The 288358-nt window shown below is 45.7% G+C and overlaps 3 protein-coding genes and 1 long non-coding RNA gene across 6 annotated transcripts; 2 read left to right on the top strand and 2 right to left on the bottom strand.

Moving 5' to 3' along the window:
• Positions 1–57160: 57160 nt before the first annotated feature.
• Positions 57161–110968, bottom strand: AHCY (adenosylhomocysteinase). Its single transcript, XM_074970292.1, has 10 exons — positions 110813–110968; positions 103372–103562; positions 100606–100681; positions 94874–95026; positions 84144–84256; positions 79642–79849; positions 78689–78776; positions 77610–77727; positions 73624–73818; positions 57161–58112 (listed from the first exon to the last, which is right to left on the bottom strand). Exons 1-10 carry the CDS (start codon positions 110838–110840, stop codon positions 57981–57983), a joined length of 1302 nt encoding a protein of 433 aa, XP_074826393.1. The 5' UTR covers positions 110841–110968; the 3' UTR covers positions 57161–57980.
• A 13465-nt stretch (positions 110969–124433) lies between these two features.
• Positions 124434–247234, top strand: ITCH (itchy E3 ubiquitin protein ligase). Of its 2 annotated transcripts, XM_074970291.1 has the most exons (25): positions 124434–124541; positions 153250–153340; positions 170854–170995; positions 177660–177784; positions 179122–179259; positions 190310–190352; positions 194602–194771; positions 196497–196731; positions 202560–202655; positions 204692–204866; positions 205950–206016; positions 208458–208542; positions 219370–219498; positions 220349–220421; positions 222962–223033; positions 227484–227572; positions 228778–228937; positions 229238–229371; positions 231603–231743; positions 233484–233604; positions 234207–234311; positions 239536–239632; positions 240078–240150; positions 243351–243495; positions 245975–246509. In XM_074970291.1, the coding sequence occupies exons 2-24, from the start codon at positions 153271–153273 to the stop codon at positions 243448–243450; spliced, it is 2640 nt and encodes an 879-aa protein (XP_074826392.1). In that variant the 5' UTR covers positions 124434–124541; positions 153250–153270; the 3' UTR covers positions 243451–243495; positions 245975–246509. The 2 variants fall into 2 exon arrangements, with proteins under 2 accessions (XP_074826392.1, XP_074826390.1); XM_074970289.1 differs by having other exon boundaries at positions 243351–247234.
• Positions 247235–264788: 17554 nt separating this feature from the next.
• LOC141997401 (uncharacterized) lies at positions 264789–266603 on the bottom strand. 2 transcript variants are annotated; one of them, XR_012641726.1, is made up of 3 exons: positions 266551–266603; positions 266025–266127; positions 264789–265220 (listed from the first exon to the last, which is right to left on the bottom strand). It is a non-coding gene; the product is annotated as an uncharacterized LOC141997401 (long non-coding RNA). The 2 variants fall into 2 exon arrangements; XR_012641725.1 differs by having other exon boundaries at positions 266025–266208; positions 266551–266590.
• Positions 266604–266630: 27 nt separating this feature from the next.
• On the top strand, positions 266631–274416 carry DYNLRB1 (dynein light chain roadblock-type 1). The gene is made up of 4 exons (XM_074969761.1): positions 266631–266780; positions 270840–270915; positions 272191–272358; positions 273908–274416. Exons 1-4 carry the CDS (start codon positions 266778–266780, stop codon positions 273949–273951), a joined length of 291 nt encoding a protein of 96 aa, XP_074825862.1. The 5' UTR covers positions 266631–266777; the 3' UTR covers positions 273952–274416.
• Positions 274417–288358: the final 13942 nt, after the last annotated feature.

The following is a 288358-nucleotide window of genomic DNA, read 5'->3' as shown; positions in this document are numbered from 1 at the left end:
TGCACCACTGTGCCGTGAGGGGCCGGGGGGACCATTGCTGCATACAGGCAAGCTGCATATGGGCCATGGCGGAAGCCGCATTGCAGTAGAATACCCTCCCTTGCTTCCCAGGTCACCCTCAGCAGTGAGATATCTTCCAGGACTAACTCCTGTGGAAAATGTGGGGACAGTGTTCAGTATAGGGGGCCCCTGCCTCTGTTGGCTCTCCCCAAGGCACAGAAATCCAGAGGACAGTACAGCCGTGAAACAATCAGTCACGCTTGACCCTGTGCTTACTCACCATTTTGGGGCTCCCATGGGTTATGTGCGCTTGCTTTGGCACGGGCAAATTGTGCTATTGTGTAGACTGTGCTTGCCCTTAAGTACAGGGGAATCATTGCGCTGTCTGGTGTGAACAATGCTGCCTCTGTTAAGTGTTGCATTTTGCCTTTACAGATGCAACCTTGAGATCTCAGTCATCCATGTTATCACTGGCCGAAAGACTCCAAAGAATCAGAAAGAGGCAACGTAGTATCCAAGGTCTTGGAAAAAAATGTTGAAGGAGAAAGTAGCTAAGGACATTGAGGTCAGTGGTAATTGGGACAAAATACAACATGGTTTTACAAAAGGTAGATCGTGTCAAACCAACCTGATCTCCTTCTTTGAGAAGGTAACAGATTTTTTAGACAAAGGAAACGCAGTGGATCTAATTTACCTCAATTTCAGTAAGGTATTTGATACTGTTCCACATGGATCTGCTTTGAGACCTTTAACAACGCAAAACAGCACAAGAGTGCAGATGAAGCATCAGGCCAGTCCAAACCTCATATACGTCAAACCCAAGGACAAAACAAAACACTCTGGTAAAAAACATCCATGCAAACACAACTCCAGTTCTTTGGTGATTCTCGGGGAGGTGTACTTGTAGCTCCCACTGCAGCCTTGTCAGAAGGGCTGCACATGCCTGATTGGGGCAGGGGGGAAAAAAAGCATTTTACAAAAATGTAACTTTGCAAGCTTTCTCACCCACACCTAAGTATTTACTAAAATAAAAAACCTCATAAATTAACCAGACTAATAAGCAAAATATATTTACCCAGCTTCATCCATCCATCCGTCACTGATACTGGTGAATTTTTCTTTTCAGTTGTCTCTTTCCTTTTTCTTTTGAGCATTTTTACCCCCTCATGTTTTGACCATACTGTAAAGCAAACAACATTCTAATAAAACACATGAAACTGTCTCGTAAATTTTAAAATAAAAAAAAAATATTCATTAGGGTGTTTTTTCTATTTAAAAAAGTCATAGCTTTAAAACAAAATAATCCATTTCAGGCTGTACAACAAACAGAGGTTTTGAGTTTATTTCTACCACTTTAAAAACAACCCCCACAAATATTTTTTTAAAAAAATACATCTCATTTTGCAAAGTAAAACCAAAAGAAACACACCATTATCATCAGTTTGTAGACATATACTTTTTAAAAACCACCTATGTTTTACACACACACACACACCCCAGCAGTTTAAAACACTGTTTGCACCAAAATACTTTTCAATAAACCCACATGCTTTTAAAAAGACCCCCGGTTGTTCTGTCCCCCGCCCTGCCCCAGCCATGTATGCTTGGGGCCTTTGGGTTAACAAAACAAGCCAAAATGTTAGTTAGTATTACCCCCTAAATCCTATTCAACCTATGTAATACCTGAAGTTATTAAGCACAACTACAGTTAAAAATGGTTTTTTCCTTGGCCTGGTGATGAACTGCAACTTAAAGTTACTGGCTCCATGCTAAACAGATCACACTGCAATAAAGATAGGCACCATTATTTACTAAGACAGCATGGCCAAAGAATGGCATTATATAATATATATATATTTTCAGAGTTAAAAACAGGGAGCATACCTCCCCTTGCAGTCCAGCGGCAATTCAAGAGAGTTTCTGTTGAAAGAGACAGTCTCCAAGCTACCTGTGGTTTTTATACCATCCTAACTCTTTTGTTTCAAAATAGTTAGCAGGTTGATTGGATCACCCCTCCCTAGCATTCCCTTTTGTGATCTGGGGAGGGGGGAATAAGTTTTCTGCACAATTGGGCTGCTTTTCTTTTTTTCTTTTTTAAGTTCAAATACATTTTCCCCCCCTCCCCCCCAGTAGTGCCTTCTTACAGTAACTATTTCAAGTGAGGGGCCCTTTGCAGATATCAATGAATGTCTAGGGGCTTGGGGGTTTTTTGTTTGTTTTTTTTTGTTTGTTTTTAAAAACATGTTTCTTTCATGCTTAAAGTTTGGTGGGGTGGGGCTGCTTTCTAGAAAAAGTGCCCCATGGCCTTCAACCAACTCCTGGGTCATATTTAAACTGTCCAATAGAGTTCTGCCAACTCCAGGGGTTATATTTAAACTGTCCAATAGCATCTGCGAACTCCTGAGGTTTTATTTCATTTCATATTAATCAGAACTCATCATCCTCAGCCACCCACCTCCCTTACTATGGGTGCACCCCCATCAAAATTAACCCTGTGGCAACAAGGGTGAGTAATCACAGTCACCCTGGCTATTCAGTGAGGGGGGTGGTTAAACCCATTCAGTTCAACAGAGTAAGTCAGCTCTATTGTACTCAACCACATGTCTGAACCATCCCTGTTTGTTTTATTGTAAACACATTTTTAGGATATTTTTCCCCCCCCACAACATACATTTCAGCTTTTTTTGCTGTAAATGGGTCTCTCTTACACAAAAGACACAAGAGCTAGGTTCTCACAAACAATTTTTTTTTATTTAAAAGACATACAGCTCCTTGAAAACAAACCAAGATGCTCCATTAAAAAAAAAAGAAAAAAAAAATTTTAAGCTCCCTTAAGGGCCAGAGACCTTTTAACAGAAATACAGACAGTCACAAAGCCCTTTTCAATAGATTTTTTTTTTTTAATTTACAGCTACCAAGTTTTATATCGCATGTTTGGCCCCTCACCATTTTGTAACTTAATCCTTTTAGATTTCTTACAAATAGCCTTTTCCTTAAGCAGGGTTCTGTAACTTTTTGTGCGGACCAGACGGTCAATATAACGCTCTAAGTGGGCATCTTCCGGTTTGGTCATTTTCTTAAAAACATGGTCAGGTTCTCCACTGAATTGCACAGCATTTATCAAGGTCACCCCTTGTGCTAAATGTTCTTGGGTTAGGCACAGACATTGCATAGCATAACCTATGGCAATAACAGTGTTTAATAAGCTTTCCAAACACAGCTCAGCACACAGGCCCCAGAGCTTGCAGTTTATATCCACTGAAGTCCAAGTCACACAGTCATGGTGCAGCTGGCCTGGTGCATCTATGACACAGCCCTCACAATCTTCAAAAAGCTTTTCCCTAAGACAGTGATTAAGAATAGCATAAACAGCAACGCGTACAATAGTCCGCATGACTTTTTTACGCTCACGACGTGGCACTGGCTCAGTCAGTTCCATGCCAAGCCTCCTCCTAAACTCCTCATTGCCGTCATCCTCGGAGTCCTCTTCAACATTTTGTGTCGGCGTTGAGCAAAAACAAGGTGGGCCCGGTTCATCTTCGCTGCTTGATGCAACGCTGTCCAGGGTCTCCGGGTCCTCTAGAAAGGCATCGTCGAGCTGTCGAGAATTTTTTTTTTTTCAGAAAAGAAACAGTGTAATCATCCCACTGCTTGGTTTTTGATTTACACAATCCCTGGTTCCTAGTCCCATTACACCCCCAACCCTCGACCGTCACTTCTTAAACATTCATTTACCTGAGCGTTGTCTTTTCCGTTCAGCTTGTCCACTAGTGACTCCCCGGAGCTGCGATTGCCTTCTTCCTCCAGGGGGATGGACAAGAGGCCATCATGCTCATTGCGGTGCCTCACAAGCAGCTGGGTTTCGGGTTCCAGTGTATCCATCAATGGCTGGGCCAAAGGGCTCCCCTCAGTCGCCCCCTCCTCCTCCTCGGAACTCTCGCTGATGTAGCGCTTTCTCTGCGGTTTGTCGAAGACCCTTGGGGCTAAAACAAAGTCCGAAGTTCTCAGGGGGTGGTGAAGGAGTCCATGTTTCCACGATTTCTAAAACGCACACTCTTGGTAAAAGATGGCCTCTTCTGCCCAACGCTGGGACTTATGGGGTGATGGTGCTGCGCTCTGATTGGCAGAGGGATCACACGTCCCTCTTCTGGGCGGTTCACCCCATCCCAGAACCTGCCCGATTTTGGTCAAATCTGCTCTCAGTGTGGCCTGATTGGTAGAGGTTGGTGGAAGGAGTTGTTAGAGGGGTCACACGAATCATTTCCGGACGGGTCACCCCACCCCAGAACTCATCTTGATTGGTCAAATCTCCTCTCTGGGTGGTCCTACAGGGGCAAAACCTATCCTGATTGGTAGAGGGTGGGGGAGGAGTTGTTAGAGGGGTCACACGACCCACTTCTGGAGAGGACACCCCGCCCCGGAACTTGCCCTGATTGGTCAAATCTCCTCTCGGGGCAGTCCTAGAGGGGTGAAACCCCTCCTGATTGGTAGAGGGAAGTTGGAGGAGTTGTTAGAGGGGTCACATGACACACCTTGCTTCCGGTCATGTGGCAGCCTTGGCCCCAGAAGTAATACCCCCATGGGGTGGGACTTCCGGTGAAGCGGTAGGGGTCAAGGGGTGGGGTTAGGGTTTGGTTGACAGTAGGGCCCTTATACTACCTAGCAAAGAAGCAAAGTTAGTATAAGTTAGGCTCTGCCCGCTTGCAAGCTCACAGAATCTGGTAAGAACAGGGCTGATATTGCAAAAACATATATTCCTAGGAAGTACTAGGCACAGGACACTCATGCAAACACATTCCTGAAAGATGGTACTGGAACACCCCAATAGCAAGTGGGTACAAACACATTCCTCGGAGATAACAGGACCATGTTGACCCTTATTAAAGATAAAGTCAGGATGACAGTGTGATGGATAGAGATGTTTGATGGAACCAACATGTACAAGGTAGAGGGTGGTAAATGACCATGTCAGAGAGGCAATACGTAACTTGTTTGTACTGCTATATAAAATGGAGTCTCATAGGAAGTGTCCTTGGCCAGCCTAGGGAGCAGTGGAATGTCCTGCCACTGACTGAGCTGGTCCATTGTGACGAGCATACATGTGTTAATGGTCCTGTAGAGTCTATGGGATACTAGGACCATGCTTCGTTAACAATAAACCTGACCAAGTTCCTTCACTACAACTGAGTCTGTGGTTATTGGGCAGTTTGAGCAAGGTCTGCGCAGAGCTGGGACAGCACAAAGAGAGAACACACACATGCAGACCATCTGATGGCACATGGCACATTGGAGGTCGCATGGCCGGTCTCATTGGGAGGTGGCAGTCAGATGCCAGTGAGGCTAAATACGTTCACAGCACAATAACTCCATAGTTAAATTAGTGGAGTCTCTGCAGAAGCATAAGTTTCTTTGGCTGCTCTAACTGTGCATTTCATTACATGTATTTCTAATAAATTCAGCATTAACTCTGAATTCCCTCAGTTTGTACCACTTGTCTTGGGCATAATTACAACACCTTTGTAATATATTCTACCCTAAATTACTGCTATGGCTCTCAGCCTTAAATCCATTTTAATTTAGCAGTCTGACTGGAAATAGAAACAAAAATAAAGTGTCGACCAAGAAATGTGTCATTGTGGCCTTATTTCTTGCAGGGGTGGTGGCAGAAGCAGCTCTTCCAGAGAGATATGAAATGAGATGAGGTTAGTGGCCCCGGGACCCTGAGCCTACAAAAGGCATCCCACCCAGAGACAGCGGTGTGGCAATCTTTGCATCCACCATTGCACGGACCAATGAGCTCCACAAAACAAAGGAGAGATTCCAGGAAACCACAGGTGCCACCAGGGTAATCTACTGCACAGGAAGGGATGTGAAAGAGAACAGAGGCAGGAACTGATTCAGGGAATTCCTATGGCTTGTGTTATGCAGGAGGCTAGACTATATTATCACAAGGTGGGTCCCTTCTGGCTTTAATATCTAGGAATCTCTCTGTTAGAGTCTGAGCCACATGATTATGCTGGAGCGACAGGAGGATGGATCCAGCAAAGGGAGAATGGGGGGGTTACAATTTATTTCCTGCTAGATAACGTGTTACCTCAAAGCAGAATGAAGAGGTTCAAGGTGATTTAGGAATTACTGAAAACTCAGATGACACTTAAGAGTCATTAAGGGACAATGCCAGATCTGTTAGCTCTGATGATTCTCTCTCTGGCTCCAGCCAATCTGCAAAGGCTGGTTGTGACTAGGAACGACCAAGGACTCACCAATCACAGAAGAATAAAATGAAGCCAGATTCTTCCCTTGTCATCCAAGGCCAGCTATATTAAGTAGATGGCAGTTATTTTTGGCACGACCCACCACCTCTTCATTGGCATGGGTATGAGAAAACACAACTGTCTGATCATAACATTATTTGCAGCCCAATCCTCTAAACTAAGATGAAGGCTTTATTCAAAAAGCGCAGAGGCTGCCTTCTACTCCCTAAAGCCCCTGGCCAGTGCTGCTTCCCATCAGCACCACTGGCTGATAGCTTTTTTTTCCTTCCGTTTCATTTCAGTTTGACTCTTTATTCTGGAGCCGTCACTTCAATGCAGCTATTTCAGCCTGCAATTTTAGTGCCATGGGTAGATGAGAAGTCGCCTCATTGCAGATCTAGATATACAGGTAAATTAACATTCCTCTGTCTGGGAAAAACTTGTTTATCAACCGTGCTTGGTTACATGGTTTAAACATATTTTTAATACATACTTACAACTTCTTGCCTGACATGCATGTATACATCTCACAAGGCTTATGATGAGGAGTGTGATATCTTTTATTTGATACCTTACATGACATTCTTTGTAGATAATGTGTTAGGTGTAGTGAGTTTGTCTGGCCTCAGGAGTTGCCATGTGGCACAAGGCCCAGAGCACCCTAAAGTAGATGAGTTTTGCGGCATTCCCTGTGGGTGAATGGATTTGGCTATTCTGAACCAAGGGGAGATTGGGGGCAGGGGTTGGAATTACAGAGACCAGGATCCCCCCCAGGAAACATTCTGCAAGCAGACCCCTTCCCTTCTGAACTGAGGGATCTCCAGCTAAAGTGTTTCCACTGATCACAAACTGTGGCAGAGGTCCTGCCCCAAGAATGGCTCTCCCTCCCCTGCCCTGCCCCAAGCACCCCCCACCCACGAAGTGCAGCTCTCCCTCCCCCATCTTGCCCCAGTTACTCACCCGAGGAGCACGGCTCTCTCTCCAACATCCTGCTCCAGTCACCCCTCCACCCCTAGAGCCCTGCTTGGCTGGCAGGGTGAGGGTGGTGGAGAGAGCAGCAAGTGACAGTGGGGGGAAAAGAGGAGCAGGGACAGGGCCCCAAGGGAAAGTGGTGGAGCAAGGGGCAGGGCCTTGGAGGGAAGAGGTGGAGCAGGGGGTGGGGGAGGTTCCGGCACTCAGTGTCCGGTTTTCACAAATTAGAAAGTTGGCCACCCTAGGTAGTGCCCTAGCTATAATGTGCTGAGAATGTGGTCAGTGCTTTACAGCACACGCAACAAAGTCACTCCCTGCCCCAAAGAGCTTCCAACCTAAGATCCTGAGGTCTTCAGAACCTCTCTGTTGAGCACCCCGTGACACACCGAGGACCCCCAATGCCCATTGATTTCAAGGGGAGTTTAGGGTACTGTGCACCCTGAAGTTAGTAGGAATGAAAATTGCTCAGCCTGTTGGCTCCTAACCAGTATTTCCAGTACAATAAAGGGGCAGGACAGGTAACTTTCAGTCATGCACTGGGGCGGGTTTAAGGTCTCCCTGCAGAAAGCATACAGGGAGTGGAAGATGGGAGGGATCAGCAAGGAAAGCTACCTTATTGAGGTCAGAACTGTAGGGATAAAGTGAGACAGGCTAAAGGTCAAGTAGAGTTGGACCTTACAAAGGGAATTAAAACCAATAGTAAAAGGTTCTATAGTCATATAAATAAGAAGAAAACAAAGAAAGAAGAAGTGGGACCACTAAACACTGAGGATGGAGTGGAGGTCAAGGATAATCTAGGCATGGCCCAATATCTAAACAAATACTTTGCCTCAGTCTTTAATGAGGCTAATGAGAATCTTAGGGATAATGGTAGCATGACAAATGGGAATGAGGCTATGGAGGTAGATATTACCATATCTGAGGTAGAAGCAAAACTCAAACAGCTTAATGGGACTAAGTCGGGGGGCCCAGATAATCTTCATCCAAGAATATTAAAAGGAATTGGCACATGAAATTGCAAGCCCATTAGCAAGAATTTTTAATGAATCTGTAAATTCAGGGGTTGTACCGTATGACTGGAGAATTGCTAACATAGTTCCTATCTTTAAGAAAGGGAAAAAAAAGTGATCCAGGTAACTACAGGCCTGTTAGTTTGACATCTGTAGTAGGCAAGGTCTTGGAAAAAATTTTGAAGGAGAAAGTAGTTAAGGCCATTGAGGTCAATGGTAAATGGGACAAAATACAACATGGTTTTACAAAAAGTAGATCATGCCAAACCAACCTGATCTCCTTCTTTGAGAAAGTAACAGATTTTTTAGACAAAGGAAACGCAGTGAATCTAATTTACCTAGATTTCAGTAAGGCGTTTGATACTGTGCCACATGTGGAATTATTAGTTAAATTGGAAAAGATGGGGATCAATATGAAAATTGAAAGGTAGATAAGGAATTGGTTAACAGGCAGACTACAGCAGGTCATACAGAAAGGTGAACTGTCAGGCTGGAGGGAGGTTACCAGTGGAGTTCCTCAGGGATCAGTTTTGGAACCAATCTTATTTAATCTTTTTATTACTAACCTCGGCACAAAAAGTCGGAGTGTGCAAATAAAGTTTGCGGATGATACAAAGCTGGGAGGTATTGCCAATTTAGAGAGAGACGGGGATATCATACAGAAAGATCTGGATGACCTTGTAAACTGGAGTAATAATAATAGGATGAAATTTAATAGTGAGAAGTGTAAGGTCATACATTTAGGGATTAATAACAAGAATTTTAGTTATAAGCTGGGGACGCATCAATTAGAAGTAACAGAGGAGGAGAAGGACCTTGGAGTATGGATTGATCACAGGATGACTGTGAGCCACCAATGTGATATGGCCATGGAAAAAGATAATGCGATCTTGGGATGCATTAGGCAAGGTATTTCCAGTAGAGATAAGGAGGTGTTAGTACCGTTATACAAGGCACTGGTGAGACCTCACCTGGAATACTGTGTACAGTTCTGGTCTCCCATGTTTAAGAAGGATGAATTCAAACTGGAACAGGTACAGAGAAGGGCTACTAGGATGATCTGAGGAACGGAAAACCTGTCTTATGAAAGGAGACTCAAGGAGCTTGGCTTGTTTAGCCTAACCAAAAGAAGGTTGAGGGGAGATATGATTGCTCTCTATAAATATATCAGAGGAATAAATACCGGAGAGGGAGAGGAATTATTTAAGCTCAGTACCAATGTGGACACAAGAACAAATGGATATAAACTGGTCATCAGGAAGTTTAGACTTGAAATTAGACGAAGGTTTCTAACCATCAGAGGAGTAAAGTTTTGGAATAGCCTTCCAAGGGAAGCAGTGGGGGCAAAAGATCTATCTGGCTTTAAGATTAAACTCAATAAGTTTATGGAGGAGATGGTATGATGGGATAACATGATTTTGGCAATTAATTGATCTTTAAATATTCATTGTAAATAGGCCCAATGGCCTGTGATGGGATGTTAGATGGGGTGGGATCTGAGTTACTACAGAGAATTCTTTCCTGGGTATCTGGCTGGTGAATCTTGCCCATATGCTCAGGGTTCAGCTGATCGCCATATTTGGGGTCGGGAAGGAATTTTCCTCCAGGGCAGATTGGAAGAGGCCCTGGAGGTTTTTTGCCTTCCTCTGTAGCATGGGGCACGGGTCACTTGCTGGAGGATTCTCTGCTCCTTGAAGTCTTTAAACCATGATTTGAGGACTTCAATAGCTCAGACATCAGTGAGAGGCTTTTCGCAGGAGTGGGTGGGTGAGATTCTGTGGCCTGCATTGTGCAGGAGGTCAGACTAGATGATCATAATGGTCCCTTCTGACTTTAGTATCTATGACTCCCCAGAGCCAGAAATGGGAGCTTTCTGCCTCTTCTGTTAAGGCTTGTGCAGCTGCATTCCAGGTGCTGACTGAACCTGGCTTTCTAAGATCAGGGATATGAAAACCAATCATGTATTTTGTAACTAAAATGTTCACAAAAAGATGTCATATACAGATTACACAACATGGTGGTATAAAGGCCTTTTTGGCATTCTGCATAATGGGGCCACACCACCATGAATTATTCATTTAATGTACATAAAGACAGAGAAAAACAAATATGTATTCACTAATGGCTCAATTCAACTCCCCCTGAAGACAGTGGAAAAACTTCCATTGATTTAATGAGCATTGGATCAGAGCCTAACGGACAGCTGTATTGGATGGACTTAGCCAACAACGTTGGCTCCTAGACAGCACTCGCTTATCTTTAACAATGTTCATGGGTAAAATCTGATGAAAAGCATTGGTGATCTCAGACCTTAATTTCTCCAAACTGACAGTGCAGTTTGCCATCCTCTGGGAATTTCACAAGTAAACAATCAGTTGTGGGAATCCGGATTTGAGGGTGCTAGGGATCTTGCACACATGAATTCTCCATCTCCTCCTACATCCAACTTAAGGCAGCTCCACAATTCTCAACCACAGAGGAGGAAATACACTGTTTGCTTTAACCGCAAAACATTCCAATGGTGACAACGCAAGATACTTACAGGCTATTTTAAAACCAAGAGAGAAAGACAATAAAATCAACTCATTTTGGTCCATTAAAAAAAAAAAGTGTAGCACAGAAAACAATAGTGCCTGTAATGTGGCGTATGACATTCACATTTGACAAAACTTCATGCAGTCACGGAATTTGCACTGACTCACACATGGCTTGTAAGGGTTTACTATTTAGTCCACTATACATAATAGTAACTATGGGCTAAATTTTGCCTTGACTTGCACTCAGAGACTACGTCTACACTGCAATATGGCTACACTGTGGCTGGCCCAGGTCAGCTGACTCAGACTTGTGGGGCTTTGGCTGCAGGGCTAAAAATTGCAATGTAGATATTTGGGCTCAGGCTGGAACCTGGGCTCTGAAACCCCACGAGGGGGCTGGGTCTCAGAGCCTGGGCTCCAGCCTGATCCCCAGCCCAAGCATCTACACTGATATTTTTAGCCCTGCAGCCTGAGTTCCACAAGCCTGAGTTGATTGACCTGAGCTCGGAGAGATTGTTTTGTATTGCAATGTAGACGTACCTTCAGCAGCCACACTGATGTCAGCGCACTGTGTGTACGTCCTTTGACACCCGACATGAGCCGTATATAAATCTGGTCATGATAGAGACATGTTTAGTCATTGTTTCAGCAGCAAAACGACATTGCCTTCAGAATGCGAGCCCCAAATTTATTAAGACTCACTCTGTGCTGTGTGCTTTGGCAGAGGTTTTGGGGGTCTGGGAACAAAATCGGAAATGGACCCCCACCCCCCAAACTCTTCCAAACAAAAATACAGGGGAGACAGGGGATGGAGAGCAAATTCCCACAGCACTCACCACCTGGTGGTGACTCCTGTCCCATGGTTCTGGGCCCAGGTCCCCACTTCAGGTATTGCATGAGGTCACAGCGTCACTCAGTTTTGGCCTGGTTGCCTCTCTGACATGACGGAGGGCTGCCAGCCAAATTTCAGAGAGTGACATTGTGACCCAGCACACAACAGGTTGCAGGGCTCCTCAGGTGTGTGGGACGTCTCCCCTGGGCGGCCACGGCAAACTGCCTGTCACTGGCTGGCTAGTTCTTGGAGGCAAGCTCAGGGTTCAGCCCTGCCCAGATGTTAGCAGCTGTCCCTCCGCCTCACTGATGAGCTGACAATAGAAGGGCTAATTAGTTACTCCAACTGGGCATAATGGGTTTTAATTAGAAAGACTGACCCAGCTGTGGTGGTGAAGCAAGGTAAGCACCACTTAAATAGAGCTGGGAACTCAGAGATGGGGAAGGACCTGGAGGGAGGAACAAGGGGAGTTCCCCTCTGGGGACAGAACTGCAGGGTTGCCAACTCCACATCGCGGGCAGTCACCAGACAAACCTTGAGAAGTTGCTAGATGTAGCTGTTCAAGCACTCAAAAGGAGTCAAAAAATATCACTAAACAAAATGTCCAGCGAATTCAACAGGGAATTCTGGGGGGTTGCTTAATATCAACTGAGCCTCCCTTCCTTGACAGCCTAGATTTGAGCCAACAGGTTAGTGAAAGGGAGAGCCCAGAGCCAGGAGGAAGAGGGCATTCACCTGACCTGAGCTTGGTGCTGCAGGGAGCCAAGAAAGTAGATTTAAAAACAATAATCCGTCAGCCGGACCCCTTTCCAATCTCCCCGCAGCTGGGCAGTTAACCCCAGGCCAGCCAGGGGAAGGAGTAAAGGGGAGCCAAAACCAAGCTAGCTCCACCTTTGATCCTGTAGTAAGGGCTTCATCCCAGGAGATACGGTGCCCACTGCCCCATTGAGGCACATGGCCCTGTCTTATCCCACCTCACTTTCCAGCCGTGCGGCTTGCCTCACCAACTAACCTACCGCCCCCGCCCTGCCCACTTCATTAGCTATCTTCCCCTGCATGACAGGGTGTGCTACCTACTACTACATTTGGCTAAAAACAAGCTCTGGCTAATGTGCTGCTCTCTCCAAAGTGTGCCTGGCTTTAGCAAAGTTTTTAATTAGCCTCCACAAACTTCTTTTCCTTGATAGGAGATTATAGTGAGCACAGCCCAAGACGCTCTGGAATGCAGTTCCTTCCAAGTATACACTCAATTGGGACATAACTTGGCGTTCAACTAAGGGTATGTCTACACTACGAAATTAGGTCGAATTTATAGAAGTCATTTTTTTAGAAATCGGTTTTATATATTCGAGTGTGTGTGTCCCCACAGAAAATGCTCTAAGTGCATTAAGTGCATTAACTCAGCGGAGTGCTTCCACAGTACCGAGTCAAGCGTCGACTTCTGGAGTGTTGCACTGTGGGTAGCTATCCCACAGTTCCCACAGTCTCCGCTGCCCATTGGAATTCTGGGTTGAGATCCCAATGCCTGATGGGGCTAAAACATTGTCGTGGGTGGTTCTGGGTACATGTCGTCAGGCCCCCCTTCCCTCCCTCCCTCTGTGAAAGAAAGAGCAGACAATTGTTTTGTGCCTTTTTTCCTGAGTTACCCGTGCAGACGCCATACCACGGCAAGCATGGAGCCCGCTCAGCTCACTGTCACCGTATGTCTCCTGGGTGCTGGCAGACGTGGTACTGCATTGCGACACAGCAGCAGCAACCCCTTGCCTTGTGGCAGCAGATGGTACAATAGGACTGGTAGCCATCATTGTCATGTCCGAGGTGCTCCTGGTCGCCTCTGTGAGGTCGATCAGGAGCGCCTGGGCAGACATGGGCGCAGGGACTAAATTTGGAGTGACTTGATCAGGTCATTCTCTTTAGTCCTGCAGTCAGTCCTATTGAACCGTCTTATGGTGAGCAGGCAGGCGATACGGATTGCTAGCAGTCCTCTTGTACCATCTTCTGCCGAGCAGCCATGAGATGTGGATGGCATGCAGTCCTTCTGCACCGTCTGCTGCCAGCCAAAGATGTAAAAGATAGATGGAGTGGATCAAAACAAGAAATAGACCAGATTTGTTTTGTACTCATTTGCAACCCCCCCGCCCCCCGTCTAGGGGCTCATTCGTCTAGGTCACACTGCAGTCACTCACAGAGAAGGTGCAGCGAGGTAAATCTAGCCATGTATCAATCAGAGGCCAGACCAACCTGCTTGTTCCAATAAGAACAATAACTTAGGTGCACCATTTCTTATTGGAACCCTCCGTGAAGTCCTGCTTGAAATACTCCTTGATGTAAAGCTACCCCCTTTGTTGATTTTAACTCCCTGTAAGCCAACCCGGTAAGCCATGTCGTCAGTCGCCCCTCCCTGTGTCAGAGCAATGGCAGACAATCGTGCATCTGAGTTGAGAGTGCTGTCCAGAGCAGTCACAATGGAGCACTCTGGGATAGCTCCCGGAGGCCAATACCATCAAATTGTGTCTACAGTACCCCAAATTCGACCCGGCAAGGCCGATTTAAGCACTTATCCACTTGTCAGGGGTGGAGTAAGGAAATCGATTTTAAGAGCCCTTTAAGTCGAAATAAAGGGCTTCATTGTGTGGACGGGTGCAGGTTTACATCGATTTAACGCTGCTAAATTCGACCTAAAGTCCTAGTGTAGACCAGGGCTAAATGTAGTAAGAAGAGCATGGAATGGATTTTATTAACACTATTGGTGACTTCTTTTTCTGAATATCACTGTAAGTGGCAGTGAAAGTCACTAGATTTGTCACTGGTCACTTTGACACTTATTTTCTCGCTAGGGAAACCAAAAAGTCGCTACATCGAGTGACAAAGTAGCTAAGTTGAAATGCGCCGCATTTCAGAAAGCATTACACATAGTTCAACCTCAGGGCTATTGTATATAGAACCTTGATAAGTAGGTGTTAGTAGTTCCCAGGGAACTTCAAAGAGAGAGTACCTACAGGATTCTTTAGTAAAGCAAACGTTTCCTGCCTACAGAAAACATTTTAAATAGTATTCGGAATACTAGGAACAACTTTTAAACAAAAAGTATTAGATAGTAAATCTTCTGGTGTTCCTCATACATCCTCCCCCGCCCCTCTTTGTTGCTGTCACACACTTCAGTTTTCATTGGAAGGGTTCCATGTAACATTGACACTTCTGTGCTTTAGCATACACAAACACATTCCCCTCCGATCTTCCCTCCGAGATGATTTCTCAGGCTTCAGCGTGACCATAAGGTTTAGTAAAAAGAAAAGGAGGACTTGTGGCACCTTAGAGACTAACCAATTTATTTGAGCATAAGCTTTCGTGAGCTAAAGCTCACTTCGCGAAAGCTCATGCTCAAATAAATTGGTTAGTCTCTAAGGTGCCACAAGTCCTCCTTTTCTTTTTGCAAATACAGACTAACACGGCTGCTACTCTGAAACCTGTCATAAGACTTAGTGTGTGTCACCTGGACGCTTCAGAGCTTGAGGAAAAAAACGGCATCTCAGGGCAGCCTTTCAGAGCCCTGTCAGCAAACAAATGCTACAGTGAGTAGCATTCCAGCCTCCGGGTGAATAGCTGACTGGTAACTCAGTTGCCAGTGAAACAGGAACCTGTAGCCTGTATCCAAAGTGGTACAGGGATTGGGCTCAGCATATAAAATACTTGTTCCCTGGATCTCTATAAGACTCTTGCTCTATAGGATGTTATCTTCATCCCATAAGGGTATTTTTACCCAGCATGGGTAGACAACACAAGCCAGCTGGGCTCAAGCTAGTGTGCTAAAGATAGCAGTGTGGCTATGGAGGCCTGATACCCTGGGTAGGTATTCAGGCCTTCGCCGTGCTGCTATTTTAAGCATGCTAGCTCAAGCAGAGCCAGCACATGTACATCTACCTGAGCTGGGAATCACTCAGGTAGACGTACATAGACATCTAGTTCTGAGTAGACATATCCTGAGACCAGGTAAGGATGTACACGCCCTTCCTTGTTCAGCTCTGCCTGGTCGCTTTAAGACCGAATCCTGGTTTCAAGCTGTTGGCAAAGAGCTAAATGTACGTTCCACAAGCTCTGTAGCTCCCAGAGCTACATTTACACCACAGCTGGGAGGTGTCATTCCCAGCGTGGGGAGACATACGCTCACTAGCTCTGCATTAGTTAGCACCTCAAAACTGCCATGTGCCCATGGTAGCACAGGCTAGCTTGCCCGAGTACGTATCCAGGGAGTCAGGCAGGATTATGCTTGTGCGGCAAGCCCGGGGCTGCTGCTTGTGTTGCTGTGGCCATGCGGTTATTGTAGCATACTCGGAGAACTAGTGTGTTTGTCTTCCCCACTGGGAATTATACCTCCCCGCACTGCTGTGTAGACGTAACCTAGGGCTGACATATGCTCCCCTCCCAACTCTCCCTCTAGGTCCACAAACTAAACCACAGTGGACCAAACATTATCCTAAAGGAGTGCTTCCCTAAGGAAAGCTGGCATGACACTCACCTGAACTCAGAGAAGTACGGGCACTGGGAGCCACCCCTCACAGCAGACTCATTTCTTGGTCCTGGGTGGACCAGTCACTGAACCCACAGAATGGTCTGTAACGCCTATATTTATAACCTTTCCCTCATCCACCACTAGCCCTGTGCTCTCTGACTGGCTCAGCTCTCGGAGAGTGATTGGGTGTGACCTGCCACGTGGATTGTCCACAATGCAAACTTTCTATGGTGCTTCAGAAACCACTACTGAACACATCCAGTAACTGTCATGCCCGACTTCTAGATGTTTCTGGGACCTTCTAGCTCTGTTGTTCTGTCCTCTGCACATGTGCCAAGATGCAAGGATTTTAGCTTGGAAAATTCTGTCTCCGCCCCACTGCTTCTTTCCCTTTCCTTGAGGGGGAAAAGAATGAATCAAATGCTGCAGTACAAGACATGTGGGTTACATGTGGAACTTCAAGCACTGAGGGCGTTTACTTCACTTTTAAGATCTCAAACATCCTGGATGCTGAGCTCAAAAGAACCCTTGTCAGTTGGAAGCAGTAACAGCTGAAGCTGGTTGAAGACTGAACCCATAAATTAAGTGAGACTGGATGTAGCGTGTAAATGACCAATTCTCTCAGACGATAACCATCTATTTTTGTAGCGTGGCTTTATTTTATTATTGTTGTTATCCTGATCCAATTAAAGTCACTGTAGTTCAATTAAAAGGCACAATTAGATTTTTTGGAGCAACCCTTGACTATAATTTTCAGGATTTATGCACTTCCCCACTCTCAGCCCGAGGTGGCTTCCTAAAGATATATTTCCTGTGGCTCCTTGTATACCTGGCTCATCCCCAGGTCATAAACCAGTATCAGTGTGTCTTCAGCATCTGGGTTTAAAATGAAGCCATATTCCTTGTGCTTCCCCTCTGAACTACCTTTCTGTTTCTGACTTGGTCCTCATTTCTCTGGGTCCATGGGGAGACATGTTCCTCTCATTTCCTCCTTTTGAAATGAACCTACATGGTCTCAGCAGTTGCATGAAAGAACATTTTCACAAGCCTGTCTCCAGTGACTGGTTTTACTGTATGTACTCGCAGCTGGCTGCTCTGTTTCTCCACAGCATAAATCTGGCACTCTCAGGAACGTGTTTCCTTCCCCCGGCTATATTTTGAATCAGCGCTGCCCGCTCTTCCCAGTGAGGTGCAATCACTTTTGCATCCCTGTAAATTTTGGTAGCCAACTGCTGTGTCTCTGCTTCTTAGTGACTTTAGTTTCCAACTCATTTTCATCCTGGCCATAGAGGGTGTGACAAAGTTCCTGCTCTACGTTGGTGGGTCTTGAGCTTATTGGCAGATTTGCTCGCCTTGGAGCTTCACGGCAGCTCTCAGCTTGGCCGTTTTTCTGAACCCACAGTCCAGGTCGACTTCTCCTGTGTCTGACCAGGAGTTGGGGGGAGGATTTGGGGGGAACCTGGGCCCGCCCTCTACTCCGGGTTCCAGCCCCGGGCCCTGTGGAAAGCAGCTGTCTAGAATGCCTCCTGGAACAGCTGTGCAACAGCTACAACTCCCTGGGCTACTTCCCCATGGCCTCCTCCCAACACCTTCTTTATCCTCGCCATAGGACCTTCCTCCTGGTGTCTGATAATGTTGGTACTCCTCAGTCCTCCAACAGTCCGCGTTCTCACTCTCAGCTCCTAGTGCCTCTTGCTCCCAGCTCCTCACACGCACGCCACAAACTGAAGTGAGCTCCTTTTTAAAACCCAGATGCCCTGATTAGCCTGCCTTAACTGACTCTAGCAGCTTCTTGATTGGCTTCAGGTGTTCTAATTAGCCTGTCTTAATTGTCTCCAGAAGGTTCCCGATTGTTCTGGAACCTTCCCTGTTGGAGGACGGGACCGTCCCTCGCTTGCTCCTCAGCTATCTGCTTTCTATTCTTTCCTAAAGCCCCCTGGCCCGGATTTTTCTTACTTTTGGACCCTGCCTTAGTCCCCCCCCCGGACCGGGCTGGACGCTTTGCTGATTTAGTTTGATTTTTTGCCGCTTTTGGTTTTTTTTGGATTGCTGACAAGTCGCCATCTTGCAGTCAACACTACCCCCCCCTCGCCTGCTTTCGGGCGCAGCTATTTGTTTCAGCTGAACCCCCGGAGGAGGGGGGGGAAGATTGCCGATTTTGCTGTTTGGAGGGGGAGTGAAAGCCCCCAGACCCAGCCGCTTTGCTGGCAGCTCGGACTATCTTTACAACATTCTTAGCATGCCGGAAGCCTTGGAACACAGCCAACACGGCCGGAGAAGAAGGACTTCAGAAGACAGGAGACATAATTTAAACAGCTACGAATCATCGTGAAGGGGTCGTAAGACTGAGTTTTTTTTTTTTCGAATTCTACTCTCGTGGGGGGGAGTTTGACTGTGTTTTAATTGCATTTGTGGCGGCACAGGGGGTGTGGCAATAAGCTGCCCCCCTGATCCATCGGTGCCCGCTCCACCCCCCCCACCATTACTACAACTGTCACGACCCCCCCGCCGCTTCGTCCCTGCTGGCAATTTGCCATCCGCCTTCGGATCCAGCTGTTTGCTTTGAACTTTGCCTTTCGGACCGGACATAACAGCTGACCAAACGAGACTCTTTGGACAAATGTGCGTGGGTTTACACACACCCCCCGGATTGCTTAGCTTATAGCTTGCCCCTATTATTGGATTTTCCCTCCCCCCCTTGATCACCCCATTTGGTATTCCTCTCCCCTCCTGTAGCTTAGTAGGGAGGAGTGGTTATTTTGTTTCCCCCCTCCCCCTTTTTCCTTCCGGTGTTTCTCCGTCCCTCCCTGCTTACAATGGCGGGGAATGAGAGAGGCGAGGCCCCTTTCAAAAATTTAGTGGTTTTTCCCTCACCCCCCCCCTGCCCAACCCCCAATCTTGCCCCCCCCATCACGATTGCCAAAAAACCTGCCACCGCCCCTGCTGGGGCACCGGCAGCAGGAGGCACCGGAGCGATTACTGCTGCTGCTATGCCCCCTTCCACCTCAGGTTCTAGGAACTCTCTGCCAGCTGGCCGCAAAAGCCAGGACGGGCAGAAAAGAAAGGGCCCCGCCAAAACATCTGGGCCCTCCATGGCAGAGGCGGCCCCCACAGCCGTGGCCTCGTCATCGACCGCGGCGCCCCTCCCTGCAATTCCCTCCACCAGCGCTACATATGTCCCCCCCCCGGCCCCCAGGACGTATGCCCGGGCGGTGGCAGGCTCCCCCCTGCCTGCCGCCTCGTCATCTCGCCCACCCACTGCCTCCGCTACAATCACCAGCAGTCGGGGCCCTTTTTCCGCCCTGACCAGGAAGCACGGTGTCCGTTGCCTCCTGGTGCCCGCCTCGCCCCACGTGGAGACATACGTGCAGGCGTTGGCGAAGGTGGTAGGACCCACGGCTATTGTGGCGGCCTCCAAGATGTATGGGAAGGTCGTTTTTTTCTTAGCTACGGAGGCTACCGCCCAAGAGGCGGTGGAGAGGGGCCTGGTGGTAGGGGGGGTGTTTGTCCCCCTAGAGCCGCTAGAAGACCTGGGTGTTCGCCTTGTCCTTACCTCCGTTCCCCCCTTTTTACCCAATGCTGCCCTGTTACCCGCTCTCTCCGCCCTGGGGAAGCTTACCTCTGTCATCAGCCCTCTCCCGTTGGGCTGCAGGGACCCCACCCTCCGTCACGTCCTTTCTTTCCGCCGGCAAGTGCAGCTTTTACCGCCGGCGGGGGTGCGTGACGGGGAGGCGCTCGAGGGGTCCTTCTTAGTCCCCTACCAGGGAGCCCGCTATCGGGTCTTCTACTCCACCGGAGAGGCCCGGTGCTACCTCTGCCGCTCGGCCAGGCATGTCCGCAGAGACTGCCCTTTGGCCCGGAGGGGGGGGGCACCTGAAACCCCCGAGACCCGGCAGGATATCGGCCCCGTTGTTGCCGACGCCCCTGGCTGCCCAGCACCTGAAACCAACCCTCCTCCTACTCAATCCACTGCTGCTCCCGCCCGGGCACAGGAGACTCCCTCCCTACTACGCCCGGGCGAGCAAGGGAGTCCCACCCTTGCTACTACCACCTCAGTAGAGCCTATGGAGGAGGGCGCGACAAAGATATTATCGGGCATAGGAGAGGGCCCACCCCAAGGAGAACCCCCCCCTCCTCATGCTGCCTCACCGCTGCCCCCCCGAACCCCTGAACCATCACCTCCGCCCCCTGACACGACCCCTGCTAACCAGCCCCCGGACGACGCTATGGAGGACTGGAACTTAGTCCAGGGGAAACGGAGCAAGCGGAAGGCTCGAGCTCCGCTGCATCCATCCGACGCGGAAGCCCCCCGGAAGACCAGGAAGGGACGCACTGACATCGAGCCCTCCGCTACGACCACGAGTGAGGTCCATCCGCTGGTGTCGGGAGGAGAAGACAGACTGGCTTTGGAGGGCAGAACTCCCCCTCCACGGGAGACCCTTCCCTCCGAGACCCCTGAGGACGCCCTTTCTGCTCGGATACCATCCGAACCCCCCGCGAACCCCGAGGCGACCGCTGAGGCGGGCCCTAGAGGAGAGGCCCCCGGGGTAGCAGGCGTTGGCCTCTCCTCCGTGTACGCGGAGATTGAGGCCCTAGATTTGACCCCGGTCACCCAGGGAGAGGATGATCTACTCCCGGCAGGCCTCAGACTGGGCAACCTCACCCCAGCCCCTTTTTCCCCATACTCCCTCCCCCTGATTGCCTTCCCGGGCGAGCACCCTGCAGAAGGTGGTCCACCACCAGATGCCACGGCCGCCAAGACCAACGCGGGGCCAGCGCCTAGCATTACTGGGAGCCCCCTCCCTTACCCCTTAACCCTCGACTCTGCTCAGGAGGCACCTTTCTTCAGTTGCTTGCCTCCTGAATCTCAGAGCCTTACCTTTGCCCCTGCCCCCTCCCCTAGCCCCACCCAGTTTATCCCCTCCTGCGATGCTCCTGCTGCCCCTGGGGTCGTTTCTTTTCCGCCTTCTGCAGATTCCCCCCAAGGAGCAGTTTTTGCACTTTCTAGTCGCGACCCATTAGGAGTTGCAATTTTTTCCCCGCCATTCCCTTCCACCTCAAGGCATGAAATGGATTTCATAACCCCAGCCTGTCGGACCCCCCGTCGGTGGTCCGCACCCTGCCTACCCGCCTTAGCGGACCTCGAGGCTGTATTAAGAGTCCCACCGGGGAATACCCCGGGAACCGTAACCCCATCCCCCCATGAGCTGCGGCATGCACTACGGAAGTTCTTAGAACACACCCGTGGTGCCCGCAATAAGGTACAGCTAGCTCTTCAGCTCTGGGGGGACTTTGAGCAACTTTTTCGGACCACAAGGGCCCTTATAAAGGAGGGCAAAGGGCAAGGCAGGCGCGGTGCTGCGGCCTACGAGCAGGCCCGCAACTTTCAAAACGATCTACTCATCTATGAGATGGGTCACGGGTTGGTGCGCAACCCGCCGGGGGCCAGAAACACCCCCGCCACCGGGAAACCTCCACCCCACCAGCCCTCCGCATGATGCCTACTCTTATTGCAACCTTGAATACCAGGGGCTGTAGGATGGCTCTCCGCAGGTCCCAGGTGCTCTCTTACCTTCGGGAAGGAGGGTACTCTGTAGTTTTCCTGCAGGAGACCCATACGGACCCGACCTTTGAAGACAGGTGGCGGCTGGAGTGGGGGGACGGGGTCTACTTTAGCCACTTCACGACTTGGCAAGCTGGAGTGGCGACCCTGTTCTCCCCCACCCTACGGCCCGAGGTGCTAGGGGTCACTGAGATCGTGCCGGGCCACCTGCTCCACCTTCGAGTCCGTATGGAGGGGCTCGTGGTAAATCTTGTTAATATTTATGCCCCACAAATGAGCCCAAAGCGGCCACAATTTTACCAGCGGGTGTCCGACTTTCTCGGCACCCTAGATTCGCACGAGTGCCTGGTCCTGGGAGGAGACTTTAACACCACCCTCGAGGAACAGGATCGCTCAGGCGCCGAGCCGAGCCCGGCTGCCGCGAATATTCTTCGGGGAATAGTTGAATATCACTCCCAAGTGGACGTCTGGCGTGACCATCACCCAGATGACACCTCCACGTTCACTTTTGTCCGGGTGGAGGCCAATCGGTCACACCACTCTCGGTTGGACCGTATTTATTTATCCCGTTTCCATCTTTCACAGGCCCACTCCTCTACCATTCGGCCGGCCCCTTTTTCCGACCATCATTTAGTTACTATAACGGTCTCCCTCCGTGCAGAGAGACCGGGGCCGGCCTATTGGCACTTTAATAATAGCCTGTTGGAGGACGAGAGCTTCGTGACGTCCTTCCGGGAGTTTTGGCTCGCCTGGCGAGAGCAATGGCGTGCCTTTCCCTCGGTGCGGCGATGGTGGGATTTAGGGAAGGTCCGCGCCAAGCTCTTCTGCCGTGACTACACTCGGGGCACCAGCCGACGGAGAAATGCGGCGATAGAGCAGTTGGAACGGGAGGTCTTGGAGCTGGAGAGGCGCCTGGCCGCCGACCCCGAGGACCCGTCCCTCTGCGGAGCGTGCCGGGAGAAGCGGGAGGAGCTTCGGGCCCTCGAGGACCACCGGGCCCGAGGTGCCTTCGTCCGGTCCCGCATCCGCCTCCTTCGGGAGATGGACCGCGGCTCCCGCTTCTTCTATGCCCTGGAAAAAACGAGGGGGGCCAAGAAGCACGTCACCTGCCTTCTAGCAGAAGACGGCACCCCCCTCACGGATCCGGAGGAGATGTGTGGGAGAGCCCGCGACTTCTACACAAGCCTTTTCTCCCCGGATCCGACCGATCCTGGCGCCTGCGGGGTGCTCTGGGAGGACCTCCCCACGGTCAGCGTGGGCGACCGAGAGCGGCTAGAGCTGCCTCTCACCCTGGCCGAGTTCTCGGAAGCCCTCCGCCGCATGCCCACCAATAAATCTCCTGGCATGGACGGGCTGACCGTGGAGTTTTACCGCGCGTTCTGGTACATCCTCGGCCCAGACCTAGTTACTGTCTGGGCTGAGTCCTTGCAGGGCGGGATCCTCCCTCTGTCGTGCAGGCGAGCGGTGCTCGCCTTGCTGCCGAAGAAGGGGGACCTCCGCGATTTACGAAACTGGCGTCCCGTCTCACTCCTTAGCACGGATTACAAAATCGTAGCGAAAGCAATTTCGCTGCGGCTAGGGTCCGTGATGGCGGACGTGATCCACCCAGACCAGACCTATACTGTCCCGGGTCGCAGCATTTTTGACAACCTATTTCTAGTCCGAGACCTTTTGGAACTCGGGCGGAGAGACGGTCTGTCGTTCGCCCTCCTGTCCCTTGATCAGGAGAAGGCGTTCGACAGAGTAGACCATGGGTACCTCCTGAGCACTCTGCAGGCGTTTGGATTCGGACCTCAGTTTGTGAGTTTTCTCCGGGTGCTGTACGCCTCCGCGGAGTGTTTGGTTAGGCTCAACTGGACCCTGACCGAACTGGTCAGCTTCGGGCGAGGAGTGCGACAAGGGTGCCCCCTCTCGGGCCAGCTGTACGCTCTTGCGATCGAGCCTTTCCTCTGTCTCCTCCGCAGGAGGTTGACAGGGTTGGTGCTGCGGGAGCCGGAGCTGCGGCTGGTCCTGTCGGCGTACGCCGATGACGTACTTCTCGTGGTCCAGGACCCGGGCGACCTGGCGCGAGTGGAGGCATGCCAAGCCATCTATTCGGCAGCCTCCTCCGCCCGAGTCAACTGGGTCAAGAGCTCTGGCTTGGCGGTGGGGGACTGGCGGCGGGTAAGCTCCCTCCCACCCGCGCTTCAGACCATCCGGTGGAGCGCGGGTCCTCTGCTCTATCTCGGCGTTTACCTTTCCGCCACGCACCCTTCCCCGCCGGAGAACTGGCAAAATGTGGAGGGCGGGGTGATAGAGCGGATCCGGAAATGGACAGGGCTACTCCGATGTCTCTCCCTCCGAGGGAGAGCACTGGTGCTTAACCAACTAGTCCTGTCCACGCTCTGGTACCGGCTCAACACCCTGGCCCCGGCCCCGGGTTTCCTGACCCACCTCCGGAGATTGATTCTAGAGTTCTTTTGGTCGGGAATGCACTGGGCTCCTGTTGGAGTTCTTCATTTACCCCTGAAGGAAGGAGGACAGGGCCTGAAGTGTCTGTACACTCAGGTCCGCGTTTTCCGCCTCCAGGCCCTGCAGAGGCTCCTATACAGTGCAGGTAGTTCGACGTGGAGCATACTGGCGCACGCCTTCCTGCGCCGCTTCCAGGGGTTCCGATACGACCGGCAGCTCTTTTACCTTTGTTCGAGAGGTTTTCCGCGAGACCTCTCCGGGCTGCCGGTCTTCTACCAGGACCTCCTCCGGACCTGGAAACTGTTTCTAACGACCAGGTCCGTGGCGGCCACCGCGGGAGCAGATCTCCTCACGGAGCCCCTGCTACACAACCCCCAACTCCGTGTGCAGGTGGCGGAGTCCCGCTCGGTGCGCCAGAGGTTGGTCTTGGCGGAAGTCACGAAGGTCGGAGACCTCCTGGACTATGACCGGAGAGACTGGCTGGATCCCCTGACGCTCGCTCGGCGCATGGGGCTCTCCAGCCCCCGTACTCCCCGGCGCGTACTTCAGGAGGTGAAGGCCGCCTTGACCCCTGCAGCTCGGGATTATGTCAACCGAGCTTTGCGCGAGGGCGCACCACGCCCATCCTCTACCCCAGGCCCGCCGGACCTTTCCATTGGGCCCCTACCCTGCCGATCCCGACAAACCCCTCACCCTTTCACTGCGAGCCGGCTGCATGAACTGCAACCGGTCAGTTTTCAACTTGCATCACGGAAATATTTGTATACACTCACGCTTCACACCCTTCACGCCCACACCCTGGTGTCCCGCCCCGACACAAAGTGGCGGGACCTCCTGCCACCTTTGGAGGGTGAGCAACCTCGATGGGCCAGCTTGTATTCCACCTTGGTCCCGAGGCCCGTCGGAGACATCAGTTGGCGGCTCCTTCACGGAGCTGTGAGCACGGGCATGTTTTTGACACGGTTCACTTCCATTCCGGATACTTGCCCTTTTTGTAATGTGAGGGAAACCCTGGCACACGTCTATTTAGAGTGTACCAGATTGCAGCCCCTTTTTCGGCTCCTCACAAATATTTTGTTGCGCTTTTGGCTTCATTTTTCTCCCCACCTCTTTATCTATACACTCCCCATCCACGGCCCCACAAAGTCGCGGGATCTCCTGGTTAACCTCCTCCTAGCTTTGGCAAAAACAGCCATTTATAAAACCAGAGAGAGGAGGTTGGCCCATGAAACGTCCTGCGATTGTAGGGCCTTTTTCCTATCCTCAGTACATTCACGTATCCGGGCGGAGTTTCTTTGGGCGGCGACCACCGACTCCCTTGACACCTTTGAAGAGCGGTGGGCGCTTTCCGGGGTTCTTTGCTCGGTGACCCCATCCGGTTCCCTCCGTCTAACCCTTTGCTAGGAGGGCCCTATAATACGTGGGTGTCAACCCCCCACCCCCAAACTGCCCACCCCGCAGCCATGCCCATCTTGCCGGGCACTCTCAGGGGGGGGATAATTGGTGACACTGGGCGCGGCCCTAGGTAACTCGAGGGGGTGGAAGACCACGAGTGTCGAGGAAGCCCCCCGCTCTAGGCCACCAGGTAACTCAGGAGGGTGGAAGACCAAGCCCCCCGCTCTGGGCCCAGGCTAGCCTGAACAGTTCTCCCTCCTGAAAGCTGCTGTGTGATACCTTCTGTTTGCGTTGTTTTGTTGCATACTTTGATTTGGTTCTTGATAATTCTTGTAATTGTCACAATAAAATTTTTTTTCTGTTTCAATAAAAAAAACAACAAAAAAAAAAAAAACCTTCCCTGTTGGAGGACGGGACCGTCCCTCGCTTGCTCCTCAGCTATCTGCTTTCTATTCTTTCCTAAAGCCCCCTGGCCTGGATTTTTCTTACTTTTGGACCCTGCCTTAGTCCCGCCTCCCCCGACCGGGCCGGACGCTTTTTTGTTTTTTTTTTGTTTTGGTTTGATTTCCACCACTTCTTGCTGAGTGCTGGTCGGTTACCAGCTTGCAGCCAGCACCCGCCCCCCCCCTCGCCTGCTTTCGGACGCAGCTATTTGTTTTAGCTGAAACCCCCGGAGGAGGGGGGGAAGATTGCCGATTTTGCCATCCGGAGGGGGGAGTGGAAGCCTCCAGACCCAGCTGTTTTGCTGGCAGCTCGGACTTTATTTCTTATCTTTAACATTCTTAGCATGCCGGAAGCCTTGGAACACGGCCGGAGAAGAAGGATTTCAGAAGACAGGAGAAATAATTCAAGAAGCTACGAATCATCGTGAAGGGGGCCGTAAGATTGAGTAATTTTTCGAATTCTACTCTCGTGGGGGGGAGTTTGACTGTGTTTTAATTGCATTTGTGGCGGCACAGTGGGTGTGGCAATAAGCTGCCCCCTGGTCCATCGGTGCCCGCTCCACCCCCCCACCATTACTACAGCTGTCACGGCCCCCCGCCACTTTGTCCCTGCTGGCAATCTGCCATCCGCCTTCGGATCCAGCTGTTTGCTTTGAACTTTGCCTTTCAGACCGGACATAACAGCCGACCAAACGAGACTCTTTGGACAAACATGCGTGGGTTTACACCGCCCCCCCCCCCGTACTGCTTAGTTTACAGCCTGCCCCTATTATTGGATTTCCCCCCCCTCCTTGTCCACCCCATTTGGTATTCCCCTCCCTCCCCCCCTCCTGCAGCCTAGTAGGGAGGAGTGGTTAATTCGCTTCCCCCCCCCTTTCTTCTTCCGGTGTCTCCCCGTCCCTCCCTGCTTACAATGGCGGGGAATGAGAGAGGCGAGGCCCCTTTCAAAAATTTAACTGTTTCTCCCCCACCCCGCCCCTGCCCAACCCCCAACCTTGCCCCCCCCCCCACGATTGTTAAAATACTTGCCACCGCCCCTGCTGGGGCACCGGCAGCAGGAGGTACCGGAGTGATTACTGCTGCTGCTACGCCCCCTGCCCCCTCAGGTTCTAGGAATCCCCTGCCAGCTGGCCGCAAAAGCCAGGGCGGGCAGAGAGGAAAGGGCCCCGCCAAAACATCTGGGCCCTCCATGGCAGAGGCAGCCCCCACAACCGTGGCCTCGTCATCGACTGCGGCGCCCCTCCCCGCAACTCCCTCCACCAGCTCTGCATATGTCCCCCCCCCGGCCCCCAGGACGTATGCTTGGGCGGTGGCAGGCTCCCCCCTGCCTGCCACCTCGTCATCTCACCCACCCACTGCCTCCGCTATCATCACCAGCAGTCAGGGCCCTTTTCCCACCTTGACCAGGAAGCACGGTGTCCATTGCCTCCTGGTGCCCGCCTCGCCCCACGTGGAGGCATACGTGCAGGCGTTGGCGAAGGTGGTGGGACCCACGGCTATTGTGGCGGCCTCCAAGATGTATGGGAAGGTCGTTTTTTTCTTAGCTACGGAGACTGCCGCCCAAGAGGCGGTGGAGAGGGGCCTGGCGGTGGGGGGGGTGTTTGTCCCCCTAGAGCCGCTAGAAGACCTGGGTGTTCGCCTCGTCCTCACCTCCGTTCCCCCCTTTTTACCCAATGCTGCCCTGTTACCCGCTCTCTCCGCCCTGGGGAAACTTACCTCTGTCATCAGCCCTCTCCCGTTGGGCTGCAAGGACCCCACCCTCCGTCACGTCCTTTCTTTCCGCCAGCAAGTGCAGCTTCTACCGCCGGCGAGGGTGCGTGACGGGGAGGTGCTCGAGGGGTCCTTCCTAATCCCCTACCAGGGAGCCCGCTATCGGGTCTTTTACTCCACCGGAGAGGCCCGGTGCTACCTCTGCCGCTCGGCCGGGCATGTCCGCAGAGACTGCCCTTTGGCCCGGAGGGGAGGGGCACCTGAGACCCCCGAGACCCGGCAGGATATCGGCCCCGTTGTTGCCGACGCCCCTGGCTGCCCAGCACCTGAAACCAACCCTCCTCCTACTCAATCCATCGCTGCTCCCGCCCGGGCCCAGGAGACTCCTTCCCTACTACGCCCGGGCGAGCAAGGGAGTCCCACCCTTGCTACTACCACGTCAGTAGAGCATATGGAGGAGGGTGCGACAAAGATATTATCGGGCATAGGAGAGGGCCCACCCCAAGGAGAACCCCCCCCTCCTCATGCTGCCTCACCGCTGCCCCCCCGAACCCCTGAACCATCACCTCCGCCCCCTGACACGACCCCTGCTAACCAGCCCCCGGACGACGCTATGGAGGACTGGAACTTAGTCCAGGGGAAACGGAGCAAGCGGAAGGCTCGAGCTCCGCTGCATCCATCCGATGCGGAAGCCCCCCGGAAGACCAGGAAGGGACGCACTGACATCGAGCCCTCCGCTACGACCACGAGTGAGGTCCATCCGCTGGTGTCGGGAGGAGAAGACAGACTGGCTTTGGAGGGCAGAACTCCCCCTCCACGGGAGACCCTTCCCTCCGAGACCCCTGAGGATGCCCTTTCTGCTCGGATACCATCCGAACCCCCCGCGAACCCCGAAGCGACCGCTGAGGCGGGCCCTAGAGGAGAGGCCCCCGGGGTAGCAGGCGTTGGCCTCTCCTCCGTGTACGCGGAGATTGAGGCCCTAGATTTGACCCCGGTCACCCAGGGAGAGGATGATCTACTCCCGGCTGGCCTCGGACTGGGCAACCTCACCCCAGCCCCTTTTTCCCCATACTCCCTCCCCCTGATTGCCTTCCCGGGCGAGCACCCTGCAGAAGGTGGTCCACCACCTGACGCCACGGCCACCAAGACCAACGCGGGGCCAGTGCCTAGCATTACTGGGAGCCCCCTCCCTTACCCCTTAACCCTTGACTCTGCTCAGGAGGCACCTTCCTTTAGTTGTTTGCCTCCTGAATCTCAGAGCCTTACCTCTGCCCCTGCCCCCTCCCCTAGCCCCACCCAGTTTATCCCCTCCTGCGATGCTCCTGCCGCCCCTGGGGTCATTTCTTTTCCGCCTTCTGCAGATTCCCCCCAAGGAGCAGTCTTTGCACTTTCTAGTCGCGACCCATTAGGAGTTGCAATTTTTCCCCCGCCATTCCCTTCCACCCCAAGGCATGAAATGGATTTCATAACCCCAGCCTGTCAGACCCCCCGTCGGTGGTCCGCATCCTGCCTACCCGCCTTAGCGGACCTCGAGGCTGTATTAAGAGTCCCACCGGGGAATACCCCAGGAACCGTAACCCCATCCCCCCATGAGCTGCGGCATGCACTACGGAAGTTCTTAGAACACACCCGTGGTGCCCGCAATAAGGTACAGCTAGCTCTTCAGCTCTGGGGGGACTTTGAGCAACTTTTTCGGACCACAAGGGCCCTTATAAAGGAGGGCAAAGGGCAAGGCAGGCGTATTGCTGCGGCCTACGAGCGGGCCCGCAACTTCCAAAGCGATCTACTCATCTATGAGATGGGTCACGGGTTGGTGCGCAACCCGCCGGGGGCCACAAACACCCCCACCACCGAGAAACCTCCACCCCACCAGCCCTCCGCATGATGCCTACTCTTATTGCAACCTTGAATACCAGGGGCTGTAGGATGGCTCTCCGCAGGTCCCAGGTGCTCTCTTACCTTCGGGAAGGAGGGTACTCTGTAGTTTTCCTGCAGGAGACCCATACGGACCCGACCTTTGAAGACAGGTGGTGGCTGGAGTGGGGGGACGGGGTCTACTTTAGCCACTTCACGACTTGGCAAGCTGGAGTGGCGACCCTGTTCTCCCCCACCCTACGGCCCGAGGTGCTAGGGGTCACTGAGGTCGTGCCGGGCCACCTGCTGCACCTTCGAGTCCGTATGGAGGGGCTCGTGGTTAATCTTGTTAATATCTATGCCCCACAACTGAGCCCAAAGCGGCCACAATTTTACCAGCGGGTGTCCGACTTTCTCGGCACCCTAGATTCGCACGAGTGCCTGGTCCTGGGAGGGGACTTTAACACCACCCTCGAGGAACAGGACCGCTCAGGCGCCGAGCCGAGCCCGGCTGCCGCGAATATTCTCCGGGGAATAGTTGAATATCACTCCCTAGTGGACGTCTGGCGTGACCATCACCCAGATGACACCTCCACGTTCACTTTTGTTCGGGTAGAGGCCCATCGGTCACACCACTCTCGGTTGGACCGTATTTATTTATCCCGTTTCCATCTTTCACAGGCCCACTCCTCCACCGTTCGGCCGGCCCCTTTTTCCGACCATCATTTAGTTACTATAACGGTCTCCCTCCGTGCAGAGGGACCGGGGCCGGCCTATTGGCACTTTAATAATAGCCTGTTGGAGGACGAGAGCTTCGTGACGTCCTTCCGGGAGTTCTGGCTCGCCTGGCGAGAGCAGTGGCGTGCCTTTCCCTCGGTGCGGCGATGGTGGGATCTAGGGAAGGTCCGCGCCAAGCTCTTCTGCCGTGACTACACTCGGGGCACCAGCCGACGGGGAAATGCGGCGATAGAGCAGTTGGAATGGGAGGTCTTGGAGCTGGAGAGGCGCCTGGCCGCCGACCCCGAGGACCCGTCCCTCTGCGGAGCGTGCCGGGAGAAGCGGGAGGAGCATCGGGCCCTCGAGGACCACCGGGCCCGAGGTGCCTTCGTCCGGTCCCACATCCGCCTCCTTCGGGAGATGGACCGCGGCTCCCGCTTCTTCTATGCCCTGGAGAAAACGAGGGGGGCCAAGAAGCACGCCACCTGCCTTCTAGCGGAAGACGGCACCCCCCTCACGGATCCGGAGGAGATGTGTGGGAGGGCCCGCGACTTCTACACAAGCCTTTTCTCCCCGGATCCGACCGATCCTGGCGCTTGCGGGGTGCTCTGGGAGGACCTCCCCACGGTCAGCGTGGGCGACCGAGAGCGGCTAGAGCTGCCTCTCACCCTGGCCGAGTTCTCGGAAGCCCTCCGCTGCATGCCCACCAATAAATCTCCGGGCATTGACGGGCTGACCGTGGAGTTTTACCGCGCGTTCTGGGACATCCTCGGCCCAGACCTAGTCACTGTCTGGGCTGAGTCCTTGCAGGGCGGGATCCTCCCTCTGTCGTGCAGGCGAGCGGTGCTCGCCTTGCTGCCGAAGAAGGGGGACCTCCGCGATTTACGAAATTGGTGTCCCATCTCACTCCTTAGCACGGATTACAAAATCGTAGGGAAAGCAATTTCGCTGCGGCTAGGGTCCGTGATGGCAGACGTGATCCACCCAGACCAGACCTATACTGTCCCAGGTCGCAGCATTTTTGACAACCTATTTCTAGTCCGAGACCTTTTGGAACTCGGGCGGAGAGATGGTCTGTCGTTCGCCCTCCTGTCTCTTGATCAGGAGAAGGCGTTCGATAGAGTAGACCATGGGTACCTCCTGAGCACTCTGCAGGCGTTTGGATTCGGACCTCAGTTTGTGAGTTTTCTCCGGGTGCTGTATGCCTCCGCGGAGTGTTTGGTTAGGCTCAACTGGACCCTGACCGAACCGGTCAGCTTCGGGCGAGGAGTGCGACAAGGGTGCCCCCTCTCGGGCCAGCTGTACGCTCTTGCGATCGAGCCTTTCCTCTGTCTCCTCCGCAGGAGGTTGACGGGGTTGGTGCTGCGGGAGCCGGAGCTGCGGCTGGTCCTGTCGGCGTACGCCGATGACGTACTTCTCGTGGTCCAGGACCCGGGCGACCTGGCGCGAGTGGAGGCATGCCAGGCCATGTATTCGGCAGCCTCCTCCGCCCGAGTCAACTGGGTCAAGAGCTCTGGCTTGGCGGTGGGGGACTGGCGGCAGGTAAGCTCCCTCCCACCCGCGCTTCAGACCATCCGGTGGAGCGCGGGTCCTCTGTTCTATCTCGGCGTTTACTTTTCCGCCACGCACCCTTCCCCGCCGGAGAACTGGCAAAATTTGGAGGGCGGGGTGATAGAGCGGATCCGGAAATGGACGAGGCTACTCCGATGTCTCTCCCTCCGAGGGAGAGCACTGGTGCTTAACCAACTAGTCCTGTCCACGCTCTGGTACCGGCTCAACACCCTGGCCCCGGCCCCGGGTTTCCTGACCCACCTCCGGAGATTGATTCTAGAGTTCTTTTAGTCGGGAATGCACTGGGCCCCTGTTGGAGTTCTTCATTTACCCCTGAAGGAAGGAGGACAGGGCCTGAAGTGTCTGTACACTCAGGTCCGCGTTTTCCGCCTCCAGGCCCTGCAGAGGCTCCTTTACAGTGCAGGTAGTTCGACATGGAGCATACTGGCGCACGCCTTCCTGCGCCGCTTCCAAGGGCTCCGATACGACCGGCAGCTCTTTTACCTTTGTCCGAGAGGTTTTCCGCGAGACCTCTCCGGGCTGCCGGTCTTCTACCAGGACCTCCTCCGGACCTGGAAACTGTTTCTAACGACCAGGTCCGTGGCGGCCACCGCGGGAGCAGATCTCCTCACGGAGCCCCTGCTACACAACCCCCAACTCCGTGTGCAGGTGGCGGAGTCCCGCTCGGTGCGCCAGAGGTTGGTCTTGGTGGAAGTCACGAGGGTCGGAGACCTCCTGGACTACGACCGGAGAGACTGGCTGGATCCCCTGACGCTCGCTCGGCGCATGGGGCTCTCCAGCCCCCGTACTCCCCGGCGCGTACTTCAGGAGGTGAAGGCCGCCTTGACCCCCGCTGCTCGGGCTTATGTCAACCGAGCCTTGCACGATGGCGCACCACGCCCATCCTCTACCCCAGGCCCGCCGGACCTTTCCATTGGGTCCCTACCCTGCCGATCCCGACAAACCCCTCACCCTTTCACTGCGAGCCGGCTGCATGAACTGCAGCCGGTCAGTTTTCAACTTGCATCACGGAAATATTTGTATACACTCACGCTTCGCACCCTTCACGCCCACACCCTGGTGTCCCGCCCCGACACAAAGTGGCGGGACCTCCTGCCACCTTTGGAGGGTGAGCAACCTCAGTGGGCCAGCCTGTATTCCACCTTGGTCCCGAGGCCCGTCGGAGACATCAGTTGGCGGCTCCTTCACAGAGCTGTGAGCACGGGCGTGTTTTTGACACGGTTTACTTCCATCCCGGATACTTGCCCTTTTTGTAATGTGAGGGAAACCCTGGCACACGTCTATTTAGAGTGTGCCAGATTGCAGCCCCTTTTTCGGCTCCTCACAAATATTCTATTGCGCTTCTGGCTTCATTTTTCCCCCCACCTCTTTATCTATACACTCCCCATCCGTGGCCCCACAAAATCGCGGGATCTCCTGGTTAACCTCCTCCTAGCTTTGGCAAAAACAGCCATTTATAAAACCAGAGAGAGGAGGTTGGCCCATGAAACGTCCTGCAATTGTAGGGCCTTTTTCCTATCCTCAGTACATTCACGTATCCGGGCGGAGTTCCTCTGGGCGGCGTCCACCGACTTCCTTGATGCCTTCGAGGAGCAGTGGGCGCTGTCCGAGATTCTCTGCTCGGTGACCCCATCCGGTTCCCTCCGTCTGACCCTTTGATTGAGGGGAAGAGCAAGAGACCCCAGCCCCAGATGTTGCCACTGTGGATACCATCATCACTGTCACCTAGGAGGGGTCCTATCATACGTGGGTGTACGTCCCTCCACCCCCAAACCGCCCACCCCACAGCCGTGCCCATCTTGTCGGGCACTCTCAGGAGAGGAATAATTGGTGACACTAGGCATGACACTAGGTAACTCGAGGGGGTGGAAGACCACGAATATCGAGGAAGCCCCCCCGCTCTGGGCCCAGGCTAGCCTGAACACTTCTCCCTCCTGAAGGCTGCTGTGTTATACCTTGCATTTGCTTTTGTTTTGTTGCATAGTTTTGCTTTATCCTTTTTGGTGATTCTTTGTAAGTGTTATGCAATAAAATTCTTCCTGCTTAAAAAAAAAAAAATTACTCTCCTATAGCCATCTGGCACGACCCTGTCACAAAGGTTATTGCTGAAGTACAGGATTGTAATTTTTCATCTTTCATGTGGGCTCTTCAGTGCTCTGGCACATCTTCCTTTGACAGTCTCTGGTGGCAGGCCAGCTGCACCACAACTGAGGCAAATGCTGTAAATCCCAACATTCATCCCACCAACTGCCTTCCACACCACACTCCTCCTAGGGTCCCAGACACTCTGCCTCACCCCACATGACCCCCTAACTGGTGCAGAACATTCCCCTGCTGATGACCCATCATCCTCCTGAGCAGGAGGGAAAGAGCAGCAGATTCACCACACTGGCCTCTGCTGGCCCCTCACCATTTAATGGCTTCATCATAGGATGATAAGGAGTCAGCTCTGATCCAAGCTTCATTTTCATCTGGCTTCTAGCCCTGGGATTTCCAACTTTAAGGCAATCTGTCTAGTGGGCTACTGAGGAGCCAGGCAGGCATGCTAGCAGGAAACCAGGCAGGTTTCCCATGGAATCCTAGCAGGCAGGGCTTTGTCAGAACTTTGGCAAAATCAAACCCTTCTAAAAAATGACAGGTTTCAGAGTAACAGCCGTGTTAGTCTGTATTTGCAAAAAGAAAAGGAGTACTTGTGGCACCTTAGAGACTAACCAATTTATTTGAGCATAAGCTTTTGTGAGCTACAGCTCACTTCATCGGATGCATACTGTGGAAAGTACAGAAGACGTTTTTATACGCACAAACCATGAAAAAATGGGTGATTATCACTACAAAAGGTTTTCTCTCCCCCCACCCCACTCTCCTGCTGGTAATAGCTTATGTAAAGTGATCACTCTCCTTACAATGTGTATGATAATCAAGGTGGGCCACTTCCAGCACAAATCCAGGGTTTAACAAGAACATCGGGGGGGGGGGGGTAGGAAAAAACAAGGGGAAATAGGCTTGAATAGAGACTGGGAGTGGCTAAGTCATTATGCAAGGTAACCTAAGTTAATTGTATCCAATTTGCAAATGAATTCCAATTCAGCAGTCTCTCGCTGGAGTCTGGATTTGAAGTTTTTCTGTTGTAATATCACAACTTTCATGGCTGTAATCGCGTGACCAGAGAGATTGAAGTGTTCTCCAACTGGTTTATGAATGTTATAATTCTTGACATCTGATTTGTGTCCATTTATTCTTTTACGTAGAGACTGTCCAGTTTGACCAATGTACATGGCAGAGGGGCATTGCTGGCACATCATGGCATAGATCATATTGGTAGATGTGCAGCTGAACGAGCCTCTGATAGTGTGGCTGATGTTATTAGGCCCTGTGATGGTGTCCCCTGAATAGATATGTGGGCACAGTTGGCAACGGGCTTTGTTACAAGGATAGGTTCCTGGGTTAGTGGTTCTGTTGTGTGGTATGTGGTTGCTGGTGAGTATTCGCTTCAGGTTGGGGGGCTGTCTGTAGGCAAGGACTGGCCTGTCTCCCAAGATTTGTGAGGGTGTTGGGTCATCCTTCAGGATAGGTTGTAGATAATGCGTTGGAGGGGTTTTAGTTGGGGGCTGAAGGTGACGGCTAGTGGCGTTCTGTTATTTTCTTTGTTAGGCCTGTCCTGTAGTAGGTGACTTCTGGGAACTCTTCTGGCTCTATCAGTCTGTTTCTTCACTTCTGCAGGTAGGTATTGTAGTTGTAAGAATGCTTGATAGAGATCTTGTAGGTGTTTGTCTCTGTCTGAGGGGTTGGAGCAAATGCGGTTGTATCGTAGTGCTTGGCTGTAGACAATGGATCGTGTGGTGTGGTCAGGGTGAAAGCTGGAGGCATGTAGGTAGGAATAGCGGTCAGTAGGTTTCCGGTATAGGGTGGTGTTTATGTGACCATCGTTTATTAGCACTGTAGTGTCCAGGAAGTGGATCTCTTGTGTGGACTGGACCAGGCTGAGGTTGATGGTGGGATGAAAATTGTTGAAATCCTCAAGGGCTTCTTTTCCATGGGTCCAGATGAGGAAGATGTCATCAATATAGCGCAAGTAGAGTAGGGGCGTTAGAACAACGCTTCCTCAGCTCTCGTCCCCTAAGTCAGCCATAAAAATGTTGGCATACTGTGGGGCCATGCAGGTACCCATAGCAGTGCCGCTGATTTGAAGGTATACATTGTCCCCAAATATAAAATAGTTATGGATAAGTACAAAGTCACAAAGTTCAGTCACCAGGTTAGCCGTGGCATTGTCAGGGATAGTGTTCTTGACGGCTTGTAGTCCATCTTTGGGTGCAATGTTGGTGTAGAGGGCTTCTACATCCATAGTGGCCAGGATGGTGTTATCAGGAAGATCACCGACGGATTGTAGTTTCCTCAGGAAGTCAGTGGTGTCTCGAAGGTAGCTGGGAGTGCTTGTAGCGTAGGGCCTGAGGAGGGAGTCTACATAGCCAGACAATCCTGCTGTCAGGGTGCCAATGCCTGAGATGATGGGGCGCCCAGGATTTCCAGGTTTATGGATCTTGGGTAGTAGATAGAATATCCCAGGTCGGGGTTCCAGGGGTGTGTCTGTGCGGATTTGATCTTGTGCTTTTTCAGGTAGTTTCTTGAGCAAATGCTGTAGTTTCTTTTGGTAACTCTCAGTGGGATCAGAGGGTAATGGCTTGTAGAAAGTGGTGTTGGAGAGCTGCCGAGCAGCCTTTTGTTCATATTCCGACCTATTCATGATGACAACAGCACCTCCTTTGTCAGCCTTTTTGATTATGATGTCAGAGTTGTTTCTGAGGCCGTGGATGGCATTGTGTTCTGCACGGCCGAGGTTGTGGGGCAAGTGATGCTGCTTTTCCACAATTTCAGCCAGTGCACGTCGGCGGAAGCACTCTATGTAGAAGTCCAGTCTGCTGTCTCGACCTTCCGGAGGAGTCCACCTAGAATCCTTCTTTTTGTAGTGTTGGTATGGAGGTCTCTGTGGATTAGTATGTTGTTCAGAGGTGTGTTGGAAATATTCCTTGAGTCAGAGACGTCGAAAATAGGATTCTAGGTCACCACAGAACTGTATCATGTTCGTGGGGGTGGAGGGGCAGAAGGAGAGGCCCTGAGATAGGACAGCTGCTTCTGCTGGGCTGAGAGTACAGTTGGATAGGTTAATAATATTGCTGGGTGGGCTGAGGGAACCATTGCTGTGGCCCCTTGTGGCATGTAGTAGTTTAGAAAGTTTAGTGTCCTTTTTCTTTTGTAGAGAAGCAAAGTGTGCGTTGTAAATGGCTTGTCTAGTTTTAGTAAAGTCCAGCCACGAGGAAGTTTGTGTGGAAGGTTGGTTTTTTATGAGAGTATCCAGATTTGAGAGCTCATTCTTTATCTTTCCCTGTTTGCTGTAGAGGATGTTGATCAGGTGGTTCCGCAGTTTCTTTGAGAGCGTGTGGCACAAGCTGTCAGCATAGTCTGTGTGGTATGTAGATTGTAATGGATTTTTTACCTTCAGTCCTTTTGGTACGATGTCCATCTGTTTGCAAACCTGGATTTGTGCTGGAAATGGCCCATCTTGATTATCATACACATTGTAAGGAGAGTGATCACTTTACATAAGCTATTACCAGCAGGAGAGTGGGGTGGGGGGAGAGAAAACCTTTTGTAGTGATAATCACCCATTTTTTCATGGTTTGTGTGTATAAAAATGTCTTCTGTACTTTTCACAGTATGCATCTGATGAAGTGAGCTGTAGCTCACGAAAGCTTATGCTCAAATAAATTGGTTAGTCTCTAAGGTGCCACAAGTACTCCTTTTCTTTTTTCTAAAAAATGGTTTCAATTTCAATGAATCTGAAAAATCTGATGAAAAAACTTGTCGGAAGTTTTCTGACCAGCTTTAGTTTACTGCCTAATTGTTTTGTTTAAGAAGTCATTTGAAAGTATTCCAAATACTGTTTGTCAAGGTTTGTGTATGTATTAAATGTTTGTTCACTAAGGAATTGTATGGAACTCTCTCCTTGAGGCTGACTGGCCATTGTTATTAACACGTACGTTCAGGGTTTGGCATCCCACGGCTTTCAGATTTAACTCCATGTAATACTGTTCTCAAAAGACAGAACTCTAAGCTGGGCTTCAGCAGAGAGGTGAGCTGAAGGGGAAGAAAAAGGGGAGACACAGAGGTATCGGCATCCCTCTTGCCTGTTACATCCTTGCAAGCTCGGTTGCCATCCAATTGGAAGGGTAGGCCAAATGGTTCCCGTTAGATCTGAGAAGGGATGACAAATGCACGGAGCAGAAGCAGAAAGGCTTTTGGTTGGAGCAATGGGTATAAGTTTGACCAAACTCCAATATAAGCCTGTAATCAATTTGCTAGTGAAAAACATGTTCAAGGAAAACAGAGAATGGGTGTTAATCTCTGTTTCAAAGCATAGTCTCCAGATAGCTACAAGAATTTTTAGCAGGTCTTTAAACCAGCAGATTCTCTTTAGTGGCCTTGGAGTGCACAAGTTTCCTGCAGATTTTCCTACCCATCTGGACTGAGATAAAACATTGTCAAGCTGGTTAGCCACACCCCAAAATCTGACTCCCTGAAATGCAACCAACCAAACCTCCCCCAAAAATTGAGAGAATTTTGCAGAGTTATTGCCTGAGATATATAGCAACAAAATCAGGACTAGCCTGGGCCGTAGACAACTGGGCATTTGCCTGGTCCCTAGAATGGCCAGTGCTGATCCCTGCTGAATAAATGTGATTCTAGGCCTTCCACACCAAAAGCACAGACCTGTGCCATTTTTGCTAAAGACAAACTCCTTTATCTCTACAAAGGATAGCAAGCTGCATAGCTGCTGGGGTCAGCCCCTAGACTAGGAAGCCAGCCTCACACACACTAGGCCAATGCATTATTACTACAAATATGACTTTACTACCAATAAGTCCCTATATATTAGTTGCTCTAGTTAGTATAGTTAAAAATACAAACGTACGTCTATGTATACTTACACAAATCTATGGTGTACCCAACACACTTTGTAACACCAAACACACCAATTCAATTCATAAAAATATTCTTCTCCACCACGAGAAACCCTACAGAACTCAGGTGTAACCTAATACACCCTGCAGCTCCCCTGCTTGTAAAATCTACATACTGAATAAACAAAATATAAACCCAACGGTATCTGGCTTCTTGTATTTATTACTGATGGAAAAAATCGACTCAGGGAAAAGAACGCTCCTCCACACAAACACACATTTGCCAAAAGCTTAAAACAAACCAGAAACTGTTTTTCTTTGTCAAACCACTGAGTTACACAACCATTGAGTTAATTCTTTTCTAACTCCCCTTATTTTTAAATTCTTGTATCTCTGTGCTTCTAGATTCCAGCCGGGAGAGGAAGCAGAAGTGTTAGAAGATGAAGATTTCTATCTAATCCACTGGTTTTAAACCCCAGGGGTCCACAGACTACGTCTAAGATTTCCAAAGGGGTCCGCACCTCCCTTTGAAATGTTTTAGGGGTCCGCAAATGAAAAAAGGTTGAAAACTACTGATCTAATCAATTTCTATCACACCCTCATTATAGCAACCAAGCACTGAACAGATACGTTACATCGGCATAGTGAAAACCCCTGTTCTCGTAGACACTCCAACTCAGTATTGATGACCCCACAAAGGCTCAGATAGGTAGTCATAATTTTTTGTTTTGGCCCATCCTGTTCTTTTGATGTTCCCTAATCGCTAATATTTAATTGCTAAAATGATTTAAGGCTCAGTTTTCAACCAATAATCAAAAGTCTTTAAAACCTCTAATTTCCAGGTGTTATTCATAGGGGTCAGGTATTTTTTCTTGCCATTTAAATATGCACTCACCATGAGCAATGATTTTTTCTGCCTGTATTGTTCAGCTGGCCCTGGCTACATTGTATTCGCCTCACAATAGTGCTCACTTCTCAGTGTGAAACTAGCTGGGAGCAGCATAAACCTGACAGAAAAGCTGTGGGGATCATTGGATTGTGACATTTTCTGTGAACTGCACCTTTAAAATGTGGAAAAATCTGCGAGAGGCAGCTGCCATTTTGAGGTCAGTTCAAATACAGCTTCTTACAGAGGAGATACACATACTGTGCTCTCTCCTGGAGACTTTGCTTTTGTTCTTTTACCTTAAGCTATTTTAAAAGTCACAAATACTGACTGGTTTCTCTTTGTGTATGGGAACACACTACAGTTCACACCATTTGTTTGCAGGATGGGGAAGGGAAGTATTTGACTTAAATTAGGACTGAACAGTGAATCTATGGGGGCAGGATGGTGAAAGCTGGTAAGGATTTGCCATTGAATGTTGGTTACAAATTACTAATGGAACTCTTAATGAGGACAGGTACACTTGTGACAATAAATGCAAGTCAAGTGTCAAGATTTGTGGACAACCCATTACTATGGGCTGGAATGCCAATTAAGATGTTAGCTGGGATTCAGGACATGGTGAGAGAGAACAATTGTCTTTTCAACAGGATAACAGCTGCTGTTCCAAAGACTGTATTTCAAAGTTCTCTCTGCTCTGTAAAGCTTCTGGAACTCAACTGGGGTCAGCGAGGTGGTGTCAGTGTGAAAATAATTCAAAATAACCCAGGAAGAGATAGCAAGCAGCACGTAACAGTCGAGTTAAGAAACTGAACCGTGCTGCTTCTGATTTATGGTGGCATGATACTGGCCAGAGTGCAGAGCATGCCTGCATTAATTCATACAGGCAACAATGAGTGGGAGGGAGGGAATTAGCTCTCAGGGGGAGAGGTGGCTGGACCTGAAACACAGCTGGAAGCTGGCGTGTGTGAGGACAATTTAGCCTAAAGACTTTGTTAGGCAACACAGGCTTCAGCAGTTGCCATCACTGAAGTCCCTTGAGCTACAGTATGACCTGAGGAGAGAGGCATCTCCTAAGTAAGCAAGTCCCCTAAGCCATTTAGGGTTTTATGGGTCAAACCCAACCATTTACATGAACAGAATTTGAAGATGTAGGATAAAATTATGAAAAAGGCAAATTTAGGCTAAATAACAATCCCGAGTCAGATCCAGTGGCTAGATACTATAATTAGGGCCCTAGACTAGACTGTTAAACTCTGAGATGGTTTGCCAAGAGAAGAGGTAGAAATTTCATCCTCAAGACATTTGTAACTAGACAAAGCACTAGAAAAAAACTAGATAAACCACTGAATATTCTACAGGCTGATCAAATATACTAGAGGCTATCAATGTACACCATACTAGGTTACTACAATAGTTACTCCAGACAGAGACAGTACATTAGCTGGTCTTTCCCTCTTTAACTAGTAAGATTCTTAAATTCTGTGATACTTTAAATAATTGTTTCTATGCAGGCTAAGGAGCAGGGTTTGACAGAAGTGAGGGATGAGGAGTTCCCTCACTATGTTTCCAGACTCTGCCAAGGACCTGGTAGAAAGAGGTTTAGACTGATGAAAGGAGACTTCTCCTGTGGTAAGAAGGACAGTGATTTTTCCTGCGCAGCTCTGGTGGGAGGAATTAAACTGACTGGGATAATGCAAAGAAATATCTTGATGCTAATTAATTACTTATGAAAAGAAGCTGTTTATGTTTGGCTCCGTACTTGACCCTCCTGGCCTTTAGTGTTTAGCCATTGGCTGTTTGGGAGAACTATCCTGAAAGCCCTCAAGGTATGAAAGAGACCATCTTGTTCAAGAGCATATGTTCAGAAATCAGGGCAATGTGGAGAGGAAACATGGATTCTTTCACCCCATGAGAACTGCAAGATTAGTTTTAGCGCTAATGGTGCGTGGGCACCTGCAAAGGAAGAACAACCTTGGCAACAATTCTGAGGTGGAGAAGTGGGAGGTCAAGGGGAGTCCTCTGGTCCAGCTGCTGCTGGAGACTTCAGATCCTGATCAGGAGACCCAAGCAATCGTGAGGCTATCTGGCAAATGTGATGCCCACCCTTTATCTGATCCCATAAAGTGGGAGACCTCATATGAGGTTGGGGGCTCTCCATTGAATAATTTGAGCTGTGGAGCCAAGCTTCGGGTAAATAGGGTATAAAATACTGAGAGGACGAGAATGTTGGCATTAGAAAACATCCAGGTTTCTAAAACTGTGCTTACTGGTGTTTCTTTTCTGAAAATCTCTCAATAGCTGGATGATGCCTTTCTGGACACCCCAGAGAACCAGGACGGCATTAGATCAATAGACACTAATGAAAGAGGACCAAGTTGTTTTTGCCCATTGCCTAGACAGGGTGTTACAGAGGTCACTGAGAGCAAAGCGGAGGCGGGGAAATCTCTCTCTCTAAGGAGGGTGCTAGCCATAGAGCTATCTGAATCTGAATCATGCAATAAGCATAAGAGTTAGACAGTCTATCATGTGTGTTTCTTACCCTTTGTAAGGGTATCCATGGTATTCTTAAGCATTGTCTTACAGAGAAGCTTTTTGACGACTATGAGGGGTGTATTAGACATGGCAGGACAGCAGCATCATGACTGCAGTTTATATTCTCTGAAGTGCAGTTCACACAAACGCCAGTGTCTTTGTGCTGAACTGTGCCTGGAAAGCTTATTAAATGCTTGTGCCCCTCAGAGCCCCTCCCCCCATACTATAGCTCACTACCCCAACAGGCTGTCATAGTCCATATCAAAAGGTAAAGGTCATGTAAGGTACACTGGTGTCATGCGGGTCCTGAAAATCATTGTATGATGCATGTACGGGTTGTTTACAAAGAGTTACATATGTGGGCTGGAAATATGTTCTTAAAATGCATTTGGGAGGCAGTGCATAAACCCAGCCTGCCCGAGACAAAGGAATGTGGATTCACCTGTGTGACTGGCTTGATTACAGGCTGAGGACAACGAAAGTACAGTTACATAGAAGGTAAACAAAGCAGTTACCACAAATGTAGATCTTGATGCTGAGCTCACTAGTAGAATTGGCAAAGCAGCCAGGAACTATGGTCCTTTGCAAGACAGAGTACGGAACAATAACAAATTGCCAACTAAATTGAAAATCCGTATTTATGAGACGTGTTATCCACTTTTCTACATGGCTCAGAAACATAGGCAGCTTACATCAAACATATCAAAAGACTAAACAGCTTTCACATTAGATGCTCATGTAAAATTCTTCAAATAAGATGGCAAATCAGAGTGACAAATGTGGTAGTGTTAAATCGTGCTGCTGTGTCATTCATGGGAATGTTGATGAGTAAGAAGAGACTCTGCTGGCTTGGAGATGTCAAGTGAATGCCAAATTACAGGATCCAAAGAATGTGCTGTACTCTGAAGCTCGTAAAAGATCTAGAAAGAGAGGCAGACCACTGCAAAGATTTCAGGATGCTTGCAATGATGACTTAGGCTATGTCTATACTACCGCGATACATCGTCCTACACTACGCAACTCCAGCAATGTGAATAACGTAGCTGGAGTTGACGTACCTTAGGTCAAGTTACCGCGGGGTCTACACCATGGGGGGGGGGGGTCGACAGGAAAAACTCTCTCGTCAACTTACTGGTACCTTACTCTTCTCATTGGGGGTAGAGTACGGGGGTCGACTGGAGAGCGATCTGCTGTCGATTTGGTGGGTCTTCACTAGACCCGCTAAATCGACTGCCGGTGGATCAATCTCAGAGCATTGATCACGGCTGTAGTGTAGACCTGCCCTTAGTATCCTTTGGAATCGCTGTGGATGATTGGGAAAGGAGTGCAGAATGCTCCTCTGGTTGGTGGAGTCAGCTTGTAGATGGGGTGAGGTTTTGCGAGGTGGACTGGACCAAGCTTTGTGATGACCAGCATCAGAGGAGAAAATAATCTGCGACTCAGATTCAGAGCACTGCTAGTACGTGGGTGTGGATAGGACTGTCACTCACACAGCAGACTCAGCAGCCATCAAAGAACTCAAAGAAAGAGCAAAGGTGCCATTGACTGAAACACAGCAATCAAGCTAACATGCAACAAAGGAAGGAGTTCAGTGAGCTCAGTTAGGTCTAAGTCTGCATCCCCAGGAAGTCTTCCTGGCTCTTGAGACAAAGACAAAGGACTTTAACTATGGCAGGTGTTTAATACTGTTTTGAAAAATCATGTTTTAAACAGGCTGTGTCAAAAATATTCAGATAAGCATTTGGGGGAATAATGCTAAAATTTTGCTTGCTCATTAAGCTAAAGACAGTTGGGGGAACCAAAAGAAACATATACTGTCTTTTTCCTGTGGTAAATTTCAGAAATGTTATTTTTTGTGCATACATTTGTGTGTTTTTAAGAGGGTAAGTTGGTTTATTGCCTTATTTATGTAATGCCTCTGTGTGTGTGTGTGTGTGTGTGTGTGTGTGTGTGCATGCATCCATTTGTGTCTCAAAAGGATGGGTATATGAGTATGTGTTGTTTTTTCAGGGGCTAGTACAGTGTATTAATATTACGTTTGCTTTGCTTTTTTCTCTAGTACAAAACTCTAGGGCTTCATCTCATTTTAGGGTAAAAGTGTGTAAAGCAAGGGAGCTTCTTTGGTTGGTTGGTTGTTTCTTTCCCCACTCACTGTGTGGGTAAAATGGGGGGAGGGGGAATTGTTTGCATGTTTTTGATAATGGGTGCATGGGGAAACATGTCAGCATTAAGTGCCTGTCTGTGTCTTGGAGAAGCATTGTTGGCTGGGGAAAAAAAAAAAAAAAAAAGACGGTTACCTACCTTTCATAACTGTTGTTCTTCGAGATGTGTTGCTCATGTCCAATCCATAAGGAAAAAAAAAAAACAATGAGGAGTCCAGTGGCACTTTAAAGGCTAACAGCTTTATTTGGGCATAAACTTTCGTGGGGAAAAAACCCACTTCTTCAGATGCAAGAAGTGAAAATTACAAATATAGGCATAAATATATATTGGCACATGAAGAGAAGGGAGTTACCTTACAAGTGGAGAACCAGTGTTGAAGGTCAGTTCAGTCAGGGTGGATGTGGTCCACTCCCAATAAATCCAATAAGTGTGTCTACAGGTGTGGACCTGTGCAAGGAATGCGGCGGATGATGCCTGCACTCTTGTGGAGTGTGCCATTAACAGCGGGGCTGGAATTTTAGCTAGGTTGTAGCAGGTTCTGATGCAGGACGTGATCCATGTCGAAATACACTGGGTCAAGATGGGGAGCCCTTTAATCCTCTCGGCGATTACAAAAAAGAGCTGTGGTGACATACAAAACGGCCTAGTGCATTCAATATAGAAGGCTAGGGCATGCCTGACGTCAAGGGAATGGAGTGCTCGCTCTTTGTTGCTGGCATGAGGCTTAGGAAAGAATACCGGTAGAAATATGTCCTGATTCACATGAAAATGCAAGATTCGTTTAGGTAGGAACATTGGGTGTGGGCGTAGCTGCACCTTGTCTTTGTAAAAGACAATGTAGGGGGGCTCGGAAGTAAGTGCTCTGAGCTCGGAGACCCTTCTGGCCAAGCTTATGGCCTGCAGAAAAGCCATTTTCCAGGAGAGGTAGGATAAGGGGCAGGTCACCAGTAGCTCAAAAGGGGGGGCCCATAAATCTGTAAAGAACCGGGTTAAGGTCCCACCTGGGAACAGGCTGCCTCACCTGGGGATAAAGCCTATCTAAACCCTTAAGGAACCGGCCCACCATGGGATTGCCAAAGACTGACCTGCCCCCCATGCCCAGGTGGAAGGTAAAGATGGCCGCCAGGTGCACCTTAATAGAAGATATAGCCAGCCCCAGTAGCTTCGGGTACAAGAGGTCATCTAGCACAAGGGGAATAGAGACTTGTTGCGGTGGAAGCGGGGTGTTACCTTTCTGTCGGGACCAAATGCAGAAACTCTTCCACTTTGCCAGGTACGGTGTGCGAGTTGAGGGTTTCCTGCTTCCCAACAGAACTTCCCTAACAGAGTCTGAACACTGGAGTTTGGTTGGGGCCAAAGAGCAGACTCCATTAAGAGGAGCTTGAGACAATAGTGTCTCTCTCTCTCTCTCTCTCTCTCTCAATTCTGGGCTTGAATCCTCTGCAAATGGTGCACTTAGGGTGACCAGATAGAAAGAGTGAAAAGGACGGGATGGGCTGCTAATAGGTGTCAATATAAGAAAAAGCCCCGAATATCAGGACTCTCCCTATAAAAATCGGGACATCTGGTCACCCTAGATGCACTTGTCTTGCCAATGGCCCTCTCCTAAGCACTTCAGACAAGCAGCATGCGGATCCCCTTTGGGTATAGGTTTACTGCACCTCTCGCACGGCTTGAATCCCTGGGGCTGTGGCATGCCCCGGTGCCTGGGGAAAATATTGAGGGGGAACCCCCCCAACTTAAACATACTAACTAATAAAACTGACTAACTAACAATCTAGTGAAAAGTAACAACTATATACACGGAAAAATGCTAGAAAACACTTGCAAAGCAAGAGACCAGTTGCTCCAATGACTGTCACTGGTGGTAAGAAGGAAATGGGCAGGCAGTGGGTTGGCAGGGACCTATATACACCGCCATAAAGGCGCCACTCCAGGGGGCTCCACAGCCGAAGTGACGGGTACTGCTAGGGTAAAACCTTCTGATGATCATGCACGCAGCACACGCACACACCTATCATGAAGGTTTAGGGCCACTTTGTGTTATTTAGAAGTTTTGCTTTGTTAACTTGGACCAGACTGAGTCATTCATGCAGGCTCTGAAGGCTATTCATAGGAGGTACAACCAGTGCTTGGTGGTGTAAAAGCCTGGGTAGAACCAGATGATTTTATACAGCTGTGTTTGAACAGGGGCAGATCAAGCAATCTTTTATTTTCAGTGGTTGTCTATACAGCATGCAACAGTGAGCCTCTCTACCCCGGTCAACAGACTTGGGCTTGTGCTAGCACTCTAAAAATAACGGTGTAGCTTGAATCCTGGTTTCTTACTCCAGTTTCTGGCCCTGACTCTGGCTCCAACATCTAGGCCTGGCTGTCCACATCCCAGACGTGACATTTTCACCATGGCCTACATGTGTCTACAGCTGCATGACCTGTGAGACAAGTTGCAGAAGCGCTGTCCGTAGCACGCCACAGGCTCTGTGATAGCGGAGAGGCATGAGCGGGAGCAGAACCTGCCTCCGGGTTATTAGTTAGGGGAGCTCACAAAGGAGGTTCCACCAGATTGGCGCACCATGGTGTTTGTGTCAGCAGGGCTAAAGACCTCTAGGTAGAAGTTGCCAGGGAGAAAAGCCTCTATGAAAATTAAAGGGGATGAACTGAACGTGTGGACCCATGAAAAGATTAACTTTGTATGTTTGAAAAATCTAGTCCAGGGGCAGGCAAACTTTGTGGCCCTTGGGCCACATCTGGGTATGGAAATTGTATGGTGGGCCATGAATGTTCACAAAATTCGGGTTGGGGGGCAGGAGGGGATGAGGGCTCTGGCTGGGGGTGCGGGCTCTGGGGTGGGACTAGAATGAGGAGTTCAGGGTGCGGGGGGGGGGGTTTGGGTAGGGGGGCGGGAGAGGGATCAGGGCTGGGGGTCAGGGGTGCAGGCTCTGGGTGGTGCTTACCTCAAGCAGCTCCTGGAACGTCCCCGCTCTGGCTCCTATGTGGAGGTTCGGCTAGGCGGCTCTGTGCGCTGCCCCGTCCGCAGTCGCCACTCCTGCGGCTCCCATTAGACGCAGTTCCCAACCAATGGGAGCTCCGGGGGTGGTGCTTGGGGCGGGGGCAGTGCGCGGAGCCCCCTCTCTGCCCATAAACATAGGAGCCAGAGGAGGGACATGCTGCTGCTGCTGCTTCCGGGAGCCTCAGCACACGCGTGTAGAGCAGCCTCCGACCCCGGTCCCCGGCTGGAGCAGGGCAAGCCCCAGACCCTGCTCCCCAGCAGGAGCTCAAGGGCTGGGTTAAACCAGCGGGAGGGCTGTAGTTTGCCCACCCCTGATCTAGTCCCTCTTGCCTGGACCCCACACAGGCCACTCCTAGAGAAATAGTAATGCAACAACAATCTATTGTCTAGAACAAAAGGCAGTGGTTGATAGAAACAAAAACACTTTAAAAAAAATCCCAGAAAAAGTCAATTACGACAAGAGAGTCACCACCGAGGGTTATACTCTACAGGATTTTAAAAGGGACAGCTGTTGGAAACACCCTTTTCCAGTTATTCTTATGGGGCCCAGTAACCATGGGAGGAAAGTTTCTTTATAAAAACTTACTGAAAAATTCCAGATGAATGTATTCAGTTGGGCCTGAGAAGGACAGCTATCAGCTGCCTTTGTATAAAGAATTTCTTTGTAAGTATTCTTTTACCAACTGTGTGGAGAGTTTACCTGGTACTTTAATGATGATCAGCTGTTTCACTGTGAGCTGGGAAGTTAACAGGTGAGCCAGCCTTCTGATCACTTAGGCACCAATTATATTCCCTGGAGAAGGCTGACTAGGGACTATGTAGCTAATTAGCTGATCATTCTGGTGGTGGATGAACCAATTAGCCATCAGCTGATGGCTATAAAAGAAGAAACTAGGTGATCATGGCTTAGACTAGATCAGCAGTTCTCCAACTGTGGGTCGGGACCTCCGAGTAGGTCATGACCCCATTTTAATGGGGTTGCCAGGGCTGGCCTTAGTCTTGCTGGGGCTCAGGGCTGAAACCTGAGTCCCACTGCCCAGGGCCAAAGCCCTAGGGCATCAGCTCTGAGTGGCAGGGCTCAGGGTACAGGCCCTCTGTTTGGCACTGAACCCCTTGGGCTTCGGCTTCCCCGCCCAGGCTGGTATGGCTTTGGCTTTGCTGCCCTGCCGGCCCGGGGTGGCAGGACTCAAGCTTTGGACCTCCCCTCCTGGGGTCATGTAGTAATTTTTGTTGTCAGAAGGGGGACATGGCGCAATGAAGTTTGAGAACCCCTGTACTAGATGATCATGATAGACTTCAAAGTCAGAAGAGGCCATGAGGTGCGGGTGGAGAGGAGTGGGTTAGCGGAGCCCAGTATACTTTGAGATCCCAGGGGAGAAAGAGCTCTGTTCCTCTCTGGCCCTGTGGGAAAGGGCAAGAAACCACTGAAATACTTTGCTGTACAGGACTGTATTGGGGTTCATGAAAATAATGTAAATAAATAATGTGGAGGTAATGTGGCCTCCCTAGAGATATTTCTTGGCCCCAGAGCATGGGGACAGTCCATTACACTGACCAGCAAAGTCAAGAAGATTATTGTGGTTGATCTGATGGACTTTGCTTGTGACAGTAATGAAGTTGAGGAAAGCATCCACTAAGTATGTGTCACAGTTTATGGCTCCTGCACCTATACTTCCCCTCAGTAGGCGAGCAGAAGCACCTGCTTTCGGCTACTCCATTGTTCTTTTTCTTCAGTGGAGACATGCATCTTTCTCCTGCTTAACCAAGGTATTTCCAGGGTGACCAGTAGTCTACCCTCACTGTGTTATTCCCAGCAAGAGACAGTCTAGCTAAACACGCCTGTTTGCTTTCTCTTTGGAGACTAACCAACAGTTGTAAGTTACCCCACAGCTCTTTCTAAGCAAGCAGAATTTATTCTTAAGGTGAAAGCATTACAGAGAAAACAGCAAAAAAAGTACAAGAACTGGAACACAATAAACTTGCTAGAGAACACCCCCTCTAACAGGCAGGAGCAGTCCCTCACAGGGTTTTCCTTGGGTTTCGAGTTCATCACACCCTTTGCTCAGAATGAGAAAACAGTCTTATAGGGCTTCAGTAGGCTGAAGTCCTTCCAGCCCTTCTCTAAGCTTGGGGCCCACTGTGGACTGGAGGTCTGATCCATTTGCTGGACCAGAAAAAAAGCCAGGAGTCAGTTTAAACTCAGGTTATTTATCCCAGCATCCTCTCTTTGTCTGCTCATCTCTGGAAACGCCAGTTTCAACTTTTGAAGGGAGCATGAGTAGGTAATCAGCCAGACAGAGGGTTTCCTCCCCAGGGCCGAGCATCAAACAGCTGATAACCAGAGGAAAGACATTAGCATACCCACTCTGCCTAGCGAATTTACATACAATCACACAGTAACAAACACAATTGCATTTTTAATACAATGAACCCCAAAGGTATTAAAGTGAATTCAATACAGTTTAACTTAATTCAGTAAGGTTTATTCTGGATATTGCATACCTGTCAAAATCTGCACCACCAGAGCTGGAGTTGAATGTATATCGTTCAGACTGTATTCTGTCAGGGAAAAAACAAGCCACACAATTGACCTAAACACAAAAGTACACAGTTCTTTTTAAAAAAACCCTAGAGATAAGTTACAGATCACAACCCTGGCACAGTAAATGTATCCTGGTAAGGCCCAAGTCCTTCTAAAAGCTGAGGGTGCCAAGCAAAAAAGCCTTACAGATACCTTGTGGTAGATTTAAATGCTTCTATGCAAGAGGTTTACAGATGAAGAACAGAGCTTTCCCCTCCAGCATTCTATAGTTGGGGGAGAAGGGGAAACAACAGGGTATAAAAAAAAAAAAAAAAGGATTTAATTGGCAAGCCCCCTTTTAATAGCCAACCAAAAATATGTCTAGCTGTGTGAAAAGAAACCTGAGCCTTCTAAAGCTACTTATGAAATCATCCTCACAGCAGAAGAAGGCTATCCTGTGTTCAGCCTTTGATGATTTATTACCAGTCATCTCAGAAATAGTACCCGCTACTTTAAAAGGAAACATCCCTTTGACACAGAACCAAGGGCAAGTACTGAAAAAAAAAAAAAAAGAAAGAAAGAAATTTATAAAAACTCTCTGTAATAAAATGGTCTCTCTTAAAAGAAAGTAACATCTGGTGAAACAGTCTGGGGCGGGGAGGGTTATCGGTAAGTCCTCTGTTAAGTTTTGTTATCCAATAATGGGGTTTTTAGACTAATTGATAATGGAGTATGCAGAAAAAAAGTGTACCAGATGTCTGACCACCAGCTGTAGCAGTAAATGGCTCCCCCTCCAATGGAGAAAAATATCAGAACTATAGCAACTTACTGGATGCTGAAAAGAAGAATATTCTCCAAAGGACTGATTTAATCAACAGTGAAAAGGCTAAATTTTACGCTGCTGTGCTTGAAAGGTACTTAACGTATGTAATCCAGTGTGATGTGAATAAAGGGAAAATAAGTCTGTTTCTTCCAGAACAGGAGCAGAGTATGACTACCAAACCCCAAGAAACACTCAAATTCTGACACTGTTGCTCAGGAGGTGTTGAACCCCGTGAATGGATGTTATAAGAAAAATGCTGAAGTATGGTTAAATAAACTGGGCCATTATAAAAGCATTACTCAGAATGAGAAAGGAACTTTTGTGTACAAAGGATCCGTTGTTGTTAATGGTTCTAACATGCTAGATTTAATCAGGGGTGTCACACAGGCTCATTCCCTTCCTAACAAGGGCATACCTAAAAGGCTGGGATATTTTTATGAAAGCCATGGCTGAACTGAACATACTATCTTCTCTCATGGGCAGCACAACTAACAGAGATGCTTTGGGATGCCTGCAATCTTCTACCGCAGGGCTGGATCAAGAAACACCACTGTCATCACCTCTTTTACCTCCTAAAAAGGGGAAATTAGCTAAAAACAGCTTGGCTGAGGGTGTAATCTTCTTCATGTTTGAAAAACGTAATTTTAACAGATGTTACTGTTTTTGCTTTAAATACATTATTTTCTGTACTTTTCAAAAATGTTCCTATGTTTGGTTTCTTTGAGCTGCTCCATGTAAAAACCAAAAACCACCAGTCACTTTTCTGTAAACTCAGTAGGAGCTACTTTACTGAGAAAAGCGGTCATGAAAATCATTGCAAGAAACACTTGTCTGGGCTTGCTGAAACATTTTGAGGGGATTTAGACATGCCTGAGATTTTATGGGTTTTTATCTTATTATTTGCATTGTATTTATTTTTACAAGACTCACCACACCTTCTGGTCATTTCATACTAAATCTCTGGAATACATTTTTTCAATCTGTTCAAAAACTAAACCCTTGCTATGATGGGGTAAGAACCACATAGTGATTGCTGCAGTCAACAGAGAGAGGGGCTTGAAATTGTCCGGTGTGAACTCCTGCTGAGATAGCGCTTTCTTTGTCAGCATCCAAGCAACATCTGAGCTAAATTATTGTGTAGTTCTTACGGGGGTGGTGAAGGAATCTGTGTTTCCCTTCCATGTTTTCCCGATTTCTAAAAATGTGCTCTTTAACAAAATGGTCTCTTTCTTACCTCAAGGGCTTGAGGGCTTCTGGGGCGATGCTATCAAACAGCCGATGACTAAGCACTGGAAGCCAGATTTCTGGCCTAGATACATTCTCTGGTTGGTCTGGGGTTTGAAGGTCCTAGTCACACAAAGCCACCTTGATTGGCTCATGCTTCTGATCGGGCCTATGAGGAGACCTAGACTGAGAACAGCTGGTGTAGGGAAGCATAAGCAGGTCTCCGAAGGGACCCAGGGGTTGTCTAACCCGCACAAGTAAAAACACACACCTGTGTTGCATACCCTCTGTGGCAGGGTCTCAGGATACAGCCCTGGGTGTGATTTCCAGACCCAGTCCAGCATTTTCTTTCCTGGGAGAATTGTAAAAACTGACTGACAGCTCTACAGCAAGCAGTAAATAAAGCAGCAACAAACTGAATCCACTTTAGGCCAGTGTAAAGATTCTGGTTATCAACCCCAACCCATAAATCCACACAAGAAACCTCCAGCCATTTCACTAGGGATGGGGCAAACCTCAACCCTTCGGAATGCTTCTCCGAATCAGTCTGGACCGGGCGCTGCCTACGAACTGACTCCCTGTGGGATTTCCCACACTGGCTTGAAACCCCAGCAACAGGAAAGTGAATGATTATGTCGGCACTCTCTCTAGGTTATTCTGGGGCTAGAAGGTTTCATTTGGAGGGTGGTCCAAACATTTTAGTTTTTGAAAGCTAAAATGACTGGTAGAAGTCAAAGAAAAAAGCTTTGAAAACACCCTACAAAAAAAAACCACCCAGCAGTAAACAAAACTCTTATGGGACTTTGTTTGCAGTGTTGGTCCCAGGACACTAGAGACAAAGTGGATGAAGTGGTATCTTTTATTGGACCACCTTTCGTGGAGCTCAAAAGCGTGTTTATTTCACGAACAGAAGCTGGTCCAATAAAAGATATTCCCTCACCCACCTTGTCTCGCTATTTTGAAACAGGCAATTAACACCCTAACACTAAGTATACCACAAAACCATGGCATTTTGTTCCCAAATAGCTGCATCATTAACCCAGGGCGGCCTGTCTGAGTAGCAGTAGTATTGCTTTTTATGCGGACGTTGGGGGTTCCCAGAAGGAGCACAGGATTTCAGAAGGGGTCATTCAAACTTTCCTATTCCTGGAAGTTTGAGAGGCTGTTCCATGGGAAAGTGCTGTGGAGTGCCATTGATCAGAAAGTGCGGACATCCATTTCCTGGGGGTTGCTTAGTGGTTCTCCGACCTCCATATTCAAACACGGGCAAGGAGGCCAGGCCAAAGCATCGGTTAATGATTTAACAACAAAAAGACCACCTGCTTCTTCCATGATTCAGTTACATTTGAGGGTCTTTCCCCAATGGGCTCAAAATATCCCAGCTGCCAAACCCCATGACTCTCTGAGTCCTCTGTGGTTGATGTAATGAAGTAGTTTTAGCATGAAAGGTCTTTCCTCACCCTGCACTGCTGATGCTCCAGCTCTCCTGCAAAGGAGAAGTCGGGCTGCAGTGCAAGGGCTCTGTGTTGTGAGCCTCTTGGAGGCAGCCTGCAGGAAGGGAGGATGGCCACCTTTGCATCTTCCCCATTCTGGGATGTGCCAGGGGCTGAAACAGTGCTCTGCTAGCATAACTCAGAGCATCTTCCTAAGTTACAGCAGCCCACCAGGAGTATGGCAGCACTCTAGTGCCTTCCCTGGGCCCAGCCCCTGCACTAGTGACTGTGAGGGGGCTTGCATAGGGCCCCTGATACGTGTGTGTGTGTGTATAGAGCCATTGAAACCGCTTCAAGCCAGCACCCCTCGTTCTAGCACCTATGCCTACCTCAGAAGCATACAGGGCTGTGCCAATCTGCTCTGGATTCAAACCAGAGGTTCCTTTGCCATGTCCAGATATTTCCCACCTGATGCTTGCTTTACTACTTCAAAAGATTCCAGTTATTAGCCCTAGAGGTGGAAGGGAGAGTGGGAAGAGGGAATCAGATTGCTCTCCCCGCCTGCAGAGGCCCAGACTCTGCCTTTCTGCTCAGTAAGCCTGAAATGAACCACCACAGAATGGTCAGGAATGCCAAGTGCAGCCCCAGGCAGAGACAGCCGTGGTGCAGAAGAGGATAGCAGCCACCTTGTTGCAGGGCAGGTATACCCTGTCACTCCTATGGGCATTATGGCCCTGTGGCCAAGTCCAGCAAACTGCTCTTCCTTTCAGGCCAGTATAGCCTAATGGTCTGAGTCAGACAGACTGTCCTTAGATTCAGGTCAGCACAGCCTAGTAGCCTACATCTATAAGGTGGCCCTATAGCCCATGGCAGCATGGCACAATGACTAGAGGCTGGGGGGGCTGTCCTAAGAATCAGGGCAGGTAGGACCACCCTTACATGCTGGACAGTATGGCCTAGTGACCAAAGGAGGGTGGGCTACCACCCAGGGGTGGGTTGGCAGCTAGGATAGGGGACCCAGGCCCTCCCTACACCACTGGGTCCCAACCCAGGACCCTATCAGCAGCAATCATATCTGCCACTGAGTCAGTGGAGATATCTCTGAAACACACTGAGACTGTTTCTGGTACCACAACCAGATCAATATCTGGTCTCCCTGGGCTACTTCCTACCTGGTTTTCCTCCCCCATAGCCCACAGATTCTCCAAGGTAGTTGGAAGGCAAAGCTCCCAACAACTCTTTCCCCTTGTGGGCTTCTGTGGACAGCTGGATATTCGCCTGGGTCTCGGTGAGCCTGGCCTCTGAGGTCTGGGATTCCAACAGCTTCCAGACAGAAGTCTACAACACACATTTTCTCTCCACCCCAGTCAGGCCAGGCCAAGCTGCTCCCTTTTATACTGTGGTTTCAGTTGGAGCATGCCCAGGATGGGAGAGAGGGCGTGACTTCCTCCCCCCATAGTATGGGGTTAACCCCTTCCAGCCCAGTGCAGGGCAGGTGTACCCCATCGCACACCTCTATCAGGACTTTGCCACCTTCTGAGGCAACATCAGTGCCATTAGTGTCAGCACCAGCCCTGAGGTACCTACATCCAGGCATTCATGCTTTGATCAGTTTCAGGTGATATGTTAATTAATTTAACATGGATCCAGCCTGCCTCCCTCCCTGGATCAATGTGCTTTTGCCTTCTCTCAGACATTTCAAGCAGCGAATTGCTTAGAATAGGGGCCCTGGGCGCTGTCCTTGTATGTAACAATGCATGAATACCAAAGAATTTCCTATTGCATCACCTTTCCAGTGCAATTTCCTCTCTGCAGGTTTTCAGCCTGGCTATCAGCAGGGGCCAACACAGCATTTTTTTATTGAGAGGTCTGAAAACCATTGTACTACCCTCACCTTCCAAAAAAAATATCACTGACCTGCAGGAAAAAGGGCTAGAAACAATGTAAAAAATAAAGGACAGTTGATTTCTCCTTCACCCTTCTATGTTCCTTGAATACACAGGGAGGCAAAGGCAAGTTCCAAGTAGCACATCAGCCTGTGATCTCATTAGCTCTCCTAACCGAAGGGACAGGCCTGGCCAGTGCTTGGGACAGAGCCTGCAGAGTGGAAGTGGTATTGACAGCTCAGTGTTCAGTATTTCACACTGTACTGACACAGCAGGAGTTGCCTTCTTCTAGCAGAGAGAAGACTTGGGCCACTTCTGCTACAATCAGCGCCAGCTGGACTCAGCACTTTATGGCTGCAAGCAGTAGGAATTCAGGAAAAAGGAGTGCTGATTTGTTTAGGCATGGTGACGATCAGGACTTGTTTCTCGCCCATTACACATACACCATGACCCCTTTAGAAGCCATGAGTTAGTAGCTATCATGCTGGGAAATTAAACCCAGACAATCGAGACACGAACAACAGGGAACACCTCTATCAGGTTTTTTGTTATTGCCTTCTGAAGCCCTAATACACCAGAACAATAAGTTTGAGTCTCTACCGGTGAGTTTCCAGCTGCAAAATAGGGGTACATGATGTAACCAAGGTCACAGAGAAACCTCCAAGCTAAGAGTAAAACTCAGCAGGCCCTGGATGCTGCAACAGACAGTCCAGACCGCTAAATCATACCACTCACCTGGAAGTTAAGGCCCTGAACCAGCAAAGCACTTGAGCAAAGTAGTACTCCTGCACTTTAAGTTAAGCCTCTACTTAAGGGCTTTGTTGAACAAAGGTCTATGTTTTTAAGTGGGAGTAATTAAGACCCTACTCATTTGAGATTTGTCAAACTCACACAGGCACAGGCTTCCTCCAGGCCCCGGGGATGCTCAACCCACTGTTCTACCCCCACACAACCCTTCCCACCCAGTTCCGCCCCCTCCCCCAAGCATGCCCCATCCCTGTTCCTCCCCCTCCTGCCCAGTACCTCCTGTATGCTGTGGATCAGCTGACTGTGGTGGGTGGGAGGCACTGGGAGGGGTAGGAGTTGATTGGTGGGGCTGCCAGCAGGTGGGAGGTGCAAGGAGGGAGGGAGCTAGCTGCCAGTGGGCGCTAAGCACCCGCAAATTTTTTTCTGTGGGTGCTCCAGCCCTATTCTATTCCATACAAGCCTTCTGGTCTTGTTTCCTACTACTGTAACTTGCAGATTCACAAAGTTGCAGAACCTCATGCAAGAAATGAATCCTGCCCATGGCGATCTTGGTTTTGAGGCTCTGTTCCACATTTGGCCCCTAAGCAGAATAGGAGTTGAGATTACGCATAGGAATCCAACCTCTCCACGTTTGTTTGGTGGATATTCCTTCCCCAGGAAGGCACTGTGCTGTAGGGCTGATGTAGGTTTCTCTCTCCAGCACCTTCGTGAGCTAGGAGTTAGTGATTTTAAGAGTAGATAACCCTAGCATTTTGAGCTTGGTTTGTTACAGTTTATTTAGGCTCTACCTTCCTTTCCTTGGATTTAGGGAAGGAATATGTTATATATACACACTGTGTAGGAATATAAATGTGGAACAATCACAATGAAGCACTCGTAATGAGAAGATTAAAAGTTATTTATTATCCTCTCAGCTCCAGCTGCCCTTCTAGCAAGCAGCTTTCCCGCTGTGAATCAGCGGAGCCAGCTGCAGGAGCAGACAGCCTTTCCTACAACAGGACGAGGTGTCAGCTCCTGGAGCCAAACCGCGAGTGTTCTACAGAAAGAGTGGTTTGTGAGGGCTGTGTGAGGCAGTGCAAACGGACAAAACAGACGCAGCCACGGCCCAGAAACAGAGACCTCTCCCTCCCGCGACACATGGACCAGAACGATATCAGACCACAGTTGTGGGTTTTTAATAAAAGCGCTTTAAGACACCATGAGCGGCACAAGATGCAGCAGACCTCACCACTTAACAAAACCAAATCAGGGCAGGAGCACACTGCTGGGGGTTTCAGAGAACCAAATATCCTCCCCTCCACCCACCCCTTTGACAGCCAATCACATCAGAAATGAACAGGCTGCTGAGTTACCCATGCCCCTCTAGAATTATGAGGAAGGCTGAATGTAGAGGGATGGAAGCAGCTGGACTAGACCCAGGAAATCAACTCCCGGACTAACATCTTTGATTAAGTAGGTAGGCTGCTCCTAGGGTAAGCGAACCAAGAAGCGGCATGCTAACCTCAGTGGACACAGCGTGCTGTGGAATGCCCCAGGACTCACAGGATATTTGTCTCCGCCATCCAACTTTCATGAACTACTGCACAGAATGAGGGGACTGTCTCTGGTACAAGTCACCACTTAACCCTCGCTATTATTGGTTAAGCCTGTTCCCATATCCAGACTGCAGGGTACTAGCAGTGCATATTTGAAGGACCAGGAGCCCTGTTTTAGAACTCCTGACCCAGCCCCCCTCACATTACAAGGCAATAAGGGTGTGTATGGGATCTGCTAGACGAATGCATTAGCTAAATAGCTGGTTCAAAGAGAGAGAGGATGATGCCTGTACTAGAGAGTCTCCATGTCTGTTTAAGAGCATGGGTGTGTGGTGAGAGGGGGAAGGGGAACGGCTTGTTCTCAGAATCCCAGCACACAGGCAAGAGCTTTGGAAGATTTTTATCCCTGCACACTGTTCTTTGGGTAGCGCCGGCGGCTCAGTATCTGTAGTGGTCTGGCTTGAAGGGCCCTTCTTTCGGCAATCCCAGGTACTTGGCCTGCTTGTCACTCAGTTTTGTCAGCTTCACGCACAGTTTATCCAGATGAGCGGCCGCCACGGCTTCATCCAGCTGAAAGACAACAAGAAAATGTTAAGCTCGGAGGTTCAGTCCAGTGCTGAAGGCTGGTGGAGTCCATGAAGTGGTGCCCACTGGTGGCCATCACACCAGGGAGGCCCAACCGCCAACCCCAAGGGTTAAATGTAACAGGATCTACAGAGGAGTGAGAATGAGATGGTCCTGCTCTTCCCAGGTCCCCCCCTTTGTCCTGAGTACAGTGATCTCTTTACACCTGAGCAGTCAGTAACGAAATCATTCAGCTACAGCTTCCCCCACATCACCTGGCTCAGTCAATCTAAAGTCCAAGGATGAGGCAAGAGATTAACTTGTGGCAGCCTTTCCTGGACTGTACATTTTTGTACCCAATGTAATCTCCATGCATTAGCTCAAGAGCAGGGAGCAAGCTAGTCAGCTAAAAGCAAAAACAAAAAAAGTATCCGGCCTCGTTGTGGTGGACAGAAGAAAAGTTAGGCTGGTAAAGTCAACCATGCTGCCAGCCTCTCTTCCCCTGGCCCTAACAGTATCTCAACAGGGTACTATATTGTCCAACAGGGAGATTTTAGATAAGCCATAAGACTTACAGAAGAGTTCCCCAAAGAAAAGACTGTTACCTGCCTTTCATAACGGTTGTTCTTAGAGATGCGTTGCTCATGTCCAATCCAATAGGTGCGTGCGTGCCGCATGCATGATCGTTGGAAGGTTTTTACCCTAGCAGTACCCGTTGGATCAGCTGCGGAGCCCCCTGGAGTGGCGCCTTTATGGTGGTGTATATAGGTCCCTTCTGACCTGCGGCCTGCTCAGTTCCTTCTTACCCGAATACTCCGACAGAGGGGAGGCGGGTGGGATTTGGACTGGATATGCGCAACACATCTCGAAGAACAGCCGTTACGAAAGGTAGGTAACCGTCTTTTCTTTGAGTGATTGCTCATGTCCATTCCAATAGGTGACTCCCAAGCAATTTCAACGGAGAAGGGGTCGGAGTTCACCGAGTTGCTGATTGCAATACTGCCCTGCCAAAGGCCGCATTGTCCCTCGCCTGTTGGGTGATGGCATAGTGCAATGTAAAGGTGTGGATGGAAGACCACGTTGCTGCCTTGCATATGTCTTGGATAGGGACCTGTGCAAGGAATGCAGCAGATGACGCCTGGGCTCTTGTGGAATGCGCTGTTAATGGCGGGGCTGGAATTTTAGCTCGGTTGTAGCAGGTTCTGATGCAGGACGTGATCCATGACGAAATACACTGCGTCAAGATGGGGAGCCCTTTAATCCTCTTGGCAATTACAAAAAAGAGCTGTGGTGACATACAAAACAGCTTAGTGCATTCAATATAGAAGGCTAGGGCATGCCTGACGTCAAGGGAATGGAGTGCTTGCTCTTTGTTGCTGGCATGAGGCTTAGGAAAGAATACTGGTAGAAATATGTCCTGATCCACATGAAAATGCGAAACTAGCTTAGGTAGGAATCCCGGGTGTGGGCGTAGCTGCACCGTATCTTTGTAAAAGACCACGTAGGGGGGCTCGGAAGTAAGTGCTCTGAGCTCGGAGACCCTTTTGGCCAAGGTTATGGCCACCAGAAAAGCCATCTTCCAGGAGAGGTAGGATAAGGGGCAGGTCACCAGTGTCTCAAAAGGGGGGGCCCATAAATCTGTAAAGAACCAGGTTAAGATCCCACTGGGGAACAGACTGTCTCACCTGGGGATAAAGCCTATCTAAACCCTTAAGGAACCAGCCCACCATGGGATTGCCAAAGACTGACCTGCCCCCACGCCCGGGTTGAAGGCCAAGATTGCCGTCAGGTGCACCTTAATAGAAGATATAGCCAGCCCTGGTTGCTTCAGGTAAAAGAGGTTGTCTAGCACAAGGGAAAAAGAAACTTGCTGCTGGGGGTGGGGGTGGGGTTGTACCTTTCTGTGGGGACCAAAAGGAGAAGCACTTCCACTTCGCCAGGTACGTTGTGCAAGTGGAGGGTTTCCTGCTTCCCAAGAGAACTTTCCTAACAGAGTCCGAACACTGCAGTTCAAGCAGGTTTAGCCATGGAGTTTCCATGCCATGAGGTGGAGACACTCCAGGTTGGGGTGCTGTAGTCTGCCGTGATCCTACGTGATGAGGTCCGGGAGCATGGGGAGGGCCACGTGGGATGCACCACGCTGGAGTCCTGCCTACTATTCTTGGCAGGGAAGCAGCCCTGCTCTGCCTTCTTCTTTTTGTGCCGCACTGGGGATTGTGAACAGTACTGCACCGATGAGCCGGCCTTCCGCGCAGGGGAGCGGTGTCGATGCTCCTTATGCGAGTCCTTCCTTGGTGCCAAAGTGTCCCGCACCGAGGCCGGTGCGTTATGCACTGAGGCTGCCGGTGCAGACTCTTGAGCCGGTTGGGGTCGAAGCACAGACTCCATTAAAAGGAGCTTGAGGCGATAGTTCTGGGCTTGAATCCTCTGCAAGTGGTGCACTTGTCTCGCAAATGGCCTCTCCTAAGCACTCCAGACAAGCAACATGCGGCTCCCGTTTGGGCATAGGCTTACCGCACCTCTCGCATGGCTTAAATCCCTGGGGCTGCGGCATGCCCCAGTGACGGGGGAAAATATCGCAGGGGGAACCCCCCAACTTAAATGTACTAACTAATAAAACTGTCTAATGATCTAGTGAAAAGTAATAACTATATACACAGAAAAATGCTAGAAAACACTTGCAAAGCAAGAGACCGGTTGCTCCGATGACCATCACTGGCAGGAAGAAGGAAATGAGCAGGCAGCGGGTTGGCAAGGACCTATACACACCGCCATAAAGGTGCCAGTCCCGGGGGCTCCACAGCCGACCCAACAGGTACCGCTAGAGTAAAACCGTCCGACGACTGTGCACACGGTGCATGCGCACACCTATTGGAATGGACATGAGCAATCACTTGAAGACGAACGGAGACTTAACAGGCAATCCAGTTTGGGTACGTGTAGATTAGGAACATACATGAAGGTTAGGCAACTTGATGTAGACCCTGGAAGGTATAAAACTGTGCCTTCACTAGGGAAAAGAGAGCTAAGCTACTGCAAGGAAGCTAAGCTCAATATGCGTTCTTAGTGAAGTAAGCCCTTGGTGCATTTTATTCCAGAGGTGGTTCCAATGCAGGGTGTCAAACACACCCAAGTGGTTCAGTATTTATCCCCAAATCTCCAGCACAAAAAGGGCTACAGTAATGAGCCGCCCTTTTAGAAAAATGCTATTTTCATAAAGCATTTGAAAAAAAAAAAAAAAGAAAAGAAAGAAAATGAAGAAGCCCACTCCACAAAAAAAAGTCTTTTGCAATCTATTTGTGCAACACCCATATTTGGGCTATATATTTGTGCTCTGGGGTTCCTTCGACTGGTTAGGCCATATATCGTCTCCTGTAATGAATGCTACTAACAACATCTGTTCAAGGAAGATTTAAAATACCTGCATTCCTGTTAGAAAAATGGAGGAGAAAAATATATAGGAAGTGGAAGAGGGCTTGAAAAGTAGAGATGAACAGATCACCAAAGAATGTAAGGGAGCCAAGGGCGCGAAGTGACAATGCTGTGTAAGAGGGTCACAGGAAATAAAGATCTAAAAAACTGCAAAAGGAAAGTTAGTGAAGAAGACAGGAATGCTAAAAGATTTAGAAGGTGAGAAGGTAATGGCACCAGTGCTGCAGATGGCTTCAGAATTTGCACTGAAGAAAAAACCTTCTGTAGAGATGCTTGTGGCTGTAATCAGGGAGATGAGGAACAAATGGCAATATCAAAGATGAAAGAAAACAAAAAAAACCAAAAACAAAAAAAATCCATAGCAAGTTACAGTCTGGATAAAATGCACCTGAATATCAGAGGAACGCACAGACTGAAAATAAATCATGGGCGACGAGAGCTATTTGATCAATGTATAAAGAAGTCCTGTTTTGAAGGAAGAACAAGGAATCATCGTGCTAATCAGCCAGATGTATAACCTGTGCAAAGCACCAAGCCATAAAGTAAGGGGTTTATCAGAACATATGGAAGAAATGCATCCGAGCACCAATTGTTAGTTTTGAAAAACAGATTTGCTTGGCATGTTCCTGGAAGCAATTACCCTATTTTAGTCTAAAAAGGAACAGAGTGATACAGACTAACACACTTCGTGAACTCAGCCACAGTGAAACTCCACTTGTAACGAAGCTGGATGTGACATCAACATTGTTTCATGCACTGCCATGTGCAAACTGTAATACCAACCACTGAGAGCCCCAGCTGATGAGGAAAGTGTCCATTGTAAGATAACCATATTTCCATTTCCATGAGACGGTTAATATCACATAACAAAGGAATTCTGAATTCAGGAATAATAGATGAAAACTATGTGGCGACTATCGAAGTAGTGAACAAACAAGGAACAGAGTGATCAATAAAAGCAGGGATAGGCAATGGAGAAAAAGATCAAGTGGTACATTTTATGGACCTTCATTCAGATCTAGATTTTCCCCAGAGAAAGGAGTCCGTATACACCCCCCCCCCCCCCCAGAACCAAGATGAAGCACGATCCTTGAGTGAGGAGCATAGTAGGCTATAGGTAGTCAAATAAAAATCAATACCAATTAAAGGAGAAGTAAGCAGCCCAGACACGAAACAGAGACCTCTGCTTGATAAGCAGCAGATTTAGAAGAAACTAGTTTGCAGCATGAATCTATTACAAAAAGCAAACGCTGCTATCAGTGTTCACATGCATAGCTGGAGAGGTAGCGATGCCATTGTGCATAGCTCTGGTGCGATTACTCATGGAACTGTGTTCTGGTCCCTGCAGTTAGGAAGAATACAGCAAAGCTGGAGCAAACCCAAATAATGATAAGAACTGGCAGATAAAGCATCCGGAGAGACTGAAGTAGATAACTTCGTAGCTAGGGCGGCATTAAATCATAAGCACAGGCCCATGCCTCGGGCCCCAGCTCCTGGAAGAGTCCTGCAATGAGGCCTGAATCTAAGCTTCCACTATAAAAAGGAAGTTTCTATCTTACAGGCTGTGGAGAACAGCATGAAAACATGACCTGCCTGCCTGGGCCTGTGAAGAGCCTGAAAAAGTAGCTCTGAAAGGGGTGAAATGTCCTGTGCCTCTCAGTGGGGTGTTAGCTCCATGACCCACTGTTCTAAGGACCTCACCCACCCTATCACAGCAAAGAGCTGTGTGTATGGCAGAAGGTAAAACAGTGCAGAGGACCCAGCCTGCCCTACACACCAAATACACCCCCTCTAGAGACTCTCTCTTTCCCCCTTGCTGCCACCACCCCAGCTTGTCCACAGAGGGAAAGGGAAACCCTTCTGCCACCCTTGCTATTCATGAGGGGAGGGTGCCCCTTCTGCTGCTCCTGGGGGGCATCAAAGGGCCCCATGTCACCACCCCTGCCTCTCTGGGAGGGAAAGGAGTCCTGGACAGAAGGGGTCCTTTCTGCTGAGGCTATTCCAGGCAGGCGCAAAGCCAGGGCATGGGGGTGGGGCCACAAAGTGGAGTCCTAGGGGACCCCCTGTTGTGGCACGCCTGGGGCCCTGAATTGCCTTGATCCTGACGTGCATATAATGTAGAAGAGTAAGGCAGCAGTTTGTAAGTCCCTACGTTCCCATCTGAAGACGAGAGAACCAGAAGCAAATCACTTGGATTATACTTAGCTCTTCTTTGAGAGACCAGTATCCTCTCCACATTTTACAAATGGGGAGGTGAAGTGACTTGCCCTCGGCTGTCACCCCACAGGTCAGTTGCAGAGCCAGGAATAGGACCCCAGTCTCTGGCGCCCTACCCACCAGACCATGCTGCCCTCCTCCTCTAATCAAGAGTTCAGCTAGGGTATTCAGGAAGCATTTTTCCACAGTAAGAGCACCTGGGCAGTGGAAGGAGACAGTCACTGCAGAGACACAGGAACAGGTTCGATAAGCAGTGAACAGGCTTGGAAGTGACAGCAGGCGAGGGGGCCGTTGTATCAGCTGAGTGGCTTTCCCTGGCCCATTTGAAAACAATTTTCAGTTTATTTATTAGAAGCATTTGCTGAAACAAAAAAACTGGCCAAATCTATGCAGAAGAACACTTCAGTTTACGTTTTCAAAAATGCTAAAAAAAAAGAATAAAAAAATGTAACCTCCCCACTTTCTCTCCAGTGGTGAATAAACAACATGCCCTGTGCACCAAGGGGGTCAGGAGTCACAGGTTTCCCAGGGTAAAAGACGAATCACTGCCACAAAACCCAGAGAGAAGGGGATCCACTTGTAGAGGAGGCGGAACAGAGCCGAGTTTGCTTCCCGTGTCCCCAGTGCTATAAACAAAACTCAACAGAAAAGGCCGCTTTCCTCAGGGCTCGGGAAGATGCCCAGAGGAGGCAGCATGCGTGCTAGGGAGGGAGAGCTGCTCAGTGCCGCAGACTCCAGCTTCCTGGCCAAGAGGTTCGGCTGGCGGCCCTGTCGGGGAGAGACAGCCCTGTTCAATTTGCACCCCAGCAGAAAGATGCGAATTGCTGACCGGAAGAGCCACCCCTGACAGGAGCTGCCTTTAAGCTAATTCACAGCTGCTCCGGTTGCTGGTGCAACAGGTTATAAAAACAGAAAAGCAATTTATCCACTGAGTTCTCACTTTAAACACAAACCGCCTTTGGCTGAGTGAAGACTGCTGTCAGAGCCATTCCAGTCGCTCCTCTGGCTGGACCCTTTCTCAATAGTCTTGTCACAGCACCAACAGACGTGCCAAAACTTCAGGTGACAACAGGGGAACGAAGAGTGTTCACACGGGCAGAGTGAGAACGCACGGGGTTTCCTTTACTATATACAGTATCCCAACTGGCTGCTTGACCTAGGCACTCTCCCTCCTCTCCTAGCACCTGGGAGAAAGGAGATGGTTACTCACCGTGTGCAGTAACTGAGGTTCTTTGAGATGGTTGTCCCTGTGGGTGCTCCACTGTAGGTGTTTTGCACCCCTGCACTTCTAGTCAGAGATCTGCACTAGCGGTGCCCCGGTTGGCTGCTCCAAGCGGCTACCCAGCACATGCAGCCCCCCGCCCCCCAGTTTCTCTTCAATCCTCTGGGGTAGAGAAGGAACTCTGAAGCAGAGGGGAGATAGTGGAGCACCCACAGGGACAACCACCTCAAAGAACCTCAGTTACTGCACAAGGTGAGTAACCTTCTCTTCTTCTTCGAGGAGTATCCCTGTGGGTGCTCCACTTTAGGTGACTGTGGAGCAGTGCTCTTTGGAGGGGAGGGGCTTCTGAGTTACTGAATGCATGGTGGATAGCACCGAACATCCAAAGCGAGCATCAGCAGCTGAATGTTGCTCTAAGGCGTAATGTTTGGTGAATGTGTGGGCTGATGCCCAGGTAGCTGCTTTACAAATGTCAATGATAGGTACGTCTTTGAGAAAAGCTATTGATGTGGATATAGCTCTGGTAGAGTGCGTGCAAAGTCCGGAAGGAGGTTCTAGATCGTGTTTTTAATAGAATAATCGGATACAGTCAGAGATCCATTTCGAGAGTCACTGTTTGGAAATGGTTTGGCCTTGGAAATGTTCTGTTGTGGATACAAGTAATTGGGATGATTTTCTGGATGTCTTTGTTCTTTCTATATAGAACGCAAGCGCTCTACGAACATCCAGCGTGTGAAGGGACACTTCCCTGCTGTCAGCATGCGGCTTTGGGAAGAATACAGGTAAGTAGATGGGTTGGTTGAGATGAAAGAAGGAGGCAACCTTGGGTATAAATTTTGGATGTGGACGTAAGATTACCTTGTCCATGAGGAATATGGTATAGGGTGGGTTTACCATTAGGGCACCCAGCTCTCCCACCCTCCTTGCTAACGTGATTGCCACTAGGAAGGCGACCTTCATGGATAAGTGTAACAGTGAGCAGGTAGCTAGTGGCTTGAAGCGTTTGCCCACAGGAGTACAGAGAACAAGGCTGAGGTCCCACATAGGGGTTGGGTCTCTCAGTGTGGGATAAGTATGCTGTATGCCTTTGAGAAAGCGTTTAGTTAGAGGAGGGTGGGCGAAGACAGTGAGTCCATCTACCTTAGAGTGGTAAGTGGTATATACAGATAAGGGCACTCTGAGTGAACTAATGGAAAGGCCAGATATTTTGAGCATCAGCATGTATTTGAGTATTGTGGGTAGTGGTGCTGATTGTGGGGTAACTTGTATGTCTCTGCACCATATAGAAAAGTGTTTCCACTTATGCATGTATGTTTTTCATGTAGTGAGTCGTCGGCTGTTCAGTAAAATATCCTGTACTTCCCTGGAACAGCATGACTCTAGGTTAGTCATCCATGGATTAGCCACGCCTTGAGATGGAGAATTGGAATGTTGGAGTGGCGGAGGCATCCTGGGTCAGCAAGTTAGGCACAAGGGGAAGGGTCTGTGGCAGTCTTGCAGCCATCTCATTCAGGTATGGAGACCACGTTTCTTTGGGCCATGTTGGTGCAATTAGAATTACTCTGGATTTGTCCTTTATCTTGAGTATGCAGCTCAATAGTGGAGTTGGGGGGAAAGGCGTACATCAAGGGGGCTTCCCATTTCATGAGGAAGGCGTCCCCCAGGGAATTGTGTCCAAGTCCTGCCCGGGAGCAAAACTGTAGGCATTTGGCATTGTGATAGGTTGCAGAAAGGTCTACTGAGGGAAAACCCCATTGGAGGAATATAGTTTTCAGGATTCCTGGGTCCAGTTCCCATTCGTGCATTTGCGAGAAGTTCCTGCTTAGGTCATCTGCTGAGACATTCTGGCTTCCCGGTAGGTAGGCTGCAATGAGATTTATGTTGTTGGAGATGCACTATTTCCAGAGGTGAACTGCTTCTGCGCAGAGCAGGTAAGATCGGGCCCCGCCTTGGCAATGTATGTAGAACATAGTGGCCAAGTTGTCTGTGGGGATCTGGACAGCCTTGTTGCGTATCAGTGGCAGAAAGCGGTGGCATGCATTGCGAACCACCCTGAGTTCCAATAGATTTATGTGTAGGGTGGATCCTGCAAGGGACCACTGGCCCTGGATGCTATTCTCGGACAAGTGTGCTCCCCATCCCATGAGGGAGGCATCTGTGGTGATAGTTACCGATGGGGTATGTTGTGCTGATGTTCCGCTCCAACAAACGTTGGTTTGTTTTGTCCACCATGTGAGTGAGTCTTTCACCCCGCTGGGCACTGTCAGTCGTCTGTGGATGGAATGCTTGTGGGGAGTATAGCCAGTACGAAGCCAGGTTTGTCGACACCTCATACAAAGCCTCGCATGCTTCACAATAAACATGGTGGCTGACATGAGCACTATGAGTTGTAAGCACATTCTGGCGGATGTTTGTGGTATGTTTTTTACCGTTGTAATGAAGTTCATTAGGGTAACAAAGCGTTGTTGAGGGAGTCGTAACGATGCCGTGATGCAGTCTAGGTGTGCCCCTATAAAGTCCAACTGTTGGGTTGGAATTAGGGTGGATTTCTGAAAGTTGATGTGTAGCCCTAGTTTTCAGAGTAACAGCCGTGTTAGTCTGTATTCGCAAAAAGAAAAGGAGTACTTGTGGCACCTTAGAGACTAACCAACCAATTTATTTGAGCATAAGCTTTCGTGAGCTACAGCTCACTTCATCGGATGCATACTGCGGAAAGCGTAGAAGATCTTTTTATACACACAAAGCATGAAAAAATACCTCCCCTCACCCTACTCTCCTGCTGGTAATGATCACTTTAGATAAGCTATTACCAGCAGGAGAGTGGGGTGAGGGGAGGTATTTTTTCATGCTTTGTGTTTAGCTTGCGCAAGTCCAAGATGGGCCTCCATCCGCCTGTTTTCTTCTGGGTGAGAAAGTAGTGTGAATAAAATCTGCTCCCCCTGTGTTTGGCAGGTACAGGTTCTACAGCACCTAATTGCAGGAGGTGGTTTACTTCCTGCTGTAACAGACGGTTGTGAGATGGGTCCCTGAAGAGGGACGGGGAAGGGGGGTGGGTAGGCGGGATAGAGGTAAAAGGGATAGAATAGCCCTTGCCTATAAATTTCCAGAACCCACTTGTCTGACGTAATCGTTGCCCAGACCGGGTAGAAGGGTGTCGGGTGGTCCCTAAATGGGCAGGAGGTTATGAGGGACTGTAGCAGTGGTGGGGCTCTCGTGCCCTCGACCAACACTTCAAAATGCTTGTCTGGAAGTGGATGGCTGAGACGTCGCTGACTGCTCTGGGGCTTGTCGGCATCTTGTCTGATGTTGTTTGTGGCGCTGGTTATAATGGCTCTGAGGCTGGGTATACAGAGTAGTGCGGAAGCATTGGGTATAAAATCTGCCCTGTTTCTTTTTGTTCCCAGGGGCATATATTCCTAGGGTTTTCAATGTGGCACGGGAATCCTTGAGAGCGTGTAAAGTTGCATCTCTGCCTTTTGCGAACAGGTTTTGACCTTCAAAAGGTAAGTCCCCCGACTGTCACCTGAAATTCCTTGGGGAAGCCTGAAAGGTGGAGCCAGGACACCCTTCGCATGACTACACATGTGGCAATGGAGTGGGCTGCCATGTCAGCGGAGTCCAGGGAAGGAGGGAGCCCTTCTGTTAGGTTAGCTTTATACTGTTCTTTATTTGTTGGAAGATGTTCAATAAAAGTGGTCATTTGTGCAAAAATGTTGTGTGTTCTTGGACAGTAATGCAAAATAGTTTGCTATGCGAAACTGGAGGGTTGCCAAGGAACAGGCCTTCCTGCCAAAGAGGGCTAGGCGCTTCCAATCTTTATCATTGGGGTGGTCTTAGCCAGCTGTTGCTTTCCCCTTTGATTAACTGCCTCCACCACCAATGAATTAGGGGTGGGGTGAGTGAACAAAACTTGGCTCCCTTAGCTGGGACATAGTCAGTGGTGAGCTGCAGCCAGTTTGCACGAACCGGTTGTTAAATGTTGAAGCCGGTTTAGAACCGGTTGTTAAAGGGGTGGGCAAACTCCAGCCTGCCTGAGCTCTCAGCTGGGGAGGCTCCCCTGAGAATCCCTGTTTAATTTTTACTCACCCGGCGGTGCCCTGGGTCTTCGGTGGCACTGAAAGGCCCGCCGCCAAAGTGCCACCGAAGACCCGGAGCAAGTGAAGGAACCGGTTCTTCAGCTTTTGGCAGCTCATCACTGGACATAGTACTTCTTGTCTAATCTTTTACAAGAAGCTGCAGCTGGCATCTGCCAGACAGTTTTTGCTGGGTCCATGATGGCCGCATCGATGAACAGTGCAATCTTGGCAGCAGATGCATGGAAAATATCCATCAGCATATGTAAGTCTCCAGCAGCTCTGCCAAGGAAACGTCGAGGGAGTCAGCCACTCGTTTAAATAATTCCTGGAAGGATTTGAAGTCATCGCCTGATGTGGGAGGAGGCATTATTGTTTCGTCAGGAGACGAAGAGGAGATGTGGGTTGGTGGGGAATGGTGCCACCGTGGTGGCTCTTCAATTGCTTCTGCTTCCTCTACGAGAGCTTCTGGGGAGGTTAGGGCAGAAGGGGAAGGTGATTGTTGTGATCTGGGTGTTCTGGACCTGGATGGGTTGGAGGGCTGTTGCATGTTCTGGGTTCTGTATAATGCCCATGAGTCCCAATATGGCGGGAGGACTATAGGAGAGGGCATCCACTGCAGAGGTTGCCACGCTATTGGCTGCTGTTGTGAGGGTCTAGGTTTGGGCGAGGAATGGCAAGGGGTGCACATTCCTGCTCCCACTTCCTCCTCCTCGTAGCTGGAGAGAGGAGGGGCTGAGCCAGCAGGGGTATTAGTCACGCTTGGCCCTGGTCTGGCTGGGGTACTGTCAATACCAAAGAGAAGCATTCCTGGAGTGGATGTGAGGAAGAGGTCTGCTTGGCTAACAAACTGCTGCGGCACAGGGAAGCTCAGCGCCGACGGAGGAAGCAGGCTCTGATTAGAAATCGTTGTGATTGCTGCCGGTGCCATAGATCTGCTGCAATGTATTGGTGCAGCAGGTGACGCCATTGCACTGCTCAGTGCCGAGGTAGCCTGCCTTCGAGCTAGACCGCAGGGGGTCTTTTCCTCCTCGGGCAATCCCGATGCCGGACGGTCCCCATGCCTCTCGGTCCGTGGCTCTAAGTGCCGATGGTACCCGGGCAGATTTGGCAGTCGGAGATTGCCTTTTCTGAGGCTATTCTCGCTGAGGTAATGAGTGAGACCACTTTTTTGTGGTTTTCTATGGGACTGGGTCCTTTGCAGTGGTTTTTGAAGAGGATCCCATGTCTGATGCAGCTGCGGGTGAGTGCTGGCGGGGAGAGGTCCTGCGCTCAGGATCAGAAGCAGGTCGAAGGGATTTCTCCAGCATCATAAAAGTTTTAATTGCAGATCCCTAGCTTTTCTAGTCCTTGCTGTCAGCTCTTTGCAGTGGTGGCACTTTTGTGCCATGTGTCTCTCTCCCCCAAACAACGGACGCACTGCAAGTGACCATCTGAGACTGGGATTCACGGTCTACAGGTCAGACAGTGTTTAAAACCTGGAGAATCAGGCATGCCAGAGAGGCTGTTCACAAAGAAGGAATGGGAATAGTCCCTTCCGAGTGCCTCTGGGCTGTGAGGTGGATAGCCACCTCAGGAGGGAAAAAAGAAAAAAGGTTGTGGTTTTTTTTGGTTGGTTTCAAGAGAAAAAACAAAGGAAGAAGTAAATGAAGGATAAAACTAGGAGGGTTGAACTAAAGGAATAGCAAGGTTTTGATGGCACTGCTGTTGTTCTGACCAAAGCCAATGGCAGCAGAGAATGAACTGGGGGGCGGTTGGCTGTGCGCGCTCGTTGGCCATTCGGAGCGGCGTGAGATGGCTGCCATGCGTGCGCGGCCAACCAGGGCACTGCTACTGCAAATCTCCAACTAGAAGCGCAGAGCTGCACAATCAGTTAAAGTGGAGCACCCACAGGGACACTCCTCGAAGAACAACAATTGGTACACAGCCCTTGTTAGAGCAGACTCCTTGCCCGATTGCAAGCAGACAGTTTAAGGTTCACATTCAAGGTTAGCTTTGAAAGTGTTGATTTCAAGTTATTCTAGGGGAACTGATGCACCCCCACTAGATAAGGACACACACTTGCAAAAAATCATCACGCTACCAACCAAGATCTAAAAAGTCTGTCTTCTCTTGCCATGATCACAAAAGGGATTTTTTAAAATGCCTGAACAAGCTAACAGAAAAGTTCTTTCTGGATGGGAGAGTAGTTTTCTTGATTACACACAGAAATTCAAAAACATGCACTAGATCGTCTGTACAAATCTATCCAATGTTTCTATTGGTAATACTTTAATTTTACCTACATCTTTCTTTTGTTCCAGCACATTAATGCCAACTCCCATTAACCTCCTTGAAAACCTTCCCCTACCGAGTGCCACGTTTTTTAACTGGGGTTTCTGGTACTAGGCACTTCCCTAAATCAAACATTGATGCAAATTAGTCCTATCTGAGATACATAGAATGAAGTGTGTGTGGCTTAGTAAGTGGTTAGATCGCAGATCATCTCCCTTATTCAGTTGGTTTTACTGGGTTTTATTACTAGGAATAGCATTACAGGGGGCTTGAAGCTGTGTGTTGAGGGGCAGCATTAAAGTAGCATAGACACTGAATGACTTCATATAAAGGTTTTTTCCTCCCAGGAGAACGGCAGAGGTGCATTCCCCCACTCTTTGTGGGGATCAATCACGCCAAGTCTCCTCCGAAAACACCTTGCTGGCTCATTATTTTAAACAGGTGGCAGTGGGAGCTTAGAAGTCCTTCAGCAAACCCTTCATAAACAATTCCACATCTGTCTAATCTATTGACCAAAGGAAAACCCTTTTTGCATTATCACTTCTGGATCTGGCCATATTTCAAAGGTCCGGGGACTTAACAGCAGAATCTTTCTCAAACAACGACCATCTCGTCTAATTCGCAGGCTTGTTTTCGAAAATTGCAACCAGATGACAGTTTCTTTTGTAAACTTATGACAGTTGTGAAACGATCCAGATTCCTCCCCCCATCAAGAACAAAGAATCCACTGATCATTTTAAGCTGAAAAGAGAAAACCCAGGAGAATTTGTAGCAAATCCATGTCAGACAGAGATTTTGCAGAGACGTGGTGGACATTTAGGCAATTAAGACCAGATTGTGGCTAGCTCTGCTCAGGTGAGCAAGGGGGATGGGAGGGTTGGAAGCTTTCCCTCTCCCTTCTCCATCCTGCTCCTCATAGGAGCCAGCTGCAGTTAGAGACTCGCACCACTAGCCATCAAAGGGATAGGGGAGAGCTGGGATGAAGCCAGAGACCTAACCCTGATCCACTAGCCACCAAAGCTGGGCAGGCACAGAAAGAACATGCTACGAACACCTTGACGTGTACAGCATGAACAATTCTACATGAGCCAAAATACAGGTCATGGATTTAAACCACAGCGTGACCCACAGCGTTCCTGTCACAAGTTCCAGTCCAAATCTGTTGTGAGCAACATTCTGGCTACAAGAGCAGCCCTACTTCAAAGACTGTCAGTGGTGTATGTTTAGCACCCTTAAAACCAAACACACCCTGATGCAATGAAGCTCCTTTAAGCAAATACCTGATAAAAGAATTAGCTTGTTCACAGGTAAGATGCCATATGTAAACGAGATGTCTGCCTCCTGATGGATCCATTTTATCAGATTGTTCACTGCTTCAGGTAATAGAAACACTGACCTCACCAGGCAACTTGTTTCTAAGGATCCCAATCAACATTAACCTAGCCTCAATACCTGTGAGAGGGGGTTGCATTGCTCCCATTTAACTGCTGGGGAAATGGAGGCAGAGGATACCCAAGGACACATGGCAAAACTAGGTCAGAGCAGAGAGTTCAAATTTTTCTTTTTCTTTGCAAAAATGTCACAAATATATAAAAAAATGTTTTCAAGTTTCCAAAGCTGTACAAATCAGAGAGACACAGCTAGAGTGAGCATATCCTATCCAACAGTCAGGATACCACATGACAACATCACAGCCTGCTCCCAATCAAAAGTTAAATTGAAAAATTATTTGCCGCTGTGTTTTTAAAAAAATCCCAAACCCACCATTGTGAAAGTGTTTGCAAAAAGCAAAGCACCAGAAATGTAGAAACACTGCAACTAAAGTTTCATACAACTGAAAAATTTGTGAAAATTTTTGTTTTCAAATGTGTGGTTTTGGTGCCAAAAGGTTTGAAAAATGTCAACTAGCTCTAGTTGTAGTTAGGGCTAACTGGATAATATTAGAGAGAGGAAAAGGAGGCAAGCTTTAGGGAGGGGAAATTTCCCTAACAGCGAGCTGGTAGATTGTGCAATGGCCTCTCAAGGAGTGTGCAAACCCTACAGGTTTGGTGATTTCACTGAAAATTACCCAAGACTGGAAGATGTACTATGGAACAACCTTGCACTAGCCAGCCCTGGGGTAGGTCTCATCCACCTTCTGCTTTGTACGGCCATTTTGTCAGCTCCTGAATGAACACATGCCGAAGTTGGACTTTAGCTCTCTAAACTTAGGTTACTTACAAGTCTATTTGAAGGATTGGGTTGGGTTCACCTGTGCAAGTATATAGAAATAATATTAAAACACTGCACCCTAACCCACCTTCTTTGGCAGGATATGGACTCCCACGGGATACTTGTCAGGATTGGTCCACAGCTCAATCTGCGCCAACACCTGATTGGTGAAGGAGTTGCTCATAACAAAGCTGGGGTGACCCATGGCACAGCCCAAGTTGACGAGTCGGCCTTCTGCTAGAAGTATGATGTGGTGGCCATTCTTCAATGTATACCGGTCCACCTTCACAGGAAACAAAACAAACACCAATGAGACAAGAGCACAGAGGCAGTGTATTCCACCCAAAGTCTGGCAGTCCCCATCCATCCTGCACAGATGACCAGCAGTTAATATGCAACTTAGACTTTGACTGTAATTGAGCTTGACACCACACACCATCCAAGTCAAAAATATTTGTCTACCCTCTGTAGTCTGGTCTCACCCAGCATGGATCTTAGCAGCTGCTGCTCATTAAGATTGACTTTGAGTCTATCGTTTATCCAGGCCTAGGGTTTCTGCATGTCTACTGCCATTGGAGGGGGACTACTCTGGGCTACCTAACAGCACACATCTGACATATGCAGAGCCAGAGTGGTTCTCTGCATACAGCCGAACAGGTGCATCTATGCAGTGTGTCAAGACCACCTGCATACACCTACAGTCTGCCCTCCCTCCCCATCACAATCGTCTCACTACATAGACAAGAAGGCAGTTCCACTTTAGATTGCAAACGCAATTAGTTTTGCTTTCCGGCCCCCCCACCCCACCCAGGGGCAGCTTTCAACTAGATGATGTGGTCTGCCACAAGTCTCTCCCCAGAAACAAGTGATCTTGCAAGTTCATCTGCCGAGAGGAGTGGACAGCAATATAAGATTAGATTATATAGATTGTCATCTCAGTCAATCTATGACAAGTTATATTGGTGTCATCTCTGGTCACTGCTCAGGCCTTCTGCTGAGTTAGTATGGAATAGACTGGATCTTTGGTATTTATCTCTCATTGTTTGGAGGGACGCTGTCACGTTATAGGTCTTTGCCTATGCTATTGATATCTTAAGTTTTTGAAAAGTGAAAGACAAAAACAGTTTCTTGATATTTACACTTTTTAAAATCTTAGCATTTCACTCAGTTTGCACATAAAACACTTTCCGTTTTGATCCGAGTGCTACCATATTTAAGTTTCAAGTCTTCTAAGGCGAAGAGTTAATTTAAATACCACTGTTCTCAGGGGGATTTTTAAAGTTTGAAGAAATATTTCTATTCAGATTTTAAAAAAGCTTGTTTGTACAAAATATAAACTTTTGCACCAAATTTAAACTAACGTGGTCTCTCCCTTTTCATACAAAGGAATTCCATAGGTCGCACTAAAAACCTTACTGGAGAATAGTGATGTAGCTAGGGCATTCTCTCCCTGTGCTTAAATACTAGAGATAGTCTCACTTCAATGCTTTTGTGCAATTTATTTTTAGCACGGTTTGTGTGCAAAGTAAATGTAACTCCCTCAAACAGAAGCCCTAAACAGACTGGCCATAAATCTACCTTCCTACTCCAGTTAGGCTAGGTGGAATTAGCAAGACAGTTCTTTAATGCAGCGGTTCTCAAACTGCGGGTCAGGACCCCAAAGTGGGTCACGCCCCATTTTAATGGGGTCGCCAGGGCTGTCATTAAATTTGCTGGGGCCCAGGGCTGAAGCCCTCAAGCTTGGGCACCTCCCAGGGGAGGGGAGAGAGAGAGGGGCTCAGGCTTCGGTCCCCCTTCCTGGAGTCTTGTAGTCATTTTTATTGTCGGAAGGGGGTCATGGTGCAATGTTTGAGAAACCCTGATATAATGCGTAGTTGCAATGTTCCTTCTGGGACAGTAGTTCTCCAGGTGTAATTTGTGGACCCTCACTGGTCTGCAGAGCCCTTCCTGGAGCGAAATATGGAAGTGAGAAGGGAGAAGAGGTGATCTATGAAACACTCATCTGGAGTGGCCAACAGAAGGGAACCGTTTACAAACTGCTGTAATGCAGGGAAAAGGATCTCTCTTGGCACTTCTCATCCTGGTGCCAGGCAGAAGCTACAGGAAACTGGTAAGTACAAAGATGGATGTAGCCCCGTGGCTGTACATTCCTCTGGCTTTAACAGGGCCAGCATGTCAGAGGAACCTGGCAAAGAGGCAAAGTGATTGATCTCAGGCACTAAAGGTCACGTTTTCAGAGGAGCTGAGCATTTGTAAAGATCTTGCTCTAAAGCATTCCAAGTTAGCTAATTGAAAACAGATTTATCACACTCTTAATCACCCTCTCCTAGCGGCCAGTCTACTCTCCTATGGCACTGCAGCAAGAATGGTCAGCCAAGCAATCAGTCACTGGCCTGCAGGCTCCTATAGTGCCTAGCACAGGGTTCAGACCACAGCCTTGGGGAACTGCAGCAACAGTAGGGTGGAGCCTGCAACAGTTACTGCCATATTGCTACTGGGCTCCGTTCATGAGTCCTCAGCTCTGGCTGTTTGAGTCCCTTTCCTTAGAGGCCTAACCAAGCTCTCCTAAGCAAAACATTCCGTGAAGGAGCTTCACTCTGGATTTTCTGGATTTTAAATTGCTTTTCTCCATCTGAAAATAGATTGGACACATGATGACAACTCTCCTCTGCGTGTCCCTCCCAATTCCTCTGGATTTTATTTCTCAACACTGAAAAGGTTTCAGTTACTTTTGTGGAACAGGCTTTCACTCCTAGTTGCTCTGCTCAATCTCCAGGATGTCAGCCAGAGTCTGCCCACACCCGAGTGCTCCGCCAGGGCGCTCAGCCACGGCAGGGATGGAACATGGGCAGCATCTGACTCGGATGTTTCAACACAGGAAGGGGATATGGAAGTGGCAAAGACAGCTCAATCGGCTAGGGAGCCAGAGCTCTGGGACCAATAGGGGGCTTCTAGAATCACTGGCACTCTCCAGCTGAATTTTCCTCACTGGTCTGGATGGAAAAGGAAAGACACTGAGGAGACCGGTTGGCTGTGACTGACAGGAAGCTCAAGCCTCCCTCTTCTTGATCCCAGTGCCTTGGGAAAGAGGCAACTCTGTATTTGGCTTGTTGGCAAAGAGGCCCCCTGCTGGTTCCAGTCTATCTGGAGAATCCACCCGAGTGCACTGACACCACGTTCCTTTTAGCCTTCCATTTTGCCAATTCACTCTCTATTCGGGGGTTACTGGGGACCCTGATAGATGCTGAGTCACATTTTCCTTTCTCCTCTATTCTCCTGCCTCCTCTTAGCACCGAGCTCAGTCATTACAGAGTCCAACCACAAAGGGCCGGTCCCTGCCAGGTGCTGCTGACCCCTAGCTGCTTACTCTGGAGACGGCCCTCCGAAGAATCAGAACGGATGCTCTCAGTATGTCTCAGGCTCTGCATGTCAGCTGGGCAGGCGATGACCTGGCTGGATCTTCCCAAGCAAACCGTTAGATTAGCCTCAAGACAACCTCAGAGGCCTCATCCACAGGAGCCCAGAGGAAGGTTAAATGCCGTTTGTCCTAGCCTCTGAACAGCCAGCTCTATTGGAGGACCCAGCCTGCTTTCGAGAAGTGAGCCAGGTCAGAAGCCAGAGACCATGCTCCATGATGGCACTGCAAACAAACACCCTTCCAAGCTCATCTTCTCCAGACATTATTGAAGCTGTCTCCTGTAAAGAATGGTCTTTATCCAGTTCACAGCCTACACTAGCACCATTGTAAGTTCTGGGTCTCTTTCCCAAGGTGGTCACAATACAAACAACAAGCCAAACCCTGGCTTCCTAGCCAAAGATGGCCCTGGCCTAACGCGTACCCATGGTTCCAAATGCCAGGCAATACAACTGTGCATCATTTCTTCTTCCTATTGATCCGATACAGAAGAAAGGAGAACCTGTTCATGTTTCCAACAGCCAGGAGGAAGGCTGGGGGTCTCCAGTTATGGAAAAGATAGTGTCTGAGGGAGAATCAGCCCTCCTATGCATGGGGAAGACACTGATTCTGATTAGTTGCCTCTTCCTCACGCTAGATCCTACTGAGGGCCAACTCACCTGGGGCTTAACGTTCACCGTCTCCACTGCATTATCATTTAGCCACTTCGCATCAACTTCCACGTCAAAGTGGCCGATGTTACATACAATGGAATCGTCCTTCATCTGCTCGAAGTGTCTGCAACGAGAAACCAGGCTCTGTCACAGAGCAGGGCATCGGAGGGTGATGTTCCACTCCACCCGTGCTGGCTGGCAGCAAAGCGTCATGCAGGGAGAAAGAGGGAACCCAAGGTGAATCCTGAGAAAATGGGCTGGCGGCATCCTGTGGGGACCCAGAGTGTAACCTTGAAAGAGGTTTGGGTGGGGGAGTCACCTCATCAACCACCCCTTGTTAATTTCACCTTATGATATCAATATTCACAGGCACAAGAGCAGCAAGAGGGCAGTCGGACTGCTCCGGATGGAGAGACTGCAAGCTGGGGCTTGAGGGGAGGGGCCAACAGGGTATTTGTCAGGCACGACAGGGGCGATGAGCTTGTTTCATTCCTGCCCCATTAGCTCACAAATGGAATCTCTCTCCTGAGAGCCATGGCAAGATCCTGCAACAGGCAGAACGTTCCCCTGGGCCATCACTATAGCAACATCTTCGAATCGCAAACCTTCAACAGAATCAGTCATGTCTCTCCTAATGTTGGGGGCAAGAGTAGCAGCAAGAGTAAGACGCAGGCCAGAGATTCTGGCCCAGCTTCCTCCCGCAGCTCTGCCTGTGTGCCTCAGTCTTGACGTACATACCCCCCCCTATTACTCTGGTCCTGGATTCCCCCTCCCCCCAACATCTCTGCCAGTGTCCCTCACCACCAACCACCAGCACGCCCTGCTATTCCATTCCAGTGTTCCCTACGGCTCCACCAAAGCCCCTCAGCCCAGATCACAGCACCCCTCTACTCCTCTTGCCTTGCGCCCCCAAAGAAACCATGATTGGGATGTACAAAAATCTCCACTGGAGACTGAAATCCTGACCACCTGTGAACAACACCCAACCCCGCAGAGCTGAACAGCCAGCCACTGTGCTGCCAAGCAGAGTCATGTCCATATCTGAACACCAGTCAGTTTCCATTCAGCCAGAGAATGGACAGTACCTGCCCTGCACGATATCACTGCATCCAGTGGTGGTGACAAAAATGTTCCCTTCTTTGCAAGCCTCTTCCATGGTCGTAACCTCATAACCTGAAGGTCAAAAGAAAATGGTCACTCTCTGTCCTGGCAAGAGCCTCCTCTCCCAGCCAACGCCAGCACATGAAGGTAAGAAGCCCAGTTCTGACACTAAACAGGAACTCCAGCACAAGAGGTTATCATTCCCCACCTGTTACTCCTTCATCCTGAGTGTCCATGCGATGCAATTATTGACATAATGCCACATTCTCAAAGGAAGATGCATCTGCAATATTTGCAAGCTCCACGTCTGAGGGAGCACAAAGCCCTACGTGTGTGTGCATGGACTCATGCACAGAAGTGGGGTGACTGCACGTGGAACAGCCAGGGGGTCCAGGGATCATTGAGTCTGATTTGCTTCCTTGTCACTCTATGAAGCAGGGGCTTCACAAAGGGCTTCACCTTCCTTAAGCAGCCTAGAGTATAATGGAGGTGAATGCTTGGTATTTTCAAGCAGAGAGAGTCCCTTGAAGTCTTAACCCAGGATGGAGGTTAGAGCTGTCTGAGCAGAAGGAGCCCACTCAACACCTGTTCAGAAACTGGGCTACAGCACCATGAAGCACAGAGGGCCTAACCCAAATGTTTCAACTATGGTGCAACCTCAAATCCAGGTAGCTATTTGGAGAGGAGAACATCAAGCATCCCAACAGGAGCGTGTAGTTTAACCCATTAATGACTCCTCTCCCAACAATCAGAAGGGAACAGACCATTATGGACACCATCACACTAGAGGAGTTGCCTCTGTCAGAGGACTAGGGCTATTCATCCTCCTAGTGACTATTGGCCAAACATCACTTAGTACTCTACAACAGACTACAGAACCCACCAATGGGTGCACCAAGTTCTGAATCCCCCACCCCAACAATCCGCAGCTGCTCACCTTCCATGGCTGCCTGCAGCGCGTTGATTGGATCAATTTCCGTGATGATGACTCTGGCTCCAAAGTTTCTCAAGGCTTGAGCACAACCTTTGCCAACGTCACCGTAGCCTGCCACGACGGCCACTTTCCCAGCAATCATGACATCCGTGGCACGTTTAATGCCATCGATAAGGGACTCTCGGCAACCATAAAGGTTATCAAATTTACTCTGGGGAGGAAAGCAGCTGTTTCAGAAGAGCTGAAGCAAACGCTAGGAGACACACGTGCTTCCTATTTACAGAGAAGCTAGACAAACTTATCAAATACCATGAGGCTGATAGTCAGCTAACTGCGTTTAACCACATCAGTGCAACTGAATATGGGTTTGCTTGAATTCCTTTCACTGGCTTTTAAACCCGGCCCAGATGTCTATAGCAGACATCTGCTGTCAGAACCCTCCTCATCCAGGAGTACTCTAATAAGAGGCATTTCATGTGTGCCTTGCGCCTGTTGGCTAGTTCTTGGGCTCCTGAAAACAGCCTCCCTGGGATTACTAAAAGTGACGACAACAGAATAAAGCATGAGAGCTTGTCGCATACAGGGGCATGGATAGCAAGAGGCGTGTCTCATACGTATACAGCAGGGAGCTGTTGTTCACTCAGATTCCATGTTAAACATTTGCTACAGAAGCCTACAGACTGTTCCAAATGTCAAGGTGGGACACTGAACAGGCTAACTGTCTTGTTACAGCTGCATCAGGGGTACTGGAACAATTTTTATAGTGGGGGTGCTGAGAGCCCTTGAACCAAACTGTAAAGCCTGTACTATAATGGAAACCACTTCAAGCCAGGGGGTGCTGCAGCCCGCCACCTGTAGGTCCAGCACCTATGGTGAGCATGCATGCAGATACTTATAACTCTGCTATCTTTGCAGCACCATCTTTAAGGAACGCGCGTGTGTGCTCTAGAAGTGACAAGCAGCCAACTGCCTGCGTGCATAACTCCAGGATTCCAAGCCACCAGGTCCCAAAGCACATTCCAGACGCTGCTCCCACACCATCTGCAATGAGCTGAAGTTCCACAGAGTCACGTCAGAGGATACTCAGCCAAGGACAATCAGAGTAAAACTGCTACAAGGTACCATGCAGTCAAAGCAAGGAACCCTGGATTTCATTTATCTCACTCCTGGCCTTACAAATCAGTGACACGGGTATCTTGGCTGTGAGCAGCCCAACCCTTAATTTAAAACTCAGCTTAGAAACAGAAGCCAAACATAGAGTCATTTCATGTTTTTATCCTCCTGAGCCTAGTGAGCATTTCTTGCTGAAATGTCTTTCCCTCTTTATGCTCTTTACCTTTTCCTCCCCACCCTGTGGTTCTGTTTTGGCAGGGGAGATGTGAAACTCAATCTGGGCCCTAGATCTCAGTTTGAGAAATTACAGGATGCCAGGAAAGACTCTGGCTGCCCAAGTTTTGCTTTTCTTTACAGGACATGAATAACGAGATCACAGACGAGAAGACAGAGCCAATGAGAACAAGACAACTCCAGTCTCCAAGCCTGTCCTCAAAATGCAGTGGTAAGGTTGAATGGCTAGAAGAACCCAAAAGAGGAGATGCATCTTTTACAACTGAATACACACCTCTAGCCTGGCCCCTTGATGTGTGCACATCACTTGCGGGATCACGAACTGTGTACCAAATACTGCACTATTACTGTGCCTTCTGTCATCTTAGATCTCAACTTACCTTCAACATACAAACTCTGATCTCAATTTAATGTATACGGATTATAAACCACAGGGAACAGACCTGACATTGTACATTTGGGAGCACAGAACAGGTGGCTGTTAGTGGAATAAAATCAAGAGATAAATCTAAAGAAGCGTAGCATTTTAGGATGGGAACTATCTTGCCACCCTAGATATGGCCGACACTACCAGCTACTCACTACGTAAGAGGAACATTATGCTGAAAGGCAAATGCCACGTTTCAGTCCTATTCCAGACAAAAATAAAACTAAGTGAAAGTTAAGGATTGTCTGCAACTTACTGCTGCAAGATGCTCCTACTCAGAATGTTACAGTTAATAGCTGTGAACAAAAGGCGTGGAACTGAGCAATTCAGATGACTAACCCACTATGGCAGAGTGTGGCTCTTTGTCTCCCTCTCGTAGCTTCTCACAGCCAGCTAGGGATGTAAATATTGTTTACAAACGTTAACCGGTTAAAAGATTAACGTTATATCGTTTATCCGGTTAACCACTGGGGCTGGAGTCGCTCCGGCCAATCCTTTGTGGTCACCAAGCTGATGGAGCCTGTTCTTCAGTTGGGAGAGTGGAGAGAAAGTGGGCCAAGTAATAGTTAAGGGAAGAGGGAACTAATACCCCATAAGACAGCAAGTTTAGGTCCCTGTTCAGCCACCTTAGAGGGCAGCAATACAGTCTGGACAGTGGGACAATAAACTCCCTAGGGGAACCAAATCTATGTAGCTAGTACAAAACCCTGTTCTTCAAACTCTCCTGTGCCCAATGAGAAGCTTCTCCCTTCCCAAGGGCAGAGGCACAGATGGGGACCCAGCGACACAACCCAAAGGGTAGAGCAGTGCTGACATGCAGCATGGCACTGGGCAGCGCCATTTCTCATGGACAAGCTACAAGTCAAAGATTCTCTGCCCTGCAAACACCCACATTGGGACAGAAAATCAGTAAGGGCAAGATTTTCAAAGGTATTCAGGTGCCTAATGCACCTCACTCCTGATTTCAGTGGGAGTTCGACACCTAGGCGCTTTTGAAAACCCCACTAGATGCCTACCTGCATCTTTAGGCACTTAAATACCTTTTGAAAAACTGGTCCCAAGTTCCCCGCCTCCCTCTAGAGCAGGGGCAGGCAAACTTTTTGGCCTGAGAGCCACATCAGGTTTCCAAAATTGTATGGAGGGCCAGTTAGGGGAGGCTGTCCTCCCCAAACAGCCAGGTGTGGCCCAGCCCCCACTGCTTCTTGCCCCCTGCAAGACTCCTGCCCCATCCAGCACCCCCTGTCTCCTGACTGCCCCTGGACCCCCCACCCCTGACTGCCCCCCACCGCCCCATCCCACCCCTCCTCTCCTCTCATTCCTGACTGCCCCCCCGGGAACCCCTGCCCCATCCAACCACCCCTTCTCCCTGTCCCCTGACTGCCCCCTGCCGCCCCATCCAACCCCCACTCCTTCCTGACTGCCCCCCTGAGACCCCTGCCCCCACTCAACCCCCGTTTCCCGCCCTCTGACCACCCCGACACCTATCCACAACCCCGACCCCTGACCACCCCCTTGAACTCTCCTGCCCTCTATCCAACCCTCCCTGCCCCGTTACCGTGCTGCCTGGAGCACCGGTGGCTGGCAGCGCTACAGTCACACACCGCGCAGCACAGAGCACCGGGTCAGGCCGAGCTCTGCAGCTGCGCTGCCGCCCAGAGCATTGCGCCGGCGGTGCAGTGAGCTGAGGCTGCGGGGGAGAGGGGACAGCAGGGGAGGGCCCAGGGGCTAGCCTCCCGGGCCAGGAGCTCAGGGGCCGGGCAGGAGGGTCCCGCGGGCCATAGTTTGCCCACCTCTGCTCTAGAGTCACCGCCACAATTCAGCAAGAAGCGAAGCAACACGCACTCACCCCCTGCCCCCCAACCCAACATCACTTCCAGGAATGGCAGGACAGCTTAACTCCCTTGCCCAACCCTGAGCTTGGGCAAGTGACTCTCCTTTGAGAGGCCAGTGGCAGTAGGCAGGAGAGAGACAGCAAGGTGGTCTAGTAGAGCTGGCACTGGACTGGGAGTAGGAAGACCTGGGTTTTAACCTGAGCTCCTCCACTGTCCTACGGTGACACCTTAGGTAAGTCTCTTGACTTCCACGTCTCTGTTTTCCCTCCCGCCCTTTATCTGTCCTGTCTGTTTAGACCAGTGGTTCTCAACCTGTTTACGACTGTGGGCCGCATATGTAGCTCCCTCTGTGTTACGTGAGCCACATCCACAATATATATATACACTACCTGTATGGCCCTAAGGATGTCACATGGGCCGCAAGCAGCCTGCGGGCTGAGAACCACTGGTTTAGACTGTAAGCTCTTCAGGGCAAGGACGGTCTCTCACTGTGGGTTGGCACAAGGACTAGCATAATGGAGGCCTGATCGCCACTGACAACTTTGCGTGCTGCTGTAACACAAATAAATAAGGGGGAATGTGAATTCTTGGACACAGGCAAGACACTGGTGATTTATTCTACATCACAATTCTTTTGAAGTTGCAAAAAAACACAGAAAGGTTCATTAAGATGCCACACTGCATTAACTCCTTCCACAGCCTCAGCCCACCCACTCCGTGTCAAGATTTATGAGCCACCAGGCCTGAGAACAGTCAGCCCCATTCTGCAAGCAGTCTAGCGTAGCACACACACGCCCAGATGCGGTGCAGAGCAGCGGCCTGCGTGGCACTAGCAGATTGCATATCAATGGAACGGGGGGGGGGGGGGAAGAAGAGCAGCAGAGCGCTGGCTGCGTTACCTTGGTGACAGAATCATTGACGTTGATGGCTGGCACTTTCAGGCTCCCACTGGCTTTCATCTTATACAGGTTGTGAACCCCGGTAGTCGTCTCCTCCGAGATGCCTTTAATTCCTGCAGGTGAGACCAGAAAAGCCATGTTGCAAACTGAAATGTCCAGACTCTGTGGTGGGGCCCAGAGTAGCCTCTGGAAGAATTGTGCCAGTGGGGAGGGGTAAGAGACAAGAACCCCTCTCATATGGGACTGTTTGGGTCTTTAAAGTCCAGGTTTACATCCCTGTGTTTACCTGATCCTCTCCCAGTATAAACAGACTAAGTACGGTCTTCAGGGGGCAGCAGTACTTTCAGCACATAAAGAAGTTACCAAGAAAATAGCTTGAGAAAGTCACAGCTCCCCCAAAATAACTTTGCAGATGGCAGCCAGGGATCTTAAGCAGCTGCAGAAGCATTTATGACTTCAGTCTCAACCCCCCTCTGAAGGCATTATCAACTGTTTACAGATACGGAAACGGAGATGCAGCAATTACATGACTTACCCAAGGCATCACAGAGAGGTTGCGGCAGAGCTAAGAATAGAACCCAGTTTTCCAGCCTCCCAGTCCTGTGCTTCAACCACCAGACCAGGCTCCCCATTGCCAATATCATACATTTCATATAATTCATCCCACAGTATATTACAAACTCTACACGCTCAAATCCCTTTACCCACCACTGAAATGGAACCACCTCTGGGTTGGAACATGGCAGCTGTTTAACTTATCACAGCAACACTGGACCCTTTAAGGCAGAAAGCGAAGAAGAGTACCATACCCAACTAAAACAGCAGACAGGAGTTTTAGGGGAAAAGAAAAGGATTTCACATATTGGACAGCCCTACGTTGTGAAAAAGGACTAACACATACATGAAGTATCAGGAGGAGCAAGTTAACTAGAAGCTGGTGGAAAATTTTCTTTGGAAACTTTTTTCCAGCCAACAGATAAGTTTACAAGAAAAGAAACCAACCAACGACACCACCTTGCATTTAGCTATCTGAAACATTTTGAAACCTTTTTGCAAAGTTTCATTTATAAGGTGTCATAAAAACAGTTTCACAAAAACATTTCAAGTGAAAACTTTATTGTTTCTTTAAAAGTTTCTTTGCAAAATAATCTTTCCTGTTTTGGCCAGATCTACATTAACCTGACTGTCAGTATCCCAGGTAAGCTCCTAAGTACCTGGAATAATCGATAGCCTGCACTAAGAAAGCTGCTCAAGACACTTCCCCCTTTAGAGTTGCCCCTGCCATCTCTCCAAACACAATTACCTTCATGTCTCTGGAGCCTCATCTTCCTGCAGTGGAGTTGGGGCAGATCAGTGGTGTAACGGAGACAGGCACTATGTACTGAAGGTACTTCTACACCATCACCATGGTATCTGAGCACCCTACAGGCTTCGTGTATTTATCCTCACAACACCCACGTGACGTGGGGAAGTGCTATGATCCCCAGCTGACAGACTGGGAACTGAGGACCAGAAAGACTAAGACTATGTCCACACTATGCAGCTTCTAGTGACATGACTGTGCCACTAAAAGGCGCGCAGGGTAGCCGCTGTCTGTCGGCAGGAGAGAGCTCTCCTGCCAATAAAGTGCTATTCACACCGGCACTTCTCGTTGGCAAAACTTGTGTCTTTCGGGGGGGGGTGGTGGTGGTGGTGGTGGTGTTTTTTTAAAGCACTTCTGAATGACAAAAGTTTTGTCTTTCACTTGCCAGTGTAGACAAAGCCTAAGTGACTTGGCCAAGGTCACACAAGAAGTCTGGGGCAGAAAAGGGAACTGAACCCAGGTCTTGGGAGTCCCAGACTAGCTCTCAAACCACCCTTCCTTTTGGCCACCGAGTGGCCAATAATCTGATTCAGGACATGAGTGGCACTGTCGGCAGGCCCAGGTGACGAAAATGTACTATGGGTAGGTCTCCATGTTTGTCATGCAGGTCACGGAAGTCACGGATTCCGCGACTTGCCACGACCTCCGTGATTTCTGTGGAGGCCAGTGTGGCTGAGCCCAGGGCTACCCAAACAGCTGGTTCTGGGACAACCGCTCAGGTGGCCCTGGGACCAGCCCCACCGGCCACTGTTGGAACAGCCCCGCAGCCAGCCGCTGCTGGAGTGACCCCGGGGCCAGTCACGCTGTCCGCTGCTCAGGCGGCCCTGGGCACAGCTAGCCCCTTGGACCGTCAGAGCAGCAGTTCCTGGGCAGCCAGTGCAGCCACTTCCCCAGGCAGCCCCCAGCTGGTGCTGCGGCTGCCCCCCCCCGCCCCCACAGCAGCCCCTCCAGATGCCCTCCACCCCCAGCAGCCGCCCCCTTAAGATTTAGTCATGGGTATTTTTAGTATAAGTCATGAACAGGTCATGGGCCCGTGAATTTATTGTATCGCCCATGACCTGTCCATGGCTTATACTAAAAATACCCATGACTATAACGTAGCCTTAACTGTGGGACAATAAGGAACAGCTTTATTTTGCTCCTTTACGTTTTCCATATGGGAGGGGACCAAAAACTGAAGTCTACAGGGCAACTGACACCTCATGCCCCCAAAAGACAGATTCCCCAGGTGACCTGTAACAGAGAAATACAGCAGTCAGGCCATATGATTCCATCAGGATGGGCCTTGCATTGCTAGGTGGTAGCTCTCCATTCAGTGACCTATGCTAACTAGAGCAAAACTAGGCAGATTTCAGACTGGTGCTCTCTGAAGCTCAGGAAGCCATGCAGAGATGCTAATCCCACAAGCTCACCAGCCACCTGCACCTCCAGCCAAGAGAACGTTCACATGTAGCATTCACAGAAACGGATTTAAAGAGCACAATTCTTGAGGGAATGAAGCCTGGAGTCAGATTGAGTTATTTTGAAAGGCTGAAGGATGGGACTTGTTTTCCTAGCTGAAGGTCACTCTGGGACAGAAATCTGGATTCACTTAACTCACTGGGATTAAATTTCAACACCTTGATCTCAAATTGCTCCCCAGGGCAGCAAACACCACGTTTGCCTGCTGTGGGACCGTGCTCAGGCTTTAGCAGTAAGAGGGTCATGCTGGCAAGGGCAGTCCAGAAAACATCTCAATTATACAGGAAAATAACCTGGCCCCTCTTAAGCAATTAAACAAACCACTGGCTGGCTGGCAAGAGGGATAGTCTCACGGTGCAATGCTCCTTTCCCAGGCAGCATTCTGACGGAGGTCATATGGTCTTTGAGGTTTTTGTTGTCCCTCCTCCCCCATTTAGTGATTCATGGCCTATGTGCATCCCCGTTCCAAGTGAGTGTGACAAAATCCTTCTGGGGGTGGGGAGGGTAACAATTGAACAGCAAGTCCACCCAAGCCTGCTGAAGAGAGGTCCTGGAGGGTAGTGGGAGCTGGAGAATGAGCCCACCCTGCACTCACTCTCAGACAACAGCTCCCGCGTCCTAGGGGCTGGGCTTGGCTTCCCACTCCAGGCATACAGGGGCGCAGCATGGCTCAGATTTGGCCTGGCTACCCCAAAATCATGATGGCGGAGGGGCAGCCAGTCCAAACCCAAGAAGCACCGTGACCCGGCAGATCGGGGATTTGTTGTTTTATTTTGGTGGGTTTTTTTAGCACAGGGATCTACCCAGCACCAGTCAGGTCCTTGTGCCCCTCAGATACCCTCCTCATAGACCACTGTTTGAAAACTCTGCTCGACTTGACTGAGCAGGGGCCTGGGAATCAGGAACATCCAGGTTCAAACTTGTTTCGTCACCAATTCAGTGGCCGTGCTCTAGACACCTAACCTCAGTTTTCACCTGTGCAAAGAAGAAGACATACCTCATAGTGATGTTTCTAAGGACTGGTGCAAGGTCTTGGATGGTGATTTGAAGGGATAAAGTGCTATTCCACCACATCCTTAACACATGATTCAAATCAATGAATGGGTCACTACTCAGGTTTCCTCAGTAGAAATAACTGAGTTCACACGTGCCAGAACCAGAGTGGCCTTTTCTTTCCCTACAGACTTTAGCTATTTCACTAAACATCAGATCCATGGGAACTATACCCAAAGGCACAAGGCCAGATGAAAGATCAACATCAGCAGGCTCTATGAGCCACACAGGGGAACATTTTCAAATGCACCCAAGTCACTTAGGAGCCTAAATTTCATTGAAAGTCAATAAGACTTGGGCTCTTAAGACACAGAGGCACTTTTGAAAGTTTTACCCACAAGGCTTAGGTTTTAATTCGAAATTTCAAGACCGTGGAATTTTTTTTTTTTTTTAATTGTGATGTTCTAAAACCCTGGGGAAAAGGAATTCTGTGAAGTGAGACTGACAAGCCACTAGTGCCTGGGAAAAGGACAGTGACTTGGTTAGGTTTGGCACATTTATTCCATTTAAATGACTGCATTGCCCAAGCAGAGCATGGAGCTGGAGACAGTCAATAGGACTGCTGCTGACCCAGGAAAGAAGCTGTGCTTTGACCATTGCTTAATCCTGAGGCCCAGGGACCAGCCATGGCAGATTTCAAAGGTAAGTGTCTGTGCTGCTCTGTCAAAGACAGCTTCTTCCATCCCCTCGGATGGCAAGTAGAGCAAGGTCCTGGCAATTAGGAGCAGTGGTGTAAATGTAACACCAGGAGTGGGGATAAAGCTAATGAGCTGCCAGGCCCCCCAGGATGGAGCAATGGGCTTTGCTCACTCTCAGCTGCCCACAGAAGCTGTGAGTGTGGGAGGTTCATGGGATTAGTGACAGCACAGAGTATTCCAGGCAGAGGTCACACTGTGAGGGAGGAACTGGTAGGAGGAGCAGAAGTGGTGAGATAGGCCAGGGACACTTCTCCGGCTCCTGGAAGAAACGGCCTGGAGTGGCTCCAACAGCATCAGCTGCAGCCAGCCTGCCAGGCTCCTGGAAGGAAGGTTGTAGCCCAGGGTCAGACTGGGGGGAAAAGAGGAAGTGGTACTCTTCCCAGCTTCGCGCACACGGAACTCCATTCAAACAGTCCATCGTGGAGATGCTCTCAATACGGCCACATATGTTCTCTGGACTTCCCCTCACTGGGGTCCAAATACATCCATGGGCTTTGCTGGGCTCCTCAGGCGAAGCCCTGTTGGGCTTTCAGGGCATGGCTCCCCTGTGAAGGGGCTCAGATATCCGACCGGCATGGGCGGTGGGTGAATGCGCTCTTGGGGGAGGCTAGCCCTCGACCCCACCCTCTCTGCCCAAGGCCCCACCCCTTCTGTTCCCCCACTGGAGCTCGGAGCACACCGCTCTCCCCTGTGGCTGCTGGCCCCCCTGCACGCCCCCAGCGGGTGGCGCGGCCGGAGCACTCCCAGCCCTGGGAGGGGTGGGTGGCATGGCCGGAGCATCCCCGGCCCTAGCATGGTCTTGCATACCATGGCCCCCTGCCTGCCTGCCCCAGCCTCTCAGCCACAGAAAGGAGCAGCAGGCAGAAGGGGGCCTGGTGGAGCATGGGAGGGGTATGCTAGGCTGTTTGGGGAGGCATGGCCTCCCCCTGCCTATGATACCCACTGCTCATGCCCACTGGGCTCTGCTAGGATCCTTGAGCTTGGCTGTTTCTTCACTCAGGCTGAAAACAACAACTGTCCCACCAAGTCCACTCCCTGGCAGTGCCACAATGAGCATTCACTCTCAGAAGATCATGCAGATCTGCCTTTGCCACTCAGACATGCTCTGATGAAAAGAGGGGCCAGTCACACATGACCAGCTGAACCAGAGAGGGGATGAGAGAGCAGGGATGTGGCAGGAAAAGGAAGTAAAGAAGAATCCTAGAGAATTCCCAACAGAATTGAGTTAAATGAGGCACCCTTCATGTAGAAGAACCCAGTGTTCATATGCAAGATCTCCCTGAGGTTCTCTTTAAGGGGGGGATGAAGTCAATGATACATAGACCAATTGCCAGCACTGTAGTTTAGACCAGAAGCAATAGGTCTTCTCCTTGCCCCAACATCTGTGGAACACCTGTTACAAAAACAGAGGTCAGCTATTGCCTGGAGTATTCCCCCACTTCAAAAGAAGGAAAGACAGCAGCTTAATATGCATGTATCTTATGAAGTGGAAAATTCTGCCAACAAATCAAATTTTTCACAGCTCTCGTTTCTGCCTCACATGGAAGTGAAATTGCACAAAATCAAAATGCACTGCAGATTTCCCTCTCACTGCAATCACAAGGGATTCATAAATCAAGACTCGGAGCAGCCCTACCTGAACCTTAGTCTGAGCCATAGCTCGACAGACACAGCAATGGGCAGTGCAATGCTGCCTTCTAGGGATCCTTTGCAGAGGGACTTTTCTCTTTTTTTTTTTTCCTTTTCTTTTTTTTCTTGGGGCAGGGGGGGTCCCACTGCCAAAAACACACAAAAGTTTGTGCAAAAAAGTTCAAGACTTTGCCAAACGGCTTCAGGACCCCACTTGCACATATGATGGAACAAGAGCTCTAACACCCAAGTGCCTCCAGGGATGCAACCTTGCATTTACGAGGTTGGAGACGCTAATGCAAAGACACATCTGTCATAACTTCACTGGAAGATCATGGAAAGAGAACATGCAAATATGGGGAACTCCTGCTTAAACTCAGATTTGGGTAAGAAAGAGCGAGCAGGAAAGAAGGAAGTGAGCAACAAAGAATTCATGATGCAGAGATGGGTTTCAATGCTTTCCCCAGTGAGAAAGGGCCAAACTCGGAGGAGTCCAAACAAGTCTAAATCAAGGAAGAACCTAAAACAGTATCCACTAAACACTGATGGGACCAGAAGAAAGTAAATTTATACCACTGTGGGGCTCATTTACATCAGCAAGTTTCAACAGTTTAACTTCAGGTGTTCTTTTCAACCCATTTAGTTGAACCGGAGCAAAGGGCTGCATGGACACTTGTTTTGGTTTAAACTAGACTTATTTCTAGTAAGTTGAAACAGATCAGGAATCACGACAAGCTAAACCAAAATAAGCCACTCTAACCACAATCAGAGCATCTGCACAGCAATTCGCACCAGTTTCGCTAAACCTGTTTGGAAAACGACACAAGTTAAACTGGTGTATGCAGAGGATGCCTTGGACTCTCCCAGGGTCAAATTCAGAGATGATGAGCAAGTTAGATCCCCTGGCATTAAACCAGAGCCAACTAAAGCTGAAGTGGAATGAGTAACTCCCACTCTTCCTATGGGCTTCTAGGCTCCCCTCAGATGTACACCTCATCTGAAAGAGGCCATCTCACTTCATATCTACACCTGCACCAACGCCAGTTATGATGTCCTTACACCTTAATCCTAGCATTTCTGTTCCCGCACTAGCAAGGCGATCAGAATCCTGGCTTCTTTCTGTGCTACCCTTATCCTTTCATGTTCCCAGAGGGCACTTTGATTTAATTGTGGTGTCAGGGAGTTGAAGCATGTGGTGCAGCCTGGAGAGGAAATGGATGGGGAGCCACCTAGTGGCTGAGCTCACGAAAGCTCATGCTCAAATAAATTGGTTAGTCTCTAAGGTGCCACAGGTACTCCTTTTCTTTGAGCTTCTGTAGAAGCACTCTACATCAGTGTTTTTCAAAGTACAGGTCGCGGTCCAGTACTGGGTCACAGAATGTCAGGCACTGGGTTGCCTTGCTGATTCAAATTACTGTATAACGATCGTTGCCTAAAGGGCCACGCAGCAGGGACCTGGAGAGGAGAGAGGTAGGGGGTGGGCGGGAACTGGGGAGAGGGGCAAGTTAGGGCTTGCAGGGCTGCTGCACGCCTCTCCCCCGGCCCCGGGCTTGTTGCTGCCAACAGGGAGAGAGGGACCCTTCCCCCAGAGCTAGCTGCTTCAGGCGGGGAGAGGGTTGAGTGGAGTCCTCTGGCCCCAGCCCTGAGGCAGCCTGCCTGCACCCCAAACTCCTCATCCCTGGCCCCACCCCAGAGCCCACACCCCCAGCCAGAGCCCTCACCTGCCCCGCATCCCAACCCTCTGCCCCAGCCGTGAGTCCCCTCCTGCACCCTGAACCCCTCATCCCCAGCTCCACCCTAGAGCCCTCACCCATGCACCCCATGCTCTGCCCTACCTTAACTACACTGCCTTTTTAAGTAGATCAGCAAGGTGAGACAGCAGCTGCTGCCGGCAAGCTCCCTCTGTCCTGAGCCCTGTCGTGTCCCCCCAGCTCTATGGAGATGGGGTAAGCGGTGGGCAGGAGCAGGGGGGATGGGGACATCCGGACATTAGCACCCCTCTTCCCCCCCCACCTACACACACAGCAAGCAGGAGGCTCCCAGGAGCAGCTCCAAGGCAGAGGGCAGGAGCAGCACACGGCAGTGGGGGGAGGGACAGCTGAAGTGCCCAGCAATTGGTAGCCTGCTGGGCGGCACAAGGAACTTAGGGGAGCTGATGGGGGGGCTGCCGGCCCTCCCTGGTTCCAAGCCCCCCCAGCTCGCTCCAATGGGCTGCTCTTTCCGCAAACAGTGGACAAAGCAGGCGCCTGCCAAACAACGTTATAAGGAAGCATTGCGCAACTTGAAACGAGCATGTTCCCTAATAGATCAGCGATGTAACAATGAACCAACGTTAACCGGGACGACTTTAAGAGAGGAGTTACTGTACCAATGCATGACCTGAACAGGTAGTGCCTTGCTCTGTCTTGTGGTGACCTCAGAACCGCAGCATAAGCCTCTGTTGTTTTCACGATGGGGGGGAAAAAAATAAAAGGAACGTTTCATGCAGCTCCCACTGAATGTCCTACAGCAGTAAAGGGTTCTGTTACAGAAAGCGAATTCAAGGCACCTCACTCTGATTCAATGTACGCCTTCCAGGAAAGCTCTCCTACTGTTTAGTCCAATGCTCCCTGGAAGCACAATGGCCACAGACCAACCCCATTAGAGTTTCCACAGAGACCAATCTTTGATTAGTGAGCACTGACGCACTACAAGGAGCAGAGCTGGTGCAGCAGGTTACTGCAGAAGTCTCACCTCTGAGGCCCATGACAAAGGGCAATGAGTTGAATGGTCTCAGTTTAGCCCCCAAGGAACACTTCTCCACAACCCAAAGGCACCCGAGCATTTGGCACAATGGGCAGGTTTCTAAGAGGCGGAGGATGGAACGGCAGGGGTGCTTCAGCTCAGGATGTGGTGCATTAGCAGAACTGTCTGAGGGGCTCTCTGGATGGAGATAGCACCGGGTGTTGCAGGTAAAGAGGTGTGTTTGCATAACTGCAGAGAAGAAGCTGACATTCTTCTTCCCTGGTGCAGTGCTGCCAGTCTGTCACTTCGATGAGCACTAAATTGACTTGTGAGATAAGCCTCGTTCGGTGGTTATGTGTCATTAGCTACCCCCCACATTAACGCCACCCATGCTAATCTATCGTTTCTATGGTATAAACAAGATGACCTGCTCTGTCAGTTTCACTCTTCACTACATGATCCCGATCACTACTGATTTCACCAGTCCTTTCGACTGCTGACATTAATAGGGTAAGAGCATGTCCCCTGTATGTTACATCCTGCAGAAAACTGATCTCAGCTCCTTTCTCTGAAGAAAAGCTGCAGGTGGCCACAGCTTCATCCAGTGACCCCAAACAGAGGCAGCAGAGACAATGTATTAAGGTGAAAAAAGCCCACAACTGCAGGCAGCAACTGCTAGATTGGGGGGGGGGGGGGGGGGAACAGACCCGAACAGCGACCTATGCGATGGGGGGTACTGCCCACACTGGTTCGAAGAGGGCAGAATTGGGCCAGGTGGGCCAAGTCAGCTGATTAAGCAGCAAACAAGGACAATATAAGCTGTGTGGAGGGAGTTTATTGGGAGGTAGCTCAGCTGTGAAGGAAGAGGAGGGGCCTGTATAAAGCCCAGGAGCTCAGAGCAGAAAGGGGCTGGAAAAGTCTGCAGTCACTCCCTGGGAGAAGAGAGGAGTGTCTGGAGACTGTAGAGACAGCCACTCGCAAGAAGGAGGGAGTTGAGAGGCTGGCAACCCTGGGCAGGGAGTGCTAGATGGTAAGGAAAGGTCTCAGGGAAAAGCAGTAAGGTCTAGAAGGGAACAGACCTCAGCTGCCAACTAGAGGGTCCCTGAGCCAGAACCTGTAGTAGAGGGTGGGCCCAGGCTCCCCTGCCAGTCACTGAGGACATAGCACCATGGGGCAGTGAGTGGGAAGACTGCCTAGGACCGAGGAAGTGGCAATGAGGCAGTGAACGGGAACACTGCTCAAGATTGCTGAAGAATGACTGATAACCCAGAAGGGGAAAACGCATACAGTGACCTGGCCAGAGGGCCAAGTCACAAAGAGGCAGCAGCAGCTCATGGAGCGAGAGAGGGGCTGGAGCCAGAGTGAGAAGGACTCAGAGATGGTGTGCAACCATGAGAAGGGGCGTTGACCTCGCAAAGCTAATCCCCAGAACGGCTAGAAGGGGGTACCATCCTACCAGTGAGTTGAGCAACCTGTCACAAGCTAGAGGTCAGCACCACCAAAAGCTCCTGTGACAGGTACCCAGGTCATTTCCCACTCCCAGTGTAGGGGCACAGGGAAGGGGGGACAATACAGAGCTGAGCTGAAAACAGAAGTTTGTGTCAATAAGAGGCTAAGTCCTGAATAACCTTTAACAATTTAACAGGCTAGATCAGAGCCTATTGGCACATATCTGTCCTGCCCAACTTGGAGGCAAAGATTCCCACTGAAATGGAAACAGTCTTATTGTCTGGGTGGGATAGAGTCAAATGTGAATGTCTTTCTCCTTTACAACATCTAATCATAACACAGGGCACAGTTACCTTTCAGGAGCTGTGGGTGTTTGGTATGAACCAGGTTGGTGAGGTCCCCACCGTCATCTAAAATCATGTTCAATGGCTGCCCATCCTTGAAATAGAGGGTCTGCTCGATGCACCACAAGTACTCCTCGTCGGTCTCCCCTTTCCAGGCAAACACTACACCACAAGAAACAGAAGGCATAATTAGTTGGGTCGCTTTCACAAGCATGTGTGTCCATACAAGAGTATAAATCAGAGCTCCATCAGTAGCACTCAGTACCAGAGCCAAATGGTACGGGCTGCCCTAGTAGTCAGGAGTAATCCAGCCTGGAGGCAGTGATAAGAAATTACTCTGCCTTTGCAGCTGAAAATTGAAGGATCTCTTAGAGCGAGCAGGATAGAACTAGCTTTGCCTCAGGTTCCAGGCCACAAAATTATGCAACCTTGGTCAGAGCTTGCCAGACACTACTTCCCTCAAAAGCAAATAAGATGACAGAAAAACAAACCTGTACAGACACACTACCATTCCCCACTTTCTCCCGATTTCAGAGCCACTAACAGCTCTCTCCTCTCCCCAGGCATTTGTGCACTTGGCCTCATGCCTTACTAGGCACCCCAGGCATTCAGCTATTGCAGAGGCGCATCCAGTAATGTTTACGTCTCCTGCCACAGGACACATAATACATTGCAAACTCATGCACTCTTCTTTGTTCAGTACAGGCAGGCAGTCCATCTTGCTACTGCTCCTTCCGCAGATGCACTCAGCGAAGCCACAAGTGAGTTGCCATGTATCTATACACCTTGGGGTCTGGTAGGTTCAATACGCAAAGCAAAAGCTAGAAAACCAAAAGAAGGACTTGAACCCACAGAGAAAGGAAATTCAAGGCAGAGACTGAGCAGCAAGGCCAACACCCCATCTTTAACTTGCTCTCTGGCAATGGGATTCAACTTCCTGAGATGGAACCGGAGGAGGAGGGGCCATTCCAACCTTGGAGACTCTGACCAGCGCATGAGTGACATCATATGCCAGAAAACCGGACCTTGCCTCCCGATTGGTGCACCACCTGTCCGAGTTCCTTGGCATACAAGGACAGGACAAATTAACGAGAAGGACTAGACAGTTTTAAATTACCACAAACAAAAAAAAAAATCCTACCTGGGGAGCCTGACCCCTAATGGCCCATGGGAGTTTAATGGTAACAAGCATTACAGCAGGAATGAAAGAGAATCCCTTCACAAAGGGAGGTAGAAAATGAATTTGGCCATTAATACAGCCTGGTCTCATGCCATGGAATTACTGGCATGCACAGCCATGAGTTTGTACAATTTTTGGCTGACAACGAACTCCAGATTTCCGTAACTTCCCTGTCACACACGAGAATGCCGGCGTTATGAAAAACACAGACATTTGAGATGGACAGTCAAACTGCTTTTGTTTAGTTCATTTCTCAGGTCCGGGCTCTACTACAGACCTGTATTGGCATAACTATGTCACTCGGGGGTGTGAAAAATCCACATTCCTGAGCAGCGACATTATACCAACCTAACCCCCCGTGTAGACAGCGCTGTGTCAGCGGGAGAGCTTCTCAGGGAGGTGGATTAACTACACCAATGGAAGAGCTCTCTACTGTCAGCTTAGAGAGTCTTCATTAAAAGCACTTCAGTGGCGGTGCAGCTGTGCCGACGCAGTGTTTTAGGTGTAGATGCCCTCATTCTCAGTTTGGGGATTTAAATCTGGCCCTTAAACATCATTTCCCCTGGGGACAAAGCAACCATAAAGGCAGATGATCAAACGTCCTCTGCACGTTTTCAGCAAGCCTTTGAGGCAAGGTGCCAACATATTCAGAGGATCCGAAAGACTTTACAAAGGTGAATATCACCCCTGCTTTAGAGGTAGGAAACAGGCACAGGGCACTTACGTGACTTGTCTTACATGCTAGAGCAAGTCATTGGTGGAGCTGGGACGAGACCCCAGTAACCCTGCTTCCCACTGCTCTGCTCTAGCCACTGGAAAATGCTGCTCTGTTTGATCAACAGCATTGGCTCCATTGCCCTTTTCATCACCATCACACAGACTGTGTGAAGAGCTGCTGATAAATCACATTTCTGAAAAACACTGAATTGAAACTATTCTGCTTATATGGCACTTTCTCTTCTCAAATTTTACTACTAGAGGCAGGTGCCTGAGCATAGGAGCCATGTTCCTCAAGAGCTCACGACCTGTTGCTTCTCCTCCTTAGCAAAGCCTTAATCAGCTGCCTATGAGCCACACTCACTTCAGCAAGAACCTACTGTGATCTCAACAGATTAGGTTCACAGGCAGGAAATAAGCATCAGGAGTGGATGAATGTTTAATGAGCAGCTTTCTTATGCCATTGTCTCTGGTAGTACAAGAGAAGGAGAAGAAACGGAGGCAGCCACTCCCAACAGATCACTCAGTTTCCCACTAGACATCTGCACTAGGGTGGAGGACAATCCAAGAGGCCAGGGGTGGGCAATAATTTTCGCAGGGGGGCCACTCCACGAATTTTGGTAAGTTGTCATGGGCTGCACATTTCTAATATATTAATGGAGGGGGTGTGGGGTCTCGGAGGGAGTTTGGGTGCAGGAGGGGGTTCTGACCTGGGGCAGGGGTGCAAGAGAGGGTGAGAGGTCTGGGAGGGCGTTTGCACCAGCCCGGAGCTCCCTCCAGCACCCAGCATTGGGGTGCGGGCTTTCAGACGGAGTTTGGTGCAGGAGGGGGCACTGGGCTGGGGTAGGGAGTTGGGGTGCGGGAGGGTGTGCGAGGTGCAGGTTTTGGCAGGGAGGTACTTACCACAGGCGGTTCCCGGCCAGCAGCGCAGCAGGGCTCAGGCAGGCTGCCTGCATGCCATGGCCCCATGCTGCTCCCAGAAGCGGCTGTGGCCAGCTGGTGCTGGCACATTTCTGTGTGCCTCTTAGGGGAAGGGGGGCAGCGGGTCTCTGCGCGCTGCCTGCGCCCACAAGCACTGCCCCTGCTGCTCCCATTGGCTGGTTTCTGGCCAATGGGAGCTGTGAGGACAGTGCTGGGGGCGGGGGCAGAGCGCAGAGACATCCCAGCAGCAGCCAGCTGCTTCCAGGAGCGGCGTCAGGCCACAGCAGGCAGGCAGCCTGCGAGTGCCACGGGACTTTTAGCAGCCCAGAGATTGTGAGGGGGCAGCCAAAGAGCCTGGCAGGCTGGACAGAAATGTTAGATGGGCCGGATCCGGCCTGCATTTTGCCCACCCCTGTAACAGGCCCTACAAATCTGCAAATATCTGCGAACCATGTTTACAGACCATCAATTGGAAAAGGATACACATTTTGCATCCCCACAGGGCTCTAAGTATCACTCTACATGGTTCTTCACCAGCCATTATTTGGTTCTGACCCTTAGAGGGGACTGGGACCCTTAAGTGTCACTCAGTTCTGAGTTGAAAGGAACCCAGATACTTTGAGGGAAATATGGCTGAAACAGTCAACTTTGGGGGTTGATACCCCAAAGAAATTGCCCAGTTTCACATGACTTCCAAATTAAACCACAACCTGGCCGCAGGCCCTGCCTGAAACAGAGCCTCAGACTTGCTCTCACCTGGGTCATGTTTCAAATTTGTAACAAAACTCACCTGAAGTGGGTTGCATTGAGCGATTTGCCAACAGGGCTTTAAACATAGAACTGCATGATCCCCGAAACCTACATTTCAATGCAAAGTGCCAACTGTGCTAGCTGCAAAATGCAACAACACTGGGAAACCCCTAACTACTCAGGGCAAATGGCAGCCACACCAAAAGGGACAGAAATAGACAACAGAAACCCCCAATCTTCACATCAGTCAGCAGCAAGACCAGGCATAAATGTAGAAAGTACAAAAAGCAACCAGGAAACTGGGACTGGCCTTCCTTGCCTCCTCTTTTTGTTATGCAAATGATCCCTCGCAAGGTTAGTGAGGTTCTGATGGAGCCTTTGTGAAGTGGATTCAAGCATTTGGAGTTACTGCATGCAAAATGCCTGGGATCGTCAACTGCTGCTCTTCCACTAAAGAAGAAAAGTTACTTAAAGCAGGGACTACTCCCAAGCCTGATGAGCCTTGGTCACACTAAGGCGTCTTCAGAGCACGTGTTTACATTGATACCATGGCTTTCAGCTTCTATCACCTTCCAACCTACAGCAGCAGCAAAAGAGCAGAGTTTAGCTGCTAAAGAGTTTCGGGGATGATAGTCTACACAGCAGGCATAGCTTTGGCCTCAACACATCTCAAATGCTTCCACTGTAGCCAACCAGAAAGGCCACTTCATTGAATATTTTGGGGTCAGCATGTTCTCTTTAGCCAGTTAGCCCTGGGTCTGCTGAAAAGCCCCAGGCACCCCACTCCATAAACACCATATGCAGCCGTCACTTTTATCATCTCTGCCAGTTTAATGACCTTAGGGTTTGTCTACACTGCAGATGGGAGTGAGCCTCCAGCCCGGACAGACAGGCTCACCCGAGCTCCGCTTGAGCTAGCACTAGCGGTGTGGATGTTGCAGCTCTGGGTGGGCTTCAGAGCCCAACCTGTTGTCTGAGCCACAACGTCCGTGCTACTATTTTTAGTCCACTAGCTTCAGCTGAGCTACCGGAGGTTGTCTACCCAAGCTTGCTCTCAGCTGTGGTATAGACAACCTCAGTGAACAGAATTAAGAAAGCTGCTAACCTAGCTCCTTTAGCTTGTATTGCAGCATTAGTCATTCTCAAGGTAGCTGGATGGCTGTTGGACGTAACCCAGCTTGGATTAAACTCCCTGTGGTGTAACAGACACTACTTCAGAAGGTAATTTCTATCCTGGAGTTTATTATCAGAGCTTGATTTGCACATACTTTGATTAGCTAAAACAGGCAGCCTAAACCACTTAGGGCATGGCTACACTTGCAGATGTAGAGCGCTTTGAGTTAAACCGACGAAGTGAGCTGTAGCTCACGAAAGCTTATGCTCAAATAAATTTGTTAGTCTCTAAGGTGCCACAAGTCCTCCTTTTCTTTTTGAGTTAAACCAACCTTCGTAGAGCACAGTAGGGAAAGTGCTGCAGTCTGTCCACACCGACAGCTTCAAGCACACTGGCGTGGCCACATTTGCGGCCCTTGCAGCAGCATTGGGAGCGGTGCATTATGGGCAGCTATCCCAGCATGCAAGTGGCTGCAACGTGCTTTTCAAATGGGGGGGGGGGGAGTGTGACAGGGAGTGTGTTGTGTGTATGTCGTGGGAGAGAGAGGGTGTTTTTGGGGGGCTGAGAGCATGTCAGCATGCTGTCTTGTAAGTTCAGACAGCAGCAGACCCCCCCTCCTCACCCCCCCACCTCTCTCTATCTCACACACACAGCACTCCACACTAATGGCTTGCTTTGTCTCGAACAGATAAGCAGATGGCTGTCAGAAATGGAGCTTTCAAAGGGCATTTCCGCATTCCTACAGCCGATTCCAAACAATGACAAGAGTGGCCACTTGACTTAAGGGGATTATGGGATGTTTCCGGAGGCTGATCAGAGCGCAGTAAAGCAACACCTCGTTCACACTGGCGCTGTGGCGCTCCAGCGAGGGCACAGGAAACGTTATTCCACTTGCGGAGGTGGAGTACCAGCAGCCCTGTAGCTGCAGTCAGAGCGCTCTACGTGCCTTGCCAGTGTGGATGGGCAGTGAGCTAGTGTGCCCAGGGCTCCTTTATTGTGCTGAAACTTGCAAGTGTAGCCAAGTGTGGTCAGAGTCAAATGAGACCACAGAGGACTTACCAGGAACACCGGCTTTAGCAACGGCAGCAGCAGCATGGTCCTGAGTGGAGAAAATGTTGCAGCTTGACCATTGTACCTGGAACATAACCCAAGAGTAGTTTTACTTGTTGAGCAAACTCCCTAAACAACAGGCAAAATAAAAGTGGTCTTTGTTCTAGTTTTAGCAGCTAAATGAAGAGGAGCTGGGAGCAGGGAGGAGAGTAAGTCAGCCCAAATTCCTGCCTCATTCACAACATCTGCAGAGGTTACTGGAGAGACTAGGCACTGAACTAGGACCACTAGAAAAATCACTCAGGGTAGGAGAGCCAGGCTGTTCTAATGTAGGTTCCTCTTCTTAGTGATCAAAACCCACAGTGCATCACATGATCAAACCTCACAACATGTGAGAGATTCCACTGGACACACATTCCACTGCAGATACTAAGTTTAGATAGGGCCCTACCAAATTCACAGAGGTGAAAAATGTGTCACGGACAGTGAAATCCGGCCTCCCCCGTGAAATCTGAACTTTGGTTTACTTTTACCCTATAGTATGCTCTAGGGTAAAAGTATACAGAAGTACACTGTTTCTCAAACTGGGGATCCTGACCCAAAAGGGACTGCAAGGCTATTATGAGGGGGGTCATGGTATTGCCACCCTTACTTCTGCGCTGCCTTCAGAGCTGGGCAGCCGGAGAGTGGCAGCTGCTGGCTAGATGCCCAGCTCTCTGAAGGCAGTGCCACCACCAACAGCAATGCAGAAGTAAGGGTGGCATGGTATGGTGTATTGCCACCCTTACTTCTGTGTTGCTGCTGCTGGTGGTGCTGCTTTCAGAGCTGGGCGTCCGGACAGCTGCTCTCCAGCCACACAGCTCTGAAGGCAGCGCAGAAGGAAAGGTGACAATACTGTGACGCCCTCTTTGGTCGGGACTCCCAGTTTGAGAAATGCTGATGTAAGGGCTTTACATGTTTATATTTTGCTGTTTTTAAATACATAATTTTCACGCTTTGTTACAACACCGTGAAATTTAAGATTTAAATACCTGAAACAATGAAATTCAACATTTTTTAAAAATTCTATAACCATGAAATTTTCAAAAATGGACCGTGAGTTTGGTAGGGACCTAGTTATAGATGTTCACAGAATGCAGAATATGGCAGGGTATTAAAAGTTTAGGTAAAGTATGAAGTGGATACATCTGGAATAGATTTTCAAGGAGCGCCTGTTGTGTTGAGCACAAAACAAGGCACATGCAGAAACTTGGAAAAGCCAGAAATGCAGCTGAAATGCCACGTGCAGTAGAAGAGTTTAAGATTTTGCTCACCCAGCTCTTCTCTGCTTTTCCTGCTGGCCTAATTGCTTTCCACAAACAAATCTCATTATAACTAGATCAGGCAACTAGAAGAGTACCATAACGTAGCTGGGCTGCACTGAACAGAGTGTTTGTGTGCTTATGTTCATGCACCAACCTATTCTAGAATCTCCTATGCATAATGGAGACACACAAGTCATTGCTGAACAGACTGTTTGCTTTTATTCTTACTGCCCTCTCTAACGAGCACAGTGGTGAGTTTCTGCATGCTTACTCAAACTAATTAGCTCACTAAGGGAGGCAATCCTTCAATTCTTATACAGGTAGTCCCATTAAAGTCACTGGAATGACCCACGCAAGTATAGGCTGCAGTATCAACCCTTAAGTGTCTCCGTATTTGTGCCTACACAGCAGCTATCTGCCCTTGAAAACAAGCACTCAGATGCACATGTGTAGGTGGTATGTATGCACCACTTTTATGTGCATAATTGGAAGCATCTTGGAAAATCTGACCCGTTTTCTTTCATCAAAGAGTCAGTTCACCCAGCCTCCTCCTCAATGCTTTTCTCTGAACTCATTCCAATTTGTCACCATGTTCCTGGTAATGAGGGACCCACAACCCAAGAATGATATTCCACGTGTCTCCAACGGGTATGTTAACACTTGGAAGAAAACTCTTACAAACAGTCTACAGGTCACTTTCCAATTACGCACCCTTTGCAACCTGAAAAAAAAAAAAAAAATCACAACACACTTCTCTGTTGGAGGTTCTTGTATGGTCCCTGTTACCATGGCATCAGCTGCTCAGAATCAAGAATGTATCTTCAGCACCGCATTGATGGAAGGGGAAGTGCTCTTATCTCCATTTTACAGATGGGAAACTGAGGCACACAGAAACCAAGTGACCTGCTCAAGGTCAAACACAGAATTCAACCTAGGCTTCCAGAATCCCAGCCTAGCACTATATTCACTGGACTCTCCTTTCCTCCCTAACACTGTCATGCCCAGTTTGAAAGCCAGATGCTGCACTCAGATGGATTCAGAAACTTGTTTGTTGATCTTCAGGTGACAAGGATTAGTTTTTAATGCAGATTCATCTGCTTTGGAGGCAGCCACTTGAGGTTCGGTGTTACCAGCAGCCTGATAATAGTGCTGGATGTCATGGCTCAGGACCCTGATCTGACAGCGGCCTTTAGCCATGGTGGGTACATGATGGCTCTCATGCCAGAACAGGTTACGGAGATCACGAGCACCCCTTCCTGGCTGAAATGGGCACTGGCATTAGGATTCTAGAGAAGAAAGGCAAAGCTTCTGAAGGGAAACAGAAGATGCACCTCATCTGTTTGCAAACAGTCTCTTCAGTAGTCTTTTCAGAAGGGACTGCAGCTGTTTGCTAAGATTTCCTGGTGTAATGACATAAAACAAAACCAATATTCATGCCACCGTGAAGAGGAAACCCGAGATAATACTTTACCTCAGCACCCAGAGCCACCAGAGTATCTATCAGAACTGCAGTCTGCACAGTCATGTGAAGGCAGCCTGCGATACGCGCTCCCTTCAGTGGCTTCGATGCTGCGTACATCTCCCGCATCTTCATCAGCCCTGGCATCTCATTCTCCGCAATCTCGATGGCCTTGCGACCCCATTCTGCTAGGCTGATGTCAGCTGCAACAGAGGGATGACATGTGGTTGGATTGGGGCTCAAATGCATAAAACCACAGTATCCACTCACGTGCAGGTTGGCATTGGCTGCAACTGCTATGGATCCATGAAGGGACATCCAAGCGCGACATGAAGAAGCAGCTGAGAGAGAGGAGGCCCAGCCCCCCCTTCAGCTCCTAAAGTCTTTGCCTAGCGTTGTGTAGGTCTTTATGCAAGGAAGCCTCTTCAGCAAAGTTTTAGAACACGCGCTTTCAAATGTACCTAAAGCCAAGCATTTAAGGCCCTTCTCTATGTATGTAAATTAGAAGTGACACAATTTTCAATATTACCAACCCTTTTCACTTACAAGCTTTCCTGTAAGCATTTGCATTCACAAATTTTAGCCCACGGGTCTAAAACTGAGTGCGCGGATTTATTTTCAGAGCATACGGATGTGTGTGTGTAAGAATACCTCATGCAAGAGGCCTAACGAGTTGAAAAGGGCCCAGTTCCACATCCCTTGCGGCTGTTATGACCAACTTCCCCACCCAAGAAAAAAAATAACAAGATCAAGCCTAGGTAGGATTACTAGACCCTGTGATTCAAAAGTGTCATTTTCCAAGTCCTACAACTAAAAAAAATTAGTAATTTACTCAACTGTGCAAATAAATTTTACACTAGAGAGAGAATTCATAGAAGTTGTCAAGAGTTCTTCTACCCTAAATCCACGGGGTAGAGAACAGGGCTCAAAAATCAGAGCTCTGGTGCCAATCTTGCCTACGGAGGCAATTCTCTCCATAACAAATCACATCAACAGGTTATTCCTAAGTACCTTGCATTGTTGGCCTATGCTGAGTGTCACCTGCCGCCTTGTTATCCAGTTACCTGGCTTAGTCAGGCTCTTAAGGAGCCCTTCACAATACTCTTTAGGTCTGGTCTACACTGGGGTGGAGGGGGGATCGATCTAAGTTACGCAACTTCAGCTACGTGAAAATAACGTAGCTGAAGTCAACGTACTTAGATCTACTTACTGCGGTGAGTCAACTGCTGACACTCCCCCGTCGACTCCGCCTCTCGCTCTGATGGAGTACCGGAGATGACGGGAGAGCGCTCGGCGGTTGATTTATCGTTTCTAGACTAGACACGATAAATGGACCCCCGCTGGATCGATCGCTGCCCGTAGATCTAGCGGGTAACGTAGACAAGCCCTTAGTCTCACATCTTGATTAACTTAAAGAATTTTGTGTCATCAGCAACTTGTCACTTCTCTTCCTCCTTCGGTTAGTAAAATATACACAGATTCCTAGATTAAGGCCAGAAGGTACCGTTGTGATCACCTAATCCAGAGGTTCTCTCAACAGGTTTTTTGATGGCCTCAGAATTCAGCCACCAACTCTTGCTGGTGGCTGCACTGTCACTTTTTCCTAAAATACTTAACTTTAGGAAAAACAAATAAATATGCACATATACACATCCAAATAACTGTAATTTATTTATGTAGGGTGGGTTTTTTGTGTGTGCAGATTCAATAATAAAAATAATGCTGTGAAAACTTATATTTGTATGTTTGTTAATGTCACTTTTCACAGCACACTTAGTAGCGAGCGGAGAGGCTGTGATACATGATACAGTACTTGTATGTTTGTTAATATCACTTATCACAGCCTCCCAGCTAGCTAAGTGTACTGTGAAAAGTGATACTTTCAGGTTCGTTAATATCACTTTTCTTAGCAAGCTCCAGGACAAATTAAGCCCTGGATGGGGGGAGGGTTTGAACGGGAAGGCAGCAGGGGCCAGCGGTGAGGGGGGGATGGAGGTGGGGCCTGGGGGAGCCAGGGGGCCACATGGCTGCAGCTGGGGGTCAGCGCCTGCTACAGCATGCTCAGAGCCCAGGGCCGGAGCCGGGCCGCTGAGGCCAGGGGTCAGCACCAGAGGCCAGCTCCTGCCGCTGTGCTGCTGGAGCCCGGTACTGGAGCTGGGGGCCAGAGCCTGCTGCCACACAGCTGGAGCCAGGAGTCTGCGCCCAAACCCCCTCAACCAGGCTCCTGAATTCCCGTCGCTGGAACCTGCCGCCCAACTACCCCAGGGCTGAAGCCCGAGCCGCACTGCCCACTTCACCCAAGGTGGGTCAAGAACTCACCTTGCTCCTGCAGCGTTGTGCCCCACCTGTCTCCAGAGGCGGTATAGGGCGGCACACCGAGGAGCAACAGGGAGGGAGGGGGAGAGGTCGATGTTCTCCCCCGTTCCCCAATCTCAGCCCAGGAAGTTGTCATGGCCACATCTGAGAAATGCTAACTACTCTGAGTTCTTGTATTAACACAGGCCAAAGAGAATTTTACCCAATAATTCCTGAATTAAGTCCGTAACTTCTGTTTGTGCTAAAGCCTATATTGTATGTTGTGGACCTCTGACCGTGGCCATTACTGACTGCTTGGGAGTGGGGAAACGCCAGGGGAATTGAGCCCAGGTGATTAATGCCAGTTGAGGTCCTGTTTCATGGGGACTCTGACCAGACAGTAAGAGCTCAAGAGAGATTTCTGAACAAGTGTGGCAGATAATGAGAGACTGGCAGCTTGACGGTCAGTCACCATCCTTTGGTTCTGTTTGTACAGGGTCTAGCACAATGGGGTCCTTGTCCATGATTAGGGCTTGCAGGTGCTATGATAACACAAGTAACAGTGGATTTAAATTGGGCTGAGATGCAAAACTGCTGACAGAAACAGCACTTCAGTTGGCTTCCACTAAACCACCACAGCAGGGTGGAAAGGCTGGTTTGTTCTTTTTAATAGTCATAGATCCCAAAGCTAGAAGCAACCATTGTGATCATCCGACATCCTATATCACACAGGTCAGAGAATTTACCCACATCATTCCTAGAGACTATCTTTTAGAAAAACATCCAAACCTGATTTTAAAATTGCCAGTGATGGAAAATTTGCCACATCCCTTGGTAAATTGTTCCAATGGTTAATTACTCTTACTGTTAAAAATTTACACCTTATTTCCAGTCTCAATTTAACTAGCTTGAAATTCCACCCATTGGATTGTGTTATACCAGCGGCTTTCAACCTGTGGTCCATTGACCCCTGGGGGTCCACAAAAGGTTGTCATTACCACAGAACTGTGGTTTTCAACCTGTGCTCCATGGACCCTGAGGACTATTTATAAGATTTACAAAAGGGTCCGCACCGCCATTCGAAATTTTGTAGGGGTCTGCAAATGAAAAATTTTAAAACTACTGTGTTATACCTTTCTTGTCTACGATGAAGAGCCCATTATTAAATATTTGCTCCCCATGTAGCTACGTACAGATTGTAATCAAGTCACTCAATCTTCTATTTGTTAAGCTAAATAGAATCCTAGGACTAGAAGGGATCTCGCAAGGTCATCTAGTCCAGTCCCCTGCACTTAAGAGAGGACTAAGTATTATCTAGATCAGTGGTCTCCCACCTTTTTATGCCCAAGATCACTTTTTGAATCTAAGGGCAACCCAGGATCTACCCTACCCCTTCCCCAAGGCCCCGCCGCTTCCCCAAAGTCCCACCCCACTCACTCCATTCCCCCATCTCTCCATCACTCGCTCTCCCCCACCCTCACTCACTTTCGCCAGGCTGAAGTAGGGCGTTGAGGTTCAGGAGGGGGTGCAGGCTCTGGGCTAGGGGTTTGCAGTGTGGGAGGGGGCTCTGGGCTGAGCATGGGGAAGAGGGTTGGGGTGCAGGAGGGGGTGAAGGGTGCAAGCTGTAGGAGGGAGTTTGGGTGCAGGAGGGGGCTCCGGGCTGAGGCAGTGTTGAAGTGCAGAGTGCAGGCTCTGGAAGGGAGTTTGGGTGCAGGAGGGGGTACAGGGTGCTGGCTCTGGGAGGTGGGTCAGGGCTGGGGCTTCGGGTGCAGGTTCAGGGTGCAGAAGGGGGCATGTGGCTCCGTGCGCTGCTCCTGCCTGCAAGCACCACCCCCACCAATGGGAGCTGCGGGGGCGATGCTTGCAGGCAGGAGCAGCGCACAGAGGGAAACCCCTGCCCTCCCGCCCCTGGGGCCACGCTGGCTGCTTCTGGGAGTGGCATGGGGCCGGGATAGGCAGGGATTCTGCATTAGCCTCAGCCACACAGCACCACCGGAGACTGCGATCAACTGGGAGATCCTCTAGGATCGACCAGTCGATCACTATCAACTGGTTGGTGACCACTGATCTAGATCATCCGTGACAGGTGTTTGTCTAACCTGCTCTTAAAAATCTCCAATGATGGAGATTCCACAACCTCCCTGGGGCACTTTATTCCGGTGCTTAACCACCCTGACAGTTACAAAGTTTTTCCTAACTTCCAATGTAAACCTCCCTTGCTGCAATTTAAGCCCATTGCTTCTTGTCCTGTCCTCAGAGGTTAAGGAAAACAATTTTTCTCCCTCTTCGTTGTAACTATCTTTTATGTACCTGAAAACAGTTATCATGTCCCCTCTCTGTCTTCTCTTTTCCAGACAAAACAAACCCAATTTTTTCCATCTTCCCTCACAGGTCATGTTTTCTAGACCTTTAATAATTTTTGTTGCTCTTCTCTGGACTTTCTCCAAGTTGTCCACAGAACTGGACACAATATTTCAGTTGAGGCCCTATCAGCCTGGATTAGAGTGGAAGAATTACTTCTTGTGTTTTGACAGGTTTCAGAGTGGTAGCCGTGTTAGTCTGTATCAGCAAAAACAAGGAGGAGTCCTTGTGAAACTCATCCTATTTACTTCAGACCATTTCTCCAGTTTGTCCAGATCATTTTGGGTTTTAATTGTATCCTCTAGAGCACGGGTGGGCAAACTTTTTGGCCTGAGGGCCACATCTGAGTATAGAAACTGTATGGCGGGCCATGAATGCTCCCAAAATTGGTGTTTGGGCGTGGGAGGGGGTGAAGGCTCTGGGCTCTGTGGTGGGGCCAGAAGTGAAGGTGTCCAGGGTGCAGGAGCAGGCTTCAGGCTGGGGCAAGAGGGTTGGGGTGAGGGCTTTGGCTGGGAGTGCAGGCTCTGGGGTGGGGCTGGGGATGAGAGGCTGGAGGTGCAGCAGGGTGCTCCAGGCTGGGACCAAGGGTTTCGGACGGCGGGAGAAGGATCAGGGCTGGGACAGGGATACAGGGGGAGACTCAGGGATGCAGTCTCCAGGTGGCATTTACCTCAAGCGGCTCCCAGAAGCAGCGGCACGTCCCCCCCTCCGGCTCCTACACAGATGCATGGCCAGGCGGCTCTGCTGCGTGCTGCCCCATTCGCAGGCACCACCCTTGCAGCTCCCACTGGCCGTGGTTCCTGGCCAATGGGAACTGCAATGGGCAGTGCTTGGGGTGGGGGCAGCGTGCAGAGCAAAGCCCCCTGACGGTCCCTACACATAGGAACTGGAGGGGGGCCATGCCGTTGCTTCCGGGAGCCGCGTGGAGCGACCCCCAACGCTGCTTCCCGGCTGGAGTGGGGCAAGCCCCAGACCACACTCCCCAGCAGGCACTTGAGGGCTGTAGTTTGCCCACCCCTGCTTTAGAGCATTTGTAACCTCTCCCAAATAGATTGAGCTCCTTGAGTCTATCATGGTAAGGTATGTGTTCCAGTCCTTTAATCACTCTTGTGGCTCTTCTCCGATTCCTCTGATTTATCAACATCCTTCTTGAATTGTGGACACCCAAATTGGTCACAGTATTTCAGCAGCGGTTGCACCAGTGCCAAATAATATACCTCAAGGTACTTAATTATTTTCTCACTCTTCCTGGTATTTATATCATTTCTACCCCTTTGCCCATTTCTAAAAGATGCAAAAGTTAGCACACGTTTCTCCTGTGGTGTATCAACAATTTAAAAACAAAAACAAACAAAAAAACCTTCAATTCCAGTTCAGAACATTACATTCTGTCTTGTTAAAACTGCCCCTTCACTTTCAACCGTGGATGCTTTACTTCACGTCCCATCCTTTAAACTGCTGCTGTCTTCCACCCCAGAGTGACTGCTGTGCAAAGCCGATACAACAGTATGCTGGGTTTATAAAGCCATCTGGCCTCCTTCAGGATGAAAGGCACTTAGGACTTGTAGAGAATCTCATTCTTCACAGAGGAATCCCAAAGCCAGATCATTTACCTAACGTTTGGATCCAAGGCTGGGAGGTCAGGCATAGCTCTGACCGTACAAACTGGGAGCACAGCTGCTGCCATTCTTCAGTTCCTTCTGAGCTACCACACAACCCCCTTCCTCTCCTGCTGATTTCACGCAATCCGCAGCGCTGGAACAATTTGTATAGTGGGGCGCTGAGAGCCATTGAACCAAAGTGTAAACCCTGTATATGACGGAAACCACTTTCAGGCAGGGGGTGCAGGAGCACCCCTAGTTCCAGCACCTATGCATGCAACTCAGCAACTTATGGGCGAATCTCCTATCCCCGACTTTTTTTTACCCTCCCTAGCTGTCCTGTCCCAGCCTCTCTAGGAAGCGAGCAAGACACTCACGCAAAAAGAAACCCGCCAACGCGCCGGGCAAGTCAGTCGCCTGTGTGTCCCGAGCGCGCGGCCAGGGGCACGCTGGGAAGTGTAGTCTTTTCGGGGCCAGCCGGGCACCAGGCAGCGCGGGGTAGAACTGCAAATCCCACGAGCCGCCCGGCCCGACAGGAGGCACGTGGAGCCTGCTCAGCAGCTCCACGCGGATCGCTCTGAAGTCCGGCCACTGCCAGCCCAGGCGGCGCGCGCTCCGAGACAGCAGGCGGGCCGGGGGCTGGCTGGGGAGCGCTGTGATGTACGTGAAACGGCCCCACCCCACAGCTACAGGGGGTCCGGTGGCGTGTGTGTGCAAAGCGAGGGGCCTGCCCTTGCTGCAGGGGGCCAATGGGGGGGTGCAAAGCGGCAGCCAGTGGAGGGAAGGGTGCAAAGCGAGGGGCCTCCGCTGCAGGGGGCTAATGAGGGGGTTACAAAGCGAGGGGCCTCCCCTATCTGCAAGGGGCCAATGCGGGATGCAAAGCGGGAGCCAGGGAAGGGGAGGGTGCAAAGGGAGGGGCCTCCCCTATCTGCAAGGGGCGAAGGGGGGTGGGTGCAAAGCGAGGGGCTTCTCCAAGCCGCAAGGGAGGTCGGTGCAAAGCGCGGCGCCCTTTGCAGAGCGAGCGCCACGTTTCCCCCGGGTGCAAGGAACTGACACGGGAGAAATTGCTCTGTCCTTTCCCTTGCCACTGAACCGCCCCTATGCAGCGCGGGGCTCTGCCCACAGCGGCACCGGTTTTCACGGCCCCGCGGGGCGCGGATCGGGCCTAGCACAGGCTCAGGGAAACCCCCACTTACCGACTTTGTAAGGAAGCTTGTCGGACATGCTGGGGCTCCGACTTTGCAGACAGCGAGTGTAGGTCAAGGCCTGGGGGAAGGAGCAGGACAGGAGGAGGCGGTGGCGCCGCCAACACTGGCTTTAAATAGACTCGCCTCCTGCTGCATATGCATGAGGCTGCCGATGCCCATGTAGGGCAGGGGGTGCCCGCCCCGCGCCCTGCCCGCTCAGGTTGTGTAACGGAGGGGAAGACGTACAGGCGTCAGGTGTCTCGTGTAGCGGGGGCTGAAAGTCCCTGACCCCGCAACTGAGCGCCGTGTGGCCGGACCGTGAAATCACTGGGTCTCCACCCAGCTGTACGGGCCGTGCTCGAATTACCGGGGGCCCTTACTACGTGTAGGGGCCGCCTCCCTTGCCTCTGGTGGCCCCCTTACTTCTCACGACTGTTTATATTAAAGCAACCCACTTGATATTCAGGACATCGCTCCTCTGCTCCACCCCCCACAATTTTCCCCCATAAGTTGAGCATTGTTGCCAAATTTGGCTCCCTTTGCAGGAGCGGGGCCCTATGGGAGATAGGAATAAATTAAGCACCTGCGAGCAGGGCCCTACAGCCAGATTTTTAGTTCTAGCTAGACATCTAGGGATGCAAAGAGGGGCCAGGTGCCTAACTCCTATTGAAATTTAAAAAAACAAAAACAAAAAAACCTGCAAAAACTTAGGCACTGAATGAATGTAGGTAGTTACAGGGTTAGGCAGCAACCAAGCAGGAGTTTTGTGTCTCACAGTGATGCCTAAAAACAGGATTTAGGTGCCTAAAATCCTTTGTGGATTAACACTCAAGGTACCTATCCTGAATAGGTGCTTTTGAAAACCCCTAGGTGCCTATCTGCATCTTTATGCACCAAAATACCTTTGCAAATCTGGCCCTTAGACTGTAAGTTTTTTAGGGCAGGGAACATGTCTGCCTCTATGTGCAGCACCTAGCAAAATAGAGCCAGGATCCTGATAGGGGCCACTGTAATACAAATAATAATATTTAAAACAATTACAGATGATTAAGGCCGCAAAGTCAACCACCCAAAAGTTGTGAAATGATAGACTATGAAAACAACCTGGACAACCTTTGGTCTTTCATTGTAAGATCACATGCTGTTTTTTTCCCAACAAGATCCTGTCTCCTTAATCACAAGATCACCTACTTTTAAGGGCCAGGAATGATTATAAATTTAAAAACCGAGGGGTAAAAGGAAACACAAAATAACCATAAAACAAAGAAAAAAAGCCCATGCACCATACATCATATTATTAATAATAGAGTAGGCAAAGGTTAAAGGCTTAAAGTACAAAATGCCTCCTCCAGATGAAACAGAGTTTAAGTTAAAATATTTTAAACAAAACAAACAGTCCAGAAGAGGCCATTTGATTAGTTCCCGGTTCTGCAAAGATTAGGTAACAAACTTTATCCACTGTGAGCCACCCCATTTAACTGCACTCAACTGCACTATTACACATATGCTGAACTTTACGCATTGTGAAGGCTTTACAGTCCGAGGGCCTTCATTTACATTCCAATGTCCACTCAATATTTAAAAATAGTAAAAAAACAAACAAACAAACAAAAACCACAAATAAAACATTCAATCAAAATTGTGAGGCCAACAAGATGTATGCCAGACTGTGTCACTTTTAGGTTTTGCGTTTATATTGCATCTGTTCCCCCACCATTCAGCTGTTTATATTGTCTAATTTTGGGTATGGTTACACAGCAAAAGCTGTGCACAGGTTACTCTACCTGAGCTAGCTTCAGTCCAGCAAACACGGGTAACAGCACAACATGGACTCAGAGCAGCCTAGGGAGCCAAACACATACCTAGGGCCTGTTCCAGGCTTGGGCTACTGAAACCCCTGCTGTGCTGTCTTCACTGCTATTATTACCCAACCTAGCTAAATCAAAGCTTGCTCGCAAATAGCTTTTGCTCTGCAGACATTTAGGGACTGATCCTGCAGCCTTTACCAGAGTGGTCCCAATGAAGTCAGTTGAACCATTGCCATGAGCAGAGGCTATACGATTGAGTCTTTAAGCTCTGATCTTCAGAGAGATTCATAGATTTTAAAGGCAGCGGGGGCCATTATAATCATCTAGTCTGACCTCCTGCAGAACACAGGCAAAATCTTGCAAAGACCTTTGCACACGCTTCACTTTTTTTACATTCTGAGCAGTCCCACTGAAATCAACAGGAATACTCACATACGTAAAGCAGCAGTGTAGCCAGCGTGGGATATTTGGGTGGGCCCCCGACTCAGGGTGGGTGGGCAATTATGGGGGTGGCAATTATGGGGTAGGGCTGGGAGTACAGGAGGGATTGGGGGGGCCGCCTCCTACCACGCCCTGCAGCTGGCCTTGCGGGGGGCGATGGATGGACCCTCTGGCCATGGGCTCCCCGGAGCCCCAGGTGGTGCACCCAGCTCTTGGAGGAGATGCTGCTCTCTAGTGCACATGGCTCATGGCTCCCTTCCAGGTCCCACTGCCCCACGCCGGGCCTGGCTCCCCCAGGTGGTGGGCCTGCCTTTTTTGAAGATCTCCTCTGCCGCCGCTGGCCGCCCGCTCACCCTCCTCCCAGTAGCGGATTAGCCACTGGGCCAACCCAGGGCCCCAGGAAAATGGGCGCTTCCGTGTCCCCACCCGCTCTACCCACCTGGCGGGGAGCGGGTTTTGAGCGAGGAGGTTTGCTCCACTCCACTCGCCCCAACAGCTTACATAAAGTTAAACAAATGCAAAAATATTTGCAGGATCAGGACATTAGATTGTAAGCTCTTGAGAACAGAGGCTTTGCATGTCTATAAAGTACCTAGCATGCTATCAGTACTATATAGGGCCTTGTCTGCACCAGGAGGTGTTTTGCTGGTATAATTATACCAGTATAGTTAACTGGCAAACCCTGCCTAGTGTGACACAGTTACACCAGTAAAACTGTGCTTATACCGATATACCTTACAGTGGTTCCCTGAGCAGGCATAAGATATATTAGTATAATAAGCACAGTTATGCTGTATAACTATATCCACAGTAGGGCTTCTACCCCCATATCTATGTCAGTTAAAAAACTAACACACCTAACAAACATAACTATACCAGATGAAGTGAGCTGTAGCTCACGAAAGCTTATGCTCAAATAAATTTGTTAGTCTCTAAGGTGCCACAAGTCCTCCTTTTCTTTTTGCGAATACAGACTAACACGGCTGCTACTCTTATACCAGTATAATATTTAAGTGTATGCCAGGCCTAAGTAATACATAATATTATTATATAATTCCTACAGATCCAATGGGGTCAAGTGGTTCAAACAAAGCAAATCTGATTTGCTTTTTTCAGAAACTCCTGCCTCTGAGGAGAAAGAACAACAGCTACCTTCCCCATCTCTTGATTTTATTAGTCTGTCTAACTAGCTCATCTATCATACATTTATACCATACTGGTCACCGTGATGGATCACCCATGGATCAAAGTGGTCAATAATTAAAAAGCCAGAGACCCTAAGAATGCTATTCCGGCAAGTGGTGAAAGTGCAGATTCAACAATTGCTAATGGCTGATCTGAAGGCATGCAGATTAAGTCAGTGGTCTGTTTTGAACTTTAGACTTGGTCGTTATGTATTTTAATTGGCTAACCTGTTATGAATGAGTGTGTTTGCAGCGGAGGTTCAGGGGACAGTCAGACCAGACCAGATCATTGGTCCTCCTAGCCTAGGTTCCTACATTCATTAACAGCCAATGCCTGCAGCTCTATGGGGGACAAAATGCCCTGTAATGAACCAGGCCAATTAGGCAATACTGTGCACGTTTACATTGGCTTTGCTTTTGTTCCCTTTACCTTGCTCTGTGAAATGCGCTTTTCACAAGCATCAGAGGTAAAGCCTAGAGAATAGATTGCAACTAATATTTTATCTGATAGATTTAGCCTCTTTTTTTGTTTGTGAAATAGCTGCAAGCAGAGGGTATTTCCTCAGATGTGTTCATTTTTCAAAAGCTTTTGCTACATTATGTTGCTATTTTTTTTTAATTCTGTTAATGGATCATAGTCAGTTCCCTATGAGAATTTTGGATTCAGTATTTGCTGTCAGAGCTGCAGTGGATACTCCATGACTGGTCGTTTAAGTCACAGGGTTCAGTTTCAGTTCCCTGATTGGGTGAGCATGCCAGTATCTCTAGCACAAATCCTCTGAGACACAAATCCCAGCCCTTGCTCCCTGCTGCCTCAATGGAGAATAAACTGGTCTGTATCTGTAGCAAATTAGAACATCCCTGTGCTGGTTCAGCTATACACAGGGGTGCTGGAACAATTTTTATAGTGGGGGTGCTGAGAGCCATTAAACCACACTGTAAACCCCATATATAATGGAAACCACTTCAAGCCAGGGGGTGCTGCGGCACCCCCCACATCCCAAGTTCCAGCACCTATGGCTATATAGGCTAGCACAAAGGGAGCAGAGCCAAGGCTGTGATAATTCCCCATCCACTCCCTGCCTACCTACTCTGGGAGTGGGACAAATAGCAGCATACAGCATCTACTTCTGTATGCCTGGATCCAAGGTCTGGTAGCCTGTGCAGGGGCATAAGAGACTCCCTTATGTGTGGGCACATAATCTGTAAACTTCATAGTGCACATAGGTCTAGGATTTGCCTTGCAAGTCTTCTAGTCCACAGCCTCCCCAGCAAATATGCAGTCAGTCAATTATTGTTTAACAAGTGTCTTTGTGAATTCTCCCACGGTGACCCTTATGCATGGAATGCTCTCCATGAACTAATCGGCAAGGCCAGCAAACTGACATGATTTAATGCATCTTTGTTCCTTCAAATTCCAGCACAAGACTCATTTCTTCCATGAGGACTATGAGAGATTACCCAACTGATTAAGGGTAGGCTGAGGAGCAGACAGGTACATCTGATGAAGCTACCAGGCCCATCTATTAGAAAGGTTATCTAACACATTCCATTATAAGACCCTGTTTTCAGTAGCTTAAAGTTGCTTATAAGGGGCAGGAGTTGGGGGTGGGAATTGGAACAGAGGGGGACAAGAACAGGTTCCAGGTGGGTTTGATAAGGGGGGGGGGAGGGATAACCATCATGGAGAGATGGACAGGAGCAGAGAAGGTCTGGGGCAGGAGCCATTGTACTGTAGATAGGAGCAGATAGGGACTGGGACAAGAGTCCAAGAGACAGGAGCAGAAAGGTCTATAACCACTCTAGAGCATACTCCTCTCCAGAACCTGAAACCAAACTCAGGATTTCTATGCCTCAATATTCTTGTGCTCTGTGGCAAATAGTTGTGACACTCATTGGCAGAGTGTGTCTCATTCTGCTCTAGTGGCTGAGCCACATATAGGATAACAGCCTACTACTCTTATCAGTTACGCCATTGGCTCAAATGGCAGAGGCCTGTACTGTGAATCTAAAGATCCCAACCCTACTAATGACTGTGAAGATCAGTAGAGTTCCACATGATGAACTTTCTGGGTTTTTTAGTTTGCTTTTTTAACAATTTAGGAAATTACGTTTTTTTTAAAACCTATGTTAAAAGAACACGATGGTTGCAAAGTCAAGCACTCAGCGCTTAGAAAATGCTAAAATTAAGGTTACCCTGCCAACCCTAATTTGGCTTCCTTGTGATTCATTCATACCTAACTAGATTTTAAAGCCAGAAGGGACCATTAGATCATATAGCCTGACCTCCTGTATACCACAGGCCAGAGAATTTCACCCAGTTACCCCTGTGCTGAGTGCAACGACTTATTTGACAAAAGCATATGGTGCATGATGTGCATTATAAGAAACATATTGTGCATTATGATAGTCTTTAATTCCATAACCATACACTATTTTTTCCACAGGGCCCCCGCCACATTCAGTGCACAGGATTGGATTGTGCTCTGGGAGCAAATCAGGGTTGTGCAGTGAATGAAGCAGGGACTACTGCAGTAATATAGACAGGATGTTCTCATGACTAAGGCAATTAAATGCCCCCCCATGAGAGCTACCACAGAGTTCCTGTGTGATGCTGGGGAAGTCACTTAAACCAGAATCTGCACTAGGGGTCACTAATTGGGTGTTCCTCGTTTTCTGGGTGCTTGTGTTGAGACATCTGGGGCACCCAATATTAGTGGACACATTTGACCTCACACTCTGTGCCTCAGTTCCCCCTCAATAAAATGGTGATATTAATACCCCCTCATCTCATGAAGATAAATTCATTTATTTGTGTGGTACTCAGATATTATAGTGAGAGCAGTACAGAAACGCACATGAGAAAATTAACAGTTCTGTACCCAGTGCAGGGTTTGGATGAGATGCAGTAAATAAGGTACCTATGCAACATTTCCTTTTATTCAGTGGACACACACTAAATAATGAGGATAAAAGGAAATATTGAATAGCTACCCATTCAGTGAGAACTGTCCATCCTTTGCACTGAATGAGGCAGGGGTTCTCTGGGAATACTAGTGTCTGATCAGCTGATTAAAGACTATTATAATGCATACACACAAAGGAGCCGAATTTGTATTGCACAAGCACCTTAGTTCTGGCATTTCCTAACTTATAAGTACTTGACTTTGCAATCTTAATGTTCTTTTAACACAGTGCTTTGGTATGTAATGTATTATGTGCACACGATACTGTATTCACAAAAGTATTTAATGTAACAGTTGTTCATATTTTGAATATAACCATCTCCAATATCCTTCATATGTTGCTTATCTTGAGGAACTGGAGCTTGTATGAGTTTGCACAGCATCCTCACAATGGGGCTCCAGTCCTGACTGGGTCTTTTAGGTTTTTCAATATAAATAACATAAGTAACCAAACTCTGCTCCCAGATACACTGACGCTAATCTGCAGCACTTTCATCAGTTTCATTGGTGTCAGTCTACATTTACAATGGTGTAACTAAAAGTAACAGTTGTCCCTCCATGTTAAATTAGGTACAAACCTGTTGCCAAATGTAATTGAAGCTGGATTTCACCACAGCCCACCTAATCAGGACTTCTCTATACCACAGATCCTCATTCCACCGGATTCTGATTCTGTGTGTGTGTTTCTGAGTAGCTGCTGCTTCCCATTAGTAACTCCCCAACAGAGGGCAGAGGTAACCTTTGTTTCAAAGACCTTGTAAGAGAGGAACTGTCTCCAATTTAGATAAGAGCCTCTATGCTCAAAACACTTGTCACTTTCTCTTTTATGCCACTGCCTGATACAAGTAGCAGAGGTGATCCAAGGATTAAAAAATGGCTGGCTTTTTGTTGCATATCCTCAAGTGATTCATTCTCATGTCTAGGGACTTCCAGCTAGTGAAACAAGCATCCAATGAAGTGAGCTGTAGCTCACGAAAGCTTATGCTCAAATAAATTGGTTAGTCTCTAAGGTGCCACAAGTCCTCCTTTTCTTTTTGCGGATACAGACTAACACGGCTGCTACTCTGAAAAAAGAACCAGAAGAGAATTCTCTGCTGGAGTCAATGGAACTGGTATAAGGGCTCATTCAAACCAATGTGGGATCCTCAGCAAAGGCATTCAACTAGGCTCTGGTTTAACCTCTGTAAATTAGAGCAGCCCTCTTGCACCAGGGGCTGGTTTGGTTCCTAGCCAGCCCCAGGTTCTGGGGAAGTTTAAAGGTGGCTTAGAACCATCTCTGCTCACAGCTGTGCTAAGCTCAATGAAGATGAGGATTGAACCTGGGGTCGCAAGTTTAGCTTAATATGGGTTTTTCCCTAATCCAATCTGGTAAACTGTGAGCACCGCATCTGGTACGTTAAGGGCAGGTGCTGGGACAAATATAACAGCTCACTGTTTCCTGGCATCAGTACTGTCTTAACTCTGTGATTCAGTATCCAAGGTATTTGCTGTAGAACCAATTGCTGCCCCAGAATGAAGTTAAGGTTGGATACGGAGAGCAAATTGTGCAGGGTTTTAAGGCTTTCGGAATGGTTGGATCCCTGAAGTGTTCATTTCCAGACAGTCTAATATTTCAGGTTTTTAAAAGGTGAAGAATATTTGTTCAGAATTTGAAATTATTATTTATTAATTGTGTTACCATAGCTCACGGGTGGGCAAACTACGGCCCAAAGGATTGCCAGGGAACTGCAGCCAATGGGAGCTTCAGGGGAGGTATCCACAGGCAAGGGCAGCGCGCGGAGCCCTCTGCCGCCTCCCCCCCACCCCCAAGAGCCGCAGGGATGTGGTGCCGGCCACTTCCAGGAGCGGCACGGGGCCAGGGCAGGCAGGCAGGGAGCCTGGCCTGGTCCCGGTGCACGCCACTGCACACCCCGGAGCCACTGCAGGTAAGCAGCGCCAGGCCGGAGCCCGCACCCCAACTCCCTGCCCTGAGCCCCCTGCCTGCACCCCAACCCCCTGCCACACCCCGCAACCTTGCTGGACCCCAGCCCCCTGCCCCAAGCTCCCTGCCACACCCCAACCCCCTGCCCTGAGCCCCCTCATACACCCTGCACCCCTCCTCTGCCCCAACCCCATGCCCTGAGCCCCTTCCTGCACTCCGCACCCCAGCCCCCTGCCCCAGCCCTACAGTCATGGCCCTGCATGCAATTTCCCCCCCCCAGATGTAGCCCTCGGGCCAAAAAGTTTGCCCACCTCTGCCGTAGCTCATAGGAGGCCTGATCTATATTGAGAGTTTAGGTGTTAGCTGGACTCCAGTGAAACACACTTTCAACCTTAATTTTTTTTTTAAATCAAAGTTGATATATTTTGCATCATTTCCCTGAACTTAACTGGATGATTTAGCCTTTTGGATGTAGATCATTTACAGCAAAACAAACCAGGGAACTGCAGGCTTGCCTAGGGCAGAAATCAATAGAGGTCTAAAATGAGATAGATTTCAGCAGCTGTGTTAGTCTGTATTCACAAAAAGAAAAGGAGTACTTGTGGCACCTTAGAAACTAACCAATTTATTTGAACATAAGCTTTCGTGAGCTACAGCTGCATCCGATGAAGTGAGCTGTAGCTCACGAAAGCTTATGCTCAAATAAATTGGTTAGTCTCTAAGGTGCCACAAGTACTCCTTTTCTTTTTTTAAAATGAGATAAAGTCTCCCTCCTTCCACACCATCTGCATTTCTAAAGCACGTCTCACTGTTTGCTGAAATTTTCAAAGGGGCCTAATGGAGATAGGCAAATGATCCTGAATTGAAGTTCAAGGGGATTTGGGTGCTCCAGTCCCTTAGGCTTCTTTGACAGTCCCAACTCGTCTGTCTATGTCCTTTTAAGCAATATAAAGAGTAAATGTATTGGTGGATAAAGGTGCTGGATTCACAGCCTTGTAGTGTGAAGCCCTCTGACCACACAGACAGACTGGAAGCTCCTTCACACCAATTTGCCTCCAGTTTGACCAGAAAGAAGCATCTCCAAAGTGGGAACGAGTTGTTTCATCTCCTTTGCTCATTCAGCCCTCAATTTCTTTGCTCAGGATGCCAGCAACCTTATCAATTAGCCAGAGATGCTGATGGTTTCCATGCTATGACCATGTCTTGTGGCCTGAGACTCATCTCCCATAAGCCTCCACAGTTATCAGGCAGCAAAGCTTTCACAGATTTAGTTTGTGTAACATTTGTGATCACTGTGCTGTGAGATTCAATTACTTACCATTCTTCAGCAATGCCCCATCACCCTGGCTTTCCATTTGCCTTGCAAGTCAGTGATTCTCAAACTTCTTGAGCCTAGAGCTCATTTGTCATCTGCTCCCCCTCCTCCTTACCAAATTCAGGCAGAGCAGGTTGAAAATAAAAAAAATATTTATTTTTTAAATCAGTTATTTTCATTCGACAAATTTAGAAGAGGAAAAGTTTTCCATTTTGCAAAGTTTTTATAAACATTTTTATCAAACATGTTGAGTTTTTTCTCCTGCCCTTCCCTTATTTCTCCCCTGAAAAGGGGGTCAGAAGAGGGGACAGAGGGAGAAAGTGGGAGGGAAAGAAACCAAAAAACTGACAATTTTTTATTTGCCACTTTTGTCAACAAAATTGAAAAAATTTGGAAAATTTTTTTTGGCAAAAATTTCTAATTCCAGAAAAGGTCATTTTTCTGCCAAAAAAACCCAACAATAACAACAACAAAAAAACCCTGAAAAATGTGAACTAGCTCTATGCACAGCCTGATGCTTTCATAAATGTCAGTAAAGGTACCCTCTTCCCCTTCTAGCTAGCTGGTGCTGCTGCAGTTGCTCAGGCTCTGGCTTGACATCTCTCCCTGCTCCTGATCCTACAATTCACTACCTCTCTAAGGTTAAAATGCATATATTTAGACATGCAGGTTTGAGAATTCTGGCCATGCTGTACTGCTAAGGTTCCTAAGAGAATCTACTGTACAAATGCTCAGCTACAGAACAGAGAACCATGTCTCAGCAGATCACTGTAACTGCATGCACTCTCTTTCTGACCTAATTTGTCTCTAAAGAGGCCTCAGCAGAGCAGTGATGATGTTTTTAGGTCCCATTTCGTATGGAGAAAAATAATGCTCAACTTCCTGTGCAGGGAGGTGAGAAACAATATTCCCAAAATACAGTGTCTTTCTGTTTAAAATACATACCTTTCTTGATGGTGTCATTTCCTTCCCCACATTCTGATTATGCATTGGGGAGCAGTTCAACAACACAGTAGTGCTCAATTGCCATACAAAATAATTACTCATGTGTTAGGTTTCAGAGTAGCAGCCGTGTTAGTCTGTATTTTTTAGTCTCTAAGGTGCCACAAGTACTCCTTTTCTTTTTACTCATGTGTTAGTTTCGCCCCCATTGATTCTCCTGGAAATGATAGTCTCTCATGTCCCTTGAAGTCTTCGTTAGTATTTTCCAACCATTCGGAAGCCAAGTATCTGTGCCTACTGATATCTGAGTAGCCAAAGAGGATTTCAAATGATAATTAACAATTAGCATTCACCCACTTCCTTGTGGGACAGCATTATTCCATCTTCAGGGACAAATTGAGTGTGTTCGGACACAGAAAGAATGGCACGTAAGAAATTGTGTTATTACAAATGCAAAATTCAAAATCACAAGGGCAATAGTAAAATGTTAATCAGTTGCCATAATAATTATCTACCTAACAGAGAAGCTGTAAGACTTACTTAATAAATGTTAATAAAGTGCTTTGAAATCCTCAGATGAAAAATGTAGTGGAAATACAAATATTACTATTCCTATTCATCAGCAACTTTCCAAAGTCTGAAAGCACGTGAAAGCGCTAAGTTGCTATTTCATATTTAGACTAGATCAGCAGTAACTGAAAATAGGTAAGATCTGATGACTACTCAGGAGCTTATGTGATATTTGGTTGGGGTTCCTAGTCCAATGCCCAAGTAGACAACTGTCCCTATTAGGAAAACTGCTTCCATAACCGGACGTCTGCAGTGGTCTCTTTGGAGCAGGGACCATCTTTTTGTTCTGTGTTTGTACAGCAGCTAGCACAATAGGGTCTTGGTTAATGATTGGCCCTCTCAGGGCTGGTCTACACTACCATGGTAAATCAATCTAATTTACGCAACTTCAGTTATGTGAATAACATAACTGAAGTTGACATAGTTAGATCCACTTACTGCAGTGGCTACGCTCTCCCATCTACTTCCCTTATGCTTCTCGGGGAGGTGGAGTACACAAATCGATGGGAGAGTATTCTCCCATCCATTTAGCATGTCTTCACCAGACCTACTAAATCGACACTCTCTGCATTGACTGCAGCAGTGCCAATCTACCCGTAAGCGTAGACAAGCCCTTACGGTCTATGCTAGTACACATAACAAACAACAAAAATACCTTAACACAGGTTGAGGAGTCAGGAGACCAGGATGCTGTTTCCAACTCTGCCAATGACTTGCTGTGTGATCTTGAATATGTTATTTAACCTCTCCATGCATCGGTTAAAATGGGGCTGATCCTTACCCACTTTTGTGAAGTGCTTGGAGATCAGTGGATGAACATGCAATATATTACAGTAGAACCTCAATTTTACAAACACCGATATTATGAATGACCAGTTATACAAACCATTTTTCCTCATGGGGGGGGCAGGAAGGGGGAGGAAATCACATAATGAAAGTGATGTTGATGAAGAAAAAGTCAACATCCCTTCATGTTCTGATACCTTCAGTGCATTGGAAATTGCTTTGTAGTGGTTTGAAGGACAAGAAGAAAGCAATGATGTCACCATACTGCAACTTATGCACAGTACTTACTGTAATTTTGAGATGTTCAGTTTTATGAACTGTTTGATTTTATGAATTCCTCAGTCTCCAATTAGTTCATAAAAAAGGATTCTACTGTACTTTTAGTTGACAGTCTCGTTGGTGCTCTCAGCAGAAGCCCAGGATTGATCATACCATGGAGACTGAACTATCCTCTCACTCTTATGCCTTGTTTACACTCTCAGCTGTCTTAAAATTTTCCATGATTGCACTACCAATGGTGCATCTCCATGGGTGGCAGTAATGCAGTTAGTCCATCGGTGTTTTAACTACTGTGCTCCAAACAGAATTAGACAACACAGTCTAAACGTCAGCAATGCTCCCGCTGGATCTAATGCAGTGGGGGGAATGTGAGTGTAGACATAGCCATAGAGACAACTCACTTCTCCAGGGGAAGGTTGTGGTACAGTAGGCAGTGTTTGGGAAGGCTGCCCTGCTTCCCTCCTTCTGTAACAGATCTGTGGATGAAAAGGACTTCAGTCTTCAGGGCTCTAAAGGCATTTTATTAATTCTTTCTAATGAGGTACACAGATCCATGCAGAACAGAAATCTCTTTTTGAAACTGTATCATTGTGTTTCTAGCTCCATTCTAAGGTGCCCAGTGCTGCTATATTTTTATACTGGAGCTGGTTGGAGCAGCACACTTGAAATCTCTAATGCAATCTTACTGTTTTTATTATTGTTTACAGCAGCATCTAGAAGCCCCAATTCAAGCTAGATTCTGCACATATACTGTTATAGAGACCACCTTAAGTACCTTGCCAAAAATCAAACCAGATGGCACTTGATTTGCAAGAAGGCCACGTTCCTTTGAGATTTGCCATTATGACGACGGATTGGGCCTTCAGAGATAAAAAATGGAATCCTTCAATGCCACTTTTCACAGAATAACCGTACTCTAGCTTCTCCGTACGAAAAGTGTTCAAAGCACTTCTGAACATGCCCATAGCCCCCTCCCACCAGATCCCTGTGTCTCAAGACCCCACTGCCCACACAGAGCCCCCCCAAAATCGCTATCCGGGGGTTCCCACTACCCACACAGAGCCCCCCATAATCGCTGCCTGGGGGTCCCCACCCACACAGAGCCCCCCATAATCGCTGCCCGGGGGTCCCCACTGCCCACACAGAGCCCCTCCTCCAGGATCCCTCACAGCTCAAACAGAGGCCCCCAGGATCCCTGTCTGGGGGTGCCCATGGCTCAGCCCCTTCCCGCCCCCTGAGGGAGCCAAGTCAACGCCCAAATCCCCATAGAGGCGAAACACCCGCACCCCTACGACGGGCCCAGGCCGCGGCCCAGGAGCCGCCCCGCCCCCTCCACGCGCATGCGTAGGGCCCGCGGGGCACGCTGGGAGTTATAGTTTTCGCCCGCCTCCACCTTCCGCCGCCGTCGCTGACTCTGCGCATGCGGATTGTCCGCCCGACTTTGCGAAGTCGCTGCCTGAGGTTGGGCTCGGACAGGCTGCCATCTTGGCGGAAGGCTTGGGGAGCTGGCACCGCCGCCCTGACCGGTAAGGAGCCCACCGCGGCGGGAGGTGGCAGCGGAGAAGGGGCTGTATCCCTCCCGGTCTCCCCTCGAAGTGGCGCGTCGGCTCCGCCGTCGGAGAGGGGCTCGGGGGTGGGGCAGGCCTGGCCCGGGGGAGCCGCCGCCGCCCCCTCTCCGGGGGTCACAACATGTGCAGTCGGGGAGGAGGGAGGCATTTCGCTCCTTGCCGCGTGCGGTGGGGGCAGCCCCCAGACCGGCTTCCCGCAGGACGTCTGGCCAGAACCCCTCCCCCCTCCTGACCAGCCCCCTTTGGCTGCCAGAGCCCTGATCGCTGGCCGCAGCCCTCTCCCTGTCCACCCACCAGCCCCCTCTGGCTGCCAGAGCCTGATCGCTGGCCACAGCCCCCTCTGGCTACCAGAGCCAGTGCTCTGACCACCGCCCTCTCCCTGTCCACCCACCAGCCCCCTCTGGCTGCCAGACCCCAGAGCCCTGATCGCTGGCCACAGGCCCGCCCCCAACCAGCCCCCTCTGGCTACCAGATCCAGTGCTTGGACTACAGCCCTCTCCCTGTCTTGCCACTCCTGTGACCAGCCCCCTCTGGTGCTAGACCGCAGTGCTCTGATCTCTGGCCACAGCCCCGTCCCCAACCAGCCACTCCGGCTGCTAAACCCCAGTGCCCTGACCTCTGGCCACAGCCCCACCCACAACCAGCCCTCTCTGGCTCTGACCACAGCCCTCTCCCTGTCCACCCACCAGCCCACTCTGGCTGCTAGACCCCAGTGCCCTGACCTGTGGCCACACAGCACAGTCCTGTCCTGGGGGTGTTCATAGACTGCTGAGTGGTTCTGCATGATTTGCCAGCCCTGGGGGGTTTCCCTCCTCTTCTAGGTTCCTCTCCCCCACAGGATGCCCATTTTATTGAGACCCTCTGCCCCCCAAATGACCCTCCAGGTGTTTGGCTTGTGTGAACTGATAATTTATTCCCTCCAACTCATTCCTCTCAATTCAGTAATCCTCTAGCTCAGTCCCTTCCCCAGACCTTTGACTACTAGTGCCTCCACTCTATCCTGGTGAGTCTTGCTAGAGCCTCTTTTGCTGCAGCAATCTAACCCGCTTTTACTTGCTTTGTCCTATTAAAAAAAATGTAGTGTCGTAAAGTAATGGTCCAAAACATTAAAGCATAAGTGAGTGTAACTGCAATGTGTATGGTTATTACTATACAGTATTGTAGTAATCTTTAATAAGTAAAGTCATTCTAGAATGGCAGCATCGGTGCCCTCACTTTTAGTCTGGAAACATGGATGGGTCTTAGTTACTTAACCCTCCAGTATCTAAATGTGCACCACTGATCTTGTGTGACAACAAAACCCAAAATGTAGGTAGAGGAAGGTTGCAATGATGTGGGAGTCATTATTTAACTGGGTCTGAAATTTTCTGCCACCTCTCTTTCAGGATTTAGCTTGTTTTGATAGCTATAATTTAAAATAGGAAAGACAACACCAGATTGTGAGAGGCAGAAGTAGCATAGGTGTAGAATAAGGGGCCTACCTTGTAATTTGGTATAGTTAGAGACATCCGTTACTCTTTGAATTGGCAAAAGTCTCTCAGCAGAAACGAACTTTTATTGAATCCAAGAAATTAGAGATGGGAAAGGTCTTTTAGGTCATCTTTTCCATTCCTTTGGCTAATACTGGATTGTTCATTAGAGTGTTTCCCATTATTTTGTCCAGTCTTTATTACTCCGTATCTTCCTCCTTTCCCTTTTACTGGGGCTAATCTTACCTAATAAATGTAAAGGGCAGACTAGAAGTAATGAAGGAATAAGGGCAGATTGAACCACTGCTGGTTTGCACTACTTGAAAAACAGGCTTAGAAATTTAGGAATAAAGTCCCACCTTGGCTCCATCTTCCTGTTCAGATCTCATGAGGGTGAGACTAAAAAATTGCTTGAAAGCAGTCGATCAAGTTATGCTCTCTCTTCCAGCTGTGAAAGTTGAGAGCTGTTCTACTGACTTAATTGTGGTTACATTGGTTTGTGCTGCTGTAAAAGAGCCAAACACATTCTAGTTTGTGTTCTTAGTTGCAGTTTGACAGTTTTAACCGTCTCTGTGAATAAGTTCACTTCCAAGTTATCATCAGAATAATATCTGCTTTATGATTCAAAGTGAATTTTTTCTTACATCTTTTAAACAAAGATATGGTATAGTAGTTATGAAAGAAGTTGAACTGATGGAGTGGAAAATAACTGAGGCTTCTGAATACTAAGTTTGAAAGCTCCTTACAGATTAAACAGTTATCACAGTGTTTAAAGGTGGAGGGAGAGTGGGGGGAGATTATTTATATGAATAAAACTGTTAAGCAATATAGTTTCTGTTTTCTTCTCTCCTGTTTAGGTATTTATATTCTAATTGTTCATGGTGAAGCAGCCATGGGAATTGAGATTTATTTCCTTATTTTAGAGATTAGACATGTTTCCCAACGTTTTAAAAGAAGAGATGGGATAACAGGCATTACCGAATGTAGTTTAAGAATTACATGCTTTAAAATATGTCAGGAGTCTGCTTTAGGTTTTAAATCTACCATTCCATTTTCTAGGAAAGTTTAAACTAAAATAATTCCAAAAATAAATGATCCATTTCTCATGAGGCCTACAAAATCCATTTGTTTTTTTCCATCTTCTGACTCATCCAGTGGGTTAATCGACAAACGCTTTACAGAGATGTGTTGATATCAATTAGCAATGTTAGTGCCCAGACAAATATATTTTATATGAATGGATTATAATGCAGTGAATTTGTTAAATAACACTATTCATGTTAACTTAAACCATCTGTTAAAATGTATCACATGCTGGTGGTATACAAACAATAAATAATTCCACTTTCATTCAAAACAAATAAGGAAAACAATGTGTATAAAAGAATAAACTGAAAAGGATAATAATCTAGCGTATATATGTGCTATAAACTACACTATGGACATTGTGCTTCTAAGTTTGCCTCTCCAGTTCTGTGCTTTTTTCATGCTAGATTTGTCAGTCTGCTGGTATGATTTACTTTGTGATAGATGATTGTAGTTTGTGTGCCCTCACACTTCAAAAGGGAGTGACATTTAGCACAGCACATGTACGTGTAGCTGGGAGAAGAACATTTACAGCTGCTTACTGTAAACGAGCTTTGCCCACATACCGAAGGATTATGATGTGCATGCTTGCTCCAGAAGGCAAAATAGGATGTAATCACAGTTTGCCTATCTATCTTGGAAGTGTTTTTTCTGTTTTTCCAATGTCTGCCACAGAATCAAGCAAATGTGTTGGGGTTGTTTTTTTGTTTTTTTTTTAAAGGTTCCAGACAGTCCATCTGTTTGGCATCGTTCATTTGGCTGTGTTTTGTTAGGCATCTGAACTAATTTGGTGCCCACTTTTGGGGGGAAAAAAGGGTAGTCTGTATCCCACTTTTCTTCCTTCTAGAGAAGAAAGTAAATAATAATCTTGCTTCTTTGTGTAGTGTTTAGAACTTGGGTTGCAGAGGAGAGTTCTTGCCATGTCAAAGGCCTCCAAAGGGATTGTTCAATATAGATTTAAAGGAAATAAAACAATCTGTGATTTTTTTTTCAGAAAGACTCACTGTAAACTGGAAAAGAAACCTTTGAAAACCTGCAAATGAGGTTCCCATTCTTGGAAAATTTCTTATTACCAGCTCTATGCAAACTTTTAAAAACCTCTGACATTTTTCCATTAAACTCTTAAATTATAAATGGAATTTCTGCACTAACTATAGTTAGTTCACAGAACACAGTAATAAAAATATTGAGGACATAGATTTTCTCTGAGGAAACATGATATGGGGACATTGACATTGGTTATTCTAACTATTTAAACAAGCAGACAATGCTAATATGGAATTTTGGAATGTTCACAAGTAGGGTATTTTCTTCCAGTTCTTTTGTGTAGAAACACTACTAGCTTCTTCCTCACACTTATTTGAGCTGTTCCAAAATGTATAACTAGGATGTGTCTGTTGCCTTGTACATGAATAGAGTTGCTAATGTTTGCATTTAAATAGTTGGTCCTGAAACAAGCATCTTTAATACATGTGCTCCAGTCAAGCAGAGGTAGGGCTTGAAAAATTCACCCACCATATACCATTGTGAAGTGGGGGAAAAGAGTAAATGTGCCTTTTCTTTTCCATTGGTTGAGCAGAACTAGGAAGTGGGGCATCAAATTTGAAGCCTGACCCATTAGCCAGAACATTATATGAAAGCAGACGCTTCTGAGCAGGATCCATTGATGCCATCCTGTTAAATTTTTTTTTACTGCTCTCCTCTTTGTCAGCGGTTAGAAGTTGAAGGGAAGTCTGAGCATCTCACCAAGAGGTTCCACTTGCGTCTCACTGTTTTTCATTTCTCATTTGTATTGGTTTCTGGCTAATGGATGTCTAGTAAATTTTTAAGCCCTGGACTAAGGAAAGATAGCCTGCCCTGTGTTTCAAAAGGCCTTGAATGTGGAGGGCATAGGGAAAATGAGCATTCCCGCTCAAATTCCTTAATCTGGTTATCATCTATTCTATGAATTTGATTAAACTGATAGCTATACAAAATGAACCTTTATCATCAAGAATATTTAGAATTTGTGAATATCTCAGAATTAGCAATTTATTTTAAATAAACTGAAGTATTGAGACAGGCTGCTTGTGATTGCTCCTGGGTCAAAAGTCTGTCACAGGACTTGTATCCTGGCTATTATGGTTACTGAGTGACTTTGGGGCAAGTCACTTACAGCTTCTGCATGGTTGTATCTCAGAACTGAGAATGTGGCTTTGAGCTGCTAACGGAGCAACTAAGGTTTGAGCTTTGTTCCTTCAGCTTCTTTCACTTTATTAGATAGAAAGTGAGCTGCAGACTGGTAAATCAGCATAAACAGCACACATGAGATGTTGGTGAACTTCCTTTGAGAGAGTTCATTTCATTAACACCCTTGGGTGTATTTGTGTCTGTGTCCAGCCCTTGTGGCAGTTCTTGTTCTCAGTTTTTTCAAAGAAAAACTTCTTAAGTATGTTCTGGTAACCATTTCTCCTGGTTGGTAGTTGGGGTAACTGAGAATCCAAAAATTGGGCATGCTGGTTTGGTCATTTTTAAACATGTAAAGCTTTAAACCAGCTAGACCATGGTGCCTCAGACTCTGCTTCTCTGCCTTGGTAATATTACTGCAACAGTTGAGATCTGAGGAACATGAGCTAGCAATCCCCTGGTTTATTCACAAGGGGCCTTGACAGATTTTTCTTGGTGAGGAGTCCTCAACTGTGAAATCTGTTTCTCACCTTGGTTAGTCAGGGCCTTAATCTGTTGACCTCAGGTCCCATTGGAAGTTTCTCTCTTTCTCACAGGGTTTTTCTGTACAGTCTGTACTGCTATAACTATATTGGTTTGGAAACTGACATAGTTGAAGTGGTATAACCCCCTCATGTGGACACAGTTATTCTGGTATAAAGGTGCTTTATATTGATCTAGTTTAGTTATACCAATATAGCTTTGCCCACACTAGGGGCGTGTACTGCTTTAATGTTTTAGAAACCAGCAGTTAAAGTGGTACAAAAACTATGTGTAAATAAGTCTTCAGGTTTATCTTTGGGCTGGATAGTATGAATAAGTGGCTGGCTTGGGTGTGTGAGCCTTGTGAGGGGAATCAGATCGGATTGGAAGAGATGTTTTTTTCCATAGGTCCAAATTGTTTTTGTTTTTGTGTATGCATCCAGGGTACTGGATGACGCATTTTTAAACAACCAAAATAAAATAACATGATTTATTTGTATTCATTGGAATGTACATAGGGTATGCCTTGTGTATATATATCCTGTAACCATTATCTCTCTGATCACAGGGTCCACTTCCTCCTACTTAGTACTCAGGCACTGTTCATGTTGCTGAGCATTTTTCACACACTTCTCCATGGTATAAAGAACCCTTTCTGAACAGGTGCTTAGTAAACCCTGTGTGCTGAGCATTTTGGCCCACTGCACTTTCCCTGAACCCTCTCTGTCTGTTTCCACACCTAAGAGTGTTGCAAATTTATTAGTTAATCTGTGCTTTGAAGACAGAAAATGCTAAATAGTATTAATATGTACAGTTGGCTGTTAGCTGACTTTTAAATGTAATAAAACTTTGACTTTTTTTAAAGTTGTACTTATTGCATTTTATTTTTTAAAAGTTCCATTGGTGTATCTTGCCTTTGAATTTAAAAAAAAAAAAAGTGTAAAAGGGGTTAACCAGACCCTTTTTATATCCCCCAAAAGCATATTCCATAAATGTCACTCAAAACACAAGCTTTTTATCTAGATAATCTTCCCTTAATATGTTTTCAAGTCTACCTTCTGTTTAGGGAAGGAGGAAGCAAATATTCTTATCTGTAGATATGTGTACTCCAGATATTAAGAGCATAGTGTTTAGTGTAACCTGTATGTGGTTAGCTAATCCATACTATGTGCTAACCTCACCTTTTTAAGCCAGTAAGATGGAGTGTTTATTTTTCTGTTTTTATATATCATACCACACAGCATCAAATTCATATATAAGTGAATTCCTTAGAGAGAAATCATTCTAAATAGTTAAGGAAGTGTAAGCATTTAAAACTGTTGCTTCATACGCTATTTAGAATGATTTCTCTCTAAGATATTTTTATTTGTACCTCTGTCTGTATTCTGAGATGCAGTAACACAAGGAACACAATCTGAAAATACTCATCTTGTTAACTTCTTAATTTTAAAAATTGTCCCATTTATACTTGATGTTTATTATGATTAAATGGAGTTTTTTGAACATTTGACCAAATGTAATGACCGCTATTTATGAAGTTTTTCTTTGTAAGTCTATGAAAGGCAGAGCAGAACAGCTTCACAAAATTAGTTTAAAAACAAGTTTTTTCTCTTTATATGTCAAGATTTATGTTTAGATTTACTAGCACTTGTTAGCTGGGAATCCATGTAAATCATTTAATCAAGTATAATGTTAAATTCTTATATAGGTATTTTGGTTTTAAGGTAGTTTCAAAAGAAGTCTTCAGTGCAAAAACACTCTTTTTTTTTTTTTTTAGAAGCATCTTTTGATTTAGAGGATTTTTACAAATTCTCACAGAACGAAATGAGTATCTTATAAACTGGAAAACCCAGAGGAATGGACAAACTTACTCTTGTCTCATGAAAATAATAGAGTGGCGTCTCCAAATAAGTCTTTAAGAAGTAAAAAGTCTGATCTTTTTCTAATTTTGACTTTTCCCTATTTTATGAGTGTGGGGCTTAGATTTATTTGCTGTCAGTAAGTGTTCATATTAAAAATCTTGATTGTAAATTTTAGTGCTCTTGAAATGTTGGATTTGTAACAATGAAGACTGAAGGCGACTATTCATAGAGCAGGTCCAGCTTGGCAGGAGTGGCACAAGTTTTCACACAGTACCCTGCCAGTATTCTTCAACTCTGGTCTGGAGGGAACACTCTTAGGGATTAGGGGTTATTGTCCCATGTTTGCTCAATCCTTTCTCCTCTTCTGAGACTACGAAAGGATGCCAGTTGCGGTGAAGGGATTTGTAAACACGTGTCCACTGGGAGCTTAACTGAGATTGTCAAAATCATAGCTAAGGCTGTATTATTATGGTTGTCACAAATTGAACAGAAAGCATGCATCTTACTTTGATTTCTATCTACAAAATGTACCTGTCCATAACAGCAATATGTGCCTACATTTGCTGTGGAAAAATATGCAATTTAAAAAATGAGATTCAACTTTCTGCCACATTTTCACTTACTGTACGCAAAGAGTACCTTTAGGTGCATATGTGATTAGATGACCAATTTCACTGAAGCAGGAGTGCAGGTGCCTGTAGCTGGAGACAGCTGACTTGCTCTTGGACTCTTTGGCTCTGTCTTCATTAGGAAAAAAGATGTGTTTGCTAACTCAAGGTAAAAGTTCTTATGCAGACAAGGCAGTTCATAGTTTTTCCCCGAGTTAGCAGATTGATTTAGACTTTAACTGGCCCTGCAAACTTGTGTGAAAACTGCAAGCTATTTTCACTAGGATTTTACCTTGTATTCAGAACACACTTTTTCCCCCTAGTGAAGATGTGTGTCTTAGGCTATATCTACACTGGCACTTTTGTCAGTAAAACTTTTGTTGGTCAGGAGGTGTGAAAAAACACACCCCTGACCGACATAAGCTTCACCAACAAGTGCTGGTGTGGACAGTGCTATGTCCGTGGGAAACGTTCACCTCTCGTCATAGCTACCGCTGCTTGGTGGTGGTGGTGGTTTAATTAAGCTGATAGAAAAGCCCCCCCCCCCCCCCCCATTGGAATAGAGTGGCTACATGGGGGACCTTACAGTGGTACAGCAGCAGCCCTACAGCTGTGCCACTGTAAGATCTGTAGTGTAGACATAGCCTTAGGCTGCTCTTCAGAGCAGATCATTCAGAGCAGTAGGGAGAGAAGGCAAAAGAAAATAAAGGAGTTTGGGAGATAGAAGGCCAACAAAACTGGGCTGTGTTTTGGGAGGAGGGCCAGTCTGCGTTCCTCTTGTGTACATCTCCCTTCCCCATGTATTACTCTTAGTAGTTTAGTCTTTAGTGCAGATTCCTTATTTCAGCTGTCTGAATGGGGCTAAAGCACTCACTAATAGGAAAAAGGGGAGAAAACATCAAACTGAGGAAGATGATCTGGCCCTCCAATTCACTAGTGAAAACAGTGCCATTAAGACAAAAAACTCCCAATATGCTAAAAAGTGAATGGAAATTCTCTGGGTTTTCGTTTACTAATTTACAATGCATGGTTTAGTCAATATGGACCATTTATCATCTTTCTCCTCTACTCAAAAATGGATGAAGTTTTCATAATCTAAATATGTAGAAAAACTTATCCTGGTAGACAGACAGTTGGTGCATTCTTTTAATTAATTGCCAAATAGAATTGTTAGCAAGAAGTTAATATTCATTTTTTCTGAACCTGTTATGGATCTTTATTTCTGCAGTAATTAAAATTTGAACAGTTAATATCCCATTTTCTAATTTCCTGCTAGTACAAAAAATGGAGTACATACAAATTAAAACATACTTGGAATTAAACAAATCTGTTAATTAATGAAAAACTTCAAATGCTTCCTACCTTCATGAAATAAGTGAGACTGTTTTCTTTGGCAATAAGTGCCATTTTTATGGATCAGAATGGCAAACTTCCAGAGCAACATTACATTTAACATTTTAAAGTAGCGGTTCTCAACCCTAGGATGCTTGTGGCCCAATCAGCGCACAGCTAAGGTGACCACAAACTGTCTGCCTATCATTATATAGGCAAAAAATATTTATAAATATATCCCCAAGTTCGTGGGTTTTGCATAGGTGGAGAGAGACGCTCCAATTTAACGGAATTTCTTTGCTTTTTTGACATTTCACATCCTATCCTTAACATAATTTATTCTGTACTTTCTCTTGTATAACTCTAATCCTCCTGCCCTGCAATCAGATAGAGCAAATTCCTGGTTATTTACAAGTTAAATTAAAAACAGCAGCAAGCAAATAAAGTTTACAGCTAACATTTTCAAAAGTCCCCAAGTGATTTAGCAGACTCAAGGTTTGTCTACGCAGGAAAGTTTTACAAATTATAGTGATATGGTTATGGCCATATAACCTCTTGGGTAGCCAAGTATTATGGTATGAACACCATTTTTCAGTTTAGTGTATGTAAAAAGACACTCATACTGGAATAAGACTGTCAACAAAGGGAGTTATACCGGTATAACTGGTAAAACTTTCCCATGTAGACAAGGCTCAAGTCAGGTGCTTTTGTAAACTTTACCCTAGGACTTGTTTTGAAATGGTCAGGGATCTGTGAGTGCCTAATATACCATAGAAAGAACTTTGCAAAGTTATCAAAACAAATCATCACTACATTTTGGAAAGTTCCTCCAATAGGACCCAGTCCTGCAGATAGCTTTGTCCTATGTTGGTACTGGCTCTGTAGACCAATAGTGCAAATCCTGTGGCAATTAGTGGACTTAAGCAAAAATGAGCTGATGATTTAATCTTTTAAAGCTAATTTAATATATTTAATTTGTCTCATTTTAGCCAAGTGATGCAATTATTTTATTAAATAAAAAAATAGATGGAATAGCAAAAATGCAAAGGGAAGATTGGTCATTCTTCAAAGCAATTAAAGATACTATACTTAGTGATGAGTGACTGAATATCATGGCTGACTGGTGGGCAGGGTGTAGCTATGGCCTTGTGTGGGTGAGGCTGGGTTTCTTTTGAGAGCTCTGTGTAGAGCTGGGTGAACAGAGGTGTGTATGAACAATTACTGATGATGAAAGGGTAGAGCAGAGGCAAGTATAAAGGCATGTGTCTAACCAAACTTTGAGCAGTAAATAGGAAGAGAAGATAATAGTGCTTTGGAGGGATAACAGAATCAAACACGCATACCGTACTACACTTACCATAATTTATGAAGGAATATGTTTCTTGTTTTAAGGGTTTTTGCTTGAAAGCTGTGTCTGAAGGGTGTGTGAAAGCAGAGGTGGTTGACCTGTGTATTTTTCTGTGTGTGTGTGTGTAATATATATATATATATATATATATATATATATATATATATATATATATATATAAAAATAACATTCTCTAAATTGGTAAGTATTTTTGTAGTAAATTAAACGGTCACACAAAATACAAACCCAGCAGCTTTTCCTCACCCAAATACACAAATTAACAAGTCAGATTTATTCAGACTCAAGCAGTACCCCCCATCTCATGTGCAAGTGCCAGCCTTTATTATGCTCCTCCCTCACCAAAAGCCTGGGTAAACAAAGAGGCCTTACAGTGTCATGCAAGTTAATGAACTCAAGCTGTTTGAAGTAGAAAACTCAATGCAACCTTAATTATGGAGCCATTCGTGCACCTCCATAATAACTGATTGGTTGAGCTGAAGCATGCATCAAGACCTGTGAATGAATGCACTCTGAGTATGTTTTCAGTGTAGAGTTAACATGGGTGATCAGCACCTGGATCTGAGCATCCAGGGTAACCTAGCCTGGGTGTGAGTAGCTATACTGTAAAAGCCACGTTTGAATTACTGCGTCCTCACTGGTGCTGCATTCACCTGTGTGGGCTGCTAGGACTTTTGGGGGCATATCTCTTGCTTCTTCATGCTGCAGTAAATTGAGCTACTCTGCTTATTTCTCAGTGACTTGTCGGAGAGCTTGTCTGTCCTTATGAGCACATGGGAGAAATTTTGTGAAGCCATTGGATGATGGTTATCGGCACTCAAATGGTCTAGCCTGTGCCCTCACTGCAAAGTAGGCAGGGATTACAAGCCTGAACCCCAGAATGGGCCAACTAGCTCAGATTGAAAGCACCACTAAACTCTCATTGGAGGCTTTTGGGGGTAGGAGAGAGCTGGATTAGGGGCAACACACAAGTAAGAGATTGGGTTGACTATACAGTGGAGACCTACCCTGTGTGTGAGAAACAATTGGAGCAGTTCCAAGAGGTAGAAGCACCTAGACACTGACAAGTAATAAAAGGTTTCAGAGTAATAGCTGAGTTAGTCTGTATTCGCAAAAAGAAAAGGAGTACTTGTGGCACCTTAGAGACTAACCATTTATTTGAGCATAAGCTTTCGTGAGCTACAGCTCACTTCATCGGATGCATACTTCACAGTATGCATCCGATGAAGTGAGCTGTAGCTCACGAAAGCTTATGCTCAAATAAATGGTTAGTCTCTAAGGTGCCACAAGTACTCCTTTTCTTTTTAAGTAATAAAAGGTGAAGACATCTTTTTGAGTAAAAAACATCAACCATGACACCAAAGGACTCTTCAGAGAACAGATTGTGCAGCTTGTCTGTAATCTTAAGGAGTATTATATAAAAGTTGTATATGGTTCATTTTTAAGTACAGGCGTGCAACATGTGCATGGTGACTTCTTTTTTTTTAGAGGGACTTGCAGCTGTTGAAGTCACTGGGCTTGTCCATTGGGGACAGTATGTATAATGATACTGATCTCCTATGTTAAAGCACTTTTGAGATCTGTGGATGAAAACCACTATATAAGAACTAGATGCTATTAGTGTGTTCTAGAGATTTTTACTTCAGGTTAATTGATAGTTAACTTGAGATTGTAAACACCTCTGGGAAGGCTAGTTTGGACGCTACACATTTGATTGACGCTACAAATGTTTGCTGATCCTTATGGTAAAAAACAATCCATTAACTTGGGATAAAAAAGCATAGTGTAGATGTGCCCATTGGAATTGAATGCAAGCCCTGGGACAAACCGAAGAAGCAGAAGAGAAGACACCATCTGGGACCTATTGAGATAACACCTGACATAATTATGGAGCAAGAAGAAATATAGTGGAAGAATAAATAAAATGAGCAGAGAGATCTCTGGAACCTTTAACCTTATCTTCTTGTATTCTGCTGCTGTGAAGGAGCAGACTGAAGCAACCAAACTCTAATAGTAGCTCAGTTGTGAAAATTAAATTGGAGTCGCTACTTTCCTCCTCTGTTATTTTGATTAGTAACTTCATAGAAGAAATCTGGCACAAGATATAGTGACCCAGATAGACAGCAGGATGCCTGAATAATTGTGACAAGAAGGGTAGATTGTTTCTTAAGAAGTCTCACTAACTGTAGTGGACATGGAAGCAAACGACACTACAGGGGATTCAGTGATCTCAAGGATGACTTCAAGAATCTGTTGAGAAATAGATATTAGTGTGACACAATCTTAGCCAGTGTTGTTCTAGTGCCTAGTATGAGCAAAGAAAGAAGCCTGATCTCAATGGATGCACCAGGCTGCTGCTGAGAGGATTGGTTTATTAATGAAACAACTGTTCGGATTAAATGATATCCCAGCCAGTTAAGAGATAAGTGGTACTTGGACTACTGTGCTTCTTTTCTTCCTACTCTTTCCGTACAGAACCAGTGGTTCTCTGGTCCCATTCAGCCCACTTGCTCAGTTTAGATGTGTATAAAATGGGAACATGTTAAGGGTTGGCACAGTATGTCAGGTTGGGGAAGGGGGGGAGTACAATCTGAAAATTCGCAAGTGTGGAACAGGGCTCGGGGAGGGATTCCAAAACACACATAATGAAGGCACAACAGATTCACGCAAGTAGTAAGACGTGCTCATTGTGGTTTGTGTGGTTTCTAAGAGATCTGAATGTAAAAAGAATCCTGTTCTGGAAATGAAAAATGGTGAGGTAGCTAAACAAGAATATCCAGTTAGGCAAGGCTTCCCATGAAAGAGGAGGGCAGCAAGAAAACAAAATGAGTTAATGCAAGCTGAAGGGCTTTCACAAGTATATTTTTTGGGAAAATTTCTAATAGTAGAAACTAAGCTTGTTAATTCCTGTTTAAAAATCTGCCCAACATGAAAAATGGGGGCAATTTGAAAATAATGGACAAAGTCTTTGTAACAATAGCTATTGTAAAGCAGGTAAAGAAATACTTGAACAATCTGAATATATACAGATAAAATGTCTGGAGGACAGTATATCCTGCTGTGCCAAAAGAATTGGCCAATAAATTTACTAAACCTCAAGTTAATTTTGAAGAAGCATAATGAGCTGGAGACGTACCAGAAAGAGTAATCTTGGCAATGACACTCTAATTTTAACTTCAAAACCTGATATAAATATTCATACCATTTTAAAAAAATCACTAAACATATAAAGAATAATGGAACAATGAGTAACAAGGAGCAGGGGATTGCAAATTTTGTCAGACAAAGTGCTTTCTTAGATAGAACTACAGAATTAGGGGAAGGAGACTTGGTAGATGATATTTGGAATTTCAGTAAAGCTTTTGTTTGTGTTCCATGAAATCGTATTCACAGAATTCATTCTGATTGGCTTGGATATAAGCACTGTCCTGTAGATTGAAAAATGACCAAGTCACTACAAAAAAGGTAATAATAAACAGCAGTGGAGCTAGTTTTGGATGAGGGCTTGTCTACACTTAAAATGTTACACTTCAGCGTAGACACTATCTACACCAATCGGAGGGATTTTCCCCATGGTATTGGCAATCCATCTCCCCAAGAGGCGGTAGCTAGTTATCGACCTAGCGCTGTCTACATGAGGACTTAGGTTGACTTAATTATGCCACTCTGGGATGTGGATTTTTCAAACCTCTGAGCGGTGTAGTTATCCTTCAAGTGCAGAAAAGGCTTCAATCTATGAGGTGTCACAAGGGAGAATCTTATCTATGTGGGAAAAGTGACCGGAATAGCTGTCATTGACCTAATGCTGTAGTGTAGACCATGCCTCAGAGCTATTGTTTTAGGCTGTATTAATCTCCATTGGGTATTCTCTTTGAGTTGAGAACACCTCATTGAGATGAATGGAGACCGCTTAATACCTCTCTGAATCTGCAACTTGGATGTTTGAAGCCCGCCTTGGGCAGCAATCTGAGAATGAATTGTAAGCCTTCGGGGAAAATGTCAATCAAGGTTGTATTTGTTCTGCTGTACTCTGATTACATTTCTCCAAACTAAGAACAGTCAGAAGGTCTTAATAACTATTTTTGAAAAGAGAATAAATTACCCCGGGAATTCTCAGTGAGAGGGGAGGGATGATTAGGGGTGCAAGAGTAGGTGGTAATAGGGGAAGAGGGGGTTGGGCCTGCAGAAAGGGATGAAGATGTTATGGGGAGGGGATAAATGGGAATGGATAGTAGGGGCTCAGGTAACGTGGGAGGGGGTGCAGAGGAGAGGAAGGGTTGGAGAATACGAGGGGCAGCCGAGGAAGTGTGATGTCCTGTCAGCCCTGAATTCTGCCTTCTGTGTGTGTGCTAGGATCTAGAAGAGCTTTCTCTCTCTCTGCAGGGGTATGAGCCCCTTTCCTCGTCTGTTCCATGTTCTGGGATTTGAATGACCCCGCTCTTCTTGAGATTGAGTCCCCCTCCCTGCCCCTCCATTTGCACAGGAATCTGTGTTGGGAGGGACTGAAGGTAATGCAAACTTAAACATCTGAAACCCAGAAAACAAGTAATATTCACATAACTCCTCTTTGAGGTGGGGGGCCTGGCCAGAGTGCCTGGGGGAGGGGTCCGGTTAGCCGCAGGAGGAGGAGCAGACTTAGTGAACCTGGGGCATAGTCGGGGAAGCTTGGCTCAATTCCCTATCAGTAAAATAAGGATAATAGCAATTCCCTGCCTTACAGGGTTGAGGATAAATACCTTAAAAATTGTGTGGTGCTCAGATTCTGTGGTAATTGGGGCCATATAAGTACTTAAGATAGATACATAGGTGTGGAATGAATTCTAGGGAAATTGAGAAGGGACCATGCAGGGAAAGTTGGCTGCACAGGATGTATTGACCACCAACCCGTTGCTGCTTTCATTTGTATCTGAACAAAACTCAATGTGGAAGATAGAATATTTGGATAAAAAGGGCTGGGAGGGAGAGCCACACCTCATTTCTTACAGTATGTGCTGAGGAGCATAATACAAATGGCCAGGTTTATATATTTTTTTGTCCATTACCACAATAGAGATCATTAACAAGAGTCCAGAGCTGTCTGTCTTCCATGTCCAGGTCTTAATACCAAATTGTGCGAGGAGAAGGAAATCTGAGGATTCCTGGAGGTGCCAGAGTTGCTTTAACATCTTCCCAGAAAAGACAAGTGGAGGGACATTGATGACTGCATAAATTGTTAACGTCAAGGGTGATTTCTTGAGTGTACATTGAACAGTCTCCATTGAGAGACTTTGGCATTTTGACCTCTTGAAAGGAAAATTGACAACATCTCATTATTAATCCCAGTGTCCTCTCCAGCTAGATTTAACTAATCCTAAGGGTCATGAGTTTAATTTATAGGTTGCAGCCCCAGTCCTGCCTAGAGCATCTGAGAGTAAATTTGCTGAAACTCAACAAGAGAAGACTTCACAGTTGTCTCTCTGTCCCCAAAATGGATCCGCTTTCATGGAGCCAGGTTTTGTGTAAATCCAATGAGTATTGTCTGCAAAAGTAGGTAGAAAACTTCTTGTACTAAGAAATGCTTAACTTGCTTCTGCATGAAGACAGGCCAAATTCCTTCTATTAGCAACTGACCTTGATTAATAGAATGAACTGTATGTAGGCTCCCTGTCATTGTTCCTTGGAAAATGGTTTCCTCCTTTGCCCTTCATGAGACGGATTGAAGAACCCAAATCCTCACAGACCACCCCCATACTTACCTGCATATTGCCAGACTATGGCAACAACACAGCACTTTCAGCCATCATACAGCAACTACCTGAGAGTACGTCTAGACTGCAAAACAACCCCCCAAATCCAGAAAACCCCCAGCAGCAAGTCTGAGCCCAGGTCTACAGACTTGGGCTTGCACGGCAGCACTAAAAGTAGCAGCGTAGGCTTTATCATTCAGGCTGGAGCTCAGGTCTGAGTCCTAGCCCCCTCACTGTGTTTCATAGCCTGAGCTCCAGCCATACCGGGAGTCCTGCGAGCCCGAGTCTGTGCAAAGATAGTTTGACCTGTTGTGGGAGGAGTGAGGTGCCAACTTTCAAGTGTTCTTTCCACCCCAGAATTGATGTTAGTACTGTCACTGCAGTTGTGCTGAAAATGTAAGTACCTTCATGGAAGCTTTGAATTTAAGTGTTTTAAAATTGGTCTCCTCTTTGATTGAATACGATCATTGTGTTGCAGTCTTATTAAAATCATATATTTTTAAGGCTGGAAGGGACCAATATGATCTAGTCTAACCTGCTGAAAAGCAAAAGCCATAGAATTTTGTCCCAATAATTTCTTCATGACTGCAAACATTTTTAATTGGTTGTAGCTGCACAGGGTGCAGTTTAGTTATTCCTCCACCCGTTCCCTGCAATGAATTTGACCCTGTGCGGCACTTCAGCATTTGGGCCTGGATTGACAAAATTTGTTTTTCAGTTGTCCTTTCAGAACTAGTCATTTTGAGTATTGTCCTGGTGAATCAGTTATAACTAGGCTATTCGTGTATGCAGTATTCTGTTTCTTTCTAAATTACTTGCATCATGACGAGGAAACAACTGAAATAAAAATATACATGCAGTAGTCTGTATGTACCCATATGTTCATCCTTTTTACAAAACTATGATAAATTTTGTATAAAGTATGCCTTGTGAGTATCATTGGAAAACTCATCATATGCTGAACATTATTGTCCTGGTAAAATATATGTGGCAACATTGTGTGTGATGTTATAAAATTCTATTCTATAAGACATATTCCAGATTTAGAAAAGAAGGCACAAACCAGTTCCTCAGAGGCAGAAGGCAAACTGATGTCTTAGCTAGGGGTCAACATAAGCAAATGGACTATCACCTGGGTAAGTGGCCATTCTTTGGCAGAAAGAAGGGCGTGAGCAATAAATTTACATCTTGGCAATAGAACAGCTGGAGGTTCCTGTGCAAACAGACTGTGCTGCCTGAACCCCAGCTGAAGATGATTCTCAAAGAAGAGGGAGAGAGAGGAAAAATGAGGAACAGAGGCCCCAGATTACCCCTCTCCCCTCATCTGTACTACACTGGAAAGACAAAGGAAGCATCATTGAAGCGGGGGAGGAAGGGTACTGACTGAAATCCAGCCAGACTGCTGTAAATATATGATGAGAGGAACCTTTTTGCTTTAAATTCAATTAGCTTGTTAAGTTAGGTATTAGTTTGCATTTTAACTTTTATTTCTTTGTAACCAATTCTGACTTTTATGCCTGATTACTTGTAATCACTTAATCTATCTGTCAGTACTTAATAAACTTGTTGTTTTATCTAAATCCATTTTGCGATAAGGTTTGTGCATATAATTTTCTATTAATAAAATGATGGATTATGTATGAGCTTGTATTGTCCAGAAGAAAAGAGCTGGGCAGTACAAGGTGCACATTTCTGGGGACATGTCTGGGACAGGGAATTTGCTGGTATCACTCTGTAATATAATTCAGGAGCAGCTGGTTAGACCACTCATATCTCAGCTGGGAGTAATGGACATGCTAGAGGCTGTGTGACAGTAGTGGTTCTCATGGCAAAGTAGTGCAAAAAGCACCCCAGGAGAAATTGAGGGTACACAGCTGTTCAGCAGTCCAGATTGTACTCTGGGGAATGTCACAATACAATTTTTGTTTTCAGAAATGGCTTTAATTATTTTGTGCAGTGCTTTTGGGGGGCTCTACTTTGCTAGGCTTCAAGAAGCCAACTGTCTTAATGCTATACCTGAAAATTGTACCTTTTTTCTGTATGTATATGTGTGAAAATCTAATCGGAACTGCTTTCAGAGTAGCAGCTGTGTTAGTCTAATCAGAACGATCACCCTTTTAACTCTTTCATTCATTCGCTGTGATTTTCGAGGTACAGAAAATAAATTATAGGCTCCAAATTAGTTTTTTATCTCAGAGTGTGTGTGTAATAAGTGATGCGCTGCCCCTTCCTTCCTCCCCTAATTTATCCACTTTGTCTCCCCATGAGCAGTTCACTGCTGGGTGATAGTATTATGCTACCAAGAGGATATCGTCTAGTCATCATTTTCCCCTTATTTCTCTTCTGTTCCTTTCTTTCCTCTTTCTTCCTCTTTTAATTTTATATGCTGCAGTTCTAATGGTTAAAATGCCTTACTTCTAAATTTTTACTCAGACAAATCATGCATATCTATAGAAGATGTAATTCATGTCATGTGACCTTGTACTAATTGCATGCAAGCTACAGAATTAGTTTTCTGTGCATAGAAATGTAAATTAATGAATATTACATAAGCTGTTTAATTCAGGAAACTTGTAGTCATCATAATGCAGTTTGGAGTTCAACAAGTCTCTTATTAGGGTATCTTTCTCCAGGCGCATAGAGTTGGTTGACCAGTTTTACTAATCTGTATAATCTGTAGAGAGAACATGTCTGATCACTAGGAATTTAGATCAAAAGTTGCAAGTTGGGCCAATTCTGAGTATCTGGTTACAATGTCACTGAAGTATTTTCTCTTTATGTTTCGTAAAGAAGGGCATTCTTTTCCCCCTTTTGGTAATCAGGACATGCATTTTCCCTCCCCCTTTTCCTTATCTAACCCGTCAGCTTGTGCTGGGTTCAGAAAGGTTTTCCTGTTCTCACATCCTTCTCTTCAGGTGGGTGTGAGTGTGGAAATTCAGAAAAGCAAAGAAACTCTGGATGATGACAATCTTGCCAGGAATTGACACTTTTTAGGAAAAGTTGTGGAGAAGGTGAGTATGGACCCGCAGTCTTCACTGGAGTCCATAAACTTCCTTGATCTTTATCAGTGTAGTTTTACATCTGGGTATTACACAGACAATACTGCTGCTTTTGGATGATCTATTGCTAGTGATGGATGCCGGAAAGGTGTCAGGCTGATGATTTGATTTGTTGCATGTATTGCTTGCTTGCTTGCTTGCTTGCTGGTGGAAGAAATGGGAACAGAGATTCAGCAGGTGTATAAAGAACCAGAGTGTCATCAGTCTCATCCACCACATACAGTTGGGGCAACTGGCTTAAAGGAAAAGTTGCTGTGGTGTGTAACGTGACATTACACATTGGAAAGGTGGGCTGGGGGGAAGCCAGGCCTGTAGGTAGGCTGATCAAGGTGAAGGGACCGCCACCTGTCTCAAAACAGTAGGGTAGTTTTGTGTGTGTGTCTCAAAATCTCTATATATATCTGTATATGTGAGAGAGAGGTAGAAACGCTGCTACTCTTGAAGTAGCAACCTCTTTTCAATACACATTCTTAAGAGTTTTTAAGATCTATTTTAAAACATTCCATAGGCAGTATACAGTTGGGGAAAATATGGGAGGAGTTGGGCAGGTTTTCACCATTTTCTTCTGCTTTATACTCTTTCCTTTTCTCCATGTTACAGCCACTGTCATCCTGAATGTCAGTGCCTTTTTATTTAAGCACAGGAGAGCAACTCAAAATGTTCCTCTTTTTGTACCTCTCACTGGTACTTTATTATGGCTCTGAAATTACCAGTGTTGTCTTTGAAGCTGCACCTGACTGATTATACCAGAAGAGTAACTTACACATTGACTCAGTAAGCAGAGTTAAACTATGATACTGCTTTTCTGTATTGGTTTAAAAAAATTCAAGTATTTGAGACATGTTTTGGTTTCTTTAATAATCAATGCTGAGTTGTACCTGAATCTAGACACTGTAATAGCTGGTTTTATTTGTGCCTATTTCTGAAATGTGATGTTTTCTTCTAAATTACCTGATATAAATAAGTCTTAATTTTAAATTCAGGGGCCAACTGTTGTGTAATAAAACACCAATTATCTTACTTCTGATGCCTCTAATAATGTTTTAAAATTCCATTTGGCTTGAAAGTGTTCTGGCTTCATCTCAGATGAGCATTATTTTTGAAAAGTTTGAAAAATTTAGAACACTGTTGTTGAATTACAGGGCTGTCTCCTTTCTTTCTTGCACTCAAATCACACTAAGCTCTTTTTAACCACTTACACTGACCTCTTTTTGGGTACTCGTAACTTAAGCATCTGGATTTTAGGTTTTAACTTGTAGTCCTTGAGTACTAGGGCACAGGCTACTTTGAACAAAATAGATCTGTTTAGAAATTAAAACTGATTAACTGGCTGACTGTTGTGGCAGTGTATTGGTTAAGTGAAGTACATATGAAGGCGTGGGTGGGGAAACTGGACAGGCCGCATTTTGCTGTAAAAGCCCTCCTTGATCCTTTCACTGATCCCAGTTACAACCTGATGCAGAAACTCTCATGAATCCTATTTCTTTCCAAGCATTTTTTTAACTCTTTTTTTTTTTACGCTAAAAGATTGTAAAAGGCACTCAACTACTATGGGAATTGATAGGTAGAAGACATAATGTCAAATCTGTTTTGTTTTTCTTAGTATTCTGGTAGTGCCAATAAATTGCTAGATCAGGGATTTAAATTTTATTTACAGTCCCCTATGGACTTCCCCTTCTGTTCTTTATGATGTAGGCTACCTCCTGTTTTTGTTATTGTATTGTGTTTTAACATCTGGAAACATAGAACAGAGCCAGAATCATATGGCTTACCAGCTCTCCCTGGACTTCAGTTTGGTAACCTCTGTGCTAAACACTTTCTATACACAAGGTAGACAAACTCTGTCGGATAGCTTTTTATCTTTTCAGAAATACTTCAAATCAATGGTGTCATACAAATCTCAAGGAGAGGGGGAAAGACATAAATGAGACTTTTTAAGGCAGTCCACAACCTATCAACCTAAAATTGGGGTTACATACAATATTGAAACTATTGATACATGGGGCTTGAAAAATTTCCACGATACCTCAGCCTACTCAGCAAGGTGTAATGAACATGTGCCACCACTCTCCGAAGACGAGCATACTTGATTTCCATTGGCACGTTTTCACTCCCACTCAACAAATCAGTTCTTTCAGTCCCCCCAAAATATTAATTTTTTCTTTCTCTCCAAAATAAATCCGTTCTGTCCCCAGTCAGTCTTTCCCCCTCCCAAATTAATTCTGCCCCTAGATAAAATGAGTTAATGCTGTGCCCAGAGTAAATCCACACTGCTCTCTCCACCACTCCAAAATAGCCTTTTGCAGGGCCTTTCAGCTGCTTGTGCCCTTGTTCCTGCACATGTAAGAGGCCCTCGGCTTTCCAGCTCCACTTTCCACCTGGACTCTCTGCTTCTCACTTCCCACTTTTTCCTCTTAAATGAGAAGTGGCTCAGAAGCTGCTCTTCTCATTTCCTGCCAACTATGTGAAAAGAGGAGTAGCTAAGAAGTCACTCTTCTCCCTGCCTCCTTCCCCTCCTGAAAAAGAGCTAGTGGTGGCTGCTCTGCTGTGTTCCCTCTTGGCCCTCTCTCTTCCTGTCAAATTAGAATCAGTACGTGAGATGATCTGGTTCCTGCCTCCTTGCTCCTCTCCGGAGAAGGAGCCAGTGGTTCAAGGCCAAAAGTTCAACTCACCCTGCCTGAGTTGGTTTTTCAAGCCCCAATAGCAGTTCTGTTATGGAACTTTCATCTTCAAGCACTTCAAACATCAATCCTCCCAATTCCTATTGCTCAAGTAAGTATTGGCTCCATTTTACAGATGGGGGGAAAAGTTAAGCAATGAGGTTAAATGACTTGCCCAAGGCCACCGAAGGAGCCAAGTTCAGAGCTGGAATTAAAACAATTCTTGATTGTGTATGTGTGTGGACCAAGTTCCTTACCCCTTTGAAGTTATGGCATTTTGCACACCAGATTGAGGAGGGGTGATATGATAGATTGTATTTGATATGCACAGGATCACATGGAATTTATGGAGCATAATTAGCCACAATTTGCCTTTTTGTCCAGATATTGCATACATCTGTTACAATGCTGCTGCTGCTTTGTGCACCTGAGTTTCATTGACTACCATTTTGCTTGTCCTGCCCTCTTCTATTCTTCTGTCTTTTCCCTAAGCTAGAGAGTTTAATGAATTCCCTGTGTCTGCTCCAGCATTCTGCCCTCAAAAGGCAGCAATTTGATAAGAGAAGGGGGAGTCTTTTCAGACTGAACAGCAGCAAGGACAGGAGAGTAGCAATATCAAGCAATCACTCGCCTGCGTAAAATTTCTGTAGTAGGAGTTCTTCCTTGCATTTTATCGTTTGGTTTGGTTTAGAGGAGGCATGAGGTCCCACTTTACACTGCTCTACACAAGTGGGGCTGAGGAGTTCTGCAGATGGGGAAACTGGCCATTTAAAGGAGTGAAGCAGCAGGGCCAGCTAGCAGTAGAAGATGCTCCAATACTTGTGCCAAAGACAGGCGTACAGGAGTTTTATATAGAGCTTTTGAGTCTCTCTGGATCTGCTAGCCTCTTGTTCTGTTGCTCCCCAGCTTTGCGTGACAGAACACTGTCTTCAAATAACTCCCATCCTACGTACTTGAATGAGTGCGAACTTCTGAAGGTGAACTGTTCACTTAATGTAGTTTTATCTTCTAAAGTTAATCTTGAATAATGAATCTACTGCCATTACTTTCTTTTCACAAACCTCTTACCTAGAGTCTAACAATTCCTGATTCATTATGTGTGTGAATTTAAAGGATAAAATTCACAAAGGATAAAAAATGAAAGCTATCTGTGAACTCCGGAAGTTCCAGAAAATGTTAGGCTGCATACCATTAAAGGTTGTCAAATGGTTTAAAATCATTTAGCATTCCTTCAGAATTCAGTGCGTCCTATCTGCCTCTAAATTAGGGAGCACTGCAGCATAGTTTATCTAAATTCCACATACTACAAGGGGCGTGGGTCATGAAGGTGAACTTCCTGGAGAAAATCCTTAACTGTGAGAGGTCAAAAGCAACCATTGATATTACCCAGTCAAGCACTGAATTATTAATTCTGCTGGATGTCTAAAAGCACTGATTCCCTGGTTGTCCTAATGTATCCTTCTCTATGCCAAACAAGACTTTGTGCAATATTCTTCATTTTCAGTTTTTAAGAAATATATTTAATTACTCAGCTGACTTACAATGAAAAGTTTCCTAAATGGGTACCTTTTATATCATGGAGTCATAGTATATAACAGTGTTTCAAAGCAAACTGGTTTCTGCTTCTAGCTATCACAGACCCTGGAAAATGTTAATATTTTTATAAAAAATAAATACAAAAATGGAGTCATTATTAGTTGCATTATAATAGCAAACATGAGGGCCTAGTCACATTCAGTTTACTCAGGGAATTGTTAGTTATTGATTTAAGATTTTTTTCTTTTATTACAATATTAACAATTAGCATATTTTAAATATTCTAAGCTTTGGTAATTAAGCATTGGAGACAGCAAGAAGACACCCCAGATACCCTGGAATGCCTAATTGTGATAGTAAAATAGCTCTATGCAATCATTACAAAATAAATATATATTTTAAAGGAAATTCAGTTCTTCTTAAAACATTAATCTAAATATAATTCTTCCCTACTTAAGTCTTCTTCCTTGTGTATATTTAGTCATTAGTGGTTCACAGTCATGCTGGAAGGGCATAATGAGTGGGGTCCCGCAGGGATCAGTTTTGGATCCGGTTCTCTTCAGTATCTTCTTCAATGATTTAGATAATAGCATACAGAGTACGCTTATAAAGTTTGCGGACAATACCAAGCTGGGAAGGGGTTGCAAGTGCTTTGGAGAATAGGATTAAATTTCAAAATGATCTGGACAAACTGGAGAAATGGTCTGAAGTAAATAGGATGAAATTCAATAAGGACAAATGCAAAGTACTCCATTTAGGAAGGAACAATCAGTTGCACACATACAAAATGGGAAATAACTGCCTAGGAAGGAGTACTGCGGAAAGGGATCTGGGGGTCATAGTGGACCACAAGCTAAATATGAGTCAACAGTGTAATGCTGTTGCAAAAAAAGCAAACATCATTCTGGGATGTATTATCAGGAGTGTTGTAAGTAAGACATGAGAAGTAATTTTTCCGCTCTGATTAGGCCTCAGCTGGAGTATTATGTCCAGTTCTGTGCGCCATATTTCAGAAAGGGTGTGGACAAACTGGAGAGAGTCCAAAGAAGAGCAACAAAATTATTAAAGGTCTAGAAAACATGACATATGAGGGAAGATTGAAAACTGTTATGTCCCCTCTCAGTCTTCTAAGTATGTAAAAGGTTGTTACAAGGAGGAGGGAAAAAAAATTGTTCTTAACCTCTGAGGATAGTACAAGAAGCAATGGGCTTAAATTGCAGCAAGGGAGGTTTATGTTGGACGTTAGGAAAAACTTTGTGACTGTCAGGTGGTTAAGCACTGGAATAAAGTGCCCCAGGGAGGTTGTGAAATCTCCATCATTGGAGATTTTTAAGAGCAGGTTAGACAAACACCTGTCAGGAATAGTCTATATAATTAGTCCTGCCATGAGTGCAGTGGACTGGACTAGATGATCTCTCGAGGTCCCTTCAGTTCTATGATTCTATGATTATCTGCTGACGTTAGTGGTAGGAAGTTCTTGCTACTATTAACCCATAAAAGAGCCATGACCGCTAGGGAGGAGTAATCTGGATTCTGTCCATTGTGCATCAACAGGATTGTTTATGGATTTAGTTCAGTTACACCTGTGCAACCCAATCTTCACTATTGATGATGATGATGCCCAAGATGGAAAAGTCCGGAAACGATGGAAAGACTTGCAGAGTGTTTTTTATTTTGAAAGCATGTTTTTGTAAAATTGAGAATGTTTGTTTGTTTGTTTGTTTGTTTGTTTGTTACAGAAAACGTTGATACAATAACATAGAGTTCTATGATGCCAGCTAGGAAGTGAACTACATTCTCTTATTCCTTTAGCATCCATCAACAAAATAGTTTAGTAAGGACTTGTCTACATGAGAAAATTGTACTAATTTTAACTTAAGATGTGATTTTTAAAGCCCATAGCTCAACCAGTGCAAAAGCTTGTATGGAAACTCTTACTTCAGATGAGACCAGGGTTATTTCAATTTAGGTTAAGTCGGTTGAGAACTGAGTTAAGCTGTTCCAAAAAAGTGCTATACAACCTTTTTGTACCTGTTCAACTATACATTGATTTAAAAACAATTTCAGTTAAACTATTGCAACTTGTGTGTAGACTAGGCCTAATTTCTAATCAGTTCCACTTGGGCATACCCCCCCGCAGACTGTGGGGCTGTATGGTTATCGGTGTAGTTGTGCAGTCTTTATTACTGGTGGTGACATGTGAGATGGCAAAGAACTGAAGTTGAGTTTGCAGGGCTGACAGTCATCTGATTATTCTTTAATGTATTGGTACGGTACTCATTCAGACAATAAACATATAACCTTCCTATGCTGCTGTTAGTTATTTTCCAGAATAGCTCACACTTTAATTGGTAAGTGTTCTTATACCAGTTAAAATAGTTAAAAAATTAAAATGTAGTTTAAAAAAATTAAAATACTTCCCTCTATGACTAATTCTTAATATAGAGGCTTCACACATTGATTGAGGCCACTCAACTGGTACATTAAGTTGATAAGGACATTTTTCATGGGTTCAAGGATCTACCTGAACAGAACGGCTTGCAGAATCCTGCCAGGAGATGCAGGTACAGACCCTTATCTCTGTGTAGGTGTCAGGATCTGTAGTGCACCTGTTTGTAGGACCAGGGCTGACATTTTTTATCTATTTTTGGCAAGCAATTGAAGCTTTTGCAAAAGTTGCTGTTACCTGTTCATCACTGAAAACATGTTTACAGTAGAAGTGAAAATATTACAAGGCATAATTCACCTACCTGTCTCAAATCTAATTTTTTAAATGTTATTATGTTGGATTTTTTTTTTTCTTTTAGGTTAGGGAAGTGATCCAAAGACTTAAATTATACAGCTAAGTTGTTGGTTAGCACAAAATGGGTGGGAATTTTTAATGAATATATTTAATTTGTATTAAACCAGAGGTGTTATGTGCTTAAAAATAAGTCTAACTATTGCCACCAGCTGGGATATTCTTTCTTCCTCAAAGGTTGTTCACTAACAGTTTTGGATTTTTATTTGAGCATTTTATTAGGTTGATTATTATAATTTTTCTAATTGAGTAATAATACTTGATTTGTGGCGTGTTACCCACATGCAACGACAGACCAATGGCTTTTATGAAATTTTAGAAAACATCCAACAAAAGTATCTCAGGTTTCAGATTTGATTGACAGAGCCACCGAAAACTGAGATTTCACTGAAGTTTGGAGAACTACCCAATATACAACAAACTCTGGTCTATCATTTTTAATAACAATAATTAATGGAATTATAGTCACCTGAAACTCATCAGTAAGCAAGTTGCTTGTAAAAGTTTTAGGTCTTGATCCTGAAAATACTTACACATGTGAATAAATCCCATTTAATTAAATAGGACTGCTCACTACAGTACTTCATTCAGCCATGCACCGTATTCTCGGTGAAAATGAGGTCACATATTTTGAGGTCTTTTAATACTGAGTATTTTCCGAGCATCTAAATTAAAATTTGCCATGAGAGAGATTTTAGGATTAAATTTTTATGCTTTATGTACTTACTGTCTGTGAATTCAAACATCAGGTAATTATCACATTTAGTAGAGATGCATTATGTGCATGGAAAATAGCAGCTTCACTCTTTAGTGCAAATACTTCCAAGCTGTCTGATATGTCTGCTTTGGTCTAGACTTTTTGGTCTGCTGCTTGCTTAAAGTATAAAAGATCCTTAGGTTTTTAATTTTGCTAGACTTAATCGTTGTTCTGATATGAATGGAGCTGCTCTATAAATGTCGATTAAATGTCTTATCCGTTTTAATCAGCCTTCTTTTAAAATATTTACATTGAAAGAACACTCACACTGTACAAGATTATTAGAAAGGTTTGATTCATAACTAGTAGAAACAAATATTAATTGCATTTAATGGCAGGATACAGTACTGTGACATACAGCGTTGTTGTAGCCGTGTCAGTGCCAGGATATTAGAAAATATGGACCAACAGAAGTTAGTCGAATAAAAGATATTACCTCACCCACCTTGCCTCTCTGATACTGTAACAGTCAATAGTACATTAATATTTCTGCTTTGCCATACTTTTCACTTCACACTGTAACTTTCAAGCAAGGAAGTTCATGTCGTTTTTATATATTTAGTCTCCTTATCCATATTCTACACTGCACAATACATAATCGAAAATGTTTATTGAATAGACATGTTCGTGTGTAATTGAGCCTGCTTGGAGTGTCCTGAAAGTGAACAAACCTGGAACCTTTTGCACTAAGTGCATAAGCATCCACTGCTAAAGGTTTACATCTCTTCGCTGGAAGCTGTGGTAGAATCATTAACATTGTGTATGGCCTAGCCAGTAGAGAAGGGACAGATACCTACTTACCTCCTTGTCCCTTCAGATTGAACAGTGTGCTTTAAAATCTGTGGGAGACTAGCATAACCGGACATTTCCTTCACATCTTCCACTTTTTATTAAATAAGCACCACACATTTATCACTTAGATCTCTTGGCATATCAGAGCCACTGATCAGATGCATTGTTTTTTTCAGGACAGGTACTTTGCCTTTGAATCAGTGGTGTAAGGAGACTCTCTCTCCACTCCAGAGTGCGCTGGGAGTAGACAGAGGAGAGCCCAAAGGTTGAAAGAGCAAGGGAAAACTGTGCTGGAGTTGTGATCTAAATAAAGGGCATCTCCACAGCGTGAGAGGAAACTGCTTTGTTTGCTCTTTGAATAGTGCTTTGTAGAGCCAGGAGCCACAGCTGTAGATTGGACCCAGTTTAGTATAAACAAAATATTTGTCTTCTACTGAACTTTTATTTGTAAGTTACATTACGTTTACAAGATAAATAGCAAGAATAATCTTCTTTTGGGAGTGCAGAGGAAGGGGAGGAGCAGCCATTCTGCCTCTTAATGCTCTTAAAGTGTTTGCCACTGAACTTGACTGTTCAGGATTTCTGGCATCAAGAGGGTGGAGATTTCCATACATTAGATGGGTGGCAACCCTTCTGAGGATTAGGAGAACCTTCTTTTTGGGAGTGGGGAAGTAGAGAGGGATGACCACACGAAGCAGGAATGATGACAGCCAGGTGTGATGGTGTAGCCCTGGGTACTATGTGACTAGCTAATAAATAGAGTTGATCTTATACCCAGGCAAAATGGAAACATAGTTTCCATCGCAAGGAAAGCAAATGTCTTGTGTTTATCCTCAATATATTGTATATGCATGCCAAAAAATAGAGCATTTGATTTCAGACTTTACTATTGAGTTTTAAATGTCGTCTTTGCTTCCTCATTCAGAGTCAAGGCCCAGCTCATATTATGGCTGGCAGTGGGCCAAGATCAGGAACTGTCAGTGGATTTGCCATGAAATCACAGCTTCAGATTACTGGTAAGTCTTTTAAAAGATTAAATGTTTTCTCCCGATTCCTGGGGGGGCGGATAACAAACAAAAAGGTTGTGTACATGGTTAAGTAATAAGATGCTACTGGCGGTATGTTGTGTTTTGGATGTAAAGAGGACAAGACATTCAACTTTGTTCTGCAATGAAACCAGTAGTGTTGCTGTAATTCCCTGACAGAAATGCCATCTTATTATTTACATCTTTTTGGTAGATGTATCTTTTTCTTCCTAAAGTCTAGTTGATAACATGATAAAAACTAGATGGGAAATTTCTTTATTTTTCTCATATTCCTCCATACACTTATATTTAAAGGGAAATTGTCAGGTTAAGAATTTTATGCATAAAACATTTTCCTTACTGATAACACTTTAAAAATTGAAAAATGATTAAATCTTAATATTTTTATTGCCTTTTATAATATACTCTGTACATTTCAGGTTGGGTAAATTTAAACTGCTCTCTTTCTAGTCATGTTCTCTTGTTGATTCTCATGCAGTAGTATGTTACAGCTGTTGGGCTGCAAGTACTATAGGGGAATATTTAAATACAAGGTTTCACATTTAAATTTGGGAATAATACTCTGTTTAAGTACTTGTGAGGCAAGTTGGTTAAAGAGCGCACACGGTGGATTTGTACGTCTCGCTCATACACAATGCCTCACCAGCAGTGTGGCAATTGATAACTTGCCAATTCAGCTTCATTGCTCTAGTGCGTCTGACAATATTAGTGAAATGTCATAAGATCTTCTGCATACTCATGGATGCAGAAGACCTTGCCAGTGGAATTGGTGTGGATTCTCTGCAGAGTAGAGTGAGACGTAGAACCTTTTCTTTGAGTGTGCACCTCTGTGTGTGCCTGCGAGGCGCTCTGTACAACATGTTCAATGGGGATTTGGAACAGAGACTGTGGTGAATCGACCACCGCACACATTCACTGGCAGTCCTCCCATAGAGATGCTACAGGCCCGGAGGTAACTCCAGCCATGAAACTGGAGGAGTATCCATGGAGCAGCAGCTGCACCTCTGTAACCTATGGAGGAGGATTCCTCTTCCACCACCACCCACCTTTTCCCAGAGAGATACAATCCAACTGCTTCATATGGGGTTATGTGCAGAAACTACACAGACTTGAGTTTGGGGAGGCTGGAAGGAGTAGATTCAGGCACACAGAAATAACAAGGGGAGTGACAAAAGAAGGGATAACAGCAGCCAGAGGCAATGCATGTTAGATTGGGACTAATTTTGGCCCCTTACTGAGTGGGCCAACAGGAACTGGAAGGAGCACTTCGCTCTCTGCAAGCTGACTTGAAAAAGCAATGATGACAAACTTCAGAGAGCGCTACATTCCCTCTTCCATCTGGCTAAGGAGACCACTGTAAGACCATGGCAAATGTTTTTTGGAAGGGAGTAAAATGTTATGGCAAAAAAATTGAGCATCCACTCTCCAACCAGAAAGGGCGGCAGGTTAATTTAAAAAAAAAAAAAAAAAAAGGATGAAGACTGTAGTGAGGGATGAGACAAACTGGGATATTTTACATACAAAAAAAGTTATCAGAACGTTAAGGTTTTGAAGTCAAATACTCAAAAGTTAGGAAATGCCAGAAATAACTTTTTTCTAGTGCAACCTTAATTCAGACCTCTTCTGAATATGCTTTGTGATAAACTTAAATTGCATGATTGCATGCTATTTTTCCCCCACATTCCACATCCTCTGCTCATTCTCAGATCACACTCCTTCCTGAGGCTGTTGTATGTAAGACCCCTGCTTCATTTGTTGCAGAAGTTGGAAGATGTGTTACGAATGAGGCAGGGGACTGCAGGAAGAGGAACGGATGGTCTCATGGTTAAGGCCGTTGAACGCCAACCAGAAGAACTGTAATTTATCCTTTCCTCTTCTGCAAAGCTCCTATTTGGTATTGGCAAGTCACATAAACCAATTTTTTTGTAGGTGGCCACTGTGTTCCTCATTGTCTGGGTACCCAACTTGGTTTACAAAAGTATTTGGTTTACCAGATCATAGAATCATAGAATATCAGGGTTGGAAGGGACCCCAGAAGGTCATCTAGTCCAACCCCCTGCTCGAAGCAGGACCAATTCCCAGTTAAATCATCCCAGCCAGGGCTTTGTCAAGCCTGACCTTAAAAACCTCTAAGGAAGGAGATTCTACCACCTCCCTAGGTAACGCATTCCAGTGTTTCACCACCCTCTTAGTGAAAAAGTTTTTCCTAATATCCAATCTAAACCTCCCCCATTGCAACTTGAGACCATTACTCCTCGTTCTGTCATCTGCTACCATTGAGAACAGTCTAGAGCCATCCTCTTTGGAACCCCCTTTCAGGTAGTTGAAAGCAGCTATCAAATCCCCCCTCATTCTTCTCTTCTGCAGACTAAACAATCCCAGCTCCCTCAGCCTCTCTTCATAAGTCATGTGCTCTAAACCCCTAATCATTTTTGTTGCCCTTCGCTGGACTCTCTCCAATTTATCCACATCCTTCTTGTAGTGTGGGGCCCAAAACTGGACACAGTACTCCAGATGAGGCCTCACCAATGTCGAATAGAGGGGAACGATCACGTCCCTCGATCTGCTTGCTATGCCCCTACTTATACATCCCAAAATGCCATTGGCCTTCTTGGCAACAAGGGCACACTGTTGACTCATATCCAGCTTCTCGTCCACTGTCACCCCTAGGTCCTTTTCCGCAGAACTGCTGCCTAGCCATTCGGTCCCTAGTCTGTAGCGGTGCATTGGATTCTTCCATCCTAAGTGCAGGACCCTGCACTTATCCTTATTGAACCTCATCAGATTTCTTTTGGCCCAATCCTCCAATTTGTCTAGGTCCTTCTGTATCCTATCCCTCCCCTCCAGCGTATCTACCACTCCTCCCAGTTTAGTATCATCTGCAAATTTGCTGAGAGTGCAATCCACACCATCCTCCAGATCATTTATGAAGATATTGAACAAAACCGGCCCCAGGACCGACCCCTGGGGCACTCCACTTGACACCGGCTGCCAACTAGACATGGAGCCATTGATCACTACCCGTTGAGCCCGACAATCTAGCCAGCTTTCTACCCACCTTATAGTGCATTCATCTAGCCCATACTTCCTTAACTTGCTGACAAGAATACTGTGGGAGACCGTGTCAAAAGCTTTGCTAAAGTCAAGAAACAATACATCCACTGCTTTCCCTTCATCCACAGAACCAGTAATCTCATCATAAAAGGCGATTAGATTAGTCAGGCATGACCTTCCCTTGGTGAATCCATGCTGACTGTTCCTGATCACTTTCCTCTCATGTAAGTGCTTCAGGATTGATTCTTTGAGGACCTGCTCCATGATTTTTCCAGGGACTGAGGTGAGGCTGACTGGCCTGTAGTTCCCAGGATCCTCCTTCTTCCCTTTTTTAAAGATTGGCACTACATTAGCCTTTTTCCAGTCATCCGGGACTTCCCCCGTTCGCCACGAGTTTTCAAAGATAATGGCCAAGGGCTCTGCAATCACAGCCGCCAATTCCTTCAGCACTCTCGGATGTAACTCGTCCGGCCCCATGGACTTGTGCACGTCCAGCTTTTCTAAATAGTCCCTAACCACCTCTATCTCCACAGAGGGCTGGCCATCTCTTCCCCATTCTGTGATGCCCAGCGCAGCAGTCTGGGAGCTGACCTTTTTAGTGAAAACGGAGGCAAAAAAAGCATTGAGTACATTAGCTTTTTCCACATCCTCTGTCACTAGGTTGCCTCCCTCATTCAGTAAGGGGCCCACACTTTCCTTGGCTTTCTTCTTGTTGCCAACATACCTGAAGAAACCCTTCTTGTTACTCTTGACATCTCTTGCTAGCTGCAGCTCCAGGTGCGATTTGGCCCTCCTGATATCTTTCCTACATGCCCGAGCAATATTTTTATACTCTTCCCTGGTCATATGTCCAACCTTCCACTTCTTGTAAGCTTCTTTTTTATGTTTAAGATCCGCTAGGATTTCACCATTAAGCCAAGCTGGTCGCTTGCCATGTTTACTATTCTTTCGACTCATCGGGATGGTTTGTCCCTGTAACCTCAACAGGGATTCCTTGAAATACAGCCAGCTCTCCTGGACTCCCTTCCCCTTCATGTTAGTCCCCCAGGGGATCCTGGCCATCTGTTCCCTGAGGGAGTCGAAGTCTGCTTTCCTGAAGTCCAGATGTGGTCACCCCATATCTTGGTTTACCAGAAATGGTTGCCACATCTCAAAGATATATTGGAATTGGAAAAGGTTCAGAAAAGGGCAACAAAAATCATTAGGAGTATGAAAGGGCTTCTGTATGAGGAGAGATTAGTAAGACTGGCACTTTTTAGCTTGGAAAAGAGACCGCTAAGGGGAGATATGATTTGAAGTCTATAAAATCATGACTGGTGTAGAGAAAGTAGATAAGGAAGTGTTTACTACTTCTCATAACACAAGAACTAGGGGGTCACCAAATGAAATTAATAGGCAGCAGGTTTAAAACAAATAAAAGGAAATATTTTTTCACACAACGTACAGTCAACCTGTGGAACTCCTTGCCAGAGGAAGTTGTGAAGGCCAAGACCATAACAGGGTTCAAAAAAGAACTAGATAAATTCATGGAGGAAATCAATAGCTATTAGCTAGGGTGAGTAGGAATGGTGTCCCTAGCCTGTTTGCCAGAAGCTAGGAATGAGCGACAGGGGATGGATCACTTGATGATTACCTGTTCTGTTCATTCCCTCTGGGGCACCTGGCACTGGCCACTGTTGGAAGATAGGATACTAGGCTAGATGGACCTTTGGTCTGACCCAGTAGAGACATTCTTATGTTGTTCTAACGCCTATGGCTATAGAAGCCCTCTACACCAACATTCCACACAAAGATGGACTACAAGCCGTCAGGAACAGTATCCCCGATAATGTCACAGCAGACCTGATGGCTGGACTTTGTCCTCACCCATAACTATTTCACATTTGGGAACAATGTATACCTTCAAATCAGCGGCACTGCTATGGGTACCCGTATGGCCCCACAGTATGCCAACATTTTTATGGCTGACTTAGAACAACGTTTCCTCAGCTCTCATCCCCTAATGCCCCTACTCTACTTGCGCTACATTGACGACATCTTCATCATCTGGACTCATGGAAAAGAAGCCCTTGAGGAATTCCACCATGATTTCAACAACTTCCATCCCACCATCAACCTCAGCCTGGTCCAGTCCACACAAGAGATCCACTTCCTGGACACTACGGTGCTAATAAGCGATGGTCACATAAACACCACCCTATACCGGAAACCTACTGACCACTGTATTTACCTACATGCCTCCAGCTTTCATCCAGACCACACCACACAATCCATTGTCTACAGCCAAGTTCTACGATACAACCACATTTGCTCCAACCCCTCAGACAGAGACAAACACCTACAAGATCTCTATCAAGCGTTCTTACAACTACAATAGCCACCTGCTGAAGTGAAGAAACAGATTGACAGAGCCAGAAGAGTACCCAGAAGTCACCTCCTCCAGGACAGGCCCAACAAAGAAAATAACAGAACGCCACTAGCCATCTCCTTCAGCCCCCAACTAAAACCTCTCCAGCGCATCATCAAGGATCTACAACCTATCCTGAAGGACGACCCATCACTCTCACAGATCTTGGGAGACAGACCAGTCCTTGCTTACAGACAGCCCCCCAACCTGAAGCAAATACTCACCAGCAACCACACAACAGAACCACTAACCCAGGAACCTATCCTTGCAACAAAGCCCGTTGCCAACTGTGTCCACATTTCTATTCAGGGGACACCATCATAGGGCCTAATCACATCAGCCACACTATCAGAGGCTCGTTCACCTGCACATCTACCAATGTGATATATACCATCATGTGCCAGCAATGCCCCTCTGCCATGTACATTGGTCAAACTGGACAGTCTCTACGTAAAAGAATAAACGGACACAAATCAGACGTCAAGAACTATAACATTCAAAAACCAGTCGGAGAACACTTCAGTCTCTCTGGTCACTCGATTACAGACGTAAAAGTCACAATATTACAACAAAAAAACTTCAAAAATAAACTCCAACGAGAGACTGCTGAATTGGAATTAATTTTGCAAACTGGACACCATTAAATTAGGCTTGAGTAAAGACTGGGAGTGGATGTGTCATTACACAAAGTAAAACTATTTCCCCATGTTTATTCCCCCCCCCCCCCACTGTTCCTCACACGTTCTTGTCAACTGCTGGAAATGGCCCATCTTGATTATCACTACAGAAGGTTTTTTTTCTCTCCTGCTGGTAATAGCTCACCTTAAGTGATCACTCTTGTTACAGTGTGTAGAGTAACACCCATTGTTTCATGTTCTCTGTGTATATAAAATCGTCCTACTGTATTTTCCACCGCATGCATCCGATGAAGTGGGCTGTAGACCACGAAAGCTTATGCTCAAATAAATTTGTTAGTCTCTAAGGTGCCACAAGTACTTCTCTTCTTTTTGCGGATACAGACTAACACAGCTGCTACTCTGAAACCTGTCATTATGTTCTTATGTATTCAGCACTCACAAAAGAGGCTGAGGTCAGTGGGCACTGTGCTCTGAACTTAGTGCTATAAGATGCTAATTACTCTGAAAAATCAGGCTCCAGGCATCTACAATTGCGCATACAAAATTCATGGACACATTTGATAATTTTAGCTGTAAGGAACTGAGACACAGCTATTATCTGTCAGTTGAGGATAATACCATCATCCTCTACCACATGGGGGTGTTGTAAAGATAAGTTTGTTAATTCTTGTGAAATACTAAGATGTTACTGTGGTGCGTGCCATGAAAACCCATGATGAAATTCATAATTCTGTTTTCAGTGCAACGTTTGAATGCTATGTTGTAAATAAGGCTGCGGGAAAAAATAGCATGTGATCGTGTCATTAAAGACTGTATGCATACAATCCAATTAAGAGCTGAATTAAGTGGGAGGGAAGTGTGTGCAGTGGAGTGCTTTCTTATGGATTTTTTTATAGTAAACATTTCGCGATGTGTAACTAGATATCTTTTAGAGAAGGCAAGGTCAAAGAAATGCACCTGGCTCTTAGAGCAGAATGTGGTGAGGTTTGTTATGGCCCTTAGTTCCTGTGTGGGAGTTCACTCCACATTCTTGGACCAGCCCCAGAAAGCTCTGTCTTCTGAACAGGCGAGCCTTACCCTTATTGTAAAATGTCTTGTTGTGCTGGAGGAGTGAAATTGTTGACAGCTGTCTTCATGCAGGGAACTTCTGTGATCTTTTGGATACCCTGGGCTATTGAGAGAAGATAAGGACTGAGACCTCGAACTCGATTTGATATCCTGAGGGAAACTAGTGTAGAGAGCAGAGGACAGGTTTGCTAGGTTTGTGGTCGCTTGTGTTGCTGAGATGTGTTGCAGTGTTCTGTATTAGGAGTTTCTTAAGTGCTGAAGATCAGGCTCAGCCTTATTGTATTGCTGTATTCCAGCCAAGAAGTGGCAATGATCTGAGATCAGGCTGAGGTCAAACCATCATTTGCCAGGATGGGATGCCCCTTGCTAATCAGATATGATAGAAAGCATTACTCATGAATGCCGCTATATGAAAGTTTTGTATCAGGGAGGAATCCAAGAGCATTCCTAACGGGTGGATTGAATTGACTAATTGTGGGCGTGTACTTTCAACCAAAGGAGACTGCACTGTAGCTGCAAACTCTTCAAAATGCTTTCCTCTGCCACCCAGTACCACTTCTCCAATTGCTAGGTTCAGCGTTAATCAGCTGTTCTTCATCAACAAGCTGATCTCATCCAAGAATTCGGCCATCTTGTAGTATAGTCGTATGTAGTTCAGGATAGGTAGAGCTGTGTGTCATTGCATATTGATGACTGCCTGTAGCTGTTGAATAGGACCAGAGAGAGAATTGATCCTTGTGTAGAACTCCATAGTAGAAGGGTCTGCTAGTGAAGAGGCAGTTTCCCATTATTACTCATTGGGTGTATCCCTCCATGAGGGATTTGACCCATTTTAGCATATTACCTTGTATGGTTGAGAGTGTCAAATGCTGCTTAGAGGCTCAGGAGAATGAGAACAAATATCTGCCTTCTAGCCACTGACATCCGGAGATCATCCATCAAGTGCCACTAAAGCAGTTTCAGTTCCTTGTCCAGGCCTGAATCCAGATTGTTAGGTCGAGGATATTGGCTTCAATTAGATGATCTTGAAGTTGGCCTTTGATTACCTTCTCAATGAGCTTGCTCAGGAATGGAACATTTGACACTGGGCAATAGTTGGCTATAATTGATGTATCCAGGTAGGTTTCTTCATTTTGCTTCCATGCCTCAAGGAAGAAGGAAAGATTTCTTCTCTGAATCAGTGCTCTAGTTGTGCCAGAATGCCCCAGAACACCATTCCAGCACCTTTTTAGGAGCTGGAATTGTGTTCCAATTAGGGCTGTCGATTAATTGCAGAAAACGCACGCGATAACTCAAAAAAATTAATCGTGATTTAAAAAATAATTAAGATTAATCAGTTTTAATTGTACTGTTAAACAATAGAATACCAATTAAAATTTATTAAGTATTTTGGATGGTTTTCTACATTTTCAAATATATTGATTTCAGTTACAACCCAGTATACAAAGTAGACAATGCTCACTTTATTTTTTATTACAAATATTTGCACTGTAAAAATGGCAAACAAAAGAAATCGTATTTTTCAATTCACCTCATACAAGTACTGTAGTGTAATCTCTTCATCGTGAAAGTGCAACTTACAGATGTAGTTGTTGTTGTTGTTGTTGTTACATAACTGCACTCAAAACCAAAACAATGTAAAACTTTAGAGCCTACAAGTCCACTCAGTCCTACTTCTTGTTCAGCCAATCGCTAAGACAAACAAGTTTGTTTACATTTGCAGAACATAATGCTGCCCGCTTCTTGTTTACAATATCACCTGAAAGTGAGAACAGGCGTTCGCATGGCACTGTTGTAGCTAGCATTACAAGGTCTTTACATGCCAGATATGCTAAACATTCATATGCCCCTTCATGCTTTAGCCACCATTCCAGAGGACATGCTGATGATGCTCATTAAAAAAAAAAAAAATACATTAATTTAATTTGTGACTAAACTCCTTGGGGGAGAATTGTATGTCTCCTAGTCTGTTTTATCCGCATTCTGCCATATATTTCATGTTATAGCAATCTCAAATGATGAGCTAGCACATGTTGTTCGTTTTAAGAACACTTTCACTGCAGATTTGACAAAACGCAAAGAAGGTTTCTAAAGATAGCTACTTCAGTTTACCCAAGGTTTAAGAATCCGAAGTGCCTTCCAAAATCTGAGCGGGACGAGGTGAGAGCATTCTTTCACAAGTCTTAAAGGAGCAACACTCTGATGCAGAAACTATAGAACCCAACCACCAAAAAAGAGAATCAACCTTCTGCTGGTGGCATCTGATTGACTCAGATAATGAAAATGAACATGCGTCAGTCCGCGATGGTTATCGAGCAGAACCAGTTATCAGCATGAACGCCTGTCCTCTGGAATGGTGGTTGAAGCATGAAGGGACATATGAATCTTTAGTGCATTTGGCGCATAAATGTCTAGCGACGCCAGCTATGGCAGTGCCATGCAAATGCCTGTTCTTGCTTTCAGGTGGTGGTGTAAACAAGAAGCGGGCAGCATTATGTCCTGCAAATGTAAACAGACTTGTTCGTCTGAGTAATTGGCTGAACAAAAAGGAGGACTGAGTGGACTTGTAGGCTCTAAAGTTTTGCATTGTTTTATTTTTGAATGCAGTTAGTTTTTGTATGTAATTCTACATTTGTAAGTTCAGCTTTAATGATAGAGATTGCACTACTGTATTAGTATTAGGTGAATTGAAAAATACTGTTTCTTTTGTTTTTACAGTGAAAACATTTGTAATAAAAAATAAATAAAAGTGAGCACTGCACACTTTGTGTATTCTGTGTTGTAATTGAAATCAATATATTTGAAAATGTAGAAAACATCCAAAACTATTTAAATAAATGGTATCCTATTGTTTAACAGTACCATTAATTTTTTTAATCGCTTGACAGCCCTAGTTCCAATATTTCTGCTGGTCTTAGGCCAAGTGTTTCCTTTCTCTCCCCAGCTGCAGAGCATCATCAGAGCTGGCAGGTGTCTGTGCCAGGCTCAGGTGGCAGTGGGTCAGCATGGAGGGAGCCAGGAATGCTACAGCTGGGACCAAGTTATGGGGGCTGGAAGCCCAGGGCAGAGCTGGAGCCAGGCTATGTCAGGAGCAGGGTAGTGGGGCTGCCTGGACAGCGGAGCCTCCCATGGGGAGCAGGAGCCAGGGACAGGATAGTTTCTGTGTGGAGTCACCTCCTTTTCCCCTGGGCCTCTCCCAGCTCATCTGCTGCCCCTGCCTTTCTCCCAGCTCCCCTGTGCTCCTTCCCGGGTCCTCCCACTGCCCTGTGTTCCAGCACTTTTTTGTAGGATGCCAGCACTGTCCTGAATGAGGTATTGGCTGTTTTGCTTATGAGTGACACCAGTTGCTCATGACTCTTTCACAAGCCATAAAGAGCATGCATCAGATTCAGAGGTCTTGGGTTCAGACTCTTTTTAGGGTATACAGAACTTCTTCATGAGTGAATATATTGAACTCTGAGAATGTAGGCTTGGTGGAAGCAGGTGGGGCAAATCCAGGTTGTATTGAAAGCATTCCTGAATGTGCATGGTCTTTTCAGCAAAACAGGATGATAGTTCTTCCCAGCACTTGGTGCTCAGTTCCAGTACAGACTGTAGACAGTCAGGTTGATGAAGTAATTTACTTTGGGGCAGGATTACCAGTGGAGGCTGAAAGAGAGATTCTCTTGGCCTGTAGTACAACCTCTGGATAGGCTTAGAGGAATTAATTGTGTTTCATCCAGTTGTATCAGCTTTTATTTTCTGCCACTGATTGTTGAGTTTCCATCCCTCTCTCTTCATGTGGCACAGGGTGTTGGAAAACTGAGATCACCTGTGGGGCCAAAAGGGAGGAAGGGGCCATCTAGGGACCACGTATTGATGGTCGAGGTTAACATACAATGATGATGATGATTCACCAGATCCTTGACTCCTTGTCCTGTGAGTGAAGTGCTGTTGTCTTTTAGCATGCTTTAGAATTTGGTGGAGAGCATGTGTCTTTGTGGTTGAATCAGGATCCTGGGTCTGTCTTGTTACCTGGGAGTTGGAAGAACTCTGACTACTGTGTTAATGAGGTGAAGGCCTGTCCAAGACTGACTGGTTTATGGTGTCCTTGATATTGATTTATTTTAACTCATTTTTGAATGCTTGACTTTGCAACCTTTAATGTACATCTGACAGTTCTTGTATGTAATTTCCTAACTTTAAAAAACAAACGCGCACACACACACACCCCATGAGTCATCAGTGGGACTGGAATCTTTTAGAGCAACAGAATAGACCTCTGTCACTTGAGCTAACTATCTTGTAGCTGTTATAGAAAGCTGTTATCTTCTAAGTGGATCAGCCACGAGAGGAGGATGAAATACACACTTTGTCCGTGGGTTTCATAACTATTTGATAGAAGGCAAAGGAACGTTAACTCAGGATTTTTGAGTCTCAAGTTTCAGGCTCTAAAGGGAAATGTGCTCTCTAAACCCTCCTACCTCTTTGTTCTCCTCTCCCCTAAGCCTGCCCTCACTTCCAGCCCCTGGCCTCTGTTCCTGTCCCTGTCCCCCTGCCTTTGGATCCTCACATATGTGCATTAGTCAGGCAGCTTTCTCATTCTCCTCACTTCTGGGCACCAGCAGTGGGAGCTTTGAGAGCAAAGGAGAGATAATCTACCTGCCCTTAGTTCTGATGGCCAGCGCCATCTAGACCCCTGGTAGCTTGGAGGGGCAAGTGCATGGAAGTCCTGCTCAGCCTCTGCTGCCCTAGGATGGCACATACTCAGTGACTCTGGAGTGCACACATGCTCATCCCCACAGTCAGTAGGTAGGAGCTATGTTGGTTTGAGATACGATCACTGCATATGGAATCTTTGGATAATTTAGCTACCAAACAAGCTTCTACTGAGCATGTGGGAACTGCTCTTTTCAGGACTTACAACTTGGCCAATTTGGGTGGATTTTCACAGGGACAAGGAAAGCATATCCCTGACAACAGTGTGACCCTTCTGTCAAATTCCAAGTCCATGCTCCAAAGCGTGGTAGAGCAGTGGTAGAGCTCAATCAACAGTTGTCAGATATTTAACATGAACAAAACACATTTTCTCCTATCTTTGTGCTTAGAAACAGCAGAACCATGGTTCAGCCTAACAGCTATTGTCCCCACATGAAATCAGATGACTGGTTTGCTGACTTTGACCTTCAGGGTGCTTATTTCCACATAATAATTTTCCCGAGCCACAGGATGTCTCTCCAGTTTGTTGTAGTGGATCGGCACTATCAGTAAAATGTGCATCCTTTGTCTGTCTGTTTTCCACTCCCAGGGTTTTTACCAAATGCATGATTGTGGTGACAGCTTACTCAGGAAGAGGGGCATTCATCTTCCCATATCTGGATGATTGGTTACTGAGGGACAAGTCCAGAGAAGAAGTCCTCTCTCATGTTCGTCATGTTACGCTTACTGCGTCACCTAGGTCTTATCCCAAATAGTGGGAAGTCAGCACTGGTTCCAACTCAAAAAATCAAGTTCATTGGTACCCTGCTAGATGCTACAAGTTCAAAAGTGTTTTTGCTGACAGACCAGTTCCACATGATTTGCCAGCTATGCCTAACTGTAGTCTCAACCCTCAACTACAGCCCAAGTATGCCTGAGGTTGTTAGGCCATATGGTTGCATGCACACACATAGTCCAATATGCCAGATTGCACCTTCGTCCTCTTCAACTGTGGCTGAAGTGGGTCTGTCATCCTAGCTATCATCCATTGGACAAACTGATCCAACTTCATGCGCCAATTTTGGACTCCTTTTGGTGGACAGCTCAGGGCAATGTGTCCCAGGGTATTCCCTTAACTCAGTTCCCACTGACCAGGACTGTTGTCACTGATGTCTCTTGAATAGGTTGGGGAGCGCATATGGGGTTGCTGAAAGTTCAAGGCCTGTGATCATAACAGGAAGCTTCTCTGCATATCAGTGTCCTGGAGATTCATGCCATCTACAGTGCCTTTCAGGGCTTTTGAGGTCACATCAGGGACTCGGTGGTGCACAAACTTACCGACAATACTACTGTGATGTATTATATGAACAAATAGGGGAGCACACTCCAACATGCTGTGTCAGAGGTGATAGGGCTCTGGGATTTTTGCATGGGGGAAAACGCCCTGTGGCGGATTATTTACCTGGGTTCCAGAATCACCTGGTATGTCACCTCAGTAAAAACTTGTCCCTGAATCACAAGTGGTCTCTGAAGTCCCACGTCCTGCAGTCCATCTTTACAGTTTGGCACATCCTAAAGATTGATCTCTTCATCTCAAGAGACATCAAAAAATGCATCTGTTTTGCTCTTGAGGGGATCTCGGTCTGGGCTCCCTGACGGATGCTTTTCACCGGAGCTGGGAAATGGCACTCCGTATGCTCTTCCTCCAGTTCCAATCATCCCGCAATCATTCTCAAGATGAAATTGGATTGTGCCAAGTTGATTCCCATTGCTCCAGTGTGGCTGAGACAATGTTAACAAGGAGTCCAGTGGCACCTTAAAGACTGACAGATTTATTTGGGCAAAGTCTTTAAGGTGCCACCAGACTCCTCATTGTTTTTGTGGATACAGACTAACACGGCTACTCCTCTGATACTTGAGACAATGTTGGTTCTTTGACCTCTTCACATTATCAGTTCAGCCTCCCATATCTCTTCCTCTTCACCCCAACCTCCTGACTCCACATCAGTCAGATTTTGCGTCCAGCGTTCAGCTCCCTGCATCTCACAGCATAGATGCTGCATGGTTAGATGAGATGGAGGAACGATATTTGGAGGTGGTCCGGCAAATCTTGCTTAGTAGTAGGAAGCCCTGCGCTAGAGTGGTCTATTTGGCCAAGTGGAAGTGGTTGTCAGTGTGATTTGTTAGCTTGGTGAGTTCAACCAAAGATGGCTTGTATCCAGGACATCTTGGATTACCTGTGACACCTCCAGTCTTCTGGTCTTGCACTTAGTTCATCGACAGTGCACCTGGAAGTGACTTTGGAATTTGATTCACCCGTCCATGGGAAGTCAGTGTGTTCGAATTGCAGGGTGGTGAGGGTCTTGAAAGGGAAATGCTTGTCTCCACCTGTTGATTAAATAACTGGTTCCTTTGTGGGACCTTAATACTGCTTTAGCAGTTTTTATGGGACCTCTGTTCGAGTCTCTGACAACTTCTTCTTTCTCCCTTCTGTGTCAGAAAACTGTTTCCCTTGTAGCAATAACATCTGCAAAGAGAGAGAATTGCTGGCAGAACCTCTTTTACGCGCAGTTTTCCAGAGACAAAGTAACCCTGCAGCCGCACCCTAAGTTTTTATCTAAAGTGGTTTCTCGGTTTCACTTGAATCGAGTTATTTATCTACCAGGGTTCTTTCCTAAGACGCATTCAACCCCAGATGAGTAGCGTTGTCACACATTGGCTGTCAGGTGATGCTTGGCTTTTTACCTGAATAGAATCTTTCTGTTCTTCTTCTCGTCCATTTGCTTCATATGTGGACCGAATGAAGGGGCAAGTAGCCTCTTCACAGACAACCTCCAGGTGCATAACTTCCTATATCATGACAGCTTACGAAGTATCTCAGACTCTGCCTCCTCAAGGGTGTGAGCTCATTCCACAAAGGCCCAGGCAATGTCGATGCCATTTCTAAGGGCTAGTCTACACTGGAAGTGCTAGAGTTGCGCTGCTGTAGCGCGTCTGGTGAGGCTGACGGGAGAGAGCTCTCCTATCAGCATAATAACTCCACCTCTGCAAGAGGTGGTAGCTCTGGAGGCGAGAAAAGCTCTCCTGCTGACATAGCTCTGTCCAAGCCAGCACTTAAGGCAGTGTAACTTATGTCATTTAGGGGCATTGATTATTCACACCCCTGAGCAACGTAAGTTATAACAAAGTAAGAGCTAGTGTATACCAAGCCTTAGTGACGTTCCTATACTGGACATTTGTAGGGCTGCCACTTGGTCCTGCGCACCTAGGTTTACAAACCATTTTGCCACTACTGCTGCATCCAGATCAGATGCAAACTTTGGGAAGGCAGTCCTGTAGTCCTTTTTTAAATAGACTCCAAGCCCCACTTCCTGTGAGTACTGATTGTGGGTCACCTACATGGAATACATGGCTGCATCTACTCAGAGGTAAAAAACAGTTCCATACTTGTTTTGTAATGGTTATTCTTCAAGATGTGACATGGACATGTTATTTCACAACCCATCCTCCATCCTGTCTGCATCAGAGACTGTACTCTTGAAATTCAGTGTGAAAGAACTGATGGGGTTGTAGTAGGAAGAGGGCCTAGGGTAGCACACAGAGGAAACACATGCAGCCAAACATCCGACTACACGGGGTTGGGGTGGCGCGATCCTTACAAAACCAGGGTAGGAGCTAGGGCCACAGGGTGTAAGGCGCACCCCTACTGGTGCTTCCAGGCAAAGTTCTCCAGCGTTGGTGTGCTGGGTGCGCTCACTCCTACATGGAATACACATCTGCATTTGTCACAACCGGAACATGGACAGTCTGACTTAGTGGTCAGAGTGGGAGTCTGGCTGGGTCAGATACCAGGAGATCAGAGTCCGAAACAGGCCAGAGGGCAAACCAAGGGTCAGTTGTCAGGAGGCAGGCAGGGTCAGGTTACCAGGAGATCAGAAGCAGAAGACAAACTTGAGAGCAGAACCACAGATTGATAACCAGAGTTAGGCCAAGTCAGGATATCAGGAAGTCAAGCCAGGGGACCAGGAGCAGGACGTAGAAGGAGCACAGTCCAGAGCAAGGTGGATTCCAGTTGCATGGACAGCTTCCTGTTCCAGGTTTAAATAGGAACTGTGGACCAATCAGGACTCCTAGCATTCTGCCAGTCAGCTTCCAGGATTGAGGTCCTCAATCTGAGTTCAGCTCCTATTTTGCCAACAGTTAGCACATTTCTGTGTGGCAGGTTGGAAGCTGCTGGCTCCAAAGAGCCCTGTGGACCAGGGTTCAAGACCCACGGTCCCTGATAGCATCACATCTTGAACAACAGTTACAGTACAAGTAAGTAACTGTTTTTTATCTGAATGCCATGGGGTGACATTAATTTCCTTTGAATAATCAAGGGTAAATATGGGTTGCTGCTGCCAGGATGCTACACAGCTACTAAATGTTGCAGAGTTTAAACACTTAAGGATTCTGATTATAAAGTTTCCTATATAGAAGATTTCACATGCCTTATGTCAAACTTTAAGGGACCCCTCTGATCTTTCGCTAACCAAGAGCTTCAGTCAATGAGCTTCACGTTCAAATAATGGAGGTCCCATTGTCACAGTAATAGACTTTATAGATCTAAAATTTAGATTTTCAGGTAATGAACTTGCAGATAACATGAATTCATCTGTTCCTGAGCACATACAGGTCTTCGAGTCAAATTGCCTCTAAAGAGATTGGCATTGTACACATATGCATATCTAATAATGTTATAAGGAAACTGACAAGCCAAAAAAAGTGTTTAATAATGTGTAAACACACTGGTAAAAGTTAGTGCAAATCTTGTTCTTTGTTCAGATCACCAAAAAACCTAACTCTCTTTGGATGTGCATTTTAAATGCACTGGTGAAATCTCAACTGGAGTCGTCCTAAGCAATTTCATGTGCCATCTTATCCAGGCAGGGAAGGATGAACCAAGGCAGGCAGCTGTAGTATGAGGCAGGGTCTGAACATCGTAGCCTCTTTGAAGAGGGCAACATGCACCTCCCTAACTAGTATGACCTGGAGACACCAAACACGTTAGCTTTCTGGAGGTCAGCTGTAGCTGTAATTTTCTAGCCATGTTACTGTGAGAAGACTTTCATGTACTCAGCTAGTGTTTGCAAAAAGAAAAGGAGTACTTTTGGCACCTTAGAGACTAACAAATTTATTTATCTCAAAGGTGCCACAAGTACTTCTTTTTTGTTTGCGGATACAGACTAACACGGCTGATACTCTGAAACCTGTCATTATATCAGCTGGTGTTGGAGCACTGATCTTTCTGCTCTCAGAGCAGCTGAATTCTTCAAATCCAATGTCTGCGTCAAATTCTTCTTTGATTTGAAATCACAGTACGCAAAAGTGTGATTTGTCATACTAGTGAATCTAGTTCAAGGTAAAGATAATTCTTGTGCAGTAGTCTTGTGGGGTTTATTTTATTTGAGCTGTATTACATGTCAGTATATTTTAGGTTACTACAGCCATAGCTACTTCCTATAGTAAGGAGAACAATGTTGTATGCATTTTTAACAAATTAGTTTCTTACAGGAATGCAGCTAGTTTTCAAAGTGCATTTTTAACAGTTAGCTTATTGAATAGAATAAAATATTCATTGTTTTCCCCTTTTTTAACAGTTATCTCAGCAAAATTAAAAGAAAATAAAAATAAATGGTTTGGACCTAGCCCTTATGTGGAAGTCTCAGTGGATGGACAGTCAAAGAAGACAGAAAAATGCAACAATACAAATAGTCCGAAGTGGAAGCAACATCTTACAGTGTAGGTTTGGAGCTGTTTTTGTTTTACAGGTCAATATATGAAATGTAATCATTATGTTATAGGCAATTAATGTAAAGAATCATTTCTAAACAGTGTGCTCTGTGTTGTAACAACACAATATGACAAAACCAGTATTTTTCATATTAAAGAAAAAGGTGGTACACTTCTACCCCGCTAGAACGTGGTCCTCGGGAGCCAAAAAATCTAACGTTGAAACCACGTTACATTGAACTTGCTTTGGCCTTTAGCATTTCCGTTATTAACAGTCACTTCCCGCCCCCTGACTGACCCCTCAGAACCCCCAACCTATCCAACCCCCTCCCTGTCCCCTAACTGCCCCGCCCCCTATCCACATTCCCACCCCCTGACAGGCCCGCTGGGACTCCCACGCCCTATCCAATGCCCCCATCCCACCCCCAGAACCTCCGAACCATCCAACCCCCCATTCTCCCTGTCCCCTGACCACCCCCCAAGACCCTCTGCCCCTTATCCAATCCCTCGGCCCCAGGCCAGCACCCTTAACACGCTGCTCAGAGCAGCGTGTTGGAGCCAGAAGCGCTGATCCGCCGGAGCACCTAGTCCCCCCAACCCCCCCCCGCGCTGCTTTACCACGTTGTATCCGAATTCATGTTTTATTGGGTCGCGTTATATCAGGGTAAAGGTGTACTGTAATACGGCTGCTATAGTATGGGCTGCTGAGGACCTGGGAGTTGGTGCTTCCAGGAAGTTGGGCCCCCGCAAGGCAGGCTGCTAAGGAACCAGGCAGGCAGCTTTGCAGGAAACCAGTCAGGTTTCTTTCATAATTCTACTGGGTCCTGTCAGAATTTTGTCAAAATCAAACCGTCTTTGTGAAATGTTTAGATTTCAATGAATCGACAAATACTAATGAAAACCTTTTCATGTTCTCTGTGTGTGTGCGTGTATGAGTATGTATGTGTGTGTGAGTATCTGTGTATGTATGTATCTCTTATGTTCCATTCTATGCATCCGATGAAGTGGGCTGTAGCCCACGAAAGCTTATGCTCAAATAAATTGGTCAGTCTCTAAGGTGCCACAAGTACTCTTGTTCTTTTTGCAGATACAGACTAACACGGCTGCTACTCTGAAACTTGATGAAAAGGTGTTTTTCTGGTCCGTTTTAGCTACTAGTTTGCTGTGGTAGCCACAAATGACTTTTTTTCTCCTTGGACGTTCTAAAACTAGTAGAAATGTATGCAGTTTAATTGTTCCTGTTGGTTTCTTCCATGATACCTTAGAGGAGAAAAGAGGCCAAAATAAGCTGATCGTCTTTTAATGTCACTTAACCCTTCCTCTAAAGATCTTCTGTTCTACCTGCTGTGCTGCTGTCATTTCAATAGAATGTAATCGGAATCAGTAAAACGTTAAGGCATGGCCGCATGAGCTGGAATTTATAGTAAGGTGTTCATAATGTTGTAAAGACCAGTTAAAAAAAGCATGTCACTTCCTCTAAGAAATTAGTCTACGTCAGACCAATAGCGCAGCAAAAATGACATCAAGTGGTAGTGGACAGAAAGGACAACAAAAGACTATGTTAGACTGCAGGGAGTCTAAGGAAGTGAATACTGCTTTGCCAGGATAGCATACCTATTTTTTTTCCCCTCACTCCCCCAAGAGAGAATAGTGAATGAAAAATTAACTTGAAAGGAGACATTTGGAGGAGAGCAGAGTTGCTTGGGAATAAATATCACCTCTTTTGTAAAGCACTTGGAGAATTACTTATGAAAAGTGCTATATAACCGCTAGGTATTAGTCTTACATAATGGAACAGAAACTGTTGCAGATCTAGGTGACAATGTGAAGAAAAAACTGTTGTAAATGGGAGGAGGAGACAGAGAACAGAGGCTTAGGCAGAGTGTAAGACCTAATCAGATGTTGTGGAAATAGCATTTGAGATTCAGAAGCCACATGAGCACTGTGATATTAGTGGTGTTATGGGTGTTATCTATACCAGCAAATATAGGACCCCTAATTCAGCAAGGTAGGAGGTTGCAGAGCAGGTTAGAGGATATGATGATGATATTTTATTTAGACTGGAAATGCCTAACAATACAGTGCCTATACAATACAATACAATGCCTAACAATATCAGTTGGGGCTTCTGTGCTACCATACTGCAAATACATAAAAATAGCCAAGTTTTCTCTACACGGCAGCCTCCACCATTGCTGATGCTGGTAGAGGAGCATTGGTGGAGAATTCTGGGTCTTAATTTTCTTATGGTAGACAATGCCTGAAAAAGACAGCCAGCACAGTAGAGTCTTGCTGGAGAAGAGAAGACTGAATGTGAAGTGGAACAAAGTATAAACAGTTGATGGAATTAAGGGGAAAGGGTGATGAGTAGCAGAATAGGTAGACGTTATTTATTTTATGTCAGCGGTGTTTTTTGAATGGACTGGACGGGATAGGTGAGTACCAGGAAGATGAGTAGTAGTCAGGATTCACATGTGGGTTTTAGCAGTAGAAACAATGTCACAGTATTTTACAAAGGTTAGGAGGAAAAAGCCATGATCCTCAGCTCACCCTTGCAGTGTGACAAATTAATGCTGAAAAGTTCAGGCCTCTAATGCACACACCCTCACAAAGGGAATTCTCCTTCCTTACTGGAGGAAGGCCAGCAGTCCAAATCAAAGTTAGAGAATCAAGTATTTAAAATATATATTTAGCCAAAACCCCCAAACAGACCCCTTTCAGGTAAGGGTATACAGAGTTTGGTAAACTAAACTTAAAGGTCTACAGATGCCCTAGTTGAGCTATAGCCTCCACATATCCCTCTGAGAAAGTAATAGTGGGATAGGGATTTCCTCCCACTCGTAAAAGACTGGGAAAGTATCAGTTTGTCATTCTCAGTTACTGTGGGTTACCATGCCCTAATGTCCAGGTTATTGTTCCTAGATTCTGTAGCAGGTTACAGTGCCTCTCCACTTCCTCCCCTCTAGCAAGTGGCTTTGGAGCATAGAGAGGGATAGCAACACAAATGGGAAAGAACCAGCAGGCAGTAAAGGGTCTCTTGGCCCACTCTTTATTTATCTCTGTCCTCTCCCCCACCTCACCTCCATTCATAAGGCCAGAAGGTTCCTTAGCTTGCACCAGTCAAAATTTATCCTGGTATCACTACTTGAGATAAATGTGCCTATTTTTCTCGTCGTCAGGGACTCGTAGTTTCTAACTGGGAGAGATTTTTATCTGAAAGAGTGGCCACCTAAGTATACTGGCCTTCACAGGTAGCTAGGTGCAGGCAGGCATAGGTTTTATGATTGAAAGAGGGGACTGAGACAATCAGGGGACATTAGGTCAACAATATTAAAGACAAAAATATGAAATGTCATCTGACCCTTCAAGTGCCCCGCATGCTTTCACAAGAAGTGCTAATGCTGGTGGACAGTATTTCAAGTGTGGCCCCTCTCAACCTAAAAAGAGAGAGAAAAAATCACATGGCCTAAGGGCTTCTCCCTGAGTTAGAGGGAGGAGTAAGGGCATGCAGATAGCCTTTCTTATTATCCTATGAATGGAATTAATAGAATCAGGCCTTTATTCCAAACTGTGCCTAGTTCCCTGCCCCCCAACCCCCATCTCCCCAAAACTAAAAAATTTCAGAAGGCCACAACAGTTTTTGACCCTAAATATCTCAGTAGATCAAGGAAGAAATCAAAATTCAATATGGAGGCCTTGAAATCTGTATTGGCCACTATCAACAAAGGGAACTTCATGAAGAATGCCTATCTCATAGTTTCACAGATGCTCCTATATTTTGTTTTTGAAGCACAACACTACCAGTACAGGTCCTTGTCCTTTGATTTAGCAACAGCCCAGAAGTATGTTTACCTCACATGTTTACAGAAGTGCTGGTAGCGTTAATAGGAGCTCTCAGCCAGGAGAGGATCCATGTCATCCTCTTCCTGGACGAATTCTTTATCTGAGCCTTATTCAGAACTAGGGTTATGGATAGCACCATCCTGACAATAAGGGTGCTGCAGACTGAGTCAGTTAACATAGTCTCAGCAGATTCCCCATCATAGAGTGGAGACAGATAATGTCCTCCACAAAGTTTTTGTGTTGCAGGAAAGATGGGAGAAGCTGAGGAGTCTTATCAAAACCATCAACCACTCAAGGGATGTATTCATTCATACACTTCAATGGTTTCTTGAAAAGACATTCTTAGTGGGCCAGTGCTCACAGGAGGCCACTACAGAGCTTCCTCTTATCCCTCCCTGAACTATCTCTTACCTTCACTGAGGGATGGGTCTCTCTCCCCAGTGGGATTTGCAGGTAATTGAATGAGTGAATAAGGTGAATGAGTCCAAGCAGATTCAAGTTGGGGTTCCCAATAGGACAGTTATCACCACAGATGCAGGCCTGGAGAGATGGGGTGCTCATGTGAGATCAAGATATGTGGTCCAAGTAAAAGAACGAGCACAGTATAAACTGGTGAGAGTTCATGGCAATCCAATATGGTGTCAAGTCTCTGCTCCTATATCTGGACTCCTTCCTGTGCTCATCATAACAGGCAACACCTCAGCCATGTTATACATCAACAGATATAACAGAACAAGGACGACTGCCGGTCAAAGAGAAGCTTATCTCCTGATGACTTGGAGAGGAGAGAAGCAGCCAATTCACTCCCTTCCTTCTCATCCAAGGGAAAAAGAATCATATGGCCAACTAGCTCAGCATGCAAAAATTAGATAATTTAGAATTGGACGTGTACCCAGAGGCATTTCATTTCCTGGTAAAAGAATTTGGTCTTCTAGCAACAGATCTGTTTGCCTCCCACTTAAATCACAAGGTTTCAGTGTCTTCTCTTCTTGGCCTTCCCTCCCCTCTCCTGATCGTCTGTAGCATTTTTGTGAGACACAGCACTGGTAGTTCTGATAGCCCTGTACGGGTCAAGAAGGCCTTGGTTCTCTGAGCTCCTCGACATGGCGTGAAAACTTCCCATACTCTTTCCATCAAGATGGGACCTGATATTACAAGGGCCAATCATGTATCTGAATCCAGACAGTCTGAGCCTAGCTGCCTGGAATGGAGATTCTTGAATGGAGATTCTTAAGTCAAAAAGGTTGTTCATGACAGGTAAAATACACACTTTTATTTTCCAGAAAGAAAACTAACTCAGTAAATTCAAGAGCCTGTTTGAGCTCTACCCCTTGCTGCCAAGACTAGGGTCTCACCCCTACATGATGTGTGTCCATCAATTCTCTTCAGGATGGACTTAGGTTAGGCCTTGCAGTTCCAAAATTCAAACCTCAAGGTGCTGCATTGTCTCGCATCCTGAGTGCAGTAGGCAGGTGGTAGATTGCATCTTACCCAGGTGCCTGAACTTCTTTTCTTTTTTTGAGAGCAGCATCTCTTCTACATCCTCTTGAAGAAGAGCACAGAGTTATTTCAAGGGATTTTACCCTGGTTCTCAGTGCCAATTGAGGCCCTCCATTTGAGCCACTCATGAAGGTGTGTCATTACTTTCTAACCATTAAGGTAGCCTTTTTGGTAGCAACCATGTCAGTTCACGGGGTACCTGAGTTGAGAGTTCTTTTCCTGGCGACTCAGTACTGCACCTTCCATAAAGATAAAGTGGTACTCAGAACTTACCCTGCCCTTTATTCCCAAAGAGTGATTCCAGGGTCACAAAACACAAGAAATTGTCCTTCCATCCTTCTGCCCAGCTCCATCTCACCCCAAAGAGAGAATGTGGTATACTTTGAGAGCTCTGCAGATGTCTCAAGTAACATCTCCACTGCACAGCTCAGTTCAGAAAGGCAAATGGTTTTGTTTGTTGCTTTATCATCTGGGGTCCAAAGGGAAAGAAGGCTTCAAAATCTTCCATTTCCAGGTGGCTAAACTATTGTATATCAGAAGCATGCAGAGCAAAAAGCATAACTCCATCTTCAAAATCACTCTCTCATGGCTATGGCAAGCTTATGGTTGAAAAGATCATATGCCTCATACGAGGAAATCTGTAAAGCAGCCAGCTGCTCATCTGTTCATACCTTCTCCAAATTCTACAAGCTAGATATCCAGTCATCATCTGATGCTGCCTTTGGTAGACTGGTGCTCCTTGCTGTAATATCCCAGTGACTGCTGGGAAAGGGATGCACTCTTTGACATCACAAAACTGATGTGTTTATATGTAGGTGTTTAAATACATACATATAACACGTGTATATCATTCCTCCTTCCTCAGGCTGAGTGGACGCTACTATGAAAATCCCAGTGTCATAGATCTTTGGGTTTCACTACAAATGAGAATAGACAAATATTTTTCTCTGATATTTTGGTTATAGCAATTTTAGGTATTAATTGTAACAGTTAATAGTCAATTTTCAAGTGTGATTAAGTTGATTATTTCTGAGTTTAAGAGGCACACCATCTCCACTTTCTGACCCAAGCATGGACAGTTTTAGCAACAATTTTGATTTCTCTTTATCTTTGACTGGTATCTTGCTTTCCCGTCATCCACATAACAAGAAAATTAATGCATTTTAAGCTGTTGTTTAAAAAAATCTTCGTTTGGTGTGGCAGTTAAATATTACCATTTTTATTTTCAATAAGCTTTGTTTTTTAAATGAAGGCAGATGTGTATCACAGTTCGTTTGTGACGCTTTGCCTAGTGTTCACCATTGTCCTGTTCTCTGTACGTTTCCAACAGAATTGTCACTCCTGTCAGTACATTAAACTTTCGAGTCTGGAGCCATCAGACATTAAAGTCTGATATTCTACTGGGTAGTGCTACTCTGGAGGTTCATGAGACATTGAAATCAAACAATATGAAACGTAAGTATGTAACTAAAAAAATTTACCTTATTTATTTGTGTGAAATTTTCCAGACTTGCATTATATGGTAGTTAAAGGTGCTGTGTTTAACCCTTTCAGGAGTTCCAAACAATAATGTGACAATTTATCTAAAGTATATCTTCTCTTTTTTGTTTACTGATTCTATTTAAGGGCTTTCTCTCGCAATTTATTTCATTCTGGCTGATCATGCAGTGTAGTCTTACTTATAATACACTGTTTTTTTATAGTGATATTACAAACATGGTATTTTACACCTCACTGGTGTGGAGTAAGAGGTGGAATGTGGGAGTGAAAAATCAAACTGAAGATCAGAAAAGAATTATTTTAAAGTTAAACATTGTCTGAGTCGTACCAGACACAGAAATATGCATGTGAAGGATGTTTTTGTTTGCTTGCTTGCTTTTTTGTTTAAATTGATTAGATGCTATATCATTTCAGAAGATTCAAATATCTTATGTAGCTGAATATGTGCACCTCCCACGTTGTTTGGAAAGAGAAGCACATTGAATACTGTATTACAAAAACCCTCCTCAGAGAATCCACATTACTATTGCACATACCTTTGCATTGGCTCCATTTTGTTTTGGCCTTCCAAAGAGTTATTTGTTTGGGGTTTTTCAAATGTCTGTACTGTAATTGCAGGACTTATTGGTATCCGTGTAACAGTGCAGAACAGGCCAATGCCCAGACAGGTGTGTGATTCCACTGCTAAAGTTGGAAGAAAGTTAACTTGGGGATTCTTGCTCTATGTAGCATCAGATATTCTGTTGTGATATTGCAAAGATATTTATCCTAAACTGTGTTCCATTGTGACCAGATGCAGAGGCTTAGCCTGTAAAAGTAAATACAAGATAAAAGCTTCATGTTTTTAAATGTACATTTTTTCAATGACTGGATAAATATTCTTGTCTGTATATGCACTTAATGAGGAATATTATGAATTCTGGTTCTTAAAGGTGTTTTGGAGGTCAGCTCTAGGAGTTGTTTGAGAGATGTGGTCCAGTGGTCTAAACACAAGACAGCCAGAAACTCCAGAATTCTGACTCCTGCTCTAATTCTGGTTCTTTCTGTGGTCAAGCCACTTCACAGTTCTGCCTCAGTCTCCCCGTCTTTAAGGGAATAATGCCTACTTACAGGAGGTTTGGGAGGATTGTTTGCAAAAAGCATAAATATTATTAACATTATTCCTATGGGGATTCAGAACTGTTCTATTTTATAATACTTTCCTTTGGATTTATGATAATTTCTTTAATAAAATGTAATAATATGTTAACATAAAGGGAAGCTTCTAATTTTTCTGTACTTTTCTTTTCTAGTTGAGCAAGTGGTTGTGACATTGCAGCTTGTTGGTTACCGAGAACCAGCAGAGGTGATAGGAGACTTGTCTGTTTGTCTGGATGGGATGCAGGTAGATCCTGAGCTCCTAACTAATGGTGATGCCATGACTATAAGAAGTGAGTGTTTATTTAAGTATTATAGGGTGTGTAGTCTCTGCTTATCTAAAGCTGTTTACTGGAAGATAGTACAACATTTTATTTATAATAATTTACAACATTTTATTGATAATAAATACTTATATTGCACTCTTGTAAAGACTAAACTCTTCCATTAACCTTTGTTTCTTTTGAAGTTTGAATTTGTGATCCATAAAATAACTGAATAAAAGGAGTGATGGGACTTCAAAATATTTTATTTCAAGATTCATTCCAATGTTCAGTCTGACTTTCCTTTCTTTGTGTCATCTGTTTCATTCACAGTTTTCTGAATTTTGTTCTTTGTTTCATTTTTTTAAAGCTGAACAGATTATTACAGACTCATAGCCAAGTGTGCTAGTTACTTTATTATGCAGCTCGTGTCTGCATGTTTGTAGAATATCAGTAAATGAAATGTTTTTTTCCTAGGAGCCTACCATTTAGGCACTTTGGGTTTCTTATTTCCTTGCAAAGCTTTTTATTTATCTGTAGATTATAAAGTCAGCTGTTTGGGTGTCTGGAGTTGCTCTCTTCTTGTCATTTAACTGTATTTTACCCATGTCTGTCTTTCCCTGTGGTTCTCTTTTTTTTTTTTTTATGGATCTTAAAGTATGAGCAGCTGACACAGTACTTTGAGTTGGAGCTGCTGTGTACTGCATCTGATAATCTCTGATAATCTGCAGATTAACTGCATTAATCATTAACTTTTTTACACTCTGCACTTTGAACTAACAGCATATTCCAGTATTCAGATGAGCACTTTCAAGTATGCTCTTTCTACCAGAACATAATCTAGAAGCTTGAATAATGAAATCAGTGTAGCAATATTCATACTATGACCTAAACTGCCTTAATGTAATTCTGAGGAGACTCCATTGTGGGCAGTAGTCTCACATCCTGAATTTTCAGAGTCCCAGTTTTGAAAGTGCTTTTACATAGTTCGCCCAGCTCTTCAAGAAGGAGCCACAAATATATTATAATGGAGGTTTTGCAAATCTTTTGGTCCCTACCTCTAACGCAAGGGCCCCTCCATGTGTTTTACTTTCATCCTAAGTTCTGTGTGTGTGTTCAGTGCATAGTGACCTGGAGTCCTGGTCCATGACTGGGGCTCGTAGATATTAGTGCAGTACCAATAATACTGGGCACCTATTCTCTGGACCATGCTACTTTATATCTCAATCCCAAACTATCTTCCATGCCTTCCTTGATGTCAAAATACGTCTATCCAGCTGTCAAAACCACCAGCTTTCCTAACTGACATAGTCTTCAACGTAGTTGTACATCATCAGTACGTAAATCTGTGGCATTTGAAAACATAGGAGTAATGCAAAATCTGAATTTAATAGCAAAATAAAAGGAATACTGTAATTACTGAATTACTCACTTTCATATTTCATTTCTAATCATACTTTTTCTTTTAATTTACCTAAAGTTGCCATGATGTACAGTGCTGCAGAACACAGGGTGTGGCCTTTTGGATTCGTCAGGGAGAGACAACTTTTAAATTGTACCTCAGGGTTATGGTAGTCTTGTTTAAAAGTCTTTCGGTTTCGAAGGGCTTGTCTACACCATGGGGTAATGCTGACTACGGGGGTATGATTTCTAAAGCATACTAACATACTGTGTATTAATTGGTCTGTGTAGACCTTGCTGGTTTCAAACAGGACGATGTTAAAGAGCACTAGGGAACCATTAGTGCACGCCAGTAGGGTCTACATGGATCAATTAATGCACAGTACATTCCACTTTAGAAATCAGAACCCCATAGTCTGCATTACCCCACTGTGTAGACAAGCCCTAAATCAAATAGAGTACTTTAAAGTCCACCACTTTTGTCACTGATTATTCGAAACAAGAGCTGCTGTTCATGAAGAATCTATAATTGCTGCTTGCTAAAAAGCCAGAAGAGGGAGCACAAATTGCATTCCCAATGTTTTGCTGACCTCTTCAGTGGCAAATAGCTTAATACAATATTTTTAAGATTAAAAACCTTGAAGAATAAGAGCAGCATTTGCAGTTACGCTACAATAAAAATAGGGGTTCTCAGCACTGATGGTTGACAGCAATAAGATAAAAATTTCTCCTGTAGAGCAGGACAAGGGGCATTGTGAAAGGTTTATCCTTTCTTCAGAGGAGTCCAATATTGGCTGCTGTCGGAGATGATGCACCAGATTAGGTGGATCATTGGCAATTTGCAAGCTTGGCAATTCATATGATGCTGTTACTGCAAAACCAAAAGGAGGTGAACAATAAATGTCATGTTAATTTCAAGTGTCATTTAAATATCATAAGAAATCAGAGAGAGAATTAGCATATTAGCCTTTTATGTTTACTTACTACTTCTGAAGACGTCTGTGCTCAAACCTGACTCCCTGGTCACAAGTGAAAATAAGTTGTTTTTTGTTGGTATCATCCCTCCCCCTATTTATCATGTTATCATGTTGTGATGGGTTGGATCACAGAAACCCCCTGGGGGCTGCCAATTGATGTGCCAAGACTACTTCTGCCCCTGCTTTCCCTGCCCTCCCAGCTTGGGACTTCAGTGCCCTGCCTGGTTTGAGCCAGGCCCGCTAGCCTGCTGCAAACCCAGACCCAGGTCTGAACCATGTCCCCTAACAGCTGTAGGCTTAAACTGAAAGAAGCTTTAAAAGTGTTCCTGTCTTTAACACTCAGATGCTCAACTCCCAGTGGGGTCCAATCCCCAAATAAATCTGTTTTACCCTGTATAAGCTTTAAAGCTTATACAGGGTAAACTCATAAATTGTTCACCATCTATAACACAGAGAGAGAGAGAGATGTACAGCTGTTTGCCCCTCCAGGTTTTAATGCATACTCTGGGTTAATTAATAAGTAAAAAGTGATTTTTATTAAATACAGAAAGTATGATTTAAGTGGTTCCAAGTAGTAACAGATAGAACAGAGTGAATTACCAAGCAAAATAAAATAGAACATGCAAATCTATGTCTAATACAGTAAGAAAACTGAATACAGATAAAAAGAAAAGGAGTACTTGTGGCACCTTAGAGAGTAACAAATTTATTTGAGCATTAATAAATTTGTTAGTCTCTAAGGTGCCACAAGTACTCCTTTTTGCGGATACAGACTAACGCAACTGCTACTCTGAAACCTGAATACAGATAAAACCTCACACTCAGAGGTGTTCCAGTAAACTTCCTTTTACAGACTAGTCTCCTTCTAGTCTGGGTCTAGCAATCACTCACACCCCCTGTAGTTCCTGACCTTTGTTCCAGTTTCTTTCAGGTAGCCTCTCCACCCCAAAGGATCTCTCTTGAGCCAGCTGAAGACAAAATGGAAGGGCCTCTCACAGGCTTAAATAGACTTTCTGTTGTGGATGGAGACTCCCTCCTATGCAAAGTCCAGCTCCAAGTTGGAGTTTTGGAGTCACCTAGGCAAGTCACATGTCCATGCATTACTCAGTTTTTACCGGCAGCAGCCATTGTTTGCATGCTACCTTGAATGTCCTCATGTAGACTTCTTTTGTGGATTGGAATCTTCCAAGATCCATTGTGCGTTAAGTGCTTCTTGATTGGGCACTTAATTTGCACATTCCTTTCTCAAGAAGCTGACCAAATGCTTTACAAAGGCTACTTAAAAATCAAGCAAGTACACAGCCAATATTCATAACTTCAAATACAAAGATGATACATGCATACAAATAGGATGAATAGATTCAGTAGATCATAACCTTTACAGAGACATGTTACATGGCATATGTAGCATAAAACATATTCCAGTTGTGTCATATATACATTCATAAGCATATTTCCCTAAAGCCTTATGGGCCGCACCGTGTCACACACGTTATCACATAGCTTGCCCAGATGAGAATTTCTTCTAAAGAAAGGACAAGGACTGGAATTGCATGGGATTTGCAGTGCATGGTCTAGGTATGTTGATAGAATTAGGAAGGAAAACTTGCACGCCTCTTTCTGTACTGCATTTGGTTTGAGCTTGTGCTTCTAGTTTCTCCCTTTCCTGAGCACTGAATTCACTCACTAAATTAAAAAATGTATGCTTGTAAATGGAAAGAGGAAAAATTAGACAGGGAGATTAATTTTTATTTTAAAACGCCTAGGAACAATATCAGAAACAGCACAGAGCCTGAAGTACCAGCATAAATGACTAAACTTGATATTGGGCAACTATGAAGTAAAATGTTCAAAAATTTTACCTGTGCTGCCGACTCTGTGTTTAATATGTTTAAGAGTTGGAGGTTAGCAGAATTTTTGATGCTTTTTAAAAATGTGGTTCTGCCCTAAGACACTGTAAAATGACACCACCTTACTCTGCAGATCTACTTCCTGTGTGTATTTAGATTCAGATCTTCTCACTTTTGTGATGAAATAAATTCTCTTTTTTTTTTTTTAACTCCTTTAATCCTACAGAACCTATACAGCTATGATTAAGTGAGCTGGAATCTTTTCCATCTTACGTTTCATCAGTGGAACTGTTAAGTTCCAAACAGTTACACCAATGTCAGTAGTACAATGGACTGCACAGGTGTTAAATTTTATTGCTGTATAAGCTGGATAACCCAGGCTCAGTTTGCAGGGCTAGAGGTCAACAACAAAAAAAATCATTATACTTTTAAGTGGAGCATGTTTGTTACAGTAATCAGTAAACATGAAGCCCATGATGCCACTTGTGAGTCCTTTATCAGAGTTAGGTCTTCACTGTACAAACATTATCTGTATCATAGCATCGGAGTAGATCAGCCAAAACAGTCTTCTAATGTCAAGTCCACCTTGACTAACTTGGTGACTCTAAATTTTTTATGTAGGGCTGTATAAAACTGACTTAGCTGGCTCATTCTACCAAAGTAATGAGACTAATGCTGAATTCTTAATTCTGAAAGAGATTTCTGCTTTCCTAAGAAAACTTAGAGCCAGATTTAGAACAGTGAAGACAAGAGGAAACAATGGGTCTCAATGCTTCTTGAGATTTCATGCCTTTTCATGACTCAGCAAAAAAAATACATTTAAAAATAGGTGCCATTAACATTAATTTTCCTCCTTGTTTTTGGCAGCTATTCCTTCCGGTTATTGCTCCTTACTACTTTGTGGTGTTCTTCACAGTTGTGCCTTGGTAATGTGTGAAATAGATTAATTGAAATGAATTTCTTGATAGAGAATCTTCATTATAGTTTTAGAGTAACAGCCGTGTTAGTCTGTATTCGCAAAAAGAAAAGGAGTATTTGTGGCACCTTAGAGACTAACCAATTTATTTGAGCATGAGCTTTCGTGAGCTACAGCTCACTTCATCGGATGCATACTGTGGAAATTGCAGAAGACATTATTATATACACAGACACCATGAAACAATACCTCCTCCCACCCCACTCTCCTGCTGGTAATAGCTTATCTAAAGTGATCATCAAGATGGGCCATTTCCAGCACAAATCCAGGTTTTCTCACCCTCCGCCCCCCCACAGACAAACTCACTCTCTTGCTGGTAATAGCCCATCCAAAGTGACCACTCTCTTCACAATGTGTATGATAATCAAGGTGGGCCATTTCCTGCAGAAATCCAGGTTCTCTCACCCCCTCACCCCCCTCCAAAAGCCACACACACAAACTCTCTCTCCTGCTGGTAATAGCCTATCCAAAGTGACCACTCTCTCCTTACAATGTGCATGAAAATCAAGGTGGGCCATTTCCAGCACAAATCCAGGTTTTCTCAACACCCCCCCCCCCCACACACACACACACACAAGCTCACTCTCCTGCTGGCAATAGCTCATCCAAACTGACCACTCTCCCCACAATGTACATGACAATCAAGGTGGGCCACTTCCAGCATAAATCCAAGTTTAACCAGAAGGCCGGGGGAGGGGGGGTAGGAAAAAAGAAGGGGAAATAGGCTACCTTGCATAATGACTTAGCCACTCCCAGTCTCTATTTAAGCCTAAATTGGATACTATTAATTTGCAAATGAATTCCAATTCAGCAGTTTCTCGCTGGACTCTGGATTTGAAGTTTTTTTTGTTGTAAGATAGCGACCTTCATGTCTCTGATTGCGTGACCAGAGAGATTGAAGTGTTCTCTGACTGGCTTATGAATGTTATAATTCTTGACATCTGATTTGTGTCCATTTATTCTTTTACGTAGAGACTGTCCAGTTTGACCAATGTACATGGCAGAGGGGCATTGCTGGCACATGATGGCATATATCACATTGGTGGATATGCAGGTGAACGAGCCTCTGATAGATGTTATTAGGCCCTGTGATGGTGTCCCCTGAATAGATATGTGGGCACAGTTGGCAACGGGCTTTGTTGCAAGGATAGGTTCCTGGGTTAGTGGTTCTGTTGTGTGGTGTATGGTTGTTGGTGAGTATTTGCTTCAGGTTTGGGGGCTGTCTGTAGGCAAGGACTGGCCTGTCTCCCAAGATTTGTGAGAGTGTTGGGTCATCCTTCAGGATAGGTTGTAGATCCTTAATAATGCGTTGGAGGGGTTTTAGTTGGGGGCTGAAGGTGATGGCTAGTGGCGTTCTGTTATTTTCTTTGTTGGGCCTGTCCTGGAGGAGGTGACTTCTGGGTACTCTTCTGGCTCTGTCAATCTGTTTCTTCACTTCAGCAGGTGGCTATTGTAGTTGTAAGAACGCTTGATAGAGATCTTGTAGGTGTTTGTCTCTGTCTGAGGGGTTGGAGCAAATGCGGTTGTATCGTAGAGCTTGGCTGTAGACAATGGATCGTGTGGTGTGGTCAGGGTGAAAGCTGGAGGCATGTAGGTAGGAATAGCGGTCAGTAGATTTCCGGTATAGGGTGGTGTTTATATGACCATCGTTTATTAGCACTGTAGTGTCCAGGAAGTGGATCTCTTGTGTGGACTGGACCAGGCTGAGGTTGATGGTGGGATGAAAATTGTTGAAATCCTCAAGGGCTTCTTTTCCATGGGTCCAGATGAGGAAGATGTCATCAATATAGCGCAAGTAGAGTAGGGGCATTAGAACAACGCTTCCTCAGCTCTCGTCCCCTAAGTCAGCCATAAAAATGTTGGCATACTCTGGGGCCATGCGGGTACCCATAGCAGTGCCGCTGATCTGAAGGTATACATTGTCCCCAAATGTAAAATAGTTATGGGTAAGGACAAAGTCACAAAGTTCAGCCACCAGGTTAGCCGTGACATTATCGGGGATAGTGTTCTTGACGGCTTGTAGTCCATCTTTGTGTGGAATGTTGGTGTAGAGGGCTTCTACATCCATAGTGGCCAGGATGGTGTTATCAGGAAGATCACCGATGGATTGTAGTTTCCTCAGGAAGTCAGTGGTGTCTCAAAGGTAGCTGGGAGTGCTGGTAGCGTAGGGCCTGAGGAGGGAGTCTACATAGCCAGACAATCCTGCTGTCAGGGTGCCAATGCCTGAGATGATGGGGCGCCCAGGATTTCCAAGTTTATGGATCTTGGGTAGTACATAGAATATCCCAGGTCGGGGTTCCAGGGGTGTGTCTGTGTGGATTTGATCTTGTGCTTTTTCAGGAAGTTTCTTGAGCAAATGCTGTAGTTGCTTTTGGTAACTCTCAGTGGGATCAGAGGGTAATGGCTTGTAGAAAGTGGTGTTGGAGAGCTGCCGAGCAGCCTCTTGTTCACATTCCGACCTATTCATGATGACAACAGCACCTCCTTTGTCAGCCTTTTTGATTATGATGTCAGAGTTGTTTCTGAGGCTGTGGATGGCATTGTGTTCCGCACGGCTGAGGTTATGGGGCAAGTGATGCTGCTTTTCCACAATTTCAGCCCGTGCACGTCGGCGGAAGCACTCTATGTAGAAGTCCAGTCTGCTGTTTCGACCTTCAGGAGGAGTCCACCTGGAATCCTTCTTTTTGTAATGTTGGTCAGGAGGCCTCTGTGGATTAGTATGTTGTTCAGAGGTATTTTGGAAATATTCCTTGAGTCGGAGACGTCGAAAATAGGATTCTGGGTCACCACAGAACTGTATCATGTTCGTGGGGGTGGAGGGGCAGAAGGAGAGGCCCCGAGATAGCCCAGCAGAAGCAGCTGTCCTGAGAGTATAGTTGGATAGGTTAACAATATTGCTGGGTGGGTTGAGGGAACCATTGCTGTGGCCCCTTGTAGCATGTAGTAGTTTAGAAAGTTTAGTGTCCTTTTTCTTTTGTAGAGAAGCAAAGTGTGCGTTGTAAATGGCTTGTCTAGTTTTAGTAAAATCCAGCCACGAGGAAGTTTGTGTGGAAGGTTGGTTTTTTATGAGAGTATCCAGTTTTGAGAGCTCATTCTTAATCTTTCCCTGTTTGCTGTAGAGGATGTTGATCAGGTGGTTCCGCAGTTTCTTTGAGAGCGTGTGGCACAAGCTGTCAGCATACTCTGTGTGGTATGTAGATTGTAATGGATTTTTTACCTTCAGTCCTTTTGGTATGATGTCCATCTGTTTGCATTTGGAAAGGAAGATGATGTCTGTCTGTATCTGTACAAGTTTTTTCATGCAGTTGATAGATTTCCACTCCATACGGCTAAATGCAGTGCCTTGCATAATGACAGGTTTCAGAGTAACAGCCGTGTTAGTCTGTATTCGCAAAAAGAAAAGGAGTACTTGTGGCACCTTAGAGACTAACCAATTTATTTGAGCATGAGCTTTCGTGAGCTACAGCTCACTTCATCGGATGCATACTGTGGAAATTGCAAAGACATTATTATATACATAGACACCATGAAACAATACCTCCTCCCACCCCACTCTCCTGCTGGTAATAGCTTATCTAAAGTGATCATCAAGATGGGCCATTTCCAGCACATTTCCAGGTTTTCTCACCCTCCGCCCCCCCACAGACAAACTCACTCTCTTGCTGGTAATAGCCCATCCAAAGTGACCACTCTCTTCACAATGTGTATGATAATCAAGGTGGGCCATTTCCTGCAGAAATCCAGGTTCTCTCACCCCCCTCCAAAAGCCACACACACAAACTCACTCTCCTGCTGGTAATAGCCTATCCAAAGTGACCACTCTCTCCTTACAACGTGCATGAAAATCAAGGTGGGCCATTTCCAGCACAAATCCAGGTTTTCTCACCCCCCCCCCACCACACACACACACAAGCTCACTCTCCTGCTGGCAATAGCTCATCCAAACTGACCACTCTCCCCACAATGTGCATGACAATCAAGGTGGGCCACTTCCAGCATAAATCCAAGTTTAACCAGAAGGCCGGGGGAGGGGGGGTGTAGGAAAAAACAAGGGGAAATAGTTTTCATTTAGGTTCCTTTTTTCTTCAAATTAGAGTAAACAAACTTTTGCTTTCATTGAGACAGTGCATTAACTATTCATTCTTTTTAGATAAGTCAAGTATAAAATCAAGGATTCTTTCCAATGTTTTAGAAAGTCACGTCATGTTGTTGGCAGACGTCAGCTATCCTATTCTTAAAGGCTTGCTGGGGGGAGAAAGAAGGAAACAAATGTCTAACGTGCTTTACTTTGTTGATTGATTAATGAGATTCTTTAAGGACCTCTAACTTTAAAAAAAAAAATGTTTTAAAAATGAAAATGCATAGTATCTTTGTCTTCTCCTTACTGTTGTAACCCAGGTTTACAGACTGTGGTGCTCTGTCCCCCTCTAGTAGCTGGACCATGCATATAGATTTTCTGAGTGCACTAAGGGCCTTGAGCTAACAGACCCAGGTCTTTTATCTCAGGCAGTGGAGGCTCAGGTCCCTGGTTTGACTTCCCACCTGCTCCCCACAGGCATCAAGTTACACTATTATTTTGGATCTTCCTTGAATAAAAGTTCTCCCCCTACTGATCCTTCAAGAAAAATAGTCGTCCTCTGCTTAGCTCCCAATCCATAGACCTACAGGTGACTTAAGAAGTTACACATTCAGTGTTATAACTTCACTGCAGGATCAACGAGGAAGAGCAAGGCTGTAGAGGAACAAACTCTTGTTTAAATACAGATATTATTGGAAACTAACAAGATAAAAACATAAATATGAAGGGCCATTATTTGAGAGGAGGAAAAGTAACCAATACATTCTTATTATGCACTCTAAGGGAATAGATATATATGTAGTTGTGGGAAGTACTTGCAATATTCTATATATAACGTCGTGTTTTTTCTGTTCTTGGAATTACAATTGCTTGCTTTCTTGATCTGATTAAATTAATATATTATTTTACATATGTGCTTATTTCTGCCTAGATTTCTTTTTTTATATTGTCCCTATCATAGTGATATCTGAGCATTTGGTTAACTTTATATTTCTCTGTGGAAGCCAGACATAGGCTAATGTGCAATCAGTACTGCCAACTCACAGTATCACAAGTGCTGTGCTTTGGGGCCAGATTTGTACAAGGCAGTTGCATGAGGAGCTACAAGAAACTCTGGAGTTTAGACTGATATGCTACAGTTCTGTTTGAGGCCACCAGGAACTGCTGTTCTGCTTGGAGAGTAGCCAACTGCTAAAGCTCTCAATGGTTCCTCTGTTCTTCTCTCTGAGTAACCTACAGAGCAATGGGGAAAGTGCCCAGGTTAAGAGAGCACCAGAGAGGTGGCCCAGCAAAGCAGCAGGAACCAACCCAACACCTGTTGTCACCAAGGGAGGAATCCATGAAGCAGAGGAAGGAAAAATTCCAGAAGTTCAGCTTTCTTTCTGCTGTCTTATCCTGCCACCTGGAGAGCAGGGAGAGAAGGACATTAAAAATAGCTCTGCAAGGTGGAGTTTGGCGGTGGAAGGTTGCTTGAATCTGTCATGGGGATAGGAAACAAAAGTGATTTCTCATGATTGATGAACTTGTGCAATTGGCAGTATCACACAGTAGCTGAATAATATTCAGAATCTGTGTTACACCTTTGAGGGGAAAGAATAGATTGCTCTTTTCTTGTGCTCCTCAGTACTAATAGCTTAAAATGTGACTGGTACATAGATTTGTGTGAAAGAAGCTTTCACAAATGGGAAGGTGCTCTTCATTTAACCTCAACATTAGAAATGAATTTGAGTGTTGAATATTTTCTACCTTGAAATCTACACTAAATAAGTTCATTGCCTTTCTTTTTCTGGTGTTTAAGGTCCCACGCAGAACGATGGTTCCAGAGCAAGAAGCGACATAAGGTAGGAGTTTTTCTTGCCTGAGTTGTTCATGTGCTGCTTTTAGATTATTATAGCCGTGCAGCATCGTCATTATACTTAAGCTTGCATTATGACTTTTGTTTAAAGGTCAACCTTTCTAAGTACTCTAAAATCAATATGCTCAATTGGATTCCTTTGAAGTTAGGCGCACCGTGGGAGACTGCGGGGTAAGGTTAGTAGTCCAAATTTGAGGTCATTCGAGCTAGGGGTTGCAGAGACAAATCCCGAAAAAAATAGCCACTATTTCTAAAATTTACAGCTAACGAAAGCTTATTCTCAAATAAATTTGTTCGTCTCTAAGGTGCAGTATTCCTTTTCTTTTTATGTTCTTATTAGTGATACAAATTTGTCTTCATTTGACCAAGAGGTTCCTGAGTTACAAGCCCCCTCCAAAAAAAAAAAAAAAAAAAAAAACAGGTTTCCTTCTGCTGCCTTGTATTGTTAAACTGATAAGTACTTAATGATTGAATGAATCCCAGACCTTGCTGAGATTAATGGCTGTGAGTTCACAAGGCTGTGCCTGTGTAACTGATTTGGCCAGTTCTTCCTTCTCCCAGGTCTTGGGCCTTATCCATACACAGACCTGCTCTGGTTAAATAAGGTGGTTTAGTTAAATCAGTGCAAACTCATGTGTTGATATTCTTAATATGGTTTAGAAATGTTTATTTTGGTTTCGTTTAATCCTGCTCCTAATTGATTTAGATTAAATTGAAACAAGTGTGTCCATTGTTCCAATACAATACAGTTCTTATAGGAGGTCTTGATCTTATTGAAACCATCTCTTTCAACATCTGGGGCCAGTTCTGTGAGGGCTCTGAAGACAAAGAACTGAAACGTTGAAATTGACTGTGTGTTCAGTAGACAAGCTACTGCATTTTGAACCAGTTGGATGCGTAAAGGGGATGTTTTCCTTCTTAGGTACCAAGGCTATGTTTCATCCTATCACATGTTGAAAGCCATCTCTGCTGCTGAGGCAATATGTTCTGTATGCCTCCAAACAGAAGGACCTCTCTGCCCTCTGAGAGCTGCTTTTATCAAATATATGAGCATCTGAATTACTTAAACAATCTCCATACCAGCTACAATTATATGATGCTCAGTGAGGGTTTATCTTGGGACAGCCTGGGTGTTGCTTATATAATGAACTGATTCAGAATGTGTGGGTAGCGTAGGTGTTCTTATATATCAAATAACATCTTTTTATACATCGTACCCCCCCATCCCAGGCTGATTTTGATAATGTATGCAAGAGGATAAAATATAATGCTCTTGACCTTAATGTTCAAAACCAGAGTAATGTGTTCTGGGACTGAGTGAAAACTAGGCTTTAACTCTAGTAAATTTCAGATCACTGTTGATTAGCACATGATCAAATAGTCACTTATTTTTAAATTCTTTGGGGGCAATAAGGCATAGTAACTTAAATTATCATGAGCACTGTCCCTGATACAGAGCAAAAGTAGTGCTGTATACTTAGGTCAAACATGTATGTAATTAGGCTTGATTCCACATATCTTATGAAATACAACTTGGGTTCCTAGCCTCTTTCTTTTTTTTTTTGAATAAAAAATTCCAAGTTGCAAATAGTATGTTTATTATAGAGATACTTGGTTATGATTCCCTAGATGAGATTGCAAGTAGTGGTCCACTGTAAAACTTATTCTGAGCCATCCATACTGGTCAATGAACAATCTACATTTACAGAATTTTATTTTCAGAAGTGTTGGGTCTGATTAGTTTATATAGCAGCGATTCTAATATCTGGTACAAAAAAGGTCTTCAGTTATTGAGTCATTTATATCTGAATTATGACTTATGTAAAAGTTTTTGAAAATCCATGATAGGTAGAGGCAGTGAAGCCTGCAGTTAAAGTTGTCAAACTTTTTCCATAAGTCCCTGTTTTCAGTTGCTTGTAATTTTGTCAGATTTGAATAATTCAGGCTGAAATTTTCTATGCTTGGTTTCTGCCTCAGGCTGAATTTTTTTAGAAAGTTTGAGAAAAACAGTTCAACCATTTCCAAAATTAAGATTAAGAAAAAATAGGTAATTTAGCCCCTGTTATGTTTTTCTACCCATTTTTCTGAAGAGCACAAGTGCCTCAGTGCTTTAGAGCAAGCACTTGAAATTTGGCACAGGGACTGTGCCAGGGAGAAGTGCCTTTGCTGTCCCTGTGAAAAACCACCCAGATACATCCGAATTATAAGCCTCTGACGATTTGAAATGTGTACATGCTAAGTATAGACTTTAAAGAGCTTGTTGCTAAAATCTTCAAACACTCTATGTGCATTGAGAATGGTCCAGTTAGGGTGACTAGATGTCCCGATTTTATAGGGACAATCCCAATTTTTGGGTCTTTTTCTTATATAGGCTCCTATTACACCCCCCCTCCCGTCCCGATTTTTCACACTTGCTGTCTGGTCACCCTAGGTCCAATCCCATGGAGGTCTTAAATGCAGTATGTTCTGAGCGTGTTGCCAAGGTCCATTCAGTCTCCGACATGATAGGCACAGAGCTGCAGTTCAAGATAGAAAGTGTGGTCTCTTGTGTTCAGAGCACTGTCCTGGAAACCAGGAGGACTGACTTCTCCCCAGCATATACATAAGGGGCCAAATTAAAGTTGTACAGATGGCATTAATTTTTCTGGCATTTACTAACTTTCAGTGCTTGACTTGCAACCTCCACATACTTTCAACATAGTTTTTATATTTATATATGTGTATTTTAACTCGCTGTTGTGATTGTTATAAACCAATTCCCCTTAATTTCTGTTTTTGTAAATAGTCTCATTTGTTGGAGGTTATGCAGGGATGTCATCACATAATAGTTGTCAAATCAGCGTGATGACCAGTTGGTATGATGGCCAATATATCTTAAAAATTTGTGTCGTCTTAAGGTTTAACAGAACTTTACAGTTCAAACATTAAAAAAGCAATGCCATATTGTTACCCATAACAAAGAAAGGTTTCAAATTAAAGCAGCCAGTAGGAACACATTACAAATTCTTTTGAGTACTTTGTGGCTTTCTCTAATGCTTCCTCGTTAATGTTTTTTCCATTTCTGATGGAAGGAGCTTCATGAATTGTTAGTACCTTGGGAAGATCCTTGTATCAGAAGGGGGCACAAACACTATCTAAAAATCTATGGCAATTCAGTTGGATTATAGAATTGTCATGTGATCCCTTTGGAAATGAAGTTCTTATTTCCTTTTCCAAACCCCTCAGCAATCCATTGTCAAGGAAATTACATTGGTTTTTTAAAAGGAGTGCAGTTAGTTTGGTTTATTACAGAGGCTATATTTACAAGTAAATTTCTCTGATATAGCAAAAATGTGACATTTAGTGTCAGGATTGTTTTACATAATCTTAGCTTGTGATTTCCCTACTATTTTAATATTGTTAAACAAGTGTTTCCAGTGTATCCTCTCTTGAATTGCACTTAGCAACCTTAACTCTAAGTTAACAGAAGTTTTTTGTTTGTTTTGATAAATTTAGGCACTGTGTATTAAACAGTCTGAAAAATGGGGATAATGCCTGCTTTTCAGGAATGTTGTTAGGTTAATTCCTTAATTTTTATTAAGATCTTTTAGATCTATAAAATGGCACTAGAGAAATACAAATATTATATAAGTGTAACCTGCAAATACTGAAAATAACTCTAAATTGTGCTTTCCATGTATTAATTTCCCTTTACATAAACTCATGTGTTTAATTCATAAGTATTTCCTCTGATGATGGATTACTTTATTTATTAAGGTTATGCTGAAAAATCTCATCAGTATCCTAGTACAAAACTGTGATTTTTATAAGATGTGTTCACACTGGTGTGAAAATCGTTTAATTAAAAAAAAAGTTTTGAAAGCAAAACTGAGAATTTTATACAGATTTCCAATCCCCATCTGTTCTGCTGTTTCCAGTATTCCTAGTCCATCCTTCCAAACATGGCCTCTTGCTTTTCTTTACCTCTGTTTTAACTCCTCTACAAGTGCTTCCTGTTAGATATATTGCAACCAACTTAAATTCTGTATAGTTGTATGTCTGGATTGTGAAGAGGTTTATTGCTATAACAAATATGTAAACATATTGTACAAAAACTGTTTGTTTTGTATAATATGTTTATAATCTATAAGATTTTCAGAATTTCCTCTATTTAAAGCCATAATAGTTTAACTTTTCAGTTCTAATATCTTCTACAAATTCCTAAGAATTCTTATTTCTGTTTTTCCCCCACAAAGGGCTAATGCAAATGGCCTTGAAAGCTATGAGGTTGCAGGATCCAGTGAAAGCAAGTCTGTTAATGACAGTGATTCTCCGTTACTCACAAATGGGGTCTTTAAACCTGCTAGGCCTCCCAGGCCCTCCCGACCACCTCCACCCACTCCTCGTAGACCCTCTTCTGCAGCTGGTATGTATTCCAGTGCCAAACATCCATTTAAAAGCTATTTGTAAGTTACATTCTATTTGAACAGTCATGACCATTTCTAATATCTTTTCCTCAGATGTACTGATCCCATTTTTTTAACAAGTCCTTAAGAAATGCTCTGCCACCGAGAATTGATCTTGCTTCCTGTCTTTGTACATTCTTGCTTAATTGCTGTTTTTATCATTAGAAATCTCTCATTTCATGTCTGTGAAAGAACGGCTATATTGCAACCACTAACAAATGCAGAAAGCCCCCAAAGGGCCTGATCATGCAAATACTACCAAGGATAATGCTTACTACTGTGACATGTCCAATTGACTTTGTGACTACACTAAGTAGTAAGTGTTGGAAAGATTGGTGTCTAAAACAGCCTTCCTGAGTAGGTAGCAGCATTGGGTCTGGTAGATTACAGTGGGTGTTTGTTAAAAATCTGATCATCTACAGTGTCAAAAACTGTCATATAATAGCAAAAGGCTGCCAAATTCTTACTATTTTTTTTTTTTGCCTTAAAATAGAATAGACGTTTTGTTACTTTTTATCATCTGCCAGTTGCTTACAAAAGGCCATGACATTCAGTCTTCTCTGATTAAGTTTAAGTGGCCTCCTAGAGTTTCTTAGGAGACATTATCTCGAGCTGTGGACAAGTGTAGGTAGTATCTATGAAATGTATGTATGATGTGTTATATAATCTGTATTCAGAGATAGAGTGCTTAGAAAACCATATTTATAGAAGAAAACGCAATTTTTATTAAAGGGACGTTTGTGGGAGTCAGTTTCCTCATCAGAGCAAAGACCAGGCCATCCCAGCAGCCCACTGAGAATTGGGAATAGTATTTGATTGAATAGCCAGTCGCAGGTGCAGCATGGAATCTTCTTAGGAAAGCATCTATAGTGAATGCTGTCCCCTACAGAGCTCAGGAAGTAGACTGAATCAAGACTTGGCTTCTTCTTTTTCATCCACTAAACTACACTGCATCCCTCATTTATAATATTTTAATATAGCTACATGGGCAGTGCAGCTCTTTTATCTCTTACAATGCTGAGATCATTGTTAAGATTATTGCAGTGTTTGTTTAAAAAAAAAAAAATACGGCGAATGTGCATCTCAACTTTTCAAACCTACTTATCTTGACCAAATCAAACACAATTTTTGTTTTCTGTTTTTTCCTAAATAACGATATGCTGCTGACCAAGTTGAAACTCTAAATGCTTCCCTTTAAAGTTTTCCACCCATTGTTGTTGGGTTTTTTTTCTTCTTTCTCACGAGTGAAGTTTCTTTTCAGATAGATGTCGTCTAATTTCCTTTTTTGGAAATTTGCATTGTTCATTTGTAAAATAATAAAAACGAAGTTAAAAAAAGTTTAATAAGAAGGGATTCATTTACATACCTACTTTCAATAAATACTGAAGGTAATTTGCTATTATAAAGATAATGAAATGTTCCATCATAGAAATATAAAAGCTGTCTGCTGGTTCATGATACTACTAGGAATGTAGCATTTCTGCAAGGTAGGAAAGAACTGCCTCTGAGTTCCAGTAAGGTAAAATGTGTGGTTTTACACCTACACTTTTTTGACAGACCTATTTTACTAGCCTTTGTTTTTGTGGATTAACAATTTTCTAAAACAGATTTTTGGGTTTTAAACACTAATGAGAGAAAACCAACTAAGAACCTTTCTTCCATTTTTGTTTTCTCTGATTTCATAGGATGTGTCAATGGTCCTTCATCTATGTCCATAGAAAATGATGAGTCCAGTGCAGGATCCTCACCAAGTACAACTCCAAATGCACCTTCAGAACAGAGCCCTGAGGGGGCAACAGCTGGAACAACAGTTCCTGCAGCTTCCGCTTTGACCACGCCTCCAGTATCCAGACAAGTCCAGCCAGTAAATCCTCCCTCTCAGACACACAGTACTGTCACTCAAGGTCCTCTTCCACCTGGGTAGGAGTTCAATACTATTGTACAGTTCAGTTCTGTTTTATCTCACGTAATGCAAACACCCACAGCTTCTGTATTTTGCCCGGTAAGACTATCTGTGGGGTTTGATTGATTGGTTTTCAGGCATAGGTTATGCAAGTAAGAAATTAAATTTGTTGGTATTTCTGTTCTCTTTGATAACATGCCCTCAAACTATTGAGCTTTTATTCATCTGGCAACCTTTGTCTTCAAATCAGGATGTGATCACTTAGTAGGATATATGTCTTAGTGAGCTAACATTGTTATTTTGAGGAAAGCAGTTATTGCTTAGGGTAATCAGGATCTAGAAGCCATTCTAAAGTTCTTAATTCCAAATAGCCCAAGTCCTGTGAACACTGTAGCCGTGATCCTACATAGTCTTCAGTTGTAGAATTTGCCAGAGAATCAACCCCTTGCCACAGAATTGTGCTTCAGAATGTAAGCATTTTTTTTCTTCAGAACTGCGTATCTAAACTTCATGATTGTGAAGAAAACCTTTCCAAGGTGACCAGTGTAATTTATTAAGTGTTGCCTGCCTTAATCTGTAGGCAGCCTGAAACAATAGCTCTGAGAGTGTGAATTGCCCCATTCACCATACTTGCATGTAAACTCTGAAATCAAATGATAGTACTGGAAATGTCAACCTCGACTATTTCACTGCGGATAATTTCAGCAGAAATGTAAAGCTATTGTAGTTATTCCTGAATACCAGGTTGACTCATTCTTCAGATGTTAAAAGTCCCAAATGCTGTATAACTAGTTACCCACTGACAACTTCTGTGATGCAGATATGTGCTGTCTGCAAAAATCTGTGGCAAAATGAACATTTAGGGACTTAATAAAATTGAATTTAATGACAAAAGCTATAACACCTGGGGTACAGCTGTTCTAATTGTATTATTAATTTTTAAATTTAATTAAATAAAAAGGTCAGTTTTTTAATTTACCTGTTGCCACAAAATTTACATGCAGTTGGCCACACAGTAAACAGGGTCTTGTGTATATCTTTTATTGCACCAAGATCACAGGTGTGTTGATCCTGGAATACTGCTCAGACCAGCTCCAGTTTAAGGACTTGGGACTCCTAAGATGCTTTCTTTTCAGGACTCATTGCCTGCAGTGCTTTTCCCATTCATCAGGCAGCTCCCACGATGCTGGCTAAGAAGTGCAATTTTACTAGATTCCCAATCTCTGAAATTTCTAGCATTTCATAGGTGAGGATTTTATTGAATTTCACTCTGTTGCCAGTACACCAAAACGCTTAGTAGTAGCCTGGTACAAGAGTCCCCATAGAATGGTTGGGGGAAAGGGGAACAAACAAGTAGGAGAGGATTTGAAAAAATATTTTAATCTCTGGGCACTTTAGTCTTTTCAAGAGTTAACTCCTTTTTGGATCTCCAAACTGAGGGAAAGTTACCAAGAAAACTTAGGACCCTGTCTCTTTGTTCCTGTCCCTGCCCCATCACTGACCACTCTTTCAGTTTCTCTTCCTCTCACTTCCCTAGTCATCCTTTGACCTCTGCCAAACAGCAGACAATGCCATATGCTCTCACTCACATTCAGTCACACATCTGGCAGCTTCCTCTTCATCATAGAGATGCTTCCTGGCTCCATGCCACCAAGTTTTCATCTTTGGTTCGTTCTGCTGTGAGCTATTCACCCATTGCCACTCTTCAGCATGAACAGAATGGGAGAGCTATCTGGGAGATGTGAGCAGGTTTCAAGTCAAAAGAAGATGGTGTGCAGGGTTGGACTGTCTTCACGGAGGGTTTCCTGAAGCGTCCTTCCTTAGCCATAGAGGCACCCTCTTTCCAGACTTCTCCACAACCCGAAGAAACTAGCCTGAAGGCATAAAGCACCTCAAGACTAGATGGTATCCATAGGGTCAAAGAAACATTTTTAGTGTCTTACAGAATTAAAAAGCAGTATTTGTGCTATATGTCTTAAATAGCAAGTTGTATAATTGCATTGAAGTTTGCTGCACTGCAGTAAATAACTAGATGTCTACATCACATTATGCTGGTCTTAAAGCCTCAGCATCTGGGCTAGAGTAGTTTCCCTACAGTTCTGAACCATTCTGTTAGTTTACTGTGGATAAACTGAGCTGTATGCAGTTTGTCATTCTTTTCCATTTCCTGCCATTTTGTCACTCTCCTATTCTTTCAGATATTTACATTATCTCGCTGTGCATCTAGAGAATTAGTGATAAAGTTTAAAATTTTAAAATAGTTCAGCTCCTAATTACAGTGTCTGCAAAGTTTTATTCGGGTTTATGTGCCAGCTTGCTCTTTTCATATTATGGATCCAGTGCCACTGATGTGACATGGATAAAAATTGGATTCAGACTAATTGCTCCTAATTGACTTCTGTCATCTTTGTGGCTCACGCTTCAGATATGGGGTGTTAGCTTTCTTAGTACTTAGTGGGTAGAATTCCATCCGTAGCCTATTTGGAATTTGATTGTTCATTCTGCTTTTGAAGTGTTTGAAAATATTTCCTTTTAAATTCCCCTTTTAAGTATTATGTTGTACCACTGCCTCCTGTACACAGGCTTAATAGATCCAGTGAACAAGGTACTAGTTATAAAAGTGCTTTGCAAATAATAAATACTTTATACAAAGTAATTATAGTATTTCTGTTAGCTTTAACTGCAAATGCATGATTTGAATAATTTTCTACCTGAAACTAGAAACACACTGTTGTTGTTCTTCGAGTAGTGTCCATCTGGGTGCTCCACTTCAGGTGTGCATGCGCCCCGTGAGCCTTTGATCAGAGATTTTTGGTGGTAGTGTCTGTTCATCCTGCACATGTGCCCTACGTATCCTTATGTCCGGTACCAAAGACCTGGGGCTGCATGGGCGAACCACCCTCAGTTCCTTCTCAGCCTATGACAGCATCTACCACTCAAAGTTTAGCTTTAGAATGTGCTAGTTTTTAGTTAGTTATTTACTTCTTTTTTAATTTATGCTTGCACTTTATTTTTTGTGTGAAGCTTGTTTTATGCTTATTTTAATCCTTGGGGTTCATCACCAGGATATGTCAGGATTTCCAGGATTTAAGTGCTGCCTCACCTGCTGGGAGTCTGTTGGACATTCCTGGTGTATTCACTTTTTGGGGGATACACACTTCCCTCAAAAGTGTAGTATCTGCTCAGCCTTTAAAAGCAGAGCTAATAAAAACTGGGAGATTAGAGTCAGGCTCCTAGTGATGGCCTCAAATCCAGGCCAAGAGAACTACCTTGTACATTGGCCTCCAGGTGAGATTAGTGCTTTGTCAATCTCTGCACCGCATTCACCCAGGCCTTTGCAGGACAGACAGTCAGAGATTACTGGAAGGACTCATAAAAGGAAGAGTACTAGTTCTCCTCGTAAAGCGCCTATATCAAAAAAGCCTGTCTCCTCAGAAGAAGACTGTTGGAGATCTCAGGTCCCGGTCTGGGTACAGCTGAGTCTCCAGGCTCCTTTGGTGTACTGTATCTAGGGCTCTGAAGTCTTCCAAAGGTCACGGTACCAAACATGCTTTAATACTAAAGGCATCCTCTGTACTGCCCAAGAATGACCATACTACAAAAAAGAGTCTAAACCTCTGCCTCCAGAAAGGCAGTACCTACAGACCCCATGCTACACTCAGTACCTAAACAAGTCACCCAGGCTCGCTTGGTACCGATGAAGAAACAAGCATCTCACGCTATTTTGGCACCCCCAAAGCAGTCATTGTCTTTGGTACCAGCAACATCCACCAGATGGAACCCGCTAAAACAGTTTCAGCCCCTGGTACTGACACTGGAAACTTGCTCCTTTTTCAGCACTAATCTACATCAGTCGTCATGGGGGAGTGAGGTTCCTCATTCTCTGTTCCAAAGCAATTAAGTTATGGAACTCTGATATATAGCCAACCACATCCTCATTTCAACCTCTTACCTTCCAGGCATACAAAACACCATGGCAGACTCTCCCAGCCGACATTTCTCCTGTGGTTATGAATTGGAACTGGAATTGGGGGTTCTCAATCACATTTTTCTGGCTTGGGCCCTTCAAGACCTGTATGCTACCACCGCCAATGGGAAATACAAAAAGCTCTGTTTGAGAGGAAGCTTTGGCCTTCACTTCCTTGGGGATGCCTTCCTTGTTCCTTGGTGGAGAGGTCTCCACTATGTATTTCCTCCAATGCCACTGATCGCTGAACAATATCAAATAAGATTGAGCCAAAATCCTATTGATTGTTCCAACATGGGTAAGACCAGTCTAGTACCCTTACCTAATTTGTTTAGGTTCTTGTCCAGCATGGAGTCTTCTGCCCATTCCCCATTTGCTATCTCCGGACTTTGTTCAGACTCTTCATTCCAACCTGGAGATTCCTCATCTCAGAGTTTGATGGTTCTTGGATATAGAGACTTTCTGTTCTGCAGAGGTGTGAAAGGTACTATTAAATACTAGAAAAACATGCACACGAAAGTGTTATCTTCAGAAATGAAGGAGATTTCATCACAACTTTCCACTGTTCACTCTCCCATCTCAGCTGTCCTTGATTTACCTGTTGGAATTAAAAAAACTCAGGACTCTTTCTGTTCTGTCAAGGTTCATTTAGTGGCTATAATAACCTTTTATTCCTCAACTGAGGGATTCTCAGTGTTTGCTTATCCCACAAAAGTAAGATTCCTTAAAGAATTGATGCACCTTTTCCCTCCAGTTAGGAACCCTGCTCTCGTATGGGATCTAAACTTGCTCCTTAATTGTCTCATGAAAACCCCCTTTGAGCCAATGGCCACCTGTTCTCTTCTTCCCCTGACATTGAAAGTGCCATTCTTGTTGGCCATTGTTTCTGCCTGAAGAGTCAGGGAAATGGCGCTTGAATGGTGGACCCTTTGTTTACAGTTTTTTCAAGGACACAGTTTCATTGCGACCCTATCTTAAATTTCTACGTAAGGTGTCCTCTGTATTTCACATCAACCAAGTCAATCCATCTCCCAGTTTTTGTCCCAAAGCGAAATCGGACTGATCAGGATGCTACTCTCCATACCTTGGATCTCAGAAGGGCATTAGCTTTCTATTTGGACAGAACCATTTAGAAAGTCTCCCAAACTGTTTGGATCAGTCAGCAATTGAAGCAAACAAAGGATCCACAATTTCCACCCAAAGATTCTCAAGGTGGATCTCTGGATGCATTATCTCCTGCTGTAAATTTGTCAGTGTATCCACTCTCCTTCTAGAGTTCTAGCCCATTCTCCATCTATCTCTGTGGCATTAGTCATACACGCTGGAAATCTGCAAGGTTTCAATCTGGACCTTGATATATACTCTTTCCAAAAATTATGTGACGGTTTATTCCTCTAGAACTGATGCTGCAGTTGATAATGTAGTCATATATCTTCAGTATTAGATTCGCCTCCAAAGCTCCTTCCTCCTGATGGGGATACTGCTTGGAAGTCATCTGATGTGGAGCACCCAGTGGGACACTACTCAAAGGAGGAGGAGAGGTTACTCGTCCTGTGCAATAACTGGAGTTCAAGATGTGTGTCCCTATGGGTGCTCCACTACCCAGTCTCCTTACTCTTTTTTTTAGTGTTTCCTCCACGGGGCTTTGCAGCGGAGAAGGAGCCGAGATGGTTCACCCATGCAGCCCTGTATGTTCTTGACAAAGAGCATGAGAATGTGTAGGGCGCGTGCACGGACTGAACAGGTACTACTACCGAAAATCTCTGATCAAAGGCACATGGGATGCACACGCCTGAAGTGGAGCACCTATAGGGGGACACATCTCAAAGAACTCCACTTACTGCACAAGCTGAGTAACATTTCCTTTTTTAATTCTAGATGGGAGCAAAGAGTGGACCAGCATGGTCGAGTATACTACGTAGATCACGTTGAAAAAAGGACAACATGGGATCGGCCGGAACCTCTTCCCCAAGGGTGAGTCTGTAGAAGACATCTAGCCTCTGGTGATATGTCTAGGCTATAGTTTAGCTCAAGTTAATTGATTATTAATTAACTTGAGCTAGCTGACACTTTGGATATTACACACTTATTCCAGGACACACACATTTGTGGTTTGTACTAAGCTGAGCCCTAACATAAATACCAAACACTAGTGGAATGTCCAGACTAGCAGGTATAAACATGTTGGCTAGCTCCAGTTAAATTTCTAGTGTAGATAAACCCCAGGAGACTTTGTGACCCGATTAAGAGCTTGCACGTGCTTTTTTGGACCATCTCTATCCCTATATGAGTGGCACATGCTGGTGCCTTGGAGATGAGGCTCAGATTTTTATTTTTTAAATCTTTGGAGAATAAGAGAAAAAATGGCTATCTGCATTGTATCTGTTGTGTAGGGTTGGTGGAGAGGGAGAAGGTATAGGAAAAAGAGGAGTAGGGAAGTTTTACTAACAATCAGACCCCAAGCAGCTGTGTCTGCTTAATAAAGAAAAAAGGTGCTCAAGATCAGTCATGGGAAAAGAAAATAGATTGTTTGTCTTCCCCACTCTGGGGAATGGAACCAAAACCGAAAAACCACAGCAAAGGCTACCACAAATAACAGCACATGGGTCTTAACCCCCAAAAATACTAGGTTCACTAGCCAGCTCTGAATAAGTGCTTCCCTGATTAGCTCTTTCTCCTGAGGTCTCTGGTTTCTATCCTGTTACCAGAGCTCAGGTTCCCATCTGCTAACCTTGCTGCACACCTGCACCTTAAGCAGAGCTTTGCTAATCCATACTCTTCCAGTCATTAATAGACCAGCAGCCAACAGCATTAGCTTTTATACAGGAGCACACATTTGTATATTTGTCCTTTTCCTGGGGACACTGCATCTTTTAATCAAAAAAATATTTTTTTCCTTCACACTTTATTCATATCACATTCACACTCTCACTCATGTCACGCACACAACAAGAAAATGTAGAACTGCTGAGAGAACTGATCTCAAAGGGGAAAATACTCCCCCACCCCCAACAGAGACACCAACCTGTTGCACTATACTTTACGGCTTTTACACTGATATAGTGGAGAGAGTTTATCAGGTATTGATCAATACAGGTATTGCACCAGACCTTGCTCAATACTTGACCACTGCTTATTTGAGTTTTTTGATGAATGTCACTTATTTCAAATTGATATGAAGTGGAAACCAAGTAAAATGTGGGCACTCTTTTGGTTTTCTGAGGTTAGACTAGAAGTGTGCCAGAAAGTGCATGAGAGTATTTCACGTTTTGCAGCCAGGGCTGGCAATGTTACTTTAATTTTTTTTAAAAGAGACCAGTAGACTGCAATTACTTCATGCGTCCATCCCATCCCTCAGATATATAATGTATAACAACAGTAATGACTTATCCAGAGCCAACCAGATGTATAAAGCAGCTCTTGAGCACCACTTAAAAGCATTGCAAGTAGGTGACTGACTAGATGGTGGTATTGTGGAACAAAGTGAGGCTATGTCTACACTACTGAAGTAAGTCAACCTATGCTACACAACTCCAGCTATGTGAATAATGTAGCTGGAGTCGAGTTACCGCAGGGTCTACACCGCGGGAGGTCGATGGGAGAAACTCTCCCGTCGACGTACCTTACTCTTCTCGTCGGGGGTAGAGTACGGGGGTAGATAACGGGTCAACTGGAGAGCGATCTGTTGTCGATTTGGTAGGTCTTCACTAGACCCGCTAAATTGGCTGCCGGTGGATCGATCTCAGAGACTCAGTCCCAGCTGTAGTGTAGACCTGCCCTGAGAATAATTCTCTTATTTTAGATAGCACTTTTCTCTAGCTCTTTAGATTGTTTCAGCAGGAGCTGTAATGGGGAGATAGGCGCTGACCACATTGAGCTTTTCATTTAACAAAGCTCCACGTCCAATTCCATATTTATCTCCTGCTTGCCTTTCTCCTTGTCTGACTCTAAAATCGTTCTGAGCCTTTGAGTGCTGCGTGCTGTTGAGACTCCTTGTTTGCATTGTTTAGCTGGGAGCGACGAGTTGACAACATGGGGAGAATTTATTATGTCGACCACTTCACTAGAACGACAACATGGCAACGACCAACATTGGAATCTGTCCGGAATTATGAGCAATGGCAACTTCAACGCAGTCAGCTTCAAGGAGCTATGCAACAGTTTAACCAGAGGTTCATATACGGGGTGAGAAGTCTATTCTGATATAGAGGAAAAAATGTGTTCTGGAGGAGAACCCCCACTCCCAAATTCCACCCATCCACCTCCACTACAAACAGAGCAAAACTTCCTTCCCCTTCTTCTGCATCCCTTCTGCACAGCTTTGTGAAGGTGCACACACTTGGGCTTGGCAAGGGGTTGCCAGAAGATTGTGCCCTGTAAGGATACCAGAGTTAAAGTTGTGCATTCTGTGAGGTGTATGGTGGCTGCGTGTTTTTCTCTGGATGTGGGAGTAGAGGGTGGTATGTACAATTGGTAGCCTTAATTTATTTCCCTGCTTTTTGTTGTTAGGTATGGCACAACTATAACTGACAAACGGTAGTGTTTGCTGTATTGTATATATCTTGTGAAATATTCCTCATGTAGCAAAGTCCACTGATTTACTGAGAAAGGTCAAAGTGGTGAGAAAATGGTTCAAAACCAGCTGTGGTTTAGATGTTGTGGCCAGCTAGCAGATGTAGTGGCTGTTTATGCTGGTAATGTTTGGAGACTTGTTCAGGTTAACTCTATTTGTATTCAGTCTTAAATGAATTCTAAATCTTAGTCACGTCACTGTGTTGTGTCTTCTATTGGTTGGCCAAAGATTAGTATGGGAAGTTCACCCAGAGGAAGCAATTGAAGGATTTTATGCAGGTAAAATGCAATTATAGCATGTGATTGGGAGGAAAACAAGGGGAGTTAAGCAATCCAAAATCCACCAAATACTAGTGAATGGTAGACTTTGACTGGACATCTCCAAATACTGCTTGCAGTTAGGTTAGCAAGACAGGTGATGTAGGCTTTTAGTAGCTACTTAAACACTCATGTTAAGCCTCAAAAACAGAGCAGTGTTCCCCTGATTGTGTTAGGCTTTCATGCGTTGGATTCTGAGGCTATGTCTACACTAGCACTTTTGTCTGTATAATTAAGTTGCTCGAGGGCATGATGCCCTGTGTAGCACTAGCAAGAATGCATTTGCTTTACTGATTTTATGGTTAAAGTAGAGGTCTGGAAAGCAAATTGGTGGTGGGTGGTCATGATTGATGCACCATTTTTGTGTGTGATCTGCAGAACCAAGACGCTACCCCCACACAGAAGACAGAGTTTGATCCTCTTGGCACCCTGCCACATGGATGGGGTAAGTCTTGTTCAAATGGTGTTTTATAACATAACTTAAACATTAATACATACATCTGGCATTTTTTTACCAAATGTTTTTGATCGTACTTTGCTTTTTTTTTCTTTTATGAAATCTGAATTTAAATTCCCTTTTTATTAAATATAATCAAAAATACTGTTTAAGAACCAGCTTCTGATACGGTGTATATGCAGTTCCATAAATAGATTAAAAAGTACACCGTATTATTCTGTTACACTTCTAAGTTGCAACTGACTTTCTTTTAGTGTCCTTATCATACAACGTGGACTTTTCCCTGCTGCTGTTACTGTCTTAACCATTTTAGTCATACAGATTGTTTTGTATTGTTTCTGGTAGAGAGCCAGTGCTTGGAAAGTTTTTGTTGGTCTTGAAAGCATTTACATAGGTCTGCTAGCCCCTTGTTAAAAATATTTCCAGCATAATTTCAGCAGTCAATATCATTGCATTATTTTGTTTGAAAGATAATATAAAAGTTGTCAGGACTTGTCTACACTACAAACTTTGTCGTCATAGCTATAGTGGATTAGCTATACCAGCAGAGCGCCCAAGTGGAGATGCTGATAAGGTGACAGAAGTTCTCCTGCCAGTATAGCTAAACCACCTCCCCAAATGACAGTAACTATGCTGACAGAAGCACTCTTCTGTCGGCATAGCTGTGTCTACACTTGGGGTTTTGCTGGCATAGCTTTGTCAGGTGGGGTGTGGTGGTTTTTTTTCCCCACACTCCTAAATAATAGACCTATGCTGGCAAAACTTTGTAATGTAGACTAAGCCTTGTATTCAGGTGGTGGGGTGGGGAAAACAAGATGGTAATCAGAATGATGTCATTTTAAGGTTGAATACCTTTACTTGGCAGATCTAGACATGGATTTTTTTTATAACATTTCAAAAGTTTGATTTGCAATTTTTTAAAGGTTCAAACATTATTATTTGGATTTCTAGTCTTGGATGTATGCAAGATATCAGTGCATTAAACTGGCAGGCCCACATGGCACCTTATTCTACATGTGTGGTATTTCAAAGAACATTGCTAATTAGTTTGTTTGCTCCGCTCCCCCCCGGCAAAATCAAATCTCTGTGTACAGTAGAGTTCTGCTGCTTTTATAACCTCCTTACAAACATGCCTCTGCACGTAGGCATTTCCTGTAAAGCTGGACAGAAATGTTTATTACCTGCCATGGCTTGATTTCAAGGCTATGTTTTTCTCCTGCAACATCTAAAACATAGTGAGGCGCTCATATGCTGTGCTTATCTAACGTTGTCAAATTGCAGAAGACTGAATCTTGGTGTTTAGTAAAGGAGAAATGGATTTTCAACAGAATGTGTGTATAAGTGTTTGCATATGTGCCTAAACATATTTTAACTGTGTGAGACAATAAACATCCATATTTATTTACTTGGGGTGTAAACATTATTTTTCTCTTGCTGCAGTTTTGGCTCATACTTTAACAGTGGAATGGCTTTCACGTTCATACGCTGCCGTACTTGTATACATGTCTGGTGTACCTGGGCACGTTTCTTCATTCTTCCATTAATCAGTTAAACTATATTTGAGGGCCCATGGCAATAATCCAGGGAGTTGGAATTTATAATGGCTCATGATGGAAGATGGTTTTCCTATGGAGAAAACCACTTCCTTTTTTTCATCTCCACCTAAAAGTAGGTTTTTTTCCCACCTTTCTCAATGGGAAAATAAATAGTATAATTAATAACTATACATATGTGGATTTTGTAAGTCTTGTTTTTGTTAAAGATGGAAGGCTCAGATTGATTTAAAAATAAAAAGATCAATATTGGTATTTTAATTTTAAACAAGGGGAAAATATCTGCATGAGCATTCCAGAACAACCAAAAAAAGTAAGAGAAATTAAGGTAAAATGCAAATCTGGTTCTTCCATAAGTTATCTTCCTTTGGGCATCTGCTAAAGAAACCTATTTTTAAAATAATGGGTGGGGGGGGGAAAAGCTTTTCTACTTTTATTATTATTGTTGGTGGTGGTTGTTACAATTAGTCATAGTAAATATATTATGCTGTTGCCCAAAAGCCCCACTTGTGTTTGGGGCCCCATTGTGTTAGGTGCTGTAGAAACACACAAGCGAAACAAGTCCCTAAAGAATATCAGATGAGCACCCTGAATGTTGTTTTTCGCTGAGGGTAAGTTACGGTACACTTCAAAACATTACACTAGTACTCGAATTAAAATAGATTTCTGGTGCTGAGAAACTGGTAAGAAATGATGGGTTTGGAGAGATAATGATGAAGAATCAGATATGTTAAATGTGAGATTGAGGTGCCAAGAGCACCTAAAGAAAACAGACACTGCCACAAGATGTCCAGCTAATTGGTTATTTTAAGCACAGTTAGTGTGAGGAGTAAATTTGCTGGAACTGAAATTTCTTCACTTTTTATTTCTCCTTAGAAAAGAGAACTGACAGCAATGGCAGAGTGTATTTTGTCAATCACAACACACGTATCACACAATGGGAAGACCCCAGAAATCAGGGGTAAGAATTTTTAAATCAGTTAAATAATTTCAAATGGCTTTTTAATATAAGTGTTATAATTATTATTATTTTAGTTGAGAGCTTAAGTTCCGTCTAAGCGCGGCCGCGCAGCAGGCTATCAAGGACCATGCATGCACGCAGCCACAGGTGCCTGGAGAGCACAGAGGTAGGAGGTGGGTGGGGGAGCAAGTTGGGTTGTGCAGGGCTGTGGCGGGGAGAGGCGCCTCTCGCCCAGCCCAGGTGGTGCTGCACAGAGAGGGCTATGGGGAGTCCTCTCTACCCACCGCAACTCCGGGGCAGCCTGCACCCCAAACCCCTCATCCCTGGCTCCACCCAGAGTCCTCACCCCCAGCTGGAGCCTTCAGGCCCCACACCCTAAGCCCAACCCTCAGCCCCAAGCCCCCTCGCGCACCCCATACCCTTTGTCCCTGGGCCCATGCCAGAGCCCTCGTCCCCGTCCCCCCCCGCACCCCAAGCCCAACCCTCTGCCCTAGCCCTGAGCCGCCTCCTGTACCCCAAGCCCCTCATCCCCAGCCAGAGTCCTCAGTCCCCCGCACCCTAACCCTCTGCCCCAGCGTTGAGCCCCCTACCTCACTCCAAACCCCTCAGCCCTATCCCCACCAGGCATCACCTCCATATTGGTGCACATAACAAAATTCATTCTGCACATGGATGTAAAAAATTAGAGGGAACATTGGTTGAAAGTGAGAATTAGGAGGCATTTCTGAAAACTGAAGCCTTGGATTGTACCTTGCTGCCTTCTATCGGCTTTTCAGACAAGACTGACTCACAGTGTAGAAAATGATACAGAACTAAAGCAATAAGAAAAGGAGTACTTGTGGCACCTTAGAGACTAACAAATTTATTTGAGCATAAGCTTTCATGAGCTACAGCTCACTTCATTCGGCTGCTACTCTGAAACCAGAACTAAAGCAGAAATTACTAAAAGGAACATTGCTTGCATAACAGGAAAACCGTTAGGAAAGTCCCAGTTAACAGCAACACCTCTATGCAAAAAACCCCCAAACACACAAACAACTATTACAAAGTCAAAGACCAACCGGAAATGTTTCCATTAATAGAGAAAATTAAATAGAAATAGCCTTTTAAGCAACCCTGCCCTTAGTGCTTGTAATTCTTACTTTACAGCAGCGGTTCCCAAACTTTAACAGCCCGCATATCCCTTTCACTAAATTGTGAAATCTCGTGAACCCCCTCCTAAAAATGAATATTTCCAGGGATTTAAGTTTAAATTTCCTCAGTGTGATGGATGCGCTTGCTTTGCTCTGCATACCTCTTGGAGGTCCGGAACCACTGGACAAAGATGAAGTCTCGGGTCTGTTTCTGTATCAAGTCTCAGAGGAGAGTGGGGTGGGAGGAGGTATTTTTTCATGCTTTGTGTGTATATAAAAAGATCTTCCACACTTTTTCCACAGTACGCATCTGACGAAGTGAGCTGTAGCTCACGAAAGCTTATGCTCAAATAAATTGGTTAGTCTCTAAGGTGCCACAAGTACTCCTTTTCTTTTTGTATCAAGTCTGTTTTTGTATTTGGTTTTCAGATGTGCAAACGAGAAAAACGCTTTCTCGCATAAGTATGTTGTCGAAAATGGTAACAAAACTGCAGCAGCTTTTTCTGCCAGAAGGGGGTCCTCATTTCTTAAACTCAGCCAAAAGTTGATCAGTGACAGATTTCTGAAACTCCTTTTCAGTTCATAATCACAGGAGATCTCAATCAATTTCTCTTTTTCCTCCATGTTCAATATCTGTGTTGAGAAAGTGGTATCATCAAAAGGGTTGCGAATCCAGTCATCGCCTGACATAGCTGGAAAGTATTCCCTGAAAGTTGTGCAAGGTCCTTTCAGGTGTGCAGTTATATTTGTTTTAGTGCACTGATCCAACTGAAATTTATGTTCTGCCGGGAAGTCATGAAGATTACTGAAAACTGAGTGTTTGATTGTTTTCCAAACAACTTTCCCAGAACTGAAACTTCTTTATCATGGATTCAGCTCCTTCTTGCACGTTGAAAACTGTTATATTGTGGCCTTGAAGAGATAAATTTAGGTCATTAATTCTTGAGAAAATATCTACTAAATAAGCTAGGCTCTGGAGCCAGACATTATTTTCCATACAGCTGGCAAGGTGCAAAGGGTGGCTGTTGGGGGGAGGGGGGGAGACCTAGGATTTCTGTTCTAAGCTCAAACAAGCGCACAAGGATTTTTGCTCCGTGAGAGCCATCTAACTTCAGTATGTGTCAACAGACAGTTGTGTATACTACCCCTTTCTTCACAAAGTATGTGAAATATTCTGGAATTTGTTGGCCGTGATTTTATGAAGTTACCATTTTCCCTGCATTGTCCAGCACTTCCTTCAGTCCCTCAGGCATGCGGTTTGTTGCGAGGGCTTGTCTGTGGATGCTGCAATGAGTCCAAGAGACTTTTGATGCAACCTTTTTTGTTCGAGCTACAAATCCAGTATACTTCCCTGTCATTGATGTGGCCCCATCAATGCAAATGCCTAAGCAACTAGACCAGTCTGCTTCCTTTTCTTGAAAATTTGCATTAGTCAGTGTGGCAAAGTACCTTGTTCTCCTCAACAGACTCGGTCCTTTTTAGCCTTGGAGACATCAGCTTGGGCAAGGTAAATCCTTACAGGTAGCACAGGGTCCGGTTATTCCTTTTCCTGATCAGTCCCTTGTGTTTGTTTTCCTTCCCTTCTGGGGCGGGGGGAGTGTAGCCTCTCTTCCTTGAAGGGTTCAGTGCCTTGAAGCGTTCAGTGCTGCCCTTAGGCTACTGGCAGCTTCCCTCCTTCTCTCACTCTCTCCTCCCTCTCCTTCGACGCTGGGGAGGGTTTATAAAGGTCTCCAGGAGTTGGAGCCAGCTGAACCTAATTAGCTCCCTAGCAACCCCTTCTCCACCTGAACCTTATTTCCCTGTGGTTATTTCCTCAGTGGACAGGGAGGGGCCTTTTAATCCCCTGGGTCTAATTACTACCCCTCCCTTTTTTGTAGCTGTTTGTCCTGGGTTGACCACATATCGCATTTCCCCCCCGCTCAACACTACGGGGTTGGGCTACTTGGGTCGGAAAGCAGTGCACTCTTGATAGGCCATCCGCATTGCCATGTTGGATTCCAGACCTATGTTGTACTGTGAAGTGAAAGGGTTGAAGCGACAGGAACCATCTCATTACTCTCGCATTTTTGTCTTTCTTTTGGTGCATCCACTGCAGAGGGGCATGGTCCATGACAAGGGTAAACCTCCGTCCCAGTAGATAGTAGCATAGGCTTTCTACGGCCTCTTTTACCACCAGCCATTCCTTTTCCACTCCGGCGTACTTCCGTTCCCTAGGCAGGAGCTTCCTACTGAGGAAGAGGACAGGGTGTTTGTCGTCTCCGACCATTTGTGAAAGTACAGCTCCCAACCCTACTTCAGAGGCTTTGGTTTGTAGGATAAACTCCTTCCCCCAGTCTGGGGCTACAAGTCCAGGGTCTGTGCACAGGGCCATCTTCAGATCCCCAAAAGCGCCTTCGTCCGCAGCAGACCAATTTATTATGTCTGGGCCCCTAGCTTTTGTTAGGTCCGTTAATGGGCATGCCCTGGTGGCGAAGTGGGGAATGAACCATCTATAGTACCCCACTAGTCCCAAGAAGGCTCTGACCTGTTTTTTCCAGAGGGGTCAGGGCCACTTCTGTATAGCTTCTAACTTGTTGAGTTGGGGCTTCACCATGCGCCTCCCCACTATATACCCGAGGTACTTGGCCTCAGCTAACCTGATCGAACATTTGGAGGGATTCGCCGTCAGCCCCGCCTTCCTCAGGGTGTCCAGGACTGCTTCCACCTTCTCCAAGTGCGTCTCCCAGTCAGGTCTATATACAATGACATTGTCGAGATAGGCCACCGCGTACTTGCCATGGGGTCGCAACAGCTTGTCCATGAGTCGTTGAAACGTAGCAGGAGTGCCATGCAACCCAAAGGGGAAGACAGTGTATGGATACAGACCTTCTGGAGTTGCAAAGGCCGTATTTTCTGTCAATCTGCCAATAGCCCTTGGTCAGGTCAAGGGTAGACATAAACCGTGCTTTTCCCAGTCTGTCAATTAGCTCATCTATCCGGGGTATAGGGTATGCATCAAATTGGGATACCTCATTCAACTTGCAGAAGTTGTTGCAGAACCTCCTACTGCCGTCAGGCTTAGGCACTAATACCACGGGACTTGACCATTGGCTATGAGATTCTTCAGTGACTCCTACGGTCAGCATTTTCTGGACCTCTGTCCTGATCTCTTCTCTTTTTTGGCCTCCAGGATCCGGTATGGCTTGATGTTCACTTCCACTCCAGGCTCTGTGAGGATGTGGTGATGAACCTCAGTAGTCCTGCCTGGCTTTTCCGAGAACACATCCTGGTTGCGTTTGATCAGGCTGATCACTTCCAATCGTTGTTCCGGAGTCAACTTCGGAGATATCCCCACCTGATTGGGCAGGTTGCTTTTAGAGAATGGCGCCCCCAGCGCAACCACCAGAACTTCTCTATCCTAGCGAGGTTTCAGCAGATTTATATGTTAGATCTGCTCCAGCTTCTGGCGGCCCGGTGGTCAGACCTTATAGTCAACTTCTCCTATAGCGTCTATTATTTCGTATGGCCCCTGCCACCTGGCCAGGAGCTTGCTCTCTGCCGTGGGTATGAGCACCATTATTCGGTCTCCCACCTGGAACTTCTGGGTCGCCTCTTAGCGATTGTAGTATGTCTGTTTCACCTCTTGTGCCTTCTCCATGTGTTCGTGTACAAGGGGGGGCGACTTGGGCTATCCTGTCTTTCATCTGTAACACATGTTCAATGATGTTTCTCCCTGGGTTCGGCTGTTCTTCCCAGCCCTCTTTAGCCAGGTCCAGTATGCCTCTGGGGTGGCAACCATATAACAGCTCAAAGGGGGAGAATCCTGTGGAAGCCTGGGGTACTTCCTGTACGGCAAACAGCAAGTAGGGCAGCAGAGTGTCCCAGTCTTTCCCACCACGACTAACCACTTTCCGCAACATGTTCTTCTATGTCCTATTGAAGCGTTCGACAAGACCATCGGTCTGGGGATGGTAGACCGATGTCCTGAGGGTCCGTATGTGGAGCATTGTACATAGGTCTTTCATCAACTTAGACGGTCCCTTGGTCCGTCAGGATCTCCTTGGGTATCCCTACTCTGGAAATAATCTGGACTAATTCTTTGGCTATCGTCTTGGTCAGGGCGTTCCGCAGGGGTATGGCCTCAGGGTATCAGGTGGCATAATTTAGTATTACCAGAGTATACTGGTGGTCCCTGGCTGACTTCTCCAATGGCCCTAATAGTTCCATAGCTATTCGCTCAAATGGGGTCTCAAGGGCCCCTTTGGTACCTCTACCAATTAAGTGTGGTCGGGGCCCATGTATCTGGCATTCTGGACAGGACGTAGAATATCGTAGGACCGCCGCGTAAATGCCAGGCCAAAAAAACCTCTGCAGGATCTGATCAAGGGTGACCTAGGTGGCCCCCGAACAAATGGCTGTGGGCCAGATCCATCCCGCCCCTCTGATGCTTCTGTGGGACCAAGAGTTGTTCTACAACTTGCTCTTGGACCCGAACTACTCTGTATAGCAGATCGTTCTTAATCACATAACATGGCCCTGGGCCCTTAACTCTCCCCTCCACAGGGACCCCATTTACCTCGACTACTTCTTTACGAATATTGTTGTGTATTGGATCATTGGCCTGATCCTGATGAAAATTCCTGAGTGCGATCCCCATTTGTCCAAACTCAGGGGGGTCTACCTCAGTCTCCCCTTCGGGGAAGGCCCCTGGGGAACCCAGTTCGACGATATAGTTGTTGATTGCCGGCCCAGTCCCGCTGTTGGTTGAGCCATCTCTTTCCCCTACAAGCGTAGACTTCTGGTATTGGATCAGGATCTTCGTCCCCCTCCTTTTATCTTTCCTCCGTTCCCTCCGGGGCTTCCCCAGTGGGGAGAACAAATCCTGGCCAAATTCATGGAAGGCCGGGGGGGGGGGGGTAAACTAGTGGGGCCACCCCCTGGGTCCCGGAGTCATTATTTTCTTTTACCTTCTCCCCGGGGAGTAGGCTGTCAAATCCTGGGAAGTCTTGTCCGATAAGGACTGGGTAGGGGAGTTTCGGAACTACTCCCACCGTCACCTTAGTGGGGTTTCCGCGAACTTCTATTTTTATGGGGATGGTTGGGTAATAAGTTGACATCCCCATGCACACAGGATATTCCTGAGCACTAGGCCCGGGATAGTTGGTCCTGCCCTACCAACTTCCCCGAGACCAACGTGATCGCACTCCCCAAGTCTACTAATGCGGTGGTCTCTATACCATTCATCTTAACGGGTTTAGTGTATCTATGAGGGACCATCGCAACCCCGACTAGACTTATTAGATCACATGGTCCCCCCTATATCTCCCAGTTCACATTTCATGGGCTCTTCTAGATTTGGGCATTGGGCAGCGAAATGCCCTAATTTGCCACAGGCGTAACATCGGTACCCCACTAGGGGCAGCCGCCTATCTTTCAGGCTGCTGGGCTTTATCCCCCAGTCCTCAAGTCTCTCTGGGACCGCCGGCTGCTTTTCCGCCTCCTTCCTCCCATCCATTGTCCGGCCTGGCACTCGGGCAAACCGGGTCCTCGGCCCGGAGACTTGTCTCCGATTCTGGCGCCTGCCTTCCTTCCCCAGTGATCCGAGAAAGTTCTTGGGCTGCTAAGTGCCTCTCTACATGGGCAACTAGTTCATCATAGGAGGAGGGATCATTTTGACGGACCCATCCTCGTATGTCCAGCGGCAACCCCCTCATGTACCTGTCCAACATTGGAATTTCCACTACCTTTTCCGGGCCATGGGTCTCGGGGCGGAGCCACTTCTGGGCAAGGTGGATTAAGTCAAAAAGCTGGGACATTGGCGCTTTGTTGTCCTGGTATTTCCACTCGTGGAAGCGCTGGGCCCTTATGGCTGGCGTCACGCCTGACCTTGCCAGGATTTCCGCCTTCAGCTGGGGGTAATCCATAGCTGCTTCCATGGTCATATCAAAATAGGCCTTCTGAGCCTCCCCTCACAGAAATGGAGCCAGGATCCCTGCCCACTGGTCTTGGGGCCAGTCCTCCCCTAGAGCCGTTCTCTCGAACGCGAGGAGATATGCTTCTATATCGTCGTCCGTTGTCATCTTCTGTGAATAGTTGTTTGCCCGCAGTGGCCGGGTCCCTTGGGGTCCGTGCGTCAGGGCTTTCAACTGGTTCGCTACTTCAGTCAGGGTGGGGCTCGATCTTGGGCCGCTTGGTTCATCAGTAATTGGTTCATCTCCTGTTGGATATCTGCTGCCTCTTGCTGTGTCACCATCTGTACCCTGGTAGCTTCTTGTTGGGCCACAGTGCCTGTATCAATGCCTTCACTACATCCTTTTTAAAGCCCTGCCCTGAGATGGCTTGCCACTAAGCCTTACTCACTCACCACATCCCACTGCTGACACCACATGCGGCAAAGTACCTTGTTCTCCTCAGCAGACTCAGTCCTTTTTAGCCTTGGAGACATCGGCCTGAGCAAGGCAAATCCTTACAGGTAGCACAAGGTCCGGTTATTCCTTTCCCTGATCCGTCCCTTGTGTTGGTTTTCCTTCCCTTCTGGGGCGGGGGGAGTGTAGTCTCTCTTCCTTGAAGGGTTCGGTCTCTTGCTGCCCTTAGCCTACTGGCAGCTTCCCTCCTTCTCTCACTCTCTCCTCCCTCTCTTTCGGTGCTGGGGAGGGTTTAAAAAGGTCTCCAGGAGTTGGAGCCAGCTGAACCTAATTAGCTCCCTAGCAACCCCTTCTCCACCTGAACCTTATTTCCCTGTGATTATTTCCTCAGTGGACAGGAAATCTTTTAATCCCCTGGGACTAATTACTACCCCTCCCTTTTTTTGTAGCTGTTTGTCCTGGGTTTACCACACTGTTTGTTCTGGGTTTACCACATCAGATTGTAGATATCTTCTCCAGTTGTACGTTCTTCCAATGGTCGGTCGGCAAAACAAGAAGTCTTCTTCAACCATACTTTCATTCACATAACGTACATACAGTAGCAGAATATCTAGATTAGCTACATCAGTTGATTCATTCAACTGTATAGCATAATGTGGACTATTTTTCACTCTATGTACAATTGTGGTCTCTACATTATTTGACATGTCATTAATTCTTCGTGACAACGTATTATTGAACAAAGTTACCATGTCAATCCTTTCTGCAGCCTTTTCTCCGAGCATGCAATGAACTACGTCTTTTATACGTGGACCAATGAAGCTCTCTGCTATGGTATGGGCTTCTGATGCTTTTGCTACTCGGTAGCTCACGCATTATGATGCTTCAAGGGCATTTTCATTATCAGTACTTGCTTTGGATATAAAACTGGTAATGTCACTTTTCCTCTCAGCTAATTTTCACTTGAAAAAATCAGCGGGCTTGTCGAGTTGTGCAGGATGCCTAGTTTCTAAATGGCACTGAAGTAGAGAAAGTTTGAGGCTTCTGTTTGCTAGAACATCACAAATCTCTCACACTGATTTTGGACATTCTTGATCACCAGTGCATGTAAAGCCATATTTTATATAATCATTGTCATATTTTCTTTTCTTTGTAAGTGACTTTCCAGGACCATCATGATCATTAGACTTAGATTTTCCACAGTGTGGACTTGAGGAAACACTAGCGGATTCTTGCATCTTTACACTTTCCTTTTTCAGCGACTTATCCATTGAACTTGTGTACAAAAGTTCTAATAAAAATAACACAGACTGCTAACAACCAACAAACTAGAAAATGAGAAGATTCACTCAAGTCTCACTGAAGCAAAACAGCACTCCAGAGAGAATGATAATTACTGAGGCACCTTAAACACTGCTACACTGTCTACAACGTGCTTCCTGCTGGTTTGGCTCGCAAACAGCTTTTCTTCCGCCACAAGGTCCGTCCCTACGAGGGTGCCCTGTGAGGGACAAATTAGCTTGGACCACTCCCCACGTCTAGTGTGGCTCCTGCTCACTCTGCCCTTGATGCCAGCTTCCCCTGTCTGACAAGGACAGGGGTCCAAGCTGCCACCTGCATGCCTGGGGTCTCAGCTCCTGCCCTGCCCACCATAGGACTCAAGCTGCTGGCCCCGCACTGGGGTCTGGGCTGCCGGCTCCGCACTCCATGGGGCTCCAGCTGTTGGACCCCATTGACTACCCCAGTCAACTGAGCTCCACTGAGCTTGGGCTGCAGGTCCCGCTGACTGCTGGGGCTCAGGCTGCCAGCCCCAGCTGCCCAGCTCCACTCTCCCTGGGGCTCGGGCTGCCAGCCCCGCAAGGAGCCCTGGGGTTCGGGCTTCCGGCTCCCCTGCTGACGGGGGCAGGGCTCGGGCGCCAGCCCCAACTGCCAGGCCCCGCTCTCCCTGGGGCTCGGGCTGTCTGCCCTGCAACCAGGTCTCACCTGCTGCCTCCAATGCCCAGGGTCCTCTGGCCGCCATTAGTGAAATTTTTCTGGTAAACCCCCAGGGGTTCACGAACCCCAGTTTGGGAACCACTGCTTTACAGCATAGCACTAGAGCAGGGGTTCTCAAATTTCATTGCACCGCGATCCCCTTCTGACAACAATAATTACTACACGTTCTCAGGAGGCAAGGACTGAAGTCTGAGCCCGCATGAGCTCGGCTGCACCAGGCAGGAGGGGCCAAAGCCAGCCCTGGCGACCCCATTAAAACAGAGTTGCAACCCACTTTGTGGTCCTGACCCACAGTTTGCAAACTGCTGCTCTAGAGCATGAGAACCCAAAAGTTAAACATACTTGTCTTTTTAAATTATTTATTGTCCAAGCTGAAAGAGCTGCATAAAGTAGACAGGCAGCATAAATAACAAATGTTAATTTAAAAAAAAAAGAAATCTGTCAGATTATTAAGATGAAGATAGAGTGGAACTGAAGTTCCCTTAAAGAAGGTGGAGTATTTCTATATATACTTTTTAGTTTATGAAATGTAGAACTTGAGGGAAATGTGCAAGCCTCCTGTTAGGAAATAATACAAATAAATAATAACTACAAACTACTGCTCAAAATCTCTTGACCTCCTGATGAGGCATGCAATACCTTCAGAGTGGCTGTGTGGAAACAATATGTTCTGAGAGCAAGAGTTACTGCAGGGATGTTACCATTCAGATCCTCCAGTTATCATCACCGGGACTTCCAGCAAAGTGTGAAATGAGAACCCCTCATATTTTTGATTGTTAAATTTACCACACAGTTTTGAAGCCATCCTAAATGATAATGGGTCAGTATAAAGGGAACAGTATTATTTTGATTTTGCTTTGAAGTTGTCTTATCATTTCTTGGCAATTTTTTCAAAGATCTGTGCAGATATTAATGGGGTGGTGATGTCTCTGGCATGCTATATCTTTCCTCTTTCTGACCGCCGTAATTATATGAATAATAGCAAATGCTGTTTAATAAAATTACTGTGATTTTTTAAAAAATCTGGTTACACTATCAAACAAAATTCTGTGTGTTGAGGAGAGAAAACATCCAGAAACTTTACCAGTTTTCTTCAGATTTCTATTAGATATTGGTTTTTCCTTCTTTGTAGTTGAATTTACCAAGCTGATATTGATTATTCTGATCTCACTGTGGTATCTGACATTAAAATTTAAGAGTAAAGCCAAGTAGAAACAAATCAAACAGAAAATTCCTCAGAGAAATCACCACAAGTTTTCCAGAATTTCTGCTAATTTGTGTTGTCCCTGTCCATGATCAGTTGACAGAATATATTAACTTGATCAATTATCTTTGTATTTTCTTGTGTCCCATAGTCAATTAAATGAGAAACCCTTGCCAGAGGGCTGGGAAATGAGATTTACCGTGGATGGCATTCCCTATTTTGTGGATCACAATAGAAGAACTACAACGTATATAGATCCCCGCACTGGAAAATCTGCTCTGTAAGCCTTTATTCAAAAAGACAAACTATATTACACTGAGATTGTTTTACATATGCTTTGTTTAACAGGTATTGCCAAGTATGGTTTTTGGTTTTTTTTTTTTGTTTGGTGTTTTTTTGCAGAAGGTTTTTGGCATACCAGTAGAGCTTTTAATTTCCCATTATCTCTTCTACTGAGTATCTTCAACATCCTTGAATATTCTTTTCCCCCTACAAAAGCCATATTTTGAATGCTTTACAATTCCTAATTCTTGAGGCCCCTCTGATGGCTTGGATCTTTCCAGCCGAGTACTAGATAAGCCACTCTTTGGCCTCTAACTAAGCCACTCAGTCAATAAAAACTATTGTGCTAATGCTGTGTCCTCCCTTCTCCTTCTGTGTATTTTAGTGTGCAGGTAGATGCAAATTCAGTCCTTTAATATATTCTAGCATCCAGAGAACCAGGAAGTGGATATATGCAGAATTGACGTGCCAGTTTAAGTCAGGTTGGATGCAAGTAGATTGGAAATTGGGGTTGGCATTTAGTTAATTTATTGAAAGAATCTTCTTGTTAACTTTGGGTCAACTAGACATCATGTTTTAAAAATTGTATATGAACCCAGAATCTTTCTAATAGGTGCATTTTGCAAGTTAAAAATAAATGTAAAGTAAATTACTCTTAAGGATTTTTTAAAAAAAAAGAAAAAAAAACTTTTGTGAATGATGGCCTTTCCGAAGCATTCACGTAATTAGAAAACTGGTTTGTTTAACCAGCCAGGTAAACCACATAGCTTCATAATTGTAGTATTTTGAAGCTGTTATCTTGACTTTCAGCAGCGTTTCAGAAACTTATTTTTTCTTCCTGTTTCCAGAGACAATGGGCCCCAGATAGCCTATGTGCGTGACTTCAAAGCGAAGGTCCAGTATTTCCGGTTCTGGTGTCAGGTAAAAAAAAAAAAAAATTAACATTGGGAATGGCTTTGTTGAAATGTGTCCTCTAAAGCTGCATCCAAACAGCTTCAGCTGGAAGAAAAGGAGTACTTGTGGCACCTTAGAGACTAACCAATTTATTTGAGCATGAGCTTTCGTGAGCTACAGCTCACTTGAAGTGAGCTGTAGCTCACGAAAGCTCATGCTCAAATAAATTGGTTAGTCTCTAAGGTGCCACAAGTACTCCTTTTCTTTTTGCGAATACAGACTAACACGGCTGTTACTCTGAAACCAGCTTCAGCTGGGACCATCTAAAAACATTTGAAGCAATTTAGATTAATACAGCTGGCCAGCATGCACTGGCATAAGCTTTAAAACTGAGTAACTATCAGGCTTCAACATGGTTTTAAAACTTTTTAAAACAAAGAAGGGTTCAGTTTTGTCTTCCACAATTATTTTTGTGGTAACATTTCTAAAAGGCTCAATACAACAGCTTATTTCTGCTCTTCTTGTACAGAAGTTTGCATGAAGACATTTAATGGAATTCAGTGTAGATAATGTGGAGTTAGTTTCTGCTTTAATTCCATACTTATAAGGCAGGAAGTCTAAGTCTTCCTATGTATTTTTGTACTTTGATATATCCTTGAAGCGTCAAACAAATGTACTATGTGGCAAATTAGCTCATTCTGGTGATTAGACATACATATTGATATGCAGGTCTTTATACTCAAAACTTCCCACATATCAAGAGAATAAATCCCTTGGTCTGTAGCATAAGACCAAAAAAGTCTTAGGCTATGTCTATATTAGATACCTTACAGCAGCACAGCTGTACCACTGCAGCTGCACCACTGTAAGGTCTCCCGTGTAGCTGCTCTGAGCCAACGGGAGCGAGCTCTCTTGTCGGCATAATTAAACCACCCCAACGAGCAGCCATAAATATGTCAGCGGGAGAGCGTCTCCCACTGACATAGCACTGTACACACTGGTGCGTCTGGTGGTGGTGAAACTTATGTTGGTCAGGGTTTGTTCTTTTGTTTTTTCTCACACCCCTGACCAACAAAAGTTGTATGGACAAAAGTACTAGTGTGGACATGGCCTTAGGCTCAAAGGATAACATTCTCAAAAGTGTGAAGTGACTTAAACGCCTGAGGAGCCGTCTACAGGAACAGATAGTTTTCAGCAAGCTGCAGTGTGGTCTACCCCGCACTAACCTGCCAAGGAGTAGCTGCCTGTATGAACCCTGCTGATGTACATTAACAGTTAATGTACTTTGATCTAGTCCTCTTTGAAAAGGAACCTAGATCAAAGCGCATTGACAGGGTGTTAGTGTGCGTCAGCAGGGTCTGCAAGAACAGTTAATCCACAGTGGGCTAGTGCAGGGTAGATCACATCCCCACTTGCCAGGAACCAGTTGTTCATGTAGGCAGGCCCTCAGCTTCATTGACTTAGGCCAGGTCTACACTACAGAACTATATTGGTATAACTGCGCTCAGGGGTGTGAAAAATTTGCACCCTGAGCAATGTAGTTATACCAACCTAACCCCCCCTGTAGATTGAACCTATGTTGACAGGAGAGCTTCTCCCATTGATGTACCTACTGCCTCTCAGGAAGGTGGATTAACTACACTGATGGGAGAAGGTTTCCCATAGGCATAGTAACATCTTCACTAAAGCGCTACAGTGGCGCAGCTGCACCACTGTAGCGCTTTAGTGAAGACAAGCCCTTACGCCAGTGGTCCCCAAACTGTGGGATGTGCCCCCTGCAAGGGGAACACCTTGGGGGCCGGGGGGGGGGGGGGCGCTCAGGCCAGCCTCCATGGGGGGCAGAGAGGGAGCACCACCCAGCTCTGCTCCAGCCCCTACACACAGTACCAGCTCCACTCCTGGCCCAAGCCCTGCTCCCAGCTGTGGCTAGGCTCCCCGTTCTCGGCTGCTAGCTCCTGGCCCCAGCCTGGCCATGACTCCGCTCCTGACCCAGGGGGGTATGGACACATTCCATTCCTGGGGAGGAGGGGGGCACAAGAGGAAAAGTTTGGGCACCAATGTCTTAGGCTCATAAGTCACTCAGGATCTACTTTGAAAATTAACAGAGACACTGGCATCGATAATTTTGCAGTTTGTATTTTTTGTGAGGAAAATAAATGTAAATATAAATCAGTTTAAAACAGAACAGCTTTCAATTAAATTTGGGTGAGCAGTTTGTCTTGTTGAGAAGGGACTATAGATCTAGGCAAATTATCACATTCTGCTAGGTTATTATATTAGAACCTGTTTAAAACTATATCATGGGATCATATGTGTCATAGTGATATCAAAAGCAAATATTTATATTACCACAGTGCCTTAGGCCCCATTGTGCTAGGTGTTGTACAACGAACAAAAGGACGGTCCTACCGCCCCCAGTTTTGATTTTGTTTTTCTGTTTCACATAGGCCAGACAGATTCACCAGTCCCTTTTCTAATTTCTGTTAATTTTGTCTGAATCCTTATTCAAAACACTTATTTAAAAGCTGTATATATATATTTCACTTTTGAAACATTTTGCATTTCAGCAACTGGCTATGCCACAACACATAAAGATTACAGTGTCCAGAAAGACATTGTTTGAGGACTCATTTCAGCAGGTATTCTATTGTTAACACATGCTTGCTTACATTGTATACAAAGCTGTACAGGGCAAATTTTTTGAACTTTGTAGCTGAAAGAGAACATCACCCTTAATCTTTTGATATCTTAGGACTTGTCTACACTACCCGCCGGATTGGCGGGCAGCAATCAATCGAGCAGGGGTCGATTTATCACGCGATAAATCGAGCGCTCTCCCGTTGACTCTGGTAACTCCACCAGAACGAGAAGCACAAACGGAGTCGACGGGAGAGCGTCAGCTGTCGACTTACCGCAGTGAAGACACCACGGTCAGTAGATCTAAGTACGTCAACTTCAACTTCGCTATTCACATAGCTGAAGTTGTGTATCTTGGATTGACCCCGTGCAGTAGTGTAGACAAACCCTCATTAATGATGGTTAAAGTGATAATTTTTTTAAAAAGCACTCATTATGCTATTCCTGGAGTAGATGCATAATTGGATACACAAGGCAATGTTAAAAACTTAGCATACAGCTGATATCTCTGTTTGGCGCTTGTGTGTATCAAAAAGATTATATCATAATTGTTTTGCCTCTCTTCTACTGCTCTGACAAGAATACATGTATCATTAACTGGTGTTTTATTTATTCAGGTTTGCTATATAGAAAACCACAGTCTTTAGCTGGAAATAAATCCTTTTAAAGAATATTTAAAAGGTTTTTAAGAAAAATAAATCTTCCTTCAAATGATAGTCCACATGGATTCGACTTCTGGTGTGCATGCGCATTCTTTTGGCCAGCAGTGTCTGTGGGGGCCACACCTGCACCTTAGACATCCTTCCTTTCCTCCGTCCTCCCCAGAAAAAAAACACTAGAGGGCATAAAGAGTGGAGAGGGCCCAACCATCCCTCCGTTCCTTCTTTCTGCCTGTAGCAATGAGACAGAACTACTGCAATATCTCCTGCTTGATGCACTGCATTTAATTTTTTTCTTGGCTAGTTCATCAGTTCGTACAGTTTTCCTTGTTATAATGTCCACTGCCATTTTAAAAAAAAAAAAAAAAAAAAAGCAAACTTTTTTTCTGTTAGGTTGAGGGACAACACCTGGTACCAGGGTCTAGCTGCTATGAATGAAACAAAGTCTTCAGCATTCAAAATCTGCTGTTCTTGTGACACAGCTGTTCTGCATTAATGGTGAGCACTGCCGGTGCCTTTTTTGCCTTGGAGAGGGGTACACCCCCTATAAATGCTCGATCTGTCACTCCTCCAAGAGACCACAGAAAGCAAGAGGTCCATCTGAAACTTTTTCTTCTAGAGTGCTCAGTGAGTGCCTTCTCAAGACTTGGTGGGCCCTTTCTTCTCAGCTTCTAAGAGTCTTCTTCATTTAGTGCTCCTGTGAGCTGTAGCTCAGCTTCAAGCTCCCTGGCTCACTCTTCATTGAAGAGATCAAACCCTTTAGCTGCTAAGACCTCTTCCATCCAGTCATCAGAAAGGGGTAGGAGTGCAGTGAGTGCAGACCTAGGTCACCATCTCTGGTGCCTACTAAAAGGAGGCAAAAAACTTCACCAAGCCACTGTTTAACCTCATGCTGCAATTCATGGTCCAAATTGAGTCTCTCTGATGCCTCCACAAGACGAGTCACCAGGTATCTACGGTACTACTTGAAACTACTACTTATTCTGGGACTCCAGACAGGGTATCTCCTCTTTTGGAGGAAAAACTTCCTGTCCTTCTGAATGTATCAAGGAGTTATTCCCCATCCATTCACCTCACAGTCACTCTTATGGGCCATACTGGTCTGAGAGGGACTCCAGGACTCTCCATTACAAACATAGACCCCAGGGGTCTCCTGGGGAATATTGACCAAGTTATCAAACCCTATCGCCCCAGCCCCTTACCTCTGCAATGTGCAGTCTTTCCCTTATTGGGCTCCTAGGGGTATTCAATTTCCTTCCCCTACGGGATGTTGTAGGTCTGCTCAAGAGGACCAGTTGTACAATCCCATTCTCTGTACTGGCAAGATCATAATAGCAAGAAAGAACACCTGCAGGATACAGAAGGGCAATTGATTCCAGGAGCAGTATCCTCTTCCTTACCAGACAAGGCAGTAGTCTCTTCTATTCCTAGCAAGCCTGATGATTTTAAGATTTTTTTCCAGGACTTTTATGTGATATGGCAGAGATCTTGGAGATTCCTGTGGAGGTAGTTCAAGCAAATTCCAAAAATTATTGGATATTCTACACTCCTCCATACCTGGTAGACTTGCTATGCCTATTAATGAAGGGCTTTTGGAACTGGCAAAAGAAAAAAACTGTGGCAGACCACAGAATCAGTGGTATCCATGGCTTAAAGAGCAGATAGATATTGTCAGATCCTTTCCCAAGTGGTTGAATATTTCTACACCCACCCAGCTCCAGGATCCCTGGTATTGATGGTGGTGCACAGGGGGTCCAATAACAACACAAAGAAACTTGCATTTTTTTGGAAGGAAGACCTATTCCTCTGCAAGTCTGCAGATGTGTATTTCAAACTATCAGGCACTTTTGTCAATACATGACTACATCAGTTGGGACAAGGTATCACAATTTTATAGGACAGCTCTCACAAGAATGTAGAGAGGGTTTGAAATCCATTTTGTCTGAAGGTCAGCCCGAACATTCCTCAGGCTGTTGCGTGCTTATGATACAGCAGCGTGTTCAATGGCTACTTCCATCACAAGGCTTCATGGCTCCGTTCTTCTGGAATACCAAACAAGGTCCAAACAATGATTGAGGACCTCCCATTTGAAGGTTTGCGACCTATTTAATGCCTGTACTGATGAAGCCTTGCATTCTTGGAAGGATTCAAGAGCCATTTTCTTCTCCTTGGGACTACATGCCAGTGTCTAGTAGGAAACAGGCCAGATCCAAAGCTTCATGAGACAGAGGCCCTCTGCTTATTACTACAATCCAGAGAGGACACTGAAGCCACTAAATAGGGAGCAGACATTCCAATGCAGGAGACCTTCTGTCTTTTCCTTCTCTACTGTATGTCCCATGTGTACTTGACAGCAGTAAGTTTGACACCATTGTTGAGAACTAGTCCGAACCATTCCAAGATCTCTCTTTTTCCCCCCGTTTGGCAACTGCCATTTTATTTTGGGAAGCCTGGACTCTGATTACCTTAGACCAATAGGTCTTAGAAATTTATAAGCAAAGGGGTATTCTATCCAATTTCAATCACTTACTATCCCTACCCTCTTTCCCCATCCATCTTCAAGGACCCCTCTCACAAGACATTATTAAAACAAGAAGTGGACTCCCGTCTAAATTTCAGAACAGTGGAAGAGGTTCTTCTGGAATTCAGAGGGAAGAGGTTTTACTTCCATTATTTCTTTAACCCCGAAGAACAAGGGAGACTGGTACATGCTTCTAGATTTGAAAGATCGCAACAAGTTCAACCATCACTTCAAATTCAGGATGTTAACTCTGGCAACCCTAATTCCCTCCTTAGATCTCCTAGGCTGGCTTGTTGCTCTTGGCCTGCAAGATGCCTACTTTCACATTTTGACTCACCTGGCACGTAGAAAATAACCCAGATTCCAAATAGGAGCCTCTCACTACCAGTACAGAGTCCTGTCCTGTCGTCTTTCAGCAGCACCAAGAATTTTCATTAATAGCGGTTGAATTTCGTGGAAGTATAGAATTTAGCATCGCAACTGCGGATAGCTAGGAAAGCTCTTAAAATATGGCTTTCATTCCAAATTCAAGGTCTCATGGGAGAGCACAAACTGGTTGTCCTTGGAAAAGATTTATATGAAATCACCACATCGACTGGATTGTTGTGAATGTCTGCTGTTTGACCAAATCAGCACAGTCACAAATTTGGTATTATGCCAAAAATAGCACTAAGGAAATTGCTTTGTAGAATCCAAGTTTCTTCTTGGTACCAGAAATAAATATGGCCTGTCTGTAAAGATTAGTTTTATCTTGAAAATTATATTGCATCTACTTGTGGGCAGAAACTGTGGAATGGAAAATGTGAATTTGTAACCACATTTTGAAGAATTTATATTGTGGCTTTTTTAGTTGTTTAGCGTGTCTGTTAGAGACTTCTCTCGTATTCTTCCTAGCTAGCTTACTATTTAGTGTGACATCTTGGTGGTCCTCAATAGCCCTGTTTTCTTTTTGGATTAGCCACTGATTTGGGGTCCATATTTTCATCCTTTTTATAGTTGAAAGACTATACTTGTTAGACTAATACGTTCCATTTAAGAATTCTTATATTCCTTTCTGTCTCACTTACTTTTACACCTTTCATCTTCTGATCCGCTGGATAGAAATGTTTCTGCCAAGCCCTCAAACATTTCCTTAAATATTGCTTTATGCACTGCAACTAGTTCACTTCATGATCAATGAAAATGTGATTTACACACTACTGGATAGCAAATAGTAATATTCCAAGACCAGCTGCTTTTATTCTTTATAACCATGCTTTTTCTTTCACTAAGATAATGAGCTTCAGCCCTCAGGATCTGCGAAGACGCCTGTGGGTCATTTTTCCTGGAGAAGAAGGTTTAGATTATGGAGGTGTTGCAAGGTAAACTAAAGAAATGTGTGTTTCACATAACAAATCAGTCTGAACACCTCATTCTATGAATATTTGGTGTGAAAGATTCCCACAAGGAGATGTTTTGTTTGCTGTCTTTTTAATATGCCAATGAGAGTTCCCCCCCCGCCCCCTCTATAATATCACCTCTCCAATTCTATAATGCATTGTCAAAACTATTGTAGGAGGATGCGTCTTCCTGTGTGAACATATATAAAGGTCAAAGTGCCTCAATAAAGTTTAGAGCAAGCATTTATGCAACTCTGCACAACTCATAAGACAAAACCATGAACTGCAGATTAGAGATTTATTGAAATACCTACTAAATGCTTTCTTATTCATTATTAAAATTTGCTCCATGTGCAAGTCTTTTTATAGTACTTAAAATGAATATGCACAGACTACTTGCAGATCTGTTTTTGCTATACTTTGTTTTTTTTATATGCAGCATTACAAATTTAACCTTATTTAGTATTGTCAATGTGATGTAAAATGCAAGATGACAATATTGTGATGGGAGAGACAGTAGTATATTTCATGCGATTCGCTTTTTAACCTTGGGATTATACTTGAATTTTAATTTGAAAATAAATATCAAACACACATGCATGCTACCAGGAAATTCTAATTTGTATTTAGTCTTAAAGTTAAAAAGTGAATTCTTGAACTTATGCTCCCAGCAAAGAATTGGAACCAAGTTGCAGTATAATATGGATACCTCTTCCGCAAAAGGTGGTAGTGATAATTTTTTTAAAATATGAACCTGTCAGTATTGATCTCTACCAGATTTCCTGCTTCTCTTAGAAAAGCAGCCCTTGTAAATATCTGCCACAGAAAAAAGAAATTAACTTTCTAAACGAGAAATGCTCACTGAACTTAAGCACCCAGGCATATGTTAATGGATACAATAAACTAAAGCTTAAGTCAGTGATGACCTCGTTTGAGAACTAGCCAACTCTGGGCATTAGACGTTCTACTTTTTTGAGCTGCATTAGTTAACCATGTAGCGTACTGACACCTACTGTCTGTTAGCAATTGGTAACTTAATAATTTTCTGGACAGGCCAGTTTTACCAGTTGAGCACCAGCCAATCCCTAAAATAATTTTTAGCATATGTAGTAGCAACGATACTTTCTAATGTCATCCCATTTTCTTTTGAAGTCTTCATGATTTTTTTCGTTTTTGTGTGGTTTCAGGGAATGGTTCTTTCTGTTGTCACATGAAGTGTTGAATCCAATGTATTGCCTGTTCGAATATGCAGGGAAGGATAACTACTGCTTACAGATAAACCCAGCTTCTTACATTAATCCAGACCACCTGAAATACTTCCGTTTTATTGGCAGATTCATTGCCATGGTAAGTTCAGATACTCAGTGGTCATCCCCCATAGTGTGTGTTTGTTTTTAAATGGTTAGTTTAAAACACAGCAGTTAGTTCATCTCTTGATTTGAAACATTTAGTGCTTTGTTGCCAGATGGCTCGCTGTAACAGCTAATACATTCAGATCACATTTTGAGGTGTGCCATTAGTAGTGATGGTATTACAGAACATCTTACAACACCTTTGGGCTCCAGGGTTTATTTGATACACTATACTGGAATATTAGGTAACCAAGCATCCTTTGGATCATTCCTGGTCTGTTTTCATGTTTTTTAGGCTTTGTTCCATGTGAGATTCATAGATACAGGTTTCTCTCTGCCATTCTATAAGCGTATCCTAAACAAGCCAACAGGACTCAAGGATTTAGAATCTGTTGATCCAGAGTTTTACAACTCTCTCATCTGGGTAAAGTGAGTTTCTAACTTTTTCATTCGTTCTTTAAATAAAAATCCAGATATTTTTGATGTTTCATTTTATTTGTGTAATTTAGATGTAAATTTGAAATGTTTTGCAGACAGATTTTGAATAACAGAACTGTATAAATTGCAGACCAGCACTGAACTTCTTGCATTTTACTATAATTCCAACCTACATGTTCAGGAGTTCAGTAATGCTAAGGTTAACTGTCCTCCATAATTCACTAAATATTGCACAAACTAGCATTCTGTTTCTGCTTGTTTTTCCGTTGAATTAATCTGAGCGTAAGCAGTCTTACACATTGTTGGAAATAGAAATGTCTGAATAGATAATCAAATATTGTCTCCTTAACAGTAGATTCAATATTTAAAAAAAAACATCTTTAGTGTAAGCTAATGTAAAAGGTGTTTCAGTGGAATCAGCTAATACCCAAACCCAGTATTACTTTCTTTTCAAAAAATTCTTTCCTTTTTATGAAAAAACAAAACCAAAAATAGGCCAAGTATTAGGATGTCTGAAATGAACAGTTAGTGGATCTCAACTTATCCTCACTTCCATCTAATCCTTCATCAGTCACCCCATCCAAATTCTACTTGTCTCATAAAATTTTCAAAAAAATATACTCCATAGTGTGTGTAAAAAAAAAAAATATATATATATATATATTTCTAAAGCAATTAAAGCACTTCAAAGTTTAACTTGATTAAAACCCCTCTGCCTTTTCCTATCCTTGACTCCTCTGCTTCCTTGCACCCCCTCCCTTGACCCCATGACCTTTCACCTTTTCTCTCCCATCTATGCCCTCTCAATATCCTGTCCATGCTCTATGCACCCATACCTCATAGCTTTCCCCTACCTTGAATGGCCCTTCTCCCCTGCAAGGGAGACAAAACAAATTTGGAGTTTGTTGGCGCAAGTCATTTTGGAAAGTTGAGTAAAAACAAGTTATAAAACTTCAGGTGTATTTTGAAAACATCATAACTTTAAGATTTTTTTTTAAGCAAACTTCCAGAAAAAACTCTATTCTTGATTGAGGCGTAATATTAAAAATTTCAGTAAGATTAATTACTTTCTGGGGAAAGTGGAGGAAGATTTGAAAATAACGCTAAAAATGGAAAGCTAGATTCAACCCTGATGATTAACAAGGAGCTGATCCATAATAATGTAAATATAAGAGAAAAATGGAGCCTGTGGATGTCATCAGTAGCAAAAACTATAGGATTGTAGTTATTATTTATAAAGCACCTGCATTGCTGGAGCACTCAAGATGCTTTATTTTATAATAAAATAATATGAAGAATGTAGTTTTAAAATGCCTTATAAACTTAACAAATAAAAACAGGGAGGAGTCTCTTTAAAATGAAAGAAATGGAAACTGGGAGTAGGAAACAATAATTACAAGTCTTTTAAGGGTCAAACTTAAAAACACTTTTTGGAATAATAAATTTTAATAAAAGGACAATACTTACTTAGTTCTACTTGAGTGCAGGGGACTGGACTAGAAGACCCCTTGAAGTTCCTTCTAGTCCTACATTCCTATGATTCTGTGACACTGAGATATATTTAAAACTAGTGAGAAATTGATTGAGACAGGTTTCAGAAAGAAGTCAGTCCCACACCTGCAGACTCACCACAGAAAGGCCCAGTGGCTTAGCAGTTCAAGATTGAGTGAAGGGAACTTTAGCTAGTAATTGGGGTTTGAGCAAGGTACCCATGTAACTGAGGCTTAGAAAGGAAGTATAATCACTAGAGCTTACATATTTATCGGCTTTAAAGTCAAAAGTTCCATCATAAAATCAGCTTGGTATATCATCATCAGCTAAAGGGGGGGAATGCAGGGGTGCATTTTTTGATACAGTACGATCACGTTAACTCCAGACATCAACTACTTCATTCTGCATAAGCTGAAAATGGCAGAAAAGCCCTGCTGAAAGACCTACAAGAGGGAAATAACAATAAACGATCCTTGTAATCATGAGAGGGCATGTGTTGCTGATGAAAAGTCATCCAACTAAATTACTGCTCAGCCTGCACACATTGTACAAGTAGAAAAGTGTACATGTTGCATCAGAGACACAGCTTTTTCTGGAAAGTAGTCAAAAGTGATTCTTGAGTCATGAACTCCGAAAAAGTTTATTTAATAAGACTCTTGATAAAAACCTCATCTAATTGGCACAGGACTTCTTTGCAGTTCTTTACAATACGTGGTGTTTGCTTCTTGCAGAGAAAACAATATTGAAGAATGTGGCTTGGAAATGTATTTCTCAGTGGATAAAGAAATTCTAGGCGAAATAAAGAGCCATGATTTGAAACCTAATGGTAGCAACATTCTAGTCACAGAAGAAAATAAAGACGAATATATTAGGTAAGAACAAATGAGGTTTTTTTTAATCTATTCCTTTACCTCCATCTATTTCTTTCCCTAGTTAAAGCAGGAGTTGAATTTGTCTAGCTACATAATTTAAAGCCCACAGAAATACTTTAAATGAACAACTCATAATGTTAGCAGCAAGTGACTGTTTTGGATGTTGTTTCTGAAAAGTGACTTTTAAAAGTTGCTGAAGAGCCACTTTTATACTGAAGATGTTCAAGCTTAATGTCCAATATGCTCTGATAGTTAAAAATCTGAATGTCAGATTATAAACCATTTCAGAATCTACTGAGATACTAGCCTACCACTTTTATACTGTCAGATTTAAAACCTTTGTTTACATGTCATGTGTTTTTTAATGTTTCTTTCTTATTGTCTGTTTATCAAAAATATGTTTAAAGTTCTGTTCTCAGCCGGTTGTCTGTTAGTTGCACCTGTAGTGCAGTCAAAATGCTTATTTTGTGATGTCACAGTCATAGGCCTGGAAAACATGGTGGTAAATATGAGATTGACTTCACCACAGGAACATTCTGAAGCTGTGTTGGGTGGGAGGGATTCTTTATTTGAAAAAGACACTGTTATCTTGAATACTAGCAAAGGGAATGCAGGAGTGTATGGGCCAAGTAAACTTGTTAATATTGAAGTCAGTTCCTCCAAATTTGCTGTAGTACGAAAACCCTCCTTACAGATATGGACTTTCTGAAATAATACCTTACACCAGTGATGTGTATTGGAGGCAGAGAATAAACTCAATCTCATTTTTTCATTTCTAAATGATTTATTCTATTAAGATTACTGTTGGTTGGCAGGTCTTGGTATAATTACATGACTGAGCTGTGACAGTGTCAAACTGTATTGAACATTTCTAAATAAATAACACTAAGTCACACAAAGGGTAACACATTAGACAGGGAACACTTTTATATTTTGGAAGATATTAATAGAAAAACCCCTGAACAGAATCTGCAAAAAAAAAACCTTCTCTTCTAGCTTCCAGCAGCCCAGGTAAAGCTTGGATTCCTATTGCACTCCCACTTCTCTGTCTCTTCCTCTACCCTGCTTTGTCTCCTGAGTTGCTAGGATTGATATCCGAAATTAGCCTTCTCTCCTCTAGACTCCAATTCTCCAGGTTAGGCTTGAATTCAGCATAATATCTGCTTCTCCCTGGGTTCAGGTTCTCCGGGTCTCCTGCCTGCTTTTCACCCTTTTATTTATGGAGAGTGGAATTTCTGACACAGAGCAAAGTTTCATGATTAACAGACACAAATATGGAACTTTCCAAATGGACATAGTCGTTTCTTGGTAAGCCAGCAGTCCTCATTATCTTCGCCAGTACAACTTGACCTAGTTTTTCCCTTTTCATGGTTAATGACTGAGATTTCTGGGGAGAATATTGGACAAAAATACAGCTTTTTGCTTTTTTCTCGAATACCTAGGGACTGCTGTGCACTCATTAGTATAATCGCTGGATAGATACCGCCTTCTCTTTGATCGTGTAAGCTTTTTCTTAGCAGAATGGTCAGAAATGGAAGGTTTTAACTTTCACTTCAATGCTGGTTTGCACTGTATTGAGATAAGGTTACAAATTATGTGGTGTTTTGTCCTCAGAACTTTCCATAATACTCTTTAACATAGTTCACAGTTCATCACAAAGTGGGCTAACAAAAGAAATGTGGATCTGGGCAGCTTGGGACAGTTTAAATGACAAATTACCTTATCTTTTTCCTTTTCCAGGTTGGTAGCAGAATGGAGACTTTCCCGAGGTGTTGAAGAACAGACACAAGCTTTCTTTGAAGGCTTCAATGAAATTCTTCCACAGCAGTACTTGCAGTACTTTGATGCCAAGGAACTAGAGGTGAGGGGCTTATTTGGGTATGGGTAGGTACAGTTGCAATTAAAGTGAACAAGACCCAGTGGGAGTCCAGCCCTCAATTTGCAAAACAGAGCTGTGTGATTGTTGAAGAAACTGTTGGTTAGTGGTGAAAATTTTTCCTAAACAGTTTCTTTGGTTAACACGTTTCCCCCAGGAAGCATTTTTTTATTTAAAAACAAAAATATGGAAAAGTTATATACACGGAAGAGAGCAGTGTTACTGTTCACACTGGCTAGTCATATTTAATACTTCTTTTAACCGAGCTCTATATTTGAGGTCCAAAAACAGGCAGTTGTTCATCTTTTCATTAGGGAAGATTATCCCATTCTGTCTGGTTTCTTCATAATCGGAGATTACCCTTTCCTATAGTAGGTCTGAATAAAACTCTGTGTCTGTGAGGTCACCAGCATTACTGCTTATTGATAGGTGGAAGCAAGCAGCTACTTTAAAATAAAATAAAAAGTGAATATACAGTCATAGTAGGTGTTTCCAAGTGCAAGCACAGATGTCCTTTGCTGCCACCGTATAGAAGCCATTGAAACAAAATATTAGCTTATACTTGTATATTCTCCCCCCTGAAAAAGGTGCTTTTATGCGGAATGCAAGAGATTGACTTGAATGACTGGCAGAGACACACCATCTATCGGCACTACACCAGGACCAGCAAACACATTATGTGGTTTTGGCAGGTTTGTGGTTGATTTTTCCTTTATCTTTAAAAGTAAGAATTACAGAAGGGGTGGGACGATGCTACAGCATGATGAGTAAAAACCAAAATCACAAAGCAAGTCTGTGCTACCATAATAGGTCCAGTTCCACTTTATTTGTGCAAAGTAATGCACATTGGAAAACATAATCCCAACTATACATACAAAATGGTGGAGTCTAAATTAGTTGTTACCACTCAAGAAAGAGATCTTGGAGTCATGGTTGGCTCTCTGAAAACGTCCGCTCAATGTGCGGTGGCAATCAAATAAACTAACAGAATGTTAGGAACCATTGGGAAAGGAATGGATAGAACAGTAATTATCCTAATGCCACCATATAAATCCATGGTACACCCACACCTTAAGTACTGCATGCAGTTCTGGTCACCCCATCAAAAAAAAAGATATATTAGAATTGAAAAAGGTATAAAGAAGGGCAACAAATTTGGTTACGGGGATGGAACAGCTTCCATATGAAGAGAGAGTAAAAAGACTGGCTGTTCAGCTTAGAAAAGAGATGACTAAGGGGGAATATGACAGAGGTCTATGAAATCATGACTGCTGTGGGGAAGGTGAATAAGGAAGTGTTGCTTACCCCATCATATAACACAAATACTAGGGGTCATCCAATGAAATTATTAAGCGGCAGGTTTAAAATTAACAAAAGGAAGTACTTCACACAACACAGTCAACCTGTGGAACTCATTGTCAGGGGATATTGCGAAAGCCAAAACTATAATGGCGTTCAAAAAACAAATTAGACAAGTTCATGGTGAATAGTTCCATCAATGGGTATTTGTCAAGACAGTCAGGGATGCAACTCCTGGGAGAAGCTGGGAGTGGACGACAGGGTGGATCACTCAATTGCCTATTCTGTTCATTCCCTCTGAAGCACCTGGCATTGGCCACGGACAGAAGACAGGAGACTGGGCTAGATGGCTCATTAGCCTGATCCAGTGTGTTCGTTCTTATGTTCTTTATGTTAAGCTATCATGCAGCCAGACAAAATGATCTGGCTGACACCTTCCTCCATTCCCCAGTAGTCAGACAAGCAGAACGAAAATACCAGGTTCCATCCCAGGATTTGAGCAGTTCTATCTACATCCACTCCTGACTCTTTAGATGGATCCATAATGAATGAGAGAATTTGTCAGAGCTGTGCTACGTCACCCCAAGACAGACACTAAAAAGCTTGGTGTTTTTGGCGGAAAAATTCATTCCAAGGAAATCTGTAACTTCAGATTGCCAACCATCACACCTGATTGTTGCAGTGTGACTTCTCCAAGTAGGAAGCCATATCCTGTTTAGTCACCAAGCTGCCTGAAGATTCAAGGGAGCAGTTTCAGTCACTCATGGCTGAGGATTGCCTCATAGCTTATTCAGTGCTGCACACTTCTCAGTCTATGGCAACGGATGTAATGATGCAATTCTTGGGAACCCCAGTAGAGGTGCAACAAACGATTAAGGGGCTTCCCCTTAGAAAGGTGTGCCTTGTTCTTTTCCAGAACAAATGAGACTTTGCACACTCTAAAGCACTCCATAGAAAGAGAACACAGCAATGGCTGAAGCGTTAAATGCCTTTTTTGTTTGTTTTCAGCAAAAAGATTAGCAGTGATCAGACGAATAACATAGTAAACATCAGTGTAAATGGGATAGTTTCTAAGGCTAAAACTGGGAAAGAACAAGTTAAGAAATACTGTACTTAGACAAGTTAGATGTCTTCAAGTTGGCAGTGCCAGACAAAATACATCCTGGAATACTTAAGAAACTGACTGAAGAGATCTCTGAGCCATTAGCAATTGTTGAGAACTCATGGAGGACTGCAGAGATCCCAGACAACTGGAAAAGGGCAAATATAGTACCTATCTATAAAGTGGGATTAGGACAACCCAGGGAATTATAGACCTGGCAGCTTAACTTCAGTACCTGGAAAGATTATGGAGCAAATAAACAATTAATTTGTAAGCACCTAGAAGATAATAAGGTGATAAATAACAGTCAACATGAATTTGTCAAGAACAAATCATGTCAAACCAACCTAATATCTTTCCTTGACAGAGTAACAAACCTTGTAGATGGGGGGGAAGCAGTTGGTGTGATATATCTCAATTTTCATAAGGTTTTTGCTACTGTCTCTCATGACCTTCTCATAAGCAAACTAGGGAAATTTGCCTAGATGAAACTACTATATGGTGGGTGCACGATTGGTTGGACAGTTGTACTGTTTTCAGTAGTTCACTGTCATGTTGAAAGGTCATATCAAGTGGGGTCCCACAGGGATCTGTCCTAGGTCTTGTTCTATTCAGTATCTTCATGAATGATTTGGACAATGGCATAAAGAGTGCACTTATAAAGTTTGTGGTTCTGGGAGGGGTTACAAGCACTTTGGAGAACAGGATTGGAATTCTATATGATGACAAACTGGAGAAATAGTCTGAAATAAATAGGCTAAAATTCAGTTGGGACAAATGCAAAGTAGTACACTTAGGAAGGAAGAATTGATTGCACAAATACAAAATGGAAAATGACTGCCTAGGAAGGAGTACTGCAGAGAAGGATCTGGGGTTATAGTGGATCATAAACAAAATGAGAATCAACACTTGCAAAAAAAGCAAACATCATTCTGGGATGCATTTGTGGGAGTCTTGGAAGCAAGACATGAGAAGTAATTCTTCCGCTCTACTCAACACTGTTAAGATGTTAACTGGAGTATTGTGTCCAGTTCTGGGCACCACACTTCAGAAAAGATGTGGACAAATTGGAGAAAGTCCAGAGAAGAACAACAAAAATGATTAAAGGTCTAGAAAACATGACCTATGTGGAAAAATTGAAAACACTGGGTTTCTTTAGTCAGAAGAAGAGAAGACTGAGGGGGGAAGTACCTAAAGGGTTGCTCTAAAGAAGAGGGTGATAAATTGTTCTCCTTATCCACTGAGAACAGGAAAAGAAGAAATTGCCTTTAATTGCAGCATGGGAGATTTAAATTAAACGTTAGGAAACTGTCAGGGCAGTTAAGCACTGGAATGGATTACCTAGGAAGGTTGTTGAATCTCTGTCATTGGATGTTTTTAAGATCAGGTTAGACAAACCCCTGTCAGGGGATGGGCTAGATAATAGTTGGTCCTGCCTCAGTGCAGGGGACTGGACTAGATGACCTCTTGCGGTCCCTTCCAGGCCTGCATTTCTATGATTCTCTGATAAGAATGGTTCTGAAGTGCTTGGGACTCTACACCCCCACAATGAAAAGGACACTATATCATCCTCTATACCAGCCTAGACAGCAATATTACCATCAACCTAAGAAGAGGAAAAGATCACAGAGGAGGCAGCAGATGCCTGCCTTTTCCTCAGGTAAAGGCATCCCCAGGCCTCAAAATAGCAGATTTGACTCATTTGAGGGCAGTATGCCAGTGGACCTGGATCCATCTGGCCCTTTCCTGCCTTTCTGGAACAGGTTACCCCATTTCCTGCAGACGTTTGTAGAGCAACAGCATGGTCCTCGGTCTGTACTTTTACCAGACATTCCAGACTGTTGCTTCAAGGAAAGATCCAGACCTAGGCAAGGCAGTCCTACAGTCCCTCTTCTGATGAGACTCGGAGCCCCACCTCCTGAGGTAACAGCTTGGGAGTCACCTACAATGTAATGGACATATGTAAGCACTCGAAGAAGAAAAAACAGTTACTGACCTTCTTGTAACTGCTGTTTTTCTAAATGTGTTGCGTGTGTCTGTTACACGACCCACCCTTCTACCCCAGTGCATCAGAGTCTACCACTGGACTCTAGAGCAAAGGAACTGGAGGAGGGGTGAGGCTTCTCTGCCCTCTGAGGAGCTGAGCAGTGGGCAGGGCTGCCCAATGGGTACTGCTGGGGAAAATTCTCCAGCACCAGTGCAGATGCCTACAGTGTAATAGACATATGCAACACAACTCAGAACAACAGTTAGGAGAAAGTAAATAGCCTTTCTTTCTATCTAAGAACTTGCAGCAAAGCCCACCCTTCTATCATGTATCTTATTAATAAAGCCCTACACAGATCAGGAAAACATGTTACCTGCTAAAAGAAAGAAATGGCCATAAGGTGTGAAGAAGTAGTTGCCCTAGCAGTGCTGATGGTTTTCAGCTTTATGATAAAGTATTTCACAACTTCTGCTGGGATGGACCTAATATCAGAGAGACTTGTTAACAGGTTTCCTCAATTTAGGAGTAAAAACCTGCCTTGTAGGGGCAGCTAGTGACTGGCGCTACTGACCATTCTGAACCCCAAAGCACTAAAGGTACTCCAGTATCCTGCCCAGCTGTCCCTCTGCGTCCCCGGGGCTTTATTACAAAGTGTGAATCTGAAATGGAGACAGAGCATTAGTGATGCTACTGTCAGTCCCTGCATGCAGCAAGCCTGGAAATACGTATTTTCCTGCTGGTGCTGGAGACATTAATTCCCTTATGACTGCCATGACCCTTGGAGAACTAGATGTTTGGCTGTTGGCAATAGGCACTACAGCTTAGTTATTCAACCGGAGTATAATTTTTCTGTTATCAAAATTACATTCTGCTCTCTTCCCTCCTCCCCCAATATATTAATACTGCCACCAACATGGGAATATAGTCCCAGGAAGGGTATGTTTCCTGTTACACCAGTAGAAAGCCAATCTTTCAGCCAGACATTAGCATGTCAAATGTTGGATACTGAGTGTCTGATGTTCAAAATGAAGATTAGAACGGTGTAGTATTAAATGATGATCGCCTCTTGGACAGTTAGTATTTTAGAATATTTTTCAGAAACCTATTTTCTGTCTTTCCTAAAATAAAAATATTTAGGCGCTATCTTGATGCGCTCCAAAGAAAATTCTGGTAGTCACTTATGCAGACAGAAACCCAACATGTTCTTAATTCTGAATAAAGAAACCAAGTAACTTAAATGTAACATAACATGTAACTTTTTATGTTCCTCTTCACCTAACTCATGTTCTTTTGTGCAAGTATTTTAACCTCTCTATTCAGTGCCTTATTTGTGAAATGGAGATCATAATGCTTCCCTAACTTTGTAAGGTGCTGAGAGAGACTTTATTAATGCATACTATTACTGCTCCAGAAGATTTTCACAGTAATATAACTAATTGGTTAATTTATGGTCATAGATGTTCTTTGTGAAAATAATTGTGTGTAGAAGGCGCACCTACATATCTGTTTTATATTCGTTCCCTTTCAGTTTGTGAAAGAAATAGACAATGAGAAGAGAATGCGACTATTGCAGTTTGTTACAGGAACATGCAGATTACCAGTTGGAGGATTTGCTGACCTCATGGGTATGTAGAATAATCCTTCTAATGTATTAGCTCATTTTTTAAAAGGACAAATTGTATTTTGTGATTATGAACAGCTTTTTTGTAATGAATCAAATCAAATACATTTCACTAGCTATTCTCATAATTCCCCATTATATTTCAACCATGGCAGGGTGGAGAAAAACATACACTGATCTCGACTGCTCCCAGACTTCCTTCAAAACCATTTCTTTAAGTTTGTGCACTTCACCATGTAAATGGTTTGATCTGGCTGGAGATGAGTGATTGAAGGCAGACTTCTTTATTCTTCTATTGCCAGTAAAGATAATCTTGTCTTTTTGTGGTGCTTTAGATTTGATGTGTGGAATATTATCTACTGCATTAAGGAAAGCTAGCTATATCCCACACTTTCTCATGCCAGTTGCAAATATGGGTATCACTTTAAAATACTTGATTTTTATTGCAGGGAGCAATGGACCCCAAAAGTTTTGTATTGAAAAAGTTGGAAAAGAAAACTGGTTACCCAGAAGTCATACTTGGTGAGTACTCGTTAGATTAGAATATTATTGTCCTTCTAATAATCCTTTGTTAGACTACTTTAATATTTTAGCAAGGGTTAATATAGCAACAGTTTATTTTGGGACTCTAAGCATAAATGATGCTCAGAAATATATAGGGGTCCGGAGATTACAAAGAAAAATTAACTCTGGCCTGGAATCTGCTTTACAACCATAATCACCCTGTATTCTGCAAATCCTACATTAGCTTTAGCGAAAGTGGAGAATGCCCAGGACCTTTTGGAGTCAAGCCTTAAGTATGGATAATCATTTTGAACTGAATCGTAGTTTAGTATAGAACCAAAACAATTTTATAGTTCTTACTGTAAACCTTAGTGATCCACATATTTGTTTCCAGTGGGTAATCAACCATTTATTTTTTTAACTTGATTTACATTTTTATTGCCCTCCACTTGTTTCTCTGGCCAGCTGTAGCAAACAATACCCTCTGTAAAAGTGGAACTGCCTGTAAAAGGAAACTGACCCCACGCTTCAAGAAGGATGTGGGAAAATTGGAAAGAGTCCAGCGGAGGGCAACAAAAATGATTAGGGGGCTGGAGCACATGACTTACGAGGAGAAGGCTGAGGGAACTGGGATTATTTAGTGTGCAGACAAGAAGAATGAGGGGGGATTTGATAGCTGCTTTCAACTACCTGAAAGGGGGTTCCAAAGAGAATGTATCTAGACTGTTCTCAGTGGTACCAGATGACAGAACAAGGAGTAATGGTCTCAAGTCTAGGTTGGATATTAGGAAAAACTTTTTCACTAGAGGGTGGTGAAGCACTGGAATGGGTTACCTATGCAGGTGGTAGAATCTCCTTCCTAAGAGGTTTTTAAGGTCAGGCTTGACAAAGCCTTGGCTGGGATGATTTAGTTGGGGATTGGTTCTGCTTTGAGCAGGGGGTTGGACTAGATGACCTCCTGAGGTCCCTTCCAACCCTGATATTCTATGATGAGCATCACATAAGCCTAGTTATTTTCCTTCTACAGCTAGATCCAGATAGAAAGCATTTCTTCCGGCACTGGTTGTGCCTCAGTTGATAGTTTGGTGCTTGGCATGTTTTGATGGACATGTTAGGAGTCACGTATTTATATTGCATGAAATGTATGAATGCTTTGGAGTATGGCAGGGAGGCACAAATGATATTGAGACTGCTTTTTGGAGTGTGGTAAGGGGGATACATTGGACTAGTGCTCTACAGCTGAGATAGATGTTTCAGTAAAAATAAAGTATTGACACACACAATGGAGCCAGGATAGTCAGAAATTATGAATAGCTGTAACTCTGACTTCAAGTTTCAGAGTAACAGCCATGTTAGTCTGTATTCGCAAAAAGAAAAGGAGTACTTGTGGCACCTTAGAGACTAACCAATTTATTTGAGCATAAGCTTTCGTGAGCTACAGCTCACTTCATGCGATGAAGTGAGCTGTAGCTCACGAAAGCTTATGCTCAAATAAATTGGTTAGTCTCTAAGGTGCCACAAGTACTCCTTTTCTTTTTCTGACTTCAAGTTGTTTCTTATATAACAATTTTTTTCCTTGTAACTGCACTTTCTATAAATAAAGCTTTAATCTTAGCTCATAGCCAGCTGTCTTTTGTAAGAATATCCTTGGGCAAGTCACCTGCAGTCATTGAACCCGGAACCTCCAGATCTAAAAGCATGAGCTTCTACTGCTTGAGCTAAAAGATAAAATCTGTTAGCACAGAGGCAAGGACCCGTTTCTCTGTCTATGTGGTGCAGTCACTATCAGGAGACAGTGTCATGCTGTTAGTGTAGGTTACATAAATATCTGGCCAAAGGAATATCTCAATTAGTTGCCAGTTTCGAAAGCTGTAAGGGTCTCTGGAATTGTTTCCTACTGTGGTAAATCTTATATAAAGATGATTGAATGCCAGCATAGTCTGACTGTTGCCATTTTAGCATACTAAATTTGTTCCTTCCTGCATCAAGAGAAGCTCAAATTTCTCATGACTTTAAAGTTTAGTTGATTATTGTATATTGTTAGAATCCTGCCCTTATTCACTCCAAAATAACTTGAACCTTTCAACAGCCAGAACCTGTCTTTAACGTACAGCACGGTCTCCATATTCTGTGGCATTGTCGTTCAGCATACTGAAAATTCTATGGCAGCTTCATTTAATTTTTTTAAAATATTGTGAATAAATCATGAGGATCTGTTTGTTATGATATTTAAATTCTCTGCCTGTAAAGGCATGGGGAGGCAGTTCGGGATTGGGTAAGCATTTTAGCTTTATATTCCTGCTAAAATATTTAACGGTGAAATAGTTGAGTGAGGACATTGAAACATATAGATGCCAATTTTAGAATCGACATATCATTGAGATAAAGGTCAATTGAAACCTCACAAAGCTGCTGTCTGCAAATTGAGGGAGAGAATACTGCTTCTCTTTTATACGTGAGTCGCATTTTCAAGGTTATTTTCACAAAAATGTATTTAATTTAAAGTTGAAAGTCAGACAAATATACTGTGGCAAGGGGTAGTTGTCTCTGCAAATTCTACAGCTGCACAACTAGACTACACAGCTATTGTGTAACTTAATTTAAAAATTTCATATAAACTTACTTCCAAAAAAATCAGCATTAATCTGGTCTCATTCCATCAATCACAATGCATTTATATTAGAAAATTTCCCCTTTGACTTAAAAAAATAAAAACAGAAAAGATGCAACTTACTCTCTTTGGTAGACCCTTTCCTTCAGCCATTTTCATTTTTCTCAGGGGGAAAAAAATAAGCAGTTTTAAGTAGAGTAATATTACCAGTGCATACACTTTTAAAAGTGACTAATGATTTTGGGTGCCCAGCTTAACACTTTAAAGGGATCAGATTTTTAGTTAGTGGATAAGTGCGCCACACTTCTGGAAATCTAATCTCTTTCAAATGTGTCAAGATTTGCACCCAAAAATAGGGACATCTGAAATCACTGGTCACCTTTTGAAAATGTGTAGACCCAGGCTATCAGTGGATTTTTTTTCTTTCTCCATCTAAATATAAAATAAATAGCTGTGTAATAAGTGTGATTTCTACTCTGGATAGTGGGGAGTTGAGTACCCTGGATTTATGTTCAAGGTGCATCTGTTAGTAAAATGATTGATTGGTTTTGTTGTGTTGTAATTTTTTTAAATTCTTTTTTAGAAGTTGTTTAATTTTTATTTTCAGTTTCAATCGGTTGGACCTGCCACCCTACAAGAGTTATGAGCAGTTGAAGGAAAAATTATTATTTGCAATTGAAGAAACAGAAGGATTTGGGCAAGAGTAATCACATGTGTGAATTTGCACCCCGAAGAACATGAACTTGTGTGATGTATGTTCTTCTCTTCCTCTGCTTGTTGCACATCTCATTGTAAAGTAAACTTGACTAGGATTTATTTAAACAATTACTAGTGTGTAAGTAAATGGATGTTATCCTGAGACTTTATCCCCACTAACTCTGGATTTCTACAGAGCCCTTCCAGAAATCAAATCAGCAAATTATTCATCTACAAATGAAATCTGACCTAACTAGAGATTTAATACAGCTCTCAGCTCTGCTTTGTTTCACAATTCATTAATTAGAATATGTCCTCCTTAATGACAATTTTTTAAAAACTAGTCTTTGTCTTTCCTTTTTAGTAGCATTTCTTTTGCTACTGATGCACTGGGAAGTGCAATGCTGCAGCATCCTCATAAGCCTCTTTACAACAGTGTTATTAGAGCCAGCTTGTAGCCAGCCTCTGGGTACTATGAGCAGATCCATTGCTTGGCTGTTGTTTCTTACTCAAGTGTGGCCTGACTGTTTGTTTGTTTGTTTTTTCCCCTTCTGGAGCTTGTTCACGTTTCATTTTGATTCAGATCATTGCTAAGAGGGGTGTAGAACTACTGCACATGTCCAGAGTATAGCTTGTTTTGTTTTGTTTTTTAAATCCTGTTAATTCTGGCATGATAACCTGTCTGAGGTTGTTGCCATGTTTGAGCGCCCTCTCCTATCTCAGAAGAATTTTGATCCATTTCCATATAATACACACACTTAATGTCAGATACAATATTAACACTGTGGTACTTCAACGCTCATTTTGCAAAAGATGAGACCATCTGGGATTTCAAGTAAATGCACTGAATACATTTGCAGATTGCTGTTTCTTATCAAATGAGTTAATGGAAAGTAGACTTGATGTTGCTGTTAAGTGCCCAATCAAATAGTTTTCTTCTAGGATTTATCCTGTTGTCAGGAAGAGGTATACTATGTAACTGGATTCTAAAACATGGCTATAAAGCAGCCTCAAAATTATATTGCTTATAATTTTAGTGGAGAACTGATGTGCTATAATTGGCTAAGAAATAGTCAGTCCTAGAAAGTTTAGTCAAGGATTGCAGACGTCCAAATGTTGATATATCAGTAAATTCAGTAACTCCGTAGAGGTTAGAACTAATGTGTTCAGACTAACTCAGCCCTGAGTTGCTTCTGAGCAGTAACTTCTGTAGTGTGTGTTCTTTCTGATTTGGACGGATAACACCTTTCACTTCCTGTTATCTGTTAGTATTACAATTTTCTAACAGCATACAATAGTATTTTACATTCTACTTCCTCTTTTGGAATTAATGCACTTTCTGTATATGGTCAGCTCTCTCCCTGGCCTTCCTTCCTCCGGATGATTAAACTTCAATGGGATGAGTTTCTAACTATGGGAAGAGAGATGACACTTGAAACGGCAGTAGTGCATGTTAATGCATAGCTGCTTCTGCCTCCAGAGTGTCACGGTGCCCTTTGGAAGGCTTCTAATATTAGAGTTGGAAGAGGACAGATGGGCACTGTCCAATCGAACTTCCATCTGGGAAGAAAATGTTTCTTAACATTTATTGTGAGGGCTTTTCTGTACCAAGTCATGCAAAGGGATCAGTTGTTCCTCAGCATGTGCTTGTAAGAAGGGGGAATGGCTTAGACCTCTAGTGTTTTTACTTTCTTTGCCATGCATAGTCCAAGAAATGCATGTAAACATGTTGCTGGTTTTAGAGAAATTGACCCACTTTTATCTTTTCCCTGGTGGATGAGAAGTGAACTGACTTTATCTTACCTGGAGGAATGTCTGCCAACTCCCAAAACATCTGATGAATATCTTGCAACATATGGCTCATGGAACAAAAGCCTGATAAATATTTTCTGTTGATGATTCTTACAATGAAGCCTAGTTATCTAACATATTTACGAGAAAGATTAGATTAAGTGAGATAATGGGAGATTAAGCTATGGAAAATAGTTTGTGTTCTGCATAATGATTCATGTTTCACGTAGGGACCTAGATATATTAATGTATAAATATCACCCAGAAGGCTTTCTGCCCTATATTTTTAAAATAAAGAATAGTTATAATTGAAATAGCCATAGCCCTAGTTCTATAGGGTGAGGCTGTTTAATATTTTTATGGTTGAAATGTTTAGTTCAGGAAAAAGGTAAATGCTTGTATATATTTTTGCAGTCCGGGGTCTCACTTACTCCATTTCTTCCTTTAATTTAAATGGCATGTTTATATGTCTTTACTGCTGTATTAGGGAGGGGAAAAGGGGGCTGGATATCCCAAGCACCAGAAGTCATGTTATAAAATATTGCAAATAAGAAATATTTCACTGAAAAATGAATCTGTAAAATGAAATATTGAATTTTGGCCAAAATGTTAACATTTAAAAATAGGTTTATAGTAAATGTTTAAATTAGCAATATTTATGAAAACCAAACTAAAAATTGCTTTTAAAATACATTCTGCTTTGTAAGCATTGTAAATGCTAACAAATCTGTTAATTTTTTACAGCATGTTATGTTGAAATAAAAAGGAATTAATACGAGCAATTAATGCTCTCTTCTGCTCTTTACGGGGACCTGGGGAAACCATCATGTGCACAAGCACACGGTTTGGCACGCCATGTGATGGGTAGAGTGAATTTGGACTCCAGGTGATCTTTGGTAGAGATTAATGAACATGTATCTGCCTTTCTTAAGTTGATTTAGCAGCCTGTAAATTGCAGTAAACTGATACTTTGTCTATACTGTATGCATGTGAGAATGTCAGTGGATCCAGTTACATAAGATTTACAATAACGCTATTTAGGATTTTGCTTTATGAAGATGTTAATTTTGATTAACATAGGTTCAGTGGATCAAAATTGTTACGGCTAACACAGTCTGGTATTTCTGGGTAGTTCAGAAAACGTTAACATATTAATGAAATGTGTCATAAAAGAGTCATGACTTAAAATTTGCTGCAGTATAAATAGGGCCTACCAAATTTACGGTCCATTTTGGTCAATTTCAGTCACAGGATTTTTAAAATTATAAATTTCATGATTTCAGCTATTTAAATCTGAATTTTCATGGTGTTGTAATTGTAGGGGGCCTGACCCAAAAAGGAGTTGTGGGGGGGGGGGTCGCAAGGTTATTGTAGAGGGGGTTGCGGTACTGCTACCCTTATTTCTGCTCTGCTGCCGGTGGCAGCGCTGGGCATCCAGAGAGCAGCCGCTGCTGGCCAGGAGCCCAGCTCTGTAGACAGAGCCGCTGCCAGCAGCAGCGCAGAAGTAAGGATGGCCTGGTCTGGTATTGCTACGCTTACTTCTGCGCTGCTGCCTACTGAGCTGGGACCTCAGTCAGCAGATACCACTCTCCAGCTGCCCCACTGTGACGGCAGCAGGACAGAAGTAAAGGTGGTATGATATGGCAATGCCACCCTTACTTCTGCCCTGCTGCTGGCAGGGCGCTGCCTTCAGAGCTGGGCACCCAGCCAACAGCCGCCACTCTCCAGCCACCCAGCTCTGAAGGCAGTGCAGAAGTAAGGGTGGCAATACAGCAACCCCCATAAAATAGCCTTATGACCCCCCCTGCAACTCCCTTTTCGGTCAGGACTCCCAATTTGAGAAACACTGGTCTCACCTGTGAAATCTGTTTAGTGTAAGGTAAAAGCACACACAAGACCAGATTTCACTGGGGGCTGGGGGGAGGTTGGGGAGACAAGATTTCACTGTCTGATGGGTTTTTATCATGGCCGTGAATTTGTTAGGGCCCTAAGTATAAAATTTTTTATATATATATATTTTTTTTAATTATCCAGTTGATTTGTATAAAAGAAAAAATAATTTGTGACCAAATATATTGCAGTTTTTAATATATGACAAAAAAGCAAACTGTGGTATAACTCATCATTTATTTGCTTCATGTTTTCCTAACATTCTGCACTGGATTTGTAATCTAAACATCTTCCACTCCGTTGGTATCTCCAGGCCCCCTTCCTGTTTTTGTGTGTGCGTGGTGGCTTTTCATTTTCTTTCAGAATCATAGTTTGTAAATATGTGCTCTAGTGAACTAGTATATGAACTAGGATCAGCAGCACTGGATTGTAAAATACTGTACTGAAATTCCATTGTTGAATTTTCCTTGAACTGTAATTTTAAATACTCAGGTAACTGTAAAAGTATCTCAGAAAGTCAAATACTTTTATAAAAGTACTTCAAGAGCTGGTCTTCCTGTCATCATTTCCTTTCCTGATATGAAACTTAAGTTTGTAATTACATGTTCCCTTTAGCAATGGAAGCTGTAAGGTTGGTTTATTGGCAGTTCACTTCTAGGAACGGTTCTGCCATGGTTAATCTCAAAGGAACTCAGCAGTGTGATCACATTATTGTGGGTTTTATGATTGGTTTCATCACAGCCAGATGTCCCATGTCCTGACTTTTAGGAATTATTTTATTTGAAGTTTAGTGCTGTACCTGGATCCTATGCCTAGAGCATAGTGAGAATGATGGTCTGAAGAAGCAAGATCTAGGTCACTGGGCTGCTTGGAGGAAAGGGGCAAGGCATTGGGGGGGGGGAGATAGGATTAAATGAGCTGTCATTCACCTTGGCTCTACACTACAGAAGTAACAAAGGTGAAATATGATTGTGACCCAACTGTTTATAATTTCTTCTTGCCCGAGTGGACAGGAGGGGAAAAAATCTACTAAGGAACAAAGCTTTAGTATAAGAATCTCCCCAGGGTTGAATCACAGTCTCCCAGTGGGATCACAGCCAGAGTTTATGGTACTAATCTGTACTTAAACATGGTAACTTTTGTAATGTAGAAAGGGCCTTGGATGCAGCCCTCATCTTTATCAACATTTGCCATGACATGAGATTTTGCTGATGTTTTTGTGATGAAGCCTCTGCTCCTTAGATCTTTATTTATAAAAATGAAGTGAAAAAATGATATTTTAGTGCGTCTAGTTGCCCTTTTTTGTTTTTCTTGTACATCACCACCTGGTTTGGTACAAATTGACACAATTGAGTCTCCTCAGGAATGACCCAAGACCAGAATACTAGGGGTGTGGCAGACAAAGTACATATGGGATGAGTAGTGAAGATGAAGACACGCAAGACTAAAATCGGAGAGGGGTGTTGCAGTCCAGGATTGAGGTGCATTAGTCTATACTAGAGATGGCAACTAATTAATTAGATTCAGTCTAATTAGTTACATTATAATTAGTCTAATTTCAATTAGCTATGTAATTACATTCTTTGCTTTGATTTAGCACTTCACTTCTGGGCTGATCACCTAATGAGATTCTTCTTCGAGTGATTGCTCATATTGATTCCAATTAGGTGTGCACACTGCGTGCACAGTCGGAAAGTTTCTCCCCTAGCAGCACCCGCCTGGTCGGCTGTGGAGCCCCCTGGAGTGGCGCCTCCATGGCGCTCAATATATGACCCTGCCGACCCGGCACTGCCTCAGTGCCTTCTTACCACCAGTGACGGTCGTTGGAACTGTGGCATCTTGCTTTGCAAGCTCTCCACCTTTCCCTAGCTTCTCTTTCGGACTGTTTGTATCTTACAGTTGTTCAGTTAGTTCTTAGTTATTGTAGTTCTAGTTAGTAGTTAGCTAGCTGTCGGGCTGGGCGGTTTACCCTCCACCCCGAATGCTTTCTCCTTGGGGGACTTGCCTGCCTAAATCCCAGGGGTTCAAGTCCTGCAACAAGCCCATGCCAACAGGCGACCCTGATGACGCTTATTTAAAGTGTCTGGGGAAAGCACATCCGTCAGAAAAGTGCAGGATTTGTAAGGGCTTTCAGCCCAGAACCAAGGAAGAGCGTGACTTTAGATTGAAGCAGCTCCTTAGGGAGGCGGCACTTTGACCGCAACCCGGATCGGTGCAGCAGGACTCTGCACCGAGTTCCTCAGTGCACGGTGCCCCAACGGCAGTGGTGGAGGCGACGCTGTGAAAGGACTCTGGTAGAGACCCACGGCATTGTCACTCCCCGGCACCAAAGACGGCAGGACTGGCCCGGCACCGATCCCATTCACTGAGGTGGTAGAGTCGGAGGACCCTATGGTGGACATCCCGGCACCAGCAGGACCATCCAGGGTCGCTGTACCCCTCGTCAAAACTATACAAGCCAATGCAAAGACCATTTGGCAGACCCTGGCCTTCATTCCCTCCCACCGCTAAGGGTGTGGAGAAGAATTCCTTTGTGCCCTCCAAGGGGTTCGACTACCTGTTCACATGCCCACAGCCTTGCTCGTTGGTAGTGTCAGCAGTAAATGAGAGGGACAGTCAGGGTCAGCAAGTCCCAGCACCTAAATCTAAGGACACCAAGCACCTGGACTTATTCAGATGCAAAGTTTACTCCACCGGGGGCTTGCAACTCAGGATTGCCAACTAGCAGCCAATCCTGAGCAGGTACAGTTTTAACTCCTGCAACTCAATGCTGAATTTTAGGGAGCTGGTACCAGCAGAGACCAGGGCGGAGTTTGGAGCTACAGTAGAGGAGGGCAAGGCAGTGGCATGGACCTCTTTACAGGCCTTACTGGACACTGTGGACTCGGCAGCGTGCACCTTGTCCTCAGGGATAGTTATGTGGCATAGTTCATGGCTGCAGGCCTCAGGGCTCCTGCCCAAGGTTCAGCAAACTATGCCAGACCTACCCTTTGAGGGGGTGGGCCTGTTTGCTGAACAGACGGACTCCAGACTGCATAGCCTCGAAGACTCCAGGGTGACAATGAAATCTTTGGCTATGCATACTTCGGCAACCCAACGAAAGCCCTTTAAGCCCCAACCGCCGCAACAGTGCCTGTATCCTCAGCCAAGGCAGGATGTTTACAGGTGCAGGGGTAGGAATGACAGGCGTAAGCCTTCCCATTTCCTGTCCAGTCAGGGCCAGGGCCAGACTAAGCCTTCGTCGGGCTCAAAACACATTTTGAAGATGTGCCCGAGGATGGAGCACCTGTCTCAATGCCAGATCCTTCCCTGTGGTGGTTGTTTTTTTGGAACCGTCGATCCCACTTCTACCATGCGTGGTCCCAAATAACTTCAGACCGTTGGGTTCTTCACACGGTAGAAATGGGATATTCTCTCAAATTCTGCTCCTACCCTTCCTCCCACCCCCCTTCCCCGTCCCTCTTCAGGGACCTTTCTCACGAGCATCTCCTTATCCAGGAGGTGCAGGCACTCCTCGCCATGGGAGTGGTGGAGGAGGTTCCTCAGGAGCTAAGGGGCAAGGGATTCTATTCCCGCTATTTCCTAATCCCCAAGGCCCAAGGCAAAGGCAGGAGGGTGGGGTCTCCAATCCATTCTAGACCTGCGAGGACTCAACAAGTTCATGGTAAAGTTGAAGTTCTGCATGGTCTCCCTCAATACAATCATCCTTCCCTGAATCCAGGAGACTTGTTTGCCGTCTTTGACATGAAAGACGCGTACTTTCACATAGCGATTCACCCTGCTCACAGACCCTTCTTGAGGTTTGTGATCGACCAAAAACGTTATCAGTTCATGGTCCTTCCCTTTGGCCTGTCAACAGCCTAACGAGTGTTGACTAAGTTGATGGTGGTGGTAGCCAGGCCTTTCAGTCTCGTCTGCAAGCCCAGCATGTGGCAGTCATGACAGACAACACCACAGGTATACCCTTACCTAGATGACTAGCTACTCAGGGCTCACCGAGAGCAGATGGGGTCACAAGTCAGCCTGGTCACATCCACTTTTGAGAGATTGTCTCCTCCGCAGAGTGAACAAGTCAATCTTGTCACTGACCCAGAGAATAGAATTTATCGGGGCAGTGTTGGACTCGGTCCAGGCAAGAGCATGTCTGCCAGAATCCCGATTACAAACCATGTCATGCATCATGCAGTGCATGAGAGAGTACCCGACTACTACAGCAAGGAATTGCCTCAGTCTCCTCGGTCACATGGCCACCTGCACATATGTGGTACGGCTGCCAGGCTGAAGCCCAGGCCTCTACAGATGTGGCTCACTTCGACATACTCCCCGCGGCTCAACAGTCTGAGCTTAGTGGTTGTGATATCACAGAAGGACCTAGAGTCACTCCAGTGGTGGCTCAATGCTTGGATAGTCTGCGAGGGAGTCCCTCAACTCTCCTTGTCTCTAGTTACGGACGCGTCAGCTCGTGGTTGGGGCACACATCTGGGAGATCTCCGAATGCAGGGCCTCAGCACAGGATGAGCTCTCTCTCTCTCTCTCTCTCTCTCCATATCCCTATCAAGGAGCTCAGAGTGGTGCGACTCACATGCCAGGCCTTTGTCTCATCTGCAAGCCCAGTAAGTAGCAGTCGTGACGGACAACATCACTGCAATATTTTACATCAACAAGCAGGCTGGTTGTCCTCGCCCCTCTGCCAGGAGGCTCTCAGGCTCTGGGAATTCTGTATAGCCCACTCCATTCACCTGGAAGCAGCATATCGGCCCGGAGTCCAGAATATACTGGCTTACCACCTCAGCAGGTCCTTCCACAGCCACGAATGGTCCATCGGGCTGGATGTCATTCACTCCATTTTCCAGAGGTGGGGATTTTCCCAGGTCGACCTGTTGGCCACTTGGAGCAACAGGAAGTGCCCAGTGTTTTGTTCCCTCCAGAAAAGCAGCCCGGGCTCAATTGCGGACGCATTCCTGCTACCCTGGGAAGGCAGTCTCCTCTGCGCCTCTCCCCCAATCCCTCTCATGCACAAGGTCCTGCTCAAGATCCTCAGAGGTGGGGCACCAGCCCCTGAGATCTCCCTGACACAGCAAGCCAATCCCTGGTATCAAAAAAAAAAAAAAACCCACTAATGTAGAGTCTCATGAACCCAGGGAAGGTAGTTTGAGCATTTAAAGCAGGGGTGGGCAAACTTTTTGGCCCGAGGGCCACATCAGGGGTGTGAAACTATATGGAGGGCCGTGTAGGGAAGGCTGTGCCTCCCCAAACAGCCTGGGCCCCGCCCCCTCCCACTTCCTGCCCGCTGACTGCCCCCCTCAGAACCTCCAACCCAGCCACCGCCCCTATCCCCTATTCAACTCCCTCCTCCTGACTGCCCCAATCCGTATCCACACCCCCGCCCCCTGACAGGCCCCCTGCAACTCCCATGCCTATCCAACACCCCCTGTTCCCCATCCCTTGACCGCCCCCCACCAGAACTTCCACCCCATCCAACCGCTCCCTGTCCCCTGACTGCCCCCTTGGCACCGCCTATCCCTTATCCAACCTCCCCATCCCCTTACCATGCAGCTCAGAGCAGCAGGAACTCGCAGCCCCGCCACGCTGCCTGGCAGGAGCAGCAGGCCAGGGCGCTGGTGGTGGGGTGAGCTGAGGCTGTGGGGGAGGGGGGACGGCGCAGGAGGGACCAGGGGCTAGCCTCAAGGGCTGGGCAGGACGGTCCCGTGGTCTGGATGTGGCCCACAGACCCTAGTTTGCCCACCTCTGGTTTAAAGAGTCAGAGCAGATCTGGATGTAAGTTAAATCTTCACTCATCTGAAGTAGACCAGTTACAAAACATAGCTGGCATGAATTGTGTCAAGAACCAGTGTAAAAGATCTACTCTGACCAATGTGGAAAAGGCATTAGTTAGTCTGTGGTCCAGAGGTGTGACCTGGTCATCCATTGCAAGAAGGCTGCTGAGGGTTTGGAAATCTGATTTGAGTGTTTCAGCTGTGTTAGAAAATACCATCAATGTCATAAGACATACGACTGCAGTAAGTGTCCCTGGGATGTTGGACTGCAAGGCTAAGACCACCATCTTCTCAGCAGTGCAGGCTGAGGCCTGATTTGTCTTTTGTAGGGCGTAATGGAGGCCAAGTGGCACCCAAATTCTGAATGGTACAACTCTTTTTTTTTTTTTTCCCTTGGGACACACCGCCACCCCCCCCCCCCCCCCCGCAGCCATTCTAAAGCATAGCTGTCATCACACAAGTGAGAATAAACCTCCTTCCTGGGCTCCTGTTACTGCTGCTGTGACAGAGAGGGCAGAATAAACTCATACTGAAGATGCAACTAGAATACTGGCTAATGGGGGAAGGCAGTGAATAGCACCGGAAAGCTGTGGATGTATTGCATGTGACAGGCTCAGACCAGGGGCTACAGGAGTCTCGTAGAAGGCAACTATACTGGCCACTGGATGAACAGTTTCTGTTCCCTGAGTGACCAGAGCAGGGGCTGCCCTAGAGCAGCCAAGAACTGGTGAGAACCAATTAAGACAGGCAAGCTAATTAAGACACCTGGAGCCAATTAAGAACAAACTAGAATCAATTATGGCAGGCAGACTAATCAGGACACCTGGTTTAAAAAGGACCTCCCATCATGGGGAAAAGAATGTGAACCAGTCACTCCTTGATCTGCACAAGCTGGCAACTGACAAGAATGACCCTCATTTGTGTGACTTCATTGAAACTCACCCCACGGGCGGGGGGGGGAGGAGGGGGTGTGTGTGTGTGTGTACAAGGAGCAGGGAGTGAGAGGGCGTGCTGCTGGAGGAACTGAGGAGTACAAGCGTGATCAGGCTTCAGGAGGAGGATCCTGCAGTGAGGGTAAAGAAGGTGTTGGGAGGAGGCCATGGGGAAGTAGCCCTGGGAGTTGTAGCTGTCATGCAGCTGTTAAAAGAGACACTGTAGACAGTTGCAATCCACAGGGCCCTGGGCTGGAACCCGGAGTAGAGGGCGGGCCTGGGCTCCCCCCATCCCCCCCCCCAACTCCCTATTTGAGACAAGAGGAGGTGACCTGGCCTGTGGGTCCCATGAGAGAGGAAGGTCCCTGGCCTATCCCCCGACCTACTAGGTGGGTCAGCAGAGACTACGGGGATTGTTCTCCTCCTTTTCCCCACGCTGGCCAGTGATGAGGTTAGCTGAGAGGACGGCAGGTTTGAGCCACTAGCAAAAGTGGCCAAACTGAGGGCTGCCGTGAATCTCTGAGGCAAGCAAATCCACCAATAAGCACAGGACCCACCAAGGCAGAGGAGGGACTTTGTCACATGCAGTAGGTAGAAATTCAGTGGGACAAATCCAAGAGCAATAGACCTGGCGTATTGCATGTTAGCAGAGCACAGTAACTCCTCACTTAACGTCGTCCTGGTTAACATTGTTTCACTGTCTCCTTGCTGATCAATTAGGGAACATGGTTGTTTAAAGTTGTGCAATCCTCCCTTATAACGTTGTTTGGCAGCCACCTGCTTTGTCCACTGCTTGCAGGAAGAGCAGCCCCTTGGAGCGAGCTGGGGGCGGGCCTGGAACCAGGGTGGACCAGCAGCCCCCCATCAGCTCCCCGCTCCCCTAAGTTCCCTGTGCGGCAGCCGCCCAGCAGGCTATCAATTGCTGGGCAGTTCAGCTGTCCCTCCCCCCCACTGCCGTGTGCTGCTCCTGCCCTCTGCCTTGGGGCTGCGCCTGGGAGCCTCCTGCTTGCGGTGCAAAGGGGTGGGGGGGGGAAGAAGGGGGCTAATGTCAGGGTGTCCCCCTCCCCCAGCTCCTTTACCCCATCCAGAGAGCGGGGGGTGGGGGGACACGGCAGGGCTCGGGACAGAGGGAGCTTGCTGGCAGCAGCTGCTGTCTCCAGTTACTTAAAAAGGCAGTGGACAGTAACTCCTCATTTAACGGTGTAGTTCTGTTCCTGGAAAATGTGACTTTAAGCGAAACGATGTTAAGCAAATCCAATTTCCCCATAAGAATTAATGTAAATGGGGGCGGTTAGGTTCCAGGGAAATTTTTTTCACCAGACAAGACTATATTTCATATATACACACACACACAGTATAAGTTTTAAACAAACAACGTAATACTGTGCACAGCAATGATGATTGTGTAGCTTGGTTGAGGGGGAGTCAGCGGGTGGGATATTCCCCAGGGAATGCCTTACTGCTAAGTGATGAAGGAGCGCTCGGCTGAGCCCTCAAGGGTTCACACATCGTTGTTAATGTAGCCTCACACTCTACAAGGCAGCACAAATGGAGGGAGGGGAGACAGCATGGCGGACAGAGAGAGAGACACACACCCTGTGTGTGTGTGAGAGAGATGTGCATTGCCCCTTTAAGTAAGCTGACCCACTCTAAGCACATTGCCTTTTTAAATCTATCAGGAAGTTGAGATGGCAGCTGCAGCCAGCAAGCTCCCTCTGTCCTGAGCCTTGTCGTGTCTCCTCCCTGCTCCCCCCATCCATTGAGCAGGCGGGAGACACCCTGACATTAGCCCCCCTCCCCCCCCCCCAAGCAGGAGGCTCCTGGGAGCAGCCCCAAGGCAGAGGGCAGGAGCAGCACATGGCAGTGGGGGGAGGGACAGCTGAACTGCCGGCAATTGGAGCCTGCTGGGCGGCTGCTGCACAGGGAACTTAGGGGAAACTTAGGGGAGCTGATGGGTGGCTGCTGGTCCACCCTGGTTCCAAGCCCCGCCCCCCGAGCTCGCTCCAACGGGCTGCTCTTCCTGCAAGCAGTGGACAAAGCAAGCGGCTGCCAAACAATTATAAGGGAGCATTGCGCAACTTTAAATGAGCCTGTTCCCTAATTGATCAGCAATGAAACAAAGTTAACTGGGATGACTTTAAGTGAGGAGTTACTGTACTTAGAGTGGGGTCAGCGTACTTAAAGGGGCAATGCAGTCTGTCTGTCTCTGCTGTGCTGGGTCTCCTCCCTCTATGCGTGCTGCCTTGTAGAGTGTGAGGCTACATTAACAATGATGTGTGAACCTTTGAGGGCTCAGCCGAGTGCTCCTTCATCACTTAGCAGTAAGGCATTCCCTGGGGAATATCCCACCCGCTGACTCCTCAACCAAGCTACACAATCATCATTGCTGTGCACAGTATTACATTGTTTAAAACTTATACTCTGTGTGTGTGTGTGTGTGAGATACATATATATATATGTATGTATGTATGTCTTTTGTCTGGCAAAATTTTTTTCCCTGGCACCTAACTCCCCCTATTTATATTAATTCTTATGGGAAAATTGGATTTGCTTGACATCATTTCGCTTAAAGTAGCATTTTTCAGGAACAGAACTACACCGTTAAGCACGGAGTTACTATACAGCAGTTTCTTTGCCAAAGGGTGATTCAAAAAGAGGCCTGAGCCAAAATCCCTGAGGTTCCTGAGAGGCTTACTCTGCTTCCCACAGCTGCCTTGCCCTTGTTCCAGGAGGGGCTGGGGCTTGCAGCCTCAGAAGCAGTGGAATGCACGTGTATCCAGAAGTGGTTCCATGCTCCGGGGCAGGTGCGTTGGGAGTGGAAGATTTTGCATCTGCTTTACAATAGCTTAAATGGGAGCCTGTAGGGGAAGGACTGGCTGAGAAGCAGAGGAAGTCCCCAGAAAGAGCAAACTGGTGGGGAGGAGAGAAACAGGAGTGGAGTTGGCTCTGCTCCCATCCCTCAGCCCACAGGGCCTTGGGTGCAACTGGTTAAAGCTCAGGTCTTCCACAAGTTAGTGCTCCAGGGCTCAAGCTGCTGCCACCTCCCAGAACTAGGGTAGGTTTCTCTCCACTTGGGAAACCAACAGCAGCCCGAGACTCACCTAGGAACACATCTACATTTGGGTGAGAGAGGCAAGCGGGGCCATGACAGAATCATGTGTATCACACACACACACAACATGTAACCTATCAAGAATGTTGATATCCTGTCCATGCTTTGTCATTTGGATGGGCTTCTTGACTCCCCAAAGTGCCATTAACCTGCTAGTCAGTAGAGGTAGCTGTTCCTGCATCAAAAGAGCGCTGGAGGTTTCTGGTACCGGCTCTGCCCCTGGGTGACCTTGAAAAAAGCTTTTAAAAACAGCTGCCCAGGATTCTCTTCTTACCACAGGGTTGGATGCGTAACACAGCAGAGCTGTGATAAAAAGCCAGCAGATGGTGCCAGGGAGAGTGGATGGGGCGTTTCCATGTGAGTCAGCCCAAAACGGCCCAGGAGGAGGCTGCTTGTACTGATCTCTCCAGCATGGGTCAGCCAAGCACTTGAACCTAGGCCCTTTAGGGGTATACAGCACAGGTCTCTACCCTCTGTGTTAGGGAATGCCTCTGTGAGCTGCTAGCTAGAGTAGACACTGAGCCTCTTACGTGAGCCAGCCACGAGAAAGGGCCGAATGGTACACACTGAACTACTGGTTTTACACAGACAGCAGTTTGTGTATAGCTTTAAACTGACATGTGGGACTAACCAGGTGAGGCCAGTTCTTCAGCAGACTCCTTTGCTTGCCCTGCCCTTCATCTGTCTGTGTTTAGACTGCACGGCCTCCAAGGCATGGATTGTGTCTCTTCAGTGTTCATACAGCACCCAGCACAATGGGCCCTGATCCCAGCTATGCCCTGGGCACTGCCATAAGATAACTATTTACTACTAATAAAGAATAGATTGAAAGGAGCACAGTCCACTGAAAAGCCAGGTGTTGCTGTAGCTGCATTGGTCCCAGGGTCTTAGAGAGATAAGGTGGGTGAGGACCTTTCCCAGAGCTGAGGAAGAGCTCTGTGTAGCTCAAAAATTTCTCTCCCCCTCTAGCGGAAGTTGGTCTGATTAAAGATATTACCTCCCCCCCTTGCCTCTCTAGGCTGTCGCCTGAACATTTATGAGTAGCACACAAGATCCTTATAAGTAAAATGTGCTAGAGGGAGAAAAAAATCTCTGCTCAGGTTGCGTTTAGTCTGTTTCACCCTGTGCAGAGTCTGTTTCACCCTGTCACCCCTGGAGTTAGTCAGTTTCTCCTGTTGTGTTTGTGGGAGAGAACAGCACAGTCCGAATATGTTGGTAAAATCACTGCCCCAGACAGCGAGATGCCGGGGCAAGTGCACAGAAAGGAGTGGTGTTTGTGTTTTTAAAATGGGCGGTTCTGCCATTGGAAGAAAAAAATCATTTGAAATCCAAAGAAAAATAGCCAACTTAAGCAAAAAATAACAGCAGTAATTTCCACCTCATTCCACTACTGCAGAGCGCTGCCCGTTGGCTCCCCTCCAGCTCAGAAGCTGGCCTGGGGTGTGAGGCCTCAACACAAATAGCTGCTGCCTGTAACTTTCTCTGACCTGCATTGTGGATGTGTGGTTGTAACGTTACCACACAGGTACAGCTGCAAGTCCTCCTTGATTAAGAGGAAAATAAGCATTACAAAGAGTGAGCCGTGCTGTGGAACTGGAAGTAGGTGTGTAATTAAACACTCTAGGCTGCCAGCTCAGGGGGGTTTCCCCAGTCTTGCTCTACTTGGTGGTTTTCTTGAAGCCCGAGCTCCAGGAGTCATGTGACTGCACGTGACTCTCAGCTTTCTTTTTTAACCAGGTATGTGTTTAGCCCTCATGGCTGGAGAAAAGCATGCAAATGTGAAGTGAATGCACTCCAAAGGCTGAGAAACAAGAGACAAATCAACTCTCACCTCAAACTTTTTTAAAAGCTCAGGAGTTTTAAGCCAGTCTTGGGATTTTGGGGGCCTGGTTTATGATTTCTGAACGCTTGAGGTGGGTGATCCTGTGTGCTGAGCCAAAGGAGTATGGTGCTTCCGGGGCTTCAGCGGGCCTGTTAAGGTACGTCTCCACTGCACAAATCTGACAGCAGCGGGTAGAGGACATGCACTGCGGTCCCCCAGCACAGATATAAATAGGTATAAATAGCACTACGGCCACTGAGGCGCTGCTTAGGCAGGTAAAGACACACCTGAACCCTGTGGTTATGTATCCTACCTCCCTACACACCCAAGCCAGGCCTACCAAGTCTCCACTGCTATTTTTAGCAGCATTATGTCCTGCTGACTCTCAGGGAAAGGCTCTGGCAGGAAGGAGACAGCAGGAAAAGGCTCCCTACATCCCCCATTTCACTGATGGGCGCAGCCACACACTACAGTGTGGACGCAGCCTACTTGTCACACACCCTACACGACAGTACGAGTGGTGTGCAGTGTAGACCTAGCCTCAGTGTTATCTAGTAAACCCGGACAATGTGCTAGGTGCTGAACAAACATATGAGACAATCCCTGCCCAGAAGAGCTCTCCGGCTAAGGAGAAAGCAGTCCAAGGAAAGCCCTGAGGAAGCTCTCCCATTCTCATTTTTTACGTGTGTTTCCCTTCTTGTGGGTCATTACGGAAGAGCTGAGACTGGGGATCTCAAAGGAGCCTTTGGGAGTTAGGCACTGAACTCCCACTGAAATCTGGATGCCAACATCCCAGCCTGAACCCTTAGCGGTGGCTCAGCTATGAAGGGAGGTGGCTTGGTGCACTGGACTGGGGAGGGCATTCCATGCCATAGGGGGTGGATGGAAAATGGCACAGGGGCAGGCATGGGTGAGGCAGATGAATGGGGCATTAAGTAATGCCTAGAGAACTGAAAGGGCTATTGTGCAGAGCCATGACAGGCAGCATTGCACCCTTCCCCCACAACGCAGCTGATGGCACGAGGCATTCAGGAGGAGACGGCTCGCTGCAGTTCATTGAACTAGTTGTGTGCTCTGAATAGGGCAGCCTATGCCACTATCCGGAATGGTTACATGCCTCCAGCTGACTGGGACTCTGTGAAGGATTTAAGTGGGTAAACAGGAATTAATAAAGCCAGAGCCCCTTGATCCCAGAAGCTGAGCAGCGCCCGGCCTTGTCAGACTAGCTTGGCGAAAGCATGTGCTGCAGGAAGTGGCGTTGCTGATTCCGAAGGTGGCCAACGCGAACACACACTCCCCAGCATGGCGTGAGGGGTGCTGGGCTGTCTTTCAAACGGCTTGGAAAGCTGAGACCCTTCAAATGTGGGGTCATCAAAGACCCTCATGGTGGTTTTTGCAGGTGCAGGATTCCCCACCCCCATGTCTTGGTCAAACTGCATTTTGAGTAATTACATTCTTCCTGCCTAAAATTGCTTCTGTAGTTTCACTGACTAGACACTGTGTTCTTCACTGCCTGTCCTAAACTGCTGTGCAGCTTTTCTCTAGGCTGTTAAATAACTGTTATGTTGACTCCGGGGGGCAGCTGGATTTCAGCACTAGGGGAAACGATGTTTGGGTTTGGAAGTTTGGGATGTGTCAGGCCCAGGGTACAAGGTCTTACATGGAGACGAGTACAGTATTACTCAGAGTTATGATGCCTCTGACAGCCCCTCTACAGATGGATCACTAGGAGGCAGCATTGCACTTCAATCCCATTCGGCTGCATTCACTAAGTGCTGAATGAGTAAGGGGCGTGGCCGCAGTCCCTCCCTGCCACCATCCTATGCACTTTTCACCTGCCAGACAAACAACACCCTATGTCTTGTGCACATCACTAGTGGCCTGGTGGGTCTTATTGCTGCAGCCCTCGTCCTGCTCCCTCCAGCCCCTGCATCTGTCGCTGTCCTCCCTTACGTCTCGGCATAGGGACTCAGGGCTCCTCTGGGCTGGGTCACTGTCTATAAAATGTCCTGCTGCTCCTGTCCGAGGCACTGCTAGACATGAGGGAGATGGATGCTAGAGTGAGATGTGAGATCCTTGGGCAGCTGCCAGGAGGGCTGAAGAGGGGGGAGGAAAAGGGGGAAGTAACAAGGTTCTGGGCTCAGGAGGGCCCCAAAACATCTGTAACATCTGTGTAAATGATTAAATGGGGGGAAGCAAATGATGTACCAGGGCCTGAAATTTCTCTCCAGGGGCCTGGCTGCCAGCACCTGCTGGTCATTCCCCAGTTACATTCCTCGTCCCTCCTCGTCCCTTCCCCTTGTCTTGGATGCACAATGCCTCAGAGCCAGTTGCACCTGGGCCTCCGGCTGGCCAACCAGTGCATTGGTCAGACCCCAGGACAAGTGCCTGTTGAGTGCCGAAGGGCCAGTGGGACGCTGTCCTCTTGCCCTTCAGGGCGCTTGGGTACCAGTATTAGCGTTGCTTCTTTCTAAAGCTCAAGGGTTAATTCCTGGCCGTGGCCAGTGGGACTCTAAGCAACCCTCCGTGTCAACTGGCAGAGGGACTCCAGTTCTGTGACTCCGATCAGACCTGACGCCCTCACCAAACCTGCTGCATTGCTGTCCTCACACTCAGCTGTAAGGTGTGCAGTGCAAAGGATCAGAGGAAAGCTGGTGACACACAGATCGTTAATGACACCGCAGGATGGATGGATGGATGGATGGTGTGTAAGGAGTTATGTAGGTGCACTGGAAATACATTTGTTTTAGGGGCAGACTGGGTAAGCAAGCTTGTCCTAGACAAAAGAATGCCGCTTTGCCTGCATCTCTGAGGTAAACTGAACAGGGTCTTGCCAGACTCAATGGGCAGTTCATCTGCATTTGCGGGAAACAGCCATTAGTTATCAAGAGGCTAAGGAACCAGCCTGTCGTCAGCCCATTGGAGCACACCGGGCAGTCTGAACCCAGGGATTATCCTGACTCTTGTGACAAAGACAATGAACTTTGGGGAATATAAGAAGCAGAAGGGTATCTGATTATCGATCACTGCGGGAAACAAGGGGCTCTTCGCATCTAAGAACGGTGGGTCCCCAGCCTTGTGGGTCGAGGACAGTGAGTAGTTGAAGGTGAGACAATTGCTGTAGACAAAGCTTGGAGCCTGCTACATGTCGTCTCTTTAAAGTGTGTTACACTTTTGTTTTTTTGGCAACCATTTTCTGTTTCCATTACCTCTGAGTTTGAATTCAGGCTCAAGCCAACCCCCCCTTCTATCTACACACAAATCATGCTAACCAGCCAGGGCTTAGATCCAGGGTACCAGGATCCCATGGGGGTGGAGGGGCTGAGCCTGAATCAAGCCAGAACCCAGGGTTCAAGCTCTATCGCTTCACTTTGTAGAACCTGCCCCATTAGACTTGTGCTCTGGGAATCCACCAAAAGTATTCTACAATCCCAAGGGCCAACTTCCTTTGTCCTCTGATTTGGTGGACAGTCAAGTTTTCCCACACTGCACCACGAACAAAGGGCTAGAACGGTCACATTTGAATAGGCTAGGAAGTCTGGGATATGGATGATTGGACTCAGGCCCACATAATGCAGCTTAGACACTGGAGCCATAGCTTGGGACCCAAGGTTCAACAATTCCTAACCTGGAGTTACAAATGAGTGTAAATGTTCAAGCCCTAGGTTAACAAACCCAGGGTCTGCTAACTGGAGTTCTACCAACCCTGGGCTTACGTTGTAGTGTAGATATACCCTACTAGTGTGAGGGTGTTTCTGCCAAAGGAACAATTTCATGCAATTTGTCACCTGTCTGTCCCTCCACTCTCACCCTTCAGCTACGATCTGTGTATGCCTGAAGTTGTTAGGTCACTTGGCTGCATGAACTTAAATGGCACCTTCTTCCTCTACAGGGCTGTTCTCTGCTTTTCTTGTTGCTTTGAAATCTGCAAGGTAAGTGAGCCACAGGCCTTAATGGCACAGCCCCCAGATATGCAGTTTTTCAAAGACAAAGTGGCTCTATAGCTGCATCCAAATTTTTTGTCTAAAGTGGTTTCAGAGTTACACCTGAGCCACATAATATACTTTACTGGTATACTTTCCTAACCACATTCAAACGCAGATGAGCAGCACCTACACTGAATGTGAGATGATGCTTGGCGTTTTTATTTGGAGAGGACTAAACCATTTCATTCATCTCCTTGACTTTTTGTCTTCTATGTGGATCAAATTAAGGGTCCGGTGGTTTCCATGCCAATGATTTCTAGGTGGATAACTTCCTGAATTATGACGGCTTATGGAGTAACTCAGACCATACCTTTACAGAGGCTACGGGCTCCTGCAACGAGGGCCCAAGCGCCTTCAATTGCATTCCTCAGCAATGTTTTGATATTGAAGAAATGCAGGGTTGCTACCTGCTCTTCTGTACATACTTTTACCAAGCACTATGGTATTACAGCTGCATCTAGATCAGATGCAAACTTGGGGAAGGCACTTAGTTCTATAGTCATTCTTTAATTACACTGAGTCCCACCTCCTACCAATATGGCTTGTGAGCCACCAGTGGAATACACATCTGTAAGTACTTGAAGAAATAAACGGTTACCTACCGGTTCTAGAACTGTGGTTCTCTGAGTTGTGGGTGCAGATGTATATTCCACAACCCACCCTCCATCCCCTCTGCACCAGTTTCAACTCTTAATGTACAATGCAAAGGAACTGAGGCAGGTCAGGTGGTGCTGCCCTTCAATAGCCATGGGAGGGGCTACAGGACCAGAGGGCACAAGTGCTGCCCCGATGGGTACTGCCAGCAGAGTTCTCTGGCTTCAGTGCACTAGGCGTGCACACACCTATATGGAATACACATCTGCACCCACATCTCAAAGAACAAGTTATGGTAAAGGTCGGTAAGTGGCTTTCTTGGGCACTCTGGAGAGTTCCTGATCTGCTGTTTGAATGCAGAGAGGGGATGGGAAGAGTCTGCTGACACCCCTCAAGTAGTGCAAGGGCAGCCCCTACCCCTGTATCATTACAGGAAATGCTGGGGGAGATGAATTCTCAACATGTGTAGTAGCTCAAGGTCCATGCAGAAGGTGATTATCTGTGCAATGCAGTGAAGCTCAGGAGGGGATGGCATGGGGCTTTTATATGGTTACTCTAGATTCTGTAGGCAGTTTCATACAGGAACTGAGTCCATTAATCTCCCCATCTCTGGATGTAACATCAGTATTTCCCTGCTCATTGCAGATAGTGGAGGATTTGACTGGAACGCGCCATGGGAGCTGTGAGAATCCTGATGGCTTAGATGCCTGGAACTGGGCATGCAGCATGGTGCTTTTGCATTCTCTTTCTGTGTTGAAAAAATAATGGCTGAGCTGATCATGTGTCTCTTGACTGGGAGAGCTGTATGAATTATTCATTACAAATAATTTCTCCTGTGGATTTTTATTGTTCATGAATTACGTGTCACACTGTTGTGATTTTTATTCACTGGTTTGGTGAGAGAGATTGCATTTTGGTCTCTAATTTGTTTGCAGATTAATTGCAGTGAGCATTCAATATTCATTATTAGAGCTGATCAAAAACGGGTGAAAAAAATTTTGCAAAAATAATTTTATGATTTTTCATTGAATTTTAAAAGTTTCAAGCAAAGTGGCCTGGCTCTGTTTGGAGCTCAGGCAGTGTGCCCTCTTCTGTTTCAAAAGATCAATGAAATTTACAATTGTCCGATGACTCCATAGTTAGGGCCCTACCAAATTCACAGCAATGAAAAACGGACCATGAAATCTGGTCTTTTGTATTCTTTTACCCTATACTATATAGATTTCACGGCGAAGACCAGCGTTTCTCAAATGGGGGATTCTGACCCAAAAGAGAGTTGCAGGGGGGTCACAAGGTTATTCTAGGGGGTCACAGTATTGCCAACTTTACTTCTGTGCTGACTTCAGAGCAGGGCGGCCAGAGAGCGGTGGCTGTTGGCCGGGTGCCCAGCTCTGAAGGCAGCGCCCCGCCAGCAGCAGGGCAGAAGTAAGGGTGGCAATGCCAGACCAGGCCATCCTTGCATCTGTGCTGCTGCTGGCGGCAGCTCTGCCTTCAGAGCTGGGTTCCCAGCCTGCAGCTGCCACTCTCCAGTTGCCCAGCTCTGAGGGCAGTGCCACCGCCAGCAGCAGCGCAGAAGTAAAGGTAGTGGTACCACAACCCCCTCTCCCCAACACAATAACCTTGTGACCCCACTCACAATGCTTTTTTGGGTCAGGACCCCTACAATTACAATATCGTGACATTTCAGATTTAAATACCTGAAATCATTAAATTTACAATTTTTAAAATCCTACGATAGTGTAATTGACCAAAATAGACTGTGAATCTGGTAGGGCCCTATCCATAGTGTAATAGATAAAGCTCTTCAAAATGGTGGCAGGCCTCCTCTCTGGAGTGGTTGTTCTCCCTCGTAGTTATTTGCACCAGTATTCAGGATTCTGTAAACAACATGGTGAATAAAACACTCATTTACAAAAATAATGAACTCATCCAATCAATGACAGAGATGGAATGTGGTCAGAACATGAAACAGAGCAAGTCTTCATAAACTAAACTCAGCCAAGGTGAATAAGGCATTTTCCTAGTCAGTGGACTTGTACTCCAGAGCTGAATTCTGCTATATGGCCTTTACATTGCCTTCTCAGTCCCTATCCCCAGCGTGAATTCTCTTCCCTGAGGCTAACAGCATGGTCATTCCTTGAGCCTGGGAACCCAACTATCTATCTATTTTAGGTACATCCGTGCCCCATTCTCAATCTTGAATGTATTTATCCTCACAATACAAGTGCTGGTTTCAGAGTAGCAGCCGTGTTAGTCCGTATTCGCAAAAAGAAAAGGAGTACTTGTGGCACCTTATTGAATTTTCCACTGAATGCATCCGATGAAGTGAGCTGTAGCTCACAAAAGCTTATGCTCAAATAAATTTGTTAGTCTCTAAGGTGCCACAAGTCCTCCTTTTCTTAATACAAGTGCTATTATCCCCATTGTACAGAATGGGAATTAAGGCACAAAGAGACTAAGGCTATGACTATACTAGAGACCTTCCAGCAGCACCACTGTACTGATACAGCTGCACCACTGTAAGATCTCCAGTGTAGCTGCTCTATGCCGATGGGAGAGAGCTCTCCCATGGACATAATTAAACCACCCCCAACAAGAGGTGAGAGTGTGTGTTTTGGGGGACCACATGTCTTGACTGTCAAAGAGGCACAACTGAACAATCAGCCACCGGAATGTCTCACCAGGGCTGTGATGTCTTTTGGAGAAGGGTGTCTTCTTAGCCACGCCACTTGGTCTCACCCGGCCGGTAGGACTTCAGGCAGGGCTCCAGCTTGGCACTCTGAACTGGGCAAGGCAGAACCTCAGACTAGATGACCCCAAGACTCCAGTTGGCCCAGAAATGTCTACAAGGGCGAGGGAGGGACCCTACAAAACAGGCCCCACCAGACCCCTGTAGCCCCCCCAGGCCACGTCCCCAGACCTCTGTACCCCCCCCCAGCCAGCCCCCCCGACCCAGGTACCCCTCCCCAGGCCACGTCCCCAGAGCCCTGTGCCCCCCCAGCCAGCCCCCCCGACCCAGGTACCCCTCCCCAGCCAGTCCCCCCCGACCCAGGTACCCCTCCCCAGCCAGCCCCCCAGACCCCTGTGCCCCCCCATGTAGCCCCCCCGACCCAGGTACCCCTCCCCAGGCCACGTCCCCAGACCCCTGTGCCCCCCCAGCCAGCGCCCCAAGACCCAAATAGCGAAGAAATCCCTAGGCGACCCCACCCGCGACAACCGAGGCATTCCCCCCGCACACTTCCGGGGCAACCAGCAGCGGTGGAAATGACGACACCCGCTCCCTTGGCTCGAGTCGAACTCCCCGCTCGCTGCCCCAGCCCATTGGCCAATGGAGCTGCCCATCCCCGGCTCGGGGCCGCGCATGCGTGCTGGTGCTGTGACGGGTCTGCCTGCCGCTGGGGACCGGTTGCTGCTTCAGGCGAAGATCCCCCAATATGGTGAGTGGAGGGCGGGGCCGCACCCCTGCCCCGCGGCCGCCGTCTCACCTGCGGCAGGGGCGGGGCTGGGGCAGAGGGGCTGGGCCGCAGGCCGGGGCGTTGGTTCGAGACCCCGTGTCAGCCCAAGGAGCCCCGGGCTCGGGGGACCCGGGTGCGGAGTTATGGGCGGGCCCGGGGGTTGTGGGGGGAACCTGGAGCCACATGAGGGGGGTTGGGGGCCTGAGGCTCACGGGAGGGAAGTGGGGGCTCAGTCAGGGGGGTCACCTCAGATCAGTCCGGAGTGACAGCACCACGCCATTAGTTATGGGGATCATTTAAACCGCATTCAACCCCTGCGTAAGCGCCCTCATTCCGAACAAAAGGGGCCTTAAATTGGGTTAGTCTGAGTCACTTCCAAAGTGAATGAAGACAAACTGAATCAAGGCCGCTGTAATTCTCGATAACAGCAGCCACACAGGGGTTGAATGGGGTTTAGCGAATCCACTTCAAATTCACAGCTTTAGTTAATTCGGAGCGATTCATTTTCCTGCTGTCCCCATCTATACGAGCCCTCCGAAGTGGACTTCAGGGTACGTCTGGGCAGCAGCGTAAGCCCTGGGTTAGTAGAACTGGAGTGAGCAGCCCCTGGGTTTGTTAATCTAGGCATAGGGCCGACTCCGTGGGTGCCCCAGCCCTGGAGCACCCATGGAAAAAAATTAGTGGGTGCTGAGCACCCACCGGCAGCCAGCTCCCCCCTCACACTGCCAGTGCCTCCTGCCCGCCCAGATCAGCTGCTTCAGGGCATGCAGGAGGCTCTGGGAGGAGTGGGGACCGGGCATGCTCAGGGAATTGGGGGGAAGAGGTGGGGTTGGGGGCAAGGGATGGGGCGGGAGCAGGAAAAGGCAGGATGGGGGTTTTGGGGAAGGGATGGGGCGGGGTCAGGGCCTGGGGCAGGAACAGGGAAAGGCAGGATGGGGGCTTGTGGGAAGGGGTCGGATGGGAGTGGGGTCTCGGGTGGAGCAGAGTGGTGGGTTGAGCACCCTCCCGGGCCCGGAGGAAGCCGGCGCCTATGAATCTAGGGCTTGAATATTTGCATTTATTTGTAACCCCCAGGTTAGGAATTGTTGAACCCTGGGTCCTGCATAACACAGACAAGGGGCTCCAGTGTCTACATTGCATGATGCCGGCCCGAGTCCAGCCACCCATATCCAGACTTTTTAGTGCCCTCACAAATTGTGGCAACTCTACGCCTTTGTTCATGGTGCAGTGTGAGAAAACTTGATTTGTCCTCCAAACTTGACTCCCCAAAGGACCAAAAAAGTTGGCCCATGGGATTGTGGGATACTCTTGGCAAACTCCCAGAGCACAAGTCCAGTGCGGCTGCATCTACCCTTCAAAGCAATAGGGTTTGAACCCTGGGTCTCAGCTTTACTCAGGCTCGGACCCTCCACCCCCATGGGCTCCTGGTAGCCTGCGTCTGAGCCCTGAGTTAGCACGATTTGTATGTAGACAGAAGGGGAGTTAGGCTTGAGCCTGAGTTTGAACCCTGGGCTTACACGGCAGTGTAGATTGCACTCCTTGATAATCTGTACACTATTCCGTGATAACCAGAAATTTCTACGCTTAAACTCTGTACCATTCACTTTTTTTTAAAAACATCATCTTAATAAAATTTTTATACCCTCTTGTGGGCTTCCAGAGCCCAGGTACCAGCCCAAGCCTAAACATCTACCCTGCAGTTTTGTAGCCCCCCAGCCCAGTGAGCCTTAGTCTGCTGAAAAGGACCAGCCAGGTGTTTTATTGCAGTGTAGACATATCCTCAGAGTCCTAGATTTCAAGGCCTGAAAGATCCACAATGATTATTGAGTTTGACCTCCTGCATAACACAGACCATAAAATTCTACACAGTAACTCTTACAAGGGAAGGAATTATTCTTCCATGATACATAATTGAATGTTATCAAGCCAATAATTTGTGATTGAGCACCTTACAAAGGAAGACAAGTGAAATCCCTGTTTTACACATGGGAAAATGAAGAGGTTCTGTGAATTTTCCAAGACCACACAGGGAGTCAGTGACACAGCCAGGGATAGAACCCAGACTCCTAACTCCCAGTCCAATGCACTATCCCTTAACTGCATGGCTTTGGGTGAGTGAAAAAAAAAATCTCATTTTAATTAATGCCATTGACTGTATGGCTTGGGTGTCTTTTTTCAAAGAAGTGTGGGCACTGGGATGTACCAAGTCAACAGGGATGTTGGTCTACGAGGTGCTTCCCTGAGGAAATCTTAGGGATTGGGAGCGAAGGGTTATTGTTGTTGTTTTTTATTGTAATTCTATTAACGGAGACACTGAAAACAAACTTTTACAAAGATCACCATAAACTGTTTCTGTTTACAAAAAATACAGCTGAAATATTTTCTTAACAAACAGGTGTTTCCCTGCATTGCAGATGAGAACCTCAAAATGAAATAGTCTACAGCTGGGATTTTCAGTTGAGCCCAAGGGAATTAGGCACCCAACTCCTATTGAATTGGTGTTTGAGCACCACACTCCCTTTGATCCTTTTAAACTCTCAGTCTGGGTGTGAGCTAAAAACAAAAGAGAGAGTGACTAGTCTCGCTTGCTATGTGAGAAGAAATGCAAAATTAGATGATGATCTGCACGGATGGATCCTTATGCTCAGGCAACACTCTTTGGAAGTCAGTGGGGCCTGGATGCCTGGAACAGGTTGTAGGGTTGGAGCTTTAAACAGGAATAATAGCACTGTTAAAAATAGCACTTTCAGATTTAATAGCAGTCACCAGCTGTTTATTTTTCCACTTCTCCAGCATACAACTCATTTGTTACAATCTCCTTTTAGTTACCATTCCGTTTCCTTCATTTTGAAATTTGCACTGTGATTTTCCATGCCTGATAATCATTTTAAAATAGCTCTTGATTTTCCGTGCTGGATAAGACAAACTGTAGTTTGCAGACACAAAACAAATCCAATGTTGTATGGTTCCCATAGTTGCCAGCAGTTAGTATTGTTTTAGACATAGTTGCCTAGTCTCCTGTGCAGTTGTTTCCTTGTTCCTGTGAAGACAAGCATGTTTCTTTGTTTGTAGAAGTCTGTTTTGCCTGACATTGCATTATGGAGCTCGGTCAGTCAAGGTGCTGAGTGCCCCAGCCCACCATTCTCTTTAATGGGAGTTCACAGTGCCCAGCACCTCTCAAGGAGCTCTCAGCACCATGCAGAATCACACCTCGGCCACTCAGATCATTAGGCTCCATTAGCGAGATCCCCAGTGAGTTGTGATTGATGTAAGAGCGAGCATTGCTAAGAAAACTTTCAAAATCATTCAGAGTTGACACTAATTTTACAGAGACAACAAACGGATAATAATACCTTTGCAGATTTCTTTGTATATTGACTTTTTAAAGTAGTAGAATAAACTGTTAGCAATAGATACTAATAGTCCATCCACCATGAATCGTTATTGTAGGCTAATGGTTGTAAACCAGACTCTTTCCCCTCGTTTGCTTTGTTTATTGCCTTTAGCATATTTTTGATAAATGGAGGGGGACTCTTTAACCCAAAACTTGATGTTTTTTCTTTCTTGTTTGTAAATTCCATGTATTTTTTCAAAACAAGTGCTGCAGCCCTGTCCTTTGTATAACTGTAAAATAAGAAGAAGAAGTGCTAGCAGCCCTAATGAGCAATCCCACGGTAACAAAATAGTGTGTGTGTGTGGCCTTGTGCCCATGAGCGAACCTGTAATGAGAAACCAGTGTTGCAGTGAGGGGTGGGGAGAAAGGGTGAGGGATGTATTAGGGAACAGGTTTCAGGCTTCCAAAGGCTTGTTATGGCAAATGACTGATGGACAACAAGGGTCTTGAAAACAACTAAAAAGGCCTTGGTAATATGATGGTGCCAAAGACAGCTGTGCTTTGCTCTGAGAAAATGAGTAATATCTATTGGCATCATCTTGGCTCAGTTGTATTTCCAGATATATTATTACAAAGCATTATTTGAAGGCAGATTGCACCTTCAAGACATCATGTTGCCTAATCTTTTGTTTGTTTGTTTTTTTCAGGCTGAGGTGGAAGAAACACTGAAGCGAATTCAGAGCCAAAAGGGCGTCCAAGGAATCATTGTTGTTAATTCGGAAGGTATTGTGCCACTCTGGCTATATTTCCTAAGGATGTTACTTTTTTAGAACAGGGCACTTTAAAGATCAATGTATTTGCTATTTACAAAGAGATTAAATGTCTCTCTAGATATGTTTTCTTCCCTTAGAGAGGCAGGTTAAGTCAAGCTGTCTCTCTGCAACCCTATTGAAGTCAGTGGCATTGAGCGGATGTATCTGAGAGCAAAATTTGCCCCCATGCATTTTAAGAATACCTTTACAGCCAAGAGGAAAAATATCAGTGTATAGAATGTAGAACAAGGCAAGCTCATTTTGCCAATACGATGAAAAGGTTTTTCTGATCATATGTAATGTACAGTAAATCTTCTAACACTTAATTTTAATTTAACTGATAAGTGTCTTAGAAAAAAGACATTTGGTAAATACGTGGAGGCTCTATTGAAGATCTGATGATTGGTGACCTCATTTACAAATCAGCACTTGGCTTTCCCTTCCTTGGTAGTGCTGGTGTCTGAGGACTGGGAGGAAGGTCAAATGTTTGGGTTGTGCTTGTGGGGTATACATCTTCAGTGTACTAGAAAAACAGATAGATCAAATGTTAGCAATTTGCTACTGCATCAGTCCCATACTACAACATACGACAAATGTGTACTGAGTTTGGCTTTTTGGCTTCTGCCAGGGCACTGGTACTGGAAAGCCCCTTCAGGAGGAGGTTGTGGAGCAGGAGAGCAACTGCTACCTCCCCATCCTTACGGATCGGTCCTAACCAAGGTGATGCACAGAGTCAGTGCATCCCGTCAGCAGCCTCCAGTGGACCAGCTCATATGGCGCCTGGCTATAAAGCACTCCCGCGCCCCCCCAAAGAAAAACAATGAAAAACTCTCAATGTTACACAAACCTATGGAGGGCTCTCGTCCCAGTGGTGGCGAGCAACTCTGCTCTGCTACCATCTATGTTCCTTGAGGGCTTTTCTTATATCTTCTCTTTTTTGTATGTATTAGTGGCTCCTAGTGGAAGTTTCTCCTTGTTTCCAGCTGCTCTTTGGAAGGAAGGCTGGAGGTCTGCAGAAGCAGCCAGCCCCTCCCCCTGCCACATGTTTCTGCACCACTCACAGAAGGGTTTCTAGTCACACTTTGTTTCAAAAAAATTTTTTTTAAATATGCTAAATTTTAAGCATAAAATCTACTGAGGTTTAAAGGGACTGTACAGATGTGTCTAGTGGGTAGCCAGGAATTAAGTTAGTCTCAGAGGTTACCATCATTAACTATCTCACCACACTTACCTTCTCTCTTTGCAGGTATTCCTATCAAAAGCACGGTGGACAACTCCACAACAGTGCAATACGCAGGCCTAATGCACAGCTTCATCATGAAGGCAAGGAGCACTGTGCGAGACATTGATCCCCAGAACGACCTGACATTCCTGCGAATCCGCTCCAAGAAAAACGAGATCATGATTGCTCCAGGTAAAAGCCCCTCAGCATCAGGCTTCAAAGCCTCCTGTTGAAATTCCTTTCTCGCGGCATGTGTCTCATCCTTCCCTGTCAAGCTTTCCATGGCACAAAATCTATACAGCCTGAAGAAGTGAATCCTACCAGTGACTGGGGGAGGGATAACTCAGTGGTTTGAGCATTGGCTTGCTAAACCCAGAGTTGTGAGTTCAATCCTTGAGGGGGCCATTTAGGGATCTGGGGCAAAAATTGGGGATTGGTCCTGCTTTGAGCAGGGGGTTGGACTAGATCACCTCCTGAGGTCCTTTCCAACCCTGATATTCTATGATTCTGTGACTGTCTAATTTAGTATGCTGTAGCCAAAGAATTTCTGGTGGTATACTCGGTTCAGAGATGTGTGTGTGGCCTATTTCTCTATTTCTCTAAATAATCTCTATTTCTATTAAACTGAGCCTCCCTCTTCATGGTTGGGTGTGGGAAGGAATCAGTTTTCCCATCTCACTGCCAGTCAAACTGTACATTTGAAAGAAGGTTCTCTTGTGTTTTGCCTTCTTCAAGATAAGATCAGAAGAGTCTGAAATTAGCGGAACACATTTTATGAGCTGCTTCAGGCCAGCACTGCTAGCATAACTACTGAAATGAACCAGAGTGGGAGGCTGGCTTCTTTCTCAGAATTGGAGGAGCACGCATATTGTTACAGTACTTGCTGGTCCTAGAATCTCTCAATTTGAGTCTGTGTCTGCACTAGACTCTGTTAATTTTTCGCCACTGGTCAGAGCGTGTCTAGACAATGTAGTGGTTAAAACACCAGTAGCCTGGAAACACTGGAACTTGCAATGATGTAGCATTGGTGGGACATGTCGAGAGAAAATGCCTCATGCCGAGGAGGCCAGAATGTTTCATTAAATCACCAGATAGCGTCACAGAGGGAACTGGTGCAATATGAGTGCAGTTCACCCAGGTGTAGAGGGCTCATATATGCCCCTCCACATCACTTAAGACCTGTGGTGGAGCTGTGATGAGTAGGGAGCTGTTCACGATGAGTGACTGCACAGGGCAAGGGGTCCTCTTTGTATAACAACCTATTTGTGCTGGCACAGAGGCGCTGGTTATGGCTGCACTGGGGGAATGGCTGAGAGATTTATGCTTATGTGGATCTAGTGGTCCAGAATCCCCACGTGGAAGATGCAGAGGGGTAGCGAGTGTTGTTCCAGAATGTAGGAATGTGCATTAAATTACATCAGCTTGGTACATCCCGTTCTCTAGAGAGGCTGGAACTATTCCCCCACAGTAAGATTAGAGAGACTGACCTGATTTATTCATGGGAAATACCTGTCAAGCCCACCTCGCTCACTAAGGAACACTTGCTGTCAGGTATTTTTATTTTCTCACACTACTTTAAAATTGAAGTGGAGCTGATGAACATTTAAGTAGGTGACATTTACTGTCACTAGTCAATGTCTAATAAACGTGCAAGGTAAAAAACAAAACAAGAAAACAACTTTTCTTAATCTGTGAATGAGCATTAGCAATGGAGGAATAACTTCCTTTTTTTCCCTTGCAGATAAGGACTATTTCCTGATCGTCATCCAGAATCCAACAGAATGAGATTGTCCTAAATTAGTATGGTTTTTCCCCCAGTACCCAATATTTTTAAATTTAATAGCCAAAAACAAAGCATTAGGGTTAATTCTATTGTGCCACCTTAATAATGACCAGGAGGACCACCTTGTGCTCTTTTGTTGTTTACAAAGAAGTAAAAGTACCTTTCTTTTGTATCACTAAAATGGCATTCCATGGAAGGGGTCTGAGGATTGAAATCAAGTGACTTGGGCAGTCAGAAATGGACAGATTTCTTTTAGTGTTCAAGAAGATAATATAATAGAAATTCTAATAGTGTGATCTAAAAAATGAATCTTTGTGGTTTGCACACTCCTGTCAATTCTGTCTGAAGTATGATTTTACCTTCTTGGTTTTGAATGACTGTAAATATGAAGCTTGATTACTCATAACTTACCTTCTTGTTTTTTTGTTTTTTTTTTTTGTTGCCACTTTTATGATTTATTTTGAAAAGGTCTTGCCTTATCAAATCAATAAAAGTGTCATCAATGATTATTTTTGTCATGTCTCTATTCCTTCTCTTGTGAAATTTTCAATGGCCCTTTGATGACTGAACTTCTTACTGCAAATCTTTAAAAGCTCTGAACTCTCCCTGAGGATGTCCCTACTTCACAATGTTATCTCTCTGAATGGTGACTTTTTCGAAGCGAATGGGCTCTGTACTAGTAGTGGCCTATTATTTTCATCCATTTTCACCCTATGCACTTGCCTTTAAACCAGGGACAAAGAAGAAAAATACAATTGACTTATTAGGGGTTTGTCCTGAGTAACAGCAGCAGGATTTCATCTGTTGGAATTGCCGTTCCAGTACAGTCCAATAATCTGTCTAATCAGGTATTCAGTCTTGAGGTATTCAGGATTTGGTTTGTAAACAATTGAGGCGTGCAAATTGGATACCTACCTGTGCAAATGGTTACAGTAACCTGCAAACATGATGTGAATATACAATTGCAGTAATTCTTCAGGCGAATTAGATGCACAAATGCATGCGTCAGAGCATGCCTCTTGTTTTAAAAACAAGGCTCTGAATTTCGAATGAGTATTTTAAAATCTTGTTTTATCTGCCTCAATACCCTATATAGTGAGTTCTCGTGGTAACTATATATAGATAATTTTTTTTAAATGTTGACTTTAGTTTTGCACATCCTCTTGTCCCTGTATTATGGGAAAGGGTAAATAGGGATACCTAAGTGGACTTCTCTGTACCATTTATTATGTCTGATTTTACTCTTCTTTACAAATGAAATATCCCTGATTTTTAATCTCTCCTATATGAGAGACCATTCGTCTTCCAGGTGTGTTTTCACTTATCCTTTTTTGACAGGTTTCAGAGTAACACCCGTGTTAGTTTGTATTTGCAAAAAGGAAAGGAGTACTTGTGGCACCTTAGAGACTAACCAATTTATTTGAGCATACGCTTTCGTGAGCTACAGCTCACTTCATCGGATGCATACTGTGGAAAATACAGAAGATGTTTGTTTTTATACACACAAACCATGAAAAAATGGGTGTTTATCACTACAAAAGGTTTTCTCTCCCCCCACCCCACTCTCCTGCTGTTAATAGCTTATGTAAAGTGATCATTCTCCTTACAATGTGTAGATAATCAAGGTGGGCCATTTCCAGAACAAATCCAGGTTTTCTCCACCCCCCTGTGGGTTTTTTTTTTTTTGGCGGGGGGGGGGGGGGGAGGAGACAACCTGGATTTGTGCTGGAAATGGCCCACCTTGATTATCTACACATTGTAAGGAGAGTGATCACTTTACATAAACTATTACCAGCAGGAGAGTGGGGTGGGGGGAGAGAAAACCTTTTGTAGTGATAAACACCCATTTTTTCATGATTTGTGTGTATAAAAACAAACATCTTCTGTATTTTCCACAGTATGCATCCGATGAAGTGAGCTGTAGCTCACGAAAGCGTATGCTCAAATAAATTGGTTAGTCTCTAAGGTGCCACAAGTCCTCCTTTCTTTTTGAGAAAACTATTCAGCGTGAAGATGTGCCATTGATGGCCTTAATGGCCTCTGTAATAGTTCCAGTATGTTTGTTTGTTCCCTGCCTTGGTCACAGTTTTGGCTGGCACAACCTATTGAATGCTATTTGTTAGTCATGTTGGCAACCGTGGTTTGTGCTAGGGGCTATCATATATGTGTATAGACCAGGGGTGGCCAAACCGTGACTCACAAGCCACATGCGGCTCTTTTATAGTTAAAGTGTGGCTCCCAGAGCCCCCCAGACCCAACCCCCTCATTCTCCGCCTACCAGACTGCAGCGTGGGAGCTTGGGGCTTCTGCCCTGCAGCCGTGCTGGGGGACTAGAGGCGACTGCCAGAGACAACTGGTACCTGCTGAGAGTGGGTAGCACAATTTAAAGGTTAAGCCATTGTGGGGGTGAGGGACTGGAGTCACACACCTCCAGGCATGTGCCCCCTCTTACCCTCAGTGGTCCCTCCCTGCAGCTCCCAGCTGTTTGCTGCTGCCTCTCACCACCTAAAGCAGCAACCCTTCCTTGCCGTCCCCAGCGATTTACTGCTGCCTCTCCCCACAGCTGGCTCCAGCAGCTGCCATGCAGGGAGGGGTCCTGGGCACATCATGTGACCGAGTGGAGCCAGCAAACCCTGGCAAAAATCAGGGGTGGGGGCACAGTGTGCCCCAGCTCTCAAATTTCTGAAGATTGTTGTATGGAGGATCAGTAAGTTTGGCCATCCCAATATAGATGGTGGGATGTGTAGGACAGCCCCTAGCACATTTTAGTTAGTGTGTGGGGGTGTGGCTAGACAGGAAGACAGTCCCTGCCCCCAGGAGTTCACAATATAAGAATAGGGTTGTCAACCCTCCTGGTATGGCTGGGAGTCTCCCGGAATCAGGCTCAATTGGCTTCAGTAGCCTTTGGGAAATCTGGGAGATTTTAGGCTACTAAAAGTGTGGCAGCACAGTGGGGCTAAGGCAGGCTCCCTACCTGCCCTGGCTCTGCGCCGCTCCCAGAAGCGGCCAGCATGTCCAGCAGCGGCTCCTAGAAGGAGGCAAAGCCAAGGTTGTCTCTGCAGGCTGCCCCCATCCCGATTGCGGACTCTGCAGCTCCCATTGGCCAGGAATGGGGAACCATGGCCAATGGGAGCTGCGAGGGTGGTACTTGCAGGCAGAGGCAGTGCACAGAGCTGCCTGGCCGCCCATGAGCCTAGGAGCCACTGCTGGACATGCTGCTGCTTCCAGGAGCCGCCTGACCTGGCCGGAGCCTGCACCCTGAACCCCTGCCTGCACCCCAAACCCCTACCCCACCCCAACCCCCTGCCCTAGTCTCAGCCCGGAGCCCCCTCCACACTCGGCCCCAGCCCAGAGCCCGCACCTCGTCCTGCACCCCTGCCCCAGCCCTATGAAAGTGAGTGAGGGTGGGGGAGAGAGAGCGATGGAGGGAGGGGAACTAGAGTGAGTGGAGGTGGAGCCTCAGAAAAGGGAGGGGAAGGGGCAGGGCATGGGTGTTTGGATTTGCGTGATTAGACAGTTGTCAACTCTATATAAGAGCAGTAAACATCTTGTTCTTAATGGGTTACTAATTCAGAACCCATCATTTGATAGCAGCCTTCAACTCCTTAAAGGCAGGTTCCAAAGAGGATGGAGCTCGGCTGTTCTCAGTGATGGCAGATAACAGAACAAGGAGCAATGGTCTCAAGTTGCAGCGGGGGAGCTCTAGGTTGGATATTAGGAAAAACTATTTCACTAGGAGGGTGGTGAAGTACTGGAATGGGTTACCTAGGGAGGTGGTGGAATCTCCCTCCTTGGAGGTTTTTAAGGCCCATCTTGACAAACCCTGGCTGGGATGATTTAGTTGGCTTTGAGCAGGGGGTTGGACAAGATGACCTCCTGAGGGCTCTTCCAACCCTAATCTATGATTTTAGGATTGTGCACAAGCTGTTGAAACTGTCCATTGCTGTGTGTTGTAGTTAGGGCCTCGTGTACTACTTGGCACAGTAGGACACAGTTCTGCAGCAAACGGTCCTATATTCTGCAGCAAAGTTAATTTATTATTGTAGCTCCATGAAATGCTCTTCATCCCCCTCCCCCCAGCTCATAGTTTGAAGATACTCAATGATGTGCAGTTAATCAGTGATTATGTTCAGCAATGATTATTTTAGATGGTGGATTTTTCTTTTTTTTTTTGCACTGCGTATTGTGGATGACTCAACTCTGGATATCAGCAGTTATGATGTTGCCTGAACAGTCCCCATCTCGTGTGTGCCAAGGAAGAGGGGAGCTTGCAAACAGCTCCATCTTCTCAGCTCCCCAGGCCTCAGCTGCTGCTCTGTTCTCTAGGCAGTATAGTTCCCCTGTTTGCACTTCTGGCTTCCCCTGCTCCAGAGCTTCAAATTGGACTCGAGCTCTGGCTCCTTACCCCCCTTACTGCCTGGTATTAGGGTTGCCAGGCATCCAGTTTTCAACCAGAATGCCCAGTTGAAAAGGGACCCTGGCAGATCTGGTCAGCACCCTTGACCAATCTATTAAAAGTCTGGTCAGCAGCGCAGCAGGGCTAAGGCAGGCTCCCAGCCTGCCCTGGTTCTGTGCAGCTCCCCGGAAATGGCCAGCATGTCCCCGCAGCCCCTAGGCGCAGGGGTGATCAGGGAAGCTCTGAATGCTGCCCCAGTGCTGGCACTACAGCTCCGATTGGCCGGGAACCGTGGCCAATGGGAGCTGCGGGGCCAGTGCCTGTGGTCGCGGGCAGCGTGCACCGTACAGACCCACCTGGCCGCGCCTCTGCCTAGGGGCCGCAGGGACATGCTGGCCGCTTCTGGAGAACTGCACAGAGCCAGGTCAGGCAGAGAGCTTGCCTTAGCCCTGCTGCGCAACCGACTGGGAGGTAAGCACCGCCTGGTTGGAGCCCACTGCACCCCTGCCCCAGGTCAGAACCCTCTCCTGCACCCAAACTCCTTTCCGGAGCCCGCACCCTGCATCCCCTGCTGCACTCCAATACCCTTCCCCAGCCCTGAGCACCCTCCTGTACCCCAAACACCTCATCCCTGGCCCCACCACAGAACCCCCATTCCCAGCCAGAGCCTTCACCCCCGTAACCCTCTGCCCCAGACCTGAGCCCCTTCCTGTACTCCAAACTTCTTGGTCCCAGCACTCACCCCCTTCCTGCACCCTGAACTCCTCATTTTTGGCCCCACCCCAGAGCCCACACTCCCAGCTGGAGTCCTCACCCACTCCCGCACCCCAACCCCTTGCACCAGCCCAGTGAAAATGAGTGAGGGTGGGGGAAAGCAAGCAATGGAAGGAGAGGGGCTGGAGGGAGGGGGGCCTCAGAGAAGGGGCAGGGGCAGGGCTTCAGGGAAGCAGGGGCAGGGGTCAGGGTGTTCAATTTTGTGCTCTTAGAGAGTTGGCAACCCTAGCCTAGTTCTAGAATAGTGAAGGGAGCAGGCATTGTGATTATGTGGGGAAAGGTGCAGAGCCAGAGGTGGTTGCAGGCAGGTCCCTGAAAACAAAAGCCAAGTGTCTGGCTGCAGCAAAATACTGAGTGCTACAGCAAAAATGCTGAATTCCATGGTATGTTTGGAAAACTGCCAAATTCAGTGGCTGCAATGTGATGGAGTCTGCAGGGCTCTTTGCAGTGAGATGACTAGGGCGGTTCACACCTCTCAGAACCATTTTTGGGGGCTCTTTGCAGACTCAGGCTGGCATCAATTTACAATTTTTGAGATTATCTTTGCAAAGATAAGGGCTAGAAACTTTTTTTTTTTTTTTTTTTTTTTTTAAGACAAGCTGAGATTCTGTAGCTCAACACTGCACGAAGGAGCAGATGCTGCAGCAAATTTCATGATTACAGAATACATGAAGCTCTGGTCTTAGTACTTTGCATTTGACTATACTGAATGTCTCAACTGCCATGTTGTTGTCTTGCCTTGTTTTTCTATGTCCATCAGCTGGTCCCCATGCACCATAATTCTGACCACACATGTTTAATCTAAATAATTTTTTTAAAATCAAATTTTGGGTCAGGTGTGCAACTAGGTGAATGTTGTAAACAAGGGTCTTCTATGTACCCAGTCCTGCCTAGGTAACTTACCAAATGTGTTGCCTGTTATCTTTGATTCCTATCTCGGATGTGATGGGTGCTCATTTATAATTTGTTAGGAAACCTGGTTGCTAATTATTGTAGAGTATGCCAGTCCTCAAAACTCAGTTCCCCTCCTCTTTAATGAGTCTCTCTAGCTTCAACCGTGCATCAGGCAGTGGCTTCATAGACACGGTTACATTACATTTTGCAGCTAGAGCAGCTCTTAACATACAGCAGAGATTACATACTGCATATAAATGGTCATAACTTATTTGAATTGAATTTTCACTCCATAAAACAATGTTGAACAGACTGGAGTCTCAGTGTTTCAACTGAATGCGGAGACAAGATAGAAGAAAACAATTTAGTACAAGCCTCATGAATATGCGTTATCGTTCATAACCAGATAAATGTTTCTGGCTGGAGATTATGGCCTGTTCTTTGGTTTTCACACATTGTTGGCAATGTTACTGCTGTGCATCGTAAAGAATTTCTTTAATGCAGTATTCAGTAACTTGGTTTTAGTACGTTCCCTTAGGATAATTATCCTTTCTGATGGTCTTGCATCTGTTTTAAAAAAAAAATACCCAGTAGCTCTGCTGCAGAACTAAGGGCCCAGTCTGACAAAGTGATGCACACTTCCTGTGAGGTGCTGAGCACCAGCGGTGAAATCAACAGGGTCCCTCAAAGGGCTTTTGGTGCCTAACTCCCACTGATTTCAATGGGCGTTAGGTGCCTAAATCTGTTTGAGGATCTAGGCCTCTGTGTTCAAAGGCAGGAAAGAATGTTCAGTGCAGGTAAAGAACATCACAGGTTATGGGAGTGACACCTCGTTTCCTGGCTTTGATGATAGTTCTTTCACAAGGGCTGTTTCCTGTGAAAAGTTAGCAGCAGCTGCAAAAGGAGGAAGATAAATATGAAAATAGGTATTGTAGCCCCAGTCCTTGACTCTGGCTGAAAAGTGGTTGATGCATCTTGGGTGGAGGCACAAAGGTAGGATTTACCTTGTACTCCCCTGCACCTACAGTTGGTCTGTGCTAGGCTAGTCCCTGGGGATAAATTGCTGTTCTAATTTGTACCAGCTACAAGAGCCACAAGAGGCAATTATGGCAGCCTGAGATTGCTGAGGTTCAAGGAAGACCTACTCCAGGCCTACACTAGCAAAGTACTCCTAGTACGGACACAGATAATCAGCAAAACTGTACCTTTGCCGTATAGCTGCGTCTGCACTACGGGCTTCTGCGGCCCCAACCATGTTGGTTAGGGATCACATCACCTCACACCCCTGTCCAGCGTAGCTTTGCCGATAGACGTTTCTAGTGTAGACCTGGCCTTACTCTCTCCTCCTCTCTTCTGGTTTAAGGAGGTGGCGTACAAGGCCCAAAGGCCTAATCTACACTCAAATTTTAACAGCATAGCTAAATCAGTGAGGGGTGTGATTTTATTTTTAAACTGGGATAGCTCTATCAGTAAAAGCCCCTGTCTAGATGCAGGTTTCAGAGTAACAGCCGTGTTAGTCTGTATTCGTAAAAAGAAAAAAGAAAAGGAGGACTTGTGGCACCTTAGAGACTAACCAGTTTATTTGAGCATGAGCTTTCATGAGCTACAGCTCACTTCATCTAGATGCAGTTATACCAGTATATCTGCTTATAATGGTGTCGAAAAATACAGCAGTTCCCTGCACCAGCATAAATAATACTGGTATAAGCAATTCACAGACAAAACTGCGTCCAAACCGGAAGGTTCGCCCATATATAAACAAAGCCTAAATTGGTTCTAGGTCACCCAAGGATCCTCCTATACTAGCTAATAGGAATAGCTGGACCCCTCCCTCCTATACTTTTGTGTGTTTGTTTTTAATCTAACCTCATTCCCACTGAAGTTGTTGGGAGATTTGCCGGAGGCTTCAATAGGAGCAGAACAAAGCCCTGGATTACTGTACTGCTTTTCAGGAAGGCTGAAGGCTATAGGAATTTAGAGATGCAGAAATCACTAGAAATGTTATACTGTTGTATTAGCAGCAGAACCTCATTTATCTGAACCTCTCTTATGCACAAGCACCCACTATAGGAAGCTGGATTGTCGTCTCCTGGCATGCCTGAATAAATATCAGGTCTCCTGATTTATTTGGATGGAGCTATATAGAATTACTGTCCCAATGCCACAACCAGATCTGCATGGGTGGACTTTGGGGCACTGAAAGGGACTGATTACATAGATTTGACTGCGGGATTAGGGACCAAATCAATAAGCAAGAAAGCTAACTCCTTCCTAATGAAAAGAAGAAAACTCCACACAAAAAAGGAACTTGCCTGTGTCTGCAGGGCATACAGTTATTTAGTTTGCTTGGTCAAATTCACTACGACTAGTTTGCTTTTCTGTGTTAAGGTTTAAGGAACCTCCAACTTTAAATCCTATATCGGGAGGTCTTTGCTTGTATTTTTAACATCACCTTAGGTTTAGTCAAACTCAATTCAAAGAGTCAAGCTTACTTTTCACTACTTAAGATTTTTTTTTTTTTTTATATTTTATCTTGGACATTGAAAATCAGTTATGTCAGTTTCTTCTGTTTATAATCAATTTCAGTTCATCCAATATAAACACTAGAAGAGATCATTTGTTTTAAAACAGCTGTTCCTTTGGGATTTTTTTTTCTGTTAATGGTAACATTTCTACTATTTTAGGTTTTGCCAGCTTTGAGAAGTGTCCGTTTTAAAAAAAGATTGGGATGTTTAATGGAATGGCTTTAGTGACAATATTTTTATCCTTGAATACTATATATATATATATATATATATATACACACATACATACATACACACACACACACAGAGTTCTTGATGAAGATAGTTTGTAAACAATGATACATTAAAGCAGCATAACATTGCCTTTGCTGCAGCATATGCTTACAAGGAAAATTAAATAGCTTAATTTTTCAGGAAGTAGCATATTTTCCTTTTTAAATATAGTCATATTATGCTCTTTAAAATGTTCAAAACAGAAGTAGCTGTAAACTTACCAGGCAAAATAAAAGCATGACAGACTGATTAGTTCATAAATTGTAGAGACACGAGGCAGGTGAAATAATATCTACTCCTGAGGGAATTCTGCTCCAAAAGAAATTTAAAATTCTGCACCAAAAAAAAAAAAAATTCTGCGCACGATATTTTAAAATTCTGCATATTTTATTTGTCAATAAATAAATGTGGAGGCTCCAGCATGGCAATGGGAAGCACAAGCCACTGGCTGCTCACGAGATCACCCTGCAGGCCCCCCCGCCACTTCCCCAGACAGGGACTCGCTGGTGAGACTGCACACAGTGTAAGGGCCAGGCCTCCCCCAGAAACACTGTGGGGCCCTGCCCCTCTGTGCCAGGCACGCTAAGATAAAGAGCATGAGGGACAGAGTCTCGTATGCACACCAGCCCTGGCACCTGATCCAGCTGTGGGCAGGCAGGCTCAGTCCCGCAGGATCCAAGTGTGGAGGGGCTTAGTGTGAGGGCATCCCAGAATGTGGTGAGAGGGTTCTGTGTGGGGCAGTCAGAGTTTGGGGGCGGATCTGGATGCACAGGGGCTTATTGGGGGGGCGGTTCTGAGTGCAGGAGGAATGGGACTCTGCAGGGTGAAGGTGGTTGGGGCTCAACAGGGGGGCAAGGGCAGGGTATAGAAGGCTGAGCGGGGAGGGGGTCTGGGTGTTAGGGGAGTGGAGCTTGGTAGGGTGGGGATCTGAGTGTACCCAGCTGGGACTCAGGAGGTGGGGGTCCAGGTACAGGGGACTTCTCAGGGTGTTCCAGATGTAGGGGGTGTGGGGCTCATTGGGGTGGTGGTTTGAGTGCAGGGTGGTTGTCTGGGTGCAGGGGGAAGGGCTCATTAGGGGGTTTGGGTGCGGGGTGTGTGGCTTGGTGGGGATTCTGGGTATGGGGGGGTCTGGATGTACGGTAGTTGGGCAGATGGGAGAGCAGCTCCCCATACATTGGCTCCTCCCACTGCAGCTGGGGAGTGATGGGGGCAGGAAGCAGGGGAGATATGCAGTGGGGGGGAAGATTCCGGGGGTGGGTCTGACCTGGCCCACACCGCTCCTTGCAGAGGAAGAAGTCCCATCCTCCCCTGCCCCCAGCCCAACCCAGCCCAGCCAGCCAGGACTAGCAGCTGAGGGGACATGAATTCTGTGCACACGCACTGGTGCGGAATTCCCCCAGGAGTAAATATCTTATCTTTTATTGGTCCAATATATAAATTACCTTGTCTCTCTAATATCCTGCAACCAACACGGCTATAACCCTGCAAACATAAATTATAGATGAATGCATCCGATGAAGTGAGCTGTAGCTCACGAAAGCTTACGCTCAAATACATTGGTTAGTCTCTAAGGTGCCACAAGTCCCCCTTTTCTTTTTGCGAATACAAACTAACACGGCTGCTACTCTGAAATCTGTCATAAATTATAGAGACAGCCATGAAGAGTACAAATATTTGAACAGATCCACAACCCTAGTTCATGTCTTGTTTTATCAAGCTCAGGGATTTTCAAACTTGCTCAGTCTGGACTGCACTGCAATAGATTGTCTCATGGACACTTCATCTCCCCTCCTCTTCAGAATCACATCCATTCCTGTGCTGACTACAGCAATTACTTAAGTGAAAAAGCAATCTTCTTCTTGTCCTCATGAATTTCTTTGGCAAAGTTTGACAGCTGGCTGCCAGCCTGATGCCAACCCCCCTCCTTTTTCAACTGGTGTTGGTACTAGCTATGATGAAGTTAAGTGTGTGTGGGGGGCGGGGGGGAAGCAATAACGTTATTAATGTATTTGGGTTTGAATTTTCAAAGGTGAGGGAGGAAGTCAGGTACCCAATTCTCACTGGCACCTTGCTCCTTGCTGATTTCCAGCCCAAATATCTTTAGCTATCCCTACAGAAGAAGCAACGTCAGCTTTCCATAGACTGCAGCTTGGGAACCATTGATCTTCCTGGTCTGTCTTAATAAATAATACAGTGTGGTTGATAGTAAAGAGGCTAGATGAACAATTTACCAATCATATTATTGACTGGAAATGACCTTACTGCCCACTTCAAAGTAGTTATCTATAGTATTTATAGAAGTGCCAGTCACTGTACTATCTAGGCATGGATTAATAACAATACTTCTCTCGTGCTTTCCACCTGGTGAGCTCAAAGCACCCTGTAGCTATTAGTGAATTAAAGCCACACCATCAGAAAACGTACCTACTATTGTTACAAGAAGCCTCAAGGTAACTAGAACAGAAAGAGATCAGAGACAAGAATTATTTCACACAAACACCCCCCATCTCCATAGTTTATATATTCTGTTCATTTGACACACTTGATATGTAGTCAGTATCACTCTCTTGTTGATGGTCAGTTGCACTTCCTGTCTCTTTTGCTAGCCTGATGACCTTGCTCCCATACTCTGCACTTGGAGCGAGTTCACATTCATACTCTTCTCCGAGAATATTTCCCACTAACAGCAGCAGGCAGCTGTGTGCACAGAGTAAGAGAAGTGGGGAGAAAGGACGAACCAAAGAATGGCCCTGCAGAGAAGGGCCCATCTTTTAAAGTGTTTGCAGGGTTGAGGCCTGTTTTGGTGGTGTAAGCTCAGGGCCAGCCAGAAGAGCTTCACACTTCAACGGAGGAGGGGAAAACCCCCCCTGAATTTGTTAAATTACTTTTAAAAATGTTATAAGACTACACTCATTAAAGAAAGCACTATCAGAAAGTAGAATTATTTCAGCTTAGTCTGTAATGATGCCTCTGGGTGGGTCATCTGCGAGGATTGAATGCAGGATCTTTGGATCTAAGATCAAAAGCATCCATTGCATGAGCTGAAGAACTAGGTCTGCTAGCCTGGGGGCAGTCACAGGATCATAAACCTCAGCGTGCTGTCATCCACTAGGAGACAAAGAGCTATGCTGTGTCAGCATGAGTTGCAAGTCCAAAATTCAAGATGACAACGTCCCTTTGAGGTTCACTGTTGTACTGGTGAGGCTCAGAGAAACTGAGGGTTTTGTCCCAGGCCACAGGACAAGAGCGTGGCTGGGCTGGAATGTCATATTGCTCATCCTAAGCATATAAAGAATATGAAATCTAATAATAATGATGATGATGAATAATAATTTCCATGGGATTTTTTTGCCATCCTCCTGAGTTTTGAGTTTATTAAGTGGAAATCACCTGCCCCCAATTTGGGTGTGACCATTTTAGCCTTCAATACACACAAAATGTGGGCTGCTCAGAGAGGATTCATCCCCTCCCACTAAGGCCATGTCTACACTACCATTTTTGTCAGTATAACTTATGTCGCTCAGGGGGTGTGAAAAAAAACCACACCCCTGAGTGACATAAGTTATACTGACAGAAGCACTGGTGTGGAAGCTCTCCCGCCGACATAGCTACTGCCACTAGTGGAGGTGGTTTATTATGTCGATGGGAGACATAGAGCAGCTACATGAGTGATCTCACAGTGATGCAGCTGCATCGGTACAGCTGTGCTGCCATAAGCTCACTAGTGTAGACTTGGTCTAAAGCTCACCTGCCTCATGATTTAACCCCTCTCTTTCCACTTCTGCCCTTCTCCTCCTCAGCCTCCTCTGTGTCACACCCACTTTCCAGCTGCACTCAAATTCTTGCTCCAGTAATCTCCCGTTGCAGACATGCCCCATTCTCTTCAGTCACCTGCCAGTCCCTGTCCCATTCTACTCCATCTCAACAGCCTGCCTTCTGGGCCCCCACATTTCCTTGCTCCTATTCTCTGCACTTCCTGTCCGACTTCCCCCTATCCTGCAAACACTCCTTCCTGTTCCCCATCTGCCTCACAGTTTCCAAACCACAGAGTCCAAGGGGCAGCCTGGCTTCAGTCCCACAAGAAGCAGGGAGAAATGGTGGGCAGCTGCAGTAGGATATAAGCCCAGGCCTGCTTGGCAAAGGAGGTATGGAAGCAGCAGCCGTCTTAACTGAGGACACAATGGATGTGAGGTCATCATGCTAGCGAATGCCCTTAGTATGAGGGTAGCTTGGGCCTCCAGTCCCCTCGAAAGTAATGGAGCCTGTGGCCATTGTGAATCACCTGTGCAGGGAAGAGATCCCTCCCCCCAAAAAAGAGAGACAAGAAGAGAAACAGAAACCTGTGACCCAGCAAGAGACAGACGGCCGGGAGGAGGAGTAGAGGCCAGGCCAGGGGTGGGAGGGTAGAGGTGTGGGTGGAGTGGGGGTCTGTGGCCCAGCAGCGGAGCAGATAAGAGTGGGGGAGAAGAGACCTAAGGGGGGAGCAGTGGCCTGTAGCTCAGCAAGGAAGAAGCACTAGAGTGGAGTAGAGGCCTGTGGTCTCAGGGGGATGGGGAGGGGGGGAAACAAAGGCTGGGGGGGGATTTGGAGGGCGGAAGTAGAGGTCGGGGCGGGATATAGAGGGCGGAAGTAGAGGCCTGGGGAAGTATGGAGGAGGGAAGTGGAGGCATGTGGGAGGGATATGGAGGGGGAGAGTAGAGCTTGTGATCGGGGGGGGAAGAATATAGAGGGGTGAAGTAGAGGCCTGTGGGGGGGAATTTGGAGGGGGGAAGTAGAGCCTGGGGGGCAGGGAATATAGAGGGGGGAAGTAGAGGCATGGGGAGCGTCAAGTTTCCTTCCCCACTCTGAACTCTAGGGTACAGATGTGGGGACCTGCATGAAAACCTCCTAAGCTTATTTTTACCAGCTTAGGTTAAAACTTCCCCAAGGTACAAACTATTTACCTTTTGCCCTTGGACTTTATTGCTGCCACCACCAAGCGTCTAACAAATATATAACAGGGAAAGAGCCCTCTTGTAAATGTCTTTCCCCCCAAAATCCTCCCCAAACCCTACACCCCCTTTCCTGGGGAAGGCTTGATAAAAATCCTCACCAATTTGCATAGGTAAATACAGACCCAAACCCTTGGATCTTAAGAACAATGAAAAAGCAATCAGGTTCTTAAAAGAAGAATTTTAATTGAAGTAAAGGAATCACCTCTGTAAAATCAGGATGGTAAATACCTTACAGGGTAATCAGATTCAAAACATAGAGAATCCCTCTAGGCAAAACCTTAAGTTACAAAAAGACACAAAAGCAGGAATACCCATTCCATTCAGCACAGCTTATTTTCTCAGCCATTTAAACAAAACAGAATCTAACACATATCTAGCTAGATTACTTACTAAGTTCTAAGACTCCATTCCTTTTCTGTTCCCGGCAAAAGCATCACACAGACAGAGAGAGCCTTTGTTTCTCCCCCCTCCAGCTTTGAAAGTATCTTGTCTCCTCATTGGTCATTCTGGTCAGGTGCCAGCGAGGTTACCCTAGCTTCTTAACCCTTTACAG

This window comes from Natator depressus, chromosome 13 (assembly GCF_965152275.1).
Source record: "Natator depressus isolate rNatDep1 chromosome 13, rNatDep2.hap1, whole genome shotgun sequence".
Classification (NCBI taxonomy): domain Eukaryota; kingdom Metazoa; phylum Chordata; order Testudines; family Cheloniidae; genus Natator; species Natator depressus.
This window is presented reverse-complemented; position numbering and strand designations above follow the sequence as displayed.

Bases quoted from the DNA above. Each gene is read 5' to 3' on its own strand.
- AHCY (XM_074970292.1), bottom strand. From the start codon at position 110,840: ATGTCCGACAAGCTTCCTTACAAAGTCG. The intron at 78,777-79,641 runs GTGAGCAGCTGC...TTTGACCTTCAG, and splicing joins GCTGCAGGCAGCCATGGAAG to GTTATGAGGTTACGACCATG. The intron at 73,819-77,609 runs GTGAGTTGGCCC...TTTCCTGTGAAG, and splicing joins CGGTGAACGTTAAGCCCCAG to GTGGACCGGTATACATTGAA.
- DYNLRB1 (XM_074969761.1), top strand. The intron at 270,916-272,190 runs GTATTGTGCCAC...CTCTCTTTGCAG, and splicing joins CATTGTTGTTAATTCGGAAG to GTATTCCTATCAAAAGCACG. The intron at 272,359-273,907 runs GTAAAAGCCCCT...TTTCCCTTGCAG, and splicing joins CGAGATCATGATTGCTCCAG to ATAAGGACTATTTCCTGATC.
- ITCH (XM_074970289.1), top strand. From the start codon at position 153,271: ATGGCTGGCAGTGGGCCAAGATCAGGAACTGTCAGTGGATTTGCCATG. The intron at 229,372-231,602 runs GTGAGTTTCTAA...TGCTTCTTGCAG, and splicing joins AACTCTCTCATCTGGGTAAA to AGAAAACAATATTGAAGAAT. The intron at 234,312-239,535 runs GTTTGTGGTTGA...GTTCCCTTTCAG, and splicing joins ACATTATGTGGTTTTGGCAG to TTTGTGAAAGAAATAGACAA.